At 39.3% G+C, this 288,358-nt stretch overlaps 5 protein-coding genes and 2 long non-coding RNA genes across 8 annotated transcripts; 5 read left to right on the top strand and 2 right to left on the bottom strand.

Moving 5' to 3' along the window:
- The first annotated feature begins 9,380 nt into the window (after positions 1-9,380).
- On the top strand, positions 9,381-14,871 carry LOC135480135 (uncharacterized). Its single transcript, XR_010445904.1, has 4 exons — positions 9,381-9,519; positions 13,898-13,970; positions 14,268-14,327; positions 14,822-14,871. It is a non-coding gene; the product is annotated as an uncharacterized LOC135480135 (long non-coding RNA).
- Positions 14,872-30,197: 15,326 nt separating this feature from the next.
- On the top strand, positions 30,198-43,661 carry LOC135480869 (mucin-2-like). The gene is made up of 2 exons (XM_064760799.1): positions 30,198-30,257; positions 40,731-43,661. The coding sequence occupies exons 1-2, from the start codon at positions 30,198-30,200 to the stop codon at positions 43,659-43,661; spliced, it is 2,991 nt and encodes a 996-aa protein (XP_064616869.1).
- Positions 43,662-74,059: 30,398 nt separating this feature from the next.
- LOC135480868 (centrosome-associated protein 350-like) lies at positions 74,060-156,325 on the bottom strand. The gene is made up of 42 exons (XM_064760797.1): positions 156,145-156,325; positions 141,644-141,687; positions 140,147-140,308; positions 136,396-136,480; positions 135,235-135,903; positions 128,225-128,302; positions 126,473-126,682; positions 125,002-125,115; positions 123,939-124,025; positions 122,358-122,474; positions 121,971-122,117; positions 120,862-120,951; positions 120,247-120,563; positions 119,224-119,354; positions 117,141-117,250; positions 116,139-116,204; positions 114,410-114,550; positions 113,190-113,360; positions 112,265-112,443; positions 111,372-111,467; positions 109,958-110,156; positions 107,863-108,088; positions 106,360-106,485; positions 105,320-105,491; positions 104,147-104,356; positions 103,279-103,584; positions 102,290-102,447; positions 100,749-100,888; positions 99,704-99,865; positions 96,511-96,635; positions 95,649-95,924; positions 94,614-94,718; positions 93,721-93,757; positions 89,180-89,279; positions 87,688-87,920; positions 86,161-86,449; positions 85,248-85,486; positions 84,080-84,240; positions 83,685-83,955; positions 81,072-82,771; positions 80,085-80,226; positions 74,060-77,759 (listed from the first exon to the last, which is right to left on the bottom strand). Exons 1-42 carry the CDS (start codon positions 156,218-156,220, stop codon positions 77,086-77,088), a joined length of 9,141 nt encoding a protein of 3,046 aa, XP_064616867.1. The 5' UTR covers positions 156,221-156,325; the 3' UTR covers positions 74,060-77,085.
- An 8,220-nt stretch (positions 156,326-164,545) lies between these two features.
- Positions 164,546-170,059, top strand: LOC135480610 (uncharacterized). Of its 2 annotated transcripts, none has more exons than XM_064760494.1 (2): positions 164,546-164,680; positions 167,358-170,059. In XM_064760494.1, exon 2 carries the CDS (start codon positions 167,392-167,394, stop codon positions 169,180-169,182), a length of 1,791 nt encoding a protein of 596 aa, XP_064616564.1. In that variant the 5' UTR covers positions 164,546-164,680; positions 167,358-167,391; the 3' UTR covers positions 169,183-170,059. The 2 variants fall into 2 exon arrangements, with proteins under 2 accessions (XP_064616564.1, XP_064616563.1); XM_064760493.1 differs by lacking the exon at positions 164,546-164,680 and adding an exon at positions 165,937-165,966.
- A 26,009-nt stretch (positions 170,060-196,068) lies between these two features.
- On the top strand, positions 196,069-201,820 carry LOC135480198 (uncharacterized). Its single transcript, XR_010445919.1, has 3 exons — positions 196,069-196,137; positions 199,221-199,370; positions 201,617-201,820. It is a non-coding gene; the product is annotated as an uncharacterized LOC135480198 (long non-coding RNA).
- Positions 201,821-204,858: 3,038 nt separating this feature from the next.
- On the top strand, positions 204,859-215,400 carry LOC135480650 (uncharacterized). Its single transcript, XM_064760546.1, has 7 exons — positions 204,859-204,977; positions 206,935-207,068; positions 207,669-207,796; positions 210,610-210,659; positions 211,596-211,677; positions 213,950-214,048; positions 215,024-215,400. The coding sequence occupies exons 1-7, from the start codon at positions 204,917-204,919 to the stop codon at positions 215,352-215,354; spliced, it is 885 nt and encodes a 294-aa protein (XP_064616616.1). The 5' UTR covers positions 204,859-204,916; the 3' UTR covers positions 215,355-215,400.
- A 9,035-nt stretch (positions 215,401-224,435) lies between these two features.
- Positions 224,436-246,717, bottom strand: LOC135480867 (uncharacterized). The gene is made up of 17 exons (XM_064760796.1): positions 246,615-246,717; positions 244,300-244,577; positions 242,893-243,047; positions 242,042-242,282; positions 240,567-240,672; positions 240,085-240,181; positions 238,618-238,713; positions 234,501-234,585; positions 231,591-231,650; positions 230,566-230,742; positions 230,305-230,443; positions 228,431-228,539; positions 226,916-226,988; positions 225,985-226,137; positions 225,592-225,722; positions 224,943-225,130; positions 224,436-224,515 (listed from the first exon to the last, which is right to left on the bottom strand). The coding sequence occupies exons 1-17, from the start codon at positions 246,715-246,717 to the stop codon at positions 224,436-224,438; spliced, it is 2,271 nt and encodes a 756-aa protein (XP_064616866.1).
- Between the last annotated feature and the right edge of the window lie 41,641 nt (positions 246,718-288,358).

Below are 288,358 nucleotides of genomic sequence, written 5' to 3'. Positions count from 1 at the left end.
TTTCTAGAGCCTAAAAATATAAGCTTTAAGATCGCACTTCAAATTTTTACTGAAGTCAAAAATGGCTTTGTGGAATCGACCTCATTTATCATCCACCAGTAGGCGTGCAAGTCTGAGCGGCACAAACGTCGCTAATTTAGTTCCGGCAATCCACTTCCCCCTCCCCCCCACCCTCATTCGACGGTCCGCCATGTTAAAGTTGAACAATTCTTTAGTGACGTGGTTAACAATCAATCAGTCAGTCATTCAGTTTATCATGAGAATATGTAAGTATGTATTTATTTATTTGATTGGTGTTTTACGCCGTACTCAAGAATATTTCACTTATACGAGACCGCATTGGTGAGAGACTCCTGGGTCATTACGCTGCGCTAGCGCGCTAACCAACTGAGCCATGGAGGCCCCCGAGAATATGTAAGTATCAGACTGACACTGTAAATGAATATCTATTGTCTATCCACAGAAAATGGCGTTGCTGTCTTGGACGCTGCTGCTGGCCTGTGCCTTATTCCATAGAGCGACCAGCGAAACCGTGGATGGGTGTTCCTACACAACACATCCGGATGGTATTGCCGTGGCTTGCAAAGGGTTGTCAAAATTCCCATCTCATTTCCCTAACCAAACGTATATCATAGGAATTTGTTCTTTGCAAACAGACGAAATACCAAGCTACGCGTTCCGCGGACTACGGAACTTAAAGTCCATAGAGATAATGAATAGTCGCATAGGCGCCATTAGAAAATTTGCTTTTTACGACTTTGATGGAGTGGAAATTATAAAGATAGCAAACTCCAGCATCAAGGCGATTGATACTTTCGCATTTTCCAGAATGAACGGGATCACAAAGCTAGCGATGCACAATAGTTCCGTGGGGCAGTTCCAGCGCGATGCTTTCAACGAAATCTCAGACCTGCACGAGATCTCGTTCAGTCACATGACCATCTCGTGCATAAAAGCGGGAGCCTTCTCTTACATTCGGAAAGTCGCCGTCTGGTCGTTTCGAGACAACTACATCGGTACCATTGAGACGGATGCCTTCTTCGAATCGACTTTTGCTTTCTTTCATTTGTACCGTAATAGGTTTGAGAACATAATGTGTGGAAGTCTCGATGTCGCTGTAAAGATCGCCATGAATGAAGCGTCAGTCATAGGCAACACCATCTGCTGTGGTTGTAATATTCTTTGGATGCTCCAGCCAGACAGAGGCTTTAAGATGAATCAGTTGCTTGAAGGATTGAGCTGTGTCAATGCCAACACTATGAGTAACAAAGAGCCACTTCCGCTTTCCAGTCTTTCTTGGGAGGACCCACCGTGTAAAGATGACGAGGAAAGGCGTCACTACAATACTTCTTACTGCCCTCACCTCCCTAGAGTTGAAATAGTACAGCTCGGAGCAATCCGGGGCTCAGCGTCACAACATTTCAGAACTTTTCATCCTGAAAATTTGGTTGTTTTTGGGTTGCTTATACTAATGTCGAATCATTTGCTGTCACAGACTGACCTGTAAATGAAAACCCAGCGTGTTCCGTACCTGGGACTAGTATTTCCAAAGTTGTCCCTGTATAGTCTCGCGCAACCTCGTCTCCCGCACCTTACCTGGTTTCCAGTGGACACTTTTCTTTCGGAAACCTTTAAAAAAGTTTCAGTTACATGAACAACACCTCACTGTTCAAAACTATGTATTCTGACAGGTTAATCGGCATCCGCACGTGAGCTTGTTTAGGCCTACATAATGAAGCACAGGAAGTCTTCTGAGCGCATGTCATACCGCACTGCAAGGGGCAGTCGGTGTTCACTGGCACGATGTGTATGTTGTTGAAAGTTAGGTTACGTCACTCAGTGTACGTGTTTTTGCGGGACTTGTGACATATGGAACAAAGTTCCATATAGCCAATGAAATCTAGAGGGACAAGTACGCATTGCCTGATACCGTGCTTAAAACGTTTGCGTCATGAAGCAGCGAGAACGGCTTACAAATGTATGCCAACCATTCCCTTGCTGAAACATTAGCGAACAACATTATCTTCATCCCTGATTAGCAGCTCCATGCGAGGGCAGCGTTCTTGTTGCTGTCTTCATAGCCGAGGAGTCTGCTGTTTTTGTTTTCAGTCGTGAAATACCCTTTTTAAATGCGCATGAGTCGCACCTTTTGATGGCATATGGGTCATCTTTTTTTCGTTTAAGATTAAGGGTATGAGAAATGCCATCTTTATTATAATGTTTTTAATTACCCTTAGATTTGTTATTGCTAATAAGCGAACATTATGTGAATATTATATTACAATATATATATATATATATATAATTCAAGTATATGTATCCACTATATATCGGGTAGGCATAAAAAATGGGCTGTACTTTGATGCTGCATTGTTCCATTATCCTTGTTCAAACCCTTCACACTTTAGACATTGAAATGGCATGATTTTGTTAATATACCGACCAGTTTTCAAGGTCATAGCAGTCAGGGTTGCACAGGGTTAAAATGAAAACATAGCCTCAAAAATGCACGTTCCAGTGACCCACATCGCATCACCTGTCAGGTGTCCATGAGTAGAGCGCGCGCTGCACACTTGTGTGACACGCGTAAATCAGTGCCGTCTGGAAAAATTGTCTGGCTCTAGTGTCAGAGAAACCATTCTTGCCGGATAGGCACAAGTTTTGCTGAATCAAGATGGGTTTTTTTGCGGCGGACAATTAACTGATCACCTTTTCACGTAAAATAAGGTAGAACATCATTTTGAAATGTCCGGAACATGCGTTTTTGACTCTGTTTTGATTTTGGTCCCATGAACAGAAATCTTAAAGGATGAAATTCAAATTTGGTCTGTATACTTAGGACATAATGACTTTTGAGTGTGTAGTTTTTTAGAAGCTGACGAAAGAGGGTTTTGGAGATTTTGAGTGTCAAAGTACGGCCCATTTTTTTATGCCCACCCGATGTATATATAAAAAATTAGCTTTTAAACGACTTTTAACGGAGTGAAAATTATAAAGAAATTCCAGGATTAACGGGATCAGTAAGCTAGCGACATATGTATAGTGGGTATATATATATATAAACTTGAATATAAGAGATATGTCAGCACTATCTACATTTATAATTAAAATTTCAGACTACATTTGTACCCATGGTATAACACAACTGTATAACTGACTTGAAACAATCCACCCTTTATCAGAGCAACCACCCCGGTTTCCGACTACAAAAACATCAGAAACCAGCTGGCAGTCACATGGGTTTGTTTAATGTCCTAGGTCCGGAAGACGGACTTTTGCTCCGGAAAGGAACACATTCACTGAGAGCCTGAGATAAGAGTGTGTTACATGCGATAAACAGTCACTTTGCTGTACTGCTCTGCACTTCTGTGGTTAATGGCACAAGTTATATTTAGCAGATATTTTCCGTTTCTGTAAACAATGTATAGTTGGTAATTTAAATAGAAGGCCGCCTTGCGTGCAAACCTATTATACTCCGTTTGTTCAAACTTGTCGTCTATAGCTGTAAATCCACTCATGCTCACTACCAAACTCGCTTTTCATCAGTGACACGCAAACCACAAGGTCAACAAACAACTTTTGTTGGACGTCCCAATCAAAATGGAAAACAAAATGAAGTTAGAATATTTTTGTAACTCATAATTTTAAAGAATATGGCTAAGGACACTGTGCGCAATTGCACAGCCACGAGAAGATATTGCCTTTTAGTAAATATCAGATTTTTATTTGTACTACTTATAGTGTTAAAATGATTTGTAAAAAAAAATAACGCTTTGAGACCCGTTTTGTAAATTTTAGGGATTTTTGAACCAATACACTTGCGGAGACGAGGCAGATAATTGTATTTTGTGAAAAGTAATTATTTGGGGTATTCTAAAATAATAGAAAAGAATCAAATGTATTTTCGCTGATTGATGTTCTCTGTAAAAAATCTCCAGTATGGCCTCTTTAAATGCATAATTCTATGGCGTCATTTCCAATAACTAAAGCTGCTGCAACAACAGAGCAGAGAGGGTTTGAAACTCTTAGTTGCTACCAACCGTTTATGAATATGACCTTGATATTGCTTACGGGGTAGTTCTACTTTGACAGTTTTAAACTGGTCTTTCATAAGCTCTTTAAAATAACACCTCGTAGTTTTCACGGTTTCAGTCACACAGTCTACTTTACATTTAATAGTTTTAACTATGCACGCTACTGTAATTCTTTTAGTTTTTTTTACCATTAATAGTGTTGATAGCAAAGAATGACAATTCTCTACCAGCTTTTCAGAAAGTTAAACATCTGTATATCTTATTGATAAAATACAATAACCAAGTGCTGTGTAATCCTATTACAATTGCATGCATATTGGCTAAAAAGAGCAAAAACGATGTCCCAAACATTAGAAGAATTACGGTATACCTTTTTTTTCGCCGTAAAGGTATACTCACTATTATTTTCAACATCTTTGGCGTATATACGCCCTATAAACTACACCTACACACACGGGAATATGTCAAAAGTTCTTGGGTGAAGAGTTGAAAACAGTTCACGTAATACTATACAGCGATGTCATTCTTTTATCATTCTTCACACAGTAAGACATTATGCAAATATTCCATGCTACAAACTTTTATGTAACATTATCATTCTTCACACAGTAAGACATTATGCAAATGTTCCATAATACAAACCCTTATGTTGCATTATCATTCTTCACACAGTAAGACATTATCCAAAAGTTCCATAATACAAACCCTTATGTTGTATTATCATTCTTCACACCGTCAGGACATTATCCAAGTGTTCCATAATACAAACCCTTATGTTGCATTATCATTCTTCGCACAGTAAGACATTATCCAAATGTTCTATAATGCAAACCCTTATGTTGCATTATCATTCTTCACACAGTAAGACATTATGCAAATGTTCCATAATACAAACCCTTATGTTGCATTATCATTCTTCAAACCGTCAGACATTATCCAAATGTTCTATAATACAAACCCTTATGTTGCTTTATCATTCTTCACACCGTCAGACATTATGCAAATGTTCCATAATACAAACCCTTATGTTGCATTATAATTCTTCACACAGTAAGACATTATGCAAATGTTCCATAATACAAACCCTTATGTTGCATTATCATTTTTCGCACAGTAAGACATTATGCAAATGTTCTATTATACAAACCCTTATGTTGTATTATCATTCTTCACACCGTCAGACATTATTCAAATGTTCCATAATACAAACCCTTATGTTGTATTATCATTCTTCACACAGTAAGACATTATCCAAATGTTCCATAATACAAACCCTTATGTTGCATTATCTTTCTTCGCACAGTAAGACATTATGCAAATGTTCCATAATACAAACCCTTATGTTGCATTATCATTCTTCACACAGTAAGACATTATGCAAATGTTCCATAATACAAACCCTTATGTTGCATTCTCATTCTTCACACCGTCAGACATTATCCAAATGTTCCATAATACAAACCCTTATGTTGTATTACCATTCTTCACACCGTCAGACATTATTCAAATGTTCCATAATACAAACCCTTATGTTGCATTATAATTCTTCACCATGTAAGACATTATGCAAATGTTCCATAATACAAACCCTTATGTTGTATTATCATTCTTCACATCGTCAGACATTATCCAATGTTCCATAATACAAACCCCTTATGTTGCATTATCATTCTTCATCATGTAAGACATTATCCAAATGTTCCATAATACAAACCCTTATGTTGTATTATCATTCTTCACACCGTCAGACATTTTTCAAATGTTCCATAATACAAAACCCTTATGTTGCATTATCATTCTTCGCACAGTAAGACATTATGCAAATGTTCCATAATACAAACCCTTATGTTGTATTATCATTCTTCACACCGTCAGACATTATGCAAATGTTCTATAATACAAACCCTTATGTTGCTTTATCATTTTTCACCTTGTAAGACACTATGCGAATGCCTCATCTGTGTTTCTTATTCTTGAAAAAACATTATATTATCCACATGCGTCATGCTACATCCCTTATTATTATTATTATTATTATTATTAGCCTTTGTGTTAGTACTCGTCAACAGAATGACATTATCCATACCGTTCATGTTGCAAACGACGATGCCATATTTTTTCAACAACCTAATGTTACAAATATGTATCAGACTAAAACCCATAAAAAAATTGGAAAAGCATGACTAAATGTATCACCAAGTAAAATTACTTCACATCATTTTTTTCTTAAGTAGACAATCTGTATAAAAATATCAATTGTTCGTAATGTATATATATGTTATAGTTGTTAAATCTTAAAAATGCGTGTTATAATGTTTCTACAGTATGTACCTGTAGTATAATATAAAACACTTGATAGTAGGAATTTCCCGCTGTCGCTACTGCATTCAAATTTTGTGCGATGCCACCAGTTATGTAGTAGCATGTGCATAAAACTTTCAAGTCTTTCAAACCGCAAATATATATTTCATGTAAGCACTGTCTTATTTTCTTGTCGAATGCTCGTAATCTACGGGTATTATTTTATTTGGGGGGGGGGCGAATTAGGTTTTTTGTTCATGTTGAAAAGAAACGTTCACAGTGTTCTGGGTTCTCAATACGCAGATGTATATGTTATTTATAGCGCACGTTCGTTCTTGAACTGATCCTAATAGGTTTCCTTTCTCAAAGTGATCTGAAATACCCAGTTATTTTATTGTTTTATTAAAACACCCTGATTTTTTTTTCCAAACATGACATCCACATGTTAAATTATCAGGACGAAATGCTCTTCCGTATCTGCGCAAATTGGGTTGGATGCTTCTGTAGCCATTGACTGAATATCGAAGAATGACCTGTTCTGCATCGTTTCGCATAAAACAACCAGACGTAGTTTAGTAGCGTCTATCAACATACTATGAAAATGTATTATCCAATGACGTTTATTTTACGTTGTGAAACTGATTTATGGTGCTAAAAAAGAATTTGTTATGATTGTAGCCTGGAATGTTATAATATTCCATTTTGTCATTTAGATCGTTTATGTTTCAATGCCATCTTTAGGAAGAAAAAAGTGTGGCTGTATTATATTTCCATCGTGTAGTTTCGTTTTGCGATATTTCCTTGGAGATATGCTACTTTATAGGTTGTTTTTTTAATGCAACACCTGACAATTTGACGTTCAGAACGTAAAAATGTTTTGAAAATGTAAAAATGTATCATATAGATGTATAGATGTATTCTGATTTTGTACTGCTGGGAAAATTTGTATCTTACGATGCAGATATCTAGGTATATGTATATTAAAAAAATAGTTTTCTGATTTTCATTTCATTCTCTTCACATACAGAACTATTTCAATCTTCGTAAAGTCAGATCTACTGGCCGTTCCGTATACCGACCTAATGTCTTATTCACTGGATTTGGAGGACAGACCCTTAGCCCCTCCTCTCCACTTTTACCAGTCAAATTCTTGCTTTGATGGTTTGGGAAATGAGGTAACTGTTCCACACTTCATTGTACTTAACGCACTTGTGTTCTGAAACGGCTAATCTGATTGGTACAACGGTTGGGTCGTTCCGTTCAAAGAGGGTTCATTGGATTGGCGTAGATTTAACGTTATATCTACTTAGCCATATGTATAGTTTTCACGTCTGATTTTCATGAGATTAAAATTGATTAATCTTGTGATTCATTTAAAGGTTATCAACGTAAACCAATATTTGACATTTACCTTGTAAATCTTTGCACAAATTCTGTAACGGATTTTGCGTTACTTACGTTGTTGATACTTGTTCTTTATCAACACTTTACGTGTACAAAAACGAATGCACTTAGCTGTTGTCTTCATGCTTGGAATAAATCGTGCACCGGTTTACCAGCAACCTGCGAATGGTCGAGTGCTTTCTAAGCAGTGTCTGTCCGGTTTCCTCCTTACGATGGTCGCAGTCGTACTGTAGTAAAACTGTACGGCGCAAAACACCGCTCAAATGAATAAATATATTCGTGCATTAATGAAATAATCAAAAGTGCTCTACAAAGGGAAGTAAATCTTGCAACTCTTTTAACACTAGTGTCCTCTATATCTACTTAATAATACTAGTGACCATGGATAGACATTACTGATATTGCTATAAAAGTTTTAACATTCCTTTGTAGAACCCTGATCAGACCGTTTATTTATCTGTTTACTTGATTAATTCACGTTGCATGTTGTAATTACCGTCGGACGAAACGGAACAAACACTTGAGGAAACCGCCGTGTCTTGCCAGGAAAATTGAGAAACCTGTTTACGTATGATGGATAATTTAAACACGTGATATCCTTTATCTCGGGATGGCACGCTTCACCGATAGTAACACAATAATCCACATGACTAAGCTGTTTTGTTTTCCTCAGAAATCTCGCAAGAGACACGAGATTTTGAGAGAAGGGGCTACAAAATTGAGGGAAGACATGTGGCTTTATACTGTGTATTTCTCGGTTTGACACGAGTGTCTACAAGGCAACTGTGATCTGATAATGGAAGATAAATCATATGTAACGGGTATTCCTTAGGTATTGATTTGTATGTTGGAATGCATTGGTACAGGTAAGGGTCAAAATGAATAATAATTAAATGGTTCAACTTTCGTCCACGTAAATCCAGTGTAAAATGACAGGTCTGTCCGCTGTTTGATACCCCTGATCGAAACTCTCGTGCCACTCGTGAGATTTCCACACGAATAAAATGCTGTTTATTGCTGTGAACTTTTCTCTTCCTCTACGTTCACTATACCGTAAAATTGACCGCCATCGCATACGGGAGATATTCTTCTGCGTGGCGTTAATAAGAATTAAAAAACATCATGGAATCAATCGCCGGATCAATGAATCAGTCAAAGCCCATCCCACGTAACGCCTCTCACTGAAGGCCAAGAGCACGGCAAAGACGACGTGTCAAAACTTTGTGCTAAAAACCTCTGAACGATACATTCAGTCGTCCCAAACCAGTACCGTATTACGTTCTATATCCATGTAGTTGTCATGTGTAATATAATGATATAAAAGTCTACGGGCATCCATTGCAGTGTGATAGCTTGGCACATAGTCATTACCAGTGAAATCCGGCCTCTTGTCAATTTACCTCAGTTAGGGATTTATTCTGCTTAAAAACTCCACGCCCTAAGCTCTAAGCTGAATTAGGTAAAAAAAAATGCAGTGATGTTATAGTTACATCATTTATTGGACGTCCCTGGTGTAAAATCACATGATAATTGCAGATAATGTTATCACTTGCCTGGAATTCAGACTGTTGTAATGACTACTACTCACATGACATACAACATGGCTAAATTATCAGAGGGCTCCCTGTAAACAAACGATCCTCTTGGCGTGAAGTACGTTTTCACATGAAATGAAAATGCAGAAGGAAAATGGCGTGGAAACTTACAGGATGCTAATCGTAATAAACTGTTAACGATGTGACCTACATCCGGGCGATATTTATGTGACACCTTCAAAAAGGTAAGAACTTTCGATGAATTTCTGTTAATCAACGTTTACTGAAGTTGATACAAATTGCCCAGTAATATAGAGTAAGTATCTGTTTCCTGACAACCATCCGTTTAGGCTATAGAAGCTTTACTTATTTATTTATTTGATTGATTGGTGCTTTACAACATACTAAAGAAATATTTTACCTATACGACGGTGGTCCGCAGTATTTTGGGAGGAAACAGTGCAGAGCCCGATGGAAACTCACGAGCATCCGCAGATTGCTGTCAGATCTTTCCACATACGGCCAGAGAGAAAGACAGCATGAGCTGGGCTGAAACTCCCAGCAACCGCATTGGTTACAGGCTCCTGGGTCATTGTGCCGCTCTGGCACCATGGAAGCTGTAAAATCTGGGGCGAGGGGTGGAGGCAAAAATTCATCTGCACTTTCAAAAGTCCGATAAATTTTACATTTTACCAAATGATAAGCATAAATCTTGTAATTTAAAAGGATATAGAATTTCCTGCAGCCTGCAGCTTTATCGCGCTTGAACAAATGCACCATATCTAAAATTCAGCTTAGCCATACAGTTTAGGCATACACTCAAAACTTAATCTTGTTAATCTTAACAGAAAATCTGTTGTCTCAGTGATGCTATGGAATGTATTCTGTTATATAACATACTACTGTGTCACATTCAACACATAGTCCTGTTAGTCTAATACAATGCTGATTATTGAATTATTTAATTTGTGTGTTATATTTAACAGACTAATCTGCTGCAATAACGGATTCCATTCTAGCATTACTTACATAACCGACTTTTTAGGGAGGCCTCCGTGGCCGAGGGGTTTTAACGCGCCAGCACGGCGGAATGACCCTTGAGCACCACCCCCACCCCTCCCCCACCACCACCATCACCACCCCCAAACCCACTAATGCGATGGCTGTGAGTTCAAGTCCATTCTTTATGTATTCATAGCCTTTAAAGACGATTCATTGGACAAAGCGCAATCCGTGAGACAGTTATCAAACAGTAGACCGCTCAGCATCAAGCATATATGGTTACATTATTGTATGTGAACCTGTGCTTAACAACACTCAAATTACACTCAACACCCCTCCCCCCCCCCCCCCTACAAGGGTCATTGTCTAGCAGCTAATTGTCTATTCATAAACTGAGCGCCATAACTTATTTGCGTACGCTCAAATTACCCCACCCCTCCCCTTCCCACAAGGGACATTGTCTACCTTCTAATTGTCTCATCATAAACTGAGCGCCATAATTTACTTCCGTCATTACGTATAATTGTACTCTTCGCGCATGTGCACTGCGCATACGAGACAGTTGTTTCAGTCAGAACGAACAGCTGAAAAATTACACAATCGTCTAAGTCAGGCAAATCCTGTCTGTATTCACCTGCCTACATTCACAACAAAATACAGGCCTACATTAAAATTGTACGTTGTAATAAGTTTATTGCCCAGTTTGTTTCTCTGCGTGGCAGTTCAAAATCGATTGACAATGCATACACAAGTAATAACAGTATTCGCCTCGGAGGGTTTTTGGTACTATATTTTACTTACTACGTTTTGAAAGATTGATCTCGTTCATCTATATCCTCAAAAAATAAACGTTAAATTTAACAGAAAGTCTGTTGTCTGAGTAATTTGCTAAAATGGATTCTGCTGTTGCACCAATTTCTGTTCAAATCCACACTCACATTCTATTAACTCAGCTAGGAAAAGATTCTATCAGACTAACAGAATATTATCTTGAATATGACAGAACATTGTATGATAATAACAGAATACTTTCTAGCATCTCTCAGACTTTCTGTTAAAATTAACAGCTGCCTTTTTTAGTAGTATGTAGTATGTTTTCGTCATGTCAGTCACATGATCTTTTAAATATAAATGGCAAAAGTTATTTCACGGAACTATTTAGTGTAGGGTACTCTCCGAAACGCCCTTATTATCAATATTACAGGCCACTTTTAATATATGAACAGTCGTGGTAAATAAAAAAGGCGTCTAAGAGACATATTATGAACCAGTCTTGAATAGTTGTTTATTTATTTCTGGATCAAGTATTTACCAACGTCTCTCTCTCTCTCTCTCTCTCTCTCTCTCTCTCTCTCTCTCTCTCTCTCATCTCTCTCTCTCTCTCTCTCTCTCTCTCTCTCTCTCTCTCTCTCTAATATCTCTTTCTCTCCGGCACCGGTTAGGTTTATACGTAGAAAGAAGCAAAATATAACGGAAAGAGCTCTGAGAAGGCAAACGGCAATAAGTAAGTAACGTCACAAACATCCTGGATTCGAACGAGATTCGAACACGCCTCATTGTTCAGTTAATGACGACGATAATTGTTTTCCGGGAGTCTTAAGGACGCGCATGCACTGATAAGTTTCAAGGACGCGCATGTGGTTGATAGTGTCCCCTCTGCGGAGTCGCGACAAGTGTCGCTCATTGACAACCGGGCAAAGTGTGTTTTTTCGAGAGGTTATAAAGAACCCATGTGTTCTAGGAAGAAAGGCGTATAATAGATAAATTTAACAAGGTCGAGTGGTCGTATTTCAGAACAGATGTATCTGTCTATTGGTGCGTGACGGGCCTATCAATGAGATGTATTGAGGGTAAAAAAAGACAAGATTTTAAAATCAAGATGTTATGATTTTATTCTAACTACACGCATAAATACATATAGCAGCAAAGTACCATGACTAAGAAGAAATAGGTAAAATAACATACGTGGTTGTTAGCTGCACTTTGTTGGACGCTACTGGTCTAGAATTGCCGAAAATGCGGAGTATTTATCATGCAAACATTATACAACTAATGCAAAATCACCAGACCTCGGGGATTCTTTGTCCACTAGCAGAATCTTCCTTTATGTTGGTAGGCACAAGTACACAATTCGGTAACTTTTGTAAATTCTAGGAAACTTTCCATGGACAGGAGGATAAACAGTTTCAGGTCGAAAATTTGAAAATTAAAGCTGTGCTGAACTCAGGTTCATCGCCTCAGTGAACATTGTTCTAGCATAGGCTAAAACTGTCACGTGCTTTTAGCTGCTACGCGATCCATTGATTGTGTATATTTCAACGTTCAGCATGAATACATGTGTAGTACCTCATGAATATCTGCGATTAATTTTGAAATATAGAAATTAAGCGATGTTTTAAGCAGCCATTTTAACGAATTCGTGACGTCACCCTGCTTCGGCTTGATCAATATGGCCTAAAAAGTTCACTGCAGAGCCTCAATGCCAACCGACCGTAAACAAATTTGATTGAATCATGAAAACCGTATTTGCAATCTGCATAAAATGGCCTTTCAGATGATGCACAGTTCATTAATGGTGATCTTTACCTTTTCTGTTTAGTGTTACTGTATGTTAAATCTGATGGCAACACGTATTTGAGTAATTCTAGACCAGTGACGTCTAATATACTGCAACAAGCATGACTACATCTTTTTTACCTGATATATTTTAGCATTTTACATGAACAGTTACGTTTCACCGGTTAATTGTGAACATTTGCCAACTATCACATTGCCGTCACTGCTCTGGTTTTGGTCTCTATGCGGTAACCGTGTTTCACCGCTTAATTGTGAACATTTGCCAGCTATCACATTGTCGTCGCAGCTCTGGTTTTACTCTCTATGCTGTAGCCGTATTTCACTGCTTACGTGTGAACATTTCCCAACTATCCCACTGTCGTCGCAGCTCTGGTTTTGCTCTCAGTGCTGAATAGTTGTGGGGATTTGTTTGTTTTTTTTTTGGCAGAATACATCTTTGTGTGATTAAGGATACAAGCTGTCTCGCATTAAATAAGCGTTATCATGAATTAGAGTGGATAATTGCTAATCCATGGCATTACGTAACGTGTGGCAACTGTAGTGAAGTCATATGTTAATCCTGGTTAGCCTTACGAGTGTATCAGCTGCTGTCGGTCACAGTTATAGTCCGTGTCGCTTCTTACGGTGTACAGTTTCTTGGGCGATTCCCATACTTGGTCCTTTATTAGACAAGCCTCACATCCTTATTTAGATCATTATTATGCAAAGAGGATGTATATATACACATACATAAATCGAAAAATCGAAAAAAATGTTAAATAACATATAAGCAAAAATGTTTTCACGCTCTTCCGTCTGATTTTGGCATCATTTTTATGTTTTCGTCTCCTTTAATCTCTGTATGTTTCATTCAGAGATGAATGGATATACATGCGTAATACTTATTCATTTGATTGCTGTTTTACGCAGTACACAAGAATATTTCACTTATACGACGGCGGCCAGCATTATGGTACATGTGTAATATGATATCACATTTTATTACACTGCTCAGTATTTGATCACAGTGATTTTGAAATATTATACATCAAAATTTTTTGATAGAAATAAACGCATAACCCGTGGACAGTCTATATACAACACAGAGACCAAGCGTTGCCAAGAGACACTTAAACAGGTCAGTAAAAATGTTCACTTTAAAATGAAATGAAAGGTCAACCTAAAATAGACTACACCTGTTGCATTAAATATGCATGTGTCTTTTGGTCATTTATTGTCGGGTGTCTGGCCAGCGCCAAAAATGTCAACAAAGAGTTACAATGAAATCAAAACCGTACTGCAATAAATGATTAAAAGATCTACTTACGGAATGAAACAAAGTCTTCAATTTGTATGTCTTTAACAAGTCTGTCTTTAAAAGCGTAAAGTGAAACTCTTCGTAATATCGATAAGGACCATTCCACAACTGTTACAGGCTTTGGAGTGCGTGACTCTTTGAAGAGAGCGTGACTCTTTGAAGAAGAAGAAATGTTAAGTGAGTAACAGATACATATCAATACGTCACAGTATACGTATATACGACTATCGCATTGAGCAAGTCAAATAAATAGATGTGTAAATTTGGCTAATACTCAAAACATTCCTATGTTATGCGATATTTAGTGTCATTAGCCCGTTATGCAAACCATTGGTCACACAAAGAACTTAAAGCCCCACCCCTATCCATCCAATCAAAAAGAGCTTTTCATACGCTTCATTTACGTCGCTGTAGGCGTATATCGAAAGGCACAGGGGTTCCTCTAAATAAAACCGTGAATAAAAGTCCAGTTTTGGGTCACAAACACATACAGCAGACATCCGTTTAAAAGTGAATAGCTTTCCACTGACTCACAATGAACTCTTCACCTATATCCCATGGTTCAATAGTTTTTGTAAGGTAGTAGGCTGTAGGTGAGGACTTTACCTTAGTTTTGTTTAGATGATTCAAGTTACGCTCGCTTGAAACATATCTGATATTCCTATTTTTAGAAATGTAAGAATCTAAGATCAGCGAGAGGTAGAAAGAGAAAAAGACAGACAACCAACTCGGAGAGATTTCTTGCCTTCCTGTTTTCTGGCACAGGTAAGATTATCTATATCCACCATAAAGTAGTCTCAGTTACATTTCCGATGTAATTTATTTATTTGATTTCTAATCGAATGCCTGAGCTTAAATTCTGACAAGAAAGTATATGAAAACTCACAGTAATAAAAACACAAGTCGCTACATTGAGCTTGACTTGAATCTAAGACAGGTCTGTGATCCTCGAGGCAGATTACGGGAAAATTCTCACAATGTATAACAGACCTAAAACGACCAGCCATAATTTCAGTGCGTTCGACGCCTTAAAAACAGTATTTAGAGTTTAAAGCGACTTCAATGACATGAACCTCAGTCTGGTTGATTTCGAATTTTACATTTAAACTTGTCATTCAATTTGTCTACATCTACATATGTCCTTTTGTTTATTGACATAATGAACATTTATATCTGTGAGCCATTTATGTAGAATATCTTCGTGGGTTTTGGAGGGGAGGGGGGCGTGTTATAAAATATAAAAAAAAAAAACTAGAGCATAGAGAATAAAACCCAAGCATCGACCACCGTGTGATAGTTAGCTAATACTCACTTCTTCAAATGTTTAAATAGTAGGAAGTTACCCATTCCGATGAAGTTCATTGCAATTTGTTACACGTGACTGGCCTAGAATTAGTCAAAAAGCTGTGTTGTCATCACGTAAAATAAACTGTGACAAGAGAACCAAAAAAAAAAAAAAATGGACCAGGCCTCGGGGACTCTTGGTCCACGTGTAAAATCCTGGTTTGTAAAGCTATACAATACAAAAGACTACAGTATAATGGTAAAATCAGCCTCGATAGTGTGATAATTTTCAAAGGATCACACGTAACAGGTGAAATACGGCCCCTTATCAGTATACCTCAGGTAGAATTTTGGTCAACTGGCTATACAAATCTTGTTATATAGTATTTGTGTCACCTTCTGATAAAGTTTACCACTAACTTAGGGTTAATGTTTTTATCTCACCTATTTTATTCATTTTTTGTAATTGTATAGTACGGTATCTAGCACGTGCGGATTCGGATGCAGTCTTACACCAGGAGGTTTGTGAGAAACCTAACGAAGGACAGTGGTTTACTTTCGGCAAGTCGGTTTCCTCCATTCGTAAACCTGACGCAACGTCATATATGTTCAGAATTTTTCAGCAGAGCATTAAGCAAGTAAAGCGTTAAACTGAATTTTAATCAGCATACCGTTTCAACTTAAATCCTATGAATATTATTTTTATCTTCAAACAGGTTCACCAGACAAAATGAAGTTGCTCAGCAAAATATTACTACTCCTGCTGACTGTTTACTGGGTCGAGTGCGCATGTCCTAACAGCTGTACCTGTACCGAAAATGTCGTCACCTGCGTCGGCCTCAATTTCATACCCGGAGACATTGATCGTAGCGCAAGTCAGATCAATCTAGAAAACATGATACTGTTTGAAGTACCGTCTAACGCATTTTTCGGATATAATAATCTGAGAACTTTGCGCATATCCAACAGCCTTATTCAAACGGTACAGTCATATGCCTTCTGGGGCTTGAACGCAACATCAATTACATTTGATGGTTGCGATATAAAAACTGTTGCTTCGCGCGCATTTTGGGAAAATGACAATTTAGAAGGAATAATATTCCAAGATTCTATTATCGGACGGTTTGAGAGTCTTGCTGTCACGAATATTGGATATCTGGGTGGATTGTTCTTTAGTATGACTAACGTATCGAGCTTTGCAAAATTCGCCATTACAGGGATTACTACGTTAAGGGTTTTAGGCTGGATGGATTGTACTGTAGGAACTATCGGCTCCAAAGCAGTGTCCAGCATCGAAGAGATTGAGTTTATTAACATTATGAGATCCAACATTACCACGCTTGAAATGCATGCTTTCTTTAATATAACCAAAGTTGATCTGTTCACGTTACACGCCGGGAATATCAATGAAATGCAGAGCTATGCCATATCGAATTTGGGCAGCGTCAATTCGCTGCAGTTTATCGATCAGAACGTCGGCATCATTCGTCGCTACGCATTCTTCAACATCACCAACGTTAAAACCATCTCATGGCTTCAAGGTAAAGTTGACGTCTTCGAAAGCTTTGCTGTGTCTGACATCAAAAGGATCGACTCGCTAAACGTCTTATATACAGTGATCGGTCATCTTCAGAGCTTTGCTTTCTTCAATACCTCAACTGGACGTTCAGTGTTCAGTTTCAACACGATAGAGAGGCTTGACTGTGGTACGATGGAGTACCTTAACAGCAGTGGATCGAGCCCAGTGGTTTTAATCGATACAAACGTCACCTGTAATACAAACATCTGCTGGATATTTCACCCAAACAGAACCGCGTACATACAGACAATTTTATCGGATCTTGGATGTTCTACTCCTCACGCAAACCTCACTTCCGGTTTGGGGTCTCTCTACGGTGTACCTGTCAAAGACCTCCCATTCGGATGCAGTAACTATAACTACTCGACTGACTTCACCTGCCTAATATCGGCACAGCCCTCAACACACCGCAGTTCACTTGTCGGTAAGTCGCGCTGAATTCAAATCTACCTCATGCTGGCTTCCTCTCCGGTCAAACTTGGGTGGGGGTGGGTGGAGGTTGTGGTGTGTTTGGATCAGGCAGCAACCTGGGGATGGTCGTAGGTTTCCCCCTACCTGGTTTATTATGTGCTACCAGTGAATACGATCTCGTTTTATTCTGTGCTACCAGTACATACGAGCTCTCTTTATTATGTGCTACCAGTGAATACGACCTCGTTTTATTCTGTGCTACCAGTAAATACGAGCTCTCTTTATTATGTGCTACCAGTGAATAAGATCTCGTTTTATTCTGTGCTACCAGTAAATACGAGCTCTCTTTATTCTGTGCTACCACTGAATACGACCTCGTTTTTTTCTGTGCTACCACTGAATATGACCTCGTTTTATTCTATGATACAACTGAATACGACCCGATTTATTCTGTGCTACCACTGAATATGACCTTATTTTATTCTGTGATACCAATGAGTACGACCTCACTGGTCAGAGCTATCATCAGCTGGAATAGAATGTTATACCAACCAATGAAGAAACCAATCGATCAAACCAAATTACCCAGTGCGGTCCCCTGTTAAGCAATAACAGATTGCACAGCCTTCTCCAGTTCCTGCAGATTTTTCCTACCACCACAATGTTTGGACACAGAGCAAGCTTTCTTGCAGGTTTGAAAACTAGCTAGTTCACGAGAACTTCTGTTCGAATCGGGCTCCTGTCGCCTCGGTTTCGCATTTATATATAGAAAGTACAACTTCATCCGTAGACAATCCCATCGTGTATTCGTTAGATTCGCTGATTTACCGGGATTAGTAAAGAATGTATGTCACTTCAAGAAAGGGCTTAAAATACATCGTTGGCAAGGATAATATTTTGACCTTACCTTTGGCAATCATCATGAGGTCTAATGATGATGAGTAAAGGGTCTAAATATCGTGTCTCACCGTGTCTTCTTGAGTAAAAATCCATTGGTTGGATAGGGAATGGCCTTAAGCTTAAATTACAAAAAGCTAAACTTGCCTAAGCTATTACTGAATTAATTTTTTTCTTATAAAATCCATTCTCCTAAAGGGAGGGTTTTATATTCTATGTATTTTCCAAGATTCAGACCTAATCTATAGCTATCAAATGAAACTGCGGCTTGTGTCTTGTCATTGTTTTGATCACACCACTTTACAACATAATACATTATTTATTTAACACATTTTTGGCAAAGCATTTTATGGATAGTACAAATACGCAATACCTCTTCGTAATGCTCTCCAGAGAATACTAACTGTTATTTTGTTAATTGTTTTCAGTTGCTCTGACCTTATCGCTGCTTAACTTGGCCTGGATGTTCAGCTGGAACACTTAATGGTGTCAGTGGAGGGTAAACGGTGAAAACGTTCGGAAAAGACCCACAAAGCCGTTGATGTGAATAAGGAATGGATATCTTATGAAGAAGACAATATTGCTATAACATTACGTCTTGTAAAGTGAATAGCAGATTAGCACTTTACGCTGTAAATGACGTTTAACGTGCAAACGGAAGAGAATATTTTTATCCGGCGTGGTGTGCCTTTATACATGCATGACGTCATATACTGCAGCTTAAAACGTCATGAAGTGTGACGCAATCACCACATGCATACAAATGCAGTTCATAACTTTACATGTGTATGACCAAATATGTACATGCCATTATGTCATTATGTAGTCAGTTTAATAAGTTTGAATTGGCTGATGCAATCAGAACATGAAATGAACAGGTGTTTTACATTCGTCGAGTAGTTTGTTTTTAAGCAATTAGAATGCGCAAATGTACAAATGACGATGGCAGTGGATGTCAGATTAACAGTCCCTCTATAGTGACGCTTAATTCTATTGAGAATTGTCTCCCCTTTTAAAGGATAATATCTTCCCTTTATATTAAATCCTCAGTGACATTTATACTCTATACCTTCCGTTTTCATGCACCATTTCTTCATTTTATGTTCTGGCCGATATGTAAAATTTACTTGACACTGACACACAGCCCTGACATAAATCTTAGAGCCTCCAATAAGTCACAAGTGTATCAAAAATAATTAAAAGGTCGCATGAAAGGTTTGACAGACGAGTCTGATATGTGATACCCAGGTGAAAATTGTCCGTCAGGTCGATATTGTTGAAGTATGGAAAATGGTGTCCGCTGGCTCGAATCACAGTTTAATTATTAGGTCGTTCTGGCGAAATTCCTAACAACACTTGAACCATGCAACGTACAAGATAAATGGTTTATCCCTGTTTATAGACGGAAAGTTGTGACATAAAGCGGACGTGTTTGACTTAGCTGCGCTTAAGAAAGGTAAGAAACATCTGTGAGTAGAATACCTGCTCTAAGAGACGGTATATTGAAGTGGGCCATGATTTTACACTTAAACTATTGGCCTAAACACTATTGGTGTTTTATCCCGTATTCAAAAATATTTTAATTATACAACGGTGGTCAGCATTGTGGTGGAAACAACCGGGCGGAACTCACAGTGGTATCCGCTGGTGATAGGTTCGATGGTCATTGTACTGCACTGGTTTGAAATATGAACTTCAATGCACAGTGGAAAATGAAAAAAAAATGCTTGTGGATGAAAAGAGTATTTGGCTACAGTCGGTGGCTTTGAGATCGTCAGTTATCATCGCCTTTATTAAATCGAGGTTTCATATCTACACTTTTATATCACTCTTTTTCCTGATTTAATACGACAGCTACATGAATTCCTATCGCCATCGTCGAAACTTAACAGGCCGTCGTCTTTATAAAATCAGAAATAAAAAAAAATTCAGCATAGAGAGTAAAAACAAGGCAACGATGACACTGCGATAGTTGCCGATTTATATCAGGCAGGGTTTTATTGTAAGTGTTCATGAAAATACCTAAATAATAGCAGATTTCAACACCACCAACCTCCCCCCCCCCCTTCACCAGCTTCATGTCTTAAGCAGAATTATGTAAAAAAAATTGCAGTGATGTTAAATGTAATGTCACTAAGTGGTCCAGAATGAGTGCGTAGAAGCAGGCATGCGCATAGCAGCCGTGTACCAAATGCACGGTCTAGGTCAATAATAGCAAGGCCAATTAACACACACTAAGAAGGTATATAAATTACAAAAATAGGAGGGAATAATGCAAATAGAAGCAGTCAACAGTTTTCATTGATGTTGGAAAGACACAAGCAGTGCTCTATGCCTACCGTTCCAAGTTGGCAAAGAATTTATGCAAATAGAAAACTTCGGAAGTGACAATGAAATATAGCCCTCTGGAAGCTCTTAAGCACAAGGCGGACCTACCTGAGGAATCGATTGAATGGTCAAAGAAGTATTATGAAATAACATTTTAATATGACAGCAAATCAGCATCTAACTCTTCCTACAGATTGTGTACCTTCTCGTACAAGGTATGCGAAGTGTATGTACTGTCAGATTTTACCTACCATCGGCCACGTGTTTGTATAATGATTCTTATTTCGTCTTCGTTGCCCATCATTAGGGAAACTAGGGAATACCTTCATCCTGGGCTGGTTCCGTTGACGTGTAAAGTCTTGGGCACCTTGCAGATGGCAAGAGTTTATTCTGGGCACACCAGTTTCTTTCACTTATATTTATCTCTTTATTTATTTGATTAGTGTTTTACGCCGTGCTCAAGAATATTTCACTTACACGACGGCTTACACCAACATTATGGTGGGAGGATACTGAGTAAAAAGCCCGGGTGAAACCCACGACCATCCGCAGGTTGGTGGCAGACCTTCCCACTTACTGAGCTGGACTTGAACTCACAGCGACTGCATTGGTTAGAGGTTAATAGGTCACCACATTGCGCTAGCGCGCTAACCATCTCGTACAGTCGTTTTCCCCAGGACCTTTTCAGTTAATAACGTGAGATAATCTAAAACGCGCAGTGAAACCCCAATCAAGAAGGCCACAAAGGCTATACGCTTGTGGCAAAGGTGAGTCAACTCTCCAAATTATTTTCAGCAATGAACTGCGGAGGAAAAAATCATAAAGAGGTTCATCTTCAGGATGATGTATTTAGACAATATGTTAAGTAATTATCAGAAAAGTAAAAACACTGATTAGATAATAAATAAATCAGTATTCAGAAAATCGTCATTTTAATTTCGTTTCAGAAGCAGTTCTCAATTATGTGGATCAGCATCGTTGTCCTTCTTATACTGGTTGCACCTGAAGGCCGATGCGCATGTCCAGCAAGTTGTTCCTGTTCCGGGAATAATATGACATGCGCAGGTTTAACCTCCATTCCGGATGACATTCACAAGAATGTGACAAATTTAAAGCTTACCAGCATGAATTTGACGGAGATCCCTTCAGATGTGTTCATTCGTTTTGAAAGCTTGAAATCTTTTCAGATATCTGACAGCATTATTAGAAAAATTCGACCATTTGCGTTTTCCAGACTTAACGGCACGGACATTATGTTCATAGAATGTTTAATAGGGAGCTTAGAGTCATATGCCATTTCAGCAATTGAATATTTCGGAAAACTGAAGTTTCATAATTGTACGATTGCACATTTGAACCAATCTGCAATCTCAAACATTGATTATTTGGGAACAATTGAGTTCTTTGAATCGAAAATCAGAGAATTCCGACCAATGGCCGTGAGTGATGTGCGGTATATAAATACTGTCACTATATACAAGTGTAACATATCACTACTTGGTGAAAAAGCTTTTTCAAATATTGGTGTCTTGAAAACCATGATCATAGCTTCCTCGTACATGGAAACAGTAGACAGCTATGCCTTTTCGAATATCACTGAGCTAGGACAGATTCAGTTTGTTCAGAGCTCAGTGTCGGACATAAAGAGCTATGCATTTACTCAAATTGGGAAAATTGGAACTTTGGGGGCGTATCAGTCCAGTTTCACAATCATCAGACCTAAAGCCATTTCTAATAACAGTATGATTTCGACCTTTTCTTGGACCTTTTCTAAGATTGATGTCCTGGAAAGTTATGCAGTCTCTAATAACACACAGTTTACGACTCTCAGCTTCTACAAAATGCACATTGGTCACTTCCAGAGATTTGCCCTTAATGACACGACCTTAAAGTATGCGGATTTTCAGTACATTACCATTGACCAACTCGACTGTGGGACCATTGAGCAACTTAAGGACACTGTCGCAGTTCGACTGACCTTTAAACCAGTGAATGTGACATGCAACAACAACATCTGCTGGATGTTCCATCCCAAGAGAACGGAGTATCTTCGTCTGGTTTTCAAGGACGTTCGTTGTTCTACATCGCTAGCAAACGTCACTTCCGGTTTGGGATCGCTGGCAGATATGCCTATTGAAAATCTCCCGTTTGACTGTGGTAACTATGACTACACGGCTAACTTCACCTGTAGCAGATCATCCCGATCGTGGGGACGTGACGTCATAAAGGCTGGTGAGTCAGGAAAATACAGTTTTTCTCCTCGGTTTATAACACGTGACAAAATATGACTAATTTTCAGTTGTGATTGTCAGCTGTGAAATAATTCTTGCTGACAACACGGAAACAATGTCGAAATTTCTCAATAATTGGTGTACAGTTAAATCATAAAAGACTACAGGAAAGAGAGAGAAAAAAAACAGAGCAATGACGATAGTGTGGTAGTTGGCAAATGGTCACAGGTACACGTATTACCGATGGGATGCGACCTTCTGTGAACTTACCTCAGTTGGATTTTTGTCTTGACTGTCCGTGAATATGTTTACAAAGTACCAACGTACACCTTCCCTATCACAACAGCTTAAGCAGAAATAGGTAAAAGAAATGCAGAGATGTTACTTTTGCAATTTATTAGACTTTTTTTCGAAAACAACTAATGTCGTGCTGCTGCCTATATATCCACAACGTAAAATATCATCTTATGCGCCTTTTTTTCACCTACGAGAAATGACTGATAACACCAGTTTGTTTCATAGAAGAAATGACCTGTGTCACTATGTTTTATTTACAATACAACAACAAATTCTTTGTATGGTGTCCCATAAAATAAATTTCCTACAATAGATACATAAATATTGTAAGCAAAATTATTTGAAACACATACATACACTGTAAATGTGTGAGAATTACTTTAAATTAACACGAACTAATACACGAACTTTTCAGATATTGTTCTAATGTTGTAACTCTGTTTACGAATTTTTGTTCACACATTACCTCTCGGAAAATATTTATTTTCTTATTTAATTGATTGGAGTTTTTCGTCACATTTCAGAATATTTCACTTTTACGACGGCGCCCAGCATTATGCTGGGTGGAAACCGAACAGATCATTCTATTCGCTGAAAAGTAGGTGGCTTTGTAATGTTTTCAAAATTTTTCGAATGTGGTCGAGAGTTAATTGTTACATATTTTAGTTTGCCCAGTGAATTAGCCAAACCATATGTGTCAAGGGCGAGAGAAGGGAAAAAAACTTGTCATTCCTAAACATCATATTCTTGGTTTGTCTCATTATTACCATGCAATGTAGGTGCAGATGAGGGATATCACAGAGGAACTTAGAGACGGGTGAAAAAATATCACTTAGATAGGAGAGGATATAAATGATACAGGAGCAACAAAACACAATATGCAGAGGGAAATTCTTGTTGAGAAGGGGAGACCCTTAGATCCGTGTTAAACACAGTGCATTGAACTCTGTACCAACTACAACAGACTATACTAGAACTTCATCGTGATAAAATTAGCTGAACTGAGTCTTGAAATTATTCCTTTGACCACGTTTGACGAGTGTCAGTTCGAAACTGGGACAGAAATCGCACTTGATGATCCGAATTGCTTCACAACACCATTAACCTTTCTTCAAGAGCCAAGTTCATGTGAAGTCTGTGGTCGCACAAAAGAATTTTGACACCATAATGGTAAGCTTTACTCAGGCGATCAATAACTTACGCATTTACAACTAGACGACGGCTCTCACAAAGGAAACGCCCTCTTATATACCTTAATACAAAAACCGGTATACTCGCGATACAAGTCTTTTTAGCAGACGACATCGGTAACGCCAACGCCCCACTAACTCAGCTTAGCTGTGAACTCTCTGACCTGTTTCGCTCTACTGTCGTTAGCGGCGTTTGTAATTCAATTCTAAAGACTTTTATTTTGTCTCTTATCCTTGTTCACCGTGCGTGAAATATATTAGAGTTCTATATTTGATCGACTTTTTGAATTACATTTACCAGTTTGTGTAAGTCTTTCGATGCAGACATTAATATAATTAAAGACATACAGCATAGTGTGTGACATAGTGTGATACCTGGACAATTGTCACATATATTGCAGGTGAAATACGGTATTTTCAAGAACAGTTACGCCCAATAATATTGCAATTAACATCACTGCATTTTTTCACCTAATTCTGCTTAAGCCATGGTGCTCGGGGTGTGTGTGGGTAATTTGAAATGTATTTATGCATTTACATGAACAGTTAGAATAAGACCCTAACTGAGTTAAATTGACAAGAGGCAGTATTTCACCGGTTATCTGTGGCCATTTACCCGCTGTCACACTATCGTCGTTGCTCTGGTTTTTCTCTCTGTGCTGTACGTCTTAACCATATTTTGTCTGTTTACCACAGCCAGGGTATTATTCTAAAGTCATGTAAATGCTTAAATAGTTATAAATTACACACCCTCTACCAACGCGGCTTAAGCGGAATTAGAAATTAGTATGGTGCTAGCGGGGAGGTTAAAATGCTACTATTTAAGCTTTTATATGAACAGTTGGAATAAAACTCCAACTCAGGTAAATCGACAAGAGACCGTCTTTCACCGGTTACGTGTGACCATCTGCCAGCTACCATAAACAAGAAATACATCAACTGTGGTGTCATTTGAATGCAATTACCTACCGTAGATACGAAAATACCCGCCCCTATACAACCACTCTCTCAACAGGTAACGATAAGAAAGTCACTACAACAAATGTTTTGAACTAAAACGGTCAGCCGTAATATTAGTGGAAAATCCCAGAGTTCGGCGTGCCACACCAATAAAAAAAATCAACCAAATACCTCAAGTTTTGAAGTATTTTCGAAGACAACTGGTCCTCTGTTTTTGTTATTTTTTTCAAGTTGAAGAGACGCAGAGTGATACTCTTGTAAAAGGAAAAAATGTTGTCACCACCCTGGTATCTAACGAACTTTATCTACTAAATTTATTCTCAAATTTCATTGATATATATATTTACATTTACGATAATAAGATTATGATGGTACACTGCTGTTTCATAAATATTTTAATTATTTCATTGTCAGTTTAATTCCCAGGTCCGCCATTTAAAATGCTAATAAATCGCTTTTATTTTCAGTTGTCCTTGGCATACCACTGATGACCTTCGCGTGGTTAACACGACTAAGCGGAACTGACGGATAACCTGGCGAGAAACGGAGAGGTTTTCATGTCCACACGAATTACAACTCTTGATCGTAATAGTTGACATAAAGAAGAGGGCTTATAGTGCTACAGATACCTAATAGTGCTTACTTACTGCTGTTGTTTTCGCATTTCTCTTGTTTTGTAGAAACTCAAATATGGCAATCTTTTCCACACTTGGGTAAAGTGAGAATGCTGTAATGGCCACCTAGCCAACCCTCCAATCCATTCTGAAGCAATACTGATGAAAATGCGGCTTTATTCATCGGGCCGACGTCGATATATCAGCTGTACGATGCACACGATCCGTTTTTGATTCTGCCGGATCTTCTTTCAGAGATCAGTCGGTAAGGTCACTCGACCAAGTTTGAACTTTGATATGCAATTCATGCCTGGAATATCCACTGTCTGCCCGGCATCATTGAAAACTGATGACCGCTTCTCTCTTGTGCGTTACCGGCTTTATTTCTTATTTGTATAATTTCTTACATACCTTTGTCTTTGGGAGCTAGTGTTAAACGTTGTTTTGGAAATGGATTTTGCGATTATCGACTTGGAACGCCCTTTACGGACTACGTGTGGTATATGAATGTCGGACATGACGCTTATATTCAATCTGTTTTTTCTTTAGACAAAAACAAGGTATTTGTCATTCCGTGTACTTTTGCGTCGTTGAAATTGAGCTGATCATCCACTGCACTCAAATGCCAAGCTCAAAATAGCGTTTCCTTATTTGCTCAAATGCTCCAAATATATACAGAAAGCAATGAAAAGAATAGATCGGCTGTTCTACTGATCAATGGGACTACGCCATGTGCATCACATTCCTTAACTTTTGCTGAATTATCATTCACGTTTGTTCCATGTGCATTTCTAAGGTTACTTGGAAGCCAGAATTGTGATATTTTAATAAGGCTACCCAATTTTTGTGGCCAATATTTATGCGTCAATGGCTCATTAATATGTGCAAGAGCTATCATTGTCTCGTCTGTAGTAACTCTCGCGAGAATGCGATTGCCAGCTAGTCGAAGAATAGGTCATTCAGGTGCGCCATTGGCTTTCCTCGGTCAGACCGACCACGTGACTCGGAAACTCTCGTTAACAGTCGGTGCTCTAATATTACAGATCTCGCGTCATAATGTGTGAAAAGCTAACCACGCACCCAGCTTGCATTGGTCTGGTGCATTGCATACCCAGAGAAAACTGGTCGGTGTAGCATCAGTATGGCCTTGAGTTGTCGGGACGTGATATAGGGTTTAGAGGTTCGGCATGTTGAAGTAAACCAGTATTATACGTTACACACGCGTCCGAAATTTACTTCCAAACTGAAGAGTGCTGGAGCTCTGATTGGACGATATTGCCACACCAACAGTTTAGGTTGTTCACACACCATAAATGTCTCCACTGTTAGTTTCCACCTAGTTAAAGTATATCAGAATTTTGTCCGTTTCTGAAAAAGGTTCTTTTCCCGAGGATTACTACCCCCCTCCCCCCGCCCCCTTGAGGTTATCAGAGATATCACTTCAACTGCAACACATCACGCTATGGGCTAATTTCTCTTTTATATGTTATACGGAGGAGCACAATGTGTATGTGACTGTACCGCGTGAGAGTTTAGGAGATTGTAGTTGATAAATTTAAGCAAGTTTACGCAAAGCAGCGCTCTCATATAACCTATAACATCGTAGCTGTTCAAGGGCTTGTCACAAGGACACGGAAGCCGAAATCAATACGACGGAGTTATGATTCAGGGGGGACAACTTCCTGTAGACAAGTTAATAAAACTTGGTGAACGTCAAGACACATATTCAAATCTAACGCCATCGGTCTATATCCGAAGCGTTCTCACTTAATTATCATTTGTCTGTTTTATAGGAAGTGTAAGACATTACTCAAAATTATATCGCTTATTTCACTGGAACTGCGTCTAGAGACGTGTTGGGTAATTCTACTAACAGACTGTCATTAATCGAAGTGATATTTCATCGTTTATGTTTAACCATATGTGAACAATCCAGCAAATCGCTGTGTTGATTTAACTCCGCTTTCTATACGCTGTTTTCTGTATTAAACAGCCATGAACATATAGTTAATGTGAGAATATTTAAATATTTATTGATTTGTAGTATACAGATTGTTCATGCAATTTGCAAACAACTGGGTACATGTACTAAACTCTTACAACATGGAATGCTATATATATGTTTGCTTTCATTACTTCCAATATGTAGTATATGAACGTTGGGGCTATTAGAATCATTATGTAAATGTAGCCAATGCCAATACAGATGCAAAATGTTAAACGTGTTTATTTAGCAAAATGTTAAAACCATTTGTATTTACTGTGCTCAAAAAAGTTATCTGTTTAGTTATGTGTTCATGAGAGAAAGGTTAATAATTTGTATTTATGTCATCCCAAACTTTGAACCGTCACAATCAAACTGGATGGGCGCTAACATACTGTACACAACTCATAATCGTCATTCTTCGAATATATACGGCACAGAGAGAAAAAAAGTGTGACAGCCCGCAAATGGTCGCACGCAACCGGTGAAATACGGAACCTGGTCAATTTACCTCAGTTAAGGTTTTATTCTAGCTGTTCATGTAAATGCACAAATAATAGCAAATTACACGCGCCCTAGCACTATGGCTTAAGCAGAATTAGGTGAAAAGAATGAAGTGATGTTAACTACAATTTATTAGACGTCACTGGTATAGATTTACACAAATTGTTGTGTTATCACATTTCAAATACAATGACATCAAAAAAACCCGCAAAGTGACAACGCTTCGGGAATGCTTAGTCTACCTGAAGATTTATTTATTTGACTGGTGTTTTACGCCGTACTCAAGAATATTTCACTTATACCACGGCGACCAGCATTATGGTGGGTGGAAACTACCTGAAGAATCCTGGTTTAAGCAGGAATACAATATAATTAAGACGTGCAGCATAACGAGAACAACCAGAGCAGCGACTGCAGTGTGATAGCTGGCAAACGGTCCGGATTGGTTTACACGTAACCAGTGAAATACGGCCCCTTGTTTATTTACCTCAAATTCTAGCTGTTCATGTAAATGCATAAATAATAGCAAATTACACGCACCATATCACCGTGGCTTAAGCAGAATAAGGGACATAAAATGTAGTGATGTAGCAATTTATTAGACGTCATGTAGTGATTTAGTGATGTAGCAATTTATTAGACGTCATGTAGTGATGTAGTGATGTAGCAATTTTTTAGACGTCACTGGCCTAGGATTACTCCAAATACTTTGTCGTCATCACATTTAACATACAATAACATTAAAATAATGCAAAGGGACCAGGCCTCGAAGAGGCTCAGCTCACCAGCAGGATCCTGGTTAAAGCAAGAATACAATGTAATTAAGACGTGCAGCATAGAGAGAAAAAACAGATCAGCGACGGCAGTATGGCAGCTGGCAAATGGTCACACGTAACCGTTGAAATACGGCCCCTTGTCAATTTACCTCAGTTAGGGTTTTATTCTAACTGTTCATGTAATGCCTAAACAGTAGCAAATTATAACACCCTCTTAAAAATGCGATTTAACATTACCCGAGACACCCATTACGTGTGACCATTTGCCAACTGTCACATTGCTGTCGCTGTGCTGGTTTACTCTCTCTCTGCTGTATTCATTTTATATCATGTGCTGTCAACAGTTTTCAACAGGAGAGGGGACACAAGACCTTTTCCAGTCATGCAACTTTCAGCAGTATCATAGATCCACTGTGACGACTTTATTGAACACGATGAAAGTAAAACCGCTATCCACGGAACAGGCCTGGCAAATATCAACTTCGCAGTGACTTTCATAAATAATTTAGGAACATTTTTTTTGATTTGCCAAAGACGTTCCAATCACACGTAAAACAGGCCGTGTAAAACAAATCTTAGGTACGCTGTTTATCAACATTTAGTGAATCGACTCTGGTACACCAGCTGTGAGTTCAGTTCCGGTTTTGACTAGGAAGTTCCAGTTTCCCTTGGTCTTACGTTTACTGGCCTTCATGGCAATGAGCAGTCTAACCGTCACTGAAGCCGGCTTGCCTTCTGACAATATAAACCTGTACGTCGAATAGTTTGTAATTAACTTTCCAATGGTTGGACGGGGGGGGGGGGGGGGGGGGGATTATGCGTACACTCCGGTTTCCTATACCAATGAAACTGATCGCCATCTTATATTTTATTTATTTATTTCATTGGAGTTTGATTCAAGAATATTTCACATATACGAAGGCAGCCGGCAATATGGTGAGAGAAAACCAGACATCGGTGAGAAGCCCCTGGGCACGTTAACCACAGTGGCCATGGAGGCCACGGAGGCCACGGAGGCCACGGAGGCCACGGATACAACCTTCAGAATGACGGTAAACAACACTACAATGAACACACTCTGTAGTCAGAACTGTTTTGGTCTTGACGGATACCTTATGTGTGAGTTTTGTGGGTCGGAGAGATGAAACCAAAAAACCGGGCAAAATATTTTAGATGGCATTTATTCTGAGGAATGAAATTCCAGAGCCAAGAGCTCGATTCGAACAACACGTCACCTTATTGCTTTCCTAATATACTGATTGGTGCTTACCGCCGCGCTCAAGAATTTCTACCTTGTGTAACAACGGTCAGCTTCCTAGATGGTGAAAACCGGAGTGCTTGATGATAAGCCAACCCCCCCCCCTCCCCCCCAAAAAAACAAGCAACATCAATGGTCAAACGCCCTATCGACGGCCGCCGTTTTGCATTATCATATCACAAAGGTGCTGCCTTTATAAAGGTGAGCTCCAATCCCCTCATATTTACGGTGGTGTCAAGAACAAAAAGATTCTATATTGAAGGAATAGCGATGCCACATGACATTGTAATCATCTTAGACCAAGGAGTACAAAGATTATCCCAAGTTTATACAAAGGACAGGTATAAACGATTTTGAGGTCTAAGACATTCCAAATGTTATCCAGGTCTGTTACAACTCGTCCTTATCGTTGTATGAATAATCTATGCGTCGAAACTGACATTCGTATACCAGTTGCCAAAACGAATTCTCAAACCACGTGTTACACAAACCCCCAAGTAATTTTGAAGTTTTAAGAAAGCACAAAACACACGAAATTTTTAACGGAATCGTGCAAGCGGCAAAACTTTTCAGTGATGATGGAAACAGGTATGTTCTAAGGGAATGATAGTCACCTGGAATCAGTATTCAAAACGTGTACCATGCCAGTGTATAAGATGTCGATAATAAAATATGTATCTCAGTTGAGCTTTGATTGCGCCTGTTCATATATCTAATGTGGCGATATCTTTCAACACGATGAATACAGATCCCCAATTCCCGGGTTAAGCGGAAATAGAGACGTCATGCTCATTGCATTGACTGTCCCTCAATAATCTCTGGAAGTATCGACTTGGAAATAAGAAAAAGGTCGTACAGGTGTAATGCAATTGAGCGTTGTGCAGTGTTGTTTTACCGCATTTTTTCTTCAGAAGTCTACGCCACTGCAAATTTGAAAAATGGGATAACAAATCTCCAAGGGATATACAGCGTGTGTCACCGACCCGCGGTTCCTTGTACAGCGAATTTAGGAGTCGATATGGTCGATGCCACTGTCTCTTTAGCAGAGAGGTCGAAACCAGATGAAGTCGGTTGTCCCAACGAGAGCGGTGTTTCACTGAACAAAACTTCGCAATGTGAGCTAAGCTAAGCACCAAGATAAATCTCATATCTCTGAATAAACTTGCACCTCCAGTGAGACATCAATTTTTTGCCCACATGTGCGCGAAAGTAAATAAGTATCCCGAAATTTAAACACGCCACTTGTCTGGGATTTACAAAAGATCAGCCAAATCCCCTCCCGCGCGTGGTCTACTCGATTATCCAGTGATTCTGGGGTATCCCACTCTCTAAGTTACGCTTCATATCTTTGTCGTAATCGTGGTAATGGGTTGAGGTAGTCGGACTGCCCCTATTCCTAAAGACTTAGTGGTCAGTTGAGAGACCTTGGCCACGGGTCATTGTCCGATGTTAAGTGGCCAGCCATAACTTGTCACACGACCCAGGTATGCCTGACTTCTAACAGAAGCGGATGAATCCCTCTCCCGCCCATCAAGCCCCCCCCCCTCCCCCCCACCTCCAATGGCTTACCACCACTTGAATCGCTCAATATCTGTTGAATTGTGACTCCAGACGAGCTTTGTTTACCTCACACTTGTTCCTAACTCGTCAGGCTCTTCGCTTTTGTTTATTTTTCGTCTAGGCTCGTGTCAAGGTTTTGTATAACCATATAGGCTCTTGCCCTAGGGAGAATAGATGTATTGCATACTATAGACAGTGTACTTGGATTTTTGTATGTAAGGTAACGATGAAAAATATGACCATCGCTGCCACCTCTCCCTTCGAACTGCAACTAAGCGGAATGCTTTCCTTTTTGTTTTTAGGGGAATGCGCCTTTCTTCTTAAGGCCTTATCAGACTTAAGCCGATAAAAACTGAGACCTGGCAAATTTTTTGACAGATATAGAGTATATTGTGCTAAACAAAAGTGTTGCCAAAACTGATGTATACGAGCTTAAGACCTCGTTTTTTTTTTTTTTTGGTTTTTTTTTTGGGACTGGAAATCATGGCGTTGGAGAGCAACGCCAATCGTGTCACACCACGTGCATGGAATAAATCTAATCGATGAATAAATAAACACATCCATGAAAAGGAAAAATTTTGATGGTGACTCCAGCATATATCTTTGCGCAATATATCCAACTTGTTGGGGCCAAGATAAATACATCTCAAATGAAACAAACATGACTTGTTTACTTTGGCCTCTTTGACAAAACCAGCGCAACGCGGTTTTAAGTTGAGGATAAACAGTGCTGTATTTGGCGTTGCGGTTCTCTGTGTGCCGTTGTTGGCTCTCGAGATTTAGGCTTGGTGAGCAGCAGCCAGCTAGCGAGGCTGTGTGCTGCCGATGTAACTTAGGGTATTTCGACGCGCCTTAAACTCTTGTGGTCAGCTTTTTCCATACCCTGTCTTAAAGATAGCCCGCAAAGACTGTTTGTTTTACGTCGCTATACGAAGGTGACGAGGACGGTATAAAGACCAGTCTGTCAGACATTTTGTCAAAATCTCCAAGACGTTCCGATTTGGGAGGAGTACGATATATCGACAATAATTACGCACAGGTAAGTGTTTACCTGTAGGTTGATTGCTGAAGAAATTACCTGTTGACTAGCCCACGGGTGTGTTAGCATTGGATGAAGCCAACGAGGGTAGGGTTCCTGCCCTTAAAGGCCTGGAAGGGAAACGAATTCGGCCAGTACTGACATCTCGTATTGTTTGACTTCATTGTTTTACCATCGTGAGGAAACTCAGGTATTTTTGAAGAAAGGTGTGCTTTATCTACCCACACAGGACCTGACTCCGAATAACTCGAGACTCTGTTTTGCCGTGTTTTAAACATAGACCCTTTATTTCAGGTATATTTTATAGTTTCTGTTGATTTGTCTGATGATAGACACAATCAAAAGTAAATATTTAGCAAAAAAACGGTCACGGTGCTCGTGCAAGATGGGCCATATCCTAAGGAGTAAATATATAATCTTTTCTCCGAAATGGGATAAGCATTGCCAGTCCTTGCGTGTTTTCAATTCCCCTTTCTGTGTGATGACAGTAGGGGCTGGTTTCATGCAGCATACGTCGTGCTAAGTAGCCTTAAGCTAAGTTCATTTTATATCTGTATAGTATAGGTCGTCATGTTCTTTAAGGGCAAACTTAGCTAAGTGAGCTTCATGAAACTGGCCCCTGGATTACTACCATGGCTTAATTTATGACATCTTTATGATTGTGCTAAGTAGCCTTAAGCTAAGTTCACTCTATATCTGTATAGTATAGGTCGTCATGGTCTTTAAGGGCAAACTTAGCTAAGTGAAACCGGCCCCTGGATTACCACCATGAAGTGCTAATTGTGCTGATTCATAAAGATTATGACATCTTTATGAATCAGCACAAATGCTGTGGAATATCCGTCACTATGCATGTTTTAAGATCCAGGGCACTGGCATAAGGGTTTAGGTTTACCTGAGGCGTGTATATTACATATTTTGATTAACAGCAACTTAAACGGTATAAAACCAGCATGGTACGGATTAAGATACGGAATGCTACCGCGCGTTTGCCACCCTTCTTCGGTTGACGACATGTATACAAATGTCGTATTTGACGCTGAAAATAGAGTGAGTGAGTGCTTGGGGTTTAACGTCGTACTTAACACTTTTTCAGTCATATGAGGACGAAGGAATCCTTAGCGTGCATGTAATGTGCCTCCTTGTTGCAGGACGGATTTCCACCGCCTTTTTATTTAGGGCTCTTTCACTGAGACGCCTTACCGAAGGCAAGTAAGTGGCCCCGCCCGAGCCATTATACTGATACGGGTCTACCAGTCGTTGCACTATCCTTTTCATGCTGAACGCCAAGCGTGGAAGTTGCAACTCCCTCTTTTAAGGTCTTAGGTGTGACTCGAACCAGGATTGACTCTGGATCTACAGCTCCAGAAGCAGACGCTCTACCAACTGTGAAAATAGATACCATATAGCTATCACCCTAGTCTACAAATCGGGACATGTTGTTTTCTTTAATATTATCTATGGACGATTGCAACTGACACACATATATTGATTATGGACAACTTATATACTAAGCATGATACTTGATTTGCATACTTGATTTCATTCATTCGCCTAGAACATGCTTTGCGTATTTTTCAACATCATCGAAAACTGTTGACTGCTTCTCTTTGTAGGAATATGTCTTAATTTCGTACTTTCTTAGAATCTTGGTCGTTTGTGTTCATTTTGGATGACGGCTGGTATACAAATGTTTTGAGTCTTCAGTTAACGACTTTCAAATCTTGAATGCATCAATTTGATTGGACTGTAGATTCTTCCGAAGCAAAATACCGACATACCGAGAGCCGGTCTACCCTATGGTCTACCTGGGAGATAAGGGTTCGTGTGCTGGACGTGACTGATTGTCAGCTAGGAGAACTGACCAGCTATGCGAGGCTCTCTAGGTAGAGAAGGCATGAAAATATCAACATCGCCAAGATGTCTGAGGCTTGCAAATTTAGTGATAATAAGGGACTAAGATGCTGTAACAGGCATATTTTCCGTATGGCTACCTTATAAATGGCCTCTTGTCTTTAGGAGGAGTATTTGTTCAAACATTGACTATGTGACAGTTATGTACGAGGCGTAACACTGTAAAACCGTGTGGATTTCTCATGCCGTTTTCCTCTGCGTCAAATATTTCTAAATCGGAAAATGATGTCATGTTTTGAACTTGTTATTTAGGCTGTGGCTAATTGCAAAAAAAAGAACCTTTACGCGAAATTTACAATGTCACGAATAATAGTGTAATAAAATGACATTTTCGATGTTCATGTAATAACAACCCTACACAGCAGGGACAAAACCTAATGTTCTGTTCTTCTCATTCAAACTTTAAAATCTTGATAGAAGCTCATATACTATCATTATTATTGTTCATTTAGCTTAATATAACACTGGTTGGATATTCCCAATTCAAAACTATATTATCCAAGAGGAGGGTTTTGAAGCTTTTATTTCTTTTTAGAATAATTCAAATCTGCCTTTGTGGCTCTGCCAATGCTCGGTGAAGCGGGACTCGCTGATGTATTTTGTAACAGCAATAAAATTAATTCTGCATAAATACAATGATTGCAGCATGGAGAGTAGAAGTTGCAGAGTTGCGTCGACAGTATGATTGTTGGGAAATGATCAGACATGACCCGTGAAGTCAGGCATAATTCGTCTACAACATTCTTTGTGTCTTTCCATCTTCAGTGAAAACTCTTGACTGCATTTCTTGGCATGAATCTGTCTAAAATTCTAACTAAGTTATTCGGTGATTGGTGTTGAACATTGCTTTGTAGCCTTGCGATTATTGACCCGGATTTGCTGGTATTTGAATGCCTGGTTTGGGGCCTAGATTCATTTTTAACCTTCCTCAGTCAGGGTCTATTAAAACTATTCATGTAAATACCGGTACTTAAATAACAACATCTTACACGCCCACTTTCGCCACGCCTTTAGCAGAATAAGTTAAATACAGTGCTGTTGTATTTTAACCAGTTCTCGGTGTGAAGACAATTGATTTCGCTGGCAACACCCATTCCCAAACGGATGAAATTCTAAACCGGCAGTCATAACCCGGGGAAACGCCACGTTGGCTGAGGTTATGCGCCCTTGACATGTTGTATCCATCTAACGTGTTCACCTCCGTTTGGCATGTTTAATTCGCCAGCCACGAACCAAGGCCTGTGTCGGGTTCAAGACAAGGCCTTGCCTCTCACAATGAACTTCGTTGAGGGTAAATTATTTGTATAAAACGGACACAAGGAAGGTATTGATGGCTGTCAATATAAAACACTGCAGTACAGAGGATACAACCGATGCCAGGGCATCGACAACAGTATGATATTTTGCAAATGGTCACACGTCACTGTTGAAGTACGGCGTCGTGTTAAATTCATCTCAATTTAAAGGTTTTCTAACCATTTATATAAATGTTAAAATAATCGCCAATTACACGACCCCTAGCACCGTGGCTGAAACAAAATTAGGTAAAAGATATGCTGTGATGTTAATGCGAATATTTTAGATATCACTTGTCTAGAATTACTCAAAATACCGCACTGTCACTACATTTAATATACAAACTTTATCGATCTTTATCGAAATTCATTTAGGTGATCGTATACTGATTCAAAACAAAAACGTAAACTACGCTTCCTTTTACCTTTACCCTTAGTTGAAATTTCCATTGTTGAATGTCTCAAATAGACGATTGCGTAAGCTGCAATGCTAGACTTTATCGTGGAAATAATCTTTGGTATTTGAATCATTTAATAATCAATATATTTATTTATCTGTTTATTTGATTGGTATTTATTGCCGTATTCACCATAACGACAACGGTAAAGTTCAACGATGGAGTAAACCATATCCGTGACATTCATTAGCGGCTGACTTGAAACGGCAACCGCGACAGCTGGATTTGAGCTTTCTACCTCGCCATTCAAGTACTATCCGTTTGCGACGAAATCAATGTTTATCCTATTGAGTTAACTGGCCACGTTGGATATATGAACACTTGTAATCAAAGCGCAAGTGAGATACATATGCTGGTATCGACAACGTATATACCGGTATGGTACACGATTTGAATACTGATTTCACTTAGTCGCCTAGATCATGCCTTGCGTCTTTGCAATATAACTGGAAACTGTTGACTTCTCCTCTTTGTATAATCCGTCCTATTTTCGTACTTTATATACTTTCTTAGTTCTTTGGTGGTTTGTGTTAAACGTCGTTTTGGGAATTGATCTTGCGATTATTGACCTGGAACGTCCACCTTGTTTGAGGGTCGGAATGCGAATATCTGTTTCCACGCAAAGATTCAAAAGCCCCTAACTAACCTAAGTAGAACCAGCACATGTATGTGGTGGACATATTCATTTCTGAAACAGTTCATGGGCATAAGGTGCTGACTTTATTTCCTAACTGAAAGAATAGTGTTGTAGGAATTTCTTAGTAACTCTTGAAGAAAAACTGGCTGTATTAGAGATCAATTTTGACGATTTATAAGGCAAAATGAATTCATATATTGATGTGAGAGACCATAGGTCACTTTTACAAAGTTACAATGGAGTCACGCAGCTTTGTGAAGACGCACTCCACACTCTCCAGCGATGGAACGTGCACGCAAGTGACATTTCCCGCAATATATATGTAAGGAGGCTGATGGAAGGAAAACTGGGATGACATTGATTTTCACTCACCTTAGAATTGTAACGGCCGTGAATCTGAGGTTGTACAAACCTCTGTAAGGATGTTGTGATGAAGTGCACTCCGTAAAACTTGGCAACTGGGGGTTGTGCGGGGAAGAAGGGATCTATGCGTAGAAACAAACATTCGTATACCAGCCGTCAACCGAGATGGACGTTCCGGGTCAGTAATCGCAAGGCCAGTTCCCAAAGCGACGTTAAAGGCAAAAACTACACTAACATGAAGTATATGTCAGATTAAAGCCCAATAAACACTGTCTTTGAAAGTAGTTCGATTTATTTTTTAGATTTTTTTTTTGGATCAAGTAAATTGCATTTGAAACTTTGGTTCTACGGCGACCTTTTCTGAATAGAATGGGACCAATGATGTGAGATCAGTATTTTGACACTTGACACACACACTACTAGATATAATCAATCAAAAGGCACACACATACAGAAATTTGAACGCATTCACCCAATGAACCATGAAACGCCCTTTTTTGTCAAAAATATGGATATGACGTCACCAATATCATGTGGGTCCCAACAGATCACAGCAGAATAAATCGATTTTTTTTTTCAGGACAGTTTTTAATGGTCTTTCGTCTGATTTATACTTCATTTTAGTACGTTCCTTGTCTTTAACACAAAGTACCAAAAACTAAGAAAGTATGTAAAGTATGAAAATAGGACGGAATTATAAGAAGATAAGCAGTCAACAGTTTTCAGTGATGTAAGAAAGATGCAAGGTATGTTGTAGGCGACTGAGTGAAAGGTGTAGATATTACATTAGATTCATTAGATTTTTACACTTCATCATATCATACTGTCAGCTCATCTAAAGATCGGACTGGCCATTGCATAAAAAAAGATTAGTTAGACTAAGCCTAAAATGTAAACTTCATAACTTTACGGGATATTAATTATAGTTTTACCGTAATACTGATCACCATCGTATACGTGAAAATTCTGGAGTGTGGCGGTAAACAACAATCGGATTAAAAAATTTATAAATTATCTTTGACACTCGGAATTGACAGTGAAAGTCACTGTTAAGGAAACTCCATAAACTGACAGTAAAATTCCATGTTGCTTGACCTTACATTCTCGAAGTTTCCATTTTGACATTCCCAGGGTCAAATAATGTCATCAAGGACACTTCGAGGCTAAATACCCATAACGCACGTTCAGACAATGACTGGCGCGTGCTGAGTGTGACTGGCAGTCTATTAATGACGTCATCAGCGTCAGAAGGTCAACAAGAGCGGCCAAAAATATGTTTTAGCGCTGTAGGATACCGAAAATAGTAACTGGATTTTTCTTGTTCTCAGAACTGGCGAATTCTGCTTTCAACCAAAAGCTGGGATATATGTTTCTCATAAACGCGACAGAGCAAATGTAAGGAAATTGGTTTAGGATGTTTCAAAGCGATACCTCTGCTTCAAAAGCACAATGAAAAAACCATAATTTAAGCAATCAAGGTTTGTGGGAGTTTTAAAAAGGTATTTAAATGAACCTGACTCATCGATTTTTTCAATCGTACCCCAATCGTACCCCCAAGTGTAGAAAAAACACAAATAGAAAATAAAGCTGATATATGTAACACCTGAGGGAGGAGCAGACATCAGTGTTTTTCGTTAGTTGCCTATGATGAAATAAATGCCCTTACAAAGATCGCTGCATGGGAGGAAAATGTAAGCTGTTCCCCCAAAACTAGTATCTACTCTCTTAGGGGGGTGGGGGGGGGGGGCACAAGAAATGAGACATGTTAAAAGCACTTTCTATCTCTTATTTATTATTTAAATATGTATTTATCTTAGGTGGAAAATTTGGAATTGGTGATGTAACGGCTGCCTTGTACTTGCATTGCCTTGTAGAGTATTCGTCACACTAATATTTTTCCCCTTTGCGTGTGCCTGGTGTGGGATCAGTGACCCACCGTCATGTGTCTCCTATGTCTCATGCTCACATATTGTCTACATTTTTCTTTGTTGCTGATGCTTAATGTGACATCCCGGAGAGAAATATAATTAAGACGTACAGCATAGAGAATAAAACCAGACAGTGTGACAGTTGGTAAACGGTCACATGTAACTCGTGAAATACGGCCTCTTGTCAATTTTACCTCAGTTAGAGTTTTATTTGAACTGTTCTTGTAAATGTTTAAACAGTAACAAATTACACATCCCCTAGCACTCTAGAAGTTACAACTTCCTCTTTTAAAGTCTTAGGTGTGACTCGATCAAGGACTGATCCTGGATCTACCGGTCTCGAAGCGGACGCTCTAGACCAGAGCAAATCTAGACCAGTGACGTCTAAATTATTGCAGCTGCACCTTTTTTTACCCATGTCTGCGTAACCCATGATGTTAGGGGGTGTAAATTACTACTGTTTAAGTATTTACATGTACGGTTATAAAAAAAAAAAACTCTAACTGAAGTAAATTGGCAAGAGGCCGTATTTGACCAGCAACGCATGGTCATTTGCCAGCTATCACAATGTCGTTGCTGTTCGGTATGTTTTACTCGCTATGCTGTACTATCTTATATTGTATTCCTGACACTGAGACAGTTTCTATGACTTTCCTCTTGCTGCTGTATGAAAACCATCTTAGGATCACCAGGTATTTCCTGTTGCAGGTTCTTGACATTGTGTCATTGGTGTGAAGACTCATCGTGACTTTCCTGTTGCAAATTCGTGATGTGGTATGGGTTATGAGGGAGTTCTTTGTGTATTCTTCGAACGAACATATTTTCTATATTTTTCCTTTTTCACATCCCTTCTGCAACATCAGAGAGATGAAATACAGCCTTGTTACCACTATTTCTGTAACAAATATATTTTATGCTTGTATATGATGTATAGGTATAGGAATTTGGACAAATTTACAATTTTTTATGTGTAATCATTTGTAGCCTATCTCGCTGATCTGGTTTTATCATGTATGCTATATATATTCTTCGAGATTCGAATTGATACATGTGCTATGTTTGGGCTTTTGCAGGTGCTTGGTGTGGCAGTGATGTGGAAGACCGCCTTGTGTCTCGTAGTCATCTTTCAAGTATCTCAGTCTCAGGACGGCTTTTGCCCGGACGTATGCTCATGTACAGATGGGGTGGTGCGTTGTTACTTGTATGACCTTACGCAGTTCCCAAGCGAGCTGCCGGTCAACGCCGAACACCTATCAATCTTCCAGATGGCCATTAATTCCATTCCGCCAAGGGCGTTTGCCGACCTGCCACGACTGCGCCAACTCCGGATATACAACGGCCGGATTGGCAGAATCAGCCCATGTGCTTTCTATGGCGTCAACGGTCTGGAAAGTCTTTCCATATTCAACGTAGAACTCGGTACAATCGACAAGTACGCCTTCAGCGATCTCACCGACGTCGGCGAGTTCAACATTTACACGTCGAACATTGTGAACGTCGACAGCTACGCGTTCTACAACGTCAACAGCATTCGCTCCTTCAACGTTCACACGAACAACATTACTGTGATCAACAGCCATGCCTTCTACGATGTTAGCAGAGTGGAATCGTTTTTCCTGTACGGAAACAACGTCAGTACACTGAGGAATTCCGCCTTCGCAAACTCTCAGATATCCTCCATGAACATGCATACGAATTCCATAGAGAACCTCGAATGCGGGACAATTGATTCTTTGAAAGCTAACATTTCGTCGTCGTTCCAGTTCTACTCCAACCAGCTGTTCTGTGGTTGCAATATTGCCTGGTTGCTACAAGAGGAAACCAAACTACTATTGTTGGATGATCGAGGACCTCTGAGGTGCTTCGGGCCCTCCGGTTTCACAACTATTAACAATATACTTGACTTAAACGCCAACATGTTACCGTGTGATGGACAGGCTAGCAGACAACAAGCTGCACGGTGCAGTCCGCCAAGAGTTGTCGGACCTGCTCCGGTATGTGGTTTGTCAAATGGCCAACCTTTGCCTCCGGACTTCATACCCGAGCCAACTACAGGGAGAGAGCGACAACAGACTAGGCCGCAACCGCCCTGGCGTAGAACCACAGTAAGACGTGTGACTACGACCACAACTCCAACAACAACAACAACACCGACGACTACGACCTCCACAACGACCACTACCACTCCCGTACCAACGACAACTACAACAACTACAACAACTACAACACCTGCACCAACCACTACAACTACAACACCTGCACCAACCACTACAACTACAACACCAGCGCCCACAACAACAACAACTACAACGCCTGCACCAACTACTACAACGACCACAACGACTACAACTACCACCACGACTACGCCGGCTCCCACTACGACTGCAACAACAACAACAACACCTGCACCGACGACAACCACAACACCCCCATCAACCACAACTACATCTGCTCCAACTACGACAGTAACAACAACGACAACCACACCTACTCCAACGACAACCACTACAACGCCTTCAACAACAACGCCAACTACACCCACACCTACTACTACAGTGACGACAACTACTCCTACACCAACGACTCCAACAACACCAACAACACCAACAACTCCAACAACACCCACCACTCCAACCACGACACCAAGTTCTGCTACAACCACTACCACAGAAACGTCCACGACATCAACTATATCTACCACAGAAAATTCTTCTCCTAGCTCTTCAACAACAACGACTGAGAGACGCCGCCCAACTCAGCCTGCCGGGGCAAGACAAAGGCCAGCGACTCCACCAGGCACCAGAGCCGGTGCCTCCGAGAGGGTGTCAGGTCAAACTGTTACCAGGGCACCAGGCACACCTAGACAACAATCCACTGTTCCCAGGGCACCCCCAAGCCCAGCCACCCTGTCCAATGTGCAGACGATAACCACAACACCATCAGCTCAACGCGCACGGACAAATGCAACTACCCCACCTTCGACGTCCACATCTCCTGTAAACATCACAAATTCTCAAGAAGCAAACTCAACGACCTCTACGCCATTGATTACAAACACGACTGCTTCAACAACAACGCCAGCTTCGAGCGGTAACCAAACCCTGACCAACTCAACGACGCTAAGCACAACGACTGAAAATCCTTCGGAGTCGAATTTTACTACCAATCCTGCATCATGGAATGCATCTACAACAGACTCTTCTCAAAACACAACAGGGGAGTGGTCAACAACAGTGAATTCCACCTCATCGTCAGCTGTGACTAACCAAACGCTCTCGACGCCAAATGGAACAGAGGCTTCCCAAGCACCCAGAACGAACTCGACAACATCACTACCGGGCTTTGATAATGCCACAACACAAGAGACCGGCTGGACGTCTTCAAACGATTCCATCACAACTGAGTCAAACAACAACACTGCATCGACTCTAGAAGCCCTTCAAGAGACCACTGTCACACTGCAGGAGATTATATCCCGCCAGTCGTCTTCTGGAACAACTTGGACACAGACGGCGACTAGTGAAGACTACACGACTTGGCAAACCACAGATTCATCGTCTATAACAGCCGGAGAGACGACGCAAAGTGCCCCACGCCTGGGATCCAGTCGACGACCCCAGGAGAGTAACAACCCGCGGGCTCGGGGAAATAGCTCGTCGGACCCAGACAATAACCAGGTGGGTCAGGAAGACCCTCACGAAATCGAAGGCAACAGTCCGCACATCAAAGGTGAAGTAAACGAACGCATTTCCAAGTCCAAGAGCGTCAACAGCACTAATTCTACACGCGAGGAAAGCAGTTTAAAAGTGACGAAAGCACCGGACGACTTGAAGGAGGTAACCCTTGACTCCAAATATTCCACGAGTGCGCTGGAGTCATCTTCTGCGGATTATTCCACTTCTGTCGTCACAACCGATGATTACTTATCGTCACAAGTTACTACTCTCGAGGAAAATCTAGAACATCTTAAAAATGAGACTGTAACATTGAAACCAAAGCAGTGAACGGATTTCAGAGAGACAAAACTCGAGATGGCTGTGACCACAAAATTACTAATCGGGATGAAAATGTGTATAGATGTATGTGGTGTATGCGAACAGCCCTATGAGGTCTTTGAGGTATCATCTTCCTGCTGAACCAGGAAGGCGTTGGCTCCTGGTGATGGTGGCCATAGAGACGAAGTCCCAGGAATGGAGGACAAATGTGATTGATTACTAGTTTTTTTCCACCTGTAAATTCCTGCCAGTTCGCATGAATGAAATGTGATGTTGCTCACAGAATCCACTATCAAAAATTATTTTTTCGTGCTATGCAAGCAATACTTACTGGCCAAACGGAGGAGTGGTGATGGATATTTTGTTTAAATACTGACAGACTACAGAGCCATGATAATCTATTTTACCCTCTCTCTCCCTTTGCTTTATGATTACTCATTAAAAACCAACTTTCTCCACAACTTTGTCAAGTATCGATTCATTGCTCCATATGGTATTATTAAAGATAAAACCACATTTTCCATAGATCTTGTGTAACATAAATATTCTGAAAATGACAAGGTAGAACGTGTGAGTATAAATGATTTTATCGTATGATATATGCTATATTTACTTCTTAGTTTTTGCTTTCATGTGTGGCAATATGACTCTCTAGGAACCAAATGGCCTTAACTGTTACAATCAGCTGCAATCTGATACCAAGCAGTTAAACGTGTAGTCGAAACGTTTCGGAAGAGTTGTTTTGTGGTGAAGGTACATTTAGCCTAGATTTGGTGATCACGTTGAAAGCTATTAGTGTACAATGTGAACTATTTGCGCAAAGAAAATGAATCTGGACATAATATGTTAAGGAATTTAATTTTCATCAACACATTTTCACTTCTGCTATGATGAAACGGCTCACGTACTCTCGCGTAGTCTGAATAGTATCTGTCTTAGATTTTGTGCCATTTTGTACAAACGGATTGTCAATTAAATAATTTTCGTCACATGTCAAACATTTGCATGTCAGCCTCTTTCGCCCTTGCCCTTTGTTTCTCTACATTAGGCTGGTATGTTTAAAACACAACAGGTGCAAATGAACAAAAAGTGTTGCTACGCTTTGTTCCCATTCATCTAACATATTTTTATAGGTGTGAATCCTTTTCAATGAACAACACACTGTACGCTAATAAATGACATATTTGTATGTTTTTATTATTTTTTTAGATGTAGTCAATGTTTATTTTATTGAAGTATAGCCAGTGATATTTTACAATTATCAGTTTCTCATTGTGAAATGAGAAGAATGAGAATAAATGACGTTTGATTGTATATAATTCTTATTGATTCTTACGTAATTCTTAGACTGATTTTAGGAAATATGTACAGATGAACTTGTCCTAGATTATAAAACGTTCTGTGGTACTCCTTAATACTCTAGACACAACTGGAAATGTTGATTGATTTCCCCTTTTTAAAGTATTAAATATAAAATATGATTTTTTGTGACCGAATAACAAAATTCAAAGTTTAAATATTTTCCTAAATAATACAATATTCGCTTTTTGAGAATAAAGCTTTATGTAACTGAATGTTTTGGGCTTTTTTGTTTATCTGATTTTTATCATATGAAATGCAGTGCGGCGCACGAGTCACTTTTTATCGACTGTTGAGAAGTGTGCACAATAGGCCAATTTTCATCAGGCATTGAGAAGTGTGCGCAATTGGTCGATTTTCATCAGGTGTTGAGAGGTGTGCGCAAATAGTAACTTTTCATAATCTGTTGAGCAGTGTGTCATACGGGTAAACAATGTGCCACATGGGTTACTTTGTATCGACTGTCACACAGTGTGCCACATGAGTTACTTAATATCGACTGTCACACAGTGTGCCAAATAAGTTATTTTGTATCGACTGTCACACAGTGTGCCACATGAGTTAATTAATATCGACTGTCACACAGTGTGCCACATGAGTTACTTAAAATCGACTGTCATACAGTGTGCCACATGAGTTAATTAATATCGACTGTCACACAGTGTTCCACATGAGTTACTTAATATCGACTGTCACTCAGTGTGCCACATGAGTTACTTAATATCGACTGTCACACAGTGTGCCAAATAAGTTACTTTGTACTGACTGTCACACAGTGTGCCACATGAGTTAATTAATATCGACTCTCACACAGTGTGCCACATGAGTTAGTTAATATCGACTGTCACACAGTGTGCCACATGAGGTACAATTTATCAACTGTCACACAGTGTTCCACATGAGTTACTATTTATCGACTGTCACACAGTGTGCCACATGAGTTACTATTTATCGACTCTCACACAGTGTACCGCATGGATAACTTTGTATCGACTGTCATACAGTGTACCACGTGGGTAACTCTTTATCAACTGTCAGAAAGTGTACCAAGTGGGTAACAGTTTATCGAATGTGAAACAGTGTACCACGTGGGTAACTTTTTATCGACTTTCACACAGGTACAATGTACCATACGCGTAACTTTTTATCGACTCTCACACAGTGTACCACATGGGTATTTTCATCAACTTTTACACACTATACCACATGGGTAACTTCTAATCGACTGTCACAAATGTACATTGTACCACATGGGTAACTTTTTATCGACTGTCACACAGTGTGCCACATGAGTTACTTTTTTATCGACAGTTAAACAGTGTAACACGTGGGTAACTTTTGATCGACTGTCACACAGTGTACCACGTGGGTAACTCTTTATCAACTGTTAGACAGTGTACCACATGGGTAACAGTTTATCGACTGTGACACAGTGTACCACATTGGTAACTTTTTATCGACCGTCACACAGTGTGCCACACTGGTAACTTCTAATCGACTATCACACATGTACAGTGTACCACATGGGTAACTTCTAATCGACTCTCACACATGTACAATGTACCATATGGGTAACTCTTTATCGACTCTCACACAGTGTACCACATGGGTAACTTTTTATCGACTGTCATACAGTGTGCCACATGAGTTACTTTTTATCGACTCCCACACAGTGTACCACTTGGATAACATTTTATCGACTGTCACACAGTGTACCACATGGGTAACTTTGTATCGACTGTCATACAGTGTACCACGTGGGTAACTCTTTATCAACTGTTAGACAGTGTATACCAAGTGGGTAACGGTTTATCGACTGTGACACAGTGTACAACATGGGTAACTTTTTATCGACTGTCACAAAGTGTGCCACATGGGTATTTTTCATCAACTTTTACACAGTGTACCACATTGGTAACTTCTAATCGACTATCACACATGTACAGTGTACCACATGGGTAACTTTTAATTGACTGTCACACATGTATCATGTACCACATGGGTAACTTTTAATCGACTGTCACACATGTACATTGTACCACATGGGCAACATTTTATCGACTGTCACACATGTACAATGTACCATACGCGTAACTTTTTATCGACTCTCACACAGTGTACCACATGTGTATTTTCATCAGCTTTTACACAGTGTACCACATTGGTAACTTCTAATCGACTGTCACACATGTACAATGTACCACATGGGTAATTTTTATCGATCCTCACACAGTGTACCACATGGGTATTTTCATCAACTTTTACACAGTGTACCACATGGGTAACTTCTAATCGACTGTCACACATGTAAAATGTACCACATGGATAACTCTTATCGACTCTCACACAGTGTACCACATGGGTATTTTCATCAACTTTTACACAGTGTACCACATGGGTAACTTCTAATCGACGGTCACACATGTACATGGCTTTACACCAGCTGTCCATCTACTTGAGAATTTTTAGATGGGAGTTTTTACTACATATATTGTTGTCTACGTGATATACAACACCAATTTTCAATACCATAGGTACGCTGACTATAGAAGTGAGTAGACGTATTTCTTCGAAAGGAGCTATGTAACTGTGTTGTTCCGTTGTTGTTAAGAGAAGAAACGGGGACAGTCTCGTTGTTGACCTTAGCAGTTCGCCAGGGCTACCACTCCTGAAACTTCTCCTTAAGCTTGGGGTACTTGATAGAGATATTCATGGGTGTTTCGGTGGCAATATGAAGCAAATAGCTGGAAAAAATGGGATTAAAGAGGCTCAAAAATTGTGTTGTCTAGGAACATGCATATAAGGAATAAGCATCACCAGACCTCTCTAAAGGGAAGCAAATCTTCCAACCCATGGAAGATTAGTGCCCTCTGCCTACTTGGTCATTCACGGTAACCTGGTTTGTCATATAACTCCCTGACATTTCCAGATAAATCACGTGTTGTTATTAATACAGGTAAACGCTGTTTATCCACGAGGCACCGTGGGATGTGGTGCCCATATTTGTACCACACATTCGATGTGTGTGTGTATATACGGTGTTTTCTTGTGGCGGTCCATATCACAGACGTATCATGCCAAAGACACCAGACATGACGCGCCACCCAGTCATATTATACTGATATAATTAAAGACTTACAGCATAGAGAGTAAAAACCCAGAGTAGCGACGATAGCTGACAAATGGTCACACGTATCCGGTTAAATACGGCCTCTTGTCAGTTTAGTTCAGTCAGGATTTTATTCTAACTGTTTGTGTAAATGCAGACGTTCCCTAGCACCATGGCTTAAGCAGAATTTGGCAAAAAATGCAGTTTTATTATTTGCAATTTTTTAGACGTCACAGGTGTAGAATTACTCAAAATGCTGTGTTGTCATCATATTTAACGTACAATCACATTAAAACCAACCGCTCCTGAACTTCTACGGTGAACATTCCAGTGCTGGGCGCCAAACGTGGGTTGGATCCCTTAGACCGGTTGTTCAAAAGTGTATTAAAAGTTAATTCAGGCTTAAATCTTAACACCAGGCTTTTCTCAATACAAAACCAATGATATTTTCGTCCACACTAAATTTAATACCGGGGTTAATAGCTAATAAACTTATGAACAACTTGGCCCAACTTCGAGGTCGACATTCTAGCAACTAACCCACCGAGGAGACCCCTAGTTATTTCTAGGATATTTTTTGCTCTTGTCATGTGTGAGATGAGGAAATTACAGAGAAGCTCGAACGTAGAAATGCTTTTTAAAATCCACAGCATCGACGACTCTTTGATAGCTGGTATGGTTTTATTCCAACAATTCAGCTACACTTGTTTGTCTGAGGAAACATATTCGTGGAATGCCCAAAATCTGAAGTGTTTTAATTGCGAATTGGTCAAATGCCCACTCTGGTAAACTGGTTGTGTAATAGTATACCACTGTCCCCATAAAGAAATAAGCTATGTGTGTATGAATGTTTGGGACTTAACGTTGTACTTAGCCATTTTTCAGTTATATCACGACGAGGAGCCATGGGGTGAGTGTACATAAACTGTGTATTCTTGTGACAGACCGAGTCCACTGAAGCGTCATGCCCAAGACACCAGACATGACACCCCACCCAGTTACATTATACTGACACAGATCCAACCAGTCCTGTGTCCTTACATAGGGGAAGAGGTGTGGCTAGTCAAGGGTGAGAGTGGACACAAATTCATAAATACTTTGGTGGACTTGCCTGGCACGCCTTGGGCTTACTTGGCATGGAAGAACATGCATCTACAAACCGTCAACGACCTATAGCTGACAAACAGAAAGCCAGCACTGAAATCTCAAGCTTTATCGTGAAACGGATAAATTCGAAGGACAATCTTGTCGTTATGGACTCCCAGAGCCTTTCACGTCTGGAGGAACTAATAGACAAAGCCGTAGAGGGAAAGGTCAGCTCGAGGTATGAAGATCTGTTCATATCTCAGTTAAAACCAATTCTAGACGTAATTATAACCATGCAAGAAAAGAATCAACGACATCAGCAAGGGCCTGAAAAAACCGGCAACCCGAGATAAATCATTGAGAGTTATTTTAAGAAATTTCAATAAAAAGGAGATGGGATTTGGAAGGGAAACAACTAACGACGTACAATTCCAACGAGTTCACAGACAAGGCCGTATGAAACCTGGTATGAACAGGCCTATTATTGCAGCCTTTGTCTATTACCCACAAAAAAAGAAGCCTCGTGCGCGCGAAATTTCGCAGGTGAACCATTTAGTGTGTTCGAGGACTTTTCCTGTGGAAGTCAGAGAGGCCAGAACTCAATTATTGCTAGAACTTAAGGAAAGAAAACAAAAAAGTGAACAAATATCCATAGTGTATCCCTCAAAATTATTGTCTGATGGAAACCTGGTGCGTGAAGTCCCCGTGACAAGTGCTCAGGAATAGATTGTGCTCCCCTCCTCCACCCCCCAACCTCAACAGAACGATGAACCTAGTACAGCGACCGCGACATGACCATAAGGGTTGCTTGCAAAACAGACCCACAATTGTGATGTCGGAGAAGCCAATAATAGTACAGGCGCCGGCAAACTTCGAGAAAACGAGTCAAGTCAAAGCAAAATTGGAACAGTGTATGTAAATGTGTGCCGTTCGAGATCTAAGATGTTAGACCCTGAGTTCTGTGATTTCATCTCAGCCTTTGATATGTGCGGAGACAAAATGTGCGGAGACAAAATACAAAATACGTGGGTGAGGACTATCCAGTTATACCCGGGTACAAGGCGTACGTCAAAAATAGAGCAGAATGTAGAAATGGTGTTTCTTCTGGTGGCATAGCTGTCGCAAGTAAACAAGAGCTATCACAATATGTAACTACAAACGTTAATGAATCAAGCCACGTATTATGGTTGAATGTTAAGGGTAAAGGTGAAAATATAAGTATTGGAGTTTACCTGCCACCTGAAAACTCTCAAATACTGAGAAGTCGAATCGTTCGACACTATCGAAAACGAGTTTAAGCAAATACTCAATAATGTCTATGTTATAGGAGATATTCACAATAGGAAAGGGGAAAAGTTAGGCTTCTGCAGTGTCCATGGCCATGTTATAAACGAAATAAATATTGATTCATCTATCATTGATTTTAATGAAGCAACCACTATTGTTTAAAGAAATGGGAATCCCATCTGATCGGGTAAATGCTGCTAAGGGAATGGTAGATAACGATGGAAATAGTTTATTACGTCTATGTAAATTGAATAATATGATCAAATGTAACGGCCGCATGTGTGGCAATGAGGGTAGAAGCAGATATACCACCTACTTCGGAGACAACAGTCGATTATCTTTTGTCGTCTGTCTGTGGTTTAATTTATTTATTTATTTGATTGGTGTTTTACGCCGTACTCAAGAATATTTCACTTATACCATGGCGGCCAGCATTATGGTGATAGGAAACTGACCAATCCCGGGAAAACACACGACCATCCGCAGGTTTGCTGGCAGACCTTCCCACGTACGGCGGGAGGGGAAGTCAACATGAGCTGGACTTGAACTCACAGCGACCGCAGTGGTGAGAGACCCTTGGGTCATTACGCTGCGCTAGCGCGCTAACCAACTGAGCCACGGAGGACCCGTGTCTGGTTTGAAAAGCACTGAGTCCTTCAATATACATGAATTAAGCATCCTATTCTCTGACGTTCATTGTCCTATATCTTTCGGTTTCAATCACGCACTGTCAACTATACACAAAGATAATTCACAATCTCTCTCAAACACTACCATTCACAGATGCATCGAAAACAAACCAAGAAGATGGAAGTGTGACAAACAACACATATATCTGGGTAATACTGACAAGAGTGAAAACTAAACTCTTGTTTCTAGTTTGCAGGATTTAGACAAAAGAAGCCCAGAACATATTACATAATACACCATAGATTATATCGCCAAAGACATCGAGCACATTCTTTGTTTAACCAGCAGGGAGAACATTTGGAGTACAAATGAACACAAAGACTAACGCTCACGAGCCAGTGACCAAACACCCTGGTTTGACAATGAATGTCAATGCAAAAGGAACACATACAATGCTGTAAGAAACCCTTAACAAACACAAAACACAACGGAACAAAGAATTGCTTCATAAAGAGAGTGAAGCGTATAAAAATGCCATTTTCATTCGCAGACAGAACACGTAGAGAAATAGATACTCTAAGGAAGAGCAGACCAAAGGCATGCTGGAAATAAATTAACAGATTTGACCAGAAAAAAAGACAGAACCCATTGTGTCACTGGAACAAATGTACACACCCTTTTAAAACACAAACAGTGAGATATTCTGTGACAACGACAATATAGTGTGGAAAGCGCAGACACTTAACACTGACATAGACAACAGTCCATTACACTACATGAGATAAAAAACGTAACTAAAAAGCTGAAGAATAAGAAAGCTGATGGTATAGACAATATTATTAATGAAACGTTCCAGCTTATGAAGGTCGTTTATTTGCAGTTCTTTAATATTATTTTGGAAACAGCCTGTATCCCGAAAGCAGGCTGAAAATTATTGGCGAATTGTACTGTTGAATTGTATGGGCAATGTCTTCCCGGCCGCCCAAAAACTGGTTATCATTATCCCTTGAAAGCAACAATCTTTTATCTTCAAGTCAAGCCGGCTTGACAGGAGTTGTCTACGACAGAGCAAATCCTAAATGTACATCTACTGTCAGAAATTTCTAACTTCAACAAATGAAAACTGTACTGTTTATTTGTAGATCTTAGCGAAGCATTTGATAAAGTCTGGAGACACGGACTATAGTTTAAGCTTAACAAACATGGTATTAGCTGTAAGATTTTAAATGTCATTGTTTCTATGTAGAAAAATTTATTTGTTTGATTGGTGTTTTATGCCGTACTCAAGAATATTTCACTTATACGACAGCGGCCAGCATTATGGTGGGAGGAAACCGAGCAAAGCGTGTTGATTGCAACCTTAAACATAAGAGTTGAAGATGTTAATCGTGTATGAAGAATACAGTATGTACTGGAAACTTCACATTAATTTGAAAAAGACGACAGTTGTAAGTTTTGTCAGCAGATATACAGGAAATGAAAAGTTTACATGTTGTGGAGAAGAATTATCTGTTGTGGGCCATTTTAAGTATCTTTGTGTGTTTTTGAGCTTTAACAAAAAATTCAACTATGAAATGAAAAAAATATTGAAAGGTTATAAATAATAAGTATCTTAGATTTGAATGTTAAAAGCCTTTTGCAGCCGTTTGACCAGACAGTAATGTCTATTCTATTGTATGTTAGCGAAATATGGGGTGTGAACAACACAAAGGTGATTGAGGCCTGTGAACTTAAGTTCTAAAACAAATTTTTACACTGCGTAAACCTACCCCATGAGTCATGGTTTATGGAGGATTGTAGAGACCGCCTGAATCGATAACAACTAAATGCAGGATAATTAACTTCTGAGGTAAAATTTGTTTGACAGCACGAAAAATACAAACACAAAGTGCCTTGTGTCGTGGTTAAGAACTGTCAAGTCAATCCTGGACAGCATTGCAATGAGTAATGTGTTTGGGATACCAATGCCGTTTAATCCTAGATGGTTGGCTGTATCCTCTAAACAGAAGTTAACTAATCAATATAACGGGTAACAAGCAAATGTGATTTTTACCGGGGTTTTAAAAGAAAAATTGAGTTTGAAACGTACGTGAATGTTCTTCCCAGTAACTATTGTCATAAGATATAACAGTATAAAGTAACAAACTATTACCTACCAGTAGAAACAGGGCGTTGGCGAAATACAGCAAGGCCCAGATATATTATGTTACTTTTTTAACTTATATGTTTATAGTGTTTGGTATGATCCTACCCCGGGAGGAAAATGGTCGGGAGGCAACGTAAATGGGAGAAGGCAGTAGGCGACACTGAGGTGATCAGTGTGTGTGTGTGTGTGGGGGGGGGGGGGGGGGTGTTCGTATATAATCTGTATAAATTCACAATAATGTATTTAAATCTATCTAACATATAGCTTGACAATATGAAGAATATATAAAAAAAAGAATTTCTTGTGTGGTTCAAATTCACCCCCGTTCCCCTGCTCCATTACAACTATAAGCACTAAAAAAGTATGCAGTTATAGGAAACGCCCTCGATCCTGAATTCAAGTTCATGCAGGGCTTGCTTGCTTTTTCTGCCGGCAACTTGCAGACGGTCGTGGGTTTCCCCTGGACTCCGCCCGGTTTCCCACTACCATAATGCTGGCCGCCGTCACATAAGTGAAATATTCTTGAATACGGCGTAAAACACAAAATTAATAAATAAATACATAAGGAAACACCCAAGGATGGAACCATTCGCGCAGTTTTAACTTTCATTATATGAACATAACATATGCATGGTGCACATATATTTATTCCACACGTGGCTAGGTTGGCCTCTAATATGCCAAATTTCGATGGTTTAACCCGGGCACTTCTGTTTCATCCGCTCATGAAATTCTCCGTCCACCATCAGTAAAAAAAATGTTAATGTGGCTTTAAACGACAATAAAATTGTCATATTCTGACGGCTCAAGAGGACTATGGATCTCGTACAAGAGAAAACTCTTGGCATTATAGGCCTTATACACTATGTGAATAAGTATTAAACAGATTTTTTTATTGATGTTTTACGCCCTACTCAAGAATATTTCACTTATACGACGGAGGCCAGCATTATGGGCTGAGGAAACCGAGCAAAGCCCGGAGGAAATCCACGGGCATCCACAGGCAGACCTTCCCACGTACGGCCGGAGAGGAATCCAACATGAGCTGGACTCGAGCTCACAGCGAGCGCATTGGTGAGAGACTGATGGGTCACTGCGACGTGCTAACCACCTAGGCCGCGTGTCCCCAATAAAATAAATAAATAAACGTAGACTTTTAAAAAGCTTTTTAGTAGGCTTTCTGCTATTTTTTCATTGAGTTCGTATGTGTAATTCATTTTATTTTGAGCTTGTTAGATTAGACAACAATGATAGCACATAAACATTGGTCACATTAAATGACTGTACAACGCAACACCACGACTCGACGGTGTAACTGTCTATTGTAAACAGCACGATGGGCTCAACAAGCCACGAGAGGAAAATGATAAGAAAGGGAAATAAATGAAAGAGCGTTTAGAGATGTCAGCAAATAGCAATGTTACATATTACAGTTTTTTAAATTTATTTTATTGATATCCCTTATCCCTTATACGACAGCGGCCAGACATTATGGTGGGAAAAAACAGGACAGAGCCCGGGGGAAACTCATGACCATCTGCACATCGCTGACAGATCTTCCCAAGTGCGACAGCAGGGGAAACCAGCATGGGCTCGAACCCATAGAACGTCACTTATTTATTTATTTATTTGATCGCTGTGAAGCGCGGAAGTGTATGTATGTATGTATGTATGTATGTATGTATGTATGTATGTATGTATGTAGATGTCCTCCCTTCGATTTTCAGCAAGTCAGAAGATATGATATCTATATAGGTAAGAATATGTTTATTAATTTATTAATTTATTTAGTGTTTGATGGTTATAAACGTCATAAAAACAGTCCGCTTCGGGACCGGTAGATCCCGGATCAATCCTTTATCGAGTCACACCTAAGACTTTAAAAGAGGAATTTGTAACTTCCTCGCTTGGCGTTCAGCATGAAGGGGATAGTGCAACGACTGGTTAACCCGTATCAGTATAATGGCTCGGGCGGGGCGGCTTACTTGCCTTCGGTAAGTCGTCCCAGTGAAGCAGCACTAAATAAAAGAGCGGTGGAAATCCGTCCTGCAACAAGGAGGCACATTACACGTACATGCAGCCTAAGGATTCCTTCGTCGTCATATGACTGAAAAATTGTTGAGTACGACGTTAAACCCCAAGCACTAACTCACTCACTCATAAAAGCAAGCCCTTAATCAACAGAACAATTAAATGTATGAACTTTGTGGTGCAATGCCCTTAGACGTAATGCGTGTACTAAAACGACTGATGGTAGCGACATTCTACAGAATTCAGCTGTAGTTAATACGCATTTCGAAAGCCCACAGCATATCACATCTGTGTTACAACAAGAGCAAAGTCGAAAGCAAACCTATAGCGTCTACAGAGTCAGATGCAACCTTGATGTTTTCACTTTTTTTCTGAAGATTTTCCCTCGAAAGTATGCCTATCACTCTAAGGTGGGCGCTGTATCAAGGAGATCCGCTCGAAACCGATGATATAAGCTGACATTACTTGTGAACCGGGTTGTATTTTGGGTGCAGATAAACGCTTAGCTGTTGGGATACTAAGGCTGTTCTCCTCGCCTTTTGTGTCCCCACTGACTGTATAAACGACAATTCCCGGGTGCTTTTGGGCCCTGGGATAGTCAGTAAGCCGGAGTTAAGGCAAACCAGTTAGTGTCGTTCTCTCTGTGGAGGTTGTTGTCAAGTGAACAGACCAGCCAGTGCGGCCTGAAAACCAGAGGGAACAAACAGTTAACAGAGGTTATTAGCTAAGGAAATGCTCTTCTGTCCACGTCGAAATTCGAGCAACCGGCTTAGAGGCACGTAATTGATGTTTACGCGCACCGAGCGTGCTGGCTGTGGACACACGCCATCAAATATAAACTGACAAATATTGAATATAGGTATTTCTGCGGCACCTTGGAAAGTGCCTGTACAAGTCCGAATAAAAACTCCAGCGTTAACGGTTTGCTGTGACATTACCTGGTCGTACGTCGGAATTCCAATCAACATACCTGGCTATACAGGTGAGTGATCTAATTAACTACCTTTTAACGGCTTCATTGCTACTTAATTAATAGCCATACACGTCATACGGACATTTTTAGAATCAAAGTTGACGTGAATTTTACAAATGATCAATGTTAAGTACGTTTGATTAGTTATTAAATAAAAACATAAAGATGGACACTTTCAAGCAACCGTGCCCTCCACGAATAACTATAAACGTAATGTACACGGTATATAGTGCGATGACTCGACGTTAGTAAACGTTTTCCAATGCAGATCTCCATGCTATATGTGATATTTCGCTTAAAAAATTAATACGTTAATTTTAACAGAAGGTCTGTTGTCCGAGTGAAGCTATAATGTATATTCTGCTATTGCAACAGATCATTCTGTTAAATATAACATATTTAATTCTATAACATCTATTAATTCAACATAAAGATTCTATTTGCTTTGTATCCATTGCTTCCAATGTTTAACTGTCATACAAGCTCGAATTTTACTAGAGTAAATAAAATGAAAGACGGGGTTCCAATGAGGTCTTTGAAAACCTTTGAGGAAAATTGTTGAGGTAAATTCAGTGCAATGCCAATGTTCTGCAAGAGTCGTGGTGAATGCTATAATGAACGATCTTTCTTGGTGGTGAAATAATTCTGCATAGCATGGTCATAAATTTTCTCTTGACTTTAAAGTTTCGCGATTTGTGGTCCAACTGATGACGTGGTATGTATGTATTATAACAGAACACAAAGAGAATGTTCCTCGCTGTTGTCAATTTCGTTGTGTCTTCTGCGAAATTCAGGGTTTTTTATTGTTTCAGAACAGCCCGAAATAATAATAGATACGTATATGGTTGTGAAATAAATCCATCCGTTATGGCGACTGGCACGCGACAATTTCAAAACACCAATCACTGGTCAACCCGGCTTAGACCGATTCCACGAGAAAATGTACCCCATTTAGATGTTGTTACAAAAGGTTCCAATAAAGATTGCGCCCGAGATAAATTAGTGAAGTTGTTGTACTACTCCAGTAATTCGTCACCAGAGACTATTACTTGTTCTCGTTCGGTCGTAAGTGGGATGGCGCATGCGCCTGCAACCTGATGGGTTTCCTCCCACCATAATGCCAGCCGCCGCGTCGTATAAATGAAATATTCTTCAATACGGCAATTAACTTCAATCAATTAAATAAATAAGATGTAAACGATAAGTGTTTTCTGTGTTGTGCTGTTGTCTTTCTGACTAGGATAACTTGATAACTGATTGTTTAAAATAGAATAAAAATAAAATACAAACCGAATATATGAGCGTTTTAGTTACTACGTGTTTTTCACCTTCACTAAACATTTATATATTGTCTCACTGTGCAGCTTAATCAAACGGATTTGTGTTTATTTAAATTCATGACAGTTCACGATAATATCAGCAGGTAATCCAGTTAAAGAATGTATTTAATAAAATCAGTATGTAAACTGCGTCGACCTTTCAGAAACTTATTAACAAAATGCACCTTACACTTCGTCGTGCATTTTGAAGGGTTGAAGGATCGCTTTAAAAATAGCGCCTTGTGCTTTAGTAAAAGCTCAAGTAATCAAACTACAAATACCCAATGGGTTAAGCAATGTTACGGACATCCGCCTTGAATCTAAAAATAGCACGACAGTTCTTAAAATATCAGAGCAGTTCTTAAAATAACACGAGTGCAGACAGCACGTGATTTTATGCAGGGATTTTTCTAGACCAGTTCAATTTTTGTGAGTGAGTGAGTGAGTGAGTGAGTGAGTGAGTGTTTGGGGTTTAACGTCGTACTTAAAATGTTTCAGTCATATGACGACGAAGGAATCCTTACAGTGCATGCAATGTGCCCGTTTGTTGCAGGACGGATTTCCACCGCTCTTTTATCTAGTGCTGCTTAACTAAGACGCCTTATTGAAGGCAAGTAAGCCGACCCGCCCGATATGGGTCAGTCAGTCATTGCACTATCCCCTTCATGCTGAAAGCTTTCTTTTCTTTTTTATAAATACCTTAATATCTTCTGTTTCAATACCCACTTTTGGTTTATACAAATTTAGATAATAGTCACTGCGTGAAAAGGAGCTCTCCGGCAAAAAAGACAGAAGTGGTTTACGATGCCTGAGTTTAAACTACTATTCTTGACCAATCAAATCGCGTGTTTGAATCAAGCTTGAACCGGTTAGGGTAAGATTTTACGTCATGAAATTTGTCAGGTATCTGGTGCGATCTTTTCTGCCTGCCTGTGATATGTTCCTTCAACCCATGGGTACGATGTAAAAAAACTCATCAAATGGATAACTAAGTCAATAATTAAACAAATAAGAGATCCTCACACATTCAACTGGGTTTTACCAATCGAAAAGATCAAGCCACAAAACGCCGGTTCAGTTGATGATATCAAATGGTCACTGTGAGTTGAAGTACAGCTGATGCTGGCTTCACCTCCAGTCGTATATGGGAAGATCTGACAGAAACCTGCGGCTGCTCGTGAGTTTTGCCCGGTTTCGTTCCACTGTAACGCTATAATCCTGTAACAAAAATATCCTTGAACACGGTGCAAAAATCAAATCAAATAAATAAATACATGCACACATCCCTAACAACTTAGTAACTACAGGGTCGTAGCCGAGAGTTCGTGCCGGAGATCGGGTTTCAATACTAAGTTATGCATCATATTTGTGACAGTTTGCATTCTTGGCTCTTCTTTGAGTATTTTTCGAGCTTAATTTTGGCAATCACAATTCTGACCAGCTGAAAAAAAGTTATCTTAGAACAAAATACCAAATTTCAGTACTATTGCAGGGAGATTTTAAATTATGTCAGAAATGTCCTTTTTTAATGAATCCCGTAGGTACAATTCGGCAATGGGGTCGGCCGTCTTCAATAACACACAGCCCTGAGCTTACCAAAATAAAACGGCATTAAATATAAACCCTTATGTAAACCAACACAAAGTTAAAGTTACTGGAAAACTAAAAGGGATGTGAGTATAAGGTCGTATAAGAACCTATACTTAGACAATTCCAGCTAAAATAAGTTGTCCATTATGTTTAATTTTTCCCGAAAGTCTCAGGACACTTTACTTTCACTGCTTCACGTGTGTTAAAGAAACTTCCGTCGATAAAACCAGAAGGATTTCCGCAAATAATTGATGTTGACATCCTTCAATTAATTACCGGTTTAAACAAAAGCTTGTTTTCCAGACATCGAGCGAAACGGAAAATTTCAAGAACAGGTGGGTCGAAGAAAGAAACGGGTTAATAAAAGCTGGCAAGCTGTCGTCAAAACAGCTGAGAGTTATATAACTATAGATCCTTGGAATATCCCGATTCTTTGATAATGTTATTTGACTTGATTTCCTTACAATTACTGTGTGTTAATAAAGGCTAACTCATCCAGAGCGGTTAATATTGGTAGAATTATAAAATACATCATCATACTGCAAAAAAAAAATGCCAGTACTTTAGACCGATGATATACTGTGGTACGATAGCGGCGTAAAATGAAGGAAGCAAAGTGTTCATCTATATCAGAGTACAACTTTGGCTTCAGCAGACACCAAAATTCAGAAAGCCCTCACAAATGCTGTAGTCATGTCGGTTATTGATTTATTTATTTATTTGCTTAGTTATTTATCTGCACCCAAAACTTGGCCGAGTTCAAAGTAAAGGTTAACTTACATTATGAGGGAGGAGAAGGTGTGACCGAAATCCGTGGTTAGCGTAATACATGCATTTTACCTCTCGTGCTTGGCGTGTGTGTCTTGCTGGTGTCAGCTAATTACACAAGAAACCGTTGAGCGGTATTGCGTTTACGGTCATTTAATGTTAGCAATTTTTCACCGACCTTAGGTTTTCTAGTCAAACATACTCAATCATTCACATAAATTCACTTAATGACGGAAAAACAGAAAACCAATTTTAAGCGTTTGCATTTGTATATTTATATATTTATTTATTAAAATACACATAAATTCACTTGATGATGGAAAAACAGAAAACCAATTTTAAACCTTTACATTTGTATACTTATATATTTATTTATCAAAATACAACCGTTATAAGCCTACTGTTGAGATCTTTAGTATGTCGTGCGCACAACATATAATTCTGCATTTTTGTTGGCCAATTATCTCATTCCCACGAGATAATTCTGCATTTTTGTTGGCCAATTATCTCATTCCCACGAGATAATTCTACATTTCTATTGTCCCGTGCGCAAAATTTTAAAAAATGCATGAAACTTTCCATTCATTTTTCGAAAAGAAATGAACTGGATTCGATCTCACAAACCTGTGTGACAGGAGCAAACGACAAAGACAATGAGTAAACGTATATACCCGCCTGTTTAAGAAAGGTGGTCATTTTCTGATGGTTTAGTATAATAACAGTTCACCATAAGCAAACTCGACTGATTAAACTCGTGTGCAGCTGATTAAACATCCCAGATATCGATATATATCGATGAAAAAGGAATTGTTAGTTTTGTGAAATAATCAATACATATGTCTGTTGAGAAACTGCCCGTTTTGCCATCATGACATTGCCAACAACAGGCACGCGGATCAAAGAAACTCTTGTCAAACAACACATTTCACCGTTAATTGGAGTTTTGTGAGCTTAAATTTGTCGTGTATATATAATAAGGATGTCATTTTTTTAAAATTACGAAGCCTTGCATTTTACTGATTCTTAATATCAATATACTTAATTTTTTTCTTCAACATAGATCGTAATTAAATTAACAAACGTAATCAAACGTAAACGTGTCAACGCAATAACTTTTCTCCACCGCTGCAAAACGTGAGTGTGAAAATAATTCGTTTACACATGTTTTTTTTTTAAATTAATTCAACGAAAAAATGATGATAATAGTTTTCATTTATACTCAGCGTTTTGAATTTCAGCCTTGCGTTTTACGTTACACTTCAAATTTTGCTAAGAATACACTTTGGGTAAAACTTTTTGCGAAAGATTGTTTTCAACAGTGCACTTCCTACATATTGTTAAAACTATACAGGATGTCTTTTTATATTTATATTGATTTTCTTTCTTAATTTTAGCTCAGCAGTTTGAATTTGTTGGCTTATGTATTGACACTTTTCTATTTCCATGATGAGGAAGTCAGTATTATTGTCCACGTTTGCTCATTATATCCTTTAAAAAGCAATTATTTTAAATATGTACTTAATTTAAAAAATGGCCTGACTGCTAAATTTATTTATACCTTTTATTAAGGAGCTTATTAAGGGCTTTAGCAAAAAGGATTTATGCTGGTTTTCCGATATGTTATAATGTTAATGTGAACTGGGAACCAACATCAGGTGGGCTAATTTTAACCTACCTTTATTTTGTTGCACTTATCGTAGTTCTTAATAAATATTTTACTTTTAAGCCAGGGAAAATTCCATATTGATGGATATTATATGCAGTCGTGCAAAAGGTATTCCTGAAACAAAAATAATCCGACTGACTTAAATAATATGCATAATAAAAATACTGATCACTATTCTCTCGGTCGGAAAAGTGAAGTCCAGTAACTTCTAGTTAACATCACTGCTTTTTTAACCGATTACTGACGTATAGCCATATAGCCAGCGAGCGGATAAGTTGATACTGTTTAAACATTTACATGAACAGTTAAAATAAAATTGACAAGATAAATTGACGAGATTGTCCATTTACAAATTGGCAACTGTTATCACTGCTTTAGTTTTACTTTCCATGCTGTAGTCGGCTATATCATTAGGTACGGGCGGGATTCTCGTCAATGTTAATATTAATTGTGATTTAACTAACTCAAATTCTGGGCATAGCTAAGAGTTTTTAAATGTACAATTGTTACATTTTCCAAGCATATGTTTCTTAAAGTTATATGACGTTTAAGTTGTGAAAATTTAATTAAAAGTGTAATATACGATTAACCTTTATTACATTCAAATCATAACAAAACTGTTTATTATCTCAGTAACATTGGTGTCGTTTAGGGTTTTTACATGAGATGTTTGCGTCCAGAATTGTAAAAGACGTTGTCTAGGCTCTGTGTGTGCCTGACATAGTTGGGACAATTGCTACTATATGACTGTGATATAGGTAAATATGTTTGGTATGAGCTGGGTTCATAATTCCCACAACACAATCTATTTTTCATAGAGACGAGTGGCGTCATGTGAAGCGTCTGTGAGGCAAGTGACGTGTGAGACAAACGTCTTGGAAAGCATCTCTGAGACAAGGGACATTGGGCAGACAATTGACGTCTGTGAGACAAGCGACATCTGTGCGACAAGACATCTGTCATGTATGTGAGACAGGCGACAGACAAAAACACATATATGTGAGACAACTTACACATGTGAGGCAAGTGACATCTGTGACACTATTATCATCTGTGAGACGTGACGTTTATAGTAAGAAAGCTGACATCTGCGACATTTGTGAGGAAGACTTGACACGTTGAGAAAAGTTACACCTCTGAGAAAAGTGATATCTGTTTAGAAAAATGTCGTTTGTGAGACAAGTGACGTCTTTCAGACAAATGACATCTGCGAATCAAGCGACATTTGTAAGGATATTACCATTTCTGAGACTTGTGACGTCAGTGAGAAAGCTGACATCTGCTTCATTTGTGAGACAGACTTTTGACACGTGTGGGGACATCTGTTGGACAAGTGACCAATGTAAAACAGTTAACAGTTGACAGCTGGATGTGTAAGATGCACTACACTTGCATGAATACCGAATATTGTGCTAAACGTCAAATACAATCTTAAAATCATGGTTAGTGTTCAAGGCAGAGAGTTAAACATATGTTAAGAGGATTTAAAATCAAGAACATTTTCTTGAGCAGCTTCCTAATCATGCACAATGTTTTTAACGTCGAGTGATATTGTAATGTATAGGCTCCCGTTTTGTTGGATTTTTACAAATTATTAGATTGTTAAAGAATATATCATGTTGATCTCATGCATGTACAGAACAGTCGTCTCGAAAACTTTGTGTAATTGATATTTTTGGACTTCATAACTACTGTTGAGAGTTGACCTAATATACAAAATACTGAGCTTTCGTAATTTCATTTTACAGTTTCTAGATAATGGAGTTTAAATAAATTAAAACAAGTGATCTTAGCATGGCAGTGCAGTAAGAAAAATTTTGTGAACAATGTTCATTTTTAATGGATTTATTTATTTATTTATTTGACAGATTGTCGGGTTGTATAAGACCTTACCTAACAATGGATCGTGTATTTCACCATTTTATAATATTACATACCATATCTACCCATACACTTGAGATTCCCTTTCACACAATGGAGAAAACTGAAAAAACGATAAATTTTGCAATGAGTGTTGATGATGATAATGATGCTGACAACAATGATGTTTATCATCCCGTTAAAGGAACACCGTTTAGTTTTTCATCACACGTTACCACATGCATCCACGCATGTAACCGGCTCCGATAGCACAGTTGGTAGAGCGTCTGCATCGGGAACGGTAGATCCAGTGTCAATCTTGGGTCGAGTCACACCTAAGACGTTAAAAGAGGAAGTTGTATCTTCCTCGCTTGGCGTTCAGCATGAAGGGGATAGTGCAACTACTGGTTAACCCGTATCAGTATAATGGCTCGGGCGGGGCCGCTTACTTGCCTTTGGTAAGGCGTCTCAGTGAAGCAGCACTAGATAAAAGAGCGGTGGAAATCCGTCCTGCAACAAGACGGCACAATACATGCACTCTAAGGATTCCTTCGTTGTCAGATGACTGAAAAATTGTTATGTACGACGTTAAACCCAAGCACACTCACTCACTCCATGCATGAAACAAGTTAGTGTTGGCCTTGTTGACTCACGTTAACTGGAGTTTTCTTTTTTCAAGGTCAACAAAATCATTATGCTAGCAAAAACGATTTTTCAAACGCGTCATAAATTTACTTGATCAACAAGCTCTTACAAATGTCGATACTTCTTTTGACACACGTGCTTTGGTGAGATTATTTTTAATTAACCGGTGTTTTAAAAAAATTAAGTATATTTTGTCACTCTAATGGGAGTGATTCACAGAAGATTATCTTAATCGAACCAGAAGAAATCAATATGGATTACACAAGTGATTTATAACGGGAAGAAAACGAAAAACTTAAGAAGTGGAAAGATCAATTTTTCGACACATTTTGCAATACTCTTCCGGCAAAGCACATTATTTTTAACGTTTTGTTTATTTATTATTTATAACAGAAAAGGACTGTGAGAGGTTAGTAACCCAGATATGCAAATGTTGGACATAATTTTTCTGTCAAATGACGAGCCTTTTTCTGAAGTGGATTCAAATGTCTGGTGAAAGAAATAGAGTATACAATACTGAGGAAAAGAGACTTCCACTAAACTTGCCCTATCAAGGATTTGGCTTGGAGTTTATCGGACTCCAGTTAAGCTCCCAATCAGGAAGCTTGAATCCTCTTGCTTTTGCTGGGTATATTAAATATTATATTATGATATTGTAAGTATTTTATAATATTAAAATCATACCCTTTTGGAAAGCGTTTTTGTCGCTTTTCCAGAAAATTGTAAAATTCTCTTAAATTGTCTTCAAGGGTTTTGAGGATTGCTCTTCTCGGTCATTTATTATGGCTATATATATATAGATCAAAACCTTTGCACATCTCATAGTCAAGAACCAATTTACGTTTTCTTCTGAAATTTGTTAAAAATGCGTTCATAGGAGAATGTAGATAACCATGTTTTAATATTTAATTGCATGTTCCATTGGTGTTAAACGCTCTATGCCAAATGTTGTAATCAGTTGAGGAAACAGCAGTGATTGGATTAAATTGTTCAGATACAGAGGACCCCTCCACAAGTGGATTTGATCTCGCTGCATGTGCCTTAATGAACAGGGGTGGCCATGATAAATTGTATTTATTATTATATTCATCGATAAGTCCAATATTTTAATCAGCTCAACCAGTGGATAAGAAAATAATGTCCGACTCCCGAACACAATGCCACAGTAACAGAAAAAAATTTATTAAATTAAACCACAGAAGTGATTTAAATTCCTCACATATCAATCCAAAATATGTTTAGACAAACCCTTTGCACGAACTTCTTAATATTTTTTTCCGGACAAAAGATATTGTCACGAATTGTGGGAACATGAAAGTAATTAGCCGGATGTTAACACGTAAGAGAAAGTAATCCGCTGTGATTTGTCGACACCTGGCGGACAGCATGTCCACTTCCTCTGTCTGATCAACAACTTTGGAGCAGCCAATCAGAAAATAGGACGAAATAGCTGAATAAACCGCAGAAAAATCCTCTGAAAGACGGGTTTAACTGAGACGCGAACGATAATCTCTACACGTACATTTTAAGGATCTAAAATGATCAGCGGTATTTCTACATGGTATTTTTACGATCGTTAATCGACATTTCTAAAGCAATATTAGGAAAAGTTCGAGTTCGAATTCCATTGACGCTATAGATAAAAAAAATTGTCCAACTCTATCATGTAACTTGTCAAAAAATGTTAGGTAAACTTTGTTGTCATTAATTTACCCATCATTGTTTATATTTACTATAACATGAGTGTCTGGAAAAACGCCCCATGTGAAAATAGTTGACACAATAAACATTTTTGACACAATCGACTGACTTTTTTACCTTTAAAGATAGAAGAGTTCGAACTCGACACTCCTCTACGGGCAGCTTCTCCACAGTCCTTCTTCAAACACACGTAGGACTTGACTCTATAATAGCCATAAGATCAGGGATGAAGGTTGCCGGAAGTTGGCAAGTCTTTCTGAATTCGTAGTTTCTACCATATGGTTCAATTTGTAATTTTTCGGTGTATGGGTGGAGAATTTTCTTGCAGTAGTCAAATGTGTGGATCTACTTTGGAAGGCAGCTAAGTTTTGCAGAAAGAAATATAGCTTCGTCTTCCAGATCTTGCCGCCAAAAGGTCTCTGACAAACGCCAGATCACATAAATAAATAAACTTATTTATTTGATTGATCTTTTACGCCATAGTCAAAAATATTTCACTTATACGACGGCGGTCATCATTATGGTGGGAGGGACCGGGCAGAGCCCGGCGGAAACCCACGACCATCCACAGGTTGCTGCAAGACCTTCCCACATACGACAGGAGAGAAAGCCAGCATTGAACTTACAGCAACCACATTCGTAAAAAGCTTCTGGGTCAATGCGCCGCGCTGGCGCGTTAGCCCCCTCGGCCATGGAGGCCCCCAAATAAATAAATAAATAAATAAATATTCATCCAATCATTTAATCAAAGAATCTATCCGTCAGAACCTTGAGAGCGTAATACATAATGTTGTCTGAGAAATATCTGATATGTGTACACATCTGACCATGCTGTTTTTTGTTAAAAACAATGACAATGGCATTTCATTTTATTTTTCAGAATTCTTGTTACACACAAGGTGGTGAAACAGGACAAAATGTTATCTCGTCTACTACTGTTGGCTGTTCTGGTTCCTTTGGCCTACGGAAGATGCCCGAAGAGGTGCTACTGCACGGAGTCCGCTGTGTACTGTCAAGGTGTCACGCGCTTTCCAGACTTTTCCGTTCTTCCAAGCTGGACGAAGAACATCTCTATCTATAAAATGCATATACCGTATATCCCTGCGGCCGCCTTCAAAGACCTTCCAAACGTGAAAACCATTTCAATCTACGACGGTTCTATCGGGCAGATCGACTCTTGTGCATTCCAGGGCATCCGAAATGTCGATCGCATTGAGCTATACAACTTGGACATTAAAATCGTCGAGATGTATGCCTTCAGCGATATGCGCAACGTCAAATCGCTGAGCATTTACATGACAAGAATCGATTCGATTCACAGCTACGCCTTTTTCAACATCAAAGGTGTGACGTCTTTGACGCTGCATACTCTGAAGGTCAGGAAGGTCCACACGAGGGCTTTCTACGCTGTCGGGTCTGTAGACAACTTTTACATGTACGGCAACAACATCACGATCATTCGGCGAGGGGCATTTTCGCGTTCTTCGTTCCGAAGTGTCAGCATGTTTTACAACGACATCACAAATCTGGAATGCAATACCATCGACGTTTTGAAAAAGCAAACTAAAAACTCTTTCAGTTTCTACGCCAACGATTTGTACTGTGGTTGCAACCTGGCCTGGCTCCTGCAGCCGAAAAAGCGCGCGCTTCTAGCGGACAGTCGTGGTCCTGTCAAATGCTCTGGGCCCCGCTATTCCCACCAAGGAAAGTCAATAGCAAAGATGGCACCAACGGACTTGTACTGTCGGAGGACGCCTTACCTCTCTCTTCCGCGAAAATGTCCTCCAATCAGAGTGCCTCCTCCGGCGAGAACGCACGCGAGACAATGTCTGAAGCGTTACTAACCAATCAAGGATAAGCACAGACCATGTACGCTTTTTAAAAAAAAATAATTGACTTCAATTTTAACGGTTGTATGTGTGAATGTCGTTTCGATTTTGTCAACCTCTATTGTTGTTCAGTCGAGTACCAAGTGTAAATAGTTTCAGTCTATGGCGATGTGTGTACTTGCTGCACTATTACTACCTAGGATTGAGGCATGTCCAGTTCAGGTTTTCTATTTGTAAATATTCACTACATTCGCCTTCCGCAATGAATTAATATTCTCTTTTCTTTACGTACCAGTACCACACACAATACTCATACAGTTTATTGATCTCAGTTAGCTGGACAGAAAACCAGGACGATCTTTCAAGACAGATTTTTGTTTACAGAGGGAAGGTTTATCCTTCTCCCAACTGAGATTTCTTGTCGTCTGTATTCATGCCGCTTCTTTTTGAATAATTATGACGTCACCTGAGGCAATGAAGTCGAAGGAATCTCCAAAACAGAGCCTATGGATGTTAACATTCTGAATTATGGAAGAAAGTATTCTCACTGCAAATTCTGTGCATGAAAGACATTTTTAGTGGTGGGTAGGAGTTATTTTACCGGATATAGGCGACAATTACAGCAGGGAGAGCGCAGGGAGAACAGATGCCTCCCGTATTTTACCAGAGAAACGATGAACTGTTTTGTGCATGGCTACTAAGACTGATGATTATGCTTAAGCTCTTGCTGTTCTGTCATGCTAAAATATTTTTATCCTTTGCAGACTTAAGGCATGTACATTTCATGACATATTAATGAAGGCGTCAAAAGAAGAGATAACAAATGATTTAACCTTAATTATTTCGGGAGAGAGGTGGAAAGAGCCATAGAAATTTTGTTCTGACAAATTTGGTAACTCTGTAAATCAGCTTTTAACCTGGAATTCTTACCAAGTTATGGAACGCGCCATGTTAGAGAAGCAGGAAGCACGATGTCGGCTCATCCTTACACTACGGTCATTTGGCTAAAAGGCAAAATTGGATTCGGGTGACGTGAGCTGAAATAGGTGCGTGGAAACTCCAACCCGATCGCTTAAAATTGATAACATGGCGGCGCCTTCGATTTTCTCAATGTGTGCGATTTCGCTTACTTTGAAAAGCGATATCTCAGTTATGCGACATCCGAAAAAAACAAAAAGTTGAACCTTATGTGGGATGCTTTATCAATGCATATATACATGTACACTCAAAAACCTAATCTGTTAATTTTATCAGAAAATCTGTTGTCTGAGTGATGCTAGAATGTATTCCGCTATTGCAGCAGATTATTCTGTTGAATATAACAAGAAAATTCTGCTAATTCAACATAAATATTCTATCAGACTAACAGGATGATATGTTGAATATTACAGAATATCGTGCTATAATAACGGAATACATGCTAGCATCACACAGATAACAGGCTTTCTGTTAAAATTAACAGATTAATTTTTCGAGTGTACATTTGGTTTAACGTTATTTTTTTTAAGCTATCTGTCCTCTCCTTCCTGAAACAAATGTTTTGCACACTGTGGCCACATCAAAGTATAGTTTGTTATGAGAGTTTAGTTTCATATACACCAAAAGCCCAATGGCTTCAAATTGTCTTCGCTGGGATTCGTTTCAAGAAGCGCACGCAACGCTGTGTGCACGCAGTAACCATGGTGACGCAATACCTAAAGTACTGGTTGCCATGAAAGTTGCGTGCATCTTTAGCATTTTATGCTCTTAAAGTAGCTCTTTCATATGCCAATAGGTTGAAAAATTAAGGTATATCAAGAAACCCCGTCACTCAAGCATAAAAATTCCAAATTAATCAGAATCATTTAAGTTTTATAGTGTACAAAATTCTGGTTAATTGTTCTCCCGCGATAACTTTCAGCTATATTAGGCCGAAGGAAAAAACAAATTAACATATACGACATTACTAGACATCTTGTAACGCAAATACCGTGAGAGTTAGTGAATTCCGAGATTCCAAACCATCGATAGTGATCGTTCAGTAAAGTAACGAATGTCACAAGTTTATATTTTGGCATATACTACAACTGATTTTTTTAAGACTTTAGTCAGAAAAGTAAATACTGAGGTGACATCACAACTGAATTCAACACTGTGAAACATTAATTTTCATCAGTAAAAGAAAGTATGTACGTTTTACTTTTGGTCTGTATGAATAGAGCAATCCATCTACATGATGTGTATTTATTTATTTTCACCAACATCTCAAATAACAAGTCAGTCAGCAAACCCGTGGATGGTCGCGGGTTTCCCCCGGGGCTCTACCCGGTTTCCTCTCAACATAATGCTGGCCCCCATCGTATAAGTACGGCGTAAAACACCAATCAAATAAATAAATCAATTAATTAAATACATAATTATTCAGCACGTGCAGACCTTTGTTTCATCATCAGGTAAAGTGTATACCGCATGTTTATACACATGTATGCCATTTTCTTTCACTGTCAGTTTTATTATCTTCACCAGTTCATTTAAGTCACTGGTCTAAAGGATGTCCATACTTTGTATCACCTCACCCCAGCGCCGCACGAAATAGTGCTAATATATAAAAAATGTACATAGTTTTAGTTTGCAGGTGGCAAGGTACATTTGGAATATTGTATAAAAATTAATAAAAAAAACATTATTAAAAAACAATATTTTGCTTATTTTCAGCGATGTGTTTCATTCTGTGTAGTATTTCAGCAAATGTAAACACCATCTGAAAGAGACATGAAGGTGTAAAATATCAAACCGAGTAATAGATCGATTCATTGATTGATAGGTTTTTAACGCCAAAAAAAAAGAATGTTTCACATGATGGAAGTCAATTTTATGGGTGGAGGAAAATGGAGAATCCCATCCCCCCTCCCTAACCTCACCCCGGGGTAAACCAAACAATTTTGGCAAGTTTGACTATTAGCACTAGGATAAACGGAAGTAGAAATAATTATGAAGCAAAGCAAGAGATATTCTGGAGACTCCGTCACATGAGAATTACACTTATCGTAGAAGTGAAGAAAGCCGGAGTGAAGGCGTTTAATCACTAACACATGTGTTTAATAAAGTCATAACCTGTGGCTTAATCCTCACACAACACATGATCCAGCAAAAACAGGGAAACTCAAGAATTCCTTGCCTGCGTCTGGGACTGAGCCAAAACGTAATGTTTTCAGCTACATCAAAACAAACAATATTAATACAGATTTCCTGGATATCCGCACTCCCCGTGGAAGACAGGGGCCATTTTCACAAAACTTCGTACGACAAATTTCTTTGCACGCAAAAACCTTGTCTATATCATAGTACCATAAGGCGACGCCATTTACGAAAAAAGTTAAGGACATTTGGTTTACGACGTTTTATGAAAGTTGGTCCGGATCACAAGATATATACAAATACACGAAAATACTTGGAAAATAGGATAAAGCTCAAAAGAGCTTTTATTTCTCTGAAGTAAGCTGAGAATTCCCTAAATCTTCCATTTTAATCCATTTCACATTTTCAACAAATTAGAACATGTACTGGTAAGGGTACATTTTCTACAAGACATTGGAATATTTTACAGAGTTCGACAAAAAAAAAAAAAAAAAAGTGTAAGCGCTGTAATATAGTTATATACAAATTACTATTTTACACCTACTTTACAAAAGCTTACAAACGCTTCAGTTCGATCTAAACATTCTTAGAGGCTGGGCAGACTTTCTTGAGCGGAAATTTCGACCGGTTCATAACTTGCCAGCATACACAACAGGGATTATTGTGTTACGAAAAAACCTCCACAATGTGAACAGGTCTGTGTACTTTTGGACCAGTTCATGCCAGAATATTAACATACAATAAGGACATAACTCTGCTGACATTTCAAAACCTATCGTGATAACCGTCTTATCTATGCCCTACCACAAATTTGGTAACTCTTAAACATCTCACAAAGGTTGCCATAATAGCGAATAGCAAGTTCATCTGTATAAAAAAACGGCACTACCAAACATATAGCATGTATCAGATGGATGAGATAAAAACAGCAACTCATAAATACGCCGTTGTTCAAATCTTTCAACGTTATTATTTCCAATATTTCACACATTATTTAACATATTTATGGGGCCATAAGAGTGACATTGTTAGAAAAAAATTTAAATAGAAAAAACACTCCCCCCCCCCCCATCCAACTCTCTAAGTGTTAGTTGTTTTTTTTTTTTAATAAGACGTACTCACGAGACAGCTGACCAGTAGAAATGTGCAGTTATGTGGTGCACACGAGATCTTTGTCACGCCGTTTGCACAACTTAAAAAAAGATCTCGTGCGCACCACGTAACTGGGCATTTCTACTGGTCAGTTATCTCGTGCTCTCAAGATTTTCATTAAGTCGTGCGTACCAGATCTTTACTAAGTCGTGCGAAAGACTTATTAAAAAAAAAGCATAACTGAAGCTTTTTACGTTTTGTTGTTATTTTTTTCCTTCTATTTACATTTTTTTCCAACTGTCATTTTTGCGGCTCGTTGATATTAGACGTCTTCCACGAAATTTCAGCACAAATGGCGAATAGTATGAGGTGAAGACCTTTGAGAACTGTCAATGAAGTACACGCAATTGATCAATCATAAACAATACTGTTGCAAGTAGGTCAACCGCATGTGACGGACATTTGTTACATATGTTCAACTGATCTGAGAGGTCACGACGTCACAACAGCTTTCACCTGGAATAAAATAAAAGTAACGCTGACATGTGAAGGGGTGATGGGACAATGGAGGTGGTGGATCCATCCATTTACTTGATACCTTTGACTAACCAAGTACACTCCAGGCTTGTAAATTTTCTTGCTGTGTTGCTGATGACCAAGGAAGGTGAACTTTTCATAAAAGTCCAACAAATGATGTCAAAAGTCTAACGACTGAAACTTTTTTTTGAACAATGGCGAATTATTAGGATGTTATCGTCTATTCTGGTACATCTGATATATCCGAGTAAAAGACAAAGCACAGATAAGTGGAATGGAGACGTCATTATGATAACAATGACCGCTGTCTGTACCACTTATAAGGAAGAATTCAAAACACACCACTTTACCACTCAGCACTGAACTGGAACATGCCACAATAGGAGAGTTTCAAGTTCGAACTCTTTCGTCACTAAAGGTCAAAAAGTCCTATTGTACCATGTGACCTGTCAAAAGGGTTGGGCAACTATGGCGAAATCACATTTACTATAACATGGCGTCTGAAAAAAGGTTCGCAAAAAGTTATTTAGAGGAGACAAACGCGGCAGTGAACGATTTGTGAAATCGAGAAGTTTCTAAAGGAAAGCCGTATCATCGATGCCTCGGAAAAACGGCGTTCGTATGCCCATACGTAATCGGAATACTGATGGCTAGGGATTTTGCTTAGCATTTTAACAGGTCACATTAAACAGGAGGACTGTTTTTATCTGCAACGACAGAAGAGTTCAAACTCGAAACCAATCATGGAATTTTTGTTCAAAAAATGAAATACTAACTTTTAATTAAGTACTTCTACTTTCCCGTCACTGGTTTGAAATGCACTCGACAATGACCTTAAATCGAGATTGTTAATTCTGCAAATCTTCCCAAATAACCCGGAGAATTTCTCTAACCAAAGACAAATTTCGCTGTCTATTCTCTGGAACCGTTTAAAGCTAAACTTTTTGGCAGAAAAGCTGTAATAATTGATTTCACTTTTTACCAAGTTTATGTATCAAAATAAGAATCTGTGCTGTGTCTTCTCTGCATTATACGTAAACGTTACAAGAAAACAAGTCATTGCTATCTATCAATCAAGGCGCCCCGTATCCGATAACCTTGATATGGTTTCAAACTTCCATGTACATGTAGAGTCAGAACACTCTGGACTGTGGTACACTTGAAGATCAGTTACACCAGGTTTCATGTATTAACCATTTTTTGAGCCTCGACAACAACCTCTACAAGACGTAACAATCACAGCCGCCAACTGCAGAATACTGCACAAATAGAACGTTTATAGCCAACTGGAGCAGTCTCTACTAGATTCGTGGGACGTCGCGTTGTCTTTGGAGGAAATCGTATCCATATGACCTTGCCGATCGCAGCTGTGATTGTAGGGCCTAGTCAAATTTGCCCTCGGGTTCACAATCACGGACCATATCAACATAATACTGATTCATATACACGTCTTTTTACATAAATCGTAACATTCTCAGGTAAGATAAGTATACAGGGTAACTAGATTAGGCAATTGTTGATACCGGTGTATTCTTAGCTTCTCATGACCATGGCTCTCAAAATAGAGAGGCGATGTGTGATAATTACATGTAGTAATTGCTAATTTTCCCACACAACATGTATGAGAATTTGAATAAAACACTTTAAAATATCAATCCTGCATGTATTTTAATTACTTGATTTATTAAATACTAAATGCAAGAGTGTCATGAGGAACGAACAATTACATAACAGTTGCTTTAACTGAACTGTACAGGATGTTTTCGGAATCGTAATACGTATGATATATGATTCAACTAGGTATAAGCTTGTATGAACACAGGACAAGCCTTGCCAAAAGTTCTCTACGTGCTGTCCGGTAATGTGCCACTAGCCTGCCAGTGGTTTGGCCTTTGGTTGGCGTAGGGCATGACTGCGTGATACTCAGTGTAAGAACATCCCAGTTAATTGACCATCATATCCCTGAACCACGCCTGTGGGCTACACCCACACTAGATGAAGCGCAGAAGAATGGCAGAGGTATTGTAGATGCCTGTTATAACTGTGCTTGTAACTACACATCCGCAGACAACCGTTGTAACTACACCCTTTTAAGATTTAGGCTAAAAGAATAGTTGTTGTATTCTACAAGCCTGTTACAACTGTGCTTGTGGCATTAGGTACAAGATCCGACAAACGCCGTAACTGCACCCTCGACAGATGATGGCTAGAAGAATGGCAGTGGTATTCTACAAGCCTGCTACAATTGTGCTTGTGGCATTACCCACAACATCCGACAAACGCTGTAAGTACACCCTCGACAGATGATGGCTAGAAGAATGGCAGTGGTATTCTAGAAGCCCGTTACAAGTGTGCTCGAAGCATTAGGCACGACATTAGCGGACAACCGTTGTAAATACACCCTCGGAAGGTGAAGAATAGAAGAATAGTAGTGAAATGCTTACAGCCTGTGTTTGCAGTGGAATAGTTGCGCTAGGCACCATATCCACAGACCACGTCAACAACTGTATCTTCGGCAGATGAAGGTCAGGTGAATGGGTGTAGAACGCTTAGAACCTGCTACAGGTGTGCTAATGGTGAGCTGATCGTGAACTAATGGCATCATATCCAAGGGCACATCAATAACTACACCCTTGGCAGATGAAAGCTACATGTAGGTGAATGTCTGTGGACTGCTAAGAGCCTTTTAAGGGTGTCCTACAGGCGAGCAAGTGTCTTGCCACGGAGAACTTTTGGCTTGACTGGCGATGCACAATTTCATAAGACAATCATTTCACATATTGTAGGGAGTACTTTACCCACAATGCCTAACATCAATTTACAAAGTTCATAATACATAAATCAAAATACATGTAATTGGGCGGAATAATACAGATTGAAGAAAAAAAAACCCTGCTCACAAAACACTGGACGGAACTTTAGATGTATAAATGCGGATACTGAATGAGATGAGGGTGGTGGATGACACACATAAGCATTGTGCTGTATACGCATAGAAAGAGAGACCAAAAATAACATCAGCTGCCACATCCAGCTTTTCTGGATATACAATCAGCACGATGCAAGATCGTTTAAGCTTTGTCCGAGAACGAATGTTGAGGCCTTTGGACCTTTTCCTTCAGATCACGGTAAATGCAGACACACAATGAATTTGATCATATCTTAGACAAACAAATGCATGAAAATCTACACACCTAGTCACAGGGTTTAATCTCTCAGCTCTTTCTGTACACACGAAAAAGTTATACATGTATCTGATAGCATCTTTTTGGTAAAAGTGCAACAGCTTCATTCAGGATGCTTAGATCTCCAATGTCTGGGAGCTTTTTTCAGGGACACTTTCTAAATTTCACGATATAAGAGGTTTTTCGTTTTCATGTACCTGTCCATGTTAACACGCAGGGGCAACAATTATCACCCAAGCACCTTCATGGATGCCCCGTTGCTTTTTGATAACATCTGGGAGGTTTAGCAAATATATGAATATGAGGTGGTCCCATTTCAGTGACGATGGGTGTCCAAATGAGTGATTGGTCCAACTGATACTTAGTAAGACATGGCACAGTTATAAGGTTCAAATGAAGACTTTTGTCTAAACCAACAACAGGTCCTCTTTGCCTGGTGAACTGGAGCTTGACAAAACCATGGTGTCCCACTATGAACATCTTCATGTTAAATCATACCAGATTTACGGAAGTGTCTACCCAAATCTGCAATATGCTCTTTTTCTGTCAGATGAGTTACTGAATCATATCTTGGTGAGTGAGCCACGGCAGAGTTCTGAGCCACGGCAGAGTTCTGAGCCACGGCAGAGTTCTGAGCCACGCCAGAGTTCTGAGCCACAGCAGAGTTCTGAGCCAAGTTTCACAAAAACGTCGTACAGGTGCGATAATCGCACATACAGGACAATGGTACGGAAATAGTGACGTACAAAATATCGTACGACAAATGTACGATAAAAAAAAATGTCATACCCGACTTTGTCAAACTGGCCCCTTGTGTAAAAATGGATCATAACATGCCTGTATCATTACACCAGCACGCTAAAAAGCATGGAGTTTACTTGCTTGCCAGAGGACTTCTATCCATCACAGAATTAGCTGTAATGTCTATGTTCAGACAGTGATAACTTAACTTGACCGGAGACAAGAGACCTTGGGGGTTGAAAATACTTGGCATTCTTTGTCTTAAGCTTGGGGGAGAGTACTTATTTCTGAGAATGAACCTGATCTATTAGCTCTTAAGCTATACTATGTTTCTTGCTACGGCTAAGTTATAAGGGGTAAGCCTAAAGATATAATTTGGCATGTCCTAAGCAAGGATTTGCCATCATTTTCCTAAAAAACGCTTCCACAGAAGCTCTATCATCACAGCACTACACATCTATGACTGCATGTTCCTGGGTCACAGAAACATGCAACAGAAGGCCTTGTGACAACAATAATAAATTATTATCTACATATGCATATTCATAATTCCTTACATTAACAGCCATGTATAAAATGTATAAATCTAAATATAAACAAAAATATAATTCCTCGCTTTTCATCTAGGCACTCATGCCTTGTAAACTTCCACTGATGGAAAAAGGCAAAATCCGATCTTGTCAATGTCCCAGAACAAAGCAACAGAGCAAATGAAATGGAATGACAAGATTTCTAACCACACGTAATCAAATACAGATCATTTCACCCAGGCTCTTGAGTCCTACTCTTCCACTTGCGGAAGACTCCGTTCATTGTCTGAACAGTATCCTGGAGCAGTGAGTCAAAGATTGTGTCCGTCAATTGCATCTTGACGGCCAGTTCGTCGTCGTCGTAATTCACCCAATGGGGTTCTTCTTCGTGTAGCTCCTCTACGAGGATGCTATCCACATTGTCTTTCTTCTTGCGCGACCCCCATTTGTTGAGCCTGGGGTCCAGCCTTGGGGTTCCGTTCAACCCCAGGATTATGACTGCCGTGTCTTGCACTAGCTTTGTCAATACGTCCATGGTGGTCGGTGGCTCGGCACCTTTGTAATACTTCTGCTGCTTGCTCTTGGGCTTCTTCCATGGCTGTGGGGGATCATCTTCCTCTTCCTGTTCGCCTTTGTACACCTCCCTGATTATCTCCCCTGCCAGGTCGAACAAGAGAGTTTTGTAAGCCCGCCGGCTGGTGCTGTCCATGTCAATTCCATTGTCCTCCTGAGAGAAGTACGTCTCTGGTGGAGTCACTCCTTCCAGAGGCTCCCCATACCGTCGTCGCATCCAGTACACCTCCACGGCATTACCAACGATCCTGCAGACATCTTCCTTCTTGTGCGGGACTGCGTACTGAGGCTGCTCAACCTGCAGTATGCGACTGATCTCATAGGGAATGTGAGCTGTGAACAAGACAAAATACAGACATTTTAGGGCAGATTACACGGTTATATGTCTCTTCTGTTTTGCATAATACCCTTATATTACCCTTAGCTCATATTTTCATAATCAACTCCTAAACGGGATAAAACAAGCCCTCTGGGGTTTCTGTTCCCGCCAGGGAGCGGCATATCACTATAACATAAGCTCTTTCTACACCAATGTCTTCTTCATTCCTGTATGCATCTGATGCAATGTGTTTTGTTGTACCCTGCTGTACTTCTGGTGAAATAAAAAATAAATGAATTAAAAAATCAATAAATAATGGTAAAAGCATAAATTTGTCTCTCACACGATGTAATATTTTTGTGTTTGGAGGAAATGTTATACCATTAGCTATTCGGCTTAAGACTACTGTTACACAACCAATGTATTGCTGTTGTATAGGTCCCTCAATTATTCTACATCGTCATCAGGAACAAGCTGCACTAATTCTTACCTTGCACCAGCCTAGCTTCCTTGCCTGAAGCAAGAACCAACCAGTAAGAGATGGATCGGCTATACTATTTTCAATTCATAAACCGTGAATGCATTCTCAACACAAAGAACTTCTTATTTGCCGTGTTTATTTATTTATTCATTTATTTGAGTGGTGCTTTACGCCGTACTTGATAACATTTCACTTATACGACGGCGGCCGGCATTATGGTGGGTGAAAACAGGGCAGAGCCCGGGGGATACCCACGGCCATCCGTAAGTTCCTAGCAGGCCTTCCCACTTACGGCCGCAGAGGAAGCCAGCATGAGCTGGATTTGAAATCAGAACGACCGCATTGGTGAGAGGCTCCTGGGGTCAATTAATCAAAACTACCCTAATTCTTAATTTAAGCTTTCGCATATGAAAGAGGAACTTTCAGTGCAAATTACGCACATTGGTTGGATTAGCCAGTTTCAGGGCTTCACAAAAAGTACAATTTTATCAGTCAACACAGAATAATGCCTTCATAATATGCTTGAATAATCGCCTTGCAAACAAAAGGTTGAATAATTACAGTACCCCCGTGCAGGCACTTCAGAATTTCTGAAAACCTTTTTCGGTTCCGTGTATTTTTGAACTGGGAAACGTTTTTTCGGTTCCCAACAATTTCTACTATGGGAACCGATTTACCTTAATAATTGTAGTATTAATGTCATTTCATGAAATAAATTTTGGTGTTTGGCGTTTCTTGAAGGTCATTTACTTTGTAAACTAAAAATTACCATCATCCCTCAACCTTTTTGTTAAAAATGTATGAACTGACACTGAATGACTGAGGTATCTGACTGCCAACTAAGGAAAACACTTTGTAAAACTAAAAACCATCATCCCTCAACCTTTTTGTTAAAAATGTATGAACTGACACTGAATGACTGAGGTATCTGACTGCCAACTAAGGAAAACACTTTGTAAAACTAAAAACCATCATCCCTCAACCTTTTTGTTAAAAATGTATGAACTGACACTGAATGACTGAGGTATCTGACTACCAACTAAGGAAAAAAGAAGGCACAGAACTGGCTACTCTAACTTTGTCAATTTGAGTTATCTGTCCTACCCAAAGAGTACAATGCAACGTGTTAAATACAACTTCCACAACAGTCTTGCAATCAACGAATCTTAGAATCTGAATTTGATACGAATGACAACTTCCTTGGTCAAGGACCTTGATTGGCTTTCCGTCCTACATGTAATTCATCGGCTATGCTACTTCCTGCCCATCATGGCAGACAACAATACAGGCTCGCTGTACACAGAGAGATTGAAAAAGGTCCATTTTCCGTGAGACCAATCGTGGCAACAAAGTACAAGCACCTAGTAACACCTTAGCCACAATTTGAAGGCTCAAAATTCAAGCCTTCGGACTTGTTATTAACTGTGTTCAATGTTTACTAAGCAGTACTGAGTGAGTAGCCAAGCCTTTTTTTGTGGGAAACGGACTTTCGGTTCCGTGAATTTTTAACCCGGGAAATGACACAGAAACGGAACAATCGCTTTCGTGAAATCCTCATGCCTGCCGTGGTTGCGAGAACAGCAAAATAATAATATGGAAATAGTTCACAACTCGAGCACCAAAATCTAAAGACTTGTGTTGAACAATCAACCAAACACAAATAACACTCAAAATGCACATTCAGAACAGCATTATATGCATATAAATTGTAGAGGTAACAAAAAAGTCTTAAAAAATGTTCTGGAATGAAGCACTAGAAAGTACTACGGACTATCAGTACACATCTTGATAGCACAGCTCTTAACGAATTTTAATTTGACTTTTTAATTAATTTGGCCGCTGTGGGTAATGAGCTTACCTTGGTGATCTGCTGTACCTGGGTAAGGAGGGGGAGGTTTGTTAGGAACCTGAGTGGGGTGGAACCACTCGTCATCATCATGATACTCATCCTCTACCCCGTAGATATTCATCAGATCATCATCCAGCTTAGATATGTCCTCCTGGACCAACAACAAAAGATGGAAATGTAGTCATATAATACCATTCATACAGAGTACAGGTTGTTCTGTAACAATAATTTATTTATTTGATTGATTACCGCTTTACGGCGCACTCTTCTCATATTTCACTTACACAATCACGACCAGCATTATGGTGGAGGAGAACCCATTTCGTTTATGCCAAATAAATGTTTGAATGCAAATTTCTAAATGTCTCTAACCAGATTCACATGCATATCATTGAAAATCTCTGCTCACTATTCATGACACTTCATAAACAGCATAAATATTTTCGAGAAACATAAACTTCAAACTGGAATATCCAGTACTTTTCAAATAGTACAGATTTCTTGTTTGTCAACAAATTATATTATTTTCTCATTTGACCTGAACTTTACACTCCTTCATGAAACTATTTATTTTTACAGCTGCTGTAACAATTATGTAAAGCAGCTGGGAAGGCAGAGTAAGAACATGTTTTTGCTTAGAAGTGAACTAAAAGTAGTTCATAATTAAAAGTAGGGAATAACCCTATATCTAAGCGGAAGGTCTGACATTCATATGCCACTCGCAAACCATGATGGACCATGTCAAGTCCATAATCACAAGGCCAGTTTCCACACAACCTAGTGTCTGGATATTGATAAAAAAATATGTGTCATGTCCGATAATAGTATCCGACTCGTGAACCATAAAGAAGGAGTTCCAAGTAGACAATCGCAAGACATCCTTTCCAACACAACCTAAACCACCATTCCTTACAGGAATACGTAATAAGTAATACTTAAACAGTAAATAAAGCTAGTAATATGTAAAAGAAGCCATCATTAGTTATGACAACGTACCTTAGAAAAAATGGGTTTCTCCCCTGGCAAAGGAGAGCCGGGCCTTGGGACACCTCCAGTCATCGAGATATCCTCATGCTGAAGTCCATTAGTAACTTTGTTCAGAGAACTTGTTTCATCTACTGGTGATGTCCTACCAGCTATCTTGTCTTCCGGACTCTTGGGACTCGAGGAACGTTCTCTCTGTTTGTTGCGTATTGTTATCATTTCTGAAATGGCTTCATTCAACATATTGGACATGACGGAGTCAGTCTGCATTTCAGCTGCTGGCGACCCGTTCTGTCTGGACTCTGGGTGTGGACTTGATGGTGAAACTCCTGCCGCAGGCGGAGACGTAGATGGCTGATCAGACGGGGCTGTAGCCAAGTCTCGCTTTGGTTTTGGACGAGTGGGTGGAGGAGTTTTCGACGGAGAGCGTCTGGCTGCTATCTGGCCCATGGCTGTCATGGAATCTTTGAGAACACTTTCCATCAACCCGTTGGTGAGACTGTCCACAAGTTTCTCAGAGGCTGCAAGTCTCTTCGAGCTGGCAGGTGACACTGCCTGAGATTTGGGCACATGTTCCGGTGAGGAGAAAGGCGTGGAGTCAAACTGCTCAACTGCAGCGGCTGTGCTACTTATGACCTTGTCCAGCTCACTGTCAGTTACCAACGACTCATCATCATCAAGCTTTGAACCCTCTTGGGAAAGTTTTGGTGATGGTTTGTCGAACGAATCCTCCAACTGAATTTCCTTCAACGCAGCTGGAGTGACCTCCAAATTAGCACTGGTGTCTCTTGGTGACTGGACTGGCGTCTTTTCCTCGTCTGGGATAATGGCTTTCTTCTCTTCATCAACCATCTCGTCCACCTCGTCCATCTTGGTCTCACCTTCCTTGTTGGCAGTTTTAAGGACATCCAGAAGTGGGGCAGATGATGTTTTTTCACTCACATCACTCACCATGGAGAGTTCTTCGCTGATTTCTTCATCACTCAACACAGTATCCTCTTTGCCAAGAGACTTAGACACTTTACCTCTCTCCGAGACTCCAGTTTCTGCTTCTGAGAAGTCCTCTGTGTAGCTTACATCAGACTTCTCACTCAATGTCTTCTCTGATTTTGTTGTCGAATAGGAATATTTGGAGATGTCAGACTTCAGCGCCTCATCTTCTGCAGCCTGGGAAGCATCATCATTAATATCTGCTGGTTTACTCTCCACCTGCTTTTCTGTGTCCAAAACTCCCAGGGGCTTGAAACCCAGCCCATCGTCTGAATATGAAACAGCCGAGGCTTGAGAAGGCACATTTTCTGTGATATATTCTGATATTTCCGATCGTGCAGACAAAAGCTCTGAGCCAGCAAAACTCTGCTGTCGTGGTGTTAAATTGGAGCCAGCGCTTACAGGCACAGTGTCAAATGTTAAAGTTTTGCTAGCACTTGTTGCTGGAATGATCATTTTCTCTGCATCTAAAACAACTGCATTGTCATCATCAGCAATGGGCAGGGCTAATTCAGCTTCTTCTGCAGAGAACTTGCTGTCTCTTGTTTTGTCAACTGCTTTTGAAGCTGACACATTAGACAACTCATCCTTCCCCAACAAAGACCTGCGGACTCTCTCTGCTGGAGGCGTCTCACTTCGCTCTGATATGCTTTCCAACAGAGAACCTTTCTTCCCACCGACAGAACTATCTTTCTTGTATACAGAGGGGCTTGTCAGTACACCTGGAGAAAAAAGAAAACCATTGTCTAATACCCAAACATGTTTTTGGTTAATCACGGTACGTTGCATTTCCTGGCTCTAAAGACCAATAAAAAGAACTGTCTTTCTTCTTTTCAAAGCCCTTCCCGGTAGTGTGATTTAAAATAAAACGATAAGTAGCTGGTTTTCACTTGTTACATCTGAACAATTGCCAACTATCACACTGTAGTTGCTGCCCTTGTCTTACTCTTCATGTTACAATTTATTTTATATTAGATTCCCTCAGTTCAGGCTACTAACCCTTTTATGAATAAGATGGCATTCATGTTAGAATCTAGCTCCTTCTTGCTTAGCTAGAACGTTTAATGTCATAAAATTTGGCTCTGCCAGGTTTCCAGAATCCACTAATTTGTCATTGCATCCAACTCAATCAAATACTTAATACTCAATCAAGTCATCAAAATATTCTTTCTTTAATTATCATAATGTTCAGAAGAGTATGGCTTTCCGTGTGTTTGCCTAGACTGGGACAGATTCCACACAGCCTTCTTTTGATTTAAGTGAAAATTACAAATAAGATTTTAGGGTTTATTCACGGGTGCTAGAAACGAAAATTTTGACCATCTTAGAGCAAGTTGTTTGGTAAGAACAACACTGTAGTTTCATAAAAAGGATTTATCAAGACAATGTCCTTTATATAACAAAGACAACCACTATCAAGGACAAACTGTCTTATCAGTGGACAAACATGTTTTCTTGGCGTAGTCGACAGGCCCCTGACCAATGAGTTTGCAACCAACGAGACTTTAGTCAAAGTGGTTTACAGAAACTATTATCCACAAACCGTAACCATAAATTCTTGTGTACATATGAAAAATTCTTGAATACAGAGCTACACCTAATCAAATACAGAAACAAATCAACCAATCCGAATACCTTCAGTGACAGAGGTAGGACTTGTCTGAGAGGAGTCGATACTGTCTCGGCTCTCTTCAAAGCTGGACGATTGGCTGGACCGGCTGCTCTCCGACTCACTGCGCTGAGGTGGGAGTGGCTTCTGGGGTGAACTCTCCTCATGGGTGGCCTTCTGTTTAGAGTCCCTTCCTCGGGGGTGCTTAATCTGTGGTTTCTTCCCAGTTCTTACAGGTTCGTGCTCCAGTTCATTTTGAAGTTGAACAGTCATCTGTTTGATGGAGTTGTCATATGCCTGGCAAGAAAATCAAAAACTAATTCATTTATGTTTTTAGGAATTTATAGATTGACAAGATCAAACATATTTCGGACTTGGTACAACATTTGAAGCCTTTTTCGTATGACATAGGATTGCTTACCTCAATCTGTTTTTTCAGGGACTCCTCATGCGTCTTAAGCTTCTCTTTCTGTTGTTTCTCACTTTCCTTTTTCAGACGATCAAACTGGAGTTTTCGACACTGAAGCTGATCTTTCAGTGCTCGAATTCTCCCCTCCACATCACTCTGGTCTGAAGCCGTTTCTGATAGAGGAAAGCAAGCAGTTGTATTCTGCAATTTGTAAATCTTTATATACCAAACAAAATGTTCCGCTTTGAATGGTATTCATTTCACAGCTAAGATAAGTATATATGTAAAAAGAGCAAGATTTCTGACGTCATCAATGCCTAACTTGCATATTTATTACACATTTTTGCATACTTGACATGTACCCAAAACGACCATAAATTGCATCCATGACTAACTTGCCCATTTTTCCTGATTCAGAGAGTTCTATTGAGTTAAAGGAGGTGTTTTGAGGTTTGCTTGGAATGTGGGCTGAACATTCTACTGGAAAACTGAAGGTTTCAGCACCAAAAATAATATTTTGTAACCCTTCTAAAAATGCACTTTTGTGGACGAAATTTTGGGTCATTTAGGGTAACTATTCTTCAATCAAATACTTAGTCAATCAGATGTAAGGAAGTGGAGCAAGATTGGTGTTTTCCGCCGTACTCAAAAATATTTCACTTATACGACGGCGGCCAGCATTATGGTGGGTGGAAACCGGGCACAGCCCGGGGGAAACCCAAGGCCATCCGCAGGTTGCTGAGACACCTTATTCAATTCTGTGGATCAAGACGCTTTTGATGAACTGATGAACTATGAACTAATGGTATACTTAGAACTAAAATTATTTATTTATTTATGTATTTAATTGGCGTTATACACCATACTCAAGAATATTTCATTTATACGAAAGCGGCCAGCATTATTGTGGGTGGAAACCGGGCACAGCCCAGGGAAAACCCACGATCATCCGCAGGTTGCTGGCAGACCTTACTATGTACGGCCAGAGAGGAAGCAGGTAAGAGATGAACTTGAACTCAGATTGAAACACATTTATAAAGTAACACAACAATTGCATGTGTTTGTCTTTTAAATGTACATACACATGACAAGGTATGCAACTTTGGCAAATTTTAGCCAAGGCGTAGAAATTCTTGAGAATATGGTCGGCTCAAACACAAGCACTTCCGACCCTACATACCTGCATGCAGAGAATCCTCTGATTCACTCTCCGACCCTCGTTTATAGCCAAATGGTCGCCCAGGAGACAGTGGGGACCGACTGGGGTCAAACAGGAGGCCACTGGGTGGGGTGCGGAGCTTGTGGAGCGGGCTTTTCTTCTTGGACGGAGTTACTGAGTCAGCAGAGACAAAGGAGTCATCTCCGTAAGTGTCTGCGACTGATTGAGTCCGGATGGTGTCGTGAACGGACTCCCTGGCTCTGTTCAAAAGATGAGGGATAGACTGAATGAATGGTTGTGGATTTAACTCCCCATGGGCAATATTTCTTCAAATTATCCTGGCGAGAATGACTTAGCAATCACCGAGAAGCTAACTGAGGTGGATTCACAGAGGAGCAAAACAACTTGACTAACTGACTGATTCATTTCAATGATACTATGGCTGTTTCACAACTTGGCAAAAAAAACAAAAAAAAAAAAAAATTAGAGTCAGGAGTAAAACATAAACCTGCGACAGGCAACTGAAGAATTTTTGCATCTGTGACAAACAATTTTTCACTTGCTGAGTTTACAGTCTGTGACATTTAACTATGAATGGCTAGCAATTTCAATCAATTTCCCAGTATGATATGTTACCGATAGGGAAGCTCGGAGAACTGTCAAGACATGGAATCTTGAAATTCCTTGCTCGAGGCCACAACTTTGATGAAATCTTGTGTCTATCAGGTAGGCCTGTTGCAAGTGTCCGAATTATTTCATCCATTGAATTGGTTCAATTTGGTTAAAGTCTGGCTTAAACGTTACAGTCCAAAATATGGATTTTTTTATGTATATATAGCATAAACAAAAGTCAGTACATAGCTACAAAATCTTAATACATATGATCCACTGGACCCAGCCCTCTTGTAAGTATGTTTAAATAGCCAGAACATACTGCTTTTTGGTCGTGGAAGCTTCCTCAGTGTTGCTGCTGGACTGAGACTGGATCTCCTCTTGTATGCTCCCTTCACTTTCACTGACCTCTGTCTGACCTTCACCTCTCTTAGCCACAGAGGATGGGTGCTTGGCACCTTGGGTGCGCGACCTTGAGGCTTGTGACCTTGATATTTCTGACCTTGACACCTGTGACCTTGAGATGGCTTCTGAAATCGAGCTTTCGCTTTCACTCCTCTGTGCAGGCAAAGAGGTCTGTGTCTCAGATATATCTCTCTCCGTTTCTTTTCCTGTCAAGGAAAACGAAAAGCTATAGCCTAAAATTCCCTAAAACCAGATTTATTTCCCAGTACTGAATTGAAGTTGGCTTAACACCGACTCTTTGGCCCCACCACTCAGAAGATACACATGTACTCAAATTAACATCAAGGACTATATCCAATATATATATATATATATATATATATATCTATTTATATATGACCTCTAACACTGAAGCATTAACGCTAGTAAAAATTAGAGTTAAATTCATAACAGAGCATCAATTAGCGTCACTATAAGAACATATGTATATCATTAATGTACATGTGGAAGAGGGGCCTCCGTGGCTCAGCTGGTTAGCCCGGTAGAGCAGCATAATGACCCAGGAGTCTCTCACCAATGCGGTTACTGCGAGTTCAAGTCCAGCTCATGCTGGCTTCCTCTCTTGCCGTATGTGGGAAGGTCTGCTAGCAACCTGCGGATGGTCGTGAATTTCTGCTCGGCTGTGCTCCGTTTCCACCCACCATAATGCTGGCCACCGTCATATAAGTGAAATATTCTTGAGTACAGCGTTAAACACCAAGAATGAAATAAATAAATAAATAAATAAATACATGTGGTAGATTCAACTGATACTCTACAACTGTTCTAATGATGCGCTGCTTGCTGGTTTGATGGCCTTTAGGCCGGAATGACAGATGAAATGGGTACAAATAACAAATCTGGGATGGGTCAACTACACTTTAGTGACCTTAACACAGAATTTACTGCGTAAGCATCTATCAAGTGAACAGATTCAAAAAGAGCATATTTCTAGCTATACCAGGGATATACCATATGTTGTGATTTAGTTCAATTTTAGGCCTGTTTTCTTGGACCTGACAAAAGAAAAATGCAATCACAACTGCTGGCCAGGAAAGCCATTTATAATGGGTTATCTGCCCTGTTTGCCTGTGTAGATCCATCATGCTTGCAATCTTCTGTCCAGCCCTGGAAATAACTGCTACAACAAAGCAATTCTTGTACTTCCAGATAGGATGAAATGTGTTCTTTTGGAATATGTTACATTCATAGATGTCCAGGCAGCTGAGTTTCTGTGTTACAGTCACACAGGTATAGCTGATCCCTCTCTGACCAGGTCTTTATACCCTCCTGGTCTGTTATTCCGCTCCATAGACCACCCTATCTAGGTAATGTCTTGACAATGGATCACTGTTTGTCTCTACATATATGAAACTATTAGACTGGCAGGTATCAATAGCTTTACCTTTGTTTGCCCTTTTATCTCTGGCCCCATCCGCTGCGTCTTTCCCTGTCCCTTTCTCCGACCTGCTGGTTCTCTTTCCACTCTTCCTCTCCCCATCCTCCCACAAGTCAATGGCCTGTTTCTCAAGCTCATAAATTTTCTTCTCCTCGTCATCTAGTTTTTTCTTCCAGGCCAGAAGTTGTTCGGCATTTTTCCGACGATCGCGTAGTTTCTTTTCCCTGGCTGTCAGGTATCTAATGAAAGCAGAAATCGTTTCATACAGTTTTGGGTTCTCAAAGTGACACTGAAAACTGGGTCTAATTATTACATTTTACCAGAAAATGAAAACAAAATACATAAATTTTAGGGAAGATGAAAAATACTTAGTCACAACAATGTTCTTATATTCACACTGTATTTTATTTTTATTCTATTTTAAACAAACAGTTATCAAGTTATTCTCATCAGAATCACAACTGCACAACACAGAAAACTCTTTATTATTTAGATTTTGTTTATTTATTTGATTTTACGCCCTACTCAAGAATATTTTACTCATAAACTGGAAAGAGCCCGGGGGACAGGCCTTCTCATGTATGGCTGGAGATGAAGCCAGCATGAGCTGGAATTGAACTCACAGCGACAGCATTGGTGAGAGGCGCCTGGGTCATTGCTTCAAGCAAGCTAACTACCTTGGCGTTTTAGGAAAATAATAACACTACTGCTAATCATTATCAAAACCGCCCAAATTCTTCAATCTTTTGGACCTCTACTCCATCTAATATTATGAAACATTCCTGGGAGAAGCATGGCATGCCGAGAAAATGTATGCACAGTATTATGTTTTAAGGTTACAGCTGTAGTGACAAAAACAAAGGATTTTTGCTTCATTTTCACAACAATCAGAAGACTAAATTCCAATGCAGTCAATGCTGCAGGGGTACAAAAAATGTTGCAGACTTACAATGAACAAAACACAAAGAAACCGAAAAAGATAAGTTCATGAATGCTATAAAATATAAAACATTTTCATATTTTTTCTCAGGTTTGCACTGTGATGGAAAAAAAACTGTTATTAAGTCACACGAAATCTCTGAGAAGTAGCCATGGCAACCAGAAGTTAGTGTAATATTCGTTATTCGAATAACATGCTAGCAGCACATTTGTTATTCGAATCGCGAATAACGTACTGACAATATAGAAGTTAGCACAAAATTTGTTATTCGAAAATCAATGCTAGAGCCACACTGAATTTTTGAATATCAAATAACGTACTGGCAATATATAACTTAGGATTATATTCATGTTTCGTTGCTTGAATAATGAATATCACCCTATTCACCACTCAAGCTCATACCTTCAGTAACACGCTGTCTCGAATACGGTGCTAGCATGTTATTCGCATGTGAAATAAGAGGTTTACTTGAATTTGTGATTTGGTTCTTCAGTAAAGTGAAAACTTCTGTCTGCTTCTATCATCTGACTCACAGAGCTGCGTTGTTTTACAACTTACCTCTGATCCAAATGGACATTCTTTAACTTTGTCATCACTTTGCTCTCAGATTTCTTCCTTTGTTTGGGCTCCGCATAAATTTCTGAATCTGATTTAATATCTGAAAAAAGATATAAATATATATACATATATATATAAATGCAAATATTATTTTATTTCGAATATTCTAAAGTGTCATGACAATACAAGAAGGTGCCTATAGTCAGATTACTGATTGAAAGAAACCTGGCAGAGTTCAATTCTACAAAGCCATTTCTAATTTAGATAATTAACTCTAGATTTAAAACTTCATGACAATGTTAAGTTTTAGGTATTGTAATTTGAAATGTTGACACATTTGTTTTAAGACAGCAGTAATGTCTAGGGCTGGAAAACAAGCTTTAAAAATCGTAATTTGACATTCTGACTTACACTGAAGTCAGATATGGCTTTGTGGAATGTGCCTGTTTGTTTCAATAAAAACACTGCCCGTCACGAGGTGCTTAACCCGAAATTCATAACAAAAGGCGGCATTGAAACTAATCTCGCAAAAGGCAAGGCATGAGAGTGAGGGTAAAGGGCTGAGTAAAGGCACTTTACACTGGTATTTTCTTGAAGGGCTTGTCTACTGTTGCATTTCAACATAAAATTTCACTGAATATTTTTTACACATACACATGTATACAAAAGGAAGGCAGTCGCTTTACCTTCCGATATGTCAAGTTATAACTAAACAAACTGAGAAATTCAAAAATAAAATAAAAACCCTTCCTTTATACCCCTAACTGGAAAAAAATGCTTGCAATTGCAACATTTCCCAGTCAGTTGAACACTCCATACTAGCTTGTAAACGGTCAAGGAAATAAGAAAAATATTCAGTAAAGTATACTCACTAGTATTACTACCTCAGTCATGTCAGTATCAAGACATCAGTTTCTCAATACCAGAAGAAAATTGGATGTACATTACAATAAACTCAATGCTTTATACCCTAATGTGCAAACCTATAGCTACAGCCTGTGTCTGACTGTATTAACAACAGTGAGAAGTATATCTGAAAACATACACATTGTATCCAGTAATATCATAAACATAAACCACACCTTTACATGTCACTTTGATGAGTACAATTAAGATGGACCTATATGATTGGCTGTTGTAGAATTTGATTGACACATGGGTTTATAATAGGAGTGGCTTAAAAGCAGTCATAACTTTACTGTCTTTTTTATCTTGTCTTACACAGGCAGAGGTACCACTTATGATAATGGTGGCTTAGCAAAATACTTGATGTGGTGTGGTGTGATGGGGTGGGGTGGGGGTGGTGGTGGGGACATTAAGGGAAAAAGCTGTTCTATCATAGCCTGTGGGTGAGCTTAATCCCCCCAAAAATGTGATCTCAACAGCTGCCTAAATTGTTCATAGGAGATCTTAATGGATTAGCAGACTTATAAAATCACCTGTACGGCCTATCCTCTAATTGCAGGTAGATTTAGCACTTTCTGAATTTTATCACTAAAAGGTGACCTGGATCCATTACCTCCACAGTTTACATGCACCTAGTTTTATAAAGTGCACAAGGATACATAAAAAAGTGCCATAAAACACTGTGTGATTTTAAGGCAAAATGCACGTGTAGAAAGACATGCCAAAAAACAAATGAAATTTTTTTTTCATTTTTGAGCAATTTTTTCTCAATAACCCCTCTATTTAATGCATGTTTTCTGTCAATGGTTGGGAATATTCGAAAATGACGTCACTGATATACAAACTTGGATCGTGGGACCAGCTTTGCAACCCAGGTTCCGCTCTCCCCAAAACAAGTTATCACCACTGATGTTGCCACAGCAGGCTATTTAAATTCCGGGCTGAGAACTGGGATCTCAGAACACTGTAGTTTATAGTCATTTTTACACACAAAGAAGAAAGCTGAGTAGCTTCTATGTTCTTTTATATCTTAGGCCACATCCTGAACCCCACAAAACTAAGCCTTTCAGGTACCTTTGATATTTTCAGACAGGTACAGCTGTATTCTTTCAGAGGCATTTAGGAATTGGGATGGTATAGGTTGACAGAGGCATTACTTATGGATAACAATTCCTGGATTTATTGTGTTGGTGACCTTTCGATGTAGGTTCTTACATCGTTATCCCAGCTGTACCAAAAAAAATCTCTTTACTCCAGTCTTTTATGCTACTCTTGCTTGTTTTCTTCAGAAATCTTTCCTTTGAAAAAGTATGGCCGGGTATCATCTTCCACAGATAATAATAAAAACAATGAATTTTTCCACTGTTCAGGGACATACATCTAGAGGCTGATTACACAAATCGATTTTTTATTTATACACAAGTTACATCTTACAACCTCGTCAGCACACATAGTTTATGGCTCAAGGGGCTCAAATTTTGATATAAATGTGTTTGTATAAACATATTGGGAACAGCTGTTAAAGTGGTTGAAATTTTAATTCATGCTGTCAAAAAATTAATTAACCTTTAAACACCACAATTCAAGCATCGACTTAAATCAAAACCGGCTCCCTATTCTAGGGCTGACAGCTGAATGAACCACTGGTCTTAGAGACATGTGTCAATATATCACCAGCAATCCATAAAATCCACCGTCTATCTACACCACTCCACTGACAAGCCTACCACAACACGGGGCGGTAGCTACCTGTACATGTGCCTTATCAGTTGTAAACCTCATAGCTATATACATTACCCCTTTGGTGATCGAAAACAACACAGGCCCTATAAATTAATTTATTTACATATTTGATTGGTGTTTTACGCTGTAGTCCAGAATATTTCACTAATACGCCGACGGCCACAATATGGTCGGAGGGAGCCCAGAACATATAAATGGACATAGCAAATTTAGTGGATGTCATGGTTTAGCACTGTTAATATTACTCAAAGAATTTTTCCCATACAGATCCACACCCTGAGGCAGCCAAATATGACAAAGACCTCCCATTTACCCATTCCCACCCTTTACCCCATGTGTTACAGGCTGGCAGACATAACTACTACAAAAACAATCCCCCTTTCTTCAGTCTCAGCAGGACCTTTTAATAATTTGGTGTTCCCGCAGTTTTCTCTTTCTGCTAAACCTGTAACTGTTTTAGTTCAGGGTTCTTTGGTTTAACTCTTTTCAATGTTTGCTGACAGCTGTCAAACACATAACTGTACAGTGCTGAGACAATGCCAACAAATGACAAAAGGTGATTCTCTTCGAAATTCTCCAAGAATCCTTCATTAGTCATGTACTGCCTTGTGCCATTTGTTGGAGCTGCTACAGTACTCTATTTTGAGCAGCTTCTCAGTAAAAAATAGACACCTTTCTGTCTAATCTGAATGTCTGAAAGACTTCAGAGTGTGTTTGTTATACAATGGATGCTATGACTTCTACCTAATGTTACTAAACTTTAAAAAGATTTTCACGAATGAAAACTCAGCTGTTTTTGGGGTTAATTAGAATGTGAATGAATACTTTGCTGACAGCAGCGAGCTCATTATTAAAAATTCCCATCTCATTGTCAACATTTATAGTGAGCAGCAACATATATGTATGTATTGGGGGCCTTCGTGGCTCAGCGCGCTAGCGCAGCGTAAAGACCCAGGAGCCTCTCACCAATGCGGTCGTTGTGAGTTTAAGCCCAGCTCATGCTGGCTTCCTCTATGGCCGTATGTGGGAAGGTCTGTCAGCAACCTGCGGATGGTTGTGGAGTTCCCCCCGACCATAATGCTGGCCCCCGTCATATAAGTGAAATATTTTTGAGTACAGGGTAAAACACCCATGAAATAAATAAATAAATAAATAAATAAATAAATAAATATATGTATGTATTGTCCTTTTTCCAATATTTTGTTTTGTGTTTCACAGAACATTTAATTAATAAGAAGTGGTTACGTTTGTGAGTAGAGCATAAACTGAAACAGAACATCAACCCTGAAATACAGAAACTGTAACAGGGACTATTCAAACTCAAATTAAAAACTTGACAAATATCAAGCAACAAAAATTATGCTGCCTAATAAGGGGATATGCAGTTCAAACTCAAAAAGAAAGTACATGATAGATTAAAGGGAATATACACCTAGGTATTATAAAAGGGAGATATATACATATATATCCAGTTCGGTGAGAAGAAATACACATATAAAAGTGTTTGGGTAAAGAAAACACTATCATGGAGGAGGTGCCTTAAAAATGAAATTGTGATAAACTTTAAAATAGGCCAATCAGCCATGTAAGGCCACATCAATTTCAATTGTTGTTTTACAGCAGAATAAATCCTTCATTACAGTTGGTGAAGGATATAAAAACAAAACTAAATGTGGACTATTCCGGCAATTTTTCCTGTTTAAGGCACATTTACATGCAGAGAGCCTTGAAATACATATATATCATACAAATATCAATAGCAGGTGAAATGAAAAGACAGATTTTCAGATTTATTTTTAATCCTTTTTTTTTTTAAATATTTTTCTGTTGACTTGCCCGTAAAAACAAAAAATAAAATCCTTGTGGCCTAAGTTGTAAATTACAGAACAAACCTTTCTTGGTTATGTTGGCATCAGACCCTTCTTCCAACTGTAACATAATCGAAACGTCAGGGTTTAGATAAAGTATACATATATGTGTATATAGAAATTGTTCTACACAAACAGGTAATAACATTACGCATACTACTGTTATCACCTTGATGAGAGATAGGAGACACAACATCGATAAATAATATTTACGTTTACCCCAGTTTTTTCCCTGAATGAAAAAAAAAAAAAAAAAAAAGAATCAAAAAAAAAATTTAACAAATATGCCATGGTGAATTCACCAGTTCAAAATCTGGGTGAAATTTCAAGGAAATTTGATGATTTATTTGGTTGTTGTTTTACACCGTAATATTTCACTCATACAACGACAGCCAGCATGATGGCAGGAAGGAAACCAGGCAGAAACGTGGGCTGAACCAACGATCCATTCGCATGACCTTCCCACGTGCGTCCAGAGAGGAAGACAGCATGAGCTTGCTGCGGAGGCCCTCTACAAGGAATTGGACTGGTAGAGGTTTCAAATTTCTGCGAATGTTCCATTATATATGCAGATATAAGGCAAGTTCATTAAATTTAATAATAATACAAGAATTGGCATTGTAAGTCAAATCACTGCCAACAGTGCAATGGAGTATGCTTGGCCCATCCGTGGCTTAGACCAGATGAACAACAGCAAGTCTCCCTCAGTTTCAGGATAGAATTAAACCTCAACAACACAAATTTTGCCCATTTCCACCGAATTACACTCAAAAAATACAACCGAAGCGAACCCTGATCTTTTGCTGAGGTCCACAATGTTGCAGCATAGCCAAAAATCATCATGATCTTTGTACAGCCTGTGACCCATTTTGAGCATCCATCCTGATGCTCACTCAGAAGTTTATAAGCGTACTTACAGCTAGACTGACTTCATCCTCTGTATGAACGTCCTCCCGACGGTGGTAAGCTCTAAACGGCTGATTCCCACGGGCTGGTCGCACACCCTGTACCTTATCCCACGTCTGAGCGTAAAATGAAAAATTGTCAGACATCAATCTCATACTCTCTCACACTGTTTCACAGTTACCTTCAGGCAGACAAATAGAAATGTATACATCTAATTCTTCTCCACTATAATAACGATTTGAGGCAGCTTTTCTCTTCAAACATTTAGTGCTCTTTCCAAATTTTAAGCACTTTTATCATCAAGTTTTAAGTACATTTTCTCAACTTGTCAACACAATTTAAGTGTCAATAGGGATCTTCTTTTCCCTTTACATTTTAGGGTGCTATTGAAAGATCAGCACTTTTTCTCATCTGACATTAACAGCGTTTTTTCCCAGTCTCAGCTTCAAGTTACATTTTACATGTTTAGGGCACTTTTTTCTCAACTTATATCCTTTAATGCTTTCTCTCAACCTACATTCTGGGTACTTTTTCTCAACTTTAACCACATCCTGGGTACTTTTTCTCAGCTTTACGGCATTCTAGGCACTTTTTCTCAGCTTTACTGCATTCTGGGTACTTTTTCATTCTGGGTACTTTTTCTCAGCTTTACTGCATTCTGGGTACTTTTTCTCAGCTTTATGGCATTCTGGGCACTTTTTCTCAGCTTTACTGCATTCTGGGTACTTTTTCTCAACTTTAATACATTCTAGGTACTTTTCTCAACTTTAATACATTCTAGATACTTTTTCTCAACTTTAATACATTCTGGGTACTTTTTTCCAACTTACATTCTAAATACTTTTTCTCAACTTACATTCTGGGTGTGTTTTCTCAACTTACAATCTGGGTACTTTTTCTCAACTTACATTCGAGTTACTTTTTCTCAACTTACATTCTGGGTACTTTTTCTCAACTTTACTGCACTCTGGGTACTTTATCTCAACTTTAATACCTTCTGGGTACTTTTTCTCAACTTACATCCTAGGTACTTTATCTCAACTTACATTCTGGGTACTTTTTCTCAACTGTTGAAGCTCCTGTTGCTGTTTCAGAATGAGTTGTCTTTCCTTAGAAGCTGCCAAATTCGCCTCCTGTAACCGTTTGATTTCTGCCTGTTCCTGTTCCAGTTTGAGAATAATTCCACGCTGACGTTTCTTCAGCTGCGGATAAGCATCGTCGGAACCCTTGTTTCTCATCCTCTTTTTTTGCTGATCCAGCCAGGCTAACTCAGCCTTGGTCTTCTCACGCAGTGCCTTCTCACGCAGATGTAATAAGGAGGCCTATAACGATAAATATGAAACGTCAGCTGTATAATTACCATTATAGAATCATGTATATCATTTAGATTTAATATATAATTAAGCCTTAAGCATATATGGAGAACCTTAGAGTTTTTACACATGCATTTTCCTACATATCTGACTTTATAACACAGACAACCCCAAAACCTGTGACCCCAACAAAAGGTAACAGTAAAATAAGGTCGAAATGTCTTGAAATTCACTGAAAATTTTAATTAATAAACAGCATAAAAAAAATGTTCTGTTCCTAAACTTGGCACTGGGTGGCAAGATCCTCTTACATGTGCTACAATAAATAATCCATTTTAATGGCAACAAAACCTTTGTAGTATTCATGTTACCATCTGGATGGCAAATTTTTGTTTTTTTCCTCACACTGCCTGAAATATTTAGATTTTATTGAGATTATATCTTAGCCTAATCAAACTACTGCTTAAATTTTTAAGGTTTTTTTTTTTGGCTATTAAATACAGTCACACATGTTTATTACAACTGGTGCTTGACCCATAGGCCCTCCAATGCATAATCAGCTACTACTAAATACAGTTGGACATTATGATAATACCTGATGCTGGGCCCTTAGCTCCTCCTCCCTCATGTATTGACTGACCATTTCTGTGGTAAATCTGTTGAAGGAATCTTCACCAATAAACAGGGAGCTGAAGTCATCGCCAAATTTTCCAGAAGCCACTGATAAGAAAACAAAAACATGCATTATAGTCAAACCAACTATGCTTGGTACTGTGGGAAGATGCCAGTTTTGAACAGATTTCTGTTTATGAAAGGTTCAGTATTGACAAGATGTTGGTGTTGGCAAGTTTCACTGTATTTATTTATTTTACTGGTGTATCTGCAATGCTGCCTCACTGAAAAGTGCTGGAAATGAAAACAAAAGAACACAGGCACGACAGGATAGCTTTAAATGTCAGAGCCTGGTAATCAAGCCTTTGACTTACAAATGAGTGAGTGAGTGCTTGGGGTTTAACATCGTACATAACAATTTTTCAGTCATATGACCACAAAGGAGTCCTCAGAGTGTACGTAATGTACCTCCTTGTTGCAGGACTGATTTCCACCGCTCTTTTATCTAGTGCTACTTCACTGAGACGCCTTACCCAAAGCAAGTAAGCTGTCCCGGCCGAGCCATTACACTGATACGGGTCAACCAGTAGTTGCACTATCCCCTTCATGCTGAATGCCCAGCGAGGAATTTGACTTATGAGGGCACGTGACTATCAACCATGTCAACATCACCCTGGCTCAGCCTTTTCTGGGGCTATATTAGATTTCTTCAAGTGAGACCCCACATAGAACCCATATCCTCTCCACTATCTAAGTGGTGTCTATTGTTCAATTTGAGAAATTTGTCTATCACCTAGATAATTTTAATCTATGTTGTCTTCCGTAAATATGATTTATGTATTTATTTACTGGATTGGTGTTTCACGCCGTACTCAAGAATATTTCACTTATACAATGGCGGTCAGTATTATGGTGAGAGGAAACCAGGCAGAGCCCGGGGGAAACCCACGACCATCCGCAGGTTGCTGGCAGACCTTCCCACTTACGGCCGGAGAGGAAGCCAGCATGAGCTGGACTTGAATTTACAGCGTCCGGATTGGTGAGAGGCTCCTGGGCCATTATGCTGTGCTAACGCGCTAACCAACTGAGCCACGGAGGCCCCGTCTTTCACCTCGATAATTTTAATCTATGTTGTCTTCCGTCAATATGATGTACCTATCTGTACATCATAAATGGGAAAATCCTCAGTAATTTAGCGCACGTTAATGTATTACAGCTGACGCTCCAGCTTTGTCCACCTATAAAACTGAGCATCACCGTACCAGTGCAAACTTGTAGAGTACTGCACTAAAACAACTATCAAGTAAATAAACAAATAAATAAATCCCTCATTCTCCTCATGCAGAGGTTCATAGCCTCTCATCTACTACCTCTGTGGAGAGTAAATAGACAAATACATCAATGCCTTATTCTCCCTGTGCAGAGGTTCATAGCTTCTCGTCTACTTCCTGTGTGGAGAGTAAACAGACAAATAAATCAATCGCTTGTTCTCCCCATGCACAGGATCATAGCCTCTCGTCTACTTCCTCTGTGGAGAGTAAATAGACAAATAAATCAATCCCTTATTCTCCCTGTACAGAGGTTCATAGCCTCTCGTCTACTTCCTCTGTGGAGAGTAAATAGACAAATACATCAATCCCTTATTCTCCCTGTGCAGAGGTTCATAGCCTCTCGTCTACTTCCTGTGTGGAGAGTAAATAGACAAATACATCAATCCCTTATTCTCCCCATGCACAGGTTCATAGCCTCTCGTCTACTACCTCTGTGGAGAGTAAACAGACAAATAAATCAATCCCTTATACTCCCCATGCAGAGGTGCATAGCCTCTCATCTACTACCTCTGTGGAGAGTAAATAGACAAATAAATCAATCCCTTATTTTCTTCATGCAGAGGTTCATGGCCTCTCGTCTACTACCTCTGTGGAGAATAAAAAGACAAATAAATCAATCTCTTATTCTCCTCATGCAGAGGTTCATATCTTCTCGTCTACTTCCTGTGTGGAGAGTAAACAGACAAATAAATCAATCCCTTGTTCTCCTCAAGCAGAGGTTCATAGCCTCTCGTCTACTTCCTCTGTGGAGAGTAAATAGACAAATACATCAATCCTTTATTCTCCCTGTGCAGAGGCTGATAGCCTCTCGTCTACTACCTCTGTGGAGTGTCAATAGACAAATAAATCAATCCCTTATTCTCCCTGTGCAGAGGTTCATAGCTTCTCGTCTACTTCCTCTGTGGAGAGTAAATAGACAAATAAATCAATCCCTTATTCTCCCTGTGCAGAGGTTCATAGCCTCTCGTCTACTACCTCTGTGGAGAGTAAATAGACAAATACATCAATCCCTTATTCTCCCCATGCAGAGGTTGATAGCCTCTCGCCTACTTCCTCTGTGGAGAGTAAATAGACAAATAAATCAATCCCTTATTCTCCCCATGCAGAGGTTCATAGCCTCTCGTCTACTTAAGATAATCCAGAATGACCAATGGAAATGATTGTAACAAAGTTACTGTGAGTGAACGAAACGGGAGGGTGAATACTGGCCCAATTTTCTCACATTTGCTGATAGAGATTGAGTTTTAGGTTTGGAGCCTATTCCCTTTGTGGGTGATCATTGACACTAGGTATTTCTGATGTAGTTTTAATTTGATTGCGGGGCATCTGTGGCTCAGTTGGTTAGCGCGCTAGAGCAGCGTAATGAACCAGGAGTCTCTCACCAATGTGGTCGCTGTGAGTTCAAGTCCAGCTCATGCTGGCTTCCTCTCTGATAGTACGTAGGAAGGTCTGTCAGCAACCTCCAGATGGTTGTGGGTTTCCCCCGGGCACTGCCCGGTTTCCACCCACCATAATGCTGGCCGCCGTCGTGTAAAGTTAAATATTCTTGAGTACGGCGTAAAACACCAATCAAATAAATAAATAAATAATTTGATTGAAAATACGAGGCTCGGTTGTCGACAACCTGCCTATGTGTGTGTGATACTTGAAAAATAATGAAGACGCACCACTTCGACAAATGAAAATCTGCACTTGTATGCCAAAGCGTTTTGTTCGTACAGACCATTCATTGGCTATAAACATGAATTATGTCACGTTTCACTCGTATCAGAAAACTATAGCCTTTCGACAGAGCATCAAATAGCCTTTTGTGGAGAAAGTATCTGAACTCTTGTACCCGCCTACCTGACTGATCCTCAGATGTCACGGACACATCGGACTGGGAGCGCTGATGCTTGGCTTTGCGGCGGTGACTCTCTGAGGGCAACACCATTCTGAAGGACTTCTCCTCCACCTCATCTTCGGTGAGCGACTCGTCAAAGTTCATGGAGTACTCATCTACAGATCCTACACGACACACGACAAATGTCGAGTTACAGTGTGGCCTCAGACAACAACAACGGATATTACACAAACGTTGTCTTCAGTGAATACAAGGGTTTCTAAAGCTGTGCAAGTTTTCAGTTTCCTACTTGCTTATCTTTTTAAAAAGGCAGTATTTGTGTTTAAATCACAGCAGAAAATCATTATTTTTTGCCTCACTGTGAACCCAATTCCATCCAGGAATATAATTCAGAAGATCAGCTTGAACGTTTTTAATTAGTTTTCTACATCCTGTATACCACCCCATGTTCAATTTGGCCAATTGAACTAACATCGCGTCACAAAGGGAAGTTACTCTGTTGTTGTAAAGTGGTATCTCGAAACCTGCCTTTTGATCCCTTTCTATGCAGGCCATTATTTTTTTTCGTCACCAGAATCTAAGTGGATTCCCAGCCAATTGTTTTGTAGGAATCCACCAGAATCTACCATGACCGTTGTCCAAATACAAAGCATTCTGGAGATTCAATGTTCAAACATGTAACTGTAACAACATGAAACAAAGAATATTTTGTTATGTACGAGTATTTTTTTATTTTTTACACAGGCAGATTCCCATGCTGTAATTCCTCCACCTGTTCGTACACGAAAGAGCAGCTTTCAGTGCAATTTATGCGCCTTTCTCATTTGATTTTGGAGACAAAACTAAATTGGTCGGGTTGACCAATTTCACGGCTTCACAAAAAAAGTCTACACACGCCAAAACCTTTAGAATATGGTTAAATAAACACCTTGCACACATGCAAAAAGGCTGAAGATTTACAATAGCTTTTGTTTACAGCAGTCATGGGGAGAACTGGATTCCTGTCAAAAGTAAAACCTGCTGTGATTTAAACAGACATCCACTCACCTTTAGCGTAGGACAAATCCTCAGCAATACTCTCAGATTTGGAGTCATCTTTGGCCTCGGCACTGCTGGCTGTCCTGATAGAGGACAGAGGGTGGTCCAGGGAGTCATTGGCCGTTACCACATTCTCTGATATCAGGCTCCTATTGGGTGGTAGGAGGGTAAATAAAGGCAGACAACTTAGTTTATGAGAATCCACATTTGTTATTAAATCCTACCCTCACCTCAAACCCTCAACAAATCTGACCAGTAAGGTATTACTTTGGGTGTAATATGTGTATATTTGGGTGATGTGACATCAGAGACATCATCAAGAATTCACAAGATTTTGAATGCTTAAAACGTGTTGTTTTGGTACCGTAATTTTTCACCCTTTTCATGTGTGTGAAAGATGTTTATTCAAGCACATCCTGAAGGCATTATTTTGTGCAGACCAATAAGTTAGTGTAATATTCCAAAACATGCGATTTGTGAATGGTTGAATTTCATGATGATTTATGGCAGACTTTTATTTTTCTATTTGATTTAGATTTTAATATTGAAACCCTGGACACTTAAAACCACTTCCTCATGCAAGAAATTTAACAAACCATTTTGACTTTAACAGGGCCTGGTGGTTCAAAACTGGTTAAAGACTTAATACCAGATTTAATTTTTAGCCAAGTCTTCAAGTTTGTACTTAGCCTAAAGAAATTGTGCAACATTATATTAAATATGAACTAAAACTGCCGCTGTTACACTTTGAATTTGGAGAACTGCATTGGCTGCTGAGTTTGACTAAAAATTTAAAGCAAAAGAAAGTAAAAAAAAAAATATGAAGTAAGGTTCATCATATAGACAGCTCAAAACTATGTGTAAAAAATACTTGCATTTATTTTTTCAGAGTTTTTTAAGAGTGTTGAAAGGCATTCAAATATTTGAAAACTATGGTGGGCTTTATGAGCCATACTGACGGTATCTGGGAAGTCTGACGTCACATCACCTGTTTTTTTCTAATGTTCACCAGAAGGAAGGAATTTTTGGGAACATTATTTCAGTAATCTTTCACTCATGGGTAAAGACAGTTATTCCAACATTCAGAGACATGATTCAAGTTGAAAAAAACTTCCTGTGACGTCAGAGTTCCTAACTTCTGACTGTTTGGTCCATAAAGCCCACAGAATTCAATTGTTTGAGCTCCTTTAACTCTTTTCACAAGAATCTAAAAAATTAAATGACAGTACCTTTATGTAAAGTCTTAGGTGGTCTATTTAGTAATACCTACTTCGATTTTTAGATGTCTTTTCCTTCAAATATAAAATATGACCTTAAGACCAGTATTAGCCAATACACTTTTGAACAACTGGGCCATGAATGTTAAAGTTTAATTTGTCCTCATTGTCAGAGGCAAATTAATCAGATTCTTCCACGGACAAGCTGATTATCAATGGTGAAAGGAACCAAGTTCTTGGGAACAAATATATTTTGACGGTCCATTTACTACTTACGGCCTCTTTAGAATCAGACTGAGTCAGACCATCACTCTGTCCCAAAACAATAATTACCCTGATGATCGAGCCTTTGACCGCGTGTTACTTGGTGATTTGGTCATGCTGTCGTACTCATCGGAACTTCGAGAGAAGCTCGATGTCACCGTAGACTTTGACACGGACCTGCTGCTCAGAACTGGATTTCTATCTTCCACACCAGGCTTTCCACTAGTCTGGGAACATACAACAAAATTTAAATGTCAATTCATAGATTACAGAAGAGAAGGAGACTGGAGTAGTTGGTGTACAACTTTGGCATATTTTCTGAGGAATCTTCAATCACGTGACATACAGGCATCACAGGTAGCCACACCACACTGGTCGTCGTTTTCAACAAAGTTTCAGTAAAGATGTATTAACAATGGATATGTAAACGTTTTAATATAAAGGAAGACCAAAATACAAGGGTGATGACCTTAACAAAAACTGAAGGTATGTATGTATGCTTGGGGTTTAATGTCATACTTAACACTTTTGCCGTCACATGATGACGAGAAATCATTAAGTGCAGGTACATTTATTGTCTTTTTGGGACAGGGAGAGTCCATGCCACCAAGGTGCTGCCGTTACTGAAGTATAAGTGATGAGCGCAAAGCGAGGCAATGGCAAGAACCACTTTTAAAATCTTTGGCATGATCCGGCTCCAGTGTCATCCCTGGAACTCCCAGCTTCAAGGTGGATGCTCTAACCGTTAGGCCATTGAAGCGGTTGACAAAAATTGAGGTAATCTAATACTATCTAAAAGTGTGAAATGTATTAGATTCAATTTATAAACACTGAAGTGGATAAAACTCGTCTAACATTATGAATCTCTGCACGACAGAGAATCATCTTTGTTATGACCTACGCTCAATTTGAGACAGTTTTCATCTTGAGCTATTTGAGGATTTTGAGGATTTTTGATTTTTGATTTTTCAACATTTTGTTCAGAATACGTGTATGTACTTCCATTACTGTGGCCGTAATGTTGAACTCCAGCACAAAATCTCAGCACAACCACTGACCTTGACCTTTCTCCCGATGTCACTCCCCACGCCAACAACGCCGCCTCGTGCTTCTGCCAAACACCGTGTTGCTTCAGCAGTTGCTTTGGCCACTTCTGTCTGACTTTCTATCAGTCTGCGTCTCGACTCATGAAGAGACTGGCTCGCATCCCCTCCTCTCACCATGGTGATCATCTGCGCTGCGTTTTGGGCTGCCTCGGCAGCGCGTTTTCTGACCTCCTCCAGCTGAAGACTGGCCTCTGCTGTTTCCTGACGCGCTTTGAGCTGAAGTTCCTTCATCTCTAATTCATGGGCTTGCTGGCGTGACTGTCCAACACAAGGAAAGATTATTTGTATGTCATGGGAAACTCTTAAAAACTCCCTCTCTTCTTCACAAAGACGCACAGCAATGTCCTCTTCTATTTCGTCTTTAGTATGAATGATAATAAAGCATTAACAGGCAAAAAAGAACATGGACACAGAGTAAGAGCATATAACTAAGAAGTGCTTTTATGATGATTTGGACTCTCCCACTGCAACTTTTTGCTGTTGGTGTCTCAGTCCCTATTATGAATTCATCAACCCTCACAGATTGTTCAATAATAATAACAAGGAAATTTAGGACAAAAATGAGATGTAACATCCAAAATAACTGAGTGTGTAATATAAAAGTAAAAGATTACAAAACTTTGGTGCCAAATCAATGACATACAGTAATATCAAATAAAGTCTATAGTGCTTACCTAATGAACACAAGCAACTGACCTCACGTGATTCAGGTCAATGAAAAAAATCTACACAAAAACCACCAATAGTTTCTAATGATGGTTTTTCTGCTGGCATAATATTTTGGGGGTTTTCCTCACTTTCTCTCAAAACACACATTTACCTTCAATATCTGGGCGAGGGACACAGTTTCTTGCTGAGCCATTGAGACGGCTCTACTTCTCTCCACCCCTGTAATCTGCCGCATGGATTCTTCCATACTCTCCAGCAGGTTTAACTCTGCTGCCATCTTCCTCTCTAGAGCACTTGGAGAGAAGCGAGGGGGGTGTTGTGTGGAGCTGGGGTCTTCTGCTCCTCTACTTGCAGTCGATATCTACAAGCAGTACAACCAAAGTAACCATTATATTAAACCATATAAATCAAGAATCACAAATAATATTTTCTGGGATGTTTCATTGAATATTCTCAAAATTTTTTAATTGAGAAAACAGATTTATTTCTTCTGCAGATAACAGATTTTAAACAACTGTAAAGTAGCAGCATCAGAAAGGGGGGAAATACTATTGTTATAACTGATCTTGTTGTACTGAATTAAATGTAATTAATTATACATGGAACTGAACCTTATATTAATATTGGCAGCAAACGTACAAAGATTAAAAAACTTGTTTCTCTGGCAAAGATAAAATGACTACAAACTTCTGGTACAAAGAATAATTCTTCCTGGATGGACAAATTGAGACATTATGATATTTCCTGCAATTTTTATGCAAACATAGGTTATCAGGCAAAGCCTGTGACTTGTTATACTGTTCCAGTACACTTTCTCTGACATGTCTGATCTGCAGAATGGAAAATATGTTTTCTCTATTCAGAAATTCAAGGATATATCCAAGAGAATGTTTTACTCTGATTTTCACAAATCTGTTATTGAACGAAGTTGTTTGACAATGGGAAAAAACATTCAGTTATGGCATATTATAGCGCCGTTTGAATGCTGTCTAAGGGCAGATAACTCATTGATACAGTCCACTACTCAGTGACTTTTTTTATTACATAATAATACCATTGAGTTATCCTCAGTTCATGCTCTTAGACAATATCCAAATTTGTGCTATGACTATCTCTTTGTTTCATTTCTCATTACTTCAACGTCTCACTTCAACATTTATATATGGCTTACTGAAGTGCTAGAGTGTCCCGTCTTCAACAATTTCAGTACATCTAGAGAATAACCAGCCCATTTCCAGCCAGTTCACAACGAATAACAACTGATAAATCCTCATGCACTCCAGACGTTCAAGCCATAGTGGACATAAACACACATCTATCTCACCTTTTGAGAGAAATCAGGCAACTCTTCGTCCACCATGCTGGATACATCAGATTCCATGGAGTCTTCCTGGCGGGAGGAAGGAAAGGCATGCCTGACCTCATGTGACCTTGTGGTTTCTTTGACAACTGATTCCACCTGGTTCCCATAGCTCTGAGCCACTGGATCATGATCACTGTCAAATAACAAGAGTGATTAACAGATTAACAATTCCACAGGGTTTTAATGCTGATTCTTACAATACAAGGGATCTCTGTATCTCCTAAGTGATGCTATTTAGTTTATTTATTTATTTGATAGGTGTTTTGTGCCATACTCAAGAATATTACCACAGTGGCCAGCATTATGGCAGGAGGAAACCAGGCCGAACCTGGGAGGGGGGGGGGGGGTTACTCAGAACCATTCACATGTTGCTGGCAGATCTCCCCACATACGGCACAGCGACCGCATTAGTGAGGGTCCTTGGTCATTGCACTGCGCTGGCGTGGCAGGCCACCAATTGAAGCAATTCTTCAAATACAGTGTTGGCATGAAAAAAAAAAACCTCACTATAATGTCACAAAAAGGGCAATAACTCTACAAAGTGTTATGACTCATATTAAATAGGCGTCTGCTCTGGCAGTACACACAAAGAGTGAACACCCTGAAGTGGAGCTACAGGTATAGTCATGATCGTGCAATGCCAAAAATTTAGAATTTTAAAATTTAAGCTAAATTAAGACTTTTGCTCTTCCAAAAATTTCCAATACACAAAAGCTGGCAAAAGAACATCAGTACACTATCTCTTTTTTTCACACCTTTTTGGAATGTTTGAATCTAATGTCATCATTTCACTTTGGAAAAAAAAAAACTGCCTGAGCTGTAAAAATGGTGCAAAATGGTACAAATAAATAGACAGCCACAAAATATATGAATGATTGTAACTCTCAGAAAACTAATAATAAAAGTAACTATGCATTTTAGCAACAGGTTTCTCTGTAGGCAAGCACTTTTCAGGATACTGAAACTGAACTCACTGGTCAGGGGGATTAACTCTGGCCTACCTGTCAAATGACTGTGTGTAAGAGTCATCTCCCTCTATGGTCACGTCTTCTTCCTTGTCCTCATGATCACTATCTTGTGTCGGGTGAAAGCTAGCAGAAGCCAGTCGAGATCGGACATCGTCAGTCCTGTCGAGAAAAAACATCCACAAAACATTAGTGGGACAGGCATATTTCATGCTCATCTATAGTTATCACAGTAGGTAGAATGTTCGTTTTGGGAGCAGTAGATCGAGGGTCAATCCTGGGTCAAGTCACACCTTTGTCGATAGGCGTTCAGTATGAAGGAGATAGTGCAACAGCTGCTCGGCCCATATCGGTATAATGGCTCGGGCGGGGCACCTTACTTGCCTTCGGTAAGGTTTCTCAGTGAAGCAGCACTAGATAAAAGAATGGTGGAAATCAACAAGGAGGCACATTACATGCACTCTAAGGATTCCTTTATTGTCATATGACTGAAAAATTGTTAAGTATGATGTTAAACCCCAAGCACTCACTACTCACTCACTCATAATTATGTAAACGAAGACCTATAGAAATGTATCTCAAAAATGTCTAAATATCAAAAATTACATACCCCAATTCCTCAACCTTTTCAGCCAAATCTTCCATAAATAATTTAAAATATTCTGAGAGAACTACGGGGTGTGCAGAAATAATTAGCCCAGTTTTATGAAGCTTTCAGCTTTTGTGACACAGACACAAACCAATTATTTTTATAATATTGTCATTTTCATATTAATTTTTTTTATATTTTCAATTTCGAATTTTTAATTTCAACAAAATGCTTTAAAAGTCAAAAAGGTTGAAATTTAGAGGAATTCATTTTATCAGTTCAAACCCTTACACACCAAAATAAATTTGCAGGCAAGCCAGCAGATGTGGTACATGTACATGTATCTACTCATTTATTTATTTGATTTTTTATGCCATACTCAAAAATATTTGACTTATATGACAGCAGCCAGCGTTATGGTGGGAGGGAACCGGCACACCCCGGGGGAAACCCACGACCATGCGCAGGCTGCTAACAGAACTTCTCACATACGGCCGGAGAGGAAGCAAGCATGAGCTGGATTTGAACTCACAGTGACAGCATTGGTGAAAGGCTTCTGGGTCATTTCGCTGCGCTAGCGCGCTAACCAACTGAACCACAGAGGCACGCTCTACCCACTTAAAAGGCAACCATTTCATAATGAGAGCTCTTATCAAACACCCTAATGTACCCTAATTCTTCAACTTTTTCAACAAGTTCTGCAACATTCTGAAACACACAGAGAACTATTAAGAGAAATACTTTGTACAAAGTTAGGAAGCTAAAAAAATATTTTAGCGTCAGTTTTAAAAATAATTGTATGCATAAATTCCACACAAAAAAGTGCTTTGGAGGTTGAAAAGATTGAGTGAGTGAGTGAGTGAGTGAGTGAGTGAGTGAGTGAGTGCTTGGGGTTTAACGTGAAAACATTGAAGATTTACAATATCTTCCACAGGACAACAGTTCATCACCTGGCAACGTCTAGAGCACTGGCGGGTCTTCCTGATGTCTCAACATGTCTTGTTTCACTCCGTCTTGTCTCTGCCTCTTTCACAGTCTCACGCAAACCAACCGGGCTTCTCCAGCCATGGGGAGGAACCTCTCCTGCTCTCTGAGTTTCATACGCAGTATCTGTTGCCTGAAGCCGCTCTCTCACCGGGTCAGAAGTTACAGGCAGTCCAGCTGGTTTTAGCCTCTCTAGCGAACATAACATGGAAACTGTTATTCACCTGTTTCTTTGCACATCATTTAGCTGGACAAGAAGATTTTACCACTTCAACACCAAAAGCCCTGAATGTATTTATTTGATTGGTGTTTTGTGCCGTACTCAAGATTATTTCACTTATACGGCGACGGTCAGCACTATGGAGGGAAGAAACCGCCCTGAATGTAGTTCCTGAGATGGGATTATACGAATGAATGAAGACAACAATGATGACTCATGCTGTATCTCAGCCCTGTTCAGCTATAATGATGACTCATGCTGTATCTCTGCGCTGTTCAGCTATAATGACTCATGCTGTATCTCAGCGCTGTCCAGCTATAATGATGACTCATGCTGTATCTCTGCGCTGTTCAGCTATAGTGATGACTCATGCTGTATCTCAGCGCTGTGCAGCTACAATGACTTATGCTGTATCTCTGCACTGTTCAGCTATAATGATGACTCATGCTGTATCTGCGCTGTTCAGCTATAATGATGACTCATGCTGTATCTCAGCACTGTCCAGCTATAATGATGACTCATGCTGTATCTCAGCCCTGTTCAGCTATAATGATGACTCATGCTGTATCTCTGCACTGTTCAGCTATATTGACTCATGCTGTATCTCTGCGCTGTTTCGCTATAATGCGTAACTGGATACACTGCTTACATTTGATCAGAACTGGCCATTAGTATTTCACACATGCATAACATTAAAGCCTAGTGCATAGACAACATTTCTTGCCGAAAGTGAGGCTTTTTGATCTGGACAACAAAAAATCCTCAAATTTTACTATGGAACGGTAACCAAAAAATTTTGCACGTGTGCAGGCAATTTGGATCTTGTGAGTTGTTGTCGTCTAAATCAATCAATCACCACATATGGAAATGTCATATGTGTACACACAAAATGGAGGATGCTTGCAATGTGACAACTTTTTGGGGTTACTTGACCATCTTTCCCCACTGGAATCTTCAAAAATGGGCAACTTGTGCAGGTAACCAATATTCCTGATCATTTCACACCTGGAGCTGAAAATCCCATTTTCCACAACAAATGTTGTCCGTGTGGACTGGCCTTAAAGAAGTTTATTGTACTGTTTGAACTCCTGAACTTCAATAAGATTCCATAATTTTCCAAAATGTTACAAATTCATTTGTATCTCCAAAGGAGCCTAATTTTAACCAAGATGTCCTGATTTTCAAATGTTTAAACGTTTAATTATAGCACACTGCACATTTACAGGTTAGTTTTCTAGATGAAGGCAGATTTTGTAACGATGTAGCAGCATTCAGATATGACATTTTCACTTCTGACTTATTAATGTACGATGATAACACACTTTGATAACGTTAAACAATGTGAGTGAAATTTTTATATAATCCAGACAAAGAAGGGTTGAGTCAAACCTAACATTGGTGAGCAGTGAAGACATAATGAGTACGCCCAATACTTTACATGTATTTGTTGTTTTGTCAACCTGCAGAATGGAAAATATGTTTTCTCTATTAAGAAATTCAAGGAAATGTCCAGGAGAATGCTCTACTCTGCTTTTTACAAATGTGTTACTGAACAAAGTTGTTTGACAATGGGGAACAAAACTCAGTTATGGCCTATGACAAACAACACTCAGTTATGGCCTATGACAAACAACACTCAGTTATGGCCTATGACAAACAACACTCAGTTATGGCCTATGACCAAGATGGGCATAGAGCCGTATGGATGTTGCCTAAGGGAAGAACACCATTCAGTTACCATGGTTGGTTGTCGTAGAATGGTTCCCAAATCGCCTTTACCTTTTCAATGTGCGTCTGTATACATTTACTTATCTACTGCATTTAAATGACAAATGTTTTACCCCTTTCAGTCTGCTGGTATTTTCGAGTGAACACGTTTAGCGTGCTGTAAGGGTCGGCCTCTGGTTTGTCCCAATGTATCGCCGATGCCCACGTCTTGGTCTGAGGCAAGGGGTCACGCTCTGCCCTGTTTTGTTCTAAAACTTCCTGCCGATATTTATCTCCAGGATGGTAATCTCGTCCTAATAAACCAGATCCTATCTGCAAGAAAATTATCATCAAACACCACATTAAATGTTAACCTTACAGACATACATGTAGGTCCCATTTAGTTCATGACTCCATTTTTTAAAATATTTTACTATGTTTATCACATATAATTATCCTGTGTGAACATTAAAAAGTCATTTTCCTGTAAGCATGCAGGAACAATAACCGTTTTGTGACGCACTGGATCAGAACCTTGAATTTAGTAAAATTCTTTATGCGATTTTAATGGTAATATTTGTATCCTAGGAGTTTAAATTATTTTATTTTTTTTTTTTGTCAAGGCAAAATCAGAGAAAAGTTCACTGGTGTCCTTGGATCAAACACCAAACACTAGAATCACACTTTCACATTACTTTGCAGAAGCTGCAACATCACATTTAATTACAAAATGAAACAAGTATTTATTTTTTTTATTTGATTTGCGTTTATACGCCGTACACAAGAATATTTCATTTATACAACAGCTACCAGCATTACAGTGGAAGGAAACTGGACAGAACCTGGGGGAAAATTCACGACCACCTGCAGGTTGCTGCCAGACCTTCCCACCCCAACAAGTATGTGGGATGCATGATTACGGTGAGTGTGCATTATGCTTACATGTTTAGCATCAATACTTTGGCGCCAATTCAAGAATACCTTTAAGAAATAATCCATATTTTACCCAGGCAAAACCACCGCGCCTGAGAAACTTTCAGAGGCATGTTTAGATCTTGACAGAGGCGTTCTGAGATCAAAATATCAGAGTCATAATAAGCAAACTATTTCCAATACTAAGAAAATGAAAACCAAATACTAGATTAGATGTGTTTGTAAATGCTTTTAGAAGCATAAGTCATTACTCTTCGTTACTACTGTAATTCTTCAGTCTTTTCGCATGTTTGCAAGGTCTTTATTCAAGCATATTTTGACGGCATTATTCTGTGTAGACTGATACAATTTTACTTTTTGCGACGTCCTACAATCGGCCAGTCCAACCAATGTAGTTCTGCCTCCAAAATCAAATAAAAAATGTGCATAAAATGCACTGAAAGATGCTCTTTCATATGCAAAAAGTTTGAGGAATTAGGGAATTCTCACATTTAAATCCTCTAAACTATTTCCTGGTTCTTACATATTCTCACGACATGATATTGCCACAACACTGCTGATGTGCCACTTGCACTTGTAAATCAATTATGTAGTAATGGAGAAATAAATGATTACCTTCTTTGGAGGAGACGCGAGTGACTCAACTTCTGAGTCATCTGTGATTGTAATGTCGCTGAACGTGGAACTTTCATCTGAGTCCTGATACCTCTCCTGTGGAATAGAGAGACACAATCAAGTCTTATGCCTTGTTACAAGTGCTGGGATTTCATTGATAAAACCCAAGTCCCTACATTGGTGAGGTGGAAGTTTCAAGAAGGATTTAAAATGCTAACGGGAGCAGCTTTCCAGTGCTTTGAAGGCGATTTTCCATTGAGCTCAGTTGGTAGAACACTGGACTCCAGCTACTGAGACCCAAGTTTGAATCCTGGTGTGACCCATGTAGTAAAATCCTTCTGCCATTACAATGGTGCCATGACCAAACAGGATCCAAGAAGCATGGGGTTCTGGGCCTGTGAACATGGGTGTGCCTTGGGAGAGGGGAAGGATTTAAGTGGGGATTTAACTGGACTTCAGCTGCTGAGGCCCGAGTTCGAATCCTGGTGTGACTCAAATAGTGAAATCCTTCAACCATTACAAAACCGCATCAGGGGCATAAATAATACTTAACCCTGTAGAGTAGAACTTTTCTGCAGAATAACAGAAAAGCACGTTTACTGTTTGCAAGTTTAGTAATGAGAATAAGGAGGGAAAACTCTTAGGTATGACTCGATTAAAGAACCCAAGATCAACCGTTTTATGGGGCGGGTGCTCTAGAGTTTAGAACATAGGCATCTAAATGGACTGGTATGTTGTTAGTTGTTGTTATTTTTGTTCAGTGTTGAGAAGGGTACATTTGATGATACATGGATAATCTAAGCATCAAGGCTAACATTTCATCTTGTAAATTATGAAAGGATTTATCCAATAGCAGAAGAACTACAAACACCAGTAATGTCCTTCAGCCGTACCTTCCTCACCCTGCCTGCACCTCGTATCTTGGAACCCACAGACTTCCCAGAGGGGAGTTTCCAGTCCAGGGTTTGCCTCACTGCCTGTCCTCTGTATGCTGACTGTATGCGTGTTGCAGCAGAGTCCTGTGCTCTGTTCTGCTCCACGCGCTGAAGGTGGCTTGAAAGGCTCTCCACACCTGTATTAAAAATCGATTCATTCATCGGTGTTTTTAACACAATTATCAAGAATTTTCATAAACATGATGGCGTTGAAGTTTACGAGTGAATTTTTGCCAGATACCTGACAAACACTCAGACTGAACCATGACTGGAAATGTTTTCCAGGCCCCAGAATCAAGAAGGATCACTTAAGTCGAAAGTTTAATCACTAAGTTTGGCGTCTAAGATCGTCTTGTGATGCCTAGGCCAGAACTTGCAAGCATCATGCAGTTAAAGTGCAAACCTTTATGTGGAAATTATTGTTCTTTTTCGGTATCTTATTTATTGTTCTACTTAACATTGCAAAAAAAAATATCCACTTTCGACTTTCAAGTCTTTAAAGAAAAACAAGGTTAAAGTGATTTCAAGGATTACAAACACCTGTGGAGGGGCCTAGGAGGCTTAAACGCCAGCGCGGTGCAATGACCCAGGAGCATCTCTTCGATGATAGTTGCTGTGAGTTCAAATCCAGCTCAAGCTGGCTTGCTCTCCAGGTGTATGTAAGAAGATCTGCCAGCAACCTCCGGATAGCCGTGGGTTTTCCCCCAGGGTCTGCCTATTTTCCTCACACCATAATGCTGGCTGTGACATAAGCTAGTGAAATATTCTTGAGTATGGCATCAAACACCAATGAAAAAAAAATAAATAAATAAACACAAACATCGGTGCATATTTCAGCATTTTGAGAGCGGAAAGTAAATAACTACGCATCTCTTTTGCTAACCTGGTAGATTAGACCTGAACACCGTGAAGTCATCGTTGATCCCAGCTATCCTCTCATGCCTTGTGGGTTGAACATCTCCCTCGGGAGCTCGACTGGCACCCTGTGCCGACACAGAGGCCCAGCGTGGCTTCAAGGCTGATGGCTGGGAAGAGGGCCCTGGGAGAGAGGAAGCTGTAACGCAACCAGAATAATTCGTAATAGTCTGAATAATTCCTACCATACTTCACCTAAAGTTTAGTATGCTTCAAGTGACTCTGAATGATCCATCAAACCCTTAATGGGTCACTTAAGTGTTTTTTTTTTCCAAGTTAAATTAATGTCTACATGCTTTCCCTTGTACTTGTTGTAGATCTGGAAAATTAAGGTTTTGTTAACTCAATTGCCTTGGTCATTAAATCCAGTTTTCATACAAATAATTCACAATCAAGAACCCGTTCAATGAGGCTCATAGGAGACAGGTACATATACCTGTAAATCTTCAACCTTTTCAACCACCAGAACACTTTTTCAGCGGAAATTATGCGCACAATCATTATGAAAATAAACCACTTGTCTGTGTCAATAAAAACGCAAACTTCATAAAACTGTGAAGACTATATTTCTGTATTCCAAAGTTTTCTTAGAATGTTTCAAAATACTGGACGGCATTGGTGGTAGAAGAGGTTGATGAATTAGGGTATAAATGGTTAATTGTTCACCAAGCTCTGAATGGAAGTACACCAGTTATCACCATTAACCCTGTAAAATAAGTCATTTTAAAAGTGCAGTGGTAAATCCCAATTTGCTGTGGAAAATCAGTTCCTCCACGGCATACTGGTTGAAAAAAAAAATGCATCAACAGCTTTTGTTAAAGTTTACAAGTCAAATTGGGTGAGATCTGGATGGGCTTAAGCTAGACGGACAAAAAAAAAAATAAAAAAAATAAATAAATAAACTCCACCATATCATGGTCACTAAGCAAATTAAAGACTGTCAGAGTATGAGACTCATTCAACACAGACAGTTCTGACTTAAATCAAAATACGAAATACGATGTTAGAACTTGAAAGAAAGTTTGACCACCCCATAAATCTTAAAATAAATGTGTGAAAATATATATTTCCAGGATCCAAAAACTAAGCATTGTAAAGAAGTTTTAAAGACGGCTGTACAAAAAGTCAGAAACGGCTTTGTGGAATCGGCCCCTTCCCCTTGGCCACTTTATGTGTGACATCACAAACCTTGTCTGGTTGGTCCCGACTCGGTTAATCTCTGTGCATCCGCCTGGAGACGATTCTGTAAAGTCGCAGCCGTGTCCTTGATCGCCTGGATCCGTTCTGCTCGAGTTCGGTACTGACCGGAAGCAGAAAATAACCCTAAATCTGTGGCAAAAACAAAAAGGAATGAATGACTGAATGCTTCTGGATTTACGTGGTACTGAACAATGTTTCAGTCATATGACGACAAAGAGTCATTAGGTATGTGTACATTTAATGTGTCTTCTTGTGGCATGCAGAGCTAGTCCATATCGCCAAAGTGCTGCCACCACTGAAGTATCATGCCGAAGACACCAGACATGACACCTCACCCAATCACATTATACTGACACTGAGACAACCAGTCCTGTTTCCTTGCTCTAACCACTCAGTGCTGAGCACCAAGTAAGGCAGCAACAAGTACCATTTTTAAAGTCTTTGGTATGACCCTGCCTCGGTTTGATCTTGGGTTCCCGACTTTGAGGCAGATGTTCTAACTATTAACCCACCAAAGCAGTCAAAATAAAAAGGAAAATTTTGATTTCAGTGACCTCAGATAGCACCCCCTATGCCCCAATGGAGAGGGAACCATCATCTGTACTATACATGCTGTTTAAATATAGTGCGGGGCCCACGTGGTTCAGTTGGTTAGCGCGCTAGCGCAGCGTAATGACCCAAGAGTCTCTCAACAATGCAGTCGCTGTGAGTTCAAGTCCAGCTCATGCTGGCTTCCTCTCCGGCCATAAGTGAGAAGGTCTGTCAACAACCTGCGGATGGTCGTGGGTTTCCCCCGGGCTCTGCCTGGTTTCCACCCACCATAATGCTGGCTGCCGTTGTATAAGTGAAATATTCTTGAGTACGGGGTAAAACACCAATCAAATAAATGAAATAAATAAATTAAATATAATGTTCCATGTGACTAATATAAATCCATAAAAGAGACAAATAAATACAATAATTTCAAATCAGATTCCGCAGTCTTAAAATCCCGTTAAGAGGAAAATAAGGGCCATGTTTTTAGAAGAAAATATTACTTTTGGTGTGAAATTTTTTCCCCCCCAATCCCAGTAAGATATCTCTTCCAGTAAAATCAATATAATCAGTCAAAATGTAAAACTTCTGGATGAGCTAAATTATAGCTTATTTGCTCATATACACAAATACAGAGGACATTCTATACAAATGAGGAAGTTATTATTAGCCTATACATGTATCTTTTATAATTAGATAAACAGTTTATAAACAACACTGAGACATCTGATAAATGAAACGAAACAGACAGACTTGAAATGTACTCAACCAGATTCACAAGCATGTCTAGCAAAGTCATGACGCTGGCCGCCATCATATAAGTGAAATATTCTTGAGTAGGGTGTAAAACACCAATCAAATAGATAAATAAATAAATCAAAGTCATGAAATCTAGTTTTCAGCCTAACAATCATACATTACAGAAAGATTGATATTATTATGAAGTTGAAAGTTGTGCTTAACACTTCACACACTTTTTGATTTATTTATTTATTTATTTGATTGGAGTTTTACACAAAACTCATGAATATCTCAGACCTTCACACGTACATGTATAACCAGGGACAAAGCCAACATAAGCTGGACCTGAACAGCACACTTTCTCACAGCTTGTCTGTAACATGAATAATGCCGGTCTATCAAATACTCTTCATAATGACATAAGAAGTCAGCAATTCATTACCTGAGGGAGGAGCGGACGAGGTCAAGGGGAGGCCACCCCGAGGTTCAGTAGTTCCCACACCTGGGCCTGATAACAAAACAGGCGAGATATCAGTAAACATTACGACGATATGTATTTATTCACTCTGATACACACAAAATGTACCAACAAGGACTCAGCAAAATATACATGCATTTATCTGACGGGTCTTGTAAAAAGAACTGTTTGTCTGACTGGTCTTGTAAAAAAACTGTTAATCTGATGAGTCTTGTAAGTAGAACTGTTTATCTGACGAGTCTTGTTAGTAGAAACTGTTTATCTGATGAGTCTTGTAAACAGAACTGTTTATCTGATGGGTCTTGTAAGTAGAACTGTTTATTTGATAGGTGTTGTAAGTAGAACTGCTTTCTGAAAGGTCTTGTAAGTACAACTGTTTATCTGACGAGTCTTGTTAGTAGAAACTGTTTATCTGATCAGTCTTGTAAACAGAACTGTTTATCTGATGGGTCTTGTAAGTAGAACTGTTTATCTGACAGGTGTTGTAAGTAGAACTGCTTTTCTGAAGGGTCTTGTAAGTAGACCTGTTAATCTGACGGGTCTTGGAAGTAGAACCGTTTATCTGACGGGTCTTGTTAGCAGAACTCTTTATCTGACTGGTCTTGTAAGGAGAACTCTTTATCTGACTGGTCTTGTAAGTACAACTGTTTATCTGACTGGTCTTGTAAGTAGAACTGTTTATCTGACTGGTCTTGTAAGTAGACCTATTTATGAGAGACACTGACACCATATATTTGCGTATCCCATCACTGAGTAACCATGCAAACAATTTATCCTGCTAATGAACTGCTTCAGCGATGTGACCATTGTATTTACAACCCAACAAAGGGTGATAACCTACTCAGCAGACACATTTGACATCGTCTGCAGGGTTTGAGAATATATCTTACCCCACATGACCACTGTCGTCCACTGAAAAGCGAAGTATTTTTGTCTGATGCAGAATAAAATCATAAATCTGCTTACCTCTCTGCCTAAGGGAGTCATGAGAGTGGGTGGAATAGAGCCCTGCTCTGCCAATCTGAGTCTCTACCTCCCCTGGAACAAAACTGTAACCTGGCCTACTGTCCTTCCCTCTGAAAGTGGTAAACACAAATAAATCAGACAACATAAATTCTAAGGAAAAGAGCCGTTTTACTTTTTGTCAATTCTGATCCATGCAAATACTAATTCATGTTGAACGTTTTTTTACAAGACACGTCAAGTAAAGTAATACACACATATGTTACCCACAGCCAACACTAAACAATGAAAAGAAAAAAACTCCTATGACAAGATTGCATATGTATTAACTTCTAATTTGGCAAGCTTTATTTTAACAACATGATACATGTCTCACTATCTTTGTTCTGTCTCCGGCCGTACGTGGGAAAGTCTAGCAGCAACCTGCGAAGCAATGAGCCTCTATATCAGGAGAACAAGGGATTTATTTATTTGTCAATTTACTTGATAATTGTTTAGTACAGTACTCAAGAAGTTTGCACTTGTACAATGATGCTCAGTTTTATAGGTGGACAAAGCTGGAGCGTCAGCTGTAATACATTAACGTCAGCTGTAATACATTAACGTCCGCTAAATTATTGAGGATTTTCCCATTTATGATGTACAGATAGGTACATCATATTGACGGAAGACATAGATTAAAATTATCTAGGTGAAAGAGGGGGCATCCATGGCTCAGTTGGTTAGCGCATTAGCGCAGCATAATGGCCCAGGAGCCTCTCACCAATGCGGTCGTTGTAAGTTCAAGTCCAGCTCATGCTGGCTTCCTCTCCGGCCGTACGTGGGAAGGTCCGTCAGCAACCTGCGAATGGTCATGGGTTTCCCCCGGGCTCTGCCCGGTTTCCACCCACCATAATACTGACCATCGTCATATTAGTGAAATATTCTTGAGTACGGCGTAAAACACCAATCAAATAAATAAATAAATAAATAATTAAACCTTTGTTCTCACTTTATGTCCGTGTGTACCATTTTGACTGGTCTTAATGACACACTGAAAAACTGGGCTTTGGCAGCAGGAAACAGGAGTTTCAGGGCCTGTTTTAGAAAAAGTCTAAGGGCTGACCTTAGAAAGCTAATTCAGTCAGCCAACTAGCCATTTTTGTTTAGCCTTCTAGCTTCACAAAGAAAATAGATGTGTCTGGGTAATGACTAGTATTTTGCTAAAATAGTCCATAATCCTTTGACATCTTTGTCCAAAGATGATGACTTTAAAATGAATCCATTTTTGAAAGTTTATTCACTGATTGGAAAAAAATAGGAATAAGTCGGCTTTTATCAGCAAATGGAAGAATTTTTAAAGCTCGCAAATCACCACAACGCATGCAGTGTTGTTGTAGATATCATCTTGTGTTATTTATACATAGTAATTTAATGTATAAACATTTTGATGCCAATTTAACAATTATCATCAGCCAGCTACGGTCAACTGGATAAGCTTTAGACAGTTGTAGTTTTGTGAAACAGTCTCATAAATTTTTTACTGGAAAGAGAACTGGTGATTTTAACGGGAAGAAGTGGAGTTTGAAAGACAAAGAGTTGCTTCCACAAAGCCACTTAATAGTATCTCAACCTTTTCGCAAAAAGGTTGAAAAAGCAAATTTCAGTGCAATTTATGGACATTTTCATGAAAGTATTCCAGAAAGTATAATTTTATCAGTCAACACTGAATAATGCCTTCAGAATATGCCTGAATAAATACCTTGCAAATGTGCGAAAAGCTTGAAGAATTACAGTGAAAATAAAAAATTCCACCAAAGTGCTTAGTTATTGGTACTGAAAATCGAAATTTTGACCCATCTATATGAAAATCACATTGATGAAGTTGCCAACATTTGAATTTTTATGGCCCCAAAATAAGCTATTAAAGTATACTTCAAATTTTGACTTAAGTCAAAACCAACTTTGAGGAATTGTCCTGAACTTCTGTTCAATGGTCCGGGGAAAACTCTTGAAACTGAATCTTTTGTAACGATGGTGCTGTAAGTAACTTAATTAGCAAATATGAGCACGGGACAAGAACATGCCACTAAGATTCTCCTCTCACCTGTCCAGCTGTTCTCCCCGTGGGGTAGCCACAGGGGTGGAGTCTCCCACCGAGTCGTCGTTGGTGAGGGTAGAGCTGCTGTCACTTAGTTCCAACACATCTTTGTTCTCCTTGTCAGATTCGCTCCCTAACTATGATCATCAAAAATAATTTGACGATTATTTACATATATTTCTTGTGACCAAACATTATGAGAAATCTATGCGGTGTGGTAAATACTTTAAAACAGAGTTTTATGAAGCTCGCAAATTTAGTGACGCAAACAAATCAAGATTCACAATTTTATTTTTCATGTCTTACTTATACTTGAAAAAAAAACAACCCTGATATATTAAATTCGTACACATATTTCTTTGACTGATCCGGCACTACTATAGTAAGTGCACAGGGTAAAATAAGAAAATTAGCCTGAAACTGTTTAGGGGCCAAGTCCCAAGGCCACAGTTTTTTTCTTTTCTCATTATGTTAAATATGCCTGATCCATTTTAACATGTTGAGAGTGGTTATTAAACTCATTATACAGCAGATACTATCGATGGCAATAATTTCATCTTCATCTTGCTCACTTTACTCACCAGAATGGCAACTGACAGAACACCAGCTACTCGCCAAAATGGCTTAAAAGGTATTCAACATCTGCTGGTATCTTGAATTTTGGGAGAAGGCATAAAAGACTGCTGGAATATACCTTGGATTTTCATAAAAGTTGTGCCGTTTGATTATATATTTTGACCCTTATCTATCAGCACATTCCAGCACACATGTCAAAATGCATCTGCTACTCCACTGACACAAGACACATGATATGTCTTCCAACTATCTCTTTATAACTTAGGGTGCTCTCAAGCCAGGCTGGATTAAGTCTTTTCTCCAACTCGCAAAATCCCGTAGCCCTTGCAAAATTTCAGCAGAAACTGAATACTGCTAATAAAACAAAAATCCACACTGGATCTAGCCCGGAAAATCTTAATCTTTGATTTAAATTGATCACGATTTAACACTGTGCAGGAAAAAGCTTTTTACCAGTCGCTTTATTTTGTCCTCCACAAGCATAGCTTTAGTGCTTCCTTCCTCCCATGCAACTGTCTTTGCCACGGGCTCGCTGGACTGCTTTGACTTGCTAGTTGCCGGTCTCATCGGCTTGCGTTGGTTCGCAGAAGGTTTAGTCTTCTTGCTGAGCTCCTCCAACTGTTTGCGGCGCTCGGCCTCCATGCGCGCACGTGTCTCTTGCTCCTCTCGTTTGCGCCGCAGTCGCTCCTCTTTCTGCTTAGCGATGTACTGGCGCACGGCATCTGCATCGTAATGTCGTGACTTTGTTGCCGGCTGTTGTTTCTCTGCTTCTGATTCAGTTAGATAATACACAAAAGTAATTACTACAAGGAAATAAACGTTTTAATCTTAATTTATTTATCTCACAGGTGTCAAACTTCACCGTTTACACTAGCTATCAATCATGTCAATTTTTGTGCTGTGATCAAATGAATAAAATTCCCCACTTGGACAAAGATCCATTCACGAGGAGTGAAATTCAATGTAAACATTTGAATCTGCAATGAGATGCCTTTACCTCTTGTTTACTAATTGTATTAATATTTGTATCTCAATATTAACTAAATTCTGCACAACTCAAACACAAACCTTGAGGTTTAGGAGCTTTCCTCTTGACAGCAGGTTTCTTGGGCTTGTCCGATTCCCCATCCTTCTTTGCCCCGTGCATTATACCGCCATCTGACAACAAATACACAATTACTTGTACATAAATTTCATACTCGTGGATGTAACTCGTTACAAAGTATTCCTCACAGCATATACTCACACAATACACTCCCTTCATTTATTGTTTTATTCATTTCTTTGAATAGATGTTTTTTTACGCTGTACTCAAGAATATTTCACTTATACCATGACAACCAGCATTATGGTGGGAGGAAACCGGGCAGAGCTTGGGGGAAACCCACAACCATCCACAGGCTGCTGGCAGACCTTCCCATGTATGGCCAGAGAGGAAGCCAACATGAGCTGGACTTGAACTCACAGCAACCTCATTGGTAGGAGGTTCCTGGGTTTTTGCATCATGCTGGGATGCTAATTACCCCCTCGGCCACAGCAGTCTCCACACTCACTTTAAAGTTGTGGAGTGGAGTAATTCTCATTCAAGTAATAAATTTGCGAAAATTACAGAAGCACCACAATGGAGTTGGCTTTACGGCAAACTTTCCAAGCTTACAAGTATATCTGCATGAACCCATTATTCCCACAAATTAAGTAACTTGTCCTTCGTGTGGCCTATCAAAAACTGAGTTATGACATTCACACAAAGTCACAAAAAACGCATTTTTCAGATTCTACTCTACTGCTGGTTGTCTCAAGTCATGTTATCGATGCAGCTAACATAACGTCACTCATGGGAGATTATCCCCCAACTCTTTACCTTATATCTGGGAGCATTTATATTCGGCAGAGACTGACAAAGGTCATGACCTCTAGGTCAGCCATGTTCAAGCGGCATGACTGTGGTGAGTTCAAAAACTGCTAAGGCATGTGCTCTGAAAATGTGTCTTATTAACTTAAACTGAACTTCATATCTTCGCTATTTGAGAGCCTGAAAAAATTAAGATCATCCACATCAATTTTGTGAAATGTATTCCATAACATGTAGAAGGAACAGGTGCCTGGACACTACTTAATACAATATCGCACATTTCTTTCCTCTTTACCACAAAGAGTGCCCAAGGGGGTTCTCTTACCCTCCTGACCTATGTGTAGGTCAGTCAGAACCTTCCTGGCCTCCTCAGACAGAATCTTAGAGACATCGTCCTTCCGCTGTTCAGCGCCCCCTAGTGTTTCAGGTCGTTGTGAGTTTGTCTCCTTCTCATTAACCTTTGTTTCCACATCTGCTGGCAAAGAAAACTTATGAGTCGGAGAACAGAGCTATAAAATACAGGCTACAAGAGAATGCTCCCAAAATCTTTTATGCCATAATTTGCCATACGAACAGTACGACAAATACTAGTAACAAAATATCTTTAATTCATGTAATTGTGTTATCTGTCGTAGATCCCCAAATTACCAAAATTTTCAGAGGCAAATCTGACTCAAAAAAATATTTTGAAGTGATGTGACTTGTACTGTACCTGTGTCAGAAGAGGATTTCGCTCCCGCAGATTTGCTGGGCCGTGAAGATTTGCGAGGTCCCAGAGTCTGGAGAATAACTTGCTGCCCAGATCTCCACGAACTGGTTGTTATCACATCTGCCAAAGACAATTTCTTTTCTTGAGACATACGTAAGAATAAGTTGTATTAAATTACAAACAACGAAATTAATCCCATGCATTCTAGGCTTGATCGAAATATACTCCAAATCAGGCTGGAATTAAGCATCTGAAGATTTATCAGAATGGCAACGAAAAACCTCCTTCAAAACCTTCTTCAACTGGCCAATCTAACTGATGAACTTTTTTCGTTTTAGCTGCTATAAGCATAGAACTTGCTCTATCTGTTGATTTGTTGATCGTTGGTTGATCACATTTTTTGGCACCCATCCTTCCCTAGTCATTGACTTAAAAAGGGAGCACCACCATTTCCAAGGTGGTTAGCTTGCCAGTAGAGGGAGCAATGACTCAGGGAGTCTCTCACCAATGCGGTTGCCGTGTGTTCAAGTCCAGCTTATGCTGGCTTTCCCTTATGTGTGGGAAAGTCTGCCAACCGCCTACAAATGGTCATAGTGTTTACCCCGGGCTCTGCCTCTTGACTCCGCTTTAAAACACCTCTGTTAGCCACCTCGGCCACAGAGGCTCCCACAGGCCTATTTGCAAGACCTTCTATATTCAAGCATATTCTGAGGGCAAAGCTGTGTAGGCCATGTAGAGTTAAAACATTTACACTTTTGTAAAAGCTTCATAAATTACACTGAAAACTATTCTTCCCTCTGCGAAAGGGTTGAGGAATGACTGTTAACAAATTGCAATCCCTGACCCTACTTTTCTTTCCACACTCATTGGATACTCTGTGGTGACACTTCCCATAATACATGGTTACAAAACGTGGCAAGGTCTACCAGCAACCTACAGATGTTCGTGGGTTTCCCCCGGGTTCTGCCGGGTTTCCTCCCACCATAATTCTGGCCACCACAGTATAAGTGAAATTTTCTTGAGCATGGCGTATGACCAATCAAATAAAGAAATAAACATAAAAACAGTGTTACATTTGAGTATTTACAATGTATGTACATTGAAACCAGCACTTCTAACTTTTCACAGCGAACATGTTTTTCTGTCGAATTCTGAATTTTGGACAAACCAACTTTTTTAGACTTCCTTGATATTCTTATGCTGGAATCCTTGCACACTTCATCAAGCTAACATTTTACCGATTCTGTAAACCCAAAAATAAATAAATCACCTCTACTAGCTAGCGAGAAGGCTCTCTTCTTTTGGGGGTTACATGTAGATGTGAAGTTTGATGTTTTTGCTTACCACAAATGACCTCAAATTTTAGCCCATGGCTAACTTGCACACTGCATGTAAAAGTGCTTTTAGATTTGTTTGGAAGGAAGGGTGCATCCTGCAGGGGAAATGTATATTTCAGCACCAAATGTGATACCTTATTACATGTTTTAGCCTTTAAAAATTCACTTTCTTGGGCTAAATTTTACACACAAATTGATGATTTTACATGTGCACTGTGTTTTTAGTGTTGCAATTTTCTCCAGATACCTCTAGGCTTGGGTTTGGAAGGCTTGTCTCTGTGAGCTACTACTCGTCTCCGTGGTTTGTCTGGATGCTTGGGTTCGCGAAATTCATCTGCAATACATAATTGTATATATATATACATATATACAAGACTGGCCTTCCGCAATACATTTGCTAATGTATTTATTTATTTATTTATTTATTTGATTGGTGTTTTACGCCGTACTCAAGAATATTTCACTCATACGACGGCAGCCAGCATTATGGTGGGTGGAAACCGGGCAGAGCCCGCGGGGAAACCCACAACCTTCTATAGGTTGCTGGCAGACCTTCCCACATACGGCCGGAGAGGAAGCCAGCATGAGCTGGACTTGAACTCACAGCGACTGCATTGGTGAGAGACTCCTGGGTCATTACGCTGCGCTAGCGCGCTAACCAACTGAGCCACCAAGGCCCCCATATGCTAATGTAGCCGTGTACTTTTTAATATTCTTACAATTTAAATCAACAGTAATTGTGACATAACTACTTTTAATTCAGCGGCCTACTTTTGAGCTCAGACCCCCTTTTCCAATTCTAAATGAAAACCCTGTACAGTACACTTACATGCACAACACTAGCGTTCTATAATACATTTACAACAGTATTAAATATTCTGCAATACATATGAGGGCCCACCATAATACTGGCCGCCGTCGTATAAGTGAAATATTCTTGAGTACGGCGTAAAACACCAATCAAATAAATAAATAAATAAATCATATGAGGGCCAAATAAGAGCTTTCAGATTTGGGCACACTTTGGCTAATTTGGGTTAAAAATGGTTTACTATATTAAGGAATGTGAAATTAATGCCTTAAAGGGATACAGAATCAACGCTGATTGCTTGACAGTTGAGAAAGGGTTTCCTGAGTTAACTCCTGCAGCCTTGGTCACGCTTGAATAAATGTATCAAACCTAAAATTCAGTGCTGGCAATGCATCTCTCTCATCAGCCAATCAGAATCAATTCTGTGTCCATTTAAATACTAAATTACAGTGTTAAAATTACTTACAAATAAACCTGAGATGAAACATTCTAATCTCACCGTTTTCATCCTTGCGTTTCTCCTGGATGTGTATTTGTGGTTTCTTCCGGTTGGGTTTTCGTGATCCTTCCAATCTCTTCACCAATTTGTACCATGATTCTGCTTCATTAAAACCTGAACAAATGACAATATTAAAATTCAATTATAAATACTTCATACTTCTCAGACTATTGTTTTGAATAATGGCATACTAAAAAGTTTTCATTTTGTCAGTTTTTGGTCAGTTTACATACGGTGTAGAGAAGTGGAATGCCCCAAGTAAACCACCTACTACCAATATTTGGAAAGCCTAATATACTGGTGAACTATCCCACATGTGACATACAGAAAGTCCCGAAAGATTCCAACTCCTTTTCTTATACTGGCCTAGCATTGTTGAAGTCCAGACGTTAACAGTGTTAATTTCATACTCAACAAATTTAAAGGGCCAACCTTCTATGTTATCGAGTAAGTCTCATGCAAATAAAAGACACCAACCTAATAAAAGACACCAACCTAATAAAAGACACCAACCTAATAAAAGACACCAACCTAATTAAAGACCTGCTTTCCACATTCACCTCCACTCTCTGGCCACTGATGCCATCTTGAGCAGATAATCGCATGTCTAGCTTCATAGTGGAGCTATGGGAAGCTGGCGGCACTGGCCGAGGAGAGTGTGCCATGGAAGCTTTCATGGCTATAATGAATCTATTGTAAAGCAACTAGGCACATATGATGGCATGCAGTGGGTGCTGAAAGCAGGTCTTTAATTAGGTTGATGTCTTTTATTTGCACGGGACTGATCCGAAAATCAGCCTTGATCTCACTGAGTAAGAAATTAACACTGTTAGAGTGGAGACTCCAATGACGCTAGGCCAGTATAAGAAATCTTTCGGGGCTAATGTACACCACATTGGTAGAAGATAACTTGTGGTCTTCAAGTTAAACAAATATCAGAAAGCACAAAGTGAATTGTCCACCAGTGTCATCGATGGATCACCAAGGCCCATGAACAACGGGGCCCCATGAAAAAACGGGGCCCAATGAACAAAAATCCATGCATTTCCTGTCCAAAGCCAGGACTGTGACCTTGTGATTAATAAAAGACTGCATTTTAACCACTCACCCGTGACCTGACCCCCTGCAAAAAAGATTTAAATAACACCTTGTTAAGAATTAAACCAATTAAACCGCCAGAACAATTGTGAATATGAGTGAAACATAATGGTGGTGTCCATGAATGTTATGTATGTACATTTATGTATACTTTGGCTTTAACATGGTACTTTTTTCAGTGATATGACAAAGAGCCATAGGTGTGTGTGTTAATACCAATGAAGCATCATGCTGAAGACACCAGACACGACACCCCACCAATTCACATTATACTGACACCAGGCCAATTAGTCATTCATAAAGTATATTGTTTTTATTGAATTCTTAATACTACATATAATAATTTTAATCAAACCAGAGTTTGCTCCCTTACCCTTATAAACAGGTGGAGGTGGACCAGCAGCCACTTTCCGCACCACGGCAGCAGAAACACGGTCATTCTCCCAAACCGGCATTGCACCCAGAGCCTCCACTGGATCACTGTTACCATGGAGACGATGAGTGATGTCATTCACACTGCCAACTCCCCCTATCTGTGGTGGAGGTTCAGCCTCTAGTGGGTTATCTTCCCTTGCTACTGGATCTGTCCAAGAGAAAGGGTGAAATGCAAACTTATTGGGTAAATTAAATGAACCCAATCATAAACTAAAAAGATACATTTTTAACACTTACAACTGGTTGTTAAAGTACAGAAGAAATTCTCCACAGTCGTGATAGTGCAAACTAAAGTTTAGACACAATTACATGTTGTAGACATAAATACATGAATAAATATAAATACATGAATAAATATAAATACATGAATAAATATAAATTCATGCTCCATCTGGAGTTTGGCGAAGAAAGAGGTTTAGTAATAATTCTTATTCCAGATCCTCGTCCAGGTCACCACCACCACACTGTTACAGCTATTTGTTCATTTATTTCATTGGTGTTTCACGCCGTACTCAAGAATATTTCACTTATACGACGGCGGCCAGCAATACAGGTTGCTGGCAGACCTTCCCACGTACGGCTGGAGAGGAAGCCAGCAGGAGCTGGATTTGAACTCACAGCGACCGCATTGTTGAGAGGCCTCCGGGCGCACTAACCAAATGAGCCACTGTTACAGTTATGGATTAATGGATGAATCCATCACATCCGATGTCTCACCACCCCTTTTTGTGACGTTACTTTCATTCCATTCCCGGTGAAATCAATTGTGACATCACAGAAAGACTGAACCTTTGTAATCAATGTATGGGACATCCTGTTGATCTATTTGCAACAATTGTGTGTTCTTGATTGACAGTTAGGAAAAGTTCATCGGTTCTCTGAGCTTAAGGTCAACACGTGCACAAACTTTCAGCCCAATCCCTACATTGCTTTTTCTACAAATTACATTGTTGACAGATGGGCGCATGAACAACCAACAGGCAGACAAAAAAAAAACACCATCAAATTAAACATAAACCCTCCTTGGTGAACTTTGACTATTGTTACAGGCCACAAGAACATCTACAGTGTATGTTCCACATGCATATGTTCCACATCAAAGTGACCTAGGACAGATCCCTTCATGAATGGTAGGTCCACTGAGTTTAGAAAGAAATACATGTGTACATGAGAAACATATTTAGGCTTCACCGGTAAAACTGCCTGCCCACGCCATGCTAACAGGTACATGTACATTTGATTTATGTTCTCGCATGTAGCTTTTACACTTACAGTTCAAGGCAAGTGTAAATATGACAACAACACTTAATAATTTTTTCAATCATATGGTGACGAGGAGTCATCAAGTGTGTGTACATGCATTGTGTTTTCTTGTGGCTGAGATAGTCCATGACACCACAAAGCTGAGGCCACTCAAGCATCATGCAGAAGACACCAGACATGACACCCCACCCAGTCACATTATATACTGACACCGGGCCAACCAGTCCTGTTTCCTTGCTCTAAAGTTAGACTAACCTCTCACTGCTGAGCGCCACACCATGCAGCAACAAGTACTGTTTAAAAGTCTTTGGTATGACCCGACCAAAGACTTTTGAAACGGTACTTTAATCGAACGTCTCCCGACTTCGAGGCAGATGCTCTAATCATTACTCCACCAAAGTGGTCTCATGCATTGGTATAAACCCACCTTTCTCCCCTTTAGCCGATGCTGCAGCTGTAGCCAGACGTTGCTGTCTTATCTTCTCCTTCAATTTGGCCAGTGCACCTGTCATTAGGAAGAATGCCAAGTTAACCTTAGGACAGACAATGAACACATAGAGTATAGAGTTACTGTCAGTGAGTGAATCTAGGCCCTTACCAGGTACATGTAACAGTGTATACTATCAAAACATGCAAAGCCATGTCAGTTGCAGGTTCTCATGTCTATTTATCACAGCATCAACACACACCAATTTTCTTTTTTAAAAAACTGTATGTGTAGTAACAGTTTAATGTAATACATGTTGCGAAAATTTGCAAGCTTGAAAATACAATTAGTTGCCTGACAATTTCCAAAAAAAAAAAAAATCCCTTTGGAGAAAGTGGTAAAAGCTATCTGTTCTATGTTATACAATATTTGTTCAAGCAAGTTCTGCAATTTTTAAAAAAACTGTACAGTCAAAGTTGCTTAGGCAAAGGAACCTCCACGTCCCACATAACATGCATATATGTAAACACAGAGATGATCTTACCAGTTTCAATCCAAGGAATCAACATGTAAACATCAACTAGCAATATTTTCAGTCATATACCAAGGAGTGTGAGTGGGGACACCATGCATCCACATTTATCATTATTGATATATATGCCACATGACTGATTTTAGAGACAAAACTACATCCATAATGGCTGGAATATAAACAGCATTAATGATAAAGCATTGTTAAAGAAATTAATGAGCAATAATCAGTAAAATCACAATGAGAATATTTGTAACAGTTTTATCGGACACACATGTATCTGCATTAAAATCAGACAGCAAACATAAATTTGGTAACAAGGTTACGGGTCAACATCATCAACGAGCTCACAAGGTACATGTACATGTATGAAACACAGCTAAATTTTCAGCTCTATGCATTATGTACATGTAATACAAGTAAACCTTTTAATAAAATTGTGAAGGTCATGACATTTGCAATTTATAGAAATTAACACAAATGCAGGGCATAAATCTACAATGGAACAGCTCCCTCATGTTAAAGTTCTATACATGTACGTGTACATGTATGCAAATCCTGAGCTTAATATATGCAGCCACCTGCGGACGAGTTTCCCCCTGGCTCTGCCCGGTTTCCTCCCACCATAAAGCTGGCCACTGTCGCATAAGTGAAATATTCTTGAGTAAGGCATAAAATTGGCCAATCAAATAAATAAATAAATAAATAATATATGCAGTACTTTTTGAGTCATACATGTACTGCATATATTATTTATTTATTTATTTATCTGATTGGCCAATTTTATCCTTTAGCACTGATTCTAATCAACTGGACACTACCGTAATTCTTCAACCTTTTCGCATGTTTACAAGGTGTTTATTCAAGCAAATTCTGAGGGCATTACTGTGTATACTGATGAAATTATACTTTTCATGAAGCCCTGAAATTTGTCAATCCAAACAGTACAGTTTTGTCTCCTAAATCAAATTAAAGAGATTCATAACTTGCCCAATTTGCTGTTTCAAATATGAAAAGGTTGAGGAATTAGAGTATGTACATTGCAGGTTGTGAATTTTCTGATTTACCGTGACTGATACACCCACAGAGTATATCCACAATGGAACATCCGCCTCAATACATTTATAGTGTGCTTTACATGCAAAACTTGAGCTCGAAACCATAAATGATCAGATATATTACCAATGACAATGTTAGTTAATGTTACACATTTTGCATGATTTTGATCAATGATCTTACAAAGGTCTCCTGAGGTTTGTTTGGAAATGTATTTAACATGGAAAAAACTCTGTTGGAATTTTAAAATCTATTTTCATTTTTACGGGATTTTATAGATTTTGTTCTTACATTTACAGGTATACAAAGCAATTTTTGACTGCGTCTATCTTAAATGTTAAATGCATACTTTCTTGGTTGGACTTGGTTGGAAAGGATTAACAGTCAAAAGGTTCATTTCACCTTTACATATACGTGTACCCCCAGGGGAATTTGTCACTGGTTTTGCTTTCCTTACATAACTCGGGCACACGATTTTTATATTTATTTATTTATTTGACTGGTGTTTTCAATACGCCATACTCAGCAATATTTCACTTATACAATGGCAGCCAGCATTATGTTGGGAGGGAACCGGGTCGAGCCCACGGGAAACCTATGACCATCTGAAGGTTGGTGAAAGACCTCCCACGCACAATCTCTTTTGTGTCTATGGGTCATGTGCATAGATAAATTGCCAAGATCCTGCAGATTTTCAAGTGAAGGTGTGCATTTATGTTTGAGTATGTATTAAGCTTATGAAAGGTTGTGTGTCAACACAGGAAAAGTACAATGGATGAACATAGAGTGACTTATTTGGCACCTGAAGAGAAACCATTAACAAGACACGCACACATTGGCTATTAGAAGCTGCTTAAACAAATCTTACTTTAACATACAAACCTTTTATCTCAGCACCGAGCTATTAAACCTGTTAAAGACGGCTTAATGGACTCGGGTGGAGTGTAAAACTGTGTACACTTTGAGGATCAGATCAATGAGTGAGTGAGTGCTTGGGATTTAATGTCGTACTTAACAATTTTTCAGTCATATGACGACAAAGGAATCCTTTCAATGCATGTAATGTGCCTCCTTGTTGCAGGACGGATTTCCACCGCTCTTTTATCTAGTGCTGCTTCACTGAGACGCCTTACTGAAGGCAAGAAAGCCACCCCGCGCCAGCCATTATACTGATACGGGCCAATCAGTCGTTGCACTATCAGATTTTGAACACCAAGTGAAGAAGCTGCAACTTCCTCTTTTAAAGTCTTATGTGTGACTTGACCCTCAGATCAATGAGGCCTGTGTTGTTACCCGCACTTGATGTTCTCATATGTTAGGACACTAGTTCCTCAACAACCCTAGTTCCTTTACACTGAGAAAGAGCAACTTCAGTGCAATTTATTCACATTTTTAATTTGACTTTATAGATAAAACTACATTAGCTGGACTGGCAAATTACAGGGCTTCACAAAAACACATAATTATAGGAGTCTACACAGAATAATGAATCCAGCATATGCTGGAAAAAAACACCTTCCAAACATGCGAAAAGGATGAAGAATTACAGCGCATATACACATGTACCGTAATCTTCAACCTTTTCAAAGATGCAAGCTTCATAATTTTCAAGGTCATAGTTTTAGCAGTCTGTACACAGGGTTAAAATGAAAACATAGCCTCAAAAACGCACGTTCCGGTGACCCACATCGCATCACCTGTCGGGTGTCATGAGTACAGCGCACGCTGCACCTGTGAGACACACGTCAATCAGTTGTCGTCTGGAAAAATTGTCTGGCTCTAGTGTCAGAGAAACCCTTCTGCCAGATAGGCACAAGTTTTGCCGAATCAAGACAGTTTCTCTGTGGCACACAAGGAACTGATCCCCTTTCAAGTAAAACAAGGTAGAACATCATTTTGAAATGTCCGGAACATGTGTTTTTGACTCTATTTTGATATTGGTCCCATGAACAGAAATCTTAAAGGATGAAACTGAAATCTGGTCTGTATACTAAGAACATAACTGCTTTTGAGTGTATAAATTTTTGCAAGCTGACATAAATAGGTTTTGGAGATACTGAGTGTCAAAGTAGGGCCCATTTTTTTATGCCCGCCCGATATATATATTTGATATATACGGTGTGGGATTGTTCTTTTATTTGCTATACCAGGGTTCAAAATTACCAGTGACTTGTTGGACATGCCCGGCAAAAAAATTGTCTTGTCTGTCCACATTTATATGCAGCACAGACAAGTGTTCGGTTGAATATATATGAATTGAATAAAATTATCGCTTCATCAGAAAATAGCGTCTCTATAAAATGTACCAGGCTTCCCTTACGAGACTTTAGATGTGCTTGTTACGAAAACAGATTACTCTGTACCTGTGGATTTTCCCTGAGGAACGAGATGCAAGGCACATATCATGACGTGAAGTTCATGGGGAAAGGAGTGAAACTCTAGGAATATGGTAGTCAGTGGAAACGAAATGAAAAACATTGACCACTCAAAATGACCAGGCTACTTAAATTCGGGTTTTCCAAGCAATTGACTAATGGACCGACCCAAGCAATGAAGCTAATCCAACAACAATGTCAGCTACGCGGCAATAATTTAAGGATGATTCAAAGTGATCTATTGCATAGTGTGCGAACATTACAGTGACCACAAATACCCCCCCTGGTCAGTAATTAAAACAGATTCTTTTTAAAACTAAGTACACAGTGCATCGGCCAACAGTTCAGTGGGAAGAAATTTTGTTCTGTGAGTTGTATTTATTTATTTGATTGGTGTTTTACGCATACTCAAGAATATTTCACTTATAAGACGGCAGTCAGCATTATGATAAGAGGAAACCGGGCATAGCCCGGGGGAAACCCACGACCATCCACAGGTTGCTGACAGATCTTCCCACTTACGGCTGGAGAGGAAGTCAGCATGAGCTGGACTTGAACTCACAGCGACCGCATTGGTGAGAGACTCCTGGGTTATTACGCTGCGCTAGCGCGCTAACCAACTGAGCTGTGAGTTGTAAAAATGTTTGGTAAATTTTAGGGATTGTCTTGCAGGCTTTACTCCTACTTTCTATCCCTGCATACTCGATAATTTTCATGTGCATCTACATTTTTATGCATTGTATAGGTACAAATGTACATACATTGTACATGTACTTGTGCAGAATAGGTTACATGTGCTGAATAACACCAAAACACCCATGTACATGTAGGGATATACATGTACATGTAGGGATATACATGTACATGTAGGGATATACATGTACATGTAGGGATACACATGTACATGTATTAGGCCTGATACATGTATGGTGTACACATGTAATCTGTAAGTAACATGGAAGTGTGCTTGTTAGAACCAGGGTTCACATGGGACACCAGAAACAGGTCATGTACATGTACTTAATCACATGTCAAAACTCGATCCTGGCCACAGGCCAAGAATCTCTGGCTCACCTTGCCCAGTGCCTGGGTAACTTCTGACAGCTTGACAGTGTCTCTGGTAAAATACGAGCCTAATTTGAGGACACCCAACCCACAGGGGCAGGAATTAAACCCTGGTTTAGTGAGGTGAGAACATAAGCAATTGACCTGCTCAATACCGATGGTTCACAAACAAAATCTCATTCAATAGATATCTAATGACATTCAATCCAGAAAAATCGACAAGTCAAAGAATTTACACAACGTATATTCACAACCTGTATGTAGATATGGAATTATATTTGATCGTGTTGACAGGTAAATTTATATATGTAGGGCACAGGTACACTACAATTTAAATGATACAAAATGTAGGAACTAAAATGTAAGTGTTTTATTCATCTTTAGGAAAATGTTTGAGGTTTATTCGGAAAGTAATACTCGTATGATAGTCAGCTCGAAAAATTCATATCTAAGCATGTGTAATATTTTGTGACATTTATTTACATCTAAAATAAACTTTTTCAGATGAAATTTAATACAGTTTACCTAGACTATTGGTAAACAGAAATATTCATTAACAATTGCAATATCAAGGAGCTATACAATGTTTAAATATGTTTTAAACATCTTAAAATGAAAAGGACAGAACCTTCTGTCCTGAAATGTTTTGCAATTTATTTTTCCGGAAAACAAATAATATAAAGTTAGTTCTACAACATACAAGAAAAATAAATATATCATTCCATTGAGTACATACTGTACTGTATGTGTATTTATCCTGTCAGAGTGATTTTAAATGGAACTTAATAAAGAACTGCAAAATTTATGTCAGAATAGGTTATTAAAATAAATTCCAATATACAAAAACAAAAGAAAAAAAAATTACCACCAAAGGAAAAGTTTAATATGATTCCATATCGATACATGTACGTACTGGGTTTGTTTTTTCGTTAGAAGTCATGTCATTTATATATATATATAATGTCATCGTAATTCACACAGACAGGTATACATGTGTTACATCTGCCCGAACGTACCAGTATATATGCATAAAACTGGACACAGGATAATGCCCTCACAATATGTATAGATATAAAATACCTACATAAACATGTATTCATGTATGTTAATTATTTGTGGATTAAATATAAATGGTTGACTAAAAATAGTACTGTAAGTTCCATTTTACTGTTTTAAACATGGTTGATTAATACCAGTATTGTTCCAAGGATGGTGTTTTCAACATCATCCTTTGACAATGACTAGACACCTATACATTACATGTACATGCTTACATGTAAATGTATATGTAACTGTCATGTTATCCACTGTAGCATGACTAGGTCATACCTTACACGTACACATGTAGGTTTTAATTTGCCATTGCATGGTTGAGGGGTCAAACTGGTTGATATTTCTAGCTCTGTCTTTCTGTGTGTACTGCACATGGGGACTCAGGGCATAAAAACTTAGGATCACCAAAACTACATCCATTTATTTATTTATTTATTTGATTGGTGTTTTACGCCGTACTCAAGAATATTTCACTTATACGGCAGCGGCCAGCATTATGATGGGAGGAAACCGGGCACAGCCCGGGGGAAACCCACGACCATCCGTAGGTTGCTGGAAGACCTTCCCACTTACGGCCGGAGAGGAAGCCAGCATGAGCTGGACTTGAACTCACATCGACTGCATTGGTGAGAGGCTTTTGGGTCATTACGCCACGCTAGCGCGCTAACTGACTGAGCCACAAAGGCCCCCAAACTACATCTAAGCCACAGATTAAAGTGCATGTGCGTACTGCACATGGGAATCAGTTAGGGCATAAAAACATACGATCACCAAAACTACATCTAAGCCACAGATTAAAGTGCATGTGCGTACTGCACATGGGACTCAGTTAGGACATAAAAAGTTAAGACCACCTAAACTAACCCTGAGGTACATGCACAAGTATAAAAACTTCTTGTGTACATGTACATTTGAAAGGCCTTTCTTACCTGTGTCTCTATCAAAGTCCTTGAGATGTTTTTTGATTCCTTTCCCATTCCCACTTTCGCTGCCTTCACTGGTCGTCGATGAGTATCCATCATGTTTTTGAATGTCAGAGTGGCCTCCCCTGTCACGGCCTACAGCGCCTCCTGGTACACTGGCCGCTCCGTTCAGAGCTTGACGCGCCGTGGAGCGATAGTTTGTGGCACCTGGGACATTGACATCCACATGTGTCAGTCTGGAGGAGATTTTGTTCCATCGAACGTCATACGCATCAGGACGGCTCTCAAATGTCTGAGGATTGTATCGCTGGTTGTTCAAAAAACGTATTTCTGTTTCTCGTAAAGCCTTTGAATCTGTGAGCGTTGACTGGCTATATGAGTGGGTGTCATGTGACAACAATGGGTCAGAGTTCAAACCGGGATTATAAGCACTGTAAGCACTGGCTCCTTCCCCTAGAGCAAAGCTGTCGGTATATGTTCCGTCAGGGTTTATCTTCCTCAGCTCTAACTGGTTACTGAAATCCACCCTTTTTGGGCTGGCTGCCCTCTGGGCGTTCCTATCAAACCCTGGGTCCCGATTGGGTAAGTCAAGTGGGGCACGACTTCTGTCTGACCCACTTTTAGAGGTCACATGATGACCTGGCTGTCTATTTGGATGCTCCATGAAATTATCTTCTGCAAAGAATTGAGGATGGATTTTGAGAAACTAATTTAATTCACTAACGACATTTAATACAGCAACAAATTATTGAAATTTAACACTTGTACTGATTTTGTAACAATGGGAGTGTGTCAGACCTGTGCTGATTCAGCTAGTTTGGGCTGATTCACAGCAGACAAACGTACCAAGGGAAACACATTTCTTCAGGTGGATTTAAGTACATGTACATGTATCCTATATATTGAACTAGCTCATGATAGTTCTATAGTCTGATCAAAGATCACCCCACAGTACATGTGCCAAGCTGGTTCTTAATTTCAAGATTTTTCCAGGCTCAACTAAAAGCTTCTCAAGACCTGGAAACGTTAACTTTCAATTTACAGGCATTTCAAAGTTTTCAAAGCCTCATAGAACAATACAAATATTATGAGCATATTTTTGACTATAGACCAGCTAACATCATAATCCCACTGGCAGTCGCAGTAATTACAATATTAATTACTTACCTAGATGGCTTATCTGCCGTGCCCCAGGGATCTGAGCTTTCTGAACACGAACATGCTTGCTCCAACCCTGGTTATCGACAGTAGCCTGAAAATGTAAATCCATAGTTAACAAACTTGGAACCACTGGACAACAGGCCAAGTCCATGTATGTATAGGAACAACTAATGGATCTGCTTAATAAATGATCTCAATATTTAGATTCATATAAAAGTCACTGTCAAGAAAAATGTGTTGATTGATACACGATGCATGTAACCCAATTTCTAAATGTATATATATATATATTTATTTATTTATTTATTTGATTGGTGTTTTACGCTGTACTCAAGAATATTTCACTTATATGATGGCAGCCAGCACTATGGTGGATGGAAACCGGGCAGAGCCTAGGGGAAACTCACGACCATTCGCAAGTTGCTGACAGACCTAAATGTACATATATTGTACTGCTAATGTATTGTAAACTCCACTGATACTACCCTAATTTCTCAACCTTTTTGCATGTATGAAAGAGCGACATTCTGTGCAGCTTATATGTGTGCACATTTTTAATTTGATTTTGGATTTTGTAATTCTTCACCCTTTTCGCATGTTTGTAAGGTGTTGATTTCAACATAGTTCTGTGTACACGTGTAGACAGATAATACTTTAACCTGTGTGAAGGCCTGAAATTGAGAGATTTGACCAATATAGTTTTGCTTTCAAAATCATATTGAAAATGTGTACAGACTGCACTGCAAGTTGTTCTTTTCGTGAGTGACAAGGGTTGAGGAATTAGGATAAATGATGGTCTGCAGGGTCAAAGAGAAGGAAACAGAAAAGTTCCCAGCAACCAAACCACCAACCTTTGGCAAGTCACTAACAAACTGTGATGTACAGATGTGCACACCATCTTGGTGGAAGCTACCGGTACTTAGTCAACAAATGTTAGATTTAGGCATTTGTTTATTTGATTGATTGGGGTTTTACGCCATACTCAAGGAAATTTCACTTATGCAACAGCGGCCAGCATTATGGTGGGTGGAAACCGGGCAAAGCCCGGGGAAAACCCATGACCATCCGCAGGTTCCTGGCAGATCTTCCGACCACAAAACCAACATGAGCTGGACAACAAACATCAGACTGCACAAACGGACACACCAGCAAACAGATTACTGTCATTGGCTCCACATACAGAGCAGGGATGTCCAAGGCCAAGTTACAACATACATGCATCATTAAAATGCATTACAGCTTCAGAGTTTATGCTACATAACAAAGGCTTCACATACAGAGCAGGGATGTCCAAGACCAAGTTCCAACATACATGCATCATTAAAATGCATTACAGCTTCAGAGTTTATGCTACATAACAACGGCTTCACATACAGAGCAGGGATGTCCAAGGCCAAGTTCCAACATACATGCATCATTAAAATGCATTACAGCTTCAGAGTTTATGCTACATAACAACGGCTCCACACACAGAGCAGGGATGTCCAAGGCCAAGTTCCAACATACATGCATCATTAAAATGCATTACAGCTTCAGAGTTTATGCTACATAACAACGGCTCCACACACAGAGCAGGGATGTCCAAGGCCAAGTTACAACTTACATGTATCATTAAACTGCATTACAGCTTCAGAGTTTATGCTACATAACAAAGGCTCCACACCAGAGCAGGGATGTCCAAGGCCAAGTTACAACATACAAGCATCATTAAAATGCCTTACAGCTTCAGAGTTTATGCTACATAACAACGGCTCCACACACAGAGCAGGGATGTCCAAGGCCAAGTTACAACATACAAGCATCATTAAAATGCATTACAGCTTCAGAGTTTATGCTACATGTATATCTATAATCCTGTTGGACTCCAATGTTATGAAGCAGCAGTCTACCTCAACTTGAGGTGACAGATTCAAATATTAAGCATAGATCCCATCAGTTTCATACCACATAAATGTAGTTTTCCCTTAGCCAAGGCCAGGAGCACTTACTGAAATTGTCGGGATGTGAACTACAGCAAATAAATCACAGTTAAAAGTGCAGTTCATATATTTCCAGTAGAATTCTTCTACCCAGAAGGTAGCGAACAGTACAGTTCGTTTTCCGCTTGAGGATCGGGACACCAGAATGTTGGACGTAGGTTCCGAGTTTACACAAACAAGCTGGCAGTTTCAACCACTCTCATTGGCTGAGAGGCAGCACACCCCCAGCATAAATTACAGGGTGTTAAAGATGAAGGATGAGATGGACTCAGTGATTTATGCCAGCTTTGCTTTATTCAGGCTTTATATGTATGGCTAGGTAAAATTGCAAAATTATGCAACAGGCACCACCAGATAGAAAAAAAATGTGCTCTTTTCAGCCTGTAGTATCATAATTTTAAGTTTTCTTCTCCTTTAACACAGTTGCATGGAGGCACACAAGCAATGAGAGCCCATCAGTTTCTACCTACATGCAGTTCATGTAGTTTTTTCCCCCTACCCATGAGGCGTGCAATTATTGTAACATAGGACATGTGAACTACAGCAAAAAAGTCAAAGTTTGGCTGATATTATTCCATGTCCAGCACAAGTGCAATGAGACCAACAAGCATAACAAACAGTCCCATCAGTTTTAGACCAGCCATGTACATGCACATGTACCTGGTTTAACCTTGCCACATGTGCAATTGAGAACGCAATTACTGAAACATCTGGCATATGAATTACAGCAATCCGAGCAAATAAATCAAAATTTGACAGGCCGACTTATTAGTTCAAAGCAAGTGCAAGAAAGCCCACTGCAAGTAAAATCCTTACATGCCAGCCTATCCATAAAAGTGGCTTTGTACCAAATCTCAGTTGATCTGTAGCCCTGTGTTCTGGCAATGTCCCATGACTTTCAGCAATATCTCGCATGTACTGGCTTCATATATTAGAACACAATATCTACATGTACATACACTTTCAAGCCTATATTTGACAGGTTTAATCATATTTCATGAAACAAATGGGAAACTCATTGAATGCTCAGATTAAATTTCAATAACTGGTCTTTTGTAAGGCTGTAGGGGTGTGCAGCTCCGTTGGCTGATTATGGCTTAGAGGCTTAATACCTATGCTTTAATACTTATATTATTACGCATCTAATACATGCACCTACATGTAAGACTACATTAACATTCTAAGGTGACATACATGTAATATGAAATTCAGAAATCAAATTAATACTGTGAAGCCGCCGTCGTATAAGTGAAATATTCTTGAGTACGGAATAAAACACCAATCAAATAAATAATACGGTGAACAATCAGTCTGCCTTTACACCTTAGACGTGAGTCATACCTTTGACATTCATACCTGTACCTGTACATACAGGTGTAATAAGCTAATGTGACACCCTGAGAACTGCTTTTGGCGTGCAATAAAAATAATAAAAGTAATGGTAAGGTAAAAATTTTGATAATCTAAAGCCGCATGTTTTTGAGCTCAGATTTATTTTTCTGCTATTATAAACAATCGCTGAAAAAAATCATTCACAGCATATAACAAGCGAGCCGTTCCCAATCTGGTTGTACAGCTCAGTTGGCAGAGAGGTGGTGCTAGACAAAGCTGAGTTCAAAGTTCACATGAAATTCGACTTCTCTTTTGGTTAGTTAATTTATTCATATCTTTACTTTTCCCCCAAACTGGGAGATAAATGTAATTCTTTGCTTTCAGTTCTACTCCTATCTGTCCTCAAAACTAGAAGAATTAGCGACTTTTACACAGCAGACCCTTACCCCACTCGGGAACTGTCGACCTGTACTTGGCAAGTTGTACGTCTGATTGGTGCCCAGCGAGAAGGCCGAATAGTCAGTAATGCTTGCCTCCCCTGTTTCATTTAGACCAACACCGAGTGGCACTCTCTGTGTCTCCCCAAGACGATATTGAAGTTTTCGCAGCTAATAAAGCAAAAATACAAAGGCAAAGTGTAAAAAATAATTAACTATGGATATTTCAAAACACACTATTATCTAATAAAGTAAAATCAAAAACCAATTTGTTTAAGTAATTCGGCAAGCCTTTGTAAATGAAAAGGATTTCAAAAATGTGGATTGGATGGAAGGAGGGATCAGAGATGTATATCAATATACAAGGGGTCCTAGAAGTCATGCACCATCTTGATTTTCACTTTTTTTCTGATTTAATAGATTTCAGATTTAATACTGATTTTAATTTTTCTTTTCTCTTTTTCAGAGTTAATTATGGCTAATAAACTAACAGTACAAGAAAGAGTTGAATTGGTTTTTATACTTTGAAGAGATTGGGCAACAACGCTCTGTAGCTCAAACATTCAACCTCAACCTGGATGGTGCGCGACTTCTGGGACACCCTGTATAAAGGACTGCTTGTATAAATGCTTATTTTGCACATCATGGAGTGATGAATGAATTTCGCTATTATTGGATCGTCATGTTACATGTCATACAGGAACACATTTGAAACATTAACATGCACATGTACACTGTCCTTTGTGTGGCATTCCAGAACAAATTCTTTAAGGTCTAATAATGTCATCCTTTCCTATAATTCAATGTCACAACAAGAGTAGGGATAAAAAAAAAAGCACCACACCTGACAAATTGCCTCAAAACTACACGAGATCTACCCGTATGATCTGAGTACACTTCAGTTTACCATACATATGTGTTAGGTACAAATTATTAATTTCTAAATGCATTTTAATAACCATGAGTCAGTTCTGTTAAGCATCATCCAAATAATTTTCAAAAAAATATGTCTTGTTCGAATGGAACTTGGAACATACAAGCAGTCTCTGCATAGTATATAAATTTAAAATGCGAATCATTTGATTAATTAAAAATTTTAAAAAATGAGAGCAAACCTACTGTAATTCTATAACCTTTTCACATGTTTGCAACGTGTTCTATCAGTTGTCTCTGCAGATTGATAAAATTATACTTCTGTTAAGCCCTGAAAATGGCCAATCCAACCAATGTAGTTTTGTCATAAAAAATAAATTAAAAATGTGCATAAATTGCGCTGAAAGTTGCTCTTTCATATTCAAAAAAAAGTTGAGGGATTAAGGTACATGTACATGCATTTACTTTATCTTCCAACTTCTTCAGTCAGCAGCTGGTCAGGGGCTGATAGGCTACCGTGGGGCCAGCACTATACATGAACTCAGTAAGCCAGTGGAGGGCCCAACACACCAAAGAGTTTAATTTCTCAAAATAATATACAACAACAGATTAATATAAACCAGAATTACTAACCTCAGATCTGGTCTTCCCCACAGTATCCCATGCTTTAGCAAGATCTGAAATAGTCAAGACACAAAAGACTAAATAACCTACAATGCACTGAATAACGCTTGACCATATATTTATTTATTTATTTATTTGATTGGTGTTTTACGCCGTACTCAAGTATATTTCACTTATACGACAGCAGCCAGCATTATGGTGGGTGGAAACTGGGCAGAGCCGGGGGGAAACCCACGACCATCTGCAGGTTGCTGACAGACCTTCCCACGTACGCTTGCCCATAGTGTTTGAGTGCAACTGGGAGCACAGGCCCAACAACCTTGAAAAAATAGATCAATAACAAATGATTGGCATTTTCAACAGGACTGCATGTAGTTGCACATTTTGTATAAGTTCCACAAAAATTACTTTTCATCAAAAATATTGATATTTTTTTATACATAATATGACAATTAATTTTATGCAACAAAACAACTCATATGAAAACCAATGACCTTGAAAAACTTGACTAAGATCATCACCAGGTAACAGGGTTCTTCCAAATCAAACATGCCTGTATGTACATGTAAAATGTAAAATGTACATCATGTAAAATGTACATCATGTAAAATGTACATGCAATGCAAGTTTGGTAAATCTATAACATTCAAGAGTGTTTAAAAAGTAGTAGAGGCACAAACCTAAAGATTCCAAAAATACATGTAGGTCAAGGTCAATGAAAATCAAAGGATTACTTCTCTTGCATTACCAGAAAACAGTACCAGTACTTCAATCAAATAATCATAATACAAAAACAGTGCTCATAAACAGAAAACCTACATGTATACAATTAAAATGTGTCAAATATGAAGCAATATACAGGTCAACAGATACTGTGTTTAGAAGCCTGCAACAAAACAAAATTTACCTTAAATGACCATAAATTTTGGCCATGACAAAGTTGTGTGTTTTTAGGTTGGAACATGGTGTGACATTCTATTGGAAAATTGTAAGTTTCAGCACCAAAAAAAATATTTTGAGATATTCATTTGCCTCGAAAAATGCAGTTCTTAGGGGGAAATTTTAGGTCATTTTAATGGGGTAAATGAGCTCAATGACCTTGAGAAAAATATTGGCCAATGTCACCAAAAACAATAGAGTTCTACCGATTATAAATACAAGTGCAAGTGAACATGTAGCATCAGAAAAAAAAAAACAAGAATTTAAGTGTTTGCAAAGAAATGAAGAGATGGACAATGCCGTCCCATTAATATCAGTGTATAATAAATAAAAAATGTACATATATATTGAACATATGTGCATATTATACATATGTACTGGCAATGCATAAAATGCATAATATGTTAGCTTCTAATCCTCTCTACTTTCCACCAGTGACTATTGTAGTGTGCATACACATACTGTAATTTGTGAACCTTTTCAACCACTAAAGCACTTTTTTTCAGTGTAATTTGTGCGTAAAATTATTATGAAAATGATGCTGAAAATGATTTGTTTGTGTCATTAAAAATGCCAGCTTCATACAACTTGGCAAATTATTTCTCTACACCCCACAGTTCTCTCAGAATGTTGCAAAATATTGGTTGCAGAGGTGGTTGAAGAGGTTGAAGAGTTAGGGTATTCACTGAACGTGGCAAACTTCTTGTTCACGGACTTTCTAACGTGACAGGACAAGTTACTAGCAGATGTCTTCATTGCCTATAGTGTTTCCTTTTACCATCAAGGCAGAGTTCACCCCTACACCTTAAACCTATGTGAACAAAGCCACTTACATGTACATTCTTCTAAAAGGTATTACTTTGGAAAAAGCTGACAATACAAGGGTCTTTACACTTCACCGATCGTTCATAATCTACCTTTATAATCCTCTATTGGCATTAGCATGTTTGGCTACATTTCAGCTCCAGGGGTGTTTCCAATTTTTTTTTTTACCTGATTCAATAACAATATTAGAAAACAAACCTTTGTAAATATCAGTGCCAGCATAAAGCAGTCTTGCCCAGTGTTAACATGGTTAAGAGTTTACACATGAATGCCACTTGGAAAATCACCAAAAAAACTCTCCACTCTCTCCAGAAGCTTTAGTGCACAATTAAATCCACTTAATGTTTAGGAATACATGGGGTGTTTCTGACTTTATGGTTTGGGGTAAACAACACAACAATAGCTTATGCCAATTATACAGTATTATGATTATTCTATTCTAATGACGCAGATTTAAAGGTCGCCAACGTCTTAACATTAATGAATTATGATTTATGTATTTATTTATTTATTTGATTGGTGTTTTACGCCCTACTCAAGAATATTTCACTTATACGATGGCGGCCAGCATTATGGTAGGTGGAAACTGGGCATAGCCTGGGGGAAACCCATGACAATCTGCAGGTTTTGCTGGCAGACCTTCCCATTTACGGCCGGAGAGGAAGCCAGCATGAGCTGGACTTGAACTCACAGCGACGGCATTGGTGAGAGACTCCTGGGTCATTACTCTGCACTAGCGCGCTAACCAACTGAGCCACAGAGGCCCCCTTAATGAATTATGAAGGTTTACATAAAATTGTAAACCTATAAATTACTGTTTGCAAGCACCAATAAAAACCAGGGCCATCTCTAGAAACAGAAAAGATTCTGATCCCAAACTGTAGTGGTGACATTGTGAGTGTGCATAAAGAAATTTTTAAAAATGCAACTTAAAATGATGCTTTTTAAGAGTGTTGAAGTTTGTGAATGAAAGAAATTTACACAAAAACTTAACTTTTAATTGATAAACCATCATAATTTTGCTTAATTTACTTTACAGTTTGGGAGCCCAAACACTTTCCTGAACAAAAATGACTCTAGATATGGCCCTGAAAACACGTCTGTGGAAAAACATGTAACACTTAATCCAGGTGTTCTTAAAGAGGTTATACCTTTGAAAGGTTTTTGGCCAAAAAAATTAATCAGCACAAATCTGATCAAATTTTTCCTCTTAATTTAAAATAACCCAATAAAGCCATTACCTTTCACAAAATACCAAACATGAAATTGCAAGTGTTGCTGTTTAAGGTCAGTAAAAAAGTTCCCAAAATTTATAAAGCAGGTCATAATCAGTCACATCATAATTTTTTAATATTTTATTTATATATTAATATATGATATTTTAATTTTTTATAATATTTTATACTAAATAAACTAACACTATAAATATTTCTGTTACTTCTTGGTAAATACAGAAATTTTAATTAAGCTTACAGAATACAGATTTTTTTAGCCAAAAATTCTTGTTCTTAGCCCTTTCAATTCAGAAATTATACTTCGCAAAGTGAGGCTACAAACAGGTCGGAATAAAGCAAAATGTGTCGCCTGAGTGAAATACACACCATTTTAAAATAAAATGATCAACATTTGGGCCTAAGATTCCACATGTAATCAATACGAGAAATAGGATAAGATTTCATCTCCTTCATCGGATACCCCTCAAGAACAGACCCCCCCCCCCCCCACACTCCCTCCCTCTTATTACCCTGATTACATGTACCTATGCTTGTTAACCCTGATCCCACATGCCTTATAAAGTATGAAATCCTACATGTACCTGTACTTAGCTTGTTAATCCTGATCCCACAAGTCTCATACAGTATGTAATCCAACATGTACCTGTACTTAGCTTGTTAACCCCGATCCCATGTCGTCTCATACTGTATGTAATCCTACATGTACCTGTACTTAGCTTGTTAACCCCGATCCCACGCCGTCTCATACAGTATGTAATCCTACATGTACCTGTACTTACCTTGTTAACCCTGATCCCACGTCGTCTCATACAGTATGTAATCCTACATGTACCTGTACTTACCTTGTTAACCCTGATCCCACGTCTCATACAGTATGTAATCCTACATGTACCTGTACTTAGTTTGTTAATCCTGATCCCAAATGTCCCATACAGTATGTAATCCTACATGTACCTGTACTTAGCTTGTTAACCCTGATCCCAAATGTCTCATACAGTATGTAATCCTACATGTACCTGTACTTAGCTTGTTAACCCCGATCCCATGCCGTCTCATACAGTACATAATCCTACATGTACCTGTACTTAGCTTGTTAACAACGATCCCACATATCCAATACACTATGTAATCCTACATGGTCATACACATGCATTCAATCAACACAGTATAACTGGTATTTCATTCACAGACAGTCACAGCCATTTCTAGTTCAACTGAAACTGTGCATTATACACATAAATGTACATGTGTACTAGTTTATTTACATCACTGCCACTACTAGACAAGCTTTGCCCGTGAGACACACACACAGGTCTGTTTAGACTTAGCTTCATCACGTGTGTCGTCCAGCAGAACCGTTTAATCAGCATTCATGTGTGGGAAGGTCTGCCAGCAACCTGCAGATGGTTGTGGGTTTCCCCCCCGAGGCTCTGCCCGGTTTCCACCCACCATAATGTTGACTGCCGTTGTACAAATGAAATATTCTTGAGTTCAGCGAAAAACACCGATCAAATAAATAAATAAAATTTATTCAGCATTCATCAATAAAATTGTTTTAGGTTTTGGTTAGAAATCATGTTATACATACTCTAGATAAACTCTAGAGAATGCATAAGTATTGTTAGAGACAAAAACTGAGATGGATTGTTTGTATTTTCTTACATCACTTTCTGTCTCATCACCATTACCCCAGTGACCTTGACATTGTTCAAGATTTCTGTACAAAACTTACTAGTGGTGGCAGTGATGTAAAGCGAAGGTAGACAGCGACGCATGCGCTGTAATGAGTATGCATGTATGTCAGTAAGCCATCTTTATTTATTTGACTTATTTATTCCATTGGTGTTTTATGCCATACTCAAGAATATTTCAATGGCAGCCAGCATTATGGTAGCAGGAAACCAGGTAGAACTAAGAACCCAGGGGAAACCCTTACCCATAACCATCTGCAGGTTACTGCCAGACCTTTCCACGTACAGGACCATATCTTTCAATAAAGACATGAAAATGTTAAAAAGACTATCGCACTGATGTTAGAGGAAAACAATAAATCCTAGCTGCTACAAGCTAGGAAACTGCAACACTATGTACAGTATTTGAATGTGAGGACTTTCACCAGTAGGTCATCTTTCAAGACACTTCAGACAAATATTACTACACTACTTCCAGACAAGGAAATCTATCTTACTACAAGACAGGAAACTGCAATGCTATATCATACCAGGAACACACTCATTATACTACAAGCTGGGAAATTACCATGTTTAATATCTAAACATCACAAAATGCAAGCCATCTTTCAGTTTAAAGCCTGTTAAAAATACATATATCTACTCTACTCAACTAAATAAATACAGAAATAGATTCACTCTTCTAAGAAGGTATTTGTATGAGGCGACAATATCTGCAGAGCATGACAAATGCAGCTGGGCCATCTTTCAATTTATAATACATATGTGTATGCTCTACACCCAACTAATTAATTAGAGAAACAGAATCACTGGTCTAAAACGCTACATGTGGGAGGCAACAGTATTTTTCGGTTACAACCCACAAATCCGGAAACTTCGTAACACTCACCCACATTCCATCGTTATCACAGGTGTTTCCTGGAGACACAGACAGACAGAATGCACCCCTTTTGTAATTAATCAGAAAATTCTTAATGAATCTGCAGGACCACCAGGTAAACTAAACAACTGCAATTAGTACTTGATGCGAGATCGTTTCAATCCTATCTCTTCTGTTTTTGTAAGTTTTTGCCGAACAGTACAGTATATATATATTAATTCCACAGATTCACATGTCTGCGGTACAGCTCTATATTAAATTTATGCAATAATAGTGATGTCCTTGGTACAGGTGCTTCTGCTTCAGGCTACATGTAGATGGGAACATTAGACTGGGCATTCATGCAATTTCCCACTTTAATACTACATGTGTGCTCAATTCACAGACGCGGTGTCCGTGTACGTGCAACACTGCAGTGCAAAATATAGCTTCAAGCATCCATACAGCACAACTTTAATTATTCATGCATTCTTGTATGAATTCCAATGAATGCACACAGTGTCAAAGCCATTATTCCTAAAAGTATGTTCATGCATGCACAGGTGAAAATTCCTGTAGAAACTGGACCCAAAACAAAACGGTATTGTGCCACGATGAAAAGGTGTTGATCAGAATTACCCTTTATACGATTTGGAGTTCATAGTTTACGTACATGTAGTCTGTCATTTGGTGCCTGGAAAGCAAAGGACCCAACAGCATGACGCTACATATACACGTTCTTGTATTCACAGATAATACAGGCAGTCCGGTAGCAAACTGTAAATACATTTTGTATTCAGTCTGTATATAACCACACAGGTAACACCTACATGTAAATGTTCTTGTATTCACAGATAATACAGGCAGTCTGGTAGCAAACTGTAAATACATTTTGCATTCAGTCTTTACATAACCACACAGGTAACACCCACATGTACATGTTCTTGTATTCACAGATAAAACAGGCAGTCTGGTAGCAAACTGTAAATACATTTTGTATTCAGTCTGTATATAACCACACAGGTAACACCTACATGTACATGTTCTTGTATTCACAGATAATACAGGCAGTCTGGTAGCAAACTGTAAATACATTTGTGTTCAGTCCTTTCATAGCCACACAAGCAACACCTACATGTACTCATAACTGAAAAAGTATCAAATGAATGAGAACCTTTCTAAAATTGCCAAAATGAACATCGCTTTATACACTACATCTTTGGAATTACAGATGTATGGGCAGAATTTCTGAGCACAGGACAAAACTTACAGGAACCTTTCTTAAATTGTTTATACTATTTATTTTATTTTATTTCATTCGTGTTTTATGCCATACTTAAGAATATTTCACTGTATGATGGTGGCCAGCATTATATGGGAAAAGGAAACCACTCTTATATTGGTCCCAAATAAAATATATATTAAATAAGGTGACCGCAATGACCCAGGAGCCTGCCTCCAATGTGGTCGCTCTGAGTTCAAGTCCAGTTCATGCTGGCTTCCTCTCCGGCCATACGTGTGAAGGTCTGCCAGCAACCTGCAGATGGTCGTGGGAGAAAGGTAAAACAATAAGCACCTGTTTTCAATGTTGAACATCTCCTGTCAAACTCCTATACTTCCTATACAACCATTACCCTTTGCTAATTCACGCCTCAAAAACAGTTTACAGCCCTGTAAACACCCTATATCATCTAATGACTCCGTGTACATAAATAGTGAATGTACCTGTATTTTTAGCTCAGGGGTACATGTATTAATGCACCTTGGCCACATGCCAGACCCGAGACCTGATGCCCCTTGTCACAGAAAATGGCCAGCTAGGGCACCAGGGAGCTTGATTCCAGAATACAATGCCTGGCTGTTTTTATAATACCAATACCTCAAGACTACAGTGCGTATGAATGTGTATTATAGTGTATACATGAAGAATCCGCAGGTCCAGTACGTATGTTTTAATAAGGTCTCCCATGTTGACGTTATGACAAAGGTCTCCAACGTTGACATTATAATAAAGGTCTCCAACGCAGACGTTAAAATAAAGGTCTCCAACCTTGACGTTAAAATAAAGGTATCCAACGTATGTTGTAATGCAATGCTTGAGGTTTAATGTCGTACTTAACAAGTTTTCAGCCATATGACGACAAGGAGTCATTAGATGCGTGTACATACAGTGTATACTGTGTGTTCTTGTGGCAGGGTGAGTCATACCACCGAAGTGCTGAAGTCACTGAATTATCATGGTAGACATGGCACCCCACCTGTTAAAGCTCTGAGTGCTGCAGCGTCAAGTAAGGCAGCAGCAAAGTACTATTTTTAAAGTCGTTGGTATGACCTAAGATGGGTTTGATCCCTGGCCTCCTGACTCCAAGGAGAACGCTGTAACCATTACGTCACAGAAGCGGTCTATACAACATTGTACACCTGTCACAAATACATCAGCAGTAGCCTCTTCCTACTCTGATCATGTCACTAACATGCACATGCATTTTAATATTATTAATAGTCACCGAGCAAATAGTAGAAATACCTTTCTAAACAAAGCACAGCCAGAATTCAACCAGATCTGTGATTGGTGTTTTACGCCGTACTCAAGAATATTTCGCTTATACGACGGCATCCAGCATTATGATGGGTGGAAACCGTGCTAAGCCCACCACCATCCGCAAGTTGCTGGCAGGCCTTTACAAGTACAGCCGAAGAGGAAGCCAGCTTATAATACTGTCGAGGGGCAGTCAGCTAAGCTTACATGTACGTGCACATTGAATGAAAGGTTGTTAATGGCCATCATATTTATTTACGTGTACTTATTTGTTTCTGGTTTAATGCCATACTCAGGATTTTTTCACATACATGTCAGCAATGTTCGTCAGCTTTACTGGTGAAGGAAGCAGTAGTACCTGGCAAGAATGCGGTAAACCACCAACCTTTGGCATGTTACTGATGAACCCATCATATTGCTAGAAGACAAGTGCATCTAGTCTTCAACGAAAGCGATATAATCACACACAAACAGTCCACCCTCACCCTGCCTCCACCCACCCACTGGGCACCGTCAATCACTTACTGTCACCGAGGCCCCAGCTGCTGTCTGAAAGTGGGGAATCCACAAAATATCTGCCTAAGGCCAGTATGGAACGACACCTAGAAATTGAATTTCTACCTGAAATCTGAAATATACATGTACAACTTACATGACCCTACCTCAATTAATAATGCATTGTTTTTGTAAATTTTGAATTCAGCTTTCATAATCACATCTTTCATGCTTCCTTGCTCTAACCTCTCAGTGCTGAGTGCCAAGTGAGGCAGCAGGATGTACTATTTGTAAAGTACTTTTTGTTGACCCAACCTGGGTTTGATCCCAAATGACAATGTCTCTTAACTTCGAGGCAGATGTTCTAGCCAGCATTTATATTTTAAAAAAATTCTATACATAGATGACCAATCAATGTAGAACCGACAGCCAAAAACTCATGTGATATTAAGTGAGGATGCTGTGATGACAGTTATTCAAGTATAACACAAAGACAGCCAAGAAGACACATTTGACAAAAGAGTGCATGTATAAATCCACTATAACTGAAAATTAAGGTAGATTGGTTTGGAGAAGACTGATTTTGTTTGCTTCCCAAAATCATGTTGATTTGTCAGTTTACAGCTGAAAAGGCATAATGGGGGTCATCAACATGTTAAACTGCTCAAACACCACATACATGAAGAATGATGCTCATGTAGAATGTCAAACAGAAGTTATGGCTGAATTAATGAATAAAGTAGTATTCAGAGATCTTCTAAAAATATTTTTGAAATTCTACACTGCTTTTCAACAAAGCAATAGCAAACAATTGCCAGTGCCTAGTCATGCTATTTTGCCATGTTATAGCTACCTATAGTGACACCACAAAGCTCTCCCATACCCTCAGCCTTAAACAATGTAACAATCAGAAAATACAAAGAAAAATGCCTGACACCCCAACCAAACAGTATTAGCTCTGTTATGTGTTCAAAGGGTTGATGTTTCTTTCAGTTTGGCACTCGGTCAGGGCGATGTTCGTGGACCCAAGTGTCGTGTTTCAGCGGCCCTGCTCATCCTTGTCCTGCATGGGTGTAAGGTTTTCTGCCTAGCTGTACCAACTTCAGGGAATTTACCAAACATAGCAGAACCTTCTGACTGACAGCAGACCCTTTCATTCAGATTTTGGGAAGATATTTTCATAATAAATCTGACTCTCCTAAGAAAAAATACAGCAAGGTCACAGTAATTTTCTTAAGAAATCACTCTCCAGAGGCGGTTTTCTTGCCATCTCACCCTGACAAGTTACTGCTGACTCCTGCCCAACATGTACGCACTGTGACACTGGCACAATATGTGGTTCAAAATGGATCAGTTTAACACTTAAACTAACCACAAAATCCAATTTATTGCATCAATATCTGCCTATCCGCTGTAAGATACCTCACAGACAATCCAGAGCTAATAGGTTTACTGACGTGACAGCCAATTATCATGTGAATCTATCAGCGCTACTTACTGGCCAAGTTCATAAGGGCTTCTACGACATGGCTACTCCGACTGAAGTGCCATATACGCAATGATGAACTTGATCTTCTCGGCTTTCAAAACTTTATAGAATTTTTTACACATTTTTCTGTGATAACTGTGTCCTACATCATTTTTTTTTTATGTATATATACTGGCAGACTTCATGTTCACTTTAAGTAGAATTCAGGTATTTGTACGCTATTAAACCAAATGTATGCACATGTACACAAACATGTATGTCAGCTGAAAACTACTGCAGCATGACATCCCAAACAGTTAAAAACTTAACAAGATACATCACCGTTGCTTACCAGATTTCAATATTTCACAAAAACACGATGACAAGATCAATCAATCCAGTCAATTTGGAGCCTGCCTTTTGAATCGTCAACGGTATATCCAAATTCTATGTACTGTACACGTAATTAGTCCTGGCAGAACACATGAACATGCATTAAGTTCACAGTATAGCCAACTGCATAGGTATGTGCTATGAGGTGGCTGGCCAGTTCTGCTAGGTATTAGGTGACTGAGCTGGGGGAGCATGTTTGGACAGATCTTAGAGATCACCCAGTGATCGAGCAAGTATTCCATTCAACAGCTAATAAACACTGTGGCAGCCATCTCAAACTTGCTAAACAGGGAGCTGTGTGCTTTGAGACATGGTACTAGACCGAGCTGACCACTTTTAGTCCGAGGTTTTTAATGGGATAAACAGAAAACTTGGTGAGACATTATACGCCTAGTGATTTGGATGAAGAGGAAACATTTATCAACGGTTATTTGTAGCTTAACTAGATGACTGTTAGAAGAATTGGCTAAATAACTTTCAATAACCAGATGACTGTCAGAAATATGGGCTAAATAACTTTCAATAACCAGATGACTGTCCAAAGAATTGGCTAAATACCTTTTAATAACTAGATGACAGCCACAAAAATCGGTTAAATGTCTTTCAATAAGCAGATGACTGTCACAAAAATTGCCAAAACAACTTCTAATAACTAGATGACGGTCACCAAAATGGGTTAAGTAACGTTTAATAACCAGATGACAAAATACCATTTAATAGCTAGATGACAGTCAAAAAAAATACCATTTAATAGCTAGATGACAGTCAGAAAAAATACCATTTAATAGCTAGATGACAGTCAGAAAAAATACCATTTAATAGCTAGATGACAGTCAGAAAAAATGCCATTTAATAGCTAGATGACAGTCAGAAAAAATACCATTTAATAGCTAGATGACAGTCAGAAAAAATGCCATTTATAGCTAGATGACAGTCAGAAAAAATGCCATTTAATAGCTAGATGAGAGTCACAAAAATGGGTGACATAATGTTTTTATAAACCAGATAACGATTATCAGACCTGGCCAAATGCTTCCTATAACCACAGCACGGTCAGAAAAATGAGCTTGAAGCATTCAGTGCACTACTTTGCCAAATTTTAATTAGTACTTCAAACCTGACAACAAGGGGTACCAATACTCTGCACATGCAGTTGTACGGTCATGAGCCACATGCAGTACACTCTTTCAGACAGACATACACATGTATAGTTCACTCTTCCAGACAGATATATACATGTATAGGACACTCTTTCAAACAGACATATACATGTATAGTACACTCTTTTAGACAGACAGATACATGTATACTACTCTTTCAGACAGACATATACATGCATAGTGCACTCTTTCAGACAGACATATACAGGTAAAGTACACTCTTTCAGGCATAACATGTACATGTACAGTACACTCCTTTCAGACTGACATATACATCTACAGTACACTCCTTCAGACAGACATATACTTGTACAGTGCACTCCTTCAGACAGGACATATACATGTGTAGTACACTCTTTCAGACAGACATATACATGTATAGTACTATCTTTCAGATAGACATACATGTATACACGAGTTCAGTGTTAAAAACAGTTACAAGAGTGATAACAAGCATATCAAATTTCTCCATGTTCCGCATACCTTTGACAAAACCGATTGTGGAAGAACCCTGGAGTTAGTTTTGTCCCGTTTCCAGACAGTCTGACCGTCAAGAAGGTCTTGGCTTTACAGTACACAGAATGATTTGTACCACTGAAAACAGCCATATCCTGCTCTTGCCCATTTCACAGCTGAAAGCTGTGACAAGTAGACACTTTAACTTCCACAACGGTACCTGCACTGAAATACTGTTAACTGAACTGAAAACTGATTGACAGTCAATCTCTTTACATTCTACCGGGCAACGTCCATATCCTACATGTATTTATATTGAGCCAGGCTCTATTCGAAATGCCCATAATAACCTATACTTCTACCGGTAGTTGTCATCAATATAGGTATGATGTAGAATCCCCCAGGGAACAGAATGATATTTATTGTGAAGCCTACAGAGGGAAAGAATAGTAAATAAATATCAAAAAATATCTTAAAATAAACACATGAAATGTACAGTGTAACACGGGGTATAGCTGTAAACTTACGATTCCATATTGACAGTCCAATTGGAAATGCCTAGACAACGATCAAACTCAAACGCCTTAAAACTTGGCATCTGAAGTCTGGCCAGAGGTGTCATAAATCGGAACTTCAATTTCGTCCACTATGGGTTCAAATTGATACGGCTCTCTATTTGCTTTTGTGCAGTTAAAATCCATATCCAAAATGACATCATTTTGATACTAATTCCTAGCTTATTTAAACCAGCTAGACTTGGGTTGACCATCTACGACGTCACCCCAGGTGGGGGAGGGGGGGGGGGGGGGGGTACCGCATACTGGCTGTGGCAGTATAAATTTATTTGTTTCTTGATGGATGTAAAGTCATTATTACGTTTCTCAGAATCCCTCCCGGTAACATACTGTTTAAACAGGTTATAATCTTTATAGCTAGGGCCAGCTGTTGAATCAGGACATTAATCCTTTAAGTAAGATCATATTTCAAATATTTGTCAGGGGGGGGGGGGGGGGGGGAGAAGGGGAGTCCCTACATGGGTCTGACACAACAAATTCAAAGTCATTTCTCATTTAGGTTGAAATTTCCCAAAAACTAAGCCTTGTAATAAGGTTTAAAATTTGACTGGGAACAGAAATCACACCCTGGTATTCAAGGTTTTAGTAGAGAGAGCAAAAACCTGGAGCACAAGGTGCTCTGATCAGATTTCACAGGCTAGTGAACACAAACAGTCAAGTAAACCTGATCAGAGGAATTACTGGGCATTAATATAACGACCTCTATCTGGGGCTGGACTAGCAGTACAATGCCTGTCAGCAATTCAATACTCTATCAAAATGTACATAAACTAGCCAATGCTATATACATGTATGTATATATATATAGTGAATTGATTAACAAGGCCATCATAAAAAATATGTTTGTTGTCTGTGAGACAAATGAACCACACAAAGATTGGCCTACTGTAAAATCCTGCACAAGGAAGTTGATCAAAATCTGCTTTCTCTCATTTTACTGTCGATAGTTTCCATAGAATCCTTATGTTTATCATCAATTCTAAAATATTGGGTTACATGCAACAAGGGAACCTTAAATCCTACCCTTGAAATCATCACTATACTCTCCTTATATTCATTAATTTATTCATTGGATTGGTGTTTTATGCCTTACTCAAGAATATTTCACTTGTACAACGGCAGAGTGCATTAAAATTGGAGGAAACAGGCAGAACCCATAGGGAAGGTTCAGGCTCCTGGGTCACCGCGCCGTGCTGCAGGCTTACCACCTCTGCCACGGAGGGCACCCAAGTAACTTTTATAGTGACAGTCCAAATACAGTCCATGTACCTGTGTATATGCCCCTTTTCTGAGTCAAAATCCGCAAGGAAAGCTCTTTTACCCACTCAACCAGCAGTACTTTACATGTGCATGCATGAGCAGGTATTTGACACTTTGTGTTGTTGCGTTTTGTTACAGTGCAAATTGATGTGTAAAGTTGAGAAGGTGGTCGTCAATAACAATGTTAGAATTTATACCTAACATCTACCTGTATTATGATCATAAATAAGAAGCACAAAAGCCCACAGGTAAGTAAACAGACCCACGAGATGATCAGTATTGTCTCTCAGAATAAATTCCTCCCTCGAAACTGTCAACTAGGCACAGGACCAATGTGGGGCGAGAATACAACAAATAGCTCAAATATCCAATGACATGCAGGCCGAATGCCTTTGTAATCTAGATCACAGAATGCCCTGTACGATTCTTTTTCTTAATGATATAGAAGAATGCATATGCCGCTACATATACATGTATGTAGGTCAAAATACATGTAAAACCTATCTACACAGTAGGATATCAGCCTGCCTTCCAGACAAAACCTAAAACACCTTACTAACACCTCTAAGTCATGGGTGAACTTTAAGGTTGTTTTACCAAGTCCTACACCTTTACCTGTGAGGGAGGAGTCATAAATTTCTGTTCCCCGAACTTTTGGCACGGGATCCGTCACTTTCCTTCCACGGTACATCCTGGACAGTTGCCCTTTGCCAAAGCTACCTGAATGTTTCACTTGGTCACAGTGTCTGTTCTAAAGACACCAAAGTGCACACTGGTTTTCACTTCATTAGCCATGACAGAAGGTCTGCAAGAGAATACAAATACATTCAACACAAATGTTGATATATTCAGGACAAGATCAAATAAAAGCTAGGACATTTTGATACACTTTAATTACAGTCATCCAAAATACACCAAATCCTAAAAAAAAAAAAAAACCCAGAGTTATGGGACTATTGCCTGATAAATTTAACTTCAATGTTTGGAAAAAATTTCCCATACTCATGTGCACTGACAATACAAAGATGTACATGTAATATCGCTTGTATATGCCCTGGTATACAAGGCTTTAATTTCAAGTTTTTGTAACATTTGAAAACAATTTAGCCCACATTAGGGTGTCCAAATTAAAAGATGAATTTGTACAGTGAGAACAGTGGGAAAGGGGTGTGATGGAGGGGAAAGACACATGTACATATTTATGGGGATATGTAGCATAAAAAACTGTAATGCAAAGCCAAAAATATCAAATTAATTTGTCAAATATCCTTATACATGTGAGAAAAAGACTTACGCTTTCCATTACTATGATGTACCTATATAGCTGTGCCATTAATACATTAAAAGTAGTGCGCTCTCTTTTTGTGTCCCATGAGAAGGTCTTCTAGCAACCTGTAGATGGTCATGGGTTTCCCGAGCTGGGCCCGGTTTCCTCCCACCATAATGCTGGCCACTGTCATATAAATGAAATATTCTTGAGTGCAGGGTAAAAACACCAATCAAATAAATAAATAAATAAATCTTTGTGTCATTTAACTGATTTGGGTGCCATCCATGACCTACCCAGTGATAATCCCAGTGTCATAAAGCATGCCTATCCACGGCCCAGTTGTTCAGAAGTGTATTAGCTAATACTGGTAATTAAGTCATATTTTATATTTAAATTTAGGAAAACTCTGCAGCCAATGCAGTTGTCCATAATCAAAGTATAAGTCATTATACTTAATATAATGGTACACAATTTTTTTACAGGCTAATACATAATTCAAGCCTTGGCTTAAAGTTAAATTTGGTATTGAGTCTTAAACCAGTTTTGAACAAGCTGGCCCAAGAGCTATGTACTAAGGGAGGTAACACATAAAGTTACATGTAGCTTATTTATTACCTCCCTTTAGTCTTATGTACCTTTTGTATTAGAGCCCTACAACACTATCAGATAATAGAAAATACATGTAGAAACATATACATGTAAAATAGATTCCACTTGTGCATGAACTTGGAAAACATTTCCTGAGAAGTCATGTGTTTCAAGATAAAGCTTATCACACCCAAAATCGCCGCAAAAAGCAAAAGTAGGTTAGACTCATACATTGATGTGCATTAATTTGTTACTTTATTTGCTTGTTATTTAACTCGAAGAATTTTTCACTTGTATGATGGCAGTCATTTGTGTGGTTGGAAGAAACTTGAGTGCCTGGGGTAAACCACCCAGTCTTGGCAAACCTTCCCATTTGTGATGTACATAAGCATGCATGCACACCATAAAGACTGAAGACAACTGGTCTTCAATGAACACTAGTCAGTAATAACAACCACAAGTAGTGACCACATACTCTCGAGACTATACGCACTCTCCTATTCATGCCTGAGTTTGAACCCTTACCTACTTGGTTCTAGCAAAAAGACAACAATCTTAACCATCTGGCCACAACCTACTCACAATCTTGTTTCGAGACAAATCAAGGTTTACTACATTTTTTGTTTTGTTTTAATTCTTGAATCATTTATTCGCCAGTTTCACTACGTGACACATATAAACCTTAGAAGACATGAAGTCAACAGTAATACACGAGTAAATATAACACGATGGTGGGATAAAAACTTAATGAGCTGGTTCTATTCCAGGGTAAACAGAATTTATTTATTTATTTGATTGGTGTTTAACACCGTACTCAAGAATATTTCAGTTATACGACCACAATTATGGTAGGAGGAAACCAGGCAGAGCCTTGTGGAAACCCACGACCATCCGCAGGTTGCTGGAAGACCTTCCCACGTATGAAATAGAATTTAAGAGTGATATACATGTGCATGCATTAAAATGTTGTTAATTTACAAATGAACACGCATATATATACAGATGCACACCTACAAATATATGCATACAAAGATATAAATACATTATTTATAGATAATAAGATTAGTCAGGGGAAACATGAGTGTTCAGTTTTTTTCTAGAAGAAAGTCTTCTATTTTAAATAGTGATGTGGAAGTAACTGATTAAAGCAGAGGTGAGAGGTAATTCCATGCTTGTGGACAGCTGTGTTTTAGTGTGTGGTTGGCTAAGGTTATGTAGGAAAAGGGTTGGTAGAGATTGTAGGGATTAAATCTTGTCGGATAAAAGTGTCTTTCATGCTGTCTTCTAAATTGGCAACGAAAGTCAGTGGGCAGTTGGAATAGGTGATGTATTAATTTATGAGCTTTTAAGACTTGAGAGAAAATGTTTAGCTTAAACATGTTAAGAATTTTCAATGTCATAAATATAAGTTTAAGTATTTAAGTTTAATCACTCTGATAGCTCGTTTGCTGAGAATATACAAGGGTTTGAATGGGTACGGAATATAAATGAGCCATATTTTAGAAGATTGCCAAATTCTGGGTGCTTGACTGATCAAGTTGCATCAGTACTCTTACTCGATCTGAAACACTTTTGTGAAGGTTTCTTATTTTATGTATGTACATGTATGCTTGGGGTTTAATGTCATACTTAGCAATTTGTCAGTCATATGACAATGAGGAGTCAATAGATGTGTGTATATATTTTGAGTCTTCATATGACAGGGTGAATCCATGCTGCCAAATATACCAAAGTGCTGCCGCCCACTGAAGTATTATGCCAAAAACACAAGACGTGACATAACACCCAGTCACATTATGCTGACACCAGGCCAACCAGTCCTTTTTCCTCGCTCAAGGGCAGTGAACAAATATGTAACATGTATTGCTTGGATCTTGATTTCACCAGCTCAATTTCCATGAGACACAGCAGATGTCTTCTTTGATTGATTTTATTAACAACATGCACTTGGTGATGACATTAACAGAGCCAACAGATCCAAATCGAGTGGCACAGCCAGGAGAGTTACATGGCAAAAAGCTTTCTTCCGTGTCTTACTCGTGGAAAAAGCACATGTTTCACTTGATGTCTTCAAACGAAAGCATGGCCTGTTGCACATTTCTCACTGGCAGTGGTACATTGTAATCAAGCACTTAATGCCAAGAAAACCCCCACCTTCCTTTCTTCATCTTTGATTATTTATCTGAACAGCTACAACAAAAGAGTTTATATTAAAAGTACAAGGCAACTCTTATGCACTTAGACAGAGCAAAATATCCTGACACATCTGATCGTGTCTCGGAGTGTAGCTTTTGTAAAAGCCGCTCTTCGATTCAGAGAACTTTACATATTTGCAACAACATAGTTGTTACATTATCTGTAGCACTAGCACTTTATATAGTCATGTTCATACATGTAGCGCAGCATTAAAATATATACAGTATTGGGTACAGCTACATAGAAAATCGCATGGCTGAACAAACATTTCAGTAGATAATGACATCAGCTTGAATCTTCCATCTAATCACAGCTATATGGTCTTTATGTGACTGTTGATGTTGATGAGGCCAAGATCAGCTAGTCAAAAATTATTCAAAGTGAGCATCTCTTCATCAGTAGGCCCCCTAAATTAATGATATTACTCTATTGGGCATTATCTGCATTCATCAAGAATTACTTTAGTTACGTGATCTATTGCTTCATTCCAATCGCCGGTAATGTATTTAGGTCAAAAATAGTTAGGTTCGCTAACCCAAAAAAGGCAAAAACATATGCAAAATACATGTACAACGTGAGAAAGTCTGAAATCTAAACTGAAGGAAAGATTAATTCAGAAGTAAAATTCAGCCACTGAAATCAGATTCATATGTAACCAGTGTAAGAAGACAGTTGTGTCTATGAAAGAAATCAAGACCATGTAATGAGAAAGACGTAGTACGCACCATGTCGCCGAAAATTCATAAAGAACGTGGGGAAGTTTCGTCTTCTTTGCAAACGTTTACAACTTCAAACATGTTTCAACGGATGCCAAATAGAGCGCCATTTTGATGCTATTTACCCTGTTTCTACGGGAGAGCTCTGCGAAGGTAGATAACTCAATTCATGGTTTCTGACAACGCCTGGAAAAAAAAATCCACGCCTTCTTGTCCATCCAGAGCTCACAGTAACAAATAAGCAAAAAATAAACAAAAACAATAAATAAATAATACATAAATAAATAAAGAAACAAAGTAATAAAGAAAGCGAACGTTAGACAATATCGCAAACGTTATGCACGAACTTAATGGTTAACATTGTTTGAACTTTATATTTTAAAAGCATGTTTTTAAAAATAAAGGTGCATTGTCACTTGTTTCCTCGCATTCGTGGGAGGTGGGTGCGGGGGGTGCGGGAAGACGGTGAAATGTATTCCTAACCATGGTATAAACTACCATATGTACATGTTATGTATATTTCAACATGATACTGACTGGCGTGTACATTAAATCGTGTGTCGGTATATATACCCACGGTGTAAGCCTATAGTATGAAAGACACACACACTGGAAAATGCTATATATTAATTATGTTTACAATTATAGGCCTACACACCAAATAAAAACACAAATTTAGACAACTTAATGCTGCCATTTCGTACATCAATAATGTCAAGATTCGATAGGAACGGCCGCAAGTATTAGGAAGTTTAATGATTGAAATTTTGACTTAAGTCTAAGCTTGCTTTGTGATCCCGGGGCCAGGCTGATTGCCAACCTGTTCACAGTGAAAGATCTTCTGCTAGCTGACGCAAGGCCATCCCCGCAGTATGCGGCTGAAGTTGTTATGTAACAGATGTTGCCGATGAAACGGGCCAAGCTAAAAATATTCGTTGCTAGCCATCAGCTTACTCTATGCCGTTAAATACGTAAGATAATATCATTTTTGTCCAATATTGGTATTTAAAATCAGTTTTGTCTTACGAATTATACAGGGAATATATTTAATGGATATTTATTACAAACTAAAATTGATAATCAGATGTCTCACATTTCATCAAAGTAATAGTCTGATATGTTGTTAGCTTAGGTGAGTGAGTGCTTGGGGTTTAAGGCTGCACTTAACAATTTTTCAGTCATATCAATGCGAAGGATTCCTTAGAGTGCATGTACGTGTAACGTGCCTCTTTGTTGAAGGACGGATTTCCACCACTCCGTTATATAGACCTAGTGCTGCTTCACTGAGGCGACATAGAGAAGGCAAGAAATAGGCCTACACCCCGCCCAAGCCATTATGATACGGGTCAACCAGTCGTTGCACTATCCTCTTCACGTCAAGCGAGGAAGATAAAACTTCCTCTTTTAAAGTCTTAGGTGTGTCCCGACCCATGACTGACCCTGGATCTACCGCTCTCTTGTAAGTTTGATCGAATAATGTTTGAGACATCATATTACAAACAGGTTCCAAGAACAGTACATTTGGTTAGAGAATCAATGAGCAACATATGTGGGAATCTTTTAATTATATATAAAGAAAGTAATCACGACAATAACAGTGTCATTTATTACTGTAGATTAGAAAAAAAAATTCTTGTGTCGTTCAAATATTAAAAATAGCAAAATCTACTTTTGACCCTACTTTTGTCTGCTGATAAAGCAAAAAGTGTAAATAACATCAATCCAGTTTTTCACACTCATGTTCTTTAGCGATTGTACTTCATTATGTTTAAGTTCCATAAACGTGACCGCCATCATGCATGTGAGACCGCGGACATCCGGGCACTTCACTCCCACGCGACCGCGTTAATAGGCAGACGACATGGTCACAAAGGTGACATAAAAAGGTATACGGAAATGAACAGCAATATTGGACCTTATTCAGAGAATTATAGCCCTCGTAATAACCCATAATGAAAGTATGTTGGACAAAACAGCAGCCATATGTAAATTGTGAGTTGGTTTTAGACTTACGAGGCCACAAAGCAGGATTTTGTTTTAACTCCCATGTTATTTGGACAATGTTTTCACTGGCGTGTCTGCGCGAATCAGGTAGGCCTATGTTGGCGAGTGTAAACCGGCACTTGTCCCGATGTTAACGATCTTCGATAAGTGAAAACTTCTTAAACACGGCGTTAAACACCAATCAAAAATCAGAATGGTTCATGTTCATGAAGGGAGATTTCTCAGTGGTGAAATTAGTGTGATGTAATATCATGCATTGTTTCTGCATTTGATGTCGTTTAAATAACGTGGGGGAAGGTCTGTTCTCAACATGAACATGTCGTGCATGGGTTAACCCATACTCTGCCCGGTTTTCTACCACTATATAACGCTGGTCGCCATCGTTTAAGTGAAACTTTCATGAGTAGGCCTACGGCGTAAAACATCAATGGATCTAACAAATAACTAAAATAACATGAACAATATATTAAATTATTACGCCGTACTCAAGAATATTTCACTTATCCGACGGCGGCCAGCGTTATGGTGGGAAAAAACCGGGTAGAGCCCGGGGGAAACCTAGGACCATCTGCAGGTTGCTGCAGACCTTCCCATGGCACATACAGCCGGAGAGGAAGACAGCATGAGCTTCACCTCGACCGCATTGGTGAGAGGCTCCTGAGACATTACGATGCACCAGCACGCTAACCAACTATGATTAATTAAACCCAAATTCTCCTGTACGTGGAACTAAATGTACTGCTCCCTACACGTCGTTACGAAAGAAACTGTTAAGTGTAATGGATAGTTTGAATGAGTGTGTAATGCTTAGTGTTAAGTCTTATTAAAATTTTAAAATTAAAATTAAACACATATGTTTTGATCCATACCTTGCATTATGAAGATATGAAGGAAGTTACACTCAAAAAATTAATCTTAAAATTAATTTTAGGAGGAATTCTGTTGTCTGCGCGATGCTAGAGTGTATTCTGCTATTGCAACAGATTATTCTGTTAAATATAACACACGTTCATTCAACATAAAGATTCTATTAAACTAACAGGATAATATGTTGAATGTGACACAGTACTATGTTACAATAACAGAACACATTCTAGCATCACTCAGACAACAGACTTTCTGTTAAAATTACCAGATTAATTTTTTGAGTGTAAGTGAAAAAACGCTGTGGTTACTGTGTATGTCTAACTAGTTATTATGACCAATGAAATACAGTGTACAGTATATAGAGTATACCCAGAGCAGCGATGACAATATGATAGTTGGCAAATGGCCACAAGTAACCGTATCTCACGGTTTTATTCAAACTAGTCATGCAAACGCTTAAACAGTAAAAACTTGCACGCGCCGTAGTACAATGACATGTCCCAAACCATATCATGGCCGTTCCTTTTTCTCTCTTTTCCTTGACGGTTTCATGTAAAAATGTCTTTATCCTGTAAACGATTTTTTAAAATTTATTTGACTTGTGTTTTACGCCGCAAACTCAAAAATAATTCTGATACGGGCTTCCTCTTCAGACGTACATAGAACATAGGTTTCCCCAATTTCCTCTGTTTCCTCGGTTTGGTTCGGTTTCCTCTAGCAGCAATCCCGGTCTCTGTGGTCAGTCGAGATCATACGCCTTTTTACGTGATCCTACGGAACTGAACAGTTCGGTACGTTCGTCATCACGTGCAGCTGTTTACATAAGGTGAAAGTAGTCATCTCAGAGTAGGGGACGTAATGCACGAGCCTCATTTTTGACGTCGCTGTTGTAAATAGCAAGTATGTAAGAGATGTAATCTCAACGGAGCAAGCAGGTACATTTCTACTTTAGAATGCACCGTAATATAAGTGAAATATTTTTGAGTACGGGCGTGAAATGCCAATCAAATAAATACATGAAAAAAGAACAAATATTACATAATTTACTTTCACGATGATGTACTGTTCTCAATCTCTTTGTATTTCTTATAATTGTCTAGTATTTTACTAATTTGTTTTGCAGATCATGGAGGTCAAATCAGACGGGGGCGACCCTCCCCCGAGACAGTATTTCACAGGATATGGTGTCCAGTTGAAAACGAAGCCTGCTTATCGGGAACCTTCGTCAACGGTCCGTCAATAAAGGTCCGGTTCAGTCCAAACCCGATAAACATATCTACTTCCCCAGAAAGGAAGAAAAGCGAGTGACGATAGAGGCATTTAAAGAAATTCTTCGACGCATTTCCATGAAAAAGTTCAGATCTGACGACACGTTGAAAGCTGCCGAGGAACGGGATCAACAGCTCGGTTTACCTACCAAGTCTCAGAGTACTTTGAGTACTTTTGCTCTGACAAAACCATAAGATACCGACCAATTGCGCTGACGAAACTGACTGCTTCGCAGAAGAAAGTGAGGAAACATGTAATTAAGAAAGATTAATTATCCTGTTCATTTGTTAAAATAACGATTTCATTATAAACGAAGTGAGTTGTACTTCTTTTCTTTCAGAGTTATTTATTTCTTTATTTAACGGTTGCTATATTAACGTTGAACTAACACTGACGATTTGCTGATATGACGTCTGTCCGGATTACGATAGAAGCATTACGCGAGGCCGTATTTCACGTGTTGCCATTTGTCAGCTTTCACAATGTCCTCACTGCTCTGGTTTTACTCTCTGCGCTGTACGTCTTTAATGATATTGCAATCATATCGCGGAGAAGATTATGCGTGAATAAGCGGGACAAAGGCTGCAGGAATATTGATAAATAGTTATTTATTTGATTTATTTGACTCAAAAATATTTAACTTATAAGACGATGGCCAACATTATATAGGCTTACAGTGAAATACATGAGAACTCACAGCGACCGCAGTGGTAAGAGGCTCCTTGGTCATTGTACCGCTATCCACCTCGGCTCTCGTATAGTTTTGAAGCCTTTTACTCCTGCGGAATTTTTTGAACACATCTGCTTAATTGTAATTTTTGTAAATTTTGTTTGAATGAAGAAAATTAATCAGCGCATGAGCATTTAGACAATTTGAGCCCGGTTTTCCCACGGTTGTTCTGAGCGGTGTTATTTTAGGGATAGGAAAGTTTCGTAATTTCCTCGTGGAGTGAAATGAAACCTTGTATGTAGATGTATACGCTAACGGAAAGGAGTATATACCACATATATGGGTATGTTTGAGTGTGAACCTGACGATAGTCTTTCTGCTAACAATGTCAGCCCTCTAAATAGCATCCCTGATACAGATGTTGGCCATCTTGACCAAAGCGGTATAGCTTATGAACATGAGCGACGGTCCAACAGGATGAAAATGTCAAGGGTAATGGAGGTCAATTACGACAGAGGATGTAGCTGAGTGGGTTCCATTTTTGGCGGGGACGAATATTTCAGACGCCTGCTCAGGCCTGAATTCAGCATCGGAAGTACCCTCTTAATCCTCTCTTTGCATAAGTGTCACACGGTGAGGTGACTAAAATGGACAAAGACGGATTTTATTCATCGTTTGTGTGAGATAATAAATCTGTGGTTATTTCTGGCAAATTTCCCATGACATTTACGTCCAGTAATTAATTTACATATATTGACGTCATATGAGGTAAGGCATATAAAAGAAAGGTGTTGAACATGTGCTTATTCAGGACTTCAGCACTATAACTAGACCTATACAGATCAACGATCTGAAAGGTAGGTGGCTGCGTACAGCATTGATTTTTATATCGCTTACATACGACAGAGAAAAAAAAACGATAACCATGTTAAATTAGCGATTATTCAATATATTTCAGACACCTTTTTTGGGATAATGCTTAGACAACTTTCAAGAACATATCAGCACCATTAGTTAAATAGTATGAAAACGGTATTATGTGGACAATGTCAAACAGAGTGGAATCCGATGTTAGGGATGTTGTGTATTTTAGGCATTGTTTTTAAGTCCGCTGAATGTTATATGTGATGACAACACAGCATTTTGATGTATTTATTTCAACAATGTTTCACTTATACATGTATGTCTGCGGCCGGCATTATGGAGGGAAGAAACCAGGCAGACCCAGGGTCAAACCCTCGACCATCCACAGGTTGCTGCAGACCTTCCCACGTACTAACCATCTCAGCCACGGCGTACGTGGGAAGGTCTGCAGCAACCTGCGGATGGTCGTGGGTTATTCTATCATTTGAGTGCATTTAACTCCGTGGCCGAGATTTATTTATTTGATTGGTGTTTTACGCCGTGCTCAAAAATATTTCATTTATGGGACGGCGGCCATCATTATGGTGGGAGGAAACTGGATAGAGACCGGGGGAAGCCCTGGACCATCCATAGGTTGCTGTAGACCTTCCCACGTACTGACCATCTCAGCCACGGCGTACGTGGGAAGGTCTGCCCGGTTTCCTCCCACCATCATGCTGGCCGGCGTTGCATAAGTGAAATATTCTTGAGTACGGCGTAAGACACCAATCAAAACCTAAACATCGGCTGTATGGTTTATATCATTCAAACATTTGAATGCACGTAACTCATGAAAATCTAAAAACGTTAATGATAGTATTTTTAAGCAAAGTTTTCAGTTTTGTTCGTGTCATGAGCTTTTCTTCGTTTCCGGTTTACCTTCCTTTCACTTTTAACAATTTGGTTTTATCTTATTCAGATCAGTGAAAGTAAAATGTTAGTTTATTTAACAGTGTAAAAATAACAGTGGTTTAACTTATTGATATATTTATATTCGATATTGCAAAACAGGTCATTTATTTGAGAACGAAACTCTGATGTTTTATCTTTTTATTTCTGTTATAAAGAGTAATACAGCACTTTGAACACCGAATAAGAGATTCTGTGTTATACATTTACATTAGAACCCTCGTATTGGCTTCCTCTCCGGTCATACGTGGAAGATCTGCAGCAACCTCGTGGGTTTTCACCCGGGCTCTGCCCGGTTTCCTCCCACCATAATGCTGGCCACCGTGGTATAAGTGAAATATTCTTGAATACTTGAGTACTAAAACACAATGAAATAAATAAAATATAATTCAACAAATGAACATATTAAAACCTTTGGCTATTTTTTTTTTTACAGGAAGAACATAATCCACATCCACTGAACATAAAAAATGATTGCAGTCACCAAAGCTGTAACAATTCTGTTGCTTGTAACGGTCGTCTTCTGTCAACCCTGTCCAAAGAAGTGCCACTGTCGACAAAAGCAAATGACTTGTTCCAATCTGTCGGAATTCCCCGAGTATATTCCGGAAAGTACGGAGAAGGTGATCTTGTGGTACCTTAAGCTAGACGAGATTCCATCTGACGCGTTCAGCAGTTTGTCAAACGTGACGAAAATTGAGATATATAAGTCTGAAATAAAGTATCTCAAAGGATGTACGTTCAGCTTTCTCTCAGATATACACTCTTTGACTTTACACAGTGTTCGCGTCCAGGAAATCCAACCGTTTGCTTTCCATTCTTTGAGCAATATAGAAAAACTCACACTTTACAACGTCACAGTTGACGTCATTCACCCAAACGCTTTTTTCAATATCAGCCTCGTGACATATTTCGAATTCCACAATGTTTCAGTTAAGCTTTTTGACTCGTACGCTGTCAGGAAGCTACGTGAAATCGGGGGCTTGAGTGTTTTCAACAGCAACATCAAAAAGCTAAAAAATAACGCCTTTTTCGAGTTGGCCACCGTCGAAAGTTTCAGTATAGGCAAGAACAGAATCGAGGAGCTCGAGTGTCGTACAGTAGAGAGTCTATCAATGACTCTTCCGTCGTTTTTCTTTTACAATAATGAGATGGAATGTTCTTGTAGTTTGTCCTGGTTGTTACGACACGTTCGAAATCCAAGAAACCAATCTCTCAGATATACCTTAAAATCCAACTCGTGCAAAGGACAAAAGAAACGCGTAACGCTCTCAGATTTGACAGCTTCGGATTTCAGCTGCGGCCAGGAAACCCTTGGTTATTGTTTTTCCTCTCCGCCCCCGGTGTCGTCAGCGCCATGTGCTCATGTACCTCAGGAGACAATCACAAATAGCGCTCACCCGTCGACGTCAGCAGTTTCTTCGAGAGGACAAACCGTTGATTACAGATCGCCATCAACGTCGGATGGAAGCTTGCATCTGTCGCCTTCAGTTCGCCCAGACACAACAGCTGAACATGTAAATGGCTTGCACAATTCTGCATCGCCAACATCATTACTGTCTTTCACAACGTCAACTATTGAACCAACAAGCTTTCCGGTGACTGATAAAAAGACGACGGTTCCCTCAGCTACCGATGTCGGTGACAAGATGAATCCTGTAAAAGAACATTACCCTTTCGAATCGTCGTCAAGATCATTATTGCCTACTGTAAAACTATTCAGTGAGCCAATAAGCCCCCCGGTTTCAAAATCTGAGAGACTGACCACGATTCCGTCAATAACAGACGTTAATGAGAAGTTGTATCACCAGGACGTTGGCTTCAACTCTACATCTGCAACAGTTTCTGCAACGCCTCAATCAGGGGAACGGCCTACCATAATGAATTTGCCCTTATCAAAAAAAACCATTGTTGCCGACACAACTGTAAATGGTAGAGTGGACAGTGGACAGTCTCCTGAAATGACGCAGAGTGGTGAAGAGAACGCCACGCCAATTCCTAAAGTGCGCACTCCTAGCGCAACGAGGAACATTCGAGTGCCCTTGAGTCCCACTTCCGACACCGTCACAGGTGAAACGAAAGCGTCTAGTCCTGCACCCATATCAACTAAGGCCATGACGGTAGGAAGTAGAAGCACAACTGTTGTGTCCAGGCAGGCTGAGTCTGAGTCTGACAGCAAGGAAAGTAGAATCATGGACGATCGACAGGCATTTGAGAAACACCCAAAGTACGCGGTAAAACCAAGTGGAGGACGAGGATAACAAGAATTCAGGGGACGTAACTCTGTCGTCACTGTTGTTCCTGTCTCTAGTGTACGTGCTCAGATACGTGCTGGTTTAAGACAATATATTATTTATAATAGTATAATATTTGTAATTTATCAATTTTTGCGTTATTATGCAGTTGGATTTAAGTTGCTTATTAAGTCCGTATATTTTAGATTTGAGCGTTTTCTCGTCAGGGTCGAATTCCAAGCGATGCTTAAATGATACAAATTTCATATATAAATTGACCTACGTACGAAATTTGTCCATTCTGAAAAAAATCCTTATAAGTTACTTACAGAATTGAAACATTTGAGCCACACAAAAGGGGATGGATAGAGAGGGAGAGAGAGCGTAAAACACCAATCAAATAAATAAACAAATAAATATGTAACTATCACACATCCCATGTAAACGGACTCGATCGAGTTTCGCCTTTAGGACCACGGCATGGCACACCGGGCCTGCAAAGAAGTCTCTGTATCCAACGCTTATTTGTCCTCCAGCCATATTTCATTGTGTAGATATTTTACAAAATGAATCGACAATGTTTGTGGTCTATGCACTCATATCCTCGCTTAATTCCCCGGTGACCTTTTGTTGCCTTACATCCGTCTCTGTACGATAACTCGCAGGTTTCCCAGTGCGCATGACGAGGTTCATTTACTGCAAAGTGTAATCTGTTCAATCATCCACGAGGCAGCTATGCCTTTTTTTTCTTTACCAGTATACCAGCTCATAAATTTCAGTATACATATATTATCATCTGTAAATGTACTCTCATACGAATATATGTGTAATGGGTATTATGTTCGTCCATACATATGTATGGGGATCTAAAGAACAGCAAATAAACATCGTGTTCATAATAATATATGTGGTCCTTGTTTTTATATGTCTATATAGTTGAACTCCCATGTCGTACGTAGGCCTATAAAGTGATTATTTACATGCTCTGAGTGCCCAAATCCTTCAGTGTGTTTGTCCAATTTATGTAAGTATGTATGCTTGGGGTTTCAAATTGTACTTAACAAGGTTTCAGTCATATGACGACGCGGATTAGTAGCGCGAATCGATGCCGCTAAAGGGCTGTCGACACTGAAGTACTATGTCGAAAACCCCAGTTATGGCACCCCATCTAGTCACAATATACTGAAACCGGGACAACCAGTTGTTTTCTGCTTCCTTTCTCTAACCTCTTAGTGCTCACCGTCAAGTGAGGCAGCATCAGATGCCATTTTCAAAGTAGCTCGTGTGACCCCCACCCGGCTTTGATCCCAGGTCTCCCGTCTGCGATGCGGCAGTTCTACTCGTTAGTAGGCAATCGAAGCATTGTGTTTCTCCAATGACCCACTAGTCTTTGATGAACGTGTTCAAATCCAACTGGTCATAGCTGACGTTCGGCTAAAGACTAGCCTTTGATGAACGTGTTCAAATCCAACTGGTCACGGAAGATAAGTGCGATTACCTGACAAGGTGAATAACGAAGTTTCGAGTTTTAACTCTTCTACTCATAGTAGAAAGATAAAGTTAAAAAAACTGCCCTACTGTATCATGTGACGAGCGAAACGTATCAGGTTACCTTTTTGGACATTAATTTAGTGATCACCTGCCCCAGATTGTAACACAAATAACACCTCTTTCCAGTAAGAACTTTTCAAGTCCACAAACCTTTAGCTCTTCAATTTCCTCTCGAGTTTATCTACTCTAAACTTAGTACGTTTTTGAAACTGATTCAGACGACCATATTATAGTAAATCGGAATAGCAAATAGTTGCCCAACATTTTTGACAGGTCACATGATAGAGTTTGATCCTTAGCGATAACTCAAAACCTTCCTATTGGTTCTCACCACTTACAACCTGATGGTCGTGGGACGTTCTCGAAGTGTGTTTTGGACGCGTACATTGTCCGTAGGTTACTGTGAAGCTTTTGAACGTTCTTGGAGAGGCCGTAGTGGACTCGTTAGTACTGTTGTTTAACATTCATGGGTGAGCCTCTCACCAATGTGGTTGCTGTGAGTTCTGACTGGCTTCCTCTCCGGTCGTACGTGTTGTCTGCTAGGCAACCTGCGGATGGCCGCGAGTTTGCCCCTTTCTCTTCTCGATTTTCGTCCCACCATAATGCTGGCCACCGTCGTATAAGTGAAATATTCTTTAGCTATGCGTACCAAACCAATCAAACGAATAAATAAATAAAATAAATGTGTCCGATGCCACCAAGGGTGGCAGGTTTTATCATAGTAAAGTATCGCCCCGGATCGGCTCCGGCGGGTCTTGGTGGGCGCCTCTACCAACACTGTGAGCGGCGCCTACTGCCCTAACGGTACTACATGTACAGCATTATAGTGGGAGGAAACCGGACAGAAACCCCACACCGTCCGCAGTTTCCTGCCAAGGCCTTCCCACGTACGGTCAGAGAGGAAAGCAGCATGAGCTGGACTTGAAATGCAGCGACCGTACTGGTGAGAGGCTCCTGGGTCATTGCACCGGGCTGGGGTGCTATCCCCTCGGTCACGAAGGTCTCTCACCAGATATACTCCTGGTCCACTCAGGACAGGGAACGATGTTATACAACAGCACGAACGAGTCCACTACGGCTTCTCCGTTGCTACTACAAAAATCGCCACGGTACCAGAGAGTTAATTCAAAAGATCATCCCGTTTGGCCACGGGTGTTCATATGTGTTCATATGTTACTTTTGAATCACAATCTGATCAGTTAAGGTCTGTATTTGTAGCTACAACCATGACAACGCGCCCACCATCTCCGCCCCATAAAACTCCCACAAACACACACCAGCAGAGGTGTTGTGTTTGGAACCGAGAACATATATTAAAGAGACTACTCTAAAGCAACAAGACATAAAAGCCTACTAATCTGCACCTTCGCTGTGAATGATGGGTGTTATCTAAGATGATCAAGTATCGTGTAAAGTACATTAGCTCTCGGCTATAATCATTGTTGCATGCTGCATGTGTCATTGTGGCCGGTACTAAGGGACGCAACTCTGGATCAGCTGTCACGATACAATAGCCTATTTAAAGTTATTCCTCTCCTTGCAACTGGATGGGAAATCGTGTGGCTCAGGTCGATTTCCGTCCTGCTCAAAGTGACAGACCATCTGCGAAATGCCGCAAGGGCTTCCGCGATATGTTGTTGAAGTTGTAATGTTACAGGTGTAGCCGATGAAATGCGCCAAGCTAAAATATTTGTGGCTATCCATCATGCAGTTTATTGTATGCCGTTAAATGCATAGGATAATATCTTTTTCCCTCTAATGTTGATATATGAAAAAAGTTTTATCTTACGCATTATGCCGTGAATGTCTGACAGTGTCAGTAATAGACGTTTATTACGAAAATGAACTGATAAACGAGTGCCCCCTTCCTCAATGCAATTGTGCGATATACTGTTAGCAGGGGTAAATAGCTTTCACTGGAATTTATTTATTTGATTGGAGTTTTACTCAATACTCAAGAACATTTCTCTTATACGGCGTCGGCCAGCCCAATGATGGGAGGAAACCGGACAGAATCCACGGCCATCGGCAAGTTTCTGTCGCCTTCATAGGAAGAATACTATATACAATCTGTATAGATTTACAATAATATGTTTAAACTTATCTAATATATAGCTTGACAATACATGAAGAAACATTAAAAAGAATTTCTTGTGCGGTTCAAACCTGACATCCACCCTCCATTACCTCACTTTGTAAAGCACTAAAAAAACACAGTATGCAATGATGCGAATCGAACTCCTTATCTTTTTGGACACTACGGTTTCAATACACACGTTACCACTCGGACAATGCGCTAGATACTATGAAATATTATGGTGACTGTTGAGTTCCTCAGAACTTTCAAATTATTTTGGTTCACGTAATCAGACTTTTGTTATGAAGGGAATTCCCGCAGGAAAACGCCTTAAAATAGCAAAATCTGCTTTTGACTCTACTCACTAAATGCTACTGTGCACTAGTAGTACACAGTGTTGTGGCAAAAATACACATCCACATAATTTTGTGTACCAGCAGTACACAAATTATGCAATTCATGCGTGAGTGACTGAGTGTGTGCTTGGGGTTTAACATCGTGCTCAACAATTTTTCCGTCATATGACGATGAAGGAGTCCTTAGAATTTATGTAATGTGCCTCCTTGTTGCAGGACGGATTTCCACCGCTCTTTTATCTAGTGCTGCTTCACTGAGACGCCTTACCGAAGGCAATTACGGCGCTCCGCCCGAGACATTATACTTACACTGGTCAACTTGTGCAAATTTGTACACAATCATTTTTAGAGAGTGCTTTGTCTTTTGATAAAACTGAAAGTATAATTCGCATCACTCCAATTTTTCACATACATGTTCTTCTGTAATTGTACTTTATCTTCAGGTAAGTTTTACCTTTTTTCTCTCTAAAAAACTTACACCTCACTGCCCTACCGAAGTGGGGTGATTTGCTTTCTACTTGCAAGGGGTCCTTCAGTTTCAAATCCACATTACGGAGACTATGCTTTGAAATAGCGTGAAGTTTTGGTTTAAGCATGGTTTAAGCAATGCCGTATGTCTTTCAGACATCGTTGAAAACTGCTGACCACTTCTACTTCCACGTAACTATCTTCGGTTGCATGTGATTTTGTGACGTTAAATTTAATAATGAAGCTGATTTTGTGTCACCGCCTTAACTGTTCTTATTATTTAACCATTTATCATCCAGATGAGGCGAATTTTATTATTAAGATAAGCGTATTTTTTAGCCTGATTTAAGAAAATGCTATTAACATGAAGTACAGCAACATAAAAATACTACAGCATAGAGAGGAAAAACCAGAGCAGCGACCACAGCGATAACTGGCAACCGTAACCCTTGAAACAGTAGCAAGGTATATGTACACGCACCCGAAGTCATTCATGAAAAACTTCTCCAAACTACCTTGCACGACCTATACGGTATCCCTTGAAGCTAAGGGCTTCAAACTTATTCGCTACCTCTGTGAATAAACCGTGTAATCTCCTGAAATACCATTCACATTTTGAACATTGCCTCAGCGGGTAATGATTTGTTTACCTGGGAAATAAGAGTGGCCCTGTCAGTCTTATTTCACCGGTAACGTGTGACCGGTCGCCAACTATCACACTCTTTATTACATACCAACGGAATGTCGTAATGACTTGTACATTTTTGTTTACACGCCGATTCGGCCGACTACATACCACAATGAACAGTAACATCTACATGAATTTGTAAAGTTTGAACAGCTTGTTCAAGAAAAGCTACTGGGAAAATCAGCGTGGTCGAGACAATATGCTGCTGTCCGACATGTTTTGTGATACCGTCGTTGAATGTTACACGGGTCATAAATAAACTGGTTACGCATCTGTAGTTGTCAGTAATGACCTCTTATCTCTGTCATAATACTGTGGAAATGGTCCTACACGTAACTAAATTAGTATAAACGATCTCGAAATGATGACTTATGTACTCATTTAACGTCATAAGATGTCTTTATTATTAAATATTACACCACAGAAAGTAAATCCAGTAGAGCGACGACAAAGTGAGAGTTGGCAAATGTGAAAACATGTCATGTGTGCAATGTGAAAACATGTCACATGTGAAAATCGGTCTCTAGTGAATGTACCTCATTTAGCTGTGTATTGTGCTAACTGTTCATGTAAATGCTTGAACAGTAGCCAGTTACACGCCACCTATCACCAACACACGTGTGTTTGCATTTTGTTAGCAGCACGTTTGGCTGCTGCCTCGAATCACCAGTCACTTGCTCAGTAGGGTCATTTCTTTCACATGTAAAAGAATCACGACCGTAAAAAGTACGGTATGATACTTTTTTTTTACATTGATTGAACGTCCTGCTACTTGGTGAAATATGTTTTACGCAGGTGCTGTGTTTAATTAACGACAACGTCGGCTTCATCTGATCCATAGGTATTTATTGAACAAACTTGTTATGTCACTGTGACAGTGCGCGAATGGTTATCTAATTATGAACAAATGATAAATCTTGGCAATAGTCCTTTGTGGTTAAGTCCAGTTAAGCTGATTAACACCACAGGATTGCAAGACTCCCACAGGGTCACACAAAGTCCACTTCTGATAAACCACGGCTATCTAACACGCCACGTACCCAGGAAGACAATCAAATTCCAAATTTTGCAGCCGCGTTTGGGGCACATACATCGACTTCACCGAGTCTTTTATTTTATCTTTTCCAACCTTACAATACAATACAATACAATACAATACAGTACAATACAATACAATACAATACAATGCAATACAATACAATACAATACAATACAATACAATACAATACAATACAATGCAATACAATACAATACACTATAAAAGAAATATCGCATATTTTATGGGTCTATTGGTGAGAATCGCCTAATGTTCACTATAGAGGCATGAAAAAATGTGAAGAAATTTCCGGAAGTAGTTTCACCCAAGCACTCAGTGTCAGTGCGTTTAACGAAACAGACCGAGTGTTATGATCGAATATCAGCTTCATTTCGTGATCTTTTCTTCATTTTGTTGAGATTTATATGGAACTCAATATGTACGCAATAAAAACTGTAATTATATTTGGAGTCGTGCTTTCATTTATTATCCTTTTAATTTTATGTCTGTTATCGAATGCGCTTGCGCAATTTTGAGGGTCGTAAGGGTAAATTTCGCATTCCAGTCGGTACCTTGATTACCTGTAGTAGCGTACATAGCGAAAAGATTTACATCTTGTAAAGGTACCTACATCCATGTATTTAACAGCTCCTGATTGTATTTAGGCCTACCTTGCGGCTATCGGGAGCTTCAGTTGTCATTTAAACGGTGGAAATAACCGCAGAATACCGGTAATGTGGAAGTCATCAGACGGTGCTTATGCCATTTGACCTTGACCTCTTGGATCACTGCGCAGTAGTTGATCTCCCAACCGAGTGATTGACAACAAACTTATTATACGTAGTTTTTCATGAAATCTTGCGGAATAGGCTTAGCTAGATTAGCTAGTTGTGAGTGCGTGTTTTTTTAAACTCATATTCCCATTGCTCGGTGTTGACCAATCGCTGTGCAACATTCATGTAAATGTTGGACCTGGCGGGAATTCTGTCCAGTAGGCGATCTCTTCTGTCTGCATGATGTCACCATGTCATGATGCAATTAAAGTTTTATCGGGGTCAACAGTTGCTGAGAAGCACATACAATGTAGGCCTAAGTTGGGAAGGTTTGATTTTTAAAGTTTACGTAAACAATTGTATTTAAGTTAATAGTTATCGCTAGCTAACATTGTTTGTATTAGGCGTAATGTTACTTCGAAAGTCTTAGTTTTTGACTCGTGCGTGTGGCCATAGTCTTGACAAACTCACGGTTCGACAGTGAAACAGACTTGTTCAAGATGGCGGCTAGCCCTCGACCTCGAGATGACACTTGCTTCTTACGTTTTCACGGAAAATTCTGTACTTTAAGTATCTAAGTTACTCTTTGATTGCAACAGTTCATATATAAATGGATCTAATTCAACACGATGAATATATAACCCCTAGCCCTGGGTTAAGCAGAATTAGACAGAGTCGTGAATCAGAGTGACAGAGAATCTGGACGCTCTGTCCATATTTACTTACAAGAGAATTATACTCATTGTAAAACTTAAGAAACTTCAGTGAAGGTTTCATGGAATAACCTTGACACACGTTTTTGCAGTAACAGCTTGACATTGATTGAAATCGTCGCATAACACACATGATCTAACATATGCCACAAGGCGAGATAGGGGCACGCCACACACAGGGTCCGTCGGCTTATTGCTCTCCAAGTAAGGATAACTTACAAAGTCAAAATTGAAACTATCCGCTCTTGTCGCACAGTCTGCAAGAGATGAAACCGTGTTGACCTACAAATGTAGGTCGATAAGATGTGCGATCTGGGGAATCTGTGGTTTCATTTAAATCCAGGGAGGTGAATATATCGGGTGGGCATAAAATTGGGCCCTACTTTGATGCTGCATTGTTCCGTTGTCCTTTGTTCAAACCCTTATAAACTTTAAACATTCAAATGGCAAAATTTTTGTTAATATACTGACCAGTTTTCAAGGTCATAGCTTGAGTAGCCTGTACACAGGGTTAAAATGAAAACATAGCCTTACAAACGCACGTTCCAGTGACCCACATTGTATCGCCTGTTAGGTGTCATGAGTACAGCGCGCACTGCACCTGTGTGACACGCGTCAATCAAGTGTCGTCTGGAAAAATAGTCTGGCTCTAGTGTTAGAGAGAAACCCTTCTGCCAGATAGGCACAAGTTTTGCTGAATCAGAATGGTTTTCTCCGCGGCGGACCAGAAACTGATCACCTTTTCACGTAAAACAAGGTAGAACATCATTTTGAAATGTCCGGAACATGCGTTTTTGATTCTATTTTGATTTTGGTCCCATGAACAGAAATCTTAAAGGATGAAATTCAAATTCGACCTGTATACTTGGGACATAATGGCCTTTGAATGTGTACATTTTTAGAAGCTGACGTAAGAGTGTTTCGGAGATATTGAGTGTCAAAGTACGGTCCATTTCTTATGTCCTCCCGATATATCTTTCACAGCCTTTCCTTTATTTTTTCAACTGCACAACAAAATCAAAGCCTGGGATTCTCTTGGAGTCGTTCGTTAGAGTTTTATGTATCTTTGTTTCCTATTCATCAATGACATCAAACTTGCCGAATTCTGCATAAAGTATTAACGTCAGTTTTATGACGCAGACTGTTGACTTTAATATGAACAACTAATAGCTCAGGAAGAGCAGGATTTATTATGACATAACCAGATAAAAACAGACTAGAAACACAAGAAGCATAACGTGGAAATATAGAAGTCTCTTACATACGTTTTGCCCTTGATATAAACTCGTGGACATGCGGAATGATTTGTGGGCAAAATAAAGATTGATTTGATTTGATTGGTGTTTTACTCCGTACTCAAGAATATTTCACTTATACGACGGCGGCCAGCATTATGGTGGGAGGAAACCAGGCACAGCCCGGGAGAAACCCACGACCATCCGCAGGTTGCTGTAAGACCTTCCCTCTCAAAATAAAGAAAAGGCATATGTGCTACTGTCATATCTGTTACTGTCTATCTGTTACTGTCATATCTGTTACACTGTGGACATGGCGAGTGTCACAAAGTCACGGATAATTCTGCAACTTGTATACAGCCTGGACGCGAACCGACGTTTATCGCAACCAGGTGTACAATTAATACCATTTGGATATACTGATTACCTTAATCATTTTAGAATACCACGTCCTGTTAGAGAATAACCCCTCCACTAATCTGTACTGTTGTATGCCACATGTCATGTTATACTCTGGAAAACCGAAAGAACTAGGAAGAGAGTCGAAAAGGATTCGGGTGCACACCTGGGTCGAAACGCACTTACCATGTATTGAAATTACAGCATTCTTGCAATGTACCAAGCATATACAGATTTGTTCGACATAGTTCACTTAAAAGAATACGCTTAAAAGTAAATAAAAATAATGAAGAAAAACAATTGGACAATGTACAACACAAACCCTTAGCATATTAGATCTGTGTTGTGTGCACATACGTATTTGTTTTATCTTCTGTTTGTTTGATTTTTTAATATATAAACCTTCTGTTTTCAACATCATATATTACCTAATTGTCTCATTTCGTGATTACATATAGTTTCTACCCAGGATAATCAATTCTAGATGGATATAATGGTATAGGCCCACACAGGTATCATGTCAATTATTCATATTCAAAGTTTAAAAAATAGTTAAACCCAAAATCGAAGTCGGGAGACCCGCGATCAAACCCGGATCAAAGACTTTAGAAATGGTACTTGTTGCTTGCTTGGCGCACAGCACTGAGAAGTTCAAGCAAGTGAACAGAACTGGTTGGCCCAATGTCAGTATAATGTGACTGGATAGAGTGTCATGTCTGGTGTCTTCGGCATGATACTTGAGCGCCGGCAGCACTTTGGCGGCATTCACTCGCCCTGGCACACGAAGTCACAGTATATATACTCACACCTAATGACCCCTCGTCGCCATATAAGTGTAAAATTTTTAAACACGACGTTAAACCCTAAGCACTTATTAATCCATTGAACCCAAAAGTATTGATGCATTTTATGAAGAGTACAAAAAAATCAGTTTTACATTGCATCCCAATATTATTCAGTAATATAGTCATTATCATTACATACACCCAATAATTAACGAAACGAATAAAGATCCATAACTGAATGAGAAAATAAAGATCAGCAATAACATGATAACAACTGTGTATGTCCCGGTATATATTATAGAATTATAACTCATGATCAGTTCAACTGTGACTTTACTACTAATTACATTTTAACTCATGTTTGATTTATGATTAATTAATCATATTTGATTACGAATTAATTCATACTGATTTGGGATTGAACCCTTCCTTCTTAGGACGCCGTCGGCTAGTTTTATGTCCCTCAAAGCGTCTCCTCTAAGCATCCCAATATTGCGTGACATATTTCTACCGTTCACAAAGACAACTATCAGAAAAGATTAGTTGCCATCTATATGACATTTCTAAGATTTAAACCAGCAAAATAAGTTTTATATTAAGATTCATATTAAGCAGCATGGCACCATGGGATATAGCATCGATGCTGATTGGCTGACAGGGGAGATAGGATTTCCTGGGTTAAATCTTGCAGCCTTGATCACGCTCGAAATGTAACATGACTAACACGCCTATCTTTCACACCAGCCAATCACCAACGAGCCTGCAGCGAGGTTAACTGATATATGTATACATTGTACATTACACGTCATGAGAGTTAGCACGAGGAGTTTAAGTGTTGATTTCAATATTTCCAGTTACATCAAAGAATGTTTTTAGATTTTAACCAAAGACTCTGACAGATTATACAACTAGCAAGTGTTTCTACAAGTTTAAATTCTACTACGCGTGACCAAATACATTTTTGTTGAATAATAGGTTTACGCACAACGATGTGGCCTCGGATTGTACTTACCTAGGTCTATAGCCCTCAACATTAAATGTTATAGAGACACCACAGTGGTCTGATATAATAGAATAAGGGTGTGCTTTTAGAATAGATAGTGCATAAGGCTACTTCCCCAAAGTTCAATAGTCCTCCAACAGATCCCTGGGGAATCCACAATTAGCAATTTGACGAAGGTCATTTACACGGAGGTCAATTAGCCAGTGTTCAGATTGGTGCAGATTGGGATTATCCCCCCAGTAATCAGAAGAAGATAATGTTAACATTGTCATCATACCTATTAACGTCAAGCTGTTAATATATGAAAAGCTAACTGTGGACTTCGTGATGTACGTTACGATCATCCCCAGGTGTTCCGCCGTACTCATTATGATAATGCGTGTCATTTTTAGGTCTTTTTAACCACCTTTTTAACCACCTGGGCCGAACACAGCCGAACTCACCTGCAGGCCGAGGTGGAGGTCGTCTGACGCCTTACGTAGACAGCCGATCACACTCGACAGTTCACATGGGGAAATGGCGCACATACTGGTGACACCCATGGATGTTGACAATGAACTGAACATAAATAGTCATAAAACGAATGATATTCCTTTACAGGATTTTCTTTCAGGAAAATATTTTATAAAATTATTTATTTGATTGGTGTTCTACGCTATACTCAATATTTCACTTATACGACGGCGGCCAGCATTGTTGAAGGAGGAAACTTTTAGAAATTTAATTCCCGCCTGTTAGTTATTTCAGGCCGTTTGACAAAATCTCGATTCATCGGTCGACTGGCAGCACTTATTTGACTTACGCTATGGCTGAAATAAAAGTTTTCAATGCTCTGTAAGGTCTGTATACATTCTATCAACTGTAACCAGCAAAAAATACTTTACTGTACGTACATTTCATCTCAGACATTGTTTTTCGGCATTTGGAAAGACCGAGAAGTGAGATGCGCGTTATTGGCATTGTACATTTTCGATGAGATTTTTTGGACACACCACTTTTGTGTGATCCAACTAGATATAAACATGGCTGCTGAACTGAGAACGCGGGACTGAGCATTTGAAAATACTAACTTTTAAAGACAAATAAAAATTTAATTTAGTTCAAATCTCTTGTCTGCACACAAAGGACTTATGTACAGGTATTTTATGTTTTTTATAAAATGCAGTAAACCTATACCAGTGCGGCATACTACGAGGTCCACAGTCGTCAGTTGAGAAAGACAGCTAACGGTCAATATTTACATTTCGCCAGCGTGCATGCATTGTCCAAACGAGATGATTTAGTGAGAATTATACATTAATAATAAAAAAAAAACGATTATATGGTCTTTAAGTTTATACGCGGTGTTGTATACAGTCGCATAACTCATTCCGCTCATTCTCGTGCTTTTCTATACATATTTTATTACACGTTTGTCACTGGCCTCCCGGTTATTCGCTATATGGCTGCCGAACTCAAATGTCTACTTGTGACGTCATTAAGACCTTCGCCGCGGAAATTACCGAGTGCAAACCACTAAAAAAGACATTAATTTTTTTAAAAAATCAACCCCTTAATCTACAAAAGTTTTACTTTTTGATGAAAAGTGATTTCGTTTGATTAGAACTTTAACGGACATTATCTCATTAGGTGCTCATAACCATTTACTAAAGATATAAGGGACAAAAGCTGAAAGACTCACGTGCCATACTGACAATACACCTTTGGGGTGCATGCTCTGGGATACTCCTTACAGCACATGCGTCGCTCTCTATCTTTCGCTTCACATCACTGCAATCACTAACAAATTTTGTACAGAAATCTTGAACAATGTCAAAGTCACTTGGGCCATGGTGATGAGGCAGGAAGTGATGCCAGAAAGCACAAACAATCCTTCTCAACCTTTATGTCTAGCAATACTTTATACACATGGTTCTGTTTATCTAGAATATGTACAGCTTGATTTTAAAGAAAACCTAACACAATTTTATTGGTATTTGCTGACAGAATAGTTTCACGGAAGGAGACAAGTGATAAGGCTAAGTCTAAACAAGGCTTAGTGCGTCTTGCAGGCTCCAAGTGGCTGGCAAGTGGGATCATCTTTAGTGAGTGAGTGAATGTTTGGGGTTTAACGTCGTATACTTAACAATTTCTTATTCATATGACGACGAAAGAGTGCATGTTCGTGTAATGTGCCCCCTTTTGTAGGACGGATTTCCATAGTTCTTTTATCTAGTGCTCCTTCACTGAGACGAGTTACCGAAGACAAGTAAGCCTCCCCACCCGAGCCATTATACTGATACGGGCCAATCAGTCGTTGCACTACCCGATTAATGCTGAATGCCAAGCGAAGAAGCTACAACTTCCTCTTTTAAGGTCCAAGGCGCGACCCGGCCCAGGATTGCCCCTGGATCTACCGCCCCCAAAGCGGACGCTATATCAACTGAGCCATCGGGGCCGGTCGCGGGATGGTCTTGTAATCAAGTAGCGTAGATATCTTGGTAGATTTTGTAATAATGAAGTCTATTTTGTTGGCATTGAAGCTATGAACCCGTACACTGACTGGTTGTCCAAGAATACAGGCGGTATAAAATCGCGTATATCCTCGTAACAGGAGCAATATATAACAAAACCAAATTAATTTTCAACAACATCCGCTGAACATACTTCAAATACGTGAGAACAGTCTATAGTTTGCATTTCTTAGTAAGCGGTTAGATATCAACAGCGAAAAACATAACAATAAACATATTTCAAACTGTTATTAAACACTAAAACACTTCAAAGTTCACAAAATACAGGTATCCGGGTGACGCTTTAATTACAGCTATTCGTAAAGCAGCGTGTTGATGGAATAAACATGGACACTTATACAGCCCTTACCGTGGGGGTTACAGCTATAAATATATCCTCATAGGATAGATTTCCTTTAACTACCTCGCCAAGAAGGGTATTCACCAATGGGCCACCTTATCATTGAAAAAGATCGAACTTTAAAAGAATAGCGTTTTAGTAATCCCTGCAAACAATTACAATCAAAGCGCAACTAAGATACAGTTTGATTATCGACAATTCATGTATACTGTCCTGGTACACGAATTAAATTTTCACTCCTTCATACAAAACATTCGTCGTGTCTTTCCAACGTCATTGAAAACTGCTAACTGCTTCTCTTTGCATAATTCCGCCGTAATTTGGCCAGCGCGATTTTGACCAGGAATGATTTTGCTTGACGGCTAAGAAACACGTCTGTTTCAATGTATGGATTCAAACAGATAATATTGCCACAATATCAATGTAGGTGCATCACTGACATCAAAAACACATTGAGTATGTTGTGCAGAAAAAGTTATTTCAGTCTAATGGTAAAACGTACCTTTGAACGCGATACACCTTTGATCAGTCATCGCAGTCTTAACTTTTCAATCATAAATCAGCACAAGATCTCTGACACGTTTTTTTTTCAAAAGTGTTTCGCGTTCTGATGTCTGATATGAAAGTGGGTTTTGATTGTATCAGAATGATTTGATACAGTTCGTTGACCTTGAACGCCGAACTCACGACTATTTTACTTAACATTTTACTAAATACATTGGGTATATTGTTGCTGCTGACAAAAGGCTGTGATGGCTGAGCAACCATCACTTGGCACAAGATCTCTCACACTTTGTCAAACGTGTATTGCGTTTTGAAGCCAAGAATTACAATTATACATTTAATGTGAAAGAGTTCAAACGTGCTCTCCACAGTAGGATGAGACTAGAATTAAAATTTCTTTGCTCGTGGTTTAAGACTGCTTTCATCAGTATTGATCTCAAATTGAGAAGGTGTATTCCGTCGGGCATAACACTGATTCATTAAATTGGTATTTGATTGATTCAGCGCAAGAATATTTAACAAAAAAATGGACATGTATTTAAATTACTAAGGGTTTGTTTTTAACTTCTAATATGGACACAAATTACACTTCTATGTTATTGATCATTAATGTAGGCTAAAACGATGTATTAAACATAATCACACCTTAGAATCGAACCCCTTGCACTCCAGATTCGCAAAGACCATCACGACCATTCGCAGGTTGCTGTCATACCTTTCCACTCACGGCCGGAGAGAAGGACAGCATCGTGTGAACTTGAACTCACAGCGACCGCATGTATGAATAGTAGCAATTTACAAGGCTAAAATAGAATTAAATCAAAGAAAGATTGCAGTGGTGCTAACTCCAATTTATTAGGCGTCATAAGTCTAACCAGCATGGACTTCCCAGCTGCATCTGATCATTCTGAACGTCAGCGAGGGGTGGCATTGCACAAGACTTGTCACACGATACCAGTAAAACACCTGTTGATATTATTGGTGTCGCTAAGTAGTAAGACACGCCCTGTTTCTAAAACGCTGTATATACACAGAGCACGCCCATAGGCGTAATCCTTTTGAAGGTGTGTGCTGAGAACAGTTCTTCGTTGACATACACAAGTCTGGTGCCGTTTCCTTGTCTTGAAGCATGCTATTACAAAAGGGACTGTCTTTATAGCAACCGGGAACCTTCTTGGAGTAGTAGCTCAGAAACACCTGGTGTTCACAGCTGCCACGTTCTGTCGCAAACCATTCCTGTCAAATACCTACCATGTCATCAGCCAACAATACCACGATCGAGAATTTTACAGAGGGCAACACAAACAGGCAGCCATCAGCGGCTATCGTGATCCTGTTGGGAATTTTGATCGTGACAGGTACGTTAGCCAATGGCTACATTATGGTGGTTTTACTCAAGAAGTTGCGTCGCTCGCCACTTAACATGACTATAGTTAACCTAGCCATTGTGGACAGTTTAATCCTGCTGTTGGTAATCCCCATGTGTCTGGTGACGTTAGCGCTTCCAGGCGTCACGACGCCCCTATGCAGCATCACCGGGATTCTTGGGCCTCTTCTGTCGACTTATTCCTTACAAATCCAGTGTCTTATTCTCTGCACTACCGCTCGCAACGTGACTAAAGTTTCGCCAAATAACAAAGCAGCTGTTAGTCTGATACACCTGGCGCTCATCAGTGTGACATGTTTAACTGTGGACATATGCGTGGTGGTCTTCTCGAGTATCAAATATGGATACCTTCAAAAAGTTCCTTCGATCGGTTACTGTTTTGTCACTTACGACAACGTCTTTAGAATGCTAATGACAGCATTTTATGGCGTCCATTTATCAGGCTCGGTTTTGCTGTGCACTATAATCTATATTGTCATAACACGCTTTGTCCGGAAAAACTCGGCCAGACAATCGTTAGCCCGTCATAGACATGTGGAAATATTTAAAATGACATTTTGTAAGCTTTTAATCTGGGTACTTTCCTATACCTTCATCACCGTCACTCGCCTCGTTGGGTACAAAAAACATGTGGCCGGAGGTTACATTTCAGCTGAGCTACTTTCTACTGTGGTCTAACTGTGTCATGAATCCTTTGAGTCACATCCTCAGGTCTCCTCTCGGAAGAACGATTGTTTCCTGGTTCTCGACTCGGGTTGCGACAGTAGCTCCTGAACACAACACACAGATAACAAATCAACGTAACAGCGGCTCTTCGTCTAGCCATACTGACCGTCCAGAGCAACATGGGCCTAAACCTCAAAACAACCGCAATGACCCGGACAGAATGTTTACAATTCGAACACAACAGAACTTGTAACTGAGGCTAAAGAAATTCACACCATAGGGGAGTTTCGAGTCGGAATTCTTTTCTAATCAAGGGCAAAAACAGCCCTACTGCGCCATGTGAATGGTAAAAAATTTTCGGCAACCTTGTTGAAATTGATTTACTGATCACCTGTCTCACCTTTTTCCAGGGACACAAATGACACCTCTTTCCTGTAGAAACTTCTCCAGTTCACAAACGATCAGATTCTCAATTTTCTTTCATTCGTCTACTCTATATCAGAGTTCCAGTTCGAAATTCCGCAATTTTAATTAACATGTCTGCATTCACCTTATTGCGCTTAAGCAATGCTGCTAGGGGGTTTATTTGGCACTATTTATTAAAGCACTGACAGTACATGGATGTGTTAGAATGCAGCCCTAACCGAGGTAAACTAACGAAGTCATCTGTCTGTGCTTTTGCCTACGGATTTCTTTAATTATAATCATTTTAGAGATTTATCACAAAATGAGACACTTCGCAGTGGAAGATTGAAAAAATCATGGCAAATGTATGAACAGGTTCTTCAGTCTTAAAAAGGTTAACTTATATCATCTTTAACGACGTGGAAAATGTTTGGAATTTAAAACTGTAGCACAGACAGGGCTGCGATGACATTGTGACAGTTTGCAGATGGTGACTCAGAAACGGTGAAAGGCGGCCTCTTGCAAACTTACCTCAGTTAGGGTTTTTATTGTAATTTTAGATTTAAACGCTTAAATAGTAGCAAACTACACCCCTCCATGACACAATGGTTTAAGCAGAATAAAATAAAAACAAGATGCAGTTATTGTCACTGGTGAAGGACATTCTTTCAAAATCTAAAAATCTAAACTTTTCCCAGCAATCTTCGTCCTAAGATGACTGCACTGACTTAGAGTGATCTATTATGGTTTGTTATTAAGGCCATTGAGCTATCGTATGGTTTTGTAGAGTTTTTACCTGGAGTGAACGAAAAGGCATCAGCCGAACCAACAAGGGAGAGCTGTATTTGACCAGAATCTGAAAAGGACCTTTCAAGCCTTTGAATAAAAATTGGGCAAAGTTCTTGGGAGTAAGGTGGACAAAACATTTATATTCATGGATGTGTTGTGTTTTTGTAATCGCATTTTTAGAATTACAACAGTGTCGCGAAAAAAAGACGTCCAATTGCTGTACTGGGTCTCCACATGTAGTTAGCACACTGATTTCTCGCAGTCTGCCTTCCCTCATTTCACAGTGATAAAGCCTGTGATGTAGTCTGGCTGATAGAGAAAACATTTTCATCACAATATTTTTGATATATTTGACCAGCTATTAATTCTATACGGGCTTTGGCCCAGACAAGAAGCTCTGTGAGAGGAAGGCGTTGTTGTTGTTGCACTTTTTTGTTCTCCTTTTGGCTGAGGATAGTGTTCTTGTTTTTGATCCTGGGCTGCGTTTTGCTGCTGACGGTAGTTGGTGCAACAGGTGTATACATGTACACTTCTACTGATATGTGCTAGAGAACTAATTATTGTTATGAAGTTTCATATGTGATAAAACAATCAATAAAAAATCTATATGCCATTTGACAACCTGTTTAGTTAATTATTTATTTGATTGGTGTTTTACGCCGTACTCAAGAATATTTCACTCATACGACGGCGGCCCTCATTATGGCGGGAGGAAACCGGGTAGAGCCCTGGGAAAATCCACGACCATCCGCAGGTTGTTGGAAGACCTTCCCACTTACGACCGGAGAGGAAACCAGTATAAGCGACCGACTGTTTCCAACCATTTTGTTAAAAAAAAAACTACAAATTGTATTTTCATAATTGGTCCAAATGTAAATAAAAATTTATACATTTTTTACCCAGAAAATAATATTTCGCATCGATTTGCACGCATTTCTTTGTACGACACTAATATTGCCGGCATACGTTTTTCTGCATATTTTTATTACCTTATGCAAACAGATATATGTACACACACGTATGTCAGAGGTCTTATATTTTGTCTTTGTTTTTATCACATCGAACCCTCTCAGTAGGACTTCCTTTCTCTCGTTATCCTTGGGAACTAAATAACTTGGGATTTAAGTAAACAAAGTGTATATGGATTTTAATCACAGAATCACGTACTTCAGATACAGGTTTTACCAATCAGAACACCCTGGGATTAAAACTCCAGTGAATGAAGGCAAATTCGGAAGTATATTGCTTACACCTGTACACACTATCTTCAAAAAGTTTCTTTTACATTTCTTGGAACGCCATTCTCGCAATAGCTGTGCATATGTAAAACCCAGCATGGTAGCAGTGTAAACTGGAAACATCCGAGACAAATTTTTGTAGAGGGCAATTTCTAAGTTTTGCAAAACACAATGGTGATAAGGGTGAGCAGTCGTCAAGACAGTCAAAGAAAATAACTGCATGTGAAAGAAAATTACACGAGGAAATTATCAGTGATAAAAATGCGTGAGACTTCTAATAACAATAAAGCCTTTATTTACTCTTGACGAGTCTGATCATAGGTTTTGTAGATTGAAATAGTAGCAATAAACAATTTATCACATTCTTGTTACTGGGAATGAAAAAAGTTCAGCGTTAACGGGTTACACAACAAGCACCAAGATGAACGTATTAAAGTCTACTGTATTAAAAACAATAGGAAAAACGTCACATTTCACGCTGCCGTTGTCTTTCATTCCCTCAACAGATCTCGCGAATTTTAAACCAATCAACGGCGAGCTGAGCAGTTGACCTAGATATTTCAAAGCTGCGTATACGTGACATACATATAGGAATGTAAACGTTTAGTAAAACAAAAGTGACATCTGTAACCTGTGTGAAATAGGAATGCTTCCTTTCTCATTGAAGGAAATTCTAATAATTCAACTACATATAAATCATGAAAACCAGATTTAACACGTAAACTCATTGCCGAAATAAAGCAGCAAAGGCGGTGAAGTATTCGGGGAGGTTAACGTACCATGTTTGTGACGATGGCCTTTTTACCGCGTCATAAACATTACGAAACACAACATAGGCTACACAAAACAAGGCTCTTGATGTCTAATGCTTATAGTTGACAAGTTGAAATGTGACATTTTATTCGAAAACATTTTATTTAAACCCCAAAACACTATCTTTAAAATGTACCTTTTAAATTTCTGAGAACATCATCACCGCTATTGTGTACACGTGCACTCGCTGATCCAGCTGTTACAGTCCAGGCCTACTGGTACTTGGTAGCAAGCAAAGCTGGAGCAAGCGGAGGCAAGCTTTTGTCGAGCGTATATCATCAGTTTTACAAAACACAATGGCAGTAAAGGTGGGCAATCGTTAAGACAGTCAAAGAAAACAAGTGACAAAAACACGAGGAAAGTTTACTATTGACAAAATGGAAGACTGTTACAGACATGTTAAAAAGGTGCGCGTGAAAACTGCTTTTAGCCGATTCATTTAGTGAATCCTACAACGGAGAGTTTGGCTGACGTTATGTCTGGACTAACAGTGGGCCTTGACAGCGGAAGTTCAACGGAAACATGATTTACAAACACCTTACATTTAGCTATTTAGTAGGATTGTCGTATGACACCAGTAGCATGCATGCTCTACGCACAGTATTATATGCACTGCCACTGAACTTGCTAAAACAGGTAGTTCAAGACGTATCCAATAACATACACAATTTTAATGTTCCACCTCACCTTGTACGTCTGTGTCAAGACATATCGTATTTTCGATTGTATCGCTCTGAACCTACAATTGAAACTCAACACGATCGACTTTTTCTGAAGATAAAGTATTTAGAGAGTGGCCTTGATTTAATTAACCTACCACGCATCTTTAATGAACCTGATGTTCGTAGTGCTGTGCCTAATTATTTTAATGTCCAAGAGCCACCTTGCATATCCTATGAGTAAACAAAGCCCATAGCTTCCAAAATTTTCAATTATTCCCAGGCCATCAAGGAGTTCGATTTGGCGACGTATACTTCTGGCGGCTCTAACTGTGATTGTGAATCCTCAGTTTTTACCTACGACAAATGTAAACATGTCCTAACCTGTAACCTTAATATTATTAAGAATCATGGTCTAAGGAATTTCTTTGTGAGAGGTCCTAAGTATAGAGAAAAGAGAAATGTCAACATTCGAGCTAACAAAAAAATATCATCTTGGCACTTGAGGAGTATGTTAAAAATGGTCAAAACGGGAGAAAGTGGATTCTTCGGTACCTAACGATTGGCTTGAGATTGTAAAAAAGAAGGTTAGTTTAGCTATACACCGTCTAGACATTGATGCTCTACACAAAAGTTAAACAGGTTCTGAGGGATCCCACTGTGCAAGAAACACTCGCTGACCTTCTTAGTAAATTTGTCAACAATGTAGCAGACAGGGCTCCTAATAATGTCATCTTTATTTGCAAGAATTATTATTATCAAATTCTTGTTCAAGAGCTACGTACATCTGCAACGACATCCACGTGTTCTGCTACTATATGTACTCTGGAGGAACTATTGAACAAACACAAAACCTTTCTTAAAGAAAGGCGCATAAATATACCTACCCGTCACACAGAAATACCACAACTTTACTGGATTCCTAAAATGTATGAATCCCCATACAAGGCTCGATTTATTGCGGGTTCAAGAAGCTGTACCACCAAACTCTTGTCAACCCTACTTACTAGAGCGTTACAAGAAGTAAAGTCATTTTGGAATAAGTATTGTTGTGCCATAACAAAAAATTCAGATGTCAACTGCATGTGGATTCTTAACAACTCCAAATGTCTTATCTTACTTGATGCTCATATGCATATACTGTACAAATACGTATCCACATGGGATTTCTCTACTCTCTATACTACGATTCCTCACCAAGATCTTATTGAAAGAATATCGTCGTTAATTGTCTCGGCATTTACTAAAACAGGTCACCGTTACATTAACGTCAGAAGCAATAAGGCTTTCTATAGCTCTACCATTTATAAAGGTTACCACTCATGGGATGTCACATTATTTATTGAATTACTTGAATTTCTCATTAGTAACATCTATGTGAAATTCGGGGACACCATTTACCAACAGTACATAGGCCTAGGTATTCCAATGGGTACCAAATGTACGCCTTTTTTGGCAGACCTATACCTGTTTTCATATGAATACGACTATATGCAGAAATTACTTAAAAGTAATATGTTTAAACCTCGATCCTTTTCATTTACCAAGCGGTATATTGATGATCTACTGGTGTTAAATAACCCCCACATTGCTGAAGCGGTGAAGGAAATCTATCCGCCTTCATTGCATTTAAAGGAGACAACAGATAGTCCTGATGGTACATCTTTTTTGGATCTATATACGTACAAAGACGAACAAGGTCTCCTTTCACGCCGCCTTTACCACAGAGGGGATAATTTCAACTTTGATGTTGTAAATTATCCTTATTTGGATAGCAATATACCAAAGGGTCCTGCATATGGGGTATACATATCTCGCCTTGTTGCATTTGTCAGATCTTGCGTTAATTGTGATGACTTTAATCTGCGTCACAAGTTGCTAGTTCAAAAACTAATTTGTCAAGGATACTCCATCAAACGCCTTCTTTCTAAGTTTCTCAAATTTTACAATGGGTATTACACTCTCGTTGGCAGGTATGGACAGAGCGTTCAGAATCTCTGGCGATCTGCATTGTGATCAACCACATAGACGGCGCTGTTATCCCTATGTACATATTTATCACGTACATCGTATTTAACAACGTAGATGGCGCTGGTTGCCCAGTGTAACCATCTATCTTGTATGTCATGTGTAACATCATAGATGGCGCCTCTTGTGGCATGCATGAGATCTTTACATACAATCGTCCGTTACTCTTGAATCACAATCTGATGGGTTAGGGTCTGTAACGCTCGTCATTTTCATACTGTATCTAATACTGCTTAACCTGGGGCTAGGGGCTGTAAAGGTAGCACAAGGCCTTGGTATCACCCCGCCCTGGTTTGATCCCGGGAACTCCCACCTTCGGTGGCCATGTGTACTTTTGCTTCTCTCATTTTAGTTTCTTTTTATTTATTTCTTGGAGTGGTGTTTTACGGTTGTTCTTGGGTTTCCATCGGGGCTCTACCCGGTTTCCTTCCGGATAATCAAATAAATATATAAAAAATATACCAAGAAGAAGAATGCGATTTACACTTCAAAATGGCAAATATCAAATACCTTTAAAGGCCAGAAACACACTTGTATGAAGTGCAGGTCAGATGACAGATCATTAAATATTATCTGGGTAAATAGTTTGATTTATTTATAAAGAATGTTTTTCGACGTAGTATAACTTTAGGTTCTTCTGTGGTCTTTTCTGACCATATCGAGGCCAGTTAAGTCTCTTCAGCCTTTTACTACTTTACACACGTGGATTGCTAGATCTTATCATGCAAAATGCATATTCATTTGGAGCTATGAATACATTCAGCAAATGAAACTTGAAACGAACTGTTTCAAGTCATAAATATTGCTATGACGTCACCGACACCCATTGGAAATAGATCATCATCGAATACTATATTTTTAATGCATTTTGGTCTGTTAGAAAAATTCAAAATAAATAATTAAATGAAACTGTTTTCCTGGGCAGTGGTTAATGGTCTTTCATCTGATAAATACCTTATTTTAGTGTATTATTTGCCTTAAATAATGGTCATAACTCTAGCTATATCGTAACTGTAAAAAAGAGGTATTCTTTCAATGATTGTCGCTCCTTATTAATTTAAAAAATCAAGATTTTTGTTCAATTTTATTTTTTTCACTTATTTGAGGACGGTTAGATTTATTTCTGAATTGAACTGGAGTTTCCTCACGGTGTGATCCACTGATCTCAGCGGCGTAGCTGACAAAGCCTCTGGGCCTAAAATCGGAGGTGAACCAGCGAAAGCTGGATTCGAAATCCCCATCTAGCTGGTCAACGGCCGTATAGTCCGTCAGCTACATAAATATGGGAATCTGTGAAAAACCAATGCTCGAGAATTGGGTAATATTCATGTTTTAGGTAACTTAGCGATTGAAAGACAAGAAGCTTAAGTACGTTAGCTGTGAGTTTAAAAAAAAGAGCTCATGACACCTTCCTCTCCAGAAATACGTGGGAATGTCTGTCAGCAACTTGCGGATAGTCATACATTCCTCTGGGTTATGCCCGGTTTTCCTCCAGCCATACTGAGCCCGTCGTGTAAGTGAAATGTTCTTGAATACGACGTAAAACACCAATAAAATAAATGAATACGTTATCGACTGCCATCCACTTCCCCCTATAGGGAGTGCAACGAAACACTCCCATACACCGGGACTATTATACCGCATGTACAGATACCTACATACGTAATCTGATACAACAGGCTGTATAGACGTACGTAATTGTACCTTAGTATCTACATGCACTGGAGTTTTATTTAAATAGGTCACACCCGGTATAGATAGAAAACGAGGCCTTTTATACTTCACATGCACTTCAAATACTGGATTTTTCTTCCGCGTTTGCACACTGATCTAGTAAGGCTTGTGCGTTTCAAGGAATTGGGCCAGTCTGAATATGTACACGTCTATAGCCGGTGACTGGACACAGTAGTGAAGGAGGAATGCTCAGAAGACACCGTTTTGCACTGTTCCTGTGCTTGCGTGATTTTGATCGGTTTTTATGATGTCCAACCTATGTGCAGGTAAGTTTATCCAACTTGAACGGGCATTATATAGATAAAGTATGTATAGGTGCATGTATTACTCCAGGAGTTGAGTAGCTGCTCAAGCTCTGTACGTACGTACACAACTGTATGCAGGTTATTCGTGCCACATTGTCACCGGGGACACTTCACCAGGGCACATCATCAGGGACACATTCCCGTGCCTCCCTATCCCTCAGTGAATATATAATTTATACCTAATCAGTAATTATACCACATTTCTCCAAATATGATACACAATTACATACACTGGGTCAGCCTTACATCAATAAGTGACTGATATAATCTTAACCAAATGAATGTGCATGAAAACTAAACAAACTTGTAGTCTACACTACCCATGAGACGCTGAAAACAACTTACTATACTACTAATGAATATCATCATAACAATAGTGAAAGGGGCCTCCGTGGCTCAGTTGGTTAGCGCGCTAGTGCAGCGTAATGACCCAAGAGTCTCTCACCAATGCGGTCGCTGTGAGTTCAAGTCCAGCTGTGAAACAATTGTGAAATATTGTCGAAAGCGACGTTAAAACTTTCACTCACTCACTCATAACAATAGTATCTTTTTTAGAGCATTTACTATCCAACTGAAACCACACTAATTAAAACTAATTAGTAACTGTCTACAAACAACTAATTAGTAACTGTCTACAAACAACTAATTAGTAACTGATTAATTACCTCACGATGCATAAATCCACTAAACTGCAATCCTGTGGTTTTTCCACATAGCAACGTTTGAAATACCATGTGATCTCATGCTAGAAAATATTGTACAAATTGTAATACACAAGATATATTGACTTATATGTTAATACAAACACCTTCATTATCCTAAAACATATATCACTGATTACAGAGTTCGACAATGGCGAAGACAACGAGCACCCAAGAAACACATTACTGATGCAAATAGCAACACCCGGGAAATTACGCAAATTACTGTATGAACTATACTGTAACTTTGTAACAATCATAAAAGGTTACTTACTAATAACTTGAAGTGATGGGTAGCATCAGCAAAACTGATTTACAGGATGAACTAAGTCTGCGCCGTAAAAAAGACACCGTGGAAAACTTTCCGAAGAGGTATGTTTTTGGCACGCTTCCAGGGGTGAATGTGGGGAGGTTACCACGAAGGGAGGTCACTGCAGAACTCGGTTCAGCGAATCCATTCTAGCTCAGCCATTACCCTTGAAACTGTTACACTGTATACACCCAGTTCACTCTACGTAAATCCAGGAAGTAGGGAATGGATGAATCACTTCGGTGGTATTGTGTTTAAAACGTTAGGTTCTACGTATACATTCCAGCAAACTTTGGTTTTATCCACTATTCTTAAAGCGCTAGTTTCAGTGCTGTTGTTCTCAGAACATTTGCCTTTCTGAAAACTTTGTTTTTACTCACCATTCTTAAAACGTTGGTTTCAGTGCTGTTGTCCTCAGAACCCTTTTTTCTATGTAAACCTTTCTGAAAACGTTGTTTATAGTCACCATTCTTAAAACGTTGGTTTCTCATACCTGGGAAGGTCTGTCAGCCAGCTGCCTATGGGCGTGGGTTTCGAAACCCAGGTTCTGGCTACTTTCCTCTCACCATAATGTTGACGCATAAGTGAAATATGATCACGATGTAAAACACCAGTCAAATATATAAATAACCCGTTGGTTTCTACATAGACCTAGGAGGTACAGGACGGATGAATGCTTATGATTTAACGTCCATTTGACATTAAAGGGTTTGTTTCTATGTCCACCTTCCTAAAAACGTTCATTTTTTACTCACCATTCTTAAACCGTTAGTTTCTACGTTAACCTACGTAGTACAGAATGAATGAATGAGTGAATGGATGGGCGATTATGGCATAACATCACTTCTGTAGTACTACACCCAGAGAAGAGTCAGGAGATATAGACATAAGCCTCGAGTGACCATGTCCATATATAAAGCCTGATGAACCGTTACATATATACTCCACTCCTAAATAGGAACATGACGTTTGAAACTGCAGTCGAGATACAAACATGTAAATGTTCAGAAAGGTTTATTTGTATCTCAAATATAAGATTGTTTCCTTTACCGTTAATTATTTATTTACTTATTCGATTGGAGTTTTACACTGTGCTGAAGAATATTTAATTTTTACGACGGCAGCCAGCATTATGGTGGGAAGCCCGCGGCAAGCCCACGACCATCCTTGGTTTACTGACAGATCTACCCACGTACGACTGGAGAGGAAGCCAGCATGAGCTGTACTTGAACTCATAGCTACCGCATTGGTGACAGGCTCCTAGGTCACTGTGCTGCGATAGCACTCTAACCACTAGGCACGGAGGCCTCCACCTCCACCCGCCAAACTCAGACAAGTTTTGAGTACAGCGTTGAACAATCAGTCAACCATAATGACTTTTATATACGTCACTTGACATTTTTTTCTGACCTAGTATATGTGTATAAACTTTGTTCTCAGGAAAGACGTGGATTCGAGCAATCAGCAGGTGCGCCTTCCTGTTTATCCTGTCCCTGGAGGCTACATGTAAGTTACATTTTTGTCCCGTACTGATCTTTAACAGCTTTAGCGACTTAAGCGGAATCCTGGGTTCAATGACAGCTATTCGACGTCCCTGGAAGTCTTTGGAGAGCCACAAGATTTTACGAGCAGACGTATAACAGGCTAATGAAAGGTCTTCACTAACAAAGATCTGTTAATAATCAAAGTGAAATAATCTTGAGGACGGCGTTAAACACCAATCAAATAAATAATTAAATAAATAAACAATATCCTGCTATATAGCCTAATATAATCTCTATGTTGACGGAACAGAATAAGTGTGCGATATTTAACTGAATAATCTTCTGCAGTAAGAGAATACGTTTTTGCATCAGTCAGACAACAGATTTACACAGATAATTTTTGGATGTGGCCTCGTTATACTGAATTAGCATAAACTATTATAATACTATTCTTAGCCCTTGAATACTTAAGCATGGTAACGTGGAAAATCCAGCGGGTACATGTAGCCTATACCTGATAGAAACATGGACATCAGGAAGTCGAATAACGTATATTTAGAAGTCCGCTCATAACTAAGAGTCGGACATGTACTATGTTTGTATCAAAAATTATGATATTCCTCCCAAAAATCCGTTAATTGTTTTAATTTGATCAGAAATATTCCATTTATACCGCGGAGGCCACCATTATGGTGGGAGGAAGCCATGCAGAGGCAGGGGAATCTGTTTAATTTTAACGGAAAGTCTGTTGTTTAAGTGATGCTATGATATACTCCGTTATTATAACATAGTATAGTGTCATATTCAGTATGCTGTTAGTCTTATACAATCTTTATGTCAGATTAATATAATATGTGTGCTATATTTATTAGAAATATAAACTGCTGCAATAACAAATTATATTCTAGTACATGTATCAGTCAGATAACATACTAGTTGTTAAATCTGACAGATTATGAGGGCACGATTAGCTACAGCGATCCGAAACTTCGCTGGTGGAGGAGGGTGTAAGTATATCGGCTAACTTTATACGAGGAAGTCTGTCTATAAAGCCCCGGTCTGCAGCAGCCTGCGGATGGTCGTGGGTTTCCTTCGGGTTCTGCCACCATAATGCTGGTTGCCGTTAATTAAGTGTAAATTTTGTTTGACTACAGCGTAAAACGTCAGTCATATAAATAAATAAATAAATGTATTTAAGGTCCGGTCTAATGCTCTCAGGTTTGTAGTTGATTGTCTATTTACTTCGATATTAACGTACATTGCCATTCAGCAGGCCTTAAATCCTCTTAGCCTGTTGTTAGCCCATCTGTGAGATATCACTAGTAACATCAAAATACTATCAAATACACCTAGGTTTAGATTTGTTTATTTATTTATCCGAATGATGTTTACGCCTCTCTCAAGGATATTTCACTTATACGACGGCGGTCAGCATTATAGTGGGAGGTAACCGAACAGAGGCCGGAAGAAAGCAAACCACAGAGCAGAAAAAGCAAGCCAAGCCTAAGTATACACAAAAGCTGGAACTATATTTCACCAAGTGATAATTGCCGAATGTACTGTAAAGAAATAGCTGTAGTGCAACTGCACAGCGTTTCACACATCTTGTGGTCTGGAGAGAGGATTTCGACTATCACACTGTAGTGGCTGTTCTTGTTTTACTCTTGCTAAAACAAGACTGCTACTGCTGTAGTCGTATATATTTTATATTCCACATTTTTTTCCGTACAAAGAAGATACACCAAGGTACAAATACATCATACATGACACACCGCCCAGTCACATTATACTGACAGTGGGCCAGCCAGTTACGTTTCCATGCCCTAACCTAACCTCTTACGGCTGAGCGACAAGCCAGGCAGCAGCAAGTACCAGTTTTATTGTCTTTGGTATGGCCCGACCTGGGTTTGATCCTGGGACCTCCCGGCTACGAGGCGGACGTTTTGTCATTCTCTGGATGGTAGATGGCATTTAGGATATGGACTTCACGTAGCAGTGTTATCGATGTTAAGGATTACGCTTATTGGATATAGCACATACAGATTCTGGTGCTTCAGGGGTCTTGGTAAATTTCCAGCACTAGAATTTGTGCTGTATCCTTAAAGGTGGAGAAAACATAAAAATTACACAAAGTTCACATGAAAGAGTGTGAAAAGGTTACCTGTAAATGTTGTCTACCGTTTCATTTTCCATTTTTCTTTGAACAGATTTTTCATGGTGGATATTTGGGATCACCTCTTGGTATATATTGTCTTTGTGTTTAAACTGTGACAAATGAGACCGTAAAACATCAAATACAAATATAATTGAACTGGAATTTGGTCTTTTCAACTCGCCAATGGAATTTTGGATTCTGACCAGAATTTTTGACCAGAATATATATATATATATATATATATATATATATATATATATATATATAGACGAAGAGATGGTTCTAAATACCCATCATACAAAACCATTTTCAACATATAAGACCACGTTAGGAATTAGGTTTTCATGCGCCTTCATCTGATTTTAGAATCATTTTTATGTTTTCTTCTCCTTTATCCCTCCCCCCATAAAACCCACATGTGAAGATTGGGAAAAACTGCTCCACTTTTACACATGCAGTTATCGTTAATCTCTACCTCTTGCACCCTCGATCCTCGGAAAGTGAAAGACGCGGCTCCAAAACGGGAACTGCTGCATCTGTCTTCCATAGTCATGATAGTTGAGAAAGTTTTAATTTGTTCTTTTTTTCTGACATCATTGGCTGATGACAATGAATGATGACGTCATCGTTCTGATTCTCCCTAAAATTTAGCAAAATTTACATTCCACAAATGCCTGAGATACAGCTACATCTAATTTTCAGAAATGAACATGTGACGTTATTCTAGAAAACATCAATTTAATTGAACCAATCCCTCGGTTAAAATGTCACGATCTTACACAACGCATGTACAAACACGATTCGATGTGTGGACCTTAAACGATGGACTATTTCAAAATTAGAGTTATCATATTTATTTATTTGACTGGAGTTTTACTCCTCACTCCGGAAGTGCACTTGCTATATACTGTTTCGCATCTGGGTTTTCACACCTATTATGTATTTTACAGATTCACTTAAGTTTTTGTCGGGACCACAGTACTACGTATCATTGCCGGAAAACGCAGCCCTGGGGTTTGAGATTACGGAGGTTAATGCAACCGACCCCAGGAGCGGCGAAAACGGCACCACATATTCCTTGGAGCAGAACCCCGATTCAGGTAAATATAACCATTGACTAGATGAAAGACTGGTTAGATAACCAGTATAGGATATCGTATCGGCTTAATCTCAGAAAGGGCCAGGGATAAAAATTGAATGTTTAAAACTGACCATCCGACCGACCGGTAAACAAATAGCGCAACTTATATGGACGCTTGTCGTAGGATTATTTGTTTATTGATTGGTGTTTTACGCTGTACTAAAGATTATTTCACTTACACAATGGCGGCTAACATTATGGTGAGAGGAAAACGGGTAGAGCCCAGGGGAAACCCACGACCATGCACAGGTTGCTGAAAGACCCGTTTGTCGTAGGTAGAAAGAGAGAACAAGGCCAATTTGGCCCGTACTAGACCCATAATGTCAACCAAATGTGGTTTCGTGTCTTGTTATATCCAGGTCTTTCCGTCAAAGGACAAATAGATCAGGAATTTAACCAACCGACCTGCCCATCATCAGCCTAACCGATCGAACGATTGACTGACAGATTTTCTTCTTTTGGGGAATCATATGAGGGCATTTCTGTGTCGATGAAACTTGTCATCGATTTACCGAGTATAGTTCCATAGTTCCAGTTTCAGAAAGTACTTTGGCGTCTCCATACTGGTTTTATTTGGGTATGTAAACAGGCCTAAATCATTATTGTGAGGTCCAATACTTAGTTTACCAAATACCGGTCAAATTATGTTTTTTTTTTTTAAATAAAAATAGATACATGATACAAAATGATCGCCTTTCCAGTGATTCAGCGAGGCCCTGATTTAGAAAAAAAACATGTGATGGAGACACTTAGATCCGGCCGACTCAATTTTTTCTTTTGGGAAATGTGACAATTTCTTTCTTCGAGAGAAAACATTGTTAAAACCATACCACTGCACAGCTCCGATTTACCGAAATTACGTTCAGTATTAAAATTAATTTTTCCCACCACGTTACAGCACACTCATCTTTACACCATGAATGTAGGTGTTACGACCCAAACTGTCTGTATTATAAAGAGATGGCTTGTTCGAAATACACGACAGTTTAGCCGCACAAAAAAGTAACCAAAACCAGCAGATTTTATTTTTCTACAATTTAGTAGCAAGTTTAACAAGAACAGATGACAAGACTTATACAACTACTAAAGGATTTACATGTACAACGGTGTCAAGTCCGAATGGACACATATACTCCACAATGCTGAAAACTACAAAGGCACAAATGCATAGAACCAATATTCACAAGAGGTAAAATCCACAGTATAACTGAGTGTATGACGAAATATACACACAAATTCACAGACAGTGTCCGTGTGCTAATAAGCACTGTGAGCACAAATTAAATATACAAGTTCAGACTGAACAAGTGCTCGGTGGAGATATGATATAAACAAAGCCAGAGGCTATAAAGACACCAAAATTCAGCACAAAAGGCCTACTAAAGTAACACACAGCGAAAGCATCCAAAACTCTCAATAACTCTCCTTTCTCCTCATTTGACCTGCTTTCGTAGGTTTTATATAGACTGGTGGAATTTTCTAGAATAAGAAAATTCTTGAACACTTGTTGTAAACAAACAGGCCCCGAACTGAGCGTATTCTGGAACATTCTAAGGCAGAGGCAGACAGCAGGCCCTGAACTCAGCATATGTAAACAGTGGCAAGCTAAATTTAGAAGCTAACGGCAGTTGTTCACATAACAGTAGGTCCCAAAAATCTAACAACGGCATGGTTTAAATCTAGTGTTTGGCAGCCGATAGTCACAGATCCTTTGGACCTGTACTGTTTAAATACCACTGGTTAGTGCCGGCTCAGTACTGCTCAGGGGATCGTTAGATCACTTGAGCCACATTCATGCCGATAATACCGTATAACCCTGCAATTGCACTGCACAATAACCAGGACCCTTTTAAACCCCTGGGTTCTAGTCCTTTGCAGATATCGCTTTGAATATTTATTTTCGTCACAACAATGTAACAGTCCAAATGTAGATAAGTTATACAGCAGCCTGTCATTTGTGAGAAAGGCCCTCAGTTACAGGGATCCAAAAAAAAAAATAAATAAATAAACAAATACCACCTCACAATAAGATTGTTATATGATGATGTAAAGAAAAAATTCTCCTACATGCATGATGAAAAAGTAACTGTGTGAAAATCATTTAGGTGTAAAAGGATTTTTTGCTCCAGGAGATTTAAGTTTTATGTCTTGGTTTTTTTTTTTTAAAGTATTTTAATTTTCCTTTCTGTTCTTTCCTCATTTTAGGTAGTTTTCGAATAGATGAACACAGTGGGCAAATTTCGGTCGCCAAACAATTAGATAGAGAAGTGACGTCACGGTTCAACCTGACCGTGACGGCCGTGTGCTGGTGACGACAACACTACGTCATCAGCACTGATTGAGGTTATTGTGTTGGACGTCAACGACAATGACCCAAAGTTCAGCGAAAAAAGTGCCACCATTACACTGACACAGGTAAATGTCCTGCACTCTGTAACCCACTCTCTGGTAGTTTATGCGTTTTTTTGCAACATTCGCTTTACATCACCACCGGTATGGTGGATACAAACGACCGCGTGGGGCATACCTAGGCGTGTTTGGCTTAGTCTCACCATTCATGCTAAAAGGGTTTTAGGTGGGTAACAATTTTTTCATTCATTTGTTTGCAACTTTTGGATTTGTCTAACTATAATGGATAAGAAGCTTTGATTGATTAATTTGTAACGTTTGGACGTACGTGCTCATGTTCTGGAGTTATTTATAATTGATAACAACGTTAGTTGGCAACGTTTGAATGTACATAACTATTGTGGATGAGAAGTTTCTGATTTATGATTTATTTCAGTTTGCAACGTTTTCTATCTTATAATGGATAAAATCGTCTGATTTATCATCTGTTTTAATATCATATTTATTATTTATTGAAACGATGTACAATTTTTCTATGTATAATACTCAAAAATATTTTATTTTTTTGTTTACAGCGGTTTGAAAGTATTTTTAAATTTTTCAAATAATAGTGTATAAGAGCTTTGTTTTTCTTTTATATTTATTTTAGATATATTAGTTTCTAATTGTGTGGATGTACACTTTCATAATTATAATAGATAACAACACCATGGTCACGAAAGTTAAGCTACTGCCAATCTGTATTTAGGCCAACAATAAGGTTGTTTACTCTGTATTTACACAATACTGCATTTACATGTGATATTTCATGTTTTTCTCATGGCTTAATATCACCGTACAACGAAACGTTGAAAAACTAACAATTAAAGTTTTAATGCACTTGGACAGTAAATAGTTGACTTTTTCCCATATCCCGTGACGCATGCTGGCTTCCTCTCCGTGGAAAGGTCTGACAAACTGCGGTTGTGGGTTTCCTCCTGCCTCTGCCTAGCTTCATCTCACCATACTGCTAATCCCTGTCGTATAAGTGAAATACTCTAGGCGAAAATCGCCAATGCGAGACACTGTGAGTTCAATGCCGGGCTATCCTATATATAAACTCCCAACATAATGCTGGCCGCCTTCGCTTAAGTGAAATGTTCTTGAGTAAATCGTAAAAGACAAATGAAATAAATAAATAAATAACATATCTACGAATATTTTACGCCATATAATGTAGAAAATGTCCCTCTTACAAGCATACTGCCTACATTGATACATATTGTATTAAACAACAACGGCTTTGAGTTACAACAGCGATAAGGAAATTAGTTGTCAGATATATAAGCACCAGGAAACCTATATAGATATCCCTCACTTTAGCCAACATTTGTGTGTACATGTTTCATACAATGTTTTTAAATACGCTTATCTGTTTACATTAACGTAAATGTATATGACATATATGTTGTATACAAGTCGAGGACTCACAAGAAAAGAAATATTGTCTTCACAGAATTTTAATGCAGGAGAAACGGTTCGCTTACCTACAGCCACTGATGCAGATGCTCCGCCTAATGACCAGATAAAATACAAAGCTTTTATCGTCCCACCGTGGAATGAATACTTCGAGGTCAACGAGACCACAGGGCAGCTACGGACGCTAAAAGCCTGTGATACATCGTGTTCTGAGAAATTCGAAAATGGAAAGGACCATATTGTTACTGTAAGCTTCTCTAAAGGGGCACTTTACTTGCTCGCAGCACTGGCTACTCTCAAAATAAATAAATAATAATAATAATAATCTGTTAAACACAACAGGAATTCATTTGTTTGTGTGATGCTAGAATGTATTCTTTTGTTCCAGCAGATCATTCAATTAATTATAGCACAACCTGTTCATTAATTCAATATAAGGTTGTTGCTAGACTAACAGAATATTATGTTGAAATGACAGAATATTATGTTATAATAACACAATACTTTCTGGCATCACTCAGATAATAGGCTTCCTGTTGAAATTAACAGATTATTTTTTGAGAGTTGCAGACGACGAGTGAAGAAAATATGAGAATGTTCAGGGAAATGAGCAATAATTGCAAACTAATTTACGTAATATTGCCTGATAATAACCAGAGTTACAGTAAAACCTGTCTTGGACAACATAACAAACTGCATGGGCTACTTGAATTATGGACATATCATCAAATCACAGACGGTGCTTTCAGTCGCCATACAGCGGCATTTTGTTTTAAATTAAAAGTAACGCGAGTAACCCCTGTTCGCGCGAGTAACCGCTGTACCGCGGAGTAACCCCTGTCCGCGCGATTAACCCCTGTACGCTCGAGTAACCCCTATACGGACAGATTCATTACAACTTAATGAGGCTGCGAGTGACGTCACCTTGGCGTTGCTATGCACCCATCCCAGCTTGCCTGCATAGAAAGGTCCAGATTTTGACGGTCAAGCTATGTCAAGATTTTTATAGCTTCTTCACAGGCTGGGCCAGGTATGCACCAAAGCCTATTGGCCCCGGAATGGTTGGGTCCTGAGCTACAGCGCTAAACGTTAACATTGTCGTTTATGGCTTCTTTCCAGTAGCACCTGTCCACGCGAGTAACCCCTGCGCGCGAGTAAAATCGAAACTCGAAACTTTGCCTTTGTTGAGTACGGTGTGCTAAACGTATGCATACTTGGGGTTTAATGACGAGGAGTCATTAGGTGTGGTTGGGCGAATCCATGGCGCCAAAGTGCTGCCAAAATCTTTGGTGTGTCTAGGGAAATGAAGATCAGGTGGAAAATAATCTATGTGGTATGTCTGATAATAACCTGAAGTTAGAAGGACCCTGTCTTAGACCACATAACATAACATGACTTACTTGGATTATGAATAAATCATGAAAACATAAATGTGATTTTATGTCTCCATAAAGCGGAGTTTTGTGTTAAATTAAAAGCGCGAGTAAACCCTGTACGCGCGATTTAAGTCCCCTGCTGCTCGCGGCCTCGACGTTGTGCCGTTGTTACGTAATATAGTTTCCGTACTAAATATAGGCCTACATATACAGTAAAAAAGCCTACCTGTATTTCAGATAAAACGTAATATTTTGGGGTTTTTTTATTTTCAGTTAGTTTGTCAGTGCTGTGGGTCCTGTTCTAGTAAACAGGTCGAGTATTATGATAATTATCCAGCTGAAGTACAACGATACAAACATTCACAGTCCAACATTTCAGAAAGGTGAGTTATTTTGTTTCCATCATATACTACTAAAATGGAATCTAGTCCCTCTTGGTCCACCGGCTCCGATGGCTCAGTTGGTAGCGCTTCCGCTTCAAGAGAGGTAGATCGTGGGTCTTCATGGGATGGGTCACACTTCAGAGCTTTTCCCCTGTGTTGGTCCGAAATACCCACCATACAAAAATATTTGTCAAGTACACTTTTGTTTTGAAAGGAAACATCGACAAAACATTAAAATAAAAAAAAAGAAAAAAAAAAAAAAGAAACACATCACGCTCTTTCACTTAATTTTTGCATCATTTTTAGGTTTTGATTAAAAGTTGCAAAATGTTGAAAATCCACTTAATGAGACGAACTTGCATATAGTGTATGGTAATGGTGTATCTTCACGATCCTCACCACTCTTCTATGCACTTCTATCTTTTTTCAATGGCACATAACGGTATGGTTCTTTGTACATTATGTCCCATGGTTTAGTTTGGTGACATTACCAGCCTGGGCCTGATAATACCCGATAGCGACCTCGGAAAGAATTTTAGCCAATGAGAACTTCTCTTTCATTTCGTTTCAAGTCCTAAAGAAAAAAGAGAAAAAAAAAAAGAAAAAAAAACCAGTAGCACTGTTAGTAGAATATGAACGGAAAAAAGAACACGTGCTGTTCTGACTGTTGAAAGTTGGCAATTTCATTTTCCCTGTGTTGACGAACGTTTCTTAAAGATAAAAGACAACATTCCACTAAATGTGTGTATGTACGGATAAAGAATCTCCGTTACAGTTTAGAAACTAAACCTTTTTGTTTTAGTTTTGTTACATAATCGTGATATCGCAGTTCAAAGTAAGTAAAATTGTGCACGTTGTGTGAATGGAAGGCGCCACCAATTTATCAGTTTTTACCAATTAGGCTTCAGTTATTTCTATCACCCGAGAACGCAGCTGTTTCCGCTGAGGTCACACGATCCCTGTTTTGCCTTTTAAATGTGGTATGTATGAGGCGACATAGTGTTTTCTAACCTCTTCTCTGGCCGTACGTGGAAAGGTCTGGCAGCAACCTGTGTATGGTTGTGAGTTTCCCCCGGGCCCAGCCTGCTTTCCTGCCTCCATAACGCTGGCCGCCGTCGTATAAATGAAATATTCTTGAGTACGGCGGAAAACACTACTTAAAAAAATAAATAGATAAATAAATAAGTAATGTTTTCTGTGCCTCTATGGCGCATACCATGGCCTCGTGAGAATTCTTGATTGAAGTTGATTTGCAGAGTCACCAATGACGTCAGAAAAAATGGATGTGGCGGTCAGGGTTGGTTTCCACTTCTCCTTCGAAATAACTAAGACTATAACATTTGTTATCTTTTTTTTTACTTAAACAGTTAATGTGTTTTATTCGATCAATACAGATTATGAAATACTCAAGGCTGTTATTCAGCTCTATCTTCAACAACGGGCATAACTCTACCTTCAGCTCAGGGAGAGCATGCATCGACTCTAAAAGTCCATACGTGTATATTTTATTTAAAGAACAGACAATACTAAGTACGAAATAAGCATGAGTACAAAAACTGTATCGGAATATACCTTTCCCATATTTTTGTTAATTTTTTCGTTCATTCAAATGCAATATGGATCTTATTGACTTCATGTTTTTAAATTTAGGTACATGTATGTATCTACCTTCTGTTCCCAAAGTCCTCCGTGGCCAAGGGGATTAGCACGCCAGCACAGCGCAATGACCCAGGCCGCTCATCAATGCGGTCGCTGTGAATTCAAGTCCAGCACATGCTAACTTCCTCTCCGGCCGTAAGTGGGAAGGTCTACCATCAACTTGCGTATGGTCATGGGTTTCCCTTGGGCTCTGCCCGGTTTCCTCCCACCATAATGCTGGCTGCCGTCGTATTAGTTAAAATATTCTTGAGTACAGCGTAAAACACCAATAAAGTAAATACACTTTTTCTTCTCCTAGACGCGTACGTTGTCGATGTGAATGTTAGCACCCCGGTAGACGGGAGGGTTCTGCTAACAGTACGAGCCGAGGACCCTGACCCTGACGACAACGGAAAGATAGAGTACTCATTTGCTAAGGATACCAACGACAGGGTGAGGGCCAAATACACTCATTTCCATTTCCAAGAGCATTTTCACTCGGGATTGATCTTTTAAAAGGGCTGCTCACTACAACTAACCCTAACCCTAGACCTTTGACCTATGAGGTCAAGCGTTCGAATGCAGCTATGCGCCAAGTATGCTCATAATATCACTTGTCGCCTGTATACCTGATAATGCACTCCGGTATAGGTATATGGTCGATCTACTGATATTAAAGCGGTTTGCCAGGTATCGTACAAGAGATAGACCTGTTACTCCTGACACTCAAGCTTTACCAAACCATAAACCCGTCCGTGGTCATTTAAATGAAAAATTTCTTTGTACAGTAAAATTAATAAATCAACCATCATATGCTTCGAAGGGTTTATTAATTTACCGATGAGCCTAACGACAATTGAACTTTTCAAGAATACGATATAAAACACCACTGAATATACAACATCTGATTATCTGGAACATCTGAAAGGATCTGATCGGTGTTTAACACCATGTTTAGGTATTCTTCGCCTAAATGTCGAACACCAATTAATTAATCAAATAAATGAATGAATGCATACTTTCGGACGATCACAGTTCAGTTACATTTTTCAGACCAAATCCATCTTTGGACTCCACCTGAACACAGGAGAAATAACACTAAGTTACGCTCTGGATGGAGAAGAGGTCATATACAGATTTACCGTTGTGGCACGTGACAAAGGCGTCGTCCCAAAGTCAGGGTAAGTGGAAAGACTCCAGTTTCAAAGACAAATCAGGGACTTGACGACTGGCTATTTATTTCAATTCCACGAGATATTTTCAAAACAACTGTTAAGTGTCGTTCCAAAGTCAGGATAAGTGGAAAGGTTCTAACTTCAAAAAAAAAAAAAAAAGTCAGTGACTAGATCACTCGTTGTATGATTTCAGTCTCACAAGATATTTTCTGACACCCCTGGAAATATTTTTCTGATGTTTCGTTTTAACCTAACACAGCGTTTTGCTAAAAAAATTAATCTGTTAATTTTAACGGATTTTAATCCGAGTGATGCTAGAACGTACTTTGTTATTGTAAGACATCATTCTGTCAGACTCAACATAATATTCTGTTCTAATATAATCTTTATCTTGGGTTAGTAGAATATGTGTGATACATTCTAGCATCACTCCCACCACAGGCTTCCTGTTAATTTTAACAGCTTATTTTTTTAGTGTGCGACACAGCTATAGTTCTACGGTAATAAATTAGTAAGTGGAATGCTATAACTTCAATGGACAAGGCAGCGACTGGACGACAGGCAATGACTTGAATATCACGAGACATTTTCAAAAACGCTGTGAATATTTTTTGAAGGTAAAAACACTCGCACTGTATTATGTGACTTGTCAGAAACGCCAGACAACTGTTTTGAGATTAATTTACCGATCACATTTCTTACTGGGTTATGGAGGGGCAAATGATACCTCCTTCCAGTACGGGGACCTCACAGCCGCCGAGTTTCTTAATTTTCTCCATCTACCGTCTACTCTTGTTAACGTCTGTCATATTTTCACCCAGGCGCCCGTGGTATCATCAGTATAATAAAAATAGTTTCTAACACGTCACTCGCCACGATAGGTCTGAATAATTGCCATTGTGGAGAAAAGCCTTAATCATTCATTCTAACACATCACAGTATGACATTTTTTACCTTCAGCGATAAAAGAATAGGGGTTTCGAGTTGGAAATCTTTTGTCGTCAAAGGTAAAAACAGTCCTGCTGTGTTATGTGACAGGTGAAAATGTAAGGCAACCTTTGTTGAAACTGACTTACCGATCACCTCGCTCACCTTTACAAACATTCAGCCTCTCAACTTTTTCTATCATTAGTCTACTCTAAATTATTTTATGACACTTTTTTCAGATGCCCGTGTTACAGTGAAGGGGATCAAAAAGGTTGCCTAACATTTTAGACCGTTCACATGATACATTTGGACTTTTTTCTACCTTCAACGATGAAAGAGTTCTAACTCGCAAATCTGAACTATTCTAATTGCCGTGGCCCAACAATATTCTACAGAATTATTTTTCAGATTTTGTCTTAAGTCAGACATGGTTTTGTTGGTTCCAGTTATAGAAATCGTATTTGGCATTACATGCACTCATCTAGCAAATGGATGCAATGAATGGATCCAATGCATTTAATGTCCCATTGCCCTTTCTCGTCACAACCTACCTTTTCATTCCATTCCCGCTGAACGCATTTGTGACGTCATGACGTCACAGATATATTGAACACTTGTAGTCAATGTGTGCAACATCCGTTTGACCTATTTGCAACAATGCTTTGCAACGAGGAGAGTTCGCCAGTAGCTCACCATAGGTTCCATGTTTAGTTACTCTAAAAATTACACTCGTAAGAACTGACTGCTGTCGTACAAGTAGGGAAAAATTCCTTAGTATGGCGTCAAAAAATAATCAAATAATTATAAAATAATAAATAATTTTTTAGTTATATATATATATATATATATATATATATATATATATATATATATATATATATATATATATATATATATATATATATATATATATATATATATAATGTATATTATATGCATATATTAGCTTTATTAGTCATTGAAACATTAATTAAAGCTATCTAGTTTCTCGTTTCCACCCCACCAGGTTTCGAACGGGCTCTCACCATAATACCAGCCGCCATCGTATAAGTGCAATGTTCTCTAGTAGAACCTAAAACTCCGATCAAAAAAATTTACATTTCCGGTATATCACATTTACGAATGTGTTATTTCTCTCCCGTAATCTAACGATGAATTGTTTGGATGAAAATATACTCTGCATATTTCCAGATGGTGCAGAAATAGCACGGTGCTGAGAAATAGACACAATTTTCTATTCGGCCTTTGTCAGCGACTTTACCGATCGCTTCAACTATTCAAAACGTTGGCCTTCTCAGTAAAATTTGTACATGTACTTGAGATGCTTAGTAAACTTTATTCAGCGATGACTAAAGCATTTCGATCTTGTCTTACTGATCAGTATGACAACAAACGTCACTGAACAAGATAAAAAAACGGATATCCTGTGACAAACTGCGACGCGTGTGCGTTTAGAAAAAATACTGCGTTACTGGAAGAACAACAACGGACACCTTCCCCATCAACAGCAAGAAGGACAACGACAACAGAAACAATGATGACGTGCTCTAATACCTCTCGTTCGTCGCAACTATAAAGGATAATCAGAAGAAATATAATTGGTGGCGGTGGGGAGTAGGGTTCATAAGAAAGAGTCATGAGATAGTTTACTATGATAGTGACCTTTCTTATTCTGCTTTATCATGCTGGCTTCCACTCCGACCGTACGTGGGACGGTCTGGCAGCAACCTGCGGATAGTGTGGGCTTCCCCCTGGGTTCTGCCGGGTTTCCTCCCGCCATAATGCTGGCCGCCGTCGTGTAAGTGAAATAGTCTTGAGTACGGCGTAAAACACTAATCAAATAGATAAGTAAATAAATAAATAAATATTCTGTATTATTGTTTTGTATTCAGACAGACAGAGGTATGGGTGGTGGTAACCGGAAGGACAGGTAATGTAAATGGTAAGTATATTAATAGTTCTTTTTTGTTCTCATAACTTGACAGACGAATTGCAATCCCCATTTCATTGATAATTTCCGACCAAACTAAATTTGGTTTCAAATGTCATCATCTGCAGTGATGTATGGGCGTTCGTTGCCGGAAATTTTAAGAAATATCCTGCACAAAATATATGCTGAAAAGTTCTTTAAAAATGAGCGTTGCATTTTATCTCTGTAAAATAATGTCTGGCCTGGCGGCTTCACATGAAAACTGGAAAAAATCCTACTACAGACATTCGCAGGCTTCCAATCTCCTAAAGGGAAATCCCTTTTCCAAAATAAGTCACCGCAAATAGCAAGTCAGAGTTTAAGGCTAAAACACAGTGCGTAACTTTACGAGAATACCTAGAAAAAAGGTTTGACGTGTCAAAAGCAGACACTTTCGACTGCTCTGTGGCCTTTACATTTCGCGTGTATTACATCTGCCCAAACGCGTGACGTATCAAGGGGAAGCACTTTGGGCTATATATAGTGACACTGCCATACTCTTGTATCACGTCACAACTTTACCAGCATACATATATAAAAATGGAGTAAATCAAGAAAATAAATAAAAACGCATAAAGCGTGACGTGTCACAAGCAGAACCTATATACTATATATGGTGACACGGCAATATTTGAGTACCATGTGACAGTTTTAGGAGCACACCTACACACCAAGTGCAACGTTTCAGAGGAAAGAACTAAAAGGTTGACAGCTCGATTCAATTGTGGTTAGGTGGAGAAACCTTCACATTATGCAGGTTACGGCGAGGTAGATTCGACTGGGTAGGCCTGTAACTACTCTCTGTTTCTCGGATGTATATTTTCCTCGCCATTTGGCAGATTTGGTAATTTGCGTGCGCTTGTTTCCGGTGGTGTATTGTTTTCGAATCTGACACTTCATCTTCTTCAGGCTCAGTCATTAGTGCAGTGGCAGGTTGCCTGGGAGGAGCCGTTCTCATCCTCGGTGTCATCCTCGTGCTTTGTTTTACTCGGTATGTCAATTCTTGAATTCTGTGTCTGTGTCGTCATCTGTATTAATACATTGTCTGGCTTTAAGCTATTATTGTGTGTAATCTCACCATTTATTTAGTGCCATTTATGTTTGTATTCTATAGGCTTGAGTCAGCAACAAAACTTCGTAAAAATCAGCCTAACATTTAAATCTGAACACTACAGAATAATGTCCAGTCAAAGTTAAACCTTTCTTGTGCCCAACATTTATATCTGAACACTACAGAATAATGGCCAGTCAAACTTAAACCGTTCTTGTGCCCAACATTTATATCTGAACACTACAGAATAATGGCCAGTCAAAGTTAAACCTTTCTTGTGCCCAACATTTAAATCTGAACACTACAGAATAATGGCCAGTCAAAGTTAAACCTTTCTTGTGCCCAACATTTAAATCTGAACACTACAGAATAATGGCCAATCAAAGTTAAACCTTTCTTGTGCTCAACATTTAAATCTGAACACTACAGAATAATGGCCAGTCAAAGTTAAACCTTTCTTGTGCCCAACATTTAAATCTGAACACTACAGAATAATGGCCAGTCAAAGTTAAACCTTTCTTGTGCCCAACATTTAAATCTGAACACTACAGAATAATGGCCAATCAAAGTTAAACCTTTCTTGTGCCCAACATTTAAATCTGAACACTACAGAATAATGGCCAGTCAAAGTTAAACCTTTCTTGTGCCCAACATTTAAATCTGAACACTGCAGAATCAACAACCAGTCAAAGTTAAACCTTTCTTGTGCCCAACATTTAAAGCAGAACACCATGGAACTATTGGCCAGTTAAAATCAATCTTTTCGTGTCAAACGTTAAAATCAGAACAGGGCAGAAATTAACGGCAATCAAAATGAATCTGCCCAACATTTAAATAGAAAAGGTGTAGAGCCAGTTTTTAGATAGCTTCTGTGTTATCTCAGTTTACTTATTCCATTGTTTGTTTTTTGTTGGTGTGTGTTTTTTATTTACTTCTATATCGGTCAACTTAATATACTTAAAATGTTTGGTTTTCATTTCCCACTATGCAGTTTAGCAAGCGTGCTGTCATGTAAAAGTACAAAAAACCTTCTTAGATTTCTTCTTTGTTTATAAAAACGGCCGGGTCGACTCATACTAGACTTCAACAATGGCACTTGCTGATGCCTCGCTTGGGGCTCAGCATTAAGAGGTCAGAGCAAGGAAACATGATTGGTTGGCCCGGTGTCAGTATAATGTGGCTGGTAGGGGTGTCATGTCTACTGTCTTCGTCATGACAGTTCAGTGACGGCACCACCTTGGCGGCATGGACTCGCCCTGTCACAAGAAGACACAGTACGTGTACCTACACCTACTGACTCCTCGTGGACTGAAACTTGACGTTAAATCCCTAGCATGAAATACATATAAACGGTGATAGTTGTCAATACAACTGTTTGTGAGGGGAAGGGGGGGGGGGGGCAGTTTCAGTTGAGGGGTGTTAAACTGATCCTTTGTGTAGAGTAAGTTCATCGATGATGTTATGTCCTAAAATTCACGACCATTAAAGGAAAATATACATAGATTGTGTTGTTAATGTTAGACATTAAATACGCCTCAGAAAATGTTTTTCGTAGTTTTTTGAGTATAACACTCTTCATAATTTTTGCTTTAGAGTTCCTGTTCATGTATCTTTTAATTATTTTCAGTAGTTCAGAACGGACTATACTTAAAATACAAATACCTTGTTTAAGTGTAACATGTTTAATACTTAAACATGTATGTCATGCTATTATAACTGATAATAAGACCGCTTTATAATGTTGATCATATACATTGAAACCTTTAAATTACTCTGTTTAAGCAATATACCCATTCAATTTACTACATAAATTATTGCGTTTATAAAATACTGCATGTATTTATAAAGTAAATCAATATATTTATGAAACATACGCGTGTATTTCAAAAATAAACACACCTTGAACAGGTTAAAAGTAAGCATTCATTATAGTGTGTGCACGTGTTACCGTTCAAAATAGTTTATGAATATCCTAAAATGTATAAAACGGATCAAATTATAGCTTTGTGAAACTTTGAAATCATTTTAACGCTTTAAGTAGTACGCGTCCAATATTTACTGAAAGGCATTTATTTATAAAGTACGTTTATTATCTTTTGCAAAGATATGTTTAAATGATAAACATTTGTTTTTTCAGTGTACATACTTTTTTGCAGTAACATGCAAAAAGCTCAGTAATTTAAGGTTTTTTTCAAACTATATTTGTTTGCAGGTTAAAGAAACTGAGAAATCAAATACAAGAGGAAAAATTGGACAAGGAGAATATGAAGCGACTATTCCAGTTAAATCAGATACATTTTCAAGACAGCAAGTAAGTATCACTGTTGTCAAGAACCCCTTCCACTTTATCCCATGATTTCATTTACAAGAAAAGACAACAAATAAGGTAACTTGAGCTATTTCAGAAGAGGGGTGAAAACATACCTAAAAGGCCACAGGCAATTTTCTGACGAGCTTGGTAATTCTGTAAATAGGAACTTTTAAACAGGAATTCTTGCTAAGCTGTGGGAAACGCCTTGTTAGAGCAACCGGAAGCACGAGGACACGTCAGTTTTATCCCGTGTACATATGGTTAGAACGCAAAACCGGGGCACAGGTGACGTTAGCGGAACCAGATGCGTCCTCAAGATATAGAAATATGTCGCGCCTCATTGGTTAAAACTGATAACATGGCGGCGCTTTCGATCGTCTGAATGTGCAAGATTTTTCTTAGTTTGAAGTACGATATCTGGTTTCTTCTTCATCACAAAAACTTCTGCTCTTGAAATTTCCGTGGAATACGATATCGATGCATATACACATGTGGTCAGTGTTGTCTTTTGTGTCGCACATTTCATATTTTCATGCCTTAATTTTGGCATGACATCATTAGCAACATGACGTTACGACACGTCGGAGTGAGAGGGGTGTCATGTTCGGTGTCACCTTTGGTGTCAGTATATTGTGACCCAGCTGGGTGTCCTGTCATTTTTTTATAGATATTTGCATGGTTTATTTAAGTTCTATTCTATGACAGGTTTATGAACACAATATGGCTTTAAGTCTTAAAACAGCCTTCATAAATCTTGTATCAGATGTGTAATCATACAGAAGAAACTTATTGCTTTTCACTCGCCTGACCTAATTTGACTGTAAGTATGCCATTATGCTGCAAGCACACCGCCTCTGGCAGTTATTCTTACATCTATTTATCTATTTATTTGGATAGGGAGGTTTGTTCATTAAGAAGACAAACAAAACATCTTGGGATGTCGTTGGTTTCATACCTTTCTCTTATTCCTTCCAGCCAGCCGAACGTGCGATCGGAGCCGTTTGATATGATCGATGATGGTCAAATTCCGAATTACAACGAGATTGTGGATTCCCCGTCTGGCGGAGGTTACAACCTGCCGAATGATTTCCCCTTGCCGAATGACTCTGATGTCGCTGGGGAGAGCTCGACAGATATCCGAGAAGGCACGAGTGACTACATGCATCCAATCGGCACACTTCCTCGATCAAACGGGGGCCTTACATCTGATGGCTATATGATGGCTGTGTCAACCTCGGCGTCATCAAACGCAACCTTGAAAAAGGATGATATGGATTACATTCACGCAAATTCTCTGAAGCGTTAGAATTGAAGTACTATAAATCAAAATTAGGACAGAGACTCATCTTTCTCAAAGACCAAATGCTCCGCTTTTTAGTGGACAACAATGGTCACGTGGGGTACACATATTTTCTTGAATCCTGCAGACAACGTCAAATGTGTCTGCTGAGTAGGTTATCTCCCTTCATTGGGTGTGAATATAATGGTCACATCGCTGAAGCGATTCTCCTATACACTGATCTTCCGCACTGAATTGATAGATCTTCGCAGGCTAAATTCCTTACATGGTTACTCAGTGATAGGATACGCATATATGACGCCTCCCCCAATATGAGGATTATTGACACCATATGCTTGCGTATCCTGTCACTGAGTAACCGTGTAAATAATATTGTTCGCCAGATAAGATGTAAGAGCTCCAGATATATTCCATTAGACACGATGTGGCTGATTTTCTGCTGGTTTTAAGAGAAACTAGGATTTTTTCTAAGAGAAACTAAGTTTTTCAAATCTAATCTTTGTCCGAAATGTTTCATTTTACTAAAGGGGGTCAAATGCTTGAAGAAATTTTAGCTGATTTTAATGGAAGAAGATTCACTTTCCCTGGATATGGAACAATTATATGCCAACAATATGCTATTCTCTCCTGAAACAATTTGTATGTATATGTTTGTTCAGTTGTAATAGAAATTGTGAATTAATTTTTATCAATTAATTTCTTCTACGTGTAAGATGGTAATATTTTTGCAGGGTACCTGCCAATCATTCGACAGTGATTGTCTAGATATGTTGCAGTCTAAATATGGCACAAACATTTTTTACATAAATATTGATCATTAGAGAACAGTTCTCTCAGTTCTGGCCCAATTGACATTCGTTTATCCATACATTTTCACTTAAATATCGACCATTTCAGATGCGTTCGCCCAAATACTGTCCAATTGAGATATATGACCAAATATACATTTTGTTACCTAGGTGTGGCTTATTACACACCCTTTTGACCAAATACCACTTATTCGAAGCATGCCCAAAATACGATATGGACCATTAGGTATTATTTGTACATGTACATTTAAATGTAGATGTAGAATGGCCACGTTTACATTTTTTTTGGCGTTCAGCTAGGAATGAACCAAAGAATCTTTGTTTATCCATTCATGGACCAATGGATACGCGTTCCTTCGAACATGGATAAGCAAACATGCGTTCCACTAGATATGGATAAGCAAACATGCGTTCCACTAGATATGGATGAGCAAACATGCGTTCCTCCAGATATTAACCAGCAAACATGCAAACATATCGTTTACACAGATATGGGTTTGCGAACATATGTTTATAAAACCAGATATACATGTACAACTGAATCTCAAAAAACTAAATGTCCCGGTATATGATGCATTACTCAATACTATAAATGAGCCAGCATATATTCACAATAGTACTTACAATATCAGTGACAAGGCCTAAGAGAAAATTGTATTTGTTCAGGTATGAGACAGTATTAAGGCCATTTTCAGTGTGCGTATAGGCAAAGGACTTGGCCTGCAAAGCCCATTGTGTGTGTAACATTTTATATACCGGTAACCCAATAGAGTAGTTCATCACACAATAATTGCTAGGAACATTTGTTGAAGACCAGTTGTCTTTCAGCAATGTGGTGTGCATGTCTGCATGTCTCACGTGTGTGTGTGGCGGGGGGGGGGGGGGTTGGGGGGGTTGGAGGGGGTTGCCGGCAATAGATTATCGAGAATATAGTGAAAAAAAATCTCTAGAATGTCGTTTAACAATAATCGGATAAGTATATCTGTTTGGTCCAATATAGACGGACAGAAAGTCATTATGACATGACCTAACGAATACGAATCAACATGAGGAGGGGATATAGCCAATATGTCGTATATGTGGTGACCGGTATAACATAGTATATAAGAGTACTTTGTTTATTTATTTGATTTGTGCTTTACGCCGTACTCAAGAATATTTCACTTATGCGAAGGACGCAAGTATTATAACGGGAAGAAACCGGGAGGAGCTCGGGGAAACTCACTACCATACATAGGTTGCTTACGGACCTTCCCACGTACAACCGGAGAGAAACCAGCAGGAGAAACCTCACTGATGTGTTTACCAATGAAGTTTAAGCAAGAATGAAATGAAGTGAATAAATATCTTCAAAATTTTGACAACAATTGTAGTATTACTAATACAACTTTAAAAATTTTTATTTGCTGTTGTTAATTTAGACTTTCATTTATATAATCGTTTAATTTTTTATATATTTGTGTCATTTTTGCTAAAATTGTGGGTATGTTGCATTGAATGTCGCACTTAACTAATACAGCGATGACTTTATTTAATATGCATTACACTTATTTGTAAACTGCTCTGATACTTCTTGTGGAAATATTTTTTAAGTATCGGCTGAAAAATAAAATTCTAATACTGTAAAGAAAAAAATATATATATATATACATATGGGTATTCTTGGTATTTAATTCTGCTTAATATATCATTCGTCGCGATGCGTTTCTAATAATATATGGTTCGAGGAAGCAGGATAAACAGCTTGACCAGACGGTTAAGAGCTCTGGCTCAGACTTTTTAAGCACTGGCTCAGATGGCTTGAGCACTGACAGACGGATTAAGCACTGGCTCAGACGGTTTGAGCACTGACAGACGGATCACGCACTGGCTCAGACGGTTTGAGCACTGACAGACGGATTACGCACTGCCTCAGACGGTTTAAGAACTGACAGACGGATTACGCACTGGAACAGACGGTTTAAGCACTTATTCAGACGGTTTAAGAACTGGCTCACACGATTTAAGTGCTAACCTAGGCTGTCAAAATGCTGATCAGATGGTTTGGGAGCACAGCTGCATTTGTTATTAGCAGTAACTTTTTGTTTCATGGGGCTGATACACGGTAATTTTTAGCTGAAAACCGTACAGTACGGTGAAGTACCATGTTGTTCGGCTTTGACGTATAAAAATGCTGCAATCGGGATAGCAACGTGTTGCGACTCGGCAAGATTATGTTGAAGCCAAGTTATATAATCAGTATAAAGTGTTTTATTAACAGCTTTCTCATTCAGACTGGTTTGCCAGACGTGCTTGAGCTTTATTTATGTGAATGGTGTTTTACACTGTACTGAAGAATATTTTATCTATTCGTTGCGGATAGCATTATGTTTGGAGAAAAAGCCGACTCAAGAAACCCACGACCATCCGCAGGGTGTTGACAGATCTTCCAACGTACGGCCAGAGAGGAAGCCAGCATGGCGGTGGCAGATGGCTAACCACTCTGGCACTCTGGCCACTCTCCCACTTAAAAACAAGTTACATCCATTTCACGCTAAAGAACAGTGTAGGAAAAGCATCGTAAAAACTACAGGCAGCATGGTGTCATTACACTGTCACTACCAGCGGTGTCACGAGGCGTGTCTGCAGGATGGTGACTCCGTAGTAATATAGTATTTATTTGGTGTTTTATGTCGTATTCCAGAATATTTCACTTATACGACAGCGACTAGCATTATGGTTTGAGAAAGCCGGGCAGAGCACGGAAGAAACACACCACCCTCCGCACGTTGCTTACAGGCTTTCCCACATACTACAGATTTGTAGAAGGTTCCATCATTATGGTGGGAGGAAACTGGTCATATCCCAGGGGAAACCTAAGACCATCCGGAGGTTGAGGAGGCCTTTGCACATGCTACAGACCTGTAGTAGGGCCCTATCATTATCGTGGGAGCACACTGGTCATATTCCAGGGGAAACCTAAGACCATCCGGAGGTTGAGGAGGCCTTTGCACGTACTACAGACCTATAGAAGGGCTCTATCATTATCGTGGGAGGAAACTAAACAGATCCCAGGGGAGACCGAAGACCATTCGGAGATTGAAGAGGCCTTTGCACGTACTACGGACCTGTAGCAGAGCTCTATCATTATAGTGGGAGAGAACTAAACAGATCCCAGGGGAAACCTAAGACCATCAGGGGGTTGAGGGGCCTTTGCACGTACTACATACCTGTAGTAGGTCCCTATCATTATCGTGGGAGGAAACTGGTCATATCCCAGGGGAGACCGAAGACCATTCGGAGATTGAGGAGGCCTTTGCACGTACTACAGACCTGTAGCAGAACTCTATCATTATAGTGGGAGGAAACTTAACAGATCCCAGGGGAAACCTAAGACCATCCGGAAGTTGAAGAGGCCTTTGCACGTACTACGGACCTGTAGCAGAGCTCTATCATTATAGTGGGAGAGAACTAAACCTAAGACCATCCGGGGGTTGAGGGGCCTTTGCACGTACTACATACCTGTAGTAGGTCCCTATCATTATCGTGGGAGGAAACTGGTCATATCCCAGGGGAGACCGAAGACCATTCGGAGACTGAGGAGGCCTTTGCACGTACTACAGTCCTGTAGTAGGGCTCTATCATTATAGTGGGAGAGAACTAAACAGATCTCAGGGGAAACCTAAGACCATCCGGAAGTTGAAGAGGCCTTTGCACGTACTACAGACCTGTAGTAGGGCTCTATCATTATCGTGGAAGGAAATTGGTCATATCCCCGGGGAAACCTAAGACCATCCGGAGGTTGAGGAGGCCTTTGCACGTACTACAGTCCTGTAGTAGGGCTCTATCATTATAGTGGGAGAGAACTAAACAGATCCCAGGGGAAACCTAAGACCATCCGGAAGTTGAAGAGGCCTTTGCACGTACTACAGACCTGTAGTAGGGCTCTATCATTATAGTGGGAGGAAACTAAACAGATCCCAGGGGAAACCTAAGACCATCCAGAGGTTGAGGAGGTCTTTGCACGTACTACATACCTGTAGTAGGGCTCTATCATTATAGTGGGAGAGAACTAAACCTAAGACCATCCGGGGGTTGAGGGGCCTTTGCACGTACTACATACCTGTAGTAGGTCCCTATCATTATCGTGGGAGGAAACTGGTCATATCCCAGGGGAAACCTAAGACCATCCAGAGGTTGAGGAGGTCTTTGCACGTACTACATACCTGTAGTAGGGCTCTATCATTATAGTGGGAGGAAACTAAACAGATCCCATGGGAAACCTAAGACCATCCGGAGGTTGAAGAGGCCTTTGCACATACTACAGAACTGTAGTACGTCCCTATTATTATATTATACGTGCTATAACTAGGAACTAACTATATGTACGTCTTGGAGTTCAATTCTCACTGAAGCATGGGCCATCGAGAAAGAAATGAGCAGATCGAACCAAGAGGCCTACTCCTTCAGACGCAGAATCAGGCACGAGTGGGCGAAGATAAAAAAACAAAGGAAGATGTGTTTTTACAACATTTATGGTCAGTTCCTCGAAATCAACCCCATCTTCATTCCTCGGAAATTTCGTAAAGCTAGAACACCTGGCGACACCACAGACCAAAAAACAGAGAAGACTAAAGTTAAGTGTTGAAAAGGTCCACATGGAGATGTGCCATGTGAAAGAGCAGACAGCAAAGCACAAGGAGAATACGGATGCCTGTGATGGGGCAATTAAAGACCTGTTCAACAGAGTTCCAAATACTGACGGAAGTATTTGAAGAGGAAGAAAAATCAAAAATAATATAGTTTATTAACCTAAAGGAAGAAGAGAAATACAAGACCAAAACTAATATGAGGAACACATCGTATACCGACGTTGTGACAGGGTCTCGAAATATGCAACCGCGGTAGCCTTTTTTAGATCAACGTCGTGGCAAGAAGAAAACTCCTCCTCCTCCTCCCCTTCCTCAACAACGGAGACCAATACTTCGGGAAATACAGCCAGAAGTCCGTCACCACACATCTCCGAGCACTACTCGATCACCAGAGGAGACAGAATAACCCTCAACCAACAACCAACCAGCCGAACCTATCCCCACAGAGGACGAACCAACCAAGCAGCTCACTCAGGATAAACCAACTGAACCGAAAGAAACATAACCAACGTGCAGTTACCCAATCCAATTACCGGTACCTACGCAGCAGGACAATTTCCAGCCATAGTCAGTAATAGTTGATCCTAAAGTTATTAACTTGTCTGCAGTAGAACTTTCTGAAGACGAGAAGAATTTATTACTAAGAGAGATGAAATTTATCCCCACACTAAAAGCAAATGAACATGAGCTTGACGCTGACCTTGCAGACTTTTGTAGAAAACTTCCATTTCGTGAGTTTTTTGTTGATTCCAATTATATGAATCCTTGGTTAAAAATAAGAGTGGTCTTGAACCAGATAGGGGTAGGGATAGAAATGTAGACATTTTCATTGATTTCAATACTCACCACCCAGGACCAAATGGTAAACAAAAACTGCAAATAATCTTAGCAAGTCGGAATTTGAAGCTCTAAAAGCCCTTCAACCGAACCCGAATATAGTCATTAAAGAGGCAGATAAAGAATCGGCAATCATTATTATGAACAAATTGTACTATCAGACAAAAATCGAATAAATGCTTAACGATATTCGAACGTATGAATCAATCAACAGGAACATAGACAATCTATCTAAGCGCAAAATTGAAAAACATATCAAGGACCACGGCTCTAACCTAACAAAATCAGACAAGAATTTTTTAACGAAATTTGAAGCCAAAACCATCCAATTATATGGTCTACCTAAAATTCACAAATCGGCTGAAATCATAACAGCAATACAGGAGCAAAATACTGGATATGTTAAGTTAAAAAAACCCAACTGATCTCAAATTCCTCCCCACCATAGCGGGACCAGTCTGTCCCACTCATCGCCTAAGTCAGCTCGTTGATATCCTGATAAAACCATATGTTCACTATGTCCCATCACCTATTTGGGATGATCTTGATTTTCTACACTTCATGCCCTTATTCCATAAACGATGATGAAATATTTTGTACCTTAGACGCAACCAGTGTTTACAGCAATATCTCTCATGAATGTGCGATTACAGCCATTGCATATTGGCTCGATAAACATCAGGATCATATCAACGACCGTTTTTCTAAGGAATTTGTACTGTTTGGTATACGACTCATTTGAGAAAATAACACATTTGAATTTGGAAGTGAAAATTATCGCCACATTTTAGGCACAACGATGGGTACAAAGTTTGCACCAACCTACGCTACTTTAGTATTAGGATACTTAGAGTAAAAGTGAAACCGAAAGTAACTACGGACGTAATACATCAAAATTCGTCAAAGAGTCATTCAAAAGGTTTTTAGATGATTGTTTTATCATTTGGGATCAGTGAAAGGCAATATAATGGATCTTTTTACTGCCTTGAACAAGTTGGACCCAAATATCAAGTTCACCTTACAAATTAGTCACCATAAAATACCTTTCTTAGACATTCTCCTTACTCGCAAAGGAAATGAGGTAATCACAGATATTTTCTACAAACCCACCGACACAAAACAATACCTAAGTTATAGATACTGGCACCCTCGCCACACACAAAAAATCAGGTCCCGTTTACTCGTCCGAGACAAATTTGCACAATCGTACCTAACAAAGAACTCCGACAAATCAGATTATCTGAATTAAAGAGTTTTCTATTAATGAGGCATTATCCAAAAGAAGTAATAGACATTGGTATTGACAAAGCAAACAAAATTGATATTTCAGTTTTAAGGACCAACAAACCGACTCCTAACACCCATAAGTTTTCATTTATATGCATTCATAACCCTAACAATTTTAACTTCTTTCTCATTATCCACAACAACCGACCCCTGCTAGAATCAAATAATCATCTTACTAAAAGTTTTCATCAAACCAAAATTATAAACGGTAAAAGACAGGCTCCCAAACTTAAGAAACTGCTAACAAAGGCACGGTTTACTACCAGCTTAATAGAAAGCAGTTATACAACTTCTATGTGTGGAGACCCACGATGCATATGCTATAAACATTTAATAACAAGCAGTCATTTTTTGTTTCATGCTACCAATTTTAACTTCCGTATTAACGTTAATATGAATTGTAAATCTACTTTATGTTTTAACCTGTTCTAACTGTAACGAAGTTACATAGGCGAAACCTGTGATTCAGTAAGGAATGAATGTAGGGTACATAGGAAACAAATTAACACGTCACGTTTACAGAATTTACCTGTAACCAAACATATCGCATCATGCGGCCGTAACCTACACGGTGGGCCCAAGTTCCACATAATGCCCTTCTTTGAATTACCAGTAATTAACGCTCAAACAAGAGAAATGAAAGAACTACTTCATTCATAGATTTAAATCTGAACTTAACAGAGAAAACAGAGATAATCTCCCTGAATGGTTAATCCCCTGGGCAAGTTTGAACTATATGTAAGTTAGGACTGATCACCATGGCTTAATCTACCTGCATGTATATATAGCTGTCGCAAGATATGTTGAAATAAAAAAAAAACTGTGAAGAACTGTCATGATTCGGCGAAACTAGTAAGCTAAATCAACAAGTTGAGTTTGTCATGTTTCTTCTAAAGTATATATGGGCGGTAGGGGGGGGGGGGGGGGGGTGCGCGCGCGCGAGTATGTGTGTGCGTGTGTGCGCGCGCGCGTGCGTGGGTGTGTGTGTGAATGTACCGCTTTCAGTGACTTACATGCAATTAAGTACATAATAAAAAACAAAATTTCGCAAGGCAAATTTGTGTTCGTAAAATATTACTTCATGTAGAATTTTGCTTTTACCTTTTGACTAGTTTCAGGTCTGTAAATGATATTAGAACAATTTATTTTCCTAAAATATTGTGGCTGCTTTATCTTGCTGATTAAAATCCTGTGTCACGTGAAGAATGTTTTGGATGGAAATTCTGCTGATTTTTCGCAACATCCGGTTTCCTCCACCCACAAAATTGACTGCAACAGATAACTGCAGTTATATAAACAGCCTTGCATTAAAAAAAATGTACTGTGGTACAACTGCAGAAGTGGCAGTGCCTATATGCGTCACTTCCGTTTTATAAGTTAGTTAATCAGTCTTTCATATTAAATCCTGATTTAAGTGTGCCCGGGACGTGCCTTCATGAAACTAAGATCCAGAAACAACTGAAACCAAGTCATCTAATTGTTGGTCTTGCCCTTTAAGGCGCTGCAATACAAGCCACCGGCTCCTACAACGGTGGCCAATGGAATGACACGTCAGTGGCCACTATACCTCCACTAGGGCCAAGGAAAAGCGAGTGGAGAGCACCTTTAATCACAAACACATATCAAACATGTTGGATTATTATGGTGTATGTATAGATTCTGTGGACCAGAACTGATAAAAATATGATTCCTAAACCAACATGATACTTGATGTTTTTTTTCCGAACAAACAAGACGTACACATCACAACACTCCAATTTTTCACAGACATCTTGTATAGTGATTGTATTTGAGGTTAAAGTAAATTTGCCCCTGTTTTCTACTGCGCAACCCGTAGGACGATGTAATATTTGGTTGGTTGAGATCGATATTTTTATTTTCATATTTATATATTATATTTAAAAATATATTAGTTCACATTTTTAGTGTAGAGTGAACAAGGAAGTCAAAATCAAGGGATAAAACAATAGAATGAAATTAATATTATAGATTCTTGCACAGTTTTGCGTTCAAATACAACGTTGCAATACCACTCGCTCCAATCCTACAGGTTATCGATGCTACGTGTTCATCGACCAAGAAAAACAAAGTCACATCTTCATCGGTTGACCCCTTTACTGTAACCGTAATATCAGAGCCGTATGACACATCGAGCAAGCGCTGTGACGACACAGGGACCCATTTGCTGATTTCACCGAGAATTACCACTTGCGATTTTCTGTTAAAACAGAGAAGACAAAGGAATTCAGCATATCACGTGATGTCTACTCCAAAGAAAGTAACTCCGTGCTTGCTTTGTACTTTTTGTTTCTTCTAGAATTTACTAAAACCTAGCAAGAAAAGCCACAAAACATAACACGCTATATAAAGAAAGAGGGGAAATTTCCTCATTTGTCGGCAAAAGATTGGTTCTAAAACAGTACGGTGGTTATGGAATACTACAAACTACTAATTTTTCTATTTATTCTATAATTACATATGTAAGAATTGTATGTTGCATGTGCAATCCTTAATTTTGCACATCTTTTAAAACATCTGTTGTAAACAAATCTCTGTAAAACAAGACAAATGTGTAATTTACACCATATATACCTAAACAGCTTTACCACAACGGAATGGTTAAACTCTGGTTTTAGAACATTTACAGAAGTAGCTCATTGATCAGATGAGTGCACCTACCCAACTTTCAGAACAGGTGATGTATACAGCAAGCAGAACTCCACCGTCGAGCAGTTTTTAAGTAGATAAGGTGATGATTGGTTGAAAGGCATCACGTGGTCATATTCCCGATGCGAATAAATCATTGTCGTCTGTAATTAGGGGGTGTAAATATGAATGTCCATGGGAATGACACAGGTTGTATCACTATGGTAAAACGCTTTTAGGACGAGTTAAACTGAGGATTTACGGCCATTTCCACAGTGACATATATTTTGCATGTTTGAAACCTAATTGAAGTTATCCAAAAATTGGGTTAAATATTCTTTTTCTTTATTTATAAGCCAAATAAAAACTTTTCAAGACAACTTTTTCAAAATTAAGTTTTAAAATATTGCCCTAAAATTACGTTACCATGTTCTGATTTCGAAATCCTGCTGCTTCCGGTGTAATAGAAAATGGCCTTTGAAGATCTGCTGCAAGAATTATCCCAAAAAACAAACCGGAAACAATGGAGTATGTGGACCACACTTCTCCTTCCGGTCCAATATCACCACCAAAAGCCGCCTACAACAATTAAAATTTAACAGGCTATCTAAATTACCAAAGAAGCCAGGTAAACAAAACGATTATCTTTACCACATCTGCAGATTTTCTCCCATCAAACTGATCGCCGAGACATCGCTTTTCATTGTTTCATTGCCGAAAGACTAAATTGATTATTATCGTACTTTGAAATAAAGGTTTTGATTTCTAGACAGATTACATTACTCTTGAGATGACAGTGCAAGTCGTAAGTGTGATGTATAGTGTAATGACTAAAAATGTCTGTGATGACGTTCATCATGTAGAATAAGATCGCAACAGTGGATATGAGAACATTTGTGACAAAAGCGCAACTGAGGTACATTTTTATTATACCACCATAGATCTCGATCTAGGTACTAATTTCATTCATTCGCCCAAAACATTCCTTACGCCTTTCCATCATTATTGGAAACTGTTAAGTGATTCTCTTTGCATGAGCCCGTCCTTTGCATGAACCCGCTATTTGCATGAAACATCCCTTTGCACGAATCCACCCTTTGCATGAACCCGTCCTTTGCATAAATCGTCTCTGATTGGCTGACAAATCAGATAGGATTTCCCGCAGCCTTGTTTAAGCTTGAATAAATACGCCACTCCAAAAATTAAGCTTGGGCTAGGTAAAGTCTTGCTTCTCACAACAGTTAAAACGGTTAACAATTAAATTCAGAAATAAGGCGGAAGCAGCGACAGCTGGATTTGATCATGCGACAGATTGGATGAATCAGTTTTTTTTTTAGAATCTAAAAGCATTAATTACCTGAATAATCTGACTGTTAATCGCCCTTGCTGGTTTAGAGGGTTTGAGAATGAGTCCGTCTTCATTACAACATCTGTTGAATATAAAAACGTAAAATTTTACATTTTGTCACGAATGTCCGCACATTGTAAGAAGGTCGAGTTTAGCCCCCCCCCCCCCTTTCCCTACTGGAGGTACTTGTTGGTGCACTTGCTCACAGTTTAGCTGCAATCATGCGGTCGAGCCAGCTCTCTCTGATTTACTTCTTTCTCGTCTGTTGGTAGACCCAGGCTCAATCCTGAGGTGGGGTCACATCTAAAACCTTAAAATAGGGGAAGTTGTAACTTCCTTGCCTGGCGTTCAGCATACAGGGCATAGTGAAGGACTTGTTGACTTGCATCAGAATAATGACTGCTTATTTTCCTTCGGGAAGTCATCTCAGTGAAGCAGCATTAGATGAAAGAATGCTTGAAAACTCTCCTGCAACAAGGAGGCATATTATGCACAAAAGTCGCGCACCATCCAGGTTGAGGTTGAATGTTTGAGCTACAGAACGGTGTTGCTCCATCTCTTTCAAACATAAAAACCGATTAAACTCTTTCTTGTACTGTTAGTTTATTAGCCATAATTAACTGTTATAGAGAGAAAATAAATTTAAAATCAGTATTAAATCTGAAACACGTGAAAAAAATGAAAATCAGGATGGCGCACGACTTCTGGGACACCCTGTATATCCTGTGGACTCCTTCGTCGACAGGACTTAAAAACTGTTATTTGTTTATTTATTTATTTGATTGGTGTTTTACGCCCTACTCAAGAATAGTTCACTCATACGACGGCGGCCAGAATTATGGTGGGTGGAAATTGGGCAGAGCCCGGGCAAAACCCACGACCATTCGCAGGTTGCTGGCAAACCTTCCCACTTACGGCCGGAGAGGAAGCCAGCTTGAGCTGGAGTTGAACTCACAGCGACTGCATTGGCGAGATGCTCCTGTGTCATTACGCTGCGTTAGCGCGCTAACCCACTGAGCCACGGAGGACCCTGAAAAATTATTAAGTACCACGTTAAACCCCAAGCAAATGCTCACTCTCTGCGGTTGCCATAAACCTGACTATCTCTGAACCAATGAACAGCTTAGAGGACAGGCACCTACATGTGTTTGTATTTCACAGAAATAGAAACAATCAAAATCAGTTGCCATAAAATAAAATATTTATTTTAAAGAAAAGTTCTTCTTGGGCACTAAATTTAACCAGTTTTGAAATACAATTTGGCCAGTTTTAAAATAAACATTGACCATTTTTTAAAAAATAAAACTACTAACTTCTTTTGAAAAAAGAGTTATCAATTGTGAAAAAAGGGCATTTAAATGGGTAATTATTTCTATTTCAAAATTGGCGAGCATCGATTAGTCAAAACTGGCGAAAAAGTGGAAATTACTTTCCAGAATCGTAAATTTTTGTATTTTAAAAGTACTATTTATTTCAAAAATGGTTTTTATTTCAAAAATGGTGTCTACAAGGGCAAAACCGTACCTCATGAGAAGGGACTTGTTAGTGCCCCCAATCATGTCACTAGGTCCTACTGGCCCCGTACTTAGGGTGGTGACCACAGCCTGCAGGGCGGGGAATGGCTCCGACATACCTGCACGAAATGTATTCACATATATAATTAAAGGATACAGAAAATCAAACCACCTCGCCCCCTCTTCCACCTCCCTCTTAATTTTTGTTCTTTGTTATGTAATGACATTCCTAATGACATCTGATAAATTCCTGTTAGCATCAATTCCTGTTTTGCCTGTGAGGTGTAGGGTTGGATGAGGTTTAAGTTGCTTCTATTTAAGCATTAACATGAATGAAACCATAACGGATGTAAACTGACAACAAACCGTGTTTACACCGTGACTATATGCCCACTGTCATTGGCATTAGCATCCTGTAAAATGGTTATAATTAAGGAATGCAATGCAAATTAATTCAGTCCTTAAGAGTTCATAAAAGTTTTAAACTCAAAAGTTTATGAGCTGTAGTGGCTCGTTAACGATTACGAGGGCGCCAAGGGATGTAGAACCGATGCCGACTGGCTGACAAAAGAGACAGGAATTTCCTGAGTTAAACCCTATTGCCTTGGACATGCTGGAATAAATGTGTCCTGCCTAACATTTAACTTCATTGGCCTGAGTTATCTCTAACACTACCCAGTCAGCGGGAATTCTGTATGTTCTTTATGGCACGATGTTGGTTCTCTTGTTGCTTTCTCGTTGAACGATAGTCAGTGGATGGTTTCAGTATTTTTAAAGGAAAAGAAAAATTTTAAAATGGCACTATAGGCTAAAAATAGCATAGTTTTTCTATATTGTGGTGCTTGCTGCATAATTTTGCGATTTTTCTTCGCTATATACGTAAAGCCTGAAAACCTAAATCGCATAGTCCATCACGCCCTCCATCTCTAACTCCCTGTAATTTATGCTGGAGGTTTGTGAGACTCAATTGTGACTCAATGAGAGTCGCTAAAACTGCCGGCTTGTTCGTATAAACTCGGAATCTACGTCCAAAATTCAGTCAAGCGGAAAACTGTCCTGTTCGCTACCTTCTGGGAAAAAGCGTTCTACCGGAAATGTACGAACTGCACTTCGGCGATTTTCGACGGCAATCCTCCTAACACAGAAGAATGCAGGGGAATGCATACTCTTTTAATTGGTATTTGTGTGGTATTTAAATTTTTTTCTCCTTTCAGCCCGCTGAACCCGGTGCTGGCTTAGTTGTTGGTTATTCGAACAACTAACCTGCTGCTGTGTTATTTTTTAGTTATTCAAATAACTGATTTCGAATAAGTAACCCGCTGTTGGTTAGTTATTAGTTATTCGAATAAATATCTCGTTGCTGGCTAGTTATTATTTATTGAAATAACTAACCCGCTGCTGAGTTAGTTATTAGTTATTCGAATAACTAATAACTAACCCGCTGCTAACTTCAGTCTCCCCGTACCTTCCCACGTACGACAGGAGAGGGAGCCAGCAAGAGCTTGACTTCAACACACTTCAGCGATCGCATTGGTCAGAGGCTCCTGGACCATTTTGTGTCGCGCTGGTTGCGGAAGCACCGGTAGTCATCCAACAAACAGAATAAATCCATGACTGTTTTCAATATTTTTGACTAAAATATCAGATTCCTTGACTGTGAAGTTGATGGTAAAGGGTATTTGTTATCTGGTTGTAGTTTAATGCCACCCCAAGCTTAAGTATTTCTTACTCATCCGACGGCAACAGCCTTAAACGATGTCAGTGTGATACAAAACTCAGGCCAAATCTTTGCCCAGAACTTGTTTCATTTGTTTTTTTTTTTGTTTTTTGTCAGAGCCTTCACTTGCCACGAAGGCATTTCAGTTCGGATAAGATAAAGCTCACCATATGGACTTCCGGGTTGATTCGTCGTTGTCCAGAAGGTATCTTTAAATGGCGCAATGTTGACGGCTTCGGCAAATATGGAAGATATCCCGATCTTCCATTGTCCATTCCCAGGTCTGTAATCGTCGCTGACACGAGCCTGTAAACGGACAGACAAAACACTTGCTCGTTTAAACAACCTCAAACAGCCTTTAGTTGCATAGGTCGAAAAATGTAAGACAAAAGCTTCTATATGATTATGGAGCGCCATGTAATACTTACCATGGTCACAGCGGGTATCTCTAGAGTTTGCAATGCCTGTCGAGGATAAGACATGCAGTAAAGGATGGAAATCCCGTGTTTTCTCGCGGCGTTTCCCATCTGTAAGAGCCACAGCCTTCCAAGGTCAAGGTCGGTGAGCATCGCCTCTAAACCTTCAAATTCGTTGTGCAACCAATCCTGTAGAATAATAACTATTATTGTTTTAAAAATACATATGTTATATGGGGACCGGTTTTTTATGCAATGAAATTTACCACAGCTGAAACATAGTGCAATTTTGAGAGATGAAATAAAAATATTCTCTGAAAGGTGGTAAGTCTAAATATACGTTGAATAAAAAATCTGGTTTTAATGTTTCTCGAGAAAGCTCTACATCAGCAGTCTTGGCGGCGTTCTTTCTCAGTTCCGTTGTTGAAACAAGGCAACAAAATGAAGCTGTGATGTATTTGCGCTTCGGCAGTGGTTTTGAGAAACCATTGACGGCTTGCCAAAAGTTTGTTTTTGTTATGACCCAATGACATACTGTATCTGATATACAAAACAATATTTAATGATGGGCCTTGACGATTTGTAGATAGATCGTGATTTTAAAGAAAAAGGTGGAATTCTTGTCGTTTTATACACAGGACATGGATGTTTCAAATGGTTTCGAGGAATAAGACGCACGCGCATTTCGAAGCTGCAGCCCCAATATTAAAAAAAACAAGAACATGATGTCCAAAAGAAAAACAAGAACGTGTACGTTTACCATCCTTCGAAAAGCAAGTACGTTGTAGGATCGAATCCAGCAACCTCTGGTTCCTCTGCTTTTTATCTGTTTTTTGAGTTGATATCTCGTTCTATGATTTTAATTGTTACAAAAGCATGTCGAATAGAGTTTGCACAAAGTGATCGTAGCCATAGTTTCTTGTAACTACAATAGCGACACATGTTAGAACCATATTTTGCCGTGAAAACCTGCTTCGGGTCAACTAAGATTACAATCGCTGTGTATTAGAGGCCTCAGGTGAAGTTAGTTTACTGACCTGTTCGTACAAAATCAATCCCCACTCTCGTGCACGCGTGAAGAGATAATCCCAAAATGCCTGTAACGCAAAGAAGTGTATTTGTAAGGAGCAAACATATAGTTGACTGGCTAGGTCTTAAAGCCTTAAATTTTACGTTGTAATGAGTAACCTTCCCCGCCTAATGTGATTTGGACCAAAGTTGTTTGAGCGTATTGTTTATTCGCTTGTCCTACCATGACGGTTTTTTTAGGCAAACTGATAATGTATTACTCACTTACTGTGAAAGAGGAATCCTCAGTACAGCTTGGACCCAGATAGTTATTGCACTGGAAATTACTTTAATCGGTGGCAACGTGAATTTTGAAGAAAACTTGTCAGTTTTAAGTAATAAACCTGAAGTTCTTTCTTCTTCTTTTTGGCACCGAAAAACTGTGAAATATATTGTTATGTATGACTATTTAACGTTTTCATGTACTGTTAGTCTGCAGACCTTTGTGTTAAGCATAACAGGCCCTGTTATATATGTACAGCCCTGACCGGATGGAAAGCACCTTGTTCAATGCTTCGTTTACTTTATTGGCTGTTCATTGGCTGTTAATTCTGTGTTTAAAAACAGTTGAATCCACCTGGAACGTATATAAGCCGTGTTTTCTGTGCAGAGTGGAGGTATTTTTGCTGCATCCACTGGGAGCCAGGAGAGTGTGCGACGCTCTCGTATCGAGTCCATTATTTTGATATGAGCTGGTGATGCCAGTTTCATTTGGGAGGACAGATTTTTATGCCGGCACCGTTTGTGTACCACTGATGTCTGGTTTATGTGAATTTCTGCGGAAGTCCCGTTTATTGGTGTTCGGATCTTTATTATGATTATACAGTGTTGGCTGTGTAGTTTGTTTAACACGCTGACCTCACCTGACCGACAAGGTCGTCAAGGACTCTAAACTGAAGTTTTCAGTTTTGCAAAGGACGTTCGTTCTGCCACAAGGTGACATTACTCTACGTCTCTGAACGGCTCGTTTGTGAGTTTCTGCGGGAGCTGTGACTGATCTGAAGTGGATTATACCTCCATGCCTGTATTTACCCTGTGTTGTGCTCTGCGGGTGTGACGTCATTCAAAGGCTTGACTGTTCCAGTTCTGTGTAACCTGTGTACTGTGTTCGCGTTCGCTAACCTAGCGAAGTGCCTGACTGGGACAATTTGTGACTTGTGTGAATTGTGTGTTTATCCCATGGCCTTTACGTTGGATCTCCTGGAATATGTTCCTTGGGATGCAAAGGTGAACTGGAAACTTTTAAAGACCGGTAATACTGATGTGTATGTTTTTTTATGTTGTTGTTGTTGAACTGTCTGTAAAACTGTACGTCTCATTTTGTATATATAAAGCATTGTTTACATTGTAATATTGAGTCACTGAGTCTGTTTTCTGTTGCTGTTTTCAATACCGTAACAATATCATACAGTTTTTCTAACAATGATTAGGAAAGGCATCACACGGCTTCTAATAACAATGCAGAAAGGCATCACATAGCCTTCTAATTACAATCGATATAGGCATCACATGGCTTTCTGATAACAATGGGGATAGGCATCTCACAGCTTTCTCATAACTATGGCGAAAGGCATCACACGACTTTCTGATAACAATGGGGTGAGGTTTTTTCTACAGCAACGAGGAAAGGGATAAGCTGCTTTTAAACAGCTATCAAGGAATGGCCACGAGTAACTGTTTACAGCAACTGGGAAAGGCATCACATGGTTTTATCATTACAAAGGGGAATGGTAGCAAATAGCTTAATACAACGAATAGGGAAAGGCATGCGTTACGTGTGACGGAACAATGGGCGAAAAGCCATGTATAGTTATTTATACTCTAATGGGGAAAGGCATAATGTAGTTTTCTTGTGATAATGGGGAAAGGCACACATTGCTTTCTAAAAACGATGAGGAAATGCCACCCATAGCTGTCTACAACAATGGGGAACGACATTACAAAATGTCTTAGGACACTCGCGTTAGACATCAGGGGCAACAGGAAGTGCCCTGAGTAAACCATCGACCTTTGTAAGGTACGGGATGAATATCCCGATTTTACATCGCAGCCAAGCCAGCGAGAACCAGCTAACCTTCTCGGCCACAAGTGAGTGAGTGAATGCTTGGGGTTTAACGTCGTACTTAACAATTTTTCAGTCGTACGACGACGAAGGAGTTCTCTGGGTACCTGTTCGTGTAATGTGCCTCCTTGTTGCAGGACGGATTTCCACCGCTCTTGGATTTCACTGAGACGACTTACAGGAGGCAGTAAGTCGCCCCGCCCGAGCCATTATACTGATACGGGTGAACAAGTCGCTGCACTATCCCCTTAATGCTGAACACCAAGCGAGGAAGCTACAATTTTCCTTTGAAGTCTTAGGTGCGACTCGACCGAGGATTGATTCCGGATCTACCACTCCCGAAGCGGACGTTCTACAAACGGTGCTATCGGGGCCCGTCACCTCCGCCACGACTGAAAAAGTGATGGCCTTCTATGCAGATGTGGGAGAGTGGGTTAACACGCCAGCGCGGAGCAATAACCCATGAGCCTCTGACCAGTGCGGTCGCGGTGAGTTCAAGTCCAACTGATGCAGGGTTCTCCGGCCATACATAGGAAGGTCTGCGAGCAATGTGCGGATGATCTTGGCTTTCCCCCAAGCCCTGTCTGGATTCCCCCCACCATAACGCTGACCGCCGTCGAAAAAGTGAAATATACTTGAGTACGGCGTAAAACACCAATCAAATAAAGAAATAAAACAGTCAGAGATGGACAACTGCTGATATGGCATGCACAGCATATCCATTTTCAGAAAAGAACACGCAACAGATATATTTATCTATTAACGTGTCTGGGTATTACGGCTTCAAGTGTTGCTAAACGTCGCTCATATCACTTACCTCTTCTACAGGAACTGACTTGAGAGTCTCCACAGTGAACTGGAATTGCCCGCCATTTTGTTTGGCGTATTTGGTCAAGCTTGACCTATATAGGATCATATAGTAAAAAAAATATACAAACTGGGTCTAAAAGGGCATGACCTATATAGGATCATATAGAAGGGCATGACCTATATAGGATAATATAGAAGGGCATGACCTATATTGGGTCATATAAAAGGACATGACTTATACAGGATCATATAGAAGGGCATGACCTATATAAGATCATATAAAAGGGCATGACTTATACAGGATCATATAGAAGGGCATGACCTATATAGGATCATATAGAAGGGCATGACCTATATAGGATGATATAGAAGGGCATGACCAGGAAAGTACTATACAAAGCGAGATGACAGAAAAGATGATCCTAATGGAAGAGGTAGAAAACCAACAAAAAAGTTTCTAACCATTAGGAGCTGGGTTCTGTATCACATACAGTAACGTCACAACACAAAAAATTATTTGTGTCATGCCATGCATGTTAAAGATATGTTTTCCATTGATCAAGAAAGAGATCATAACACAAAAAGTTACTTGTGTCATGCCATTCATGTTAAAGATATGTTTTCCATTGATTTAGAAATACACATTAAAGGGGATGGTGTCAAGTTGGTGAATAGTATGTTTATTGTATCTATTGCTTTATCGATAAATTATTATTTGATTTGATCGGTTATTGCCTTCAAAAAGCGAGAAAAAATGTATAGACTAATGTAACGCGGAGCGGCGAGAACAAGAATACATGACCCATGTACGGTCACATGCCACAACGCATGCGCATCATTAAAAAAAAAACACCCCATGTCCGTTCATGATAACAACAACAACAAAAAATTCAACAACAACCGTAGTAGCGTACGGCCATAGAGCTGCTCGTCACAGCTAAGAGGTGTTAATTCCACAGTTATGGGTGCCAGATTACATCATTACCAGCATCATGTTTTGTAATTGGCTGGGAAAAGTTTCATAATTACCGGTGTAAATTTTTTATAATCACCAGTGTACAGTTTTATAATTACCAGTGTACAGTTTTATAATTACCAGTGTACAGTTTTATAATCACCAGTGTACAGTTTTATAATTACCAGTGTACAGTTTTATAATCACCAGTGTACAGTTTTATAATTACCAGTGTACAGTTTTATAATCACCAGTGTACAGTTTTATAATTACCAGTGTAAAGTTTTATAATTACCAGTGTAAAATTTTATAATTACCAGTGTAAACCTTTGCGATTACCAGTGAAAATTTTTCTTATTACCTGTAAAAATTTTTGTAATTACCCATGAAAAGTTTTGTAATTACTGGAGAAAAGTTTTGTAATTACCAGTATCTGTTATGAGCTCCTGCCGGCCATCCGGTCATGTTATACATGTATCTGCAGAACAAAAGAATAAAAGAAAAAAGAAAAGCTTTATGTACTGTTGTCACAGTGCAATGAAGAGCAAATGAATAAATGAACGCAAGTCATTCAATATATCTGCAGTCAAACGGAAGTCACCCTTAGGGTGTACTTTTTTTGTAAGCACAGTTACTTTCCAAGAGGCATTGTGTGTAGATTTGAGACGGAGTTACTGTTCTTTGCATCAAAGCCATGTTGTGCGTACACCTGGTGGTGATATGTCTTTGTTTTACAATGGAGTCATTTCTACTTCATAGCTTTATAAAATTTAATCAGGTATGCTGTGCTTCTGGGGTCTTTTATGTTGTTGAAATTACAGGTGGCAGAACCGTCCGAATGCTGTTTATACCCAGTATATATATATATATATATATATATATATATATATATATATATATATATATATAACAAAGCACATAACGCCAATGCGTGGGAGGGGAGCCCTAACTCTAACTGTACTAGGCATAAAACACGGAAAAATATTCCAGTCTCAAGCAAACGACTCTCGTCCTAAAGCTGAGACACGCAGCTTTACATTTATATATAAATCGACAAATAAACATTCATTTTTCTTGGCTGTAACATGCCTGAAATTCGTAAGTTTGTAGGTGTTGGTTTAGACGGTCAAATCCGGTAACAAGGGAAAAGAGCGTCAAGCGACAGTTCTGGGTTGATTTCTCAGCAATGAAAGCCGATGGAGCCACCATATTTCTCCTGTCGACTAAGTAAGACGTTTTTTTTTTAATAAAGCACTTTTCAATACTTTGTTTCCTTACACTCTACCGAAGTTATACGGCTTATTCTGACCTTCACTCCACAATCTACCTTGCATGTGGCCATAATTTTTAAGCCACTGCGGCAGTAAAAGCTATTCTGATTGATGTCAGACAATGCCAGACTGGTATGCGGCCAATCAGAGCGAAGCGTTTTGCTGTGACCTGATTGTTCTGTTACTAAAACCTGAGACTAAACAAAAAAACAAAATAAAAAGACCACAAACTTAGGGTTTTCGTGCAGCCCAGGAAAAGCAGGTTCCTTTGTGGATTCATACATCAGCTATCATCTTTCGAACAAACGTTGTTTGGTTGAGATTGGAATATTGTTCCATATCTTATGCTCTTTATGTAAAGTTAGGGCTTATGTCCCAGCCATTGAAGTCATGTTCCTTGTTATACAAATGTATGTTAGGCATAAACAGCGTTTGGACGATTCTGCTATCTATGATTCAAATGCTGCCTGGAGATACGTCACAAATGATGGTAACCAAATTTTAACACCAAAAACCGTTTTACACAAAAAAACTAAGAAAGCATATAAATACGAAATTATACCGGAATCATGTAAAGAGAAGTAGTCAACAGTTTTCAGTGATGTTGGAAAGACACAGAATATGTCTCATGCGAATGTATTATACCTCTATCCAATGTTAGGCAGTGTGTTATACCTACTAGCCAAGGGTGCCGTTTCGTTCACAATCTTTCACAACGATTGTAGATCTGACAACTACGTCACAAATACATTGGTTTCATCCAAACCCAGAAAATGAATGTTTTTGACAGCTAAATATTTATTTATTTATTTGATTGGTGTTTTTCGCCATACTCAAGAATATTTCATTTATACGACGGCTATCAGCATTATGATGGGAGGAAACCGGCCAGAGCCCAAGGGCAAACCACGATCATCCGCACATGTAAACAAGTCGGCCTATTAACAACGCTGAAGTAAATTTGTTATGGTACTGGCATAAAGTCTGTAATCTATAATGTCATAAAAGACCACAATTAAACTACTGTAATCTTTTTTAAAACCATACATACTAAAAATAAGTGTTCTTTTACGTAATAAACATGCGACATCTACAGTGTAAACATATCACGTGTTTACTATAGTAAGCACTTTTGCACTTAATAACATGTAATATAATGTTTACTAGAGTATCTATGTTTGCTGAAAATATCCACCATATTATTATATAGGCCTAAACATTTCACATGTTTACAATAACAGTTTTTTTGTGTGTGTGTGAACTTAGGAAACGTTATCGGTCTGGCATGTGGTTTTGGCATTAGGTAAAGCAAAATGTACTTACAGCGCTCGGGTTCGCACATCTACAATGAGATGTGTACGTTTGGAACGCAATTTATATACTTGTAACCACGCCGCACCACACGCTGTATACCGCGCGCCACAACGTCATAAACTAGAACACTACTTGTTATATACAACCATCTCCATTGTATGTGGCCGTTCGACGTCATTTTTAACCAATCATTTGCCAGTACATTCGTTTGTCCATTTGTTGTCTATTTCCTAGATGGCTTCCTCGTCTCTGACCTAAGACGATCTTTTCTCTGAAAAACTTTCTCTGAACGACCAGCATTGCAGTGCAGTCACTGTGACTATAAATTTCATGATTCAGAGGTAAAACGTAATATGCATGCAAATATACGCCGCACAAAATTTATATACAATATGATATGTATGTGCATACATGCCACAAGACCGTGAGCCATTCGTTCACAGCAGTTTTAGAGAGTATTTGTGCATTTCAAGTTTTATGCACACAAGGTGACTTGATCGATACACAGATCGATTCACATCTATCACAATGTGCAAAACTGCTTAAACAGTACCGGAAGAGTTTGACATGCTAAAGTAGCTTACTGTAATCCGTGCGGAAAAACGTCAGCCATGGGTTCCCACAGTATATCTCCACCGGCCGGACCCTTGTAGTACCACCAGGAGTCGTACTGAACATACCTAAGGCATGGGACAAAACTGCTTGATCAATATTCTGGGTACAAATACAACTGGCCCAGCACTCCTCATAAACGTTGTTAATGCTTTACTTAACCATGTCAACAAACACGTTTTTCTTAAATAATAATGTGTTTATAATAATGTGTTTATCATAATATTTATTTATTTATTTGATTGATGTTTTACGCCGTAACTCAAGAATATTTTACTTATACGACGGCGGCCAGCATTATGGTGGGAGAAAAGTTTAAGACGGGGACCTCCGTGGCTCAGTTGGTTAGCGCGCTAGCACAGTGTAATGACCCAGGAGTCTCTCACCAATGCGGTCGCTGTGGGTTCAAGTCTCATGCTCATGCTGGCTTCCTCGCCGGCCATACATGGCAAGGTCTGGCAACAACCTGCGGATGGTCGTGGGTTTCCCCCGGGTTCTGCCCGGTTTCCACCCACCATAATGCTGGCCGCCGTCGTATAAGTGAAATATTCTTGAGTACGGCGTAAAACACCAATCAAAATAAAAAAAAAAAAAAAAAAAGTTTAAGTGATCTGCTTAGCGATGCCTACTTCGTCTCTTCCCTGTAAAAGATTCACGAACGCAAATGTTAAGAGATGAATGTAACTATGTCATAGTGGTTAGTACACTAACTTAGCACAATGACCTTGGAGCATTTCACTAATGTGATCGTTGTGAGTTCAAGTCCAGCTCATGCCGACTTCCTTACGGACGCGCGTGGTGATTAATGTATGATACCAACCTGCAGATTTCCTTCGTTTTCCTCCCACTATAATGTTGACCACCGTCCCATGAAATGTTCTTCCGTACGGCGTAAACTTCAATCAAGTAAATAAATAACGCCTTGGCCATATTTACCATTGGCCATGTCCGTTTACGTATGTTTTCGGACATCTCCGACGTAAAGAATTCTGGGGCACTGATTGGATAATACTGTCACACAGTGCCACAGCCATTGTTGATTGTTGTAGATTGTTGAAACACAATGAATTTCTGCACTGCTATTTAGCACGTAATTAAATTATATCCGAATTTTGAATCGAACTGAAAACTTTTTGCCCAGTGTTACTACCCACTTCCCTGGAGGTTACCAAGGTGACAGACTGATATGTCTTCAGTTTCAGCAATAACCGCTCAAAAAATCCTAATCATTCTGAGTTAATTTTTGATATGTTGTACAGAAGAGAGCAAGCTGCGTGTGATACGATACCGTGCGAAAGTTAGAGGATATATTTATAGTTTGAAGGTTGAAGTTGACAAATTTACTACAAAAATAATAAGGAATATCATTGTGCTGATGTATAGTTAACCGTTTGACACATCTCCCACAAAATGTACGAGTTAACGCACTGTTACCTTACCTGAAGGGGAGGTTGAGACTGTCCGTGTAGGTTTTCACGTCAAGTATGGTCTCCTCGTACGTTTTGTTTTTTTCTGTGTTGTAATAATAGTATGCACCTGAGGATTCAGAGAAGATTACATCATTTATAAAAGATTATTGATTAAACATCAGTTCAGGAACATAGGCCTTCTGTTTTCAAGTAATCGTATGTTAAATGAGATTGCACAAAACTCGATAGCTCGAGCGGTAGATCAAGGCTCCATCCAGGGTCGGGTTACCTTAAAAAGAGGAGTTGCGTGTGACCATTTGTCAACTATCACAACGACTTGGCTGCCTAGTTTTACTCTTCATATTACCTATTGTCAGGAGCTCGTCAACAATCCAGTCGCTGTGAGTGCAAGTCCAGCTCTTGCTTGCTTCCTCTCCGGTTCTATTAAATATTACATTCGCGTGTTGCAGATATGCCTGTACGTTGTATCTTATTGCAATGAAGGCATTTACCTCCGTCCGTCCAGTATCCCATGTAGTTCAGAGTCAGATCGGAATGGCGATATACTCCCTCCTTATTGTACTGTGTCTTCAGCACTTCCCCCCATCCTTCGAATGCCTAAAAAAAGACGTGTAAAACACATTTCGCATTTACTCATTCGCATTTACCCAAGGGACATCCTGGCCGATTAAGCACACCAGTGTGGCGCAATGCCCGCACAGTGTGACACCAGCTCTAGCTAATGGGGTCGCGGTGAGTTCAAGTCCAGCTCAGGCTGACTTTCTCTCCGGCCGTAAGTGGGAAGGTCTGTCGGATGATCTTGGGCTTTTCCCCGGGCTTTGTCTCGTTCCCTCCCACCGTAATGCTGGCCGCCGTCTTTTAAGCGAAATATTCTTGAGTACGGCGTAAAAACACCAAGCAGGGAAATAAACAAAATAATGAAATGTACTCATATCCCTGTGCTACGAATGCCTGAAATTTTCTGAAATTTAGAAATTTTTGAAAATACACTTTAAAGATGGAAGAATGTTTATTTTGCTCATTTATACGACGGTGCTAAAGTTCCTGTTTGCTTCAGTGAATTGATGACGTCGGTAGTTGTTTGCCTATAACTCGGATGTTTAAGCAAAACACATTTGAAGCCAGGCACAGCTTTTGTTATGTAAACTTCTAATATACGGTACACATTAACTGTACACATTGCCTGCACGTTATCACACACTTCCTCATGAGGTTACAGCAATGAAAGAAGTCTTTGATTTTGTTCATCTGTTTATTTACGTTGGAATTGGTGTCGTTTTTAAATTATTAGTCATAGTCCAGTTATAATAAACCAATCCCCCTGAGATAGCTAGTAGATTTTAGTTCTGTTTTGAGTATTGAGCCCAACCCATTCGAACACCCCAGAATTTTGACCCATTGTCTGTAATCTTCTCAGACAAAAGTTGGGCACAAATATTCCTGGATTACAGGATTTTTAGTTTATCTTGCTTCTTTTGATGTGCGATTGTTTAAGGTTGTCAGATTCATTCCTAACAGATCAGGGCTCAATTACACAAAGTACATTCGTCGTAGGATAACTGTGCGTCACAGATACCCTTGTCCTATGCGCGCGATTATCATACATGTACGGCATCTTTGTGAAACTGGGCCCAGCTATTCATTTATGTGTAGGTTAGGTTTTGTTGTAGTGTAAAGATTATAGGATAACACATATTTCACTGTGTATGTATACAACTCAGATGTGTGTTTGTCTTCTGGACTAAGAGTTTCAGCCTGTATGCAATTACTAACTCGTTATTTATTTTTGGGCGGCATAATCACAAACCTCGAATAATGTCTCATACTAACATGGATGTTTTTTCGGGGGGTTGAAATAAAGCATTACTATTGGTTGTTGTAACAGTGTTAGTCGTAGTAATGTTTGCTAGTGTTCACTAGTTTTCTATGTTTTTCCTCTCTTACTCTAGAAAGTTATTGAGTATACCTTATTTATGCCTTGGTCGCTGAAGAAGATTATTGTCTCGTACACAAATCCAGCCGGAACAGAGTTAATACCTCCCATGATGCCCCAGTGAACAGCGCCACCTACTATTCCTTCGTGCCAAACAGACGCTGCCATAAATTGGTTGAAAGGTGAAATTACGACGGCGTTTCCTCTTTGATCAAAGACGGAGAGTGGACCGCCAGCAAGTCCGTCTTGGATGTCCTTTGTGAGAAGATTCCATCTAAAACAAACGATTTTAAATGCTTAATATTTTGCATTCAAAATGCATATGCAAACATTATATGACTGACTCGTCTATTACCGTCTATTTACATTACAATGATACACATACATTTACGTTTGAAAACTGAGAAAGGAAAGAAAATTAAGTGTCGCATATTTCGAAAATCACTAAAGGATGTAATACACAATGCATTAAACAATTTATATTTACAGAGTGAAACGCAAAATTTAGCTGGGGCATATTTTAGCAAATATTTTTTTTAGTTTATAGAATACATGTATATTAATAAATAAGCAAAGTAACTTTGCTTTAAGAAAAATTAACATGACTATCTCAATATTTCAACTTCAATTAGGTCATCCTCAGGAAAGATGTGAAAAAGGTGAGGCACGTTCTGATTCCGGATGATAATGAAGGTTTCACGAACCCTTACTCGGCACCTTTATTCCGAGGATGACTTAATTGCAGTAGAAATATTTAGATCTTCAAAATGTCCTTCTTCGGAATTGTCTTGCTTACTTATTATTCTAAGCTATTCACTGGATGTACTATATTCACATTTGTGTGTAAGAATGACTATCGAAGAACTGCAAATCTCCAAACTCACGACCCCATTCTTTTGTTTTCGTCTCCAAACATTTCACCCCCATACGACAGGTAGCCAAGATTTCCCGGCATGCCTTCAAGCTTGAAGCTGGGGAATCCCCCGATGACAGAATTATCGTTGAGTGCCTCCGTCATATTGGCTCCATTGACGTAACGCTTCAAGTAAGATAATTTACGATCTTAGAAATAATTCCAGCTGATAAACATCTTATTTTTCAGCTGTGTGTATACAGATGTAGATACTTTAGTAGCCACGAAATTTAGTTTATCGTACCGTGCCGTCAAATGTTAGATACCTATGTTGTGGTTTTGTAACGTGATATCACATGGTACATGTAGATACATACGTTGCCACCGTGTGGTGCTTATTAAACTTAGATGAATGTAGCAACCCATTCAAGGCAACACATGGCAGATATTTCTGTTGGCATGGCAGTAGGTTTATTGTAGCGTGACATCATATATACATGTAGATACAAACGTTGCCACCGTGTGTTGCTCATTAAACTTAGATGAATGTAGCAACCCATTCAAGGCAACACATGACAGATATTTCTATTGTAACGTGACATCACATATACATGTAGATACAAACGGTGCCACCGTGTGGTGCTTATTAAACTTAGATGAATGTAGCAACCCATTCAAGGCAACACATGACAGATATTTCTGTTGGCATGGCAGTAAGTTTATTGTAACGTGACATCACATAAGACATGTAGATACGTATGTTTCCACCTTGTTGTAGTTGGTGGACTAGGTTGAATGTAACAACCAATTCAAGGACTTCACATGATAGATAAATACTTACATGTGTGTTACCACGGTAGTTATTTTATTATAGGTTAAGATGAATATAGTTACCATGACATCAGGCGATAAATACTTACATTATGTAATTGCCATGATAGTTGTCTTATCGTAGACAAAGGTAAAGGTAGTAACCATGGCGCCACACGATATATACTTATGTCCCTATTGTACAGTTAGACTGGACTAATTGCGATTGCTTTGTGAATCAGTGCCCGGACCTAAGGTTCATGGGAACATATGCAGTGAATATGTCAGAAAAGGCATTTTATGTAACTTTACCGTAGCTCAGTAAAATGGGCTCCACATTAGGTTACTTTTATATTAACATTACTTTCTTTCGTGTTTTTAATTTTGACACCGAGCTTTAGAAATTAGAATTTAAATATAAATTTAAATATTTTTACTTGAGTCTAATACACATTTGGTAGAAACGGCCTCTGGTGTCTAGGTATCTTCAATATCCACATGTATTTAGCATGCTGCTCAACTGAGATGTCAATTTTGGCAACGACAGAACGCGAGATTTGGGAACACCAAATAGCCGGCGACGGAATTCAATTTTTCCACTGTTCAATATATTCATTTTTAAGGTTACCTGGGAAAACACTGCCATAGGTCTGGGCGGATCGACGTACTGACGGACACTAGCGATAATTTGTGCTGATCCAGCCTGGTAATGGAAGTTTGTCGAGTTCCATTTACCGAGATTGTCGAGGCCCGTCTCCTGGGTGGTCTGTGTCAGGGAGAGGGTATCGTCAAATGTAGAAAAAGGTCGCCCATCAGTTATGAAGAAGGTAGAAGCTCTATTTAACCATGGTTGGCCCCCGACGTTAACGATGTAGTAGCCGTCTTTATGTATCTCAACGCTGAAATCTGTGAGCAAAGTTAAGCAGAAGAGAATGCTTAAAATAGGCTTAATCAATCGACCAGCGAATGTGAGCTGTTCTTTCCTTCCGTCTGTACCGGAGTCCGTTTTGGATCAAAAGTTTGAACACCAGTTACCGTGGAAAGAAAAGCTATCAAATACCGTAGCCTAAGTTGGCTGAGAAACCTCCTGACTGAAAACTGCAGCCAAATTAGCGAGAGCTTGATTCGAACAAGCGACCGTGTTGGTAAAAAGCCTGGAAGTTGTGCTTTCACAGTCTAAACACGCCAGAAGGCTGTACTGCGCGGGCGATGGTGTCTTCAACACATCCAACGCACTTGTCTAGGGGAACGCAGCACTGACTGAAGTTCTATTTGATCAGGTCGTCATATTTGCAAGAAAACATTTCCTGATACTTACCCTATGAGTTAACATGAGCAGCGCAAATATCCTGGAGCCACTCACCAATGCGGTCGCTGTGAGTTCAAGTCCATCCCATGCTCCAGTCATACATGCAATGGATGGTCTGCCAGCAACCTGCGGATAGTCGTGGGTTTCCCCCGGGTTCTGCCTGGTGTCCTCCCATCATATTGCCGCCGCTGTATAAGTGAAATGTGCTCGAGTACGGCGTAAAACACCATTTCAATCCACAAGTAAGAATTAAACCGATCAACAACATACCATCTGCATCAACTCGTGTGAATGTAAATGCAGTCACGAATGCCAACATAGGCGGTAATAAGCGCAACATGTTGCACTATCTAAATGGCCAAAAAAACAAAACATACGTTTGTTCACTAAATAGGTCGATCTGTCCCGTAAGCCGAGGTGATCATATCTCCCAATGCTTGATTAGCTGCCGTCCTCCATACTGAACCCAGATAACTACAGCTGAATAGATTACTTGACCTTTAGTCTTTCATCTTTGTTTAAGTTTCTTTTCCTCCCACTGTAATGATGGAGCCTACTTCAAATCTGTAGTACGTGGAAAGGCCTAACAGCAACGTGCTGAGGATCGGGTGTTTCCACCGTGCTCTGCACGGTTTCCTCCCATCATAATACTCAAGTCCAGCTAATGCCGGCTGTCAACGCTCTGCGGATGGTCGTGGGTTTCTTGAGTCCGGTTCTCTCCAAACATAATGCTTTCCGAAGTCGTGTTGACAAAATATTCTTGAATACAGTGTAAAACACCAATCAAATAAATTAATCTCAAGCACGTCTGGCAAACCAGGCTAAAAGAGATTAATAAAACACTTTACACCTTTTATTAATTGGCTTCAACATAATTCTGTCGGGTCGCCTCACGATGGTATCATGATTGTAGCCTTTTTCGACGTCAAAAACATACATCACGGTACTTTACAGTACGGTTTTCAGTTACACAGTACCGTGCATCAGCCACATAAAACAGAAAGTGTTACACACTACCGTGCATCAGCCACATAAAACATGAAGTTACTGCTAAAAACAAATGCAGCTGTGCTCCCTAACCGTCTGATCAGCATTTTTAAAGCCTATAAACCGTCTGGGCCAGTGTTTGAGCCAGTGCTTCAACCGTCTGAGCTAATGCTTTAATCGTCTGAGCCAGAGCTAGAACTTTACTGGCTGGCCAACCGCCTTGACCGTCTGATGTGGTGCTATATCCCGTCTGAAGCAAAGCGTTAACCGTCTCAGCCAGAGCTAGAACTTTATGGGCTGGCCAACCACCTTGACTGTCTGCTGTGGTGCTTTAATCCGCCTGAAGCAGCGCTTTAACCGTCTGAGCCAGTTCTAGAACTTTACGGGCTGACCAACCGCTTTGACCATCTGATGTGGTGCTTTATCCCCTCTGAACCAGTTCTAGAACTTTACGGGCTGGCCTACCGCTTTGACCATCTGATGTGGTGCATACAACGTCTGAAGCAGCGCTTTAAACTTCTGAGCCAGAGCTAGAACTTTACCGGCTGACCAACCGCCTTGACCGTCTGATGTCGTGCTTTATCCCTTCTGAAACAGCGCTTTAACCTTCTCGGCCAGTGCATTAACGTCTGACCCAGCCCTCTTACCCGTCTGAACGACTCCATTAACCGCCTCACCAGTCCTATAACCCGTCTGAACCAGTCCATTAACCGCCTGACCCAGTCCTTGTACCCGTCTGAACGACTCCATTAACCGTCTGGCCCAATCCTTTTACCCGTCTGAACCAGCCCATTAACTGTCTGACCAAATCCTTTTACCCGTCTGACCCAATCCTTTTACCCGTCTGAACCAGCCCATTAACTGTCTGACCCAGCCCTTTTACCTGTTTGATTTTTTGTATTTCAGACGACAAATTGGAGTAGGTATTTTGGCCTTGAACAATTTCACCCGGAAAGTCTGTATAAAATCTGGATCAAAGACAGGCCCGTGGTCCGATACAGTTACTCGTACGGAGAAAACTCAACTTCATGTCGCTAAATCGAATTTCTGTTTGTTAGATTTTCACCATTTTTTAAATAATCATAAAACAACATGCTGTCAACATATGTATAAAAATACATATATATTATAACAGTGGGGGTTTAAACAACGACATTTCTGCACGATGGGAGTTTTATTTGCCCATATTCCATTTTAATGCACCAAAGTTTATTAACCCTTGCCACGATGGTACACTATAGAATGCCGACCTTGCAAATGTATCCATAAGCAGTGGTTCACGGGTTACGTAGACAAACATTAGCAAGAAGCTAGAAAACGTTCAGCAGGGGCTTGTATTCACAGCAGGTAATCCTTTTCAGTGAGGTATATTTTTAAAATCAGTGGGGTCTACGCATGCGCACCTATTTCGACCAGCACTGCTTTTCCAGAAATATGGGAACGTAGTGTTTACAAAAAATCAAACTTTGTTAAAAGATCGCTTATGGGGCCCTAAGTTGCCACAGGTACACATTCGGCTAAGTATTTCCCTGATTTTATTTTTCTAAAAAATAGATCGCTAGTTGTGCGGAAATGTGAGTTAATGGAACTCAAACATGACCAATTTTGGATATTTAAGAAAAAGACCCATGTATTTCAAATGGGCAATTTTCTCAATTTTCAATCATCATTTTTAAAAAAAAAACTGAGCAGCGGGGCCCACGTCCATCAACACAAGGTAAATGACATAAACTAATGCTACCTGCAAAACATAATTTTATCGCACCATGTACACCGGAAAATAGTGAAAAAATAAAAACAGTTGATAACTACTTTGTCAAAAGAAGTTAGTAGTTTTATTTAAAAAAAATGCTCAATTTTTATTTCAAAACTACCAAATTGTTTTTTCAAAACATTTCTACATTTGATGTTTGTCACTGATCTCAGGATATTCAGCTCTTTAATTTGGCAACTGATTTAATTAGTTCTATTTCTGTGTCATATTAATTAGTTTTATTTCTCTGGGATATAAACACATGGTAGGTGCCTGTTCCCTTATCTGTTCATTGGTTAGATAGTCAGGTTTATGGCAACCGCAGAGAGTGAGTGGCTGCTTGGGCTTTAACGTCGTACTTAACAATTTTCCAGTCATGTGACGACGAAGGAGTATATGTAATGTGCCTCCTTGTTACAGGACGGTTTTCCACCGCTCCTTTTTTCAGTGCTGCTTCACTGAGACGAATTACCGAAGGCAAGTGAGTCGCCCTGCCCGAGCCATTATACTGATACGTGTCAACCAGTCGTTGTACCATCCCTTTTATGATGAATATCAAGCAAGCTCTATTTTAAGGTCTTACCGCCTCCCGATGCGGACGCTCTACCATCTGTGCTATCGCGGCCGTCCAAGAGAGGAGAAATAAACCATCCACCTTTAGTAGTTATCTGACTGGCCTGTTGACTTAATAGCTCTGGAGAAGCAGGGAGAGCTGGCTCGAGCCCAAGACCTTAATAATCCTTCACTGCTTGGTTGTATCGGATGTACCAACGAGTACCTCCATTACAGGGGTAAACTCGACCTTTTTACAATGTTCGGACTTTCATGACAAAATGTAAAATTTTACGTTTTTATATTCAACAGATGTTGTAAGGAGGATGGGCTCATTCTGAAACCCTCTAAACCAGCAAGGACGATTAACAGTCAGATTATTCAGGTAATTAATGCTTTTAGATTCTCAAAAGGCGCTTCTCCGTGCTCATATGAGCTGTTCCGTGTATCCAGCAGTCTTTCATCCAATCTGTCGCATGATCAAATCGAGCTCTCGCTGTTTCCGCCTTAATAATGAATTTAATTGTTAATCGTTAACAATTTAAACTGTTGTGAGAAGCACGACTTTACCTATCTTAAGCTGACTTTTTGACGTGGCACATTTATTCAAGCTTAAACAAGGCTGCGGGAAAGCCTGTCTGATTTGTCAGCCAGTCAGAGACGGTTTAAGCAAAGGAGGGGTTCATGCAAAGGACAGGTTCATGGACAGGTCAGGTTCACGCAATGGACATGTTCATGCAAAGGACAGGTTTATGTAAAGAGAAGAACTTAACAGTTTTCAATGATGACGGAAAGTCGCAAGGAATGTTTTAGGTGAATGTATTAAATCAGCATTCAGATCGAGAGCCATGCTAGTATAAAAGTTTTCCATAATCAAAAATGTATCTCAGTTGTGCTTTGATTACAACTGTTCATATATCCAACGTTGCGATCTTATTCTACAGGATGAACGTCATCACAGACATTTCTAGTCATTGTACCATACAACACGCTTACGGCTTGCACTGTCATCTCAAGAGTAATGTAATATCTCTAGAAATCAAACTCTGGATTTTAAAGAAGGATAATAATCAATGTATCTTTTCGACAATGAAACTATGTGCAAATGAAAGCTATGTCGCTGCAATCAGTTGGATAGAAAATATCTGCAGGTGTAGTAAAGATCTCCTTGTGGTTTGATCGTTTTGTTTACATGGCTTCTTTAGTAAATTATATGACCGGTTAAATTTTCATCGTTGTAGGAGGCTTTTGGAGGTAATATTACACCGTTTCCGGTTTGTTTTTTGGGATAATTCTTGCAGCAAATCTTCAAAGACCATTTTCTATTACACCGGAAGCAGCAGGATTTCAAATCAGAACGTGATAACGTAATTTCAAGGTAATACTCTAAATCTTAACTTGAAAAAGTTGCCTGAAAAAGTTTTTATTTTGCTTATAAATTAGAAGAAAAATTTTAAACACAATTTTTGGATGACTTCAATTAGGTTTCAAACATGCAAAATATATGCCACTGTGGGAATGGTCCGAATTTCTCAGTTTCTCAATTTCTCGTGACATCGATGAATACGTAGCATCGATTACCTGTAGTACTGGAGCCAGTGGTATTGCAAGGCTGTATTTGAACGCGAAACTGTGCACAAATTTATAATTGTCACTTCGTTCTATTATTTTATTCCTTGATTTTGACTTGTTCACTCTACACTAAAAGTATGAAGACTCTCAATCGACCTCTTACAACCAAATATGCGCAGTAGGGAATTTTTCATGCGGAAAAACGGGGAAAACTTACTTTAACCTCAAATACAATCACTATGCCACTGGAGGCGATCAGCGGTGCCACTGCCGGCACCAAGTCTGATGTTGTTAAAGTCGGTAGCGTGTATTGTAGCGCCTTACAGGGTAAACCAACTATTTTTGGCATGGTTTCTAGACCTTGTTTCATGAAGACAAGATCTGGGCACACTTAAATCATATTTAATATAAGAGATTAATTAACTAATTGATGAAACGGAAGTGACGCACTTGTTGCATGCAGGCAGTGCAACAACAACACAATTCTATATCAACATACACAATGTGTGGCGATGAGGCAGATGTGTGCTGTAGTTATTTGCCAAATATAGGTGTATCCCTCATATCGCAGGCTTTTTCACAACACATAAGTGCATCATGTGGTTGTATACACACTGTGAAAAAATGGTGCGAAATTTTTGTTTTTTAGTGTATGTATACGTTGTTGTAACCAATTCAGTTTAGACAATCATCGAACAGTTCGTCGCATCAGTCACTTGTAAGGTGAGCCCACAAAGGATTACTCATAAACGTCACTCACAGGTTTTACCTGACGATGGATCGTGGGCAAATTCAGAGGAATGGTCCATTACAGTTTAACCTTTAATACTTTAATATCACTGTGATAAATTTGAACAAGGTCTTGAAATCCAAAACGGAGTTTGGCTATTAAAGCTAAACACCAGACGAGGTGCCATACTCTGCAACTTTTGTGAACCAACAAGCTGTAAGATGTTACCTACAGACACACACAATCCAGTCACCATGTTTCTGGTATATCAAACACTGTCCAGGATGTCTTCACAGAAGCAAATTTCACCACTGTACTCAAGGTTCGCTCTTGTAGGCAATAACTGCATATTGTTCTTTAGCACAGCCGTTCGTGGGAAGGTCTTCCATCAACCTGCCGATAGTCGTGGGTTTCCCATGGGCACTGCCTGGTTTCCTCCCACTATAATGCTGGCCCCCGTCGAATAAGTGAAATATTCTTGAGTACGGCGTAAAAACACCAAATAAATTAAATAAATAAAGCCTTTGGCACAGAAAAGATTAGGCATACCGGTAACATATACTCAAAGTGATGATAAAGTCTGTCATTATATATACTAAAGTTTTGAAAGCCGAGAAGATGAAGTTTAGCCTTGGGTATATGGTAATGACGGACAATCCACGCAGAAAGAGTCACGTGATAATTGGCTATCACGTCAAAAGCCTATTTGGGTCTCGATTGTCATTTTGGTTTCTTATAGTGGATAGGCACATATCGATGTAATAAATTGGATTTTGTGATTAGTTTAAGTGTTAAACTGATGCATTTAAGCCCACACACCTATGAGCAGGGAACTGAGAACGGGCTGCCTGTGTCACAATGCGGACACGTTGCGCAGGATACTGCAATAACTTGTCAGGGTGAGCTAGCAAGGAAACCGCCTCGGGAGTGTCATTGCTTAAAATGTAATAAAAGAGTAAAATGGTGATCGTAGGCGCACGATCTTGTAAAGTCACATGACCAAGTGAGACTCATTCATTCTGAAGAACCTTTAGCTACGACTACGAACCTTTGCACTGATGAACTGTGTTATTTTCACGAAAAGGTTCTTTGGAGAACCATACCATTTTCAAGGCTGTATCTAGTTGATTACTCTTCACACTTTGATAGTTTTGCTGGCGGAAAACTCCGTGTGGTGTTGTTTAACATACTAGCTGAAAACACAGATGTTTTTACGCAATTCGTAATTTGAGTAATTGTTATTTCTACGGAATACTGCCAACTCGTACAAATCATACATGTATGATATCTGACGGTCTTATTTAACTCGTTGTTTGTTACGTTCAAACCACACTCGACCCGTGTAACGTGTCATTTGAAGTAGGGAAAATTAATTTAAATCAACTACGCTATAACATACGTTTTAATAAACGAAGGCATCTGCTTCTAAATCTATATTAGGCCTATATTTTGTTCGAGGAAAAATTTCATCTAGATGGACCCCTACTGATCTCATGTCTTGATTCTGTGTGAAGGAAACGACGATCAGGCCAATGAACTAACGAATATGTGATACATGCATGACTATATACTAATGATGAATAAATCTCCTTGTTCTGATGGTACATTTATTTACTGCTCTTATTAATTCCCTATTTGGTTGTTTTTTATTGGTATAGTGTGTATTTTATGTCGGCTGGCAATATATTTGGCGTAAACTATTATCTGATTGCCTGAATAAAATACTATATTATCGTTGTTATTCTTTAATATTTGGAAAATACAGATCCATAAAAGGCGGTGTTGAGAACGGATTCGGCATCCAATTTTGTACTTCTAACAGGCGAATATAACTTGATGAATGTGATGTAGTGTTTACCTATCTGAGCTGAGCAGGTCGAGCGCATAGGCCCGGGCCTTTTCTATTCGAACGCATGTGCCAAATTTGTAAGAATCCAGTTCAAGTACAAATTTCGAACACTCTTAATAATAATTTTGTCACCTCAGTTATTAAGATGAACAACGAATCCACTGGAGTGTTGGACTAAATGCACAACTCGTTCAGGTCAGGTCTCTGGAAGGTAATGGAATATGGCCTCGCTGTGCAATATTCTTTAAGGTTTTGTATAAATGTAAACAAACAACGAGTTAAATGATGTCCATCCAAGTATATTCTACGTAATTGTGTCGTAAAACTCTGATGAAAATGGACAATGATCGCTGGCTAAAATACGGCAGTTAAAATGTAGCCGCTGTGAGTTCAAGTCCAGCTCTTGCTGGCTTCCTCTCCAGCCGTATGTAGGACGGTCTCCCAGCAACCTGGGGATGGTTGTGGGTTTCCTACGGGCTTTGCCCGCTTTCCTCCCACCATAATGCTGGCCGCCGTGGTATAAGTAAAATATTCTTGAGTAGGGCAAAAAACACAAATCAAATAAATAAGTAAATAAATAAAATGTAGCGATCGTAGGTAATCAGCAATGTTGTTCTAAGGGACATAACTCTTAAGTGTTACACAGGAGGGGAACCCCCAACATGTGCGTTGACACTGCGTGAAACGATCGTTCTGATTGGTTGATCGGGAGGATGAGGCTGGTTGTCCGCCATCTTCAATTAAAAGTTCTATCTAAATAATTTGTCTCGTCTCGTCTATGTTACAGGTAAGATTCAGAGACCATCTGCCCTCGGTAATACGCCATTTAGTTCTTCTTGTGTTGTAGTTCCTAGCTGATCTATAAAAATCTGATATAATGAGGATAGCTTTGAAGATATTTTTGGAAAAATAGTTCATAAATCTAAAAGTGCATGTTCGCATACTGTTTAGCAAGGTGTTGTTGCTGTTACAAGCCCAAGAGCGTTAAATCCTTGCTAGAATTAGTCTGAGATATAATGGTACCAGTATAGCAGATTTCATAGTTTTTGATGCATTTGTATTCACAAGTAACCCTAAGAGCTCAGTGCAGTTACGTGAGTAACAAAGTAACTTAATTAAGTCAGGGGGCCTCCGTGGCTCAGTCGGTTAGCTCGCTAGTGCAGCGTAATGACCCCCAAGCCTCTCACCAATGCGGTCGCTGTGAGTTCAAGACCAGCTCATGCTGCCTTCCTCTCCGGCCGTACGTGGGAAGGTCTTCCAGCAACCTGTGGATGGTCGTGGGTTTCCCCCGGGCTGTGCCCGGTTTCCACCCACCATAATGCTGGCCGCCGTCGTATAAGTGAAATATTCTTGAGTACGGCGTAAAACACCAATCAAAAAAAAAAAAAAAATTAAGTCAGTGTTCGAACGTGTGTACATAAAGCCACTAGTGACTGTAGCGATTCAGCGGAGACAACTCTCAATGACATTCTAATTCAGGGGGAAATATGCGGAATTATAATGTGATATCATTGTATACGTTGTATTGCGACTGGTTGTCCGCCATCTTTCATTAAAAGTTCTATGCCATCTTAATAATTTGTCTCGTCTCTCTTACAGTGCTACATTGCGACGGACCTTAGAAAGGGCAACAAAAACACTACCAATAAACAGTATCCAGCCTAGGCTAGGTTAGCTACGGAGCCTTCATCGTGTCCGAGTGATGGACAAAGTTGCTGAAATTTCTTTGATATGATGGATGTAGGCTGTATATATTTTGGCATATAGCTACAGCAGACCTCTGCTTCATCGCCAGACAGTGTATACTGACATTAGTATTGTGTTGTTGTTGCACTGCCTGCGTGCGTCATTTCCGTTTTATAAATTAGTTAATTAATCTCATTAATCTAATTAGTTAATTATATCAAAAACACCATCTCATTTCTAGGCGGAAATCTCATATAAACAAACTTTGCGGTGACTGGGTCCCTGCTTTTCTTGTTAACCCGGACATGGGGTTTGCTACAACCCCACTCTACCGCAGTCTCTCAGACTAGGCACGTTAGAATTAGACCAGAAAGAGCGTCCCGGAGCGTAGTGTACGGCGCGAGATATAAGGATTACGCCCAGAGATGCAAGATGATATACCGATAATGTTTGAGGCATGGTAGATTGAATAGGCCTTGTCTTATTGTATTCTTCATGCAGGTTCTTGAATTTATCTCGCAAATGTTAAATATACACCTGCTACAGGTAAATAGGCAGTCAAGCGGAAAACCCTTACCGGTAGCCTACAATGCTAGCCAACTAGGGCCTGTTATTCAATGAATTCCGTGCGAAGTGAATAAGACTGTGTTCTCCTGTATTGCCGGTAACATAATATCGTTCTAGATAAGCAAAAAATTTACACCCGCACAGACACATGTGAACGGCTCGGTCAACCAAAAGACGGTTTATAGGCTAGGTACAATTTTAACCCGGCGTAAAGAAAACGGGCATAATTACAGATATTACAGTCTTTCAAATCTGGCTAAACGAATGATAAGTAATTCACTTGAAGGTGAATTTTTAAGCGGCGGCCTCCACTACCAAGAAAACAGACGATATGGCTAAACACGTGACCTTCCTAGAAACAGTATTCCACCTACATATAAACATGAAGGCATTGGGGTTGTAACTTACAGATATGTTAAAATATTCATTCGAACTGGTTCAAGTTGTTCTCAAGTTCAAGGTTTTCTACTAGTCTAGTTCACAAATTCTATCTCCATTCCATTCGCCATCTATAACAACAGATTAGTTCAAACAGCCATCTCATAGCTGAAGTGACATGTGGAAATAAAACCTTTACCGGTAGCCTACAATGCTGGCCAACTAGGGTATGCCCTAGTGCGCAGTGAATAAGGCTGTGTACTCGGGTATTGCCGGTAACATATCGTTTTAGATAAGTAAAGAATTTACACTTGCACAGACACATGTGAACGGCTCGGTCAACCAAAAGACGGTTTATACGCTAGGGGCAATTTTATCCCGGCGGCAAGCAGGTCTGGCAGAGACTTTTTACTGATGTTCAACCTGTACTACTTTATTGTTCATTAGAAATCATGTTGTCGTTGTTACACTGTTGAGTACATATTTTTAATTTAAGTGCGGTAACATTTCCGTTCAAGGTGATATAAACGCAAGTGTCAGAATGTCAACACTCTCTATAAGAGTTAAGCTGATAAAACGTGCTAAGTATTGTAAAATGTGATTGCCCACACCTTAATGCTATTAAATCGAGTAATGACTACATGGAAGGTACATAATGTTAGATTAAAAGACTTTAAACATAAAATGCCTTATATACACAGACGAAGTTGTTGTTTGACATAAGATAATGGTACATTACTGCACTGTCTCCTTATATAAACTGTTAAATAAATTTCTTAAACCGCAGAAGGCTTAACCTAGCATTCTGAATGTTTTCACACCTCCACCACTGTCACCATGTTGGAACTGTCACCATGTTGGAGCATAATTAAATCTGTATACAGCATTTAAATTTTAGGAAAGTATTCAGTTTAAAACCAAATCAGTGTTTCAGGGTGACAGCAAGTTAGAATATTTTCTTATAATGATTTAACATGAAACACTTATCTCACGACAACAGAATGGAGCAGATGTGACACGGCTCAGCGATATGTAGTACTCCATGGTTCTAAACTGCACTGCACCATGCGGCGTCTACTAAGTGCTGACATGAAACAGCCCACCAAAGATCTCCTGCCATTGCTGTGTAGTATGGTTGATATTCCAGGGCGTGAGGAGAATGCAGATGTCTGAATCTCTATGCAGACTGATGATGATGATGATGGCTGTAGTTATATGGCGACGAGCTCTATTCTATTATCCATTATAGCTACACTAAATATACCCACCTTGACGAAAAATACAACGAAATATCTGTTTGTACATGTTCTTAACACTTCTGTATAAATAAAACTGGTCCAGTGCTACAGCTGGTACATCTAGACGATGAAAATAATTTGCCAGAACAAATCAGTTTAGTTGTTATTTCCATTTCATATATTTTCCATACACAAAGGCAGTCTTATATTTAAAATATACACGACTTACAAGTATAAATGAAAACCATTAGGCTGACTCCACAATTCTGATTGTGACGTATACCAAATTAGACTAAACCATTCAAAAGCAAAAAAAAAAAAAAAACAAAAAAAAAAAAAAAAAATACAAAAAAGTCACCCATAACCATAACCATGAAAATATCCGTTATTATGAATCTGCATGGGCATGGTATATAACTGGACCTAAGTAAAACATAACCAACGTCTCCCGTGCTAATAGGTGTACATTATGTGCATATTGGCATACCTTAATGAAGATGTACAACACTCGTACGCTGTTAGCCACAGGGCCTACCCGTATGTTACCTATTACGATTATAGATAATCTTGCCTATGTTAGATTAATCTCATATACACATAGATGACATAACCCGATCTAAGCTTGGATAGAACTTAATTTTGGCCTCCCATATAAGACGTTCCAACGTTAAGATTGTTTCAGCACCTTGATAAATTAGTATGGACCCATGGTACTAAATTTTAGATTGTTTAGAATGTTTGCTTTCTTGAAAAACATATAGGTTTTGTGCTGTGCTTCTCTCAAAGTAAACTTTCAAAAATGTATCTTTGATTTCTGGTTACATTTATGGGTTTGATTGTAACGAACAAAGCCATGTTTAATATGTTTCCTTGTAGTATTTGAAAACACATGTGCCTGTCATTCGCGGCCTAGTTTTATGTACTTTTACCGTGAATTCAAGGTGCCTTGGGGAAAAGGTCATTCAGTCGGAACCAGTCCGATATAGTTGTATTGGAAAATATCATTGCGCATCATTGCTATCCACATCAATCTCTCCTGTTGCTAGCGTAAATTGAGGTAATGTATTACGAATTCAAAGGATGGATGTTGAGTAGTCTACAGCGATAGTAGTTTAATCCGTTTAATATATTCTTTGCGTGGATGCTAATGTCTTGCGCCGTACACTACTTATGCGCGTAATTATTACGCCCCGGGCACTAGACTTGGTCATAATTCGAATTGTCGTCTCGTGTCAGTCCGGGTCGTAATTCTTACGTGCTGGTTTGAATGATGGCAAAAAGGGAGGGTTAAGACAAGCAATGATACTGTCACGGCAAAGTTTGCTTACATGAGATTTCTGCTCAGAAATGAGACGGTGTTTAAATCTGATTTGAGTGTGCCCGGATCTTATCTTCATAACACAAAATCCAGAAACTTCTGAAACCAAATCAAAAATCATTGACCTTGCCCTTTAACTCAGGCGACTTGACGCGACTTCCGGAAGATGGAAGGTCAGCACTGGAATCTGTGTTAATTTCAGAAAGTGTAATCCCTATTAATGATAATACTTTAACTTAATCCACTTTCTAAAAATGACATCTGTACCTGTACCTGATATTTTCACCTAAAGGAAGTGTTGTCATTTGTGATCATCAGAGGGGTAATGCATGTGTTGTCATTTGTGATCATCAGAGGGGTAATGCATGTGTTGTCATTTGTGATCATCAGACGGGTAATGCATGTGTTGTCATTTGTGATCATCAGAGGGGTAATGCACGTGTTGTCATTTGTGATCATCAGAGGGGTATTGCATGTGTTGTCATTTGTGATCATCAGAGGGGTAATGCATGTGTTGTCATTTGTGATCATCAGAGGGGTAATGCATGTGTTGTCATTTGTGATCATCAGAGGGGTAATGCATGTGTTGTCATTTGTGGTCATCAGAGGGGTAATACATGTTCGCTGTAAAGTCTACCGGTCAACAACCCTATGTTTTCGTGAAAGGCCTGTTGGTCGAGTGGTCTAGACGGTTAACATATATTGCTGGCGATTTGGTGCCTGTCTCTGAGGAAGCTGGTTCGAATCCCGCAGTGGACTAAGCCAAATTTCAGCACTAGAACCTGAGCTATGTTTAGACAGTGTAATCTTTATTGACGATAATACTGTCACTCAGAGGCAGAGTCTGTAAGTACATCTAACATGCATAAGAAATGAAGTTTACGCAAGGTCTCCGTGGCCGAGGTGGTTAGCACGCCAGCGCGGCCAGTCCGGCTTATGCTATCTTCCTGTTTGGGAAGGTTGTCCAGCAGCTTGTAGATGGTCGTGCGTTTTCGCTGCGGACAACGAAAAGCCTCATTCCTGAGATAGACACAGACCCATATGTGGACGTACAGATGTTGGCGCTTCGGTGGATGCCATGGTTCTGTGATGACATCTCCGAAGATGATCAAGGACCAGAAGTGTATCAGTTAGGCTAGACTTAACCAGTTAGTACCTGTCTTGTTCTAATACAAAACCAATTGAGCTTTGGTCTTTACCTCGATAAATTGCGACATGTAATACGCTTTTGAACAACTGGACCCAGTAAATTTTTGTGAGGTGAGTAGATTTCAATTCCAGGTGTGTCTCTCACACAGTTATGGTATGCGGTGATCAACAGGATGTTTGAAAAAGGCAGAATTTCAGTCAATATATTTAGAAGTTTCTCTTAAGATTGGCTTTAGCTTCTGTTGTCATCGATAAAGTGAAAGACAGCACCTGACATATGTTTATGTCCACTGAAAGACAACCATTTGACGTATCTTAAAACGGAATAAATATTTTTTCAGAATAAATTCAGAGAAAAAAATTATATTATAGAATTTAATTAATTTTAGGCGTTGCGCGGTGAGATGCCTTTGAATTTGTCACTGACTTTTTCACTATGTGTTATATAGAAACTGCTTATTAAACACGAAATTAACGACAAAAAATGTATTTGTATAATTTGAATAGCGTGATTAATTAGGTTTACAGTCTGTTGGGGAGAAGAATGCTGTTTGGGCCGAGACGGCGAGCAACTGTGTGACATACTGTGTGATACCGTCCTTAAATATACCTACCTGGCTTGTAAATCAACTGATTGTACGTCTGTGGTGGTCCGTAAATGATACAGACGTGTCCCACAACTCTGAGTGAAATGGCCCGTCGTAAACGATCTCAACATGATGTAGGCCTATTAAGCAGTAGTTCTGTGCTATCATATATCACTACATGGAGTGAATGGGTATAGGGTACGTCACAGCATAGGTCGCGCAATCTGATAGCCATATGTTTGATTGGATAAAATTCTCAAGATGGCTGTCTCGATTCACAGCAGCCAACTGTGCAGTATTGCCATTTTGTTCGACACGTTATTTGGTGAAATCTCAATAAAATAATAAAGTATAATACTTTTTAGAATGTATGCTGGATTTGACTACCTTTTTTCTATTATAGTTTAAAAGATTAATCGGCGCTTTTTGATTGAATATATTTCTGTATAAATTAACCATGTATTTAAGAATTGAATAAAGGCCCAGATTTTGGAGTATTTCAGTTAAAGTGAAATTGGATTTTTTACCATATTTACATGCAAAAGGCTGTTGTCTTAAGCACAGCAAAATAAAAATCTGTCAGCACATTTCATTTATGGCATTCACGGTTTATGATAAACATTTCACGAGACTGATATCGTTTTCTGCTGGCCAAGGAAATGACTTTTGCGCGCTTCGTCGGATATCTCATACCAACATTATCGCACTTAAAAGCATGTGGACAATAAATAAGTGACTGACCAAAGTTTGTCAGTGAACTCAGACCTGTGTCTGTGAAAACATCCACCATTCATTCACTATGACCACCTATTATCTTCTTAAAGTTCCGAATTTTCTTTTCAAAATCCACAATTTCAGTTCTCGAAATCGGTAGGTAAAACAGTCAAACAAGGTTTAATTTTTACGCGATGAAGTTGGACTCGCTGCTAAATAACGAATACAGCACATGAAAAGGCCCAAGCCTGCTATTTTGCATAAAAAATAGTTCCAATTTGTAAACGGGATTTTCATTGATTAACCTTTTATGCCGTTGACCAATAAGCATTGCTATAAGGTCTTGGTGGCATAATTTAGGTCAAAATAATACTCGCCACTTTGAAAGCTTTGTTTTGATTGGTTACTTGAAGGCAAAAACCATAATTTCAGTAGTTGATTATGACAACGGTAGCTCGGGAGTGGAGATATCGAGGTTGTAGTGTGATCATGTTATTTTATTTATTTATTTCATTGATGTTTTACGCCGTGTTCAAGAATATTTCACTCATACGACGTCAGCCAACATTATAGTGGGTGGAAACTGGGCAGAGAGATAGTGTTAAATACAACACACTTGTCTATTAATTCAACATAAAAGCTCTGTTAGGCGAACAGAATATGGTGTTAAGTATGACAGAGTATTGCATAATTATAACAGAATACATTTTAGCATCACCTCGACAACAGAATTTCTGTTAAAATTAGCAGATGAATTTTCTGAGCGTAGCACACATTTATTTTTTCAAGTACAAGTACCTACGTGTATACATAGGCCTACATGTGCAGAGAGTCATTCCTTTGAGGGGACTCCGTAGCTCACTTGTTTTGCAGCCTAATGACCCTGAAGCCTCTCGCCGATGTGGTTGCTGTGAGTTCAATTCCAGCTCATGTTGGCTTCCTCTCCGGTCGTACGTGTGAAGGTCTGGCACCAACCTGCGCTTAATCGTGGGTTTCCCCAGGGCTCTGCCCGGTTTCCAGCCATGTGGCTGGCCGCCGTCGCATGAGTGAAATATTCTTGAGTGCGACGTAAAACACCAATCAAATAAATAAATGAATAAATAAATAAATAAATAAATAAAACTTTCTTTTGTAGTTGCATATAGGACTACAAATAGGCCTGTAGTTGTAGGCCTAGGTCTACATGTAGATTGCCCAGGATTTACGACTTGTCATCACATTTTATTTCAGCACTCCCTCAAGAGGAATAAAACTGAATGAAATTAGTATATTTATTTATTTCGCATCAACTAGTTTCGGGTTTCTTCCAATAATTCCCTCACTGACAATTATCTTTACATTTTAGGCCTAGAGAATTTTTGATAGCAGTACAGGTTGCAGTATTAATTACTGGCAGTATATAGTGTAAACGTGAAGTGTTTGCGTACATATGTTGTTAACTGTTCTTATGATCGTTGTATTTCAGTGTATGAACTTCAGTCTCCTCGCGAAATCACCGACATGCACACGTATAATTTACGTCAAAAACTGGACCCTCGATAATACCTTAACATATCAGACTTTGATGACGATCCGTGTAGGATTGAATCCAAGGTGAGCGAAGTTGAAATGTGAATGTTATAATATGTCGAAGCCTTGTCTGAGCTTTTGTGCTGTAACTGGTGACTTGATATATTTGCCTCATTTATTAGATGTGTTTTCGCCGTACTCAAGAATATTTCACCTATACAACGGCGGCTTGCATTATGGTGGAAGGACACCGGACAGAGGCTGGAGTAGTTCCACAACCAACCGCAGGTTGCTGCAGACCTCCCCACTCACGTGCGGCGGAGAGCATGTGCCTCATATTTCGTGAGCGTGGATGACATTGAAACTTCGAAACTATATTCGAAAACTTTAATGTCCTTTTTCAAACTTAATGCAACTTGTTGCTTTAATTTTACATCAAATATTATAAGGATCCCTTCAATGACGCTGGGGGCCTCCGTGGCTCAGTCGGTTAGCGCGCTAGCGCAGCGTAATGACCCAGGAGCCTCTCACCAATGCGGTCGCTGTGAGTTCAAGTCCAGCTCATGCTGGCTTCCTCTCCAGCCGTAAGTGGGAAGGTCTGCCAGCAACCTGCGGATGGTCGTGAGTTTCCCCCGGGCTGTGCCCGGTTTCCACCCACCATAATGCTGGCCGCCGTCGTAGAAGTGAAATATTCTTGAGTACGGCGTAAAACACCAATCAAAAAAAAAAAAAAAATCAATGACGCTGAACAATAAGACGTTTAAAGGTTTTGCAAATAACATTTGTATTATACAGAATATCTTGTTATAAAGAAAAGGTATACAATTACTCAATCACGCTTTTAGTATATAAACACAGCAGCAGTAACATTAAAACTAATCCATATTTATGCGGCCCATTACTCAGAGTTCAGCGGAAGTAGATGTACACTTGCGTTACCCAAGCTTACAGTGTCATCAATATTCAACAATATGATTGTAATTTATAATTAATGGCTGGTATATTTGGCAACAGGTATGAAACTTTTAATGATGGCGCTTGATAGCAAAGTCTTGATGGAAAAGTTTTAAGCAAACATGTTTTGTGACGTAGAAATAAATCGTCTATGTTAGTACTCGCTTTTGCTTATGCGACTATAGGTAGATATGTATACATCGTACATGCAGGGAAGCGTGCAATATAGAAAACTGCTTTAGACATTATCCTCATCGGGTCTTTACAACACTCTCTCGTAGATTTTATTAAAATGACAAGGCTGTTAGCATAAACACATAGCCAGTTTTAAAGCTCACAATCTGTCACTTCGGTTGTTCAGTTCACTATTAGAAGTTTCCATGAAAGTATCAGAGTGAGCGTAGAACTGAACACAAAATACAACCTGAAAAAAACAGTTTCACTTTCCTTTACACCCTCGGCAGGTTAAGTTCGTCATACTCGCCCTCTTCTCGCCCAAATCTACCCTCGGGAACAACACCTGGTGGCGAATGATGACCTATTGGCGAAGCGTCAGTGATGAGTACAGATGTGGAATCGATGTTTTGCTGGAAGGTCTGGGGATTTTCGCTTCCGGTCATCTCTGGCTGAACACTACTTTCACTCTGAGTGGCGGGTTTCACATCATAGAGAATATGGTATACGTTCTGCTCTGTTGATTCGTGCACATTTGGCTGAAAGATTTCGGGATTTTTGTTTCCGGTCATCCCGGGCCGAACACTGTTTTCACCCTCAGTGGCGGGTTTCAGATCACACAGAATATGGTAGACGTTCTGCTGTGGTGAGTCATTCTCTTCTGGCTGAAATACTTCGGGATTTTCGCTTGCTGTGATCTCGAGCTGAATACTGCTTTCATTATCATTGTTGGTTTTCAGATCACACAGAATATGGTACTCGTTCTGTTGCGTTGAATCCACATTCTCCTGAAAGACGTTGGGGCTTTGGCTTCCTGGCTGAGTTCTTCTTTCACTCTCATCAGTGGTTTTCAGATCAAACAGAACTTGGTACTGGTTCTGTTCGGGCTGAATTTTGCTTTCATTGGTGGCTTTTAGATCACACAGAACTTGGTACTCATTCTGTTTTGCTGAATTCACATTCTGCTGAAAGCCTTTTGGATTTTCGCTACCGGGCTGAATACTACATTCATCCCCATTGGCGTTTTTTGGATCACACAGAATGTGGTATTCGTTCTGTTCTACGGAATCCTCTTTTTCCTGAAAGGCCTTGGTATTTTCGTTTCCGTTCATTTCGGGCTGAATACTACATTCATTCCCATTAGCGTTTTTTGGATCACACAGAATGTGGTATTCGTTCTGTTCTACTGAATCCTCCTTTTCCTGAAAGGCCTTGGTATTTTCGTTTCCGTTCATTTCGGGCTGAATACTACATTCATTCCCATTGTCGTTTTTCATTTCACATAGAATGTGGTATGCGTTTCTGTTCAACTGAATCCTCTTTTTCCTGAAAGGCCTTGGAATTTTCGTTTCCGTTCATTTCGGGCTGAATACTACATTCATTCCCATTGGCGTTTTTCATTTCACATAGAGTGTGATACTCGTTCGGTGAGGTGTATTCCGCATTCTGTGGGCTAGGCCTACCTTGCATTACCCATGCTGTACCGTCATTTTTACTGGTTACCACGGCGGCGTCACCATCCACACCGTTGTTTAATGTGGAATTTCTCTCCAAATCCACTTCTTCGTAGGCGTCGGTCTGCACGATAGCTGTTGAGCAAGCTGCATTATCTTGGCTCGTGGAATCCGACACGGAAACATTACTGTAAGCAGCGTTCGCTGTCATTTGTCGTTCCACAGAGGGCCTTCTCAATGTCTTACCAGTGCCATCGCCACTCTTTCTTTTACATTTTCTGTTACAGAAAAATGAAGTTTATGTTGAACTTTCTAAACAGGTACACGGATATTACAAATGAATAGCAGTCCGTTTCAGAAAAGAAAAATGAATGCAATATATTGAAAAATTAATTCATCTTCCCATGCAATAAACTGTACGTCGTAAAGGTACGAATAACTGTTCTCCCAATTTCCTACAAAGTAAATAATTTTTCTGCCCAGTTTTGAAACATTTCGTCCAGTCTCACTAATCGAGTGAGTCATCAACAGAACCAGATGAGCTTAATGACTCAGCTGATCTGGCCATATGACTACGTTTACTCAGTTGAATTAGCTTAATTTTATCACTCAGAGTTTACGCCTGTTGACCCTAACTTTCCTTTCAGTGTTGATCGGTTATTCTGCCGGTCAGTCTGATGTACGGTCGGTCAACCTGAAGTACAGTAAGTCGGTTTGTGGTCGGTTAATCTGTGGTACCGCCGATCTGTCTATCTGTTGGTCAGTCTGGTTATTAGTTTGTCCTTTGAACAATCGATCCGTCAGCATTTTTGGTGGGTTTGTTGGTCCATCTGTCGGTCATTCCGTAAAACGGTCAGTCTGTCGTAAGGGCCTGCTGTTTTGATTTGTTGGTCGGTTGGTCAATATGTTGGGCGGTCGGTCAATACGCTGGTCGGTTGGTCAATATGCTGGTCGGTTGGTCAATATGCTGGTCGGTTGGACAATATATTGCTCGGTTGGTCAATATTTATTTATTTATTTGATGGGTATACTCAAGAATATTTTACTTATACGACTGCGGGAGAAAACGAGGAACAGCTCGTGGGAAAAAAGGCAACCATCCGGAGGCTGCTGACAGTTTGGCAGGACAGGAAGCCAGCATGCCGTTTGAAAACATGTTGGTCGGTTTGGACAATATTTTATTCTGTTGGACAATATTTTGGTCGTTTAATAAAATATTTGTCATCGTATCTTTTAACATGGCTTATTCAATTATTGGTTGGCCAGAGTGCAGGAAGACACACCAGCTTCGCCAGATGTCACAGCCGTTGCGAATATTCGATACTTTCTTGAAACAAATGGCACAAATTTCTTCACTAGGCTGCTGTATACTTTGCGTATTTGTTTCACAATAATGATGCCAAAACACAACGCTGAATGCACATATCGGCAGACATACGCTACCTACGTATGTGTGGGGAGAGGGGGAATTTCACAGGAGATATATAGCCCTGAGAATCTGTACTTACCGAACAACAACAACCAAAACGATGACAGCCAGCAGAATCGCCCCTCCTAAACCAACAACCAAGCCTGCTGTGAGTGCCGCGGAATTTGTGCCTGAAGAGGATTTATAAAAAACGAACGGCAAAAATGATCACAAAATAAACAATGTATATGACTTCTCAGTGTGACGCCTAGTGTAATCGCCTTATCAAAGTGTCACTTGTCAACATGTAAAACAAACTGAGTTTATTCTTTCAAATAGGCCATTCATATTTATTTGATTGGTATTTTACGCCATAGTCAAGAATATTCACTTTTCGCGACGGCAGCCATCATTTTGCTGACACAAAACCAGGCAGCGCCCGGCGGAAACCCACGACCATCGACAAGTTGCTGCCAGATCGTCTCAAGTACTGACAATTGACAGGATATCTTGTGTATGGTGTTGAGCGACCAAATAAATATATAATAAATAAATGAGTACTACATGATCAATCAGAGGGTTGGACAAGTGATCGCACTTCCGAAGTGTGCTGTGCTACACTCGTAAGTGTTACAGATAACAGTTGTTAACGAAGAACTTTATAGTTTTAGAAATATAAAGAAAGAATAAGGTTTAATATAATGGCAAGAATATAGCTCAACTAGATCAGTATTTACGATCATTGAATATGCTTACGTTGTGTCGCTGTGACAGTCGTAGATGTCGTGGAATCAGTGACAGTTGATGATACACCGGGTGTGGTTGTCTCGACTGTAAAAACAATATAGTTGCTTTGTTTATTTAATACTTTCTCCGTCACTCTATCTAATATTCCCACTGTATAATGTTATTTATTTCAATCTGCACAGTTTCACATACATATAAAGAAAAAATAATTCAAATGATTTACTTTTTGATTTGATTTGATTGAATTTCCGAACTCAAGAATATTTCACTTATACGACAGCTGTCAGCATTATGGCAGCTAGAGCAAGACGGAAACCCAAGGTGGGAAGACCTTCCCACGCATGACAGGAGAGGAAGCCAACATGAGCTCGACTTTAACTGACAGCGACCACATTGGTGAGAGGCTTCTGGAGAGGCTCCTGTGTCATTGAGCTACAACAGGACGCTAACCACAAGGCCACGGAAGCCCACTCATTTGAAATGATGGCGAGACTAGTTTCACGGTGTCAGTTTTTTACGACCATTGAATTCGCTTACGTTATCAAGGGAACGGCTACAGTTGATGATACACCGGGTGTGGGGTTTTCTTTTTGTTTTTTTTTCTTCACAGAAACCAAGAAAGCAAAAAACACAGTATAATCGCTCTGTTTAGCGACTATTTTCTCCCGTCACTTCACTCGTTCGTACCCTATAGCACATATCCTCTGTGTCACTTCACACAACATTTCTACCTTATACAAAAACACAGATCTTCTTATCAATATTATTTATTTATTTCATTGGTGTTTTACGCCGTACTCAAGAAAATTTTACGTATGTGACGGTGGCCAGCACTATGGTTGGTGGAAACAGGGCAGAGCCCGGGGCAAAAGCACGACCATCCACAGGTTCCTAACAAATCTTCCCACACACGGCCGGAGACGAAGCCAGCATGAACTGGACTTCAACTCACAGCGACCGCATTAGATAATGCCTTATGGACTGTGCATTTATGGCATTGGATAGAAAACACTATACATGTAAATATGTATTTATTTATTTGATTGTTGGTATGCCATTCTCGAGCATATTTCATTTATACGCGGTCAGCATTATGGTGGGAGGAAACCGGGCATACATTCTCACGCACGCCGGAGACGAAGACAACATGAGCTGGACTTTAACTCACATCGACCTCATTAGTGAGAGGCCTCTGGGTCACTGCACCGCGCTGGCGCGCTAACCAAATCGACCATGGAGCCCCCTACGTGTAAGCAAAGGGACTTGTGGTTTGATCTTATTATTCCGCATTAAAGCAATGCCCAATTTCCACAAAATATAAAAATCTTAAGTTAGGAGTCTGTGTGATACGGACTTACATCAGTTTTACATTTTAACGGGTATAAAATTCTTGGCCTATTCAAGCTAAAGTAACACCAAAGAATCCTTATTAACCACTTATTTTATGGCTTGGTCTCGTGTGTCGTGATGTTATGTGAGTTTTGCCAATGCAGGACACGGACATTTGCGTGCAAACACCCAGACTGTTGGCACAAGTAAATATAACCAGATACGGGCAAAGTTGTTTAATTGAAAGTTTACAAAAAATAGACTTAAAAAAGGCTTCATGGAAGTGAGTCATTACATTAATTTACATTTTCCTTTCTCATTTGGCACGTACATGTGTCATGGTGGCAAAAATTCGGGGAGAAAAAGTCTAATCACAAGACATTTTTTCCGACTTAAAGGAATATTTTCTCTTAACTGACTGAAAATTTTCTCCTAATTACGAGAAGATTATCTTCATTACGACTTTTCGAATTCCTCTAATTTTCCCCCGTGACACTAATGGGCTTCTGTAGTCACGACTTACCTAGACACTGTCCTGTTAAAGGGTGAACCGCACCAGCCAAACACTTACACAGGTACTTCTTTGAACGACTGCCTACCTTCTCACAAGTGGTGTTAACTGGGCAAGTACGGTCATTACTGCTGCACTTTTCTTCAATCACAAAAAGAGTTGGAAAGTTCTAAAGGTTACTGGTTATTTACATGATTGAATCACATACATTGTTTGGTAAATTATACACTAGAGGCGTTTTAAACGCATTTACCATGTTGAGGTTTCTCTTCACTGTATATGTTGTCATGGAATTTACAATAGATGTAACAATAAATGCGTATAAAAAGTGTCAGGTGTTTGTTTATGTGCAAATCTGCTTCCTCTTCGACTTACGTCAGTTCCTATGCTGGGACCTTCAGATGTCTTTTCATACTTCCCTTTTTTCGACACCATGTTCTTGTTACAGATTAACAGGTGGATAAACATGCCAATTGCTGTTTAGCAATGCTTTGTATCCCTGCCATATATGTGTTAGCCACATAAGATGAACACTCACCAACACAGTAAAAAACACAACGTCCATTTATGGTCTTTCTTTTGGGGACGTCTTGACTTTTTCTGCACATACACCCATTTCTTCCTTTGCGCTTGGCTCTATGACCACACCGTGGTCGATTACATCTTTGACCTGAAAAGTAGTGAATAAATACAAAGTACACTCTACTTAAACTTCATTGAACGAATAATTATACAATAGTTAAGTGTTTAAATTCCCGAACTACAAATCAGTGGCCGACTCATTTTTCCCTGTCAATCAGTAGAGAGAAATCGTTTAGAATATACCTGCACCAGATAAGGATCAGCAATAAAATGTTATGGTTTGCTGATTTTGCCGAGGACGTGCGTAACGTTTTTTTGCCTTAAAATTGCTGACGGAGAGACAGACAGGAGGTTCGCTTCACAGATCGCGGATCCAGATCCGGTTAAGTAGCTAATTGCAATGCATTAGTTCATGTGCCAAGGACAAACTGTGTAGAGAATTTCATCACAAACCTTACATAACTTCTTCACCACACCACCATCATTTTCCGATCACCCCCAAAGTGAAACTGATTGGTGCTAAGGCCATTGAGGTCACGGTAATGAGGCAGTAAGTGATGTCAAAAAAATCGCTGCCTTAGCTTTTATTAGATATTATGTTTTGTAGCTGACTCATATGAATTCTCTTCATTCCAACGGACACCTGAAGTAATTTTTATATGGTGGTAGCCAAAGATGAATCTTGACAATAGTTATGACAATGATGAAAAGCAAGAGTATAGAGGGCTGCAAAGATTATGCTGTAGAATGCGGCATTCATACGATAAAGTGGTCCCACTATCCTTCACCTGCCGACCACATGCTTCCATATGTGTGAATTCCCCGCGTTCAGACAACAACAAATAACTCAGCATTAGGAATAGATGTTACAGTGTGTTAAACGGAATGCATGTTTTTATCGACATTTATTCCTTGTGTAAATATTGCTTTAAATTCTCAAAAACAAAAGTGTCATTTCATTACTTTTCTCATACATAGACAGAGAAGATCGTAAGCTCGTAAACAGTGTTGTATACGAAATAATTTGTTTTGAGTGTTCTAACATCTATATATACATGACATATAGCACTATTTAACTACATTCCATCAAATTCGTGATGTCAAAAAAACTTCTGCCTAGATTTATTGCACAGTATTACCGCTTCAAGAGAAAAGTTGACGAAATTCCCCCCATAAGTCCAATCTGGGTTGGCTTTATATAGTTCACAGCAACAAACATGGCCTGAGAGGTTTTATTTACAGAAGAACCTAAACTGTACAGAATTTTATTTACGTCCATATGGCCGTGGTGTAAATCAGTCCCTTCGGGGAACTTGCCGGACCAATGTCCCAAACACCAACCAATCATTGCCTTTCAGGCCTCAAGAGCTATCATTCGTATTGCCTATAAGCACAGGGATTTGCCACTGTCTTTTCACCTTTATAAAATCACATCAACACCGCCTGCAGCACTATTTATATTACTTCTCTGTTGCTGTATCTCAGCAACTTTATAAAGCACTCTAACCGTAGGTGGGTCGGTCTCTCCCCAGAATTTTGACATACTGTCTTCTGACGAGGACAGTTAACTTACCAATAACGAAATCCTATATGCAGCTATTGTAAATTCACGTTTGTTCGATGTAACGCACTAGAAACCTCCATGCAATTGTTTCTATGTTTCTATTTTCATGTCCATTTAGCCAGAGCCAAGGCTAGCCAATGAAATGCACTCTTATAAGGAACAAGCCATGATTGGATGAAAATACCCTTGTCGGACGTGCGCGAACGTAATGTTATTGGCTGTAAAATGAATGAGCCTCTGAACATTTCCTGGTTACACATGCGCAGTTCGAGCAGTTATGTCCAAGATTAGGCTCCAAAATGAAGAGTGAAGGAGCACTGATAATACAGCCACACAGACATTTTAGGTTGTTCATACACTATTTATTTCTTCTAGGTTGATTTCATGATTTTTTGAAGAAAAAATTGTGGAAATTGCATATGGTATGGTTATGGTATGGTGGTATGGTAAGGTACGAAGCGAAAGTTAGGGCATATATTTTTTAGATTCAAGCTGACAAATTTACTACATATATTCTAAGGAAACTCAATGCGCTCGTGTAACCTCCCTACATGCTGTCAGTGAAAGGAGATTACGAAGCCTGTTGCATAATTTCAGAATACTTAGGTTACTTCCCTTTTCAATGATTTACCTCCCCTTAACGGTAGATTTCTGTCTTTTATTTCTGTATTAATGCAACACTGTCCCACAAATACTAGGTATTTTTGCGTTATTACAGAATTACATGAGAATCAGGTATTTTTTGTCAAGTAAACGTTACAAGCTTTTCGTTAATCCCACCCCAACATTGTACGTTAAGTGAATGTTTAAAAATGACAACAAAAAAAAACAAACAAAAAAACTGAAAACTGAAAAGTCTGCCAAAGTATTTTAATGAAAAGCTGTGAATTCAGTGGACTTGGATCATGCGCACAGCGCTTGGTAAGCCTCATATGTAAGCAAAAATAGCTGCTTAGACGCGTAAAAGAAGTACTTACGACTGTCTCGTAGCAGGATCGGCCAAATAGAGGCGTAAAATAGAGCCCGACAGGTTGACAAGCAAGTCTAGAGTTGTAAAGGATGGTCAGTTCGAATGGTGGAGTACACTGAAGGAAGGAAACGGTCTCACGAAGCACGAAAACATCTCTTAGTTAGTGCTTGTTGAACTTGCCACTTACCCCCAGCTTACTCCGTGGACAACCGCGTTCGATCTTAAAACTCTGTTATAAGTAGCATTTTTAGCCAAGCATCCTCTTTTCACTGCATGCCAGCTATGGTACAACGTGCATATTTTCGATATGATACTCAGGTGGAGCAATATCATTTGAGTAGGAAAGATAGCAAGATCACACAGTCACTGTTTCTGTCAATCACATGTACCTCTTCGCTCACCGTGTTTTGTTTTGACGGGAACTTTCCGAACGCTGCGCGTATACTTCGGACCCTTCTGGTTGAACATTCATGAGGCAAAGTGGCCCGCCCTCTTGGTGCTGAATTCAAATAACGGTAGGACTTCTTCGGGCTCGTGCAAGCTACATACTTAATGAATGTTTTTCATTTCAACTTGAGTGATTTAGTTTATGAACGAACTTTAATATTTCGTTAAGACGCCACAATCAGAATTAGTTTAAAAATCCAAATTTTGGGCCACCATGTCACTTAAATGCATATGGGGGCTATATTGCCGTTTACTTTGTCAATTCTCAACGCACAGAAGCGAACAGCAATGATTCAAATGTAGTAAAGGGAATTTTACCGGCAGATTAGTCACAGCTGATCACAATGGTTGTTTAAATTCCATCTCACCCATCTACCTCCAAGGCTAAAAGCACTGGATACCTATAGTTGAACCGATACCTACCGTCAAGGTGAGTGTGTGGGTAGAGGGGAGGGGGAGGGGCTCTGTGGCTCGGTTGGTTAGTGCGCTAGCCCAGCGTCATGACCCAGGAGCCTCTCACCAAAGCGGTCGCTGTGAGTTCAAATCCAGCTCAAGCACCTTCCTCGTTGGATTTCAGTATTAGAGATAGTGCAACGGCTGGTTGACTCGATTTTCCCTCTTTCGCTGTTTTTGGGGCGGTCGATAAAGACCACTTGTTTTCAACCAATACGGTGTGCATATCTGAATGTCACCCGTTAGAAAGTTTGTTAGTAGCTTGGCAAAGGTCGGTGGTTTACTTTACTACAAGTACTCCGGTTCCCTCCACTCATAAACTCAAAAAACTAACTGTTGTCATATATACGTGGGAAGGTCCTCCAGTAACGTGCGGATAGTCGTTAGTTTCCTTCCGGCAATGCCCGGTTTCCTCCCACCATAATGTTGGCTGTCGTCGTATAATTGAAATATTCGTGAGTACGGCGTAAAACACCAATCAAATAAATAAATAAGTAACTTACCGTCAAGTGGGACAACCTGTCATCAGGGAAGTCATTTATGTATTACGAAAATACGGAATATCGAAGGATCAATAGGTATGGTTGGAAGATGACAGACACCTCGAAGACGGATTAATGGAACCTTATGTTAACAGTTCTAATTTAAAATTTTCTGGTGCCGGTAACCACTGCCTCAAAACAGGCCGTATTCCCCTCAATGCATTTCACGGTGACGACCATCCTGGTGCAGACCTTCCCACATACTTCGAGTTAATTGAGTTACAAAATAATTCACTTACCGGATTATCACCCACTCTGCTATATTAACTGTTATTCATTCAATATATATATATATATATATATATATATATGGTGACAATAGTACACGGCAGATAACATCCTCTATACGCATTAGTCAATATAGTTTTACATTTGAGGGCTTGGAGTGAGTGAGTGACTTAGTAAATGTGTGCTTGGGACTTAATATCGTACCTAACAGCATTAGTCAATATAGTTTTACATTTGAGTGAGTGAGTGAGTGAATAAGAGCTTGGGACTTAATTTGGTACCTAACAGTTTTTCAGTAACGTGACGACAAAGGAGTCCTTTGAGTGCATGATGTAATGTGCTTCCTTGTTGTAGGACGCTCTTTTATCTCGTGCTGTTTCACTGAGACGACTTACCGAAGGCAAGTAAGCCGACCCACCCGAGCCACTATACTGATACTGGTCAACCAGTCCTTGCACTATCCCCTTAAAGCTGAACCCCAAACAAGGAAGTTACAACTCCCTGTTTTAATGTCTCAGATGTGACCCGACTCATGATTGACCCTGGATCTACCCGTCTCCTGAAGCGGAGCCTCTATTGGGGGTTTGGATATATCCTACATGTACATGCATATATATTCGCCAGTCTAATCCCCATGTCCTAATGAATCACCGTTCTGAAGATTATGTATTAATGTGATTGGTGTATAATTACATATCACTTATATGACTGCGGCACACGATTAGTTGTGGGACGTAAAAAACTAAGGACGTGCAGCACGTGGGAATGTCTGCCAGCAATCTGCGGATAATCGAGCGTTTGCTCGGCTCTTTGCCCGGTTTCGTCCTACCATAATGCTGGCCGCCGTCATATAAGTGAAATATTCTTGTGTACAACGCAATACACCAGTATAACAAACAAATAAAGACAACACTAAGGATACACACATACTCAAAATTTGTTGGGTAGGGAAAATTGAAATTATTCCATACGCTTACGGAAACTTACAGAAAAAGTGATATAACCAGTAAATCAAGTTAGTAAAATATGTAATTATCAAAATCTATTATGTGGCAAAAGAACTTACCTTGACCTATGGCTGTTCTGGCAAGTATACATGCACACGCCAAAGCGAGTAACCCGCCCAAAGTTACATGGATTGCCATCTTCACACGCTTATACCGTTCTGTGTGTAGACGACGTTGCTTACAGTCAAAATGTGCATGTACGTATACGTATCAGATATAAAAATCAGGTCGGGAATTTGCCTTCTTGCCCTGAATTTAAATGTGCTGTGTGTGTGCGGCCAACCGTATGAAGGCCTATTTCGAACTTTTCGAACAAAACGTTCCGGCCGAAACAGAGTAAACCATTGTACAAACCAATAAACAATACATTTGAATATTTGCCCAGACAATTGGTACTGGGCATATCACATTTTCAAATATACTTGCAGCATTTGGCTGAGGTTTTAAAAAAATATTAGCTCTTCTTTGTCGTTTCTTTTACGTAGCACTTGCGCAATACCATATAGGTTACCATAGAAGCGTGCCTATTCGTGCATGTACTATACGGTGTATATGTCTCCTGCCGTAATTCAATCACATGGCGAAATCTAGTGACGTCACTTCACGTATTGCTATTGTATTCTGGGTAATGATCTTATATATTACCAAAGACCACATGCTCATCATGGTAAATTGAGCAAAATTTTATTTAATTATGGATTTTGGGTTGTTTTTTTTTTTTACCAAAAGTCTCCGGTTTAGCCTCTTTAATTGTGACTGTTGATGGGCGGATCGTTGACATAGATAAATGCCAGACAAGGCTGAGCGAGGTCTAAAATATGAACCTATAGAGCCACAAAACCATCCATAAAAATGCTGTTTATATGAGATATAAAGTCATTATTTTTTTATTTGATAAATGTTTTACGCCGTTCTCAAGAACATTTCAATCATACAGCGGTAGCCAGCTTTATGGTTGGGGGAAACCGGGCAGAACCCTGGAGAAAATCCTCGACCATCCGCAGGTTGCTGAAAGACATGACAGAATTTCCCACGTACAACCCGAGAGGAAGCCAGCATGAGCTGGACTTGAACTCGCAGCCACCCGGATTGGTGAAAGTCTCCGAGGTCACTGTGATGCGCCAGTCCCCTGCTCATGTTGATACAGTCCAGGTATTAATCTACGACTACGCAGTGATTTTTGCTGTGCGCATTCTTGTTTCCTCAATTCATAAAACTGACCGCCAGGGCATGCGTTAAATATTCTTGAATAAGGCATTAAACTACAATAGAAGTGTTTAGTCCCAGAACTCTTTTATCGCTAAAGTTTAAAAAATTCGACTGTACCATGTGGCCTGTCAAGAATGTTAAAAGAAAAGATCTGTGTGAATCCAATTAGGCATCACTAAATAGACCACTTCAAACTATGCATAAATATACTTTTATATGCGTTTTTTTTATTTTCGTTAAAAGAGTTATAGGCGTTCAAACATTTGAATTCTAAGACCATTCTATCAGAGTTTAGGAACTCTGTTTTGCCAAATCGTAACAGGAAGTTTTGCCAAGTCCAATCACGACACGGAATGCTGGAATAACTCTTTTTACCTGTGAGTAAGAGAATACTGAACTAATATTCCCAAAATGGCCTTTCTGGTGAACATCAGGAAAAAAGCTGATGTGACGTCAGAGTTCCTACATATCGTCAGTATGCCTCCTAAAGCTCACCATAGTATTATTTGAATGCCTATCAACACTCTTGCAAATGTCTGAAAAGTGAAATGAAAGCATTTTTATGCATAATTTTCAGTTGTCTCTATGATAAACCTTACTTCATAGTTTAGCTTTCTTTGACTTTAAAGAACTGTTATTGATCACATGTACTGCAACATGAACGTCTGAGAAAAGTTTCACAATAATTTATTCAGAGCGGATAAAAGGTACAGAATATTGAGGAGCTGAACTTGTAAACCTTGGAAGTTTCTAAGGAAAGATATGTCATTTGTGCCTCTGAAACACGGTGACATAAGTGACCGGTAAATTATTGTCAGTAAAGATTATCTAACACTTTTCACAAGTCACACAATAAAGTCGCACTGTTTTTACTTCAGTGGCCTGATGGTTAGAGTGTTCGACTCAAAGTCGGGAGACCCCGATATCAAACTCGAGACAGGTAACACCAAAGATTTTAAAAATGGTACTTGTTGTTGCCTCGCTTGACGCTCAGTCTTGAGAGGCTAGAAGAAGGAAACATGACTGGTTACCCCGGTGTCAATATAATGTGACTGGTTGGGCTGTCATGTCTGGTGCCTTTGGCATAATACTTCAGTTGCGGCAGCACATTGGAGGCAATGACTCACCCTGCCACAAGAAGATACAATATATGTACACACACATAATGACTCCTTGTCATCATACGATTAAAATCAATGTTCAATACGACCTTAAACCCAAAGAATACATACATGTACACACTATCCTATTAAATCCATCACCCTTCGTTGGGCCCTTTATGAATTCAACAACCAGTGGTCGGATCTCGAGAAGCCGTTTCTTTATCTCAACGTTTGTCAAATAACAGCCATCGTATACAAATAGAAAGCACTTAAGTTTTGTGAAATAAGGACAATAAATTAATAAAAAATAAGTTGGAAACTCAACTCAGATATTTGGAAACCTTTTTCCAGATTTCTTAAAAGGAGAGAGTTTTTAGTATTGACGAAGTAGTCACTATTGAGTTCGCAAAATGTGAAGAAGAATTTACGGTATTGTGAACTCATAAGTAAATTGAAATAAAGTATACAGTATTAACCCGTGGATAAGGCAACTGTCAAGTATTAATAACCAAATAAAAGCCATGTGAAGTAATAACTGTTTAATAAATGTCATTTTTAGTATATGTACTAAATACCATGTAGTGAAGTATATATTACTATTGATTTAGCATTATCTAAAGTGAGAATTATTTAATCTGCAATCTTTAGTAAATTTTCTTTTGAAAAATAGTGAATGGTGCTTTCTACTGTAAAATATAAAGTACTGGACTGAGAATGTTAGGTATCAGGGGTCGATTCCACAAACACATTCTGGCTTAGGTCAAAATACAAAACCTTGCTACAGTGCTTAGTATTTGGTAATGGAACTTGAATTCTAAATGCAAGACGTCATGTACGACGATACGTTATATACACAAGTCTGTGACGGCCTACAGCTGAAAACATTGCTAGAACTTGTTCAAATTTAAGAAATTACGATATTGTCAGACCTTCTCACGTACGGCCGGAGAAAAAGTAAACTTCAGACGAAAAAATGTGAAATGTTATTTGTGAATCTGACTATCAGTAATTTTTTCCCGATTTGTCTTTAAGGAGAAAGGGAGATTTGAAAATAATGAATGTATGGTGGATCTGACTAACGTCCAGCAAATATATCTGTGCGTGGATTTGGACGTTCCTTGTGACAAATATTTTAAACCACTATTTTGATTCTATTTATATTTATAACATATTCCTAAATATTATCATAACTCAAATTTAACGCTTGTGTTTAGATATTTTCAAATAAATTTATTACACATGCACCACATCATAATATGCAATATGTTTATGTTAAATCATATAAACAAAAAGATTGTCCCAAATATCCGTCATGCAAGCGTTATCAGGGCATCTCCTTTTCTTCTCAGAGAAAAAATGAAAAAGTATATAAATCCACATAAACAAATGACTTTTTACCCTTTTTCATCTGTAATTTGCAAGATTTTTAAGTTTTCTGTTTGATAAAGAAATCTTTTTACATTCATGTAATAAGGGCCATTTCAATGTAAAACTGTATTTACAGTGGGAAAAAAACATATTCTTAACACCAGCTATAGTGGGAAAAACATATTCTAAACACAATCTATGGTGGGGACAAAATATATTCTAAGCACCAGCTATGTTCATAAACACCGTAGTTAAATTCAATATTTCAGTGCACTTAACTCAATAAGAAAAAGTCAAAATAAATATTTTTTTAATTTAATTAATCTAAACAATACCTCATGAGCCTTATACTTCATTTTTAGAGCTTTCTTTCTTCAAGAAAGAGGTAATCTAGAGAGCAACAATTTGTCAAATCTCGGATCTGAGAGTATAACATTTAAACAATGTTTCATGTAACTGTTGCTCAATTATAATTAAGGGGATATTACATACGTTACATACGCGGAAATTAAACAACCGGCTGTGGTGACGTCAACGATGATAGCTGTGAAAAACAACTTTCTTGGTGGAGGGAATAGGGCGGGGAAGGGGGTAGGTGACAATCCGAAAAGAATTAGGGGCAACAATCTCCTTCCTCGTTCCCAGTAGGTTCATCGATGACGTTTTTTTGAAATATGTCCGACCACTGACGGAAAATATGCATAAAATAGATGGGTTATTTGAAAATAAAAAATATGTCTAAAAATCTATTTTTTTTAGGCATAATCATTCTTCCTTTTCTTTAAAACCGTGCTTATACTTTTATAGTACCTTTCCGCGTATGCTTTAAAAGTATCAAATTTGGTCCATAAATAGTACGTGTAATTACGTTTATTATAATAACTCAGGTACTGGACACACACATAACAGTTCGTGGCATACAAACGTAAAAAGTCCCATCTTACTTCGTCTGCCGGGAACTGGTTTTACATCTTCATTGGTGAACAGTTTAGCAGGAAATATAAACATTGAATAACGTCCTAACGTCCATATAGGGAACGTTTCGAATTGAGTAAAAGACAATTTGTGGTTCCAAGGAGCTGACAGAATATCGTTTCTCCCGCTACACTCTCGGTAGTTTCAGTTCGTCGTATTCACCTCTGGAAGCTGCATAAGATGCCACATTGTTACCTCCCCTTGAACCGATGGCGCTGTATGCTGTTGCGTATTCCACTGTCTCTTTCGAGCCACCTGTTTGTCCACTTCCGGTCATGTCTGGCTGAAGACTTCCTTCACTTGTGTTAGTTCGTGTCAGATAGTATAAAGTATTGTAGTTGTTCGGCAGAGTTTCTGCTTCACTCAAATTATACGCTTTTCGCTGCTGTGCTTTGTTGAAGGGTATGGTGGGATTCGAGTAGAGGCCGTTGAGATTTCTCGCTTCAGTTTTATCTTTCTCTTTGGTCACTTCGGCAACGCTGTGTGGAACTGCAAAGCCGTCATTCGCTTCCTCGTATGCCCTAGGTCGACATGCTGAGTTGTTAACCGAAACGACAGTTGGACCAGTAAGGTTGTCCGTGCCACTAGGGCCAGGTGTTCTTGGCGGGTCCACGATGCTGCTATATACATGGCGGTTAGCTGGATTGGGAGGAACGGACAGCCTCCTCAAGCTAGTTTTGCCGGAGTTATCGCCCCTGTTCCTCTTTCGCCTCCTGTCAAGCAAAATTATAATTATTCCATAACCAGTTAGATTTGCATTTAATGACATTTTTTAAAAAGTTAACTTTCTTATTGGTGTTAAATTGTTTACTCCAGACATTTTCATTGGTGACAGCTCTCAGGTTTATTTGTGTATGATGACGAATTGCAACGTGCCCGCGATACATTTAAGGCCCTGTGCCAGGTATGTGACTTAAAGACGCACCTGGGTTCGAACTTGCGAGTTTATTAGTCAGAGTCACAGCTAGCCAGTGCTTTAACCATCTAAGCCAGTGACTGGTTAAGATTTATCGTTATATTCATCAACGGCTTACCAAAAATAAAACACAGTATAAATAAGACTGGAGCCAGAGCAGCGATGACAGTGTGGTGATTGGCAAATGATCACACGTAACCTGTGGAATCCGGACTCTTGTCAATTTACCTTTGTTAACTTTCCGTTTTATTCTGGGTGTTGCATGATGTAAATAGTTAATATGTAGCAACTTCTACACCTTGCTCTATGATTTAAGCAGAATTAGGTACAAAATTTTTGGTGATGTTAATTGCAATTTGTTACACGTCGAAATTTTCAAAAAAAAACCCCACAAGAAAACATGGCAAAAAAACTAGGCCATAGGTATGCTTATGTACCAACAGAAGCGAAATATATATATAGATATATATATATATATATATATATATATATATATATATATATGTATATATATATATCGACCTCCATATATGTATATATATATCGACCTCCATATATATATATATATATATATATATATATATATATATATATATATATATAGAGAGAGAGAGAGAGAGAGAGAGAGAGAGAGAGAGAGAGAGAGAGAGAGAGAGAGGTCGAAAGACCTACCGTACACAACACAAACAACAACCAAGACAGAAACCAATAGCACCGCCTATCCGATTCCAGCAGCCAGACCGATAACCAGTGTCTGAGAGCCGTCGTCGTCGTCTAAAATTGTATGGAATATGGTATAAAATAAAGAAATAAAATATAAAAAAAGAAAAGAAAGAAAAAACGCATGTGTAGTCGATATACATTAGATTTATACAAAGTTTGCCCGATATAACTTTCTCTTGGAAAATCAAGGATTTGACTAAAACAACACAAACACAGAACAGCCACTTCACATGTTCATTGAGGTTTTAGGGGGCCTCCGTGGCTCAGTTGTCTAGAGCGCTAAAGCAGCGTAATGACCCAGGAGTCTCTCACCAATGCGGTCGCTGTGAGTTCAAGTCCAGCTCATGCTGGCTTCCTCTCCGGCTGTAAGTGGGAAGGTCTGCCAGAAACCTGCGGATGGTCGTGGGTTTCCCCCGGGCTGTGCCCGGTTTCCACCCACCATAATGCTGGCCGCCGCCGTATAAGTGAAATATTCTTGAGTACGGCGTAAAACACCAATCAAATACATCTAAATAAATAACATTGAGGTTTTATTTAATTGTTTTACGAACCTCCTCACAACCATAATACTGGCTGCCGTCGTATATTTATTTATATATTTAATTTATTGGTGACGGCGGCCAGCATTGTTGTTGGGGTTAACCGGACATAGCCTGGGTGCCGCCGTTTTACCGTCTTTTTCTTGTTGTCATATTATTCGTGTTTTCGGTACCGTTTGAGGCAAAATTCTTTGGTAAATGTTCACAATAGTCAAATTTGATCATGAATAGTAGTTTTTCCAGCCAGCTGCGCATGGTCGTGGGTTTTCCTCGGGCTTTGAGCAGTAAAGTAAATAAATTTTTCTGGAACTTAAGCCATAGAACTCTACCTGTGTCATTGTCGTCTTGTTTTTGTGGGCCGTTCTCACCCGTGACTTCGTTTTTCGGTGTACCGGTAGTAATCTTTACACTTGGAGTTGAAACAAAGACAATCGTTTGTTTACTTCCTCTTCTTGATGTTGGGATGCATGCATGCTTTAAATACGCATCCGTCGTAGCTTGTTATTGCGCTTTGGTGATGACTTTTTTTTCTTGTTCTTTAAAATATTACATCAGCCAACCAAAATTATTTAAATCTTAAACGAGAGAATTTTGCATCCCAAGATGTGCTGTACAAGGTTACGTTACCACGGCACGAACATGTGCACATGAGATCGCTTCCGTGCCCTGAGTTTTAGAGCGTCAGTCTCGAAGTCCGGAAACCCGAAATCAAACCCGGTCTGGCGATACCAAAGATTTTAAAAATGGCACTTGTTGCTGTCTTGCTTGGTGCTCAATACTGAGAGGTTAGAAAACTAAAAATGAATGGTTGGCCCGCTGTCAGTATAATCTCACTGAGTTGGGTGTCATGTCTGGTGTCTTTGGCATGATACTTCAGTGGCGGCAGCAGTTTGGCGGATTGTCCATGCCACGAGAAGACACAATATATGTACACACCTAAGGACTCTGTCCAAGCATGTATAGGTATGTATGTTTGCATGTGTACAGAACTATTTCCTGACTGTGTCTGTTGTAACTTGATAGATCTTACTCAGACATTTTTTCTGTTATTTTTACCATATTCAAATTGATATTTTGTATCTGAATAATATGCTGTAGAACGTTTTTGGCTGTTGAACTAACCGAGGCATTGCCCTGTAGATGAACGTGTGGAGTCTAGTGAACACAGACACCGGTAATTGCCAACGCGTGAAGGGTCCGTACACGTGGTGTTGTCAGGACAACTGCTGTCACCAGAGCTGCGAGATTCTGCAAAAGAAAGAAGCAAGAATCGGCTTTTAAGGCACAAAGAGTGATGCACTTATCCAAACTTCACTAAATATGATTCTTATTCACAAATAAGTCACTGTGTACCCTAAATCTAATATTTGTCGTCGACATTGCTGTATAGGTTACAGGTCATGCCTATAGGTTTTAGGTAGCTATAGGCCTATAAGTTATTGTATTGATGTTCTGCTTTTCAGTCAGATTATAAACAATATTGATAACTGTGACTGCTTTCCTCTTTAGTTTCTTATTGTTTTGAATTATCTTTGAATTCTTTGTCAGAGGCATTGGAATCTGGGTCGTGGTGTTGGGGGAAGGGGGGGGGGGGGGTGGCGGGGTATTGAACAGCATATATTCTGGTCACTCAGTTTTCGCTCCAACCATATAAAAAGAATACATCACAATAAATGTTGATTGTTTTCTTCACTGTTTTGAATCAAACAGTTTAACGCAATGTAATTCTATTGGTCCACATATTTCAGTCTTCGTGAAAAGCGTTCATTTCTTCTTTCCGTCATGGGATCTGAAATTTTGTAATTTGCAAAATTGTTCAATGTAACTCAGCATTCAAACAGAGAGAAAACTCACGTCCATTAATCTTAATTTTTATCATAATGCTTGATAGGAATTCCTTTTTGAGATTTTGTGGATGCTTCTAGCTCTCCGTTCAGATGATCTCCATCTTAGCACACAAATTTACAATATTTTCAAGCTTTAAGGTTGCGTACATCTGATTGTATTTACTTTAATTGGTCCAAACGGTATCCAGCAGATGTCAGGTGACATCTGGAATCTCGGAGCTTCCGGGCCCGGGGGGGGCCATTGGAGCCTCGCCTATAATTGACAGGGGTAGTCGTTCCGCTTGCCTTGCACCACCTCACCACCACTACACATCGCTATCTACCGGTCTGATTATACTCTTGTCAATGTGAAATAAACATTGTTCAGTTTATCCGCATGCGCTGTGAGATTAAATATTTTACCACTCACAGAGCGCGCATTGCTATTTCAGCAATTTACATGTAAAGTATGGAAGCCTTCCGAAACTAAATTCGCGACAAAATGTGCATTATAGGTCTCTTGATCAAAACCTGAGGATGGATATTTTTTCCCTTAAAACACGTTCAAACGCGCGCACGGCTGTATAGTTTATAATGACACAAGAAATCATGGCGTGGCAAATATGACAGACTTTACATTCCCTACTCTTTCACAATTAGAAATAGTGGAGTTCGAACTCTTTTATCTCGAAAGGTGAAAAAGGCCCACTGTACCATGTGACTTGTTAAAGTGTTAGACAAATATATTTAATTAAATTTACTCTAACAAAGCCGTCTACAGAAGTTGTTGAAAGCGATGCTAAAACTGTCACTCACTTACTCACTTCCGTCTACAGAAGAAGCTGCGAGAAAAACTATTTAGAGTAAACAGACAGGCCTTCTATAACATAAAATACATTACTCAAGTAACGAGTACTCTACGCACTAAAATCCAAAATAAAAATCAACTTGTGTAATTAGTACGTTCGGGTTGGTATAGATTAATCAAAGAATGAAACAAGTATTAAAACTATATTCCCTTGTAGCTTGTAGCCAGACAAAGTTGTTTGATGTTCATGTACAACACTTCTTTCCCTCTATAGGCTTGCTTATTTGACCATTTTGTTGTCTATATTTTTTTCTTTTCCCCTTCCAGTGCTTCTATACTTTTGTTTTGTTTTTTTTTTTTGTTTTTCTTTTTTGTTTTTTGTTTGTTTTTCTTTTGGGGGGGGCGTGGGGCGGGGTTTGTTTTCTTTTTTTGTGTCATTTTTTAAATATATGTACATTTTCCACCGTTATTAACATATGCCTAAATAGGTATAGAAACTTACCAAGGCAGAACCATAGGGAAAGAGAAGTGCCAATCAGATATCTCAGTAGTTCGTTACTGGATGAACATTCACACAATCCCTTGTCCTGCTTACATTCTGCTTTGTAACCACACAGCTGATCCCCACATTCTGTAACTCCTTTACCTACAAATACAAATACAGTGAAACTGGCCTCTAGCACGTGCAATTTATAGGCCAAACTGAATTAGACTGTCTGCATCCTTTATCCTAACTTCCATGATGTTTGTTAGGCTGCTGTAGCTTATATCCTTCAACAGTTTGCCTATATTCATCTGTCTGTAAAATCAGTCATACTCGTAACCAAAATTGCCTTTAGTTAATGACACATAACAACACAAGCTCTACACATCGCTATGTTGGAGGCACATATCCCTGCAAAGAAAATGAAGCTAAAAAAATTTTCTGATTGATAATGCTAAACTCCATTAGCCTTGTTTCGACACCAAGAAGGCGTTACTTCGGGTGACGTCATTATTAGTCAATTCTTCAAAAGCAACTGGTTTGCTGAACATTGAACGGAGTTCTATATGTTTTGACGAAGGGCGACACCACTTACCGAATCTGCTATCCACTTAATAGGAACTGTTTCTGAGACTGCCATATCTGACATTATTTGCCGGACTTAATATAATATAATCTTAATATAATCTTCATTTCTTTAGTATATGATCTCACAGCAGTATGGTTTTAGAGTTGCATGTTAGGAAATTGTGTGGAAAATGAAAACAAATTAGCTTATTCACTGAGGCAGTAGTATGGCTGGGGGCCTCCGTGGCTCAGTCGGTTAACGCGCTAGCGCAGCGTAATGACCCAGGAGCCTCTCACCAATGCGGTCGCTGTGAGTTCAAGTCCAGCTCATGCTGGGTTCCTCTCCGGCCGTAAGTGGGAAGGTCTGCCCGAAACCTGCGGATGGTCGTGGGTTTCCCCCGGGCTGTGCCCGGTTTCCACCCACCATAATGCTGGCCGCCGTCTTATAAGTGAAATATTCTTGAGTATGGCGTAAAACATCAATCAAAAAAAAAAAAAAAAGAAGTATAGCTGTTTTACTACGTGGAAATTGTTATAACCCCGTTTTGGCCAAGCCATTGTAAAACAAATTATTTTCCGCGCCCATTGCCCTGCATGTCACTTATTTCTGAATAATTTTGACATCATCCGAGGCAATGAGTTCTCGGTGTTGAAACCAATCTGATGGAGTTTAACATTATGCACCAAAAAAAGTACTCTAACTGCATTATCCTTGCAATAATAAAAACGTACAACATATCAATGTGTATAGGGTGTGTTGTTATGTGTCACTAAAGAAAGGTAATCTTGGTAGCGAGTACTGATTTTAAAGACAGATGAATGTAGGCGACTGGCTAAAAGAAATGGATTACAGTACAGTCTCACAATGATCAAAGAGCCTTTCATTAATACGGTCGATGTGAGCTGAAGTCCAACCTATGCTGGCTTCCTTTCAGGTCGTACGCGAGAAGGTCTGGTAACCTGCGGGTGGTCGTGGATGTCGTTCCACTGTAATGATAGCCACTGTCGTATAAGTGAAATATTCGTGAGTGTGGCGTAAAACTGCAATCAGATAAATTAATAAATCTACGATGTTGTGATTTATTGATTGACATGCCTGGAAATCAACAATACCAAGAGTTATAATTGTTCATTAATCCACGTTCAAGCCATACAAATTAGGTCCAGGAAACCAGACAGACTCAGAGCGAACCACTGGACCTCGTCAAGTACCACGAAAACCCCTTGAGTTGGAATAGTTGTCTTGATTTAAGTACTTAATGATATCAAATATGTTCTCTTTGGCGTGTTGGCTTTTTGGTGGAACAAAATTTAGCTGATAACTAATCTATCTAATCTAACTAAAAACTGTTGAATAAACAAACTGTTTCTTTTGATAATAGTGATGAAATGTTCCATGTGTATAAAGGAAGATGTAAGAATATTTAACTTACCCACACAGTAAAAAAGACTAAAAGGATTGTCATTCCGTTGCCTTAATCTCGTTGTTGGATCGGCATACACACCGTTCCGTGGTTCTGCGACATTTTGATCCATATCCACATTTTGTTTTATTGTTACATACCACAGGTTCCAAACCTTTGAATAGAAACCAATAAAATTCAGTTTAATTGGTTGTAGTTTGTGTACTGTATTATAAGAAAGTAAAAATGCAACAGGCTTGTATTATAATGTACATTTATCGTACATTATTACACGTACACTGAGACTTATTCTCATAGTAAAACCAAGGCATCCAAAGAACACTGGTACCTTGTCTTAGCAGTTGGTAAAACTGCATGATGTTCATGTCAGGTGATACGTTCAAATACTGACCACTGAACCTTAATAACGTAGAATGACACTGACCTGTCAGATATCATAATCAGACATTCACAGATATTCACAGATATAATGCGTGTGAAATATAGAATTCTGAGAACAACATCACGATAAGGAAGTGTGTCTTCAGCTTGCCCATTTAGCTGTTTGCATGAAAAACATTATTACTCTATGTACCTGAAAGGAAAACAAGAACAACAATTAGAATGTCATTATTGTTAAGCATGTAGATGTAAACGATATCCACAAAGTTTCAGGGAAATGGGTGCAATACTTTAGCAGGAGTTGCAGGGACAAAATCAGTGTACATGAAATTCATCTTTGTACTCAAGATCGCAACAGGAGTAAAATATTCCCTCCAATGTAGCCGCATGGACAATACACGAAGAGCACCATTACGCAATGTCCTAAATGGGCGTAATTATGGAAATAATTACAGGATTTCCATTAAACTTCAGTAAGTACAAGTTTGGATGATATGCAAGATGTATGGTAAATTTATTGAAAAATCAACGCAGTTGTTTGGGAAGTGATTTATGGTAAAAACAGACACACATATGCAACACAAGGTTATTTTTTCACGTATAAATATCCAAATATCATACAGAAGGGGTCTTTCCGGGACCCAAAATACCAAAGGAAACTGTAGGACTTTTCATTCTTTCAGGTTGTCTTTCACACTCTCATTTCTCTGTCAGCGAGTGCCATGGATTTTTTACCAACATCTTGCTTCTTTATTTTACATCTTAGCTTTAAATACGGAACCCTGGAAGTGGGCAGTCATTGGTTTGATGTATAGTCAAGCTGTCTGGATAAAGAACATTTCTCTTCTCATCCGAAAAACAAAGTAAAGTAATTCATGCAACTCACTCTGAAACATGATTGTTCGTGGACGTTTTGACGTTGATGTTAAATCTGTCAAGCGTAGCACGTTTTGTTTCAGAAGCAGAACATTCCTTACAAGAAAGATCATTCATTGTACGCATTGAGTATCTCCTACGGTGTGTTTCTGTTTCTCCCCCGCACTACTTCTGGAGGAATAAATGAATGACTGTGGATTAACACCACTATTTCTGGTTGAAGACTAGTGTTTGTGTAGAACTGTGCTTGTAGAATTTTCCATGAAGCTAATCTTCTCGCAATATCAGAGCTATCATCAAAACAATGAATGCTGCCTGGCTACTCTATTTGCATAGTAGTGTCGTCATCAACGAATGATATGTCCATTAAGAAATCATTAGCTTTAGGGCCTATCCAGTTAATGCATTTATGGCTGGATACCAGTATATCTGTGCATTTTAGTGTAGTAGTTTAGCAGACTGATATTATAAAGTGGCACAATCCTTGTGTGAAATTCTTGTTCACAATATGATCAGAAAAGGCCACTCTAGTATCCTGTGTTTAAAAGGCAATTTATTCGGTTTTAAAAATTTGAAAAAAAGTATTCCATCTAAAATATACTTCTCATTAAGGTTTTATTTTCTTTTGTCTAACTTCAAAGTAAACTTTCACACTCTGAAAAGAGTATTGCGGAATAATTTAGAATAACCGCAGTCTTCCTTAGTGACAATAATACACATGTAGAAGCAGGCAACAACCTCTACACACATTAGTCAATATAATTGTCCATGTGAGTGTCTGGAGTAAGTGACTGCTTAGGGTTTAATGTGGAACTAAAAAAATTTTCAATCACATGGCGACGAAGGAGTCCTTTGAGTGCTTGGTGTAATGTGCTTTTTTGTTGCAGGACGGATTTCCACCGCTGTTTTATCTAGTGCTGCTTCACTGAGACGACATAGACAAGGCAAGAACTACACCCCGCCCGAGCCATTATACTGATACGGGTCAACCAGTCGTTGCACTCTCTTCTCAATGCTGAACTCCAAACAAGGAAGTTACAGCTTCCTCTTTTAATGTCTCAAGGGTGACCCGACCCAGTATTTACCTTGAATCTGCCGTCTCCTGAAGCGTACGCTCTATTAAAGTTTTGGATATATATCCTACATGTACATGTATGTATATTCGCCAGTCTGATCAATTTGTCCTGATAAATCACTGCACTCAAGATTATGAATTCATT

Source organism: Liolophura sinensis, chromosome 13, assembly GCF_032854445.1.
Source record: "Liolophura sinensis isolate JHLJ2023 chromosome 13, CUHK_Ljap_v2, whole genome shotgun sequence".
In the NCBI taxonomy this organism is placed as follows: Eukaryota; Metazoa; Mollusca; class Polyplacophora; order Chitonida; family Chitonidae; genus Liolophura; species Liolophura sinensis.
Note: the sequence above shows the minus strand (reverse complement) of the source record. Positions and strands in the feature narration are given on the sequence as shown.

Coding starts and splice junctions, on each gene's coding strand:
- LOC135480869 (XM_064760799.1), top strand. CDS start 30,198: ATGGAGGCCACGGAGGCCACGGAGGCCACGGAGGCCACGGATACAACC. Junction 30,258..40,730: donor ATACAACCTTCAGAATGACG/GTAAACAACACT, acceptor GGGCTTTTGCAG/GTGCTTGGTGTGGCAGTGAT.
- LOC135480868 (XM_064760797.1), bottom strand. CDS start 156,220: ATGTACCGTGGAAGGAAAGTGACGGATCCCGTGCCAAAAGTTCGGGGA. Junction 108,089..109,957: donor ATACCAGCAGACTGAAAGGG/GTAAAACATTTG, acceptor TATGTTCGCTAG/AGAGGCTAAAACCAGCTGGA. Junction 89,280..93,720: donor TGCCAACATAACCAAGAAAG/GTTTGTTCTGTA, acceptor ATCTTTTTTCAG/ATATTAAATCAGATTCAGAA.
- LOC135480610 (XM_064760494.1), top strand. CDS start 167,392: ATGATTGCAGTCACCAAAGCTGTAACAATTCTGTTGCTTGTAACGGTC.
- LOC135480650 (XM_064760546.1), top strand. CDS start 204,917: ATGATAATTATCCAGCTGAAGTACAACGATACAAACATTCACAGTCCA. Junction 211,678..213,949: donor CTCGTGCTTTGTTTTACTCG/GTATGTCAATTC, acceptor ATTTGTTTGCAG/GTTAAAGAAACTGAGAAATC. Junction 214,049..215,023: donor ATACATTTTCAAGACAGCAA/GTAAGTATCACT, acceptor TATTCCTTCCAG/CCAGCCGAACGTGCGATCGG.
- LOC135480867 (XM_064760796.1), bottom strand. CDS start 246,717: ATGGAGTCGTTCAGACGGGTACAAGGACTGGGTCAGGCGGTTAATGGA. Junction 240,182..240,566: donor GGGATACTGGACGGACGGAG/GTAAATGCCTTC, acceptor CTGAATCCTCAG/GTGCATACTATTATTACAAC. Junction 225,131..225,591: donor TCACCTGTTCTGAAAGTTGG/GTAGGTGCACTC, acceptor CTGTTTTAACAG/AAAATCGCAAGTGGTAATTC.